A 288358-nucleotide genomic window follows, 5' to 3' on the forward strand; every position below is an offset into this window, starting at 1 on the left:
CCCACTGTAGTCGCCTTTGTTTAAGCATAGTACGCTCGTTTGAGACACTACTTCCTCACCCTTAATCTGTATTACAAATTCAACCATACTGTGATCACTCATTCCGAGAAGGAGGCCATTTCGGCCCATCGTGTCCGTGCCGGATGACAAAGAGCCACACGGCCCTCGGTCAGCAGCCCTGAAGGTTACATATCAACCTATGAACAATGAACAATGGTGGAGAGGTAAAGAGCACCCAGCCCAACCAGTCCGCCTCACACAACTGTGATACCCCATGTATCGCAACATTTTACACTTCACCCCATCTGGAGCCATTCGATCTCGTGGGAGAGACAAAAGAGCAGATAAAAACCCAGACCAATTGGCAAAAATAAATCTGGGAAAATTCCTCTCCGACCCATCCAGGCGATCAAAATCAAGTCTAGGAGACTACTGTGGCCGTATTCGATTCCCTGCAGTACTTACCATCGTATCTGCGCCAGCCAACAAGAGGTTATCCAGTCTTACCAGCTCTAGGTCCATAACCCTGCAGGTTACGGCACTTCAAGTGCCCATCCAAGCACCTTTTAAATGTGGTGAGGGTTTCTGCATCCACCACCCTTCCAGGCAGCGAGTTCCAGACCCCCACAACCCTCTGCGTGAAAAAGCTTCCCCTCAAATCCCCTCTAAACCTTCCACCAACGACCTTAAACCCTCATAATTGACCCCTCCACCAAGAGAAATAGGCCCTTGCTATCCACTATATCCAAACCCCTCAAAATTTTGTACACCTCTATGAGGTTTCCCTTCAGCCTCCTCTGTTCCAATGAGAACAAACCCAGCCTATCCAATCTGTCCTCGTAGCTAAGATTCTCCATTCCAGGCAGCATCCTCGTAAATCTCCTCTGCACCCTCTCCAGTGCAATCACGTCCTTCCTATAATACGGCAACCAGAACTGCACGCAGTACTCCAGCTGTGGCCTAACCAGAGTATTATACAATTTAAGCATTACCTCCCTGCTCTTGTATTCCAATAAAGGCAAGCATTCCGTATGCCTTCTTAACCACCTTATCCACCAGGCCTGCTACTTTCAGGGATCTGTGGACAAGCACTCCAAAGTCTCTTTGTTCATCTACACTTTTAAGTGGCCTACCGCTTAATGTGTATACCTTTTCCTTATTAACCCTCCCCAAGTGCATTCCCTCACACTTCTTCAAATTAAAGAGCACCCGGCCCAACCAGTCCGCCCCACACAACCGCGACACTCATAATACTGAAACATTCTACACTCCACCCCAACCGGAGCCATATGATCTCCTGGGAGAGGAAAAAAACAGATAAAAACCCAGACCAATTGGGGAAAAAACTCTGGGAAAATTTCTCTCTGACCCATCCAGGCGATCAAAACTAGTCCAGGAGATCACCCTGGCCGTATTCGGATCCCTGCAATACTTACCATTATATCTGCGCCAGCCAACAAGAGGTTATCCAGTCTAATCCCACTTACCAGCTCTAGGTCCATAACCCTGCAGGTTACGGCACCTCAAGAGCCCATCCAGGCACCTTTTAAATGTGGTGAGGGTTTCTGCATCCACCACCCTTTGCGTAAAGAAGCCCCCCCTCAAATCCCCTCTGAACCTTCCACAAACCACCTTAAAACTATGCCCCCTCGTAATAGACCCCTCCACCAATGGAAATATGCCTTTGCTATCCACTATATCCAGGCCCCTCAAAATTTTATACATCTCAATTAGGTGTCCCCTCAGCCTCCTCTGTTCCAAGGTGAACAAACCCAACCTATCCAATCTGTCCTCATAGCTAAGATTCTCCATTCCAGGCAGCATCCTCGTAAATCTCCTCTGTACCCTCTCCAGTGCAATCACGTCCTTCCTATAACACAGTGACCAGAACTGCACGCAGTACTCCAGCTGTGGCCTAACCAGAGTATTTTACAATTTAAGCATCACCTCCCTGCTCTTGTATCCTATGCCTCGGCCAAGAAAGGCAAGCATTCCGTATGCCTTCTTAACCACCTTATCCACCTGGCCTGATACTTTCAGGAATCTGTGGACAAACACTCCAAGTTCATCTACACTTTTAAGTGGCCTACCTCTTAATGTGTATACTCTTTCTTTATTAGCCCTCCCAAAGTGCATTACCTCACACATCTCCGAATTAAATTCCATTTGCCACTGCTCTGCCCATCTGACCAGTAGATTGATATCCTCCTGCAGTCCATGACTTTCATCGTAATTATCAACCACACAGCCAATTTTAGTGTCATCTGCAAATTTCTTTATCATACACCCTATATTCAAATCTAGATCATTGAAGTGTACCACAAAAAGCAAGGGACCCAGTACTGAGCCCTGCGGAACGCCACTGGAGACATCTTTCCAGTCACAAAAACATCCATCAATCATTACCCTTTGCTTCCTACCTCTAAGCCAATTTTGGATCCAACTTGACACTTTGCCCTGTATTCCATGGGCCTTTACCTTCGTGACCAGCCTACCATGTGGGACCGGAAATTGGCGCGGTCCTGGCCTGCAAGACCATCAGCAGGCCAGGGCCATTGGAGGGAGCAGTGTGCAGCGGCATACTACTGCATCGTGCTGCTGCAGGAGGGCGACGGCTATGAAGCCAGGTCGCTGATTGCAGTGCGGGCAGGCACAGCAGGAGGGGTGAAGGAGCGGCAAGAGTCCGTAAAGGGAAGTGACCAGAGACCAGGAGAGGCGAGGGCCCAGGGGCAGCACGGGCCAGCCCACACTTCGATATGTGCGCACTCGGTCTGTGCAGCAGAGCTGGTCTCCATTTAGTCTTGGGTAATCCTGGCCACTGGACCAAGACCTAGCTCTGTCGAGCCCGTGTGGTGGCTGGTGTGCAACGGCCACCACACGTTAAAAAAATCCAGGCACAGGCATCTTCCACCTTTCAGGATGTAGTTCGGGGTCTGGAATATTAGATCCTTCATTGAAACACCTGAGAACTCATCCCTTTTTGGCGTGGAAGCAAGTCATCCTCGATACGAGGGACTGCCTATGATGAGGGACCTTATCAAAAGCTTTGCTAACGTCCATATATACTACATCGTACGCACTGCCCTCATCGACCCTTCTGGTTACCTCCTCAAAAAATGTAATCAGGTTAGTCAAACACGATCTTCCCTTAACAAATCCGTGCTGACTGTCTAATTAATCTTTGCCTTTCCAAATGTAGATTTATCCTGTCTTTCAGGAATTTTTCTAATAATTTCTCCACCTGTAATTACTTAGCCTATCCCTTTCTCCCTTATTAAACATAGAATCATAGAAAATAGCTGCAGGAGTAGGCCGTTCGGCGCTTCGAGCCTGCACCACCATTCAATAAGATCATGGCTGATCATTCACCTCAGTACCCCTTTCCTGCTTTCTCTCCATACCCCTTGATCCCCTTAGCCGTAAGGGCCATATCTAACTCCCTCTTGAATATATCTAACGAACTGGCATCAACAACTCTCTGCGGTAGAGAATTCCACAGGTTAACAACTCTCTGAGTGAAGAAGTTTCTCCTCATCTCAGTTCTAAATGGCTTACCCCTTTTCCTTAGACTATGTCCCCTGGTTCTGGATTTCCCCAACATCGGGAACATTCTTCCTGCATCTAACCTGTCCAGTCCCGTCAGAATTTTATATGTTTCTATGAGATCCCCCCTCATCCTTCTAACCTCTAGTGAATACAGGTCCAGTCGATCCAGTCTCTCCTCATATGTCAGTTCTGCCATCCTGGGAATCAGTCTGGTAAACCTTTGCTGCACTCCCTCAATAGCAAGAACATCCTTCCTCAGATTAGGAGACCAAAACTGAACACAATATTCCAGGTGAGGCCTCACCAAGGCCCTGTACAACTACAGTAAGACCTCCGTGCTCCTATACTCAAATCCCTTAGCTATGAAGGCCAACATACCATTTGCCTTCTTCACCGCCTGCTGTACCTGCATGCCAACTTTCAATGACTGATGAACCATGGCACCCAGGTCTCGTTGCACCTCCCCTTTTCCTAATCTGCCGCCATTCAGATAATATTCTGCCTTCGTGTTTTTGCCCCCAAAGTGGATTATCTCACATTTATCCACATTATACTGCATCTGCCATGCATTTGCCCACTCACCTCAAGTCACCCTGCAGCCTCTTAGCGTCCTCCTCACAGCTCACACCGCCACCCAGCTTAGTGGCATCTGCAAATATTACACTCAATTCCCTCATCTAAATCATTAATGTATATTGTAAATAGCTGGGGTCCCAGCACTGAGCCCTGCGGCACCCCACTGGTCGCTGCCTGCCATTCTGAAAAGGACCAATTTATCCCGACTCTCTGCTTCCTGTCTGCAACCAGTTCTCTATCCACGTCAATACATTACCCCCAATACCATGTGCTTTAATTTTGCACACCAATCTCTTGTGTAGGACCTTGTCAAAAGCCTTTTGAAAGTCCAAATATACCACATCCACTGGTTCTCCCTTGTCCACTCTACCAGTTACATCCTCAAAAAATTCTAGAAGATTTGTCAAGCATGATTTCCCTTTCATAAATCCATGCTGACTTGGACCGATCCCGTCACTACTTTCCAAACGTGCTGCTATTTCATCTTTAATAATTGATTCCAACATTTTCCCCACTACTGATGTCAGGCTAACCGGTCTATAATTACCTGTTTTCTCTCTCTCTCCTTTCTTAAAAAGTGGTGTTACATTAGCTACCCTCCAGTTCATAGGAACCGATCCAGAGTCTGGAAAATGATCACCAATGCAGCCACTATTTCTAGGGCTACTTCCTTAAATACTCTGGGATGCAGACTATCAGGCCCCGGGGATTTATCGGCCTTCAATTCCATCAATTTCCCTAACACAATTTCCCGCCTAATAAGGATTTCCTTCGGTTCCTCCTTCTCACTAGACCCTCGGTCCCCTAATATTTCCTGAAGGTTATTTGTGTCTTCCTTAGTGAAGACAGAACCAAATTATTTGTTTAACTGATCCGCCATTTCTTTGTCCCCCATTATAAATTCACCTGAATCTGACTGCAAGGGACCTACGTTTGTTTTCACTAATCTTTTTCTCTTCTCATATCTATAGAAGCTTTTGCAGTCAGTTTTTATGTTCCCAGCAAGCTTCCTCTCATACTCTATTTTCCCTCTCCTAATTAAACCCTTTGTCCTTCTCTGCTGTATTACAAAATTCGTCCAGTCCTCAGGTTTGCTGCTTTTTCTGGCCAATTTATATGCCTCTTCCTTGGATGTAACACTCTCCTTAATTTCCCTTGTTAGCCACGGTTGAGCCACCTTCCCCGTTTTATTTTTACTCCAAACAGGGATGCACAATTGTTGAAGTTCATCCATGTGATCTTTAAATGTTTGCCATTGGCTATCCACCGTCAACCCTTTAAGTATCACTCGCCAGTCTATTCTAGCCAATTCACGTCTCATACCATCGAAGTTACTTTTCCTTAAGTTCAGGACCCTAGTCTCTGAATTAGCTGTGTCACTCTCCATCTTAATAAAGAATTCTACCATATTATGATCACTCTTCCCCAAGGGGCCTCGCACAATTAGTCCTTTCTCATTACACATCACCCAGTCTAGGATGGTTCGCCCTCTAGTTGGTTCCTCGACATATTGATCTAAAAAACCATCCCTAATACACTCCAGGAAATCCTCCTCCCCCGCATTGCTACCAGTTTGGTTAGCCCAATCAATATGCAGATTAAAGTCGCTCATGATAACTGCTGTACTTTTACACGCATCCCTAATTTCTTGTTTGATGCTGTCCCCAACCTCACTACTACTGTTTGGTGGTCTGTACACAACTCCCACTAGCGTTTTCTGCCCTTTGGTATTCCGTAGCTCCACCCATACCGATTCCACATCATCCAAGCTAAAACAAGGGTACCACATTAGCAGTCCTCCAATCCTCCGGCACCATGCCCAAATCCAAAGAGGAGTGGAAAATGATGGTCAAGGCCTCTGCTATTTCCTCTTTTACTTCACTCAACAGCCTGGGATGCATTTCATCCATGCCTGGGGACTTATCTACTTTCAAAACTGCTAAACCCCTTCATACTTCCTCTCTCACTATGTTTATTTCATCCAGAATATCACACTCCTTCTCGATAGCAGTATCTGCATCGCCCCTTTCCTTTGTGAAAACAGACATAAAGTATTCATTAAGAACCATATCAACATCTTCCGCCTCCACACAAAGATTATCCTCATGGTCTCTAATAGGCTTTACCCTTTCTTTAGTTATCCTTTTGCTCTTAATTATATTTCTAGAACATCTTTGGGTTATCCTTGATTTTAGTTGCCAAGAATTTTTCATTCCTAATTCCTCTTAGTATTCCTAATATCCTTTTTAATTTTACCTCTGAACTTTCTATATTCCTCCAAAGATTCTGCAGTATTTAGCCATTGGTATATGACATAAGCTTCCCTTTTTTTATTTATCCTCCCCTGCCAGTCCCTAGACATCCAGGAGGCTCTAGAATTGTTATTCCCTCCCTTTTTCTTTAAGGGCACATGTTTGGTCTACGGATCTCCTTGAATGCCTCCCACTGTTCCGACACTGATTTATCCACAGCCCATTATGTCCGCGCCGGCCGACAAAGAGCCGCACGGCCCTCGGTCAGCAGCCCTGAAGGTTGTATGTAAACCTATGAACAATGAACAATGACGGAAAGGCAAAGAGCACCCAGCCCAACTGTGACACCCCTTATACTGAAACATTCTACACTCCACCCCAACCGGAGACATGTGATCTCCTGGGAGAGGCAAAAACAGAAAAAAACCCAGGCCAACTTAGGGAAACAAAATCTGGGAAAATTCCTCTCCGGCCCATCCACGCGATCGAAACTAGTCCAGGAGATCACCCTGGCCGTATTCAATTCCCTGCAGTACTTACCATATTTGGCCTGAACCCTCCGGATCTCCTCCTTGAATGCCTCCCACTGCTCTGACACTGATTTACCTTCAAGTAACTGTTTCCAGTCCACTGTGGCCAAATCACCTCTCAGCTTAGCAAAGTTGTCTTTTCCCCAATTTAGTACTTTTATTCCTGGTCTAGCCTTGTCCTTTTCCATAACTACCTTAAATCTAGCTGAATTATGATCACTAGCACCTAAATGCTCTCCCACAGATACCCCTTCCACCTGCCCAGTTTCATTTCCTAAAACAAAATCTAGAACCACCCCCGTGTTGGGCTTGCTACATACTGGCTAAAAAAGTTCTCTTGACTGCATTTTAGGAATTCTGACCCCTCAATACCCTTAACACTAATTTTGTTCCAATCAATATTAGGATAGTTGAAATCCCCTACTATAGTTTTTTGCATTTCTCAGAAATTTGCGTACATAATTTCTCTTCTATCTCTACCTCACTGATTGAGGGTCTATCATACACTCCCAGCAGTGTGATCACCCCTTTTATGTTTTCCAGTTCGACCCATATGGCCTTGTTTGATGATCCCTCTAACATATCATCCTTCCTCACAGCTGTAATAGTTTCTTTAATCAATATACTGCACCTCCCTCTCCCTTTTTACCCACCCTCTCTGTCCCGTCTGAAGATCCTGTAACCAGGAATATTGATCTGCCAAACCTGCCCCTCTTTTAGCCATGTCTCTATAATGGCTATAATATCATACTCCCAAGTGTCTACCTGTGCTCTCAACTCATCTGCCTTATTTGCTATACTCCTTGCATTGAAGTATATACCATTTAGTGGTGCCAGACCTCATTGTTTCTACTTTCTAGCCCTTGTTTCCTCTGTTCTTCAAACTCACTTTCTACATTTTTGTTTTCCAATTCCAGCTTTACTCCACTCCCTACTGAATCTATTTTCAGATTCCCATCCCCCTGCCAAGCTAGTTTAAACCCTCCCCAAAGCACAAGCAAACCCCCCCGTGAGGATATTGGTCCCGGCTCTGTTGAGGTGCAACCTGTTGGGCTTGCACAGGTCCAACCTCCCCCCGAAGCGGTCCCAATGTCTCAGGAATCTGAAGCCCTCCCTCCTGCACCATCTCTCCAGCCACGTATTCACCTGCTCTATCCTCCTATTTCTGTACTCACTAGCTCGTGGCACCAGGAGTAATCCAGAGATTACTACCTTTGAGGTCCTGCTTTTTAATCTCTCTCCTAGCTCCTTAAACTCTGCCTGTAGGACCTCATCCCTCTTCCTACCTATGTCATTGGTACCGATATGGGCCACGACCTCTGGCTGGTCACCCTCTCCCCCCAGAATGTCCTGCAGCCGCTCAGTGACATCCTTGACCCTGGCACCAGGGAGGCAACATACCGTCCTGGAGTCACGTTTGCGGCCACAGAAACGCCTGTCTGCTCCCCTGACTATTGAATCCCCTACCACTATAGCTCTTCCATTTGTCTTCCTCCCCCGTGCAGCTGAGCCACCCGTGGTGCCGTGGACTTGGCTCTGGCTGCACTCCCCAGAGCCACCATCGCCCCCACCGGTACTCAGAAGAGAATACCGGTTGGAAAGCGAGATGGACTCAGGGGACTCCTGCACTACCTGCCTGGTCCTCCTCTTGCCTCTGCTGGTCACCCACTCCCTCTCTGCCTGCACACTCTTAAGCTGCGGGGTGACCGCCTCTAGAAACGTGCTATCCACGTAGCTCTCAGTCTCGCGGATGTACTGCAGTGACTCCAGCCGCTGCTCAAATTCCGAAACGCTGCATCAGTCTGAGATTGCGTGGCAGCAAGCTGAGTCTCAATGAGAGCAGTCTGAGCTTCCACTGCAGCACTCAGACATTGGGTCAGTAACCTGTGCTGCAATGGAAGCTGCGACAGATCAGCCAAGATCTTATTGAATAGTGGAGCAGTCTCGTGGGGCCGAATGGCCAACTCCTGCTCCTATTTCTTATGACAGTGCCCATCACACCCGGCATCACGGTTGGGTGCACAAGTTCGCTAATGGAGTTGCCCATCACTTCTATCCTGGAAGCACAGAGCCCCGTGCAATACTGGAGCCGGACTCCTCCATGCCACGACAGTAACACGAGGCTCTCTGGCAGGCCTGCCAATGCAGCAAGCATTTATGTGTGCATGCCCATCGCCCACCTTCTGAAGGCCACCCAACCTGTGCAACAGAACTTGTGTGTGCCCTTGAGCTCTGGGGAAACTACCCTTTGCCCCCGCCTGGCTGCAGCCCTCTCGTGCCCGGTGACTCACCATGTGCAGATCCCGCCTCGAATGTCCGCGCAGTGCCAGTATCTGAGCCGGTGTCTGGGAGTGTCAGAGTGGGTGATGGTGTCTCTTCTCCATCACTCTCCTCCTCTACTTCTTATAGCACAGGCTGGGCCGCTGGCAGTTCTTGGGTATCATAAAGCAGAAAGGCACAAGGATTGGGTTGTGGCGAGGGGTGGGAGGGAAGGCAAGATGTCCACGCATTATCTGCAGCGTGTCAGTGAGAATTGTGGGATGAGGGGGAAGTGGGACATGAGCAGGAGGATTAGGTATGAACATACCACCGTCATCAATGGTTTTGGCATCGCCCTCCACCACGGCCTCAGTGATGGCCCCTCAAATTATCTGCAGCGCAGTGAGGTTATGCGGCCATGTGTGCCCCGCGCCTGTTCATTGTGAGCCACCCTGGCCTGCAAGAGAACGGGAAGTGTGTCATTGCGTGTGGGGCAGTGTGTTTGGGTGATGTGCTTATCATGGTTGAATAGCTGACATTGTATGCACGGTGTGAGATGTGGGCGTGAGGCTTGCAGCAGTGGTAAATGTGTGAGGGTGAGGTGAAGCTATGATTGTGAGGTATGATTGCTAGAGAGTGTTTGTAGACGAATGATGAAGTGTTCAGGAGATATGGCATTTGAAGCAGTGTGTGAGACTAGTTGTGTAGTTGGGGGGGTGGGGGGTGTGGATATGGCATTTGATGATTTATTCACTCACCTTGACCACTCGTGTAATGTCATTAAATGTCTTCCGGCACTGGCTCCAGGTCCTGGGGGCAACACTGAAGGTTTGTGCAATGTCCTCTCTGCAAATGCAAAGGCCCCTGTCCCCCTGTGGGTAGAGGATCCTCCTGTAGATCTCCTGGACCAAGGCCTCCAGTGCTGCATCACAGGGGTGAGGTGCCCTGTCTCTCCCCTGCTGTGCCATTGCTGCAGCTACAGTGACAATGAGGTACGCCTGCAACAAAGCACCTCCCCTTTAAGAGGTGCAGATAGCCTTCCACTCTGCCGCCACACTTTAATTGAAGAATGCGCTGCACCCAATATTGGGCCCTCTGCTGAGCGCTGAGCCAACCAGCTGCACGTTTAGCACAGGGCTCAGTGCTGCAATCCCGATAATCAGCAGGCAGCATAAGTTTTGCCCGCTGCATGCAGTACTTTCAATGGGTGGGGGCAGATCACACATCGTGATCCCCGCGCCTGTTGTCAGCTTTAATCCTATTTCATCCCCTATTTATTTCTCACTGCAATTTTTACTTTCGTACTGGGCTTTTTACTTCTTTCTCTTTTTCCTAACCCTTTTGTTACTCGTCAAGTGTCCAACCTAGGAACTTTTTTACAACATTAGTTTGCTGTGAAAAGCCTGATATTTACCTTTGCTGCTATTAACTTTGCTCCCACCTCCACTATCTCTTTCTTAAAATCCTCAGTGCCAGTAGCTGCCATGGACTGTATCTGACCTGTCTCACTCTGTTGGACATCCTGAAGAGATGTATGATGAATGTCTTGGGGAGTTAAGGGTTAACAGCCAACTTCTTTGTATTTTGCAGCAACAGGCTTTCCGATATAAACAGGATGATTTGAAGTGTTGGCGAGAGGTAGGCGGAGCTTAGTCTGAGTGCTTGTGCAAAGAAATAAATGTCAGTATAAACATAGCTCGAGGTGGAGGATCCATTAGCTATAGTATTGAAAGATGACGGGTGATAAAGCCTATTCTTCAAAGGCTTTAAGAACTGTTGGTCAGGAAGTCTTGTTTAAGGGAAGTAGCCTTGGAGGAAACTACATAGGTTTTACATGGATAGTCTGTTGATAAAGGATTTGGGAACAGATATGTCACAAGGTCTTATCTGTGACATTTTCCATTGATGTGGGCAGAATATGGTGTATAAAGGAGCAGGTTTTCAATAGTAATTGAGAGAGTGTGAAAGATACAGAAACCGAAAAGCCACTCTCTGTATACAATAGACTGATCACCTGTGTATCAATAAAGTCTGTTCCCTTTACTCCGGTACCAAGTGTCTCATGCTTACTCGAAACATGTTGTGAACCAGAGGAGGATGAGGTTGAAAGCTGATGTTTGGTTCCATGAACTCGTCCAACGAATATGTGGGTGTCGAATTTCTGTCCAGTGCCAGGGACTTGATTCTGATTGTTTAATCATCTTGGTGGTACTGGAATGTGTGACCTGGTGAAAAAAGGGGCATGCTACTGCTGTGTGTATGATAATGATCTGAAGACATCCTGTACTTGGACTGTGCTGTAGAATTGCTTCACACAATGGTTAACGTTTACTGTGGTGCTGCTGACGATTTCTGCTGTGGGTAACGGATTTTAATTCCGAGAGGTGGATAAAAAATATCTTATTTGGCCTTCATGGCTCAAGTTTTGAACATTGGAAGTAACAGAGAAGCTGAGTGAGACACGCTGCCATTGGTTGATGGTCTCTGGGCTTGTCTTCTTCAGAAACCCCAGAAGTTGTTGTTAAGTCTTTCCACAGGCAGCTGTTTTTCTTTCTATTACCAGATTAACTCTATTTTTAATTCATGAAGCAACAACCTTTGCATTGCTCAATGTAAACATTTTGGGGATTATTACATTTTAAGTTTCTTAATTTGAGTGGATATTTCCTCACAGTGACAGAAGGGCTTTGGGAGTTGACGAATTAACCCATTAGGCTCCTAAGGAAAGCCACAATAAATGTTCAGCCTTTTCTTTTAAGCAGAGGACCATCATCATCATCATCATAGGCAGTCCCTCGAAATCGAGGAAGACTTGCTTTCACTCTAAACGTGAGTTCTCAGGTGACTGAACAGTCCAATACGGGAATTACAGTCTCTGTCACAGGTGGAACAGACAGTGGTTGAGGGAAAGGGAGGGTGGGACTGGTTTGCCGCACGCTCCTTCTGCTGCCTGCGCTGGTTTTCTGCATGCTCTCGGTGACGAGACTCGAGGTGCTCAGCGCCCTCCCGGATGCTCTTCCTCCACTTAGGGCGGTCTTTGGCCAGCGACTCCCAGGTGTCAGTGGGGATGTTGCATTTTATCAGGGAGGCTTTGAGGGTGTCCTTGATATGTTTCCTCTGCTAACCTTTGGCTTGTTTGCTGTGAAGGAGCTCCAAGTCGAGCGTTTGCTTTGGGAGTCTCGTATCGGGCATGCGGACAATGAGGCCCGCCCAATGGAGCTGATCAAGCGTGGTCAGTGCTTAGATGCTGGGGATGTTGGCCTGATCGAGAACACTGATGTTGGTGCATCTATCCTGCCAATGGATTTGCAGGATCTTGCGGAGACAGTACTGGTGGTACTTCTCCAGCGTTTTGAGCTGTCTGTTGTATATAGTCCACGTCTCTGACCCATATAGAAGAGCGGGTATAACTACTGCCCTGTAGACCATAAGCTTGGTGCCAAATTTGAGGGCCAGATCCTCAAACACTCTTTTCCTCAGGCGACCGAAGTCTGCACTGGCACATGGAGGCGTTGTTGGACCTCGTCATTGATGTCTGCCCTTGCTGACAGTAGGCTCTCGAGGTATGGAAAGTGGTCTACATTGTCCAAGGCCTTATCGTGGATTTTGATAACTAGGGGGCAGTGCTATGTGGCTTGGTCAGGTTGGCTGAGGACCTTTGTCTTACGGATGTTTAGTGTAAGGCCTATGCTTTCATACGCCTCGGTGAAGGTGTTGACGATGGCTTGGGGTTCGGCCTCCGAGTGTGCGCAGATGCAAGCGTCGTCTGTGCACTGTTACTCAACGATTGGGGATGGGACAACCTTGGATCTGGCCTGGAGGCGGCGGAGGTTGAACAGATTCCCGTTTGTCCTGTAATTTAGCTCCACTCCAGCGGGGAACTTGCTGAGGGTGAGATGGAGCATTGCAGCAAGGAAGATCGAGAAGAGCGTTGGTGCGATGACGCAGCCCTGCTTGACCCCGGTCCAAACGTGGATTGGGTCTATGGTGGATCCGTTGGTCAGAATCACGGCTTGCATGTCGTCGTGGAGCAGGCGGAGGATGGTGACAAAAGATTTTGAGGGCAGCCGAAACAGAGGAGGACGCACCATAATCCATCAAGTTTGACAGTGTCAAAGGCCTTTGTGATGTCAAAGAAGCCCATGAACAAGGATTGGTGCTGTTCCCTGCATTTCTCCTGTATCTGCCGCATGGTGAAGATCATGTCCATTGTGCCCCTTAGTGGACGGAATCTGCATTGCGATTCTGGGAGGAGCTCTTCAGCCATAGGGAGAAGATGATTGAGTAGGATTCTTGCGATGACTTTCCCAGTGGCCACAGCAGGGAGATTCCTCTATAGTTAGCACAGTCGGACTTGTCCCCTTTCTTGAAGATGGTCACGATTAAGGTGTCTCTGAGATCTCTCGGCATGCACTCCCCCTTCCAGATAAGAGAAATGAGGTCATGGATCCGTGCCAGTAGTGCTTATCAGCCATACTTTAGTGCCTCGGTGGGGATTCCAACCGGTTCTGTTGCCTTGTTATTCTTCAGCTGGCGGGTGGCCTTTTCTACCTCGTGCCGGGCTGGGATTGTGCTGAGGTGGTGGCGGGTAGCATGCTGCGGGATGGAGTCGAGGACACTCGCGTCAAAGACAACATCTTGGTTAAGGAGATCCTCAAAGTGCTCCTCTCAGCGGGCCCTGACTTCCTCGGTGTCCTTGATGAGTGTCTCCACATTCTTGGCCATAAGTGGGGTAAGGCCTTGGGTGTTTGGGCTGTAGGTGGACTTGATTGCGCTGAAGAATCCACACACTTCGAGGTTGTCGGCCAGTTGCTGGATCTCCTGTGCTTTCTCCACCCACCATCTGTTCTTTAGGTCACGTTGATGGTTCAAGATTACCAAGAGTGGTTTTTCGATATAGAAATGACTTCACATAGTTACGGAACAACTTTTGCTGGAAAAGTGCAGTGGGGGCAGTGGTATCTCCAGTAGAGTTCTGAATTTAAGTTCTTAATGTAAGAAATAGTGAAGTGGAAGAAATAACTTGAGACCAAAAAGTCTCTCCAGACTGGTGTTAGAATTGAGGATTCATTCCGCGGTACAATAGCTAAAGTGACTGGAACAGCGTGAACATCAATAGCTGATAACGGGCAGCTCCAAACATCTGAAGGCCAGGAACGGCCTGTCTGACTCCAACTCTGGGAGGATGTGAAGAGAAAGGTTTCACCCCAGAGTTGTGACAAAGAACCCGACCTATCGTAGGTTAAATGGTCCTATCCGTATCCTACACCTGACCTACCCCTAAATAGAGAACGTGAAAGACCCAGAAGGCGTTTCAGGGCAGACGGTGAAGAGAAGATCAGTTCGTGCCACCAGCCGTCTGTCCAATCGGGACTAGTACCAGCTACTTGTCATGGTCATATGTCTATCCTGATTGTGTGTTGTGTTTGACTATATTTGAACTACCGCTCCCTTAATAAATTGCCTTATAACTCCTCAGACCCTTTGGGTAACTGTGTGTGACCTGTGACCCTAATCTTACATTATCTGCAGATATCAATGGATCTTGAATGTTGTAGCATGGTAGCAAAAATTTGACTTAAGACTTTGCCTTTCTCGTGCTTGCATTTAACCTAGTCGCAGCCATTTGTTATCTTCCCAGACACATTATTCGAGGCGAAATATAGAAGACTTACATCCAAACATAAGTACTTTTGCCTCATTTGTTAAACCACCAAATCTGGGCATAATGTGCTTGTGAAATTAAAATTGAATAGATAAATTGATATGAGTTTCTGTTCAGGCACTCAAGAAGGGAAATTTATCTGAAGCTTAAAGGGAAAATGAAATTTTATTTTTGTGAAGATCAAGTCTATGTGGTTTCTGCCCAAAACGGTGCGTTAAGGAAGAAGTTTTAGGGGGAGACTGTTGTGTTAAAGGTAACTAACATCCCTCATCTTGCAGACTAAAATGCTCTCTCGAATTGGGATAATTTTGAAATGATGGAATGGACTCAGGCACAATATTTTGAGAAATAAAAGATCCAATAAAAGATTAAATGTAATGAACAACAATGTGTTAATAACTTGGATTGATTTGGAAACTTTGTTGAATGGTAATGATCATGTTTTATTAGATGGTCACATTTTTCCATGGCTCATAAATGAGCTGAAATGGTACTGTACTACAATGGGATGTGTACATTTAGATGGGAGGAAGTGATTGAGGATGTAAGATAGCAACAAGGGGAAATTGCATCACCAAATGGTAATTTTTAAAATCATCCATCCACCACCTTCAACATTCACTCCCTCCACCACCGGCGCACCGTGGCTGCAGTGTGTACCATCTACAAGATGCACTGCAGCAACTCGCCAAGGCTTCTTCGACAGCACCTCCCAAACCCACGACCTCTACCGCCTAGAAGGACAAGGGCAGCAGGCGCATGGGAACACCACTACCTCCACGTTCCCCTCCGAGTCACACACCATCCTGACTTGGAAATATATCGCTGCTCCTTCATCGTCGCTGGGTCAAAATCCTGGAACTCCCTCCCTAACAGCACTGTGGGAGCACCTTCACCACACGGACTGCAGCGGTTCAAGGCGGCGTCTCACCACCACCTTCTCAAGGGCAATTCGGGATGGGCAATAAATGCCGGCCTTGCCAGCGACGCCCACATCCCAGAACCAATAAAGCCATCTCTGCCCACTTCCTTGTATCGCCCTCCACCTACATTCACCTTCCCTCTCCCAACCCCACTTCCTCCTGTGTCCACCCCTGGACAAAACTCTCCCCCAAGCCACTTACAACGGCGCTTTCAAAATCCTAACTGTCCAGCCTTTGGCTCTCCTTTCACCGCGAGATTTCTGCAGCTACCTAACTCCTTAAACATATCCTCACCTCCTTCATTGGTGCCCTTGACCCCATTATCCCCATTAAAGGCATCACTCTCTCTCACCCTGCCATTCCCCCATCTTTGCCCCCACAAGTCCAAGGGACCCAGACTTGAATGGATGTGGCGGATAACTGGTTTAGCCGTTCACCGCCAGATCTGGCAGGACCACATAAAGCATTATCTCATCTGCCAAAACTGTTCACTATACCACGACCATCCTGGAATGCAAAGATGACCCCAGCTTCTTTCCTCTACGGCAAACTGTCTTCTTAATCCCCTCTCCCCGACCCTCACCTCCAACAACAATTGCAAGGAGCTCACGGGACTCTCGTCACTAAGAGTGAGACCATCCAATGAGCTGCCTCTGCTGCTTTCCTCCCTTCCCCCAGCCCACCGGGCCAAACTTCCCCCAGCCCACCGGGCCAAACTTCCCCCAGCCCACTGGACCAAACTTCCCCCAGCCCACTGGACCAAACTTCCCCCAGCCCACCGGACCAAACTTCCCCCAGCCCACTGGGCCAAACTTCCCCCAGCCCACTGGACCAAACTTCCCCCAGCCCACTGGGCCAAACTTCCCCCAGCCCACCGGGCCAAACTTCCCCCAGCCCACTGGACCAAACTTCCCCCAGCCCACTGGGCCAAACTTCCCCCAGCCTACTGGGCCAAACTTCCCCCAGCCCACTGGGCCAAACTTCCCCCAGCCTACTGGGCCAAACTTCCCCCAGCCCACCAGGCCAAACTTTCACTAAGGTTCTCCCCTGCCCCAGCCCTGAACTTGCATCTTTCTCCAGCTCTGTCCTATCTCTCCTCATTTCTTCTCCAAGCTCATCTTGTCCATGAGACCGACTTCCTACTCTCTTGACCCTATTCCCACCATCTGCTGACCACCCAACTTCCCTCCCTGACTCCCATGTTAGCTGACTTTGTTAACAGTTCTCTCGCCTCAGGTACTGTCGCCCTCTCCTTCAAATGTGCCGTCAACACACTTCTCCTAAAAAAAACAACCCTTGACCCCTCCGTCCTTGCAAACTACAGCCCCATCTCCAACCTCCCTTCCCTCTCCAAAGTCCTTGAATGTGTTGTCATCTCCCAAATCCGTGCCCATCTTTCCTGGAACTCCATGTTTGAATCCCTCCAATCCGGTTTCCGTCCCTGTCACAGTACTGAAATGGCCTTTATCAAAATTACAAATTACATTCTTCTTGACCGGTCTGCAGCCTTTCACAAGGTTAACCACAATGACCTCCTCCAACACCTCTCCTCCGTCGTCCAGCTGGGTGGGACTGCACTCGCCTGGTTCCATTCTGAGAATCACCTGCAACGGCTTCTCTTCCCGCCCCCGCATCGTTACCTCTGGTGTCCCCGAAGGATCTATCCTTGGCCCCTCCTATTTCTCATCTACATGTTGCCCCTTGACGACATCATCCGGAAACACAGAGTCAGTTTCCACATGTACGCTGATGCCCTCACGCGCGCCCCCCCCGCCCCACCAGCTGTCCCTCACCACCAGCTCACTCAACCCCTCTACTGGGAATATTGGGAAGAATGAAGCCATTCAGTCCCCACCACAAACTCCATTCTATAGCCATCAACTCCACCCACTTCTCCATGGCAAATGTCTGAGGCTGAACCAGACTGATCGCAACCTTGTTGTCATATTTGACCCTGAAATGAGCTTCTGACTGTAATATAGTTCCAGCTAATGGACTACAGTGGTAATGCAGCCTCAAGAATAAAAGGAATGGAGCCATCTTGGAGTCCTGTGTGTTGTGGTGCTGTAAGGAAGATACCACATTGGCGACTAAGGATAGAATTTTTGGATTCCCTAGCTAAAAATTTTGTTGGTAGGTGATTCCAGCCAAACAACAGAGAGTCGAGAGAGGTCCTTTGTTTGCAGAACAGCTAAAGATCCAAGGTAAATTACAAGCACGCTTGTCTGAACTGAAGAGTCCAGATGGCCGCGCCTATGGGAATAATAGGGTGCGTGGGGAAGATTCACCGTGACCGAGAGACTTTCACAGCGTATGTGGAGCGGCTAGAAATGTTTTTCACCGCGAATAGTATTGTCGAAGTTCCCGGTGGTTTTAGAAAGAAAATGAGCTATTTTCCTGAAGCAGGTGTATGAAACCCTGAAAAATTTGCTTGTTCCCATCAAGCCGAAGGACACATCACTGATGGAGATTCTAACCAAGTTACAACAGCACTGTAGTCCTGAGCCCTTGGAAATTGCTGAAAGTTATTATTTTGGAACACAAAATAAATTAACCATCAGGAGTATCAGTGAGTATATTGTAGCATTAAAGAAGCTTTCCATTCACTGTCATTTCTGAAACTTTCAGGACCGAGCATTGTGTGATCGCTTTGTTTGTGGGATGGAAAATGAAGCGATCAGAAAAGAGTTGTTGACACCTCCTAACTTGACTTTTGGTTTGGCTTGTCAGACAGCTATGCTGATGGGCATGGCCGACCAATACTCCCGAGAATTTCACACCATTTCCAGTCATCAGACAACCGAGGTGAATTGCCTGCAGGTTAAAAGTAAAAGGCAGTTGTACCCCAAGGCCTCAGCAACTGGCCACGGTAACAGAGCATTGAAGTCGTGATATCGGTGCCTGCGACAACACATTGCTCAAAGTTGTCCATATGTGAAAGCAGAGTATTTCTTCTGCAGGAAAACTGGGTATCTTGTGAAGGCATGCCGACTGAAGAGTAAACCCAGAGACTACATAGCATGTAAGAAAAGCAACAGGACGAGGAGGTTTAGGAGATACACGTCAATAGGAGCACGAGGGTATCTCACAGCGATTCAGAAAGTATTATCATCCAAGTAGATGTTGCAGGAACCAGGATACCCATGGAAATCGACATTGGTGCATCCGTGAATATAGTACCGGAATCGCTATACCTTGACAAATTGCATGATTTCCCATTGGAGAAATCCAAGATAGAGCTGCAGGGTTACTCGGGAGAGAACATTCCTGTGGTAGGTCATATCACTGTACCGGTGAAATATAAAGATCAATTTCAGAGCTTGCCTCTCTTACTAGTGGCAGGAGACAAGCCTGCCTTACTAGGAAGAAATTGGTTAGGACCACTGAAGCTGGATTGGAGTGAGATTTTTCGTGTTGAAATGAAATTTGTATCAAAGGATAATGTCATCAAGAAGTATCTGAAGGTGTTGTGTGAAACGGGCAGTCCGATCCAAGGCTTTAAGGTGAGTGTCAGGGTACAGAAGGACGCTAGATCGGTTTACCATATGTCATACCATATGCACTCAAGGAGAAAGTTGAGCAAGAGCTCAAAAGACTAGAAACTGAAAACATTATCTCTAAGATAGATCGATGTAATTGAGCTACACCCATTGTTGTTGTACCTAAGTCCGATGGTAAGGTAAGATTGTGTGGTGATTATAAAGTAACCGTAAACCAGGGTCGAGAGGGTAATCTCCCAAATACATTGCCAAATATAGAAGATTTGTCCACAACGCTAAATCTCAAAGTTAAATCTGACAAATGCCTACTGACAACTTGAACTAGTTGAGGAGTCCAAGTCATGCTTGACTATAAATCTGTTTTTGACCAGTGCTGTACCTGCCCTGGGAATGCTGGCTTCTGATACTGAATGCTAGAAACATTTGGGGCGAAAATCCGGTCACGCCTCAGTTGGGGCGGTGTCACGGGCCGAGCGGTAAATATTGTGCCGCAAAGGGTTTGTGTCTGCCACTGCAAAATTCATCAGCTGGGCCCGGAGTGTGGGGGCGGGGCCCCGAGTGTGAGGCGGGGCCCGGAGTGTGGGGCTGGGCCCGGTGTGTGGGGCGGGGCCCCGAGTGTGGGGGCGGGGCCCCGAGTGTGAGGCGGGGCCCGGAGTGTGGGGCTGGGCCCGGTGTGTGGGGCGGGGCCCCGAGTGTGGGGCGGGGCCCCGAGTGTGGGGGCGGGATCCCGAGTGTGGGGCGGTGCCCGGAGTGTGGGGTCGGGGCCCGGAGTGTGGGGGCGGGATCCCGAGTGTGGGGCGGTGCCCGGCGTGTGGGGGCGGGGCTCGGAGTGTGGGGGCGGGGCTCAGAGTGTGGGGGCGGGGCCCCGAGTGTTGTGCGGGGCCCGGAGTGTGCAGGTGGGCCCGGAGTGTGGGACGGGACCTGGAGTGTGGGGCGGGGCCCAAATGTGGGGGCGGGGCCCGGAGTTTGGGGCGGGGCCCGGAGTGTGGGGGCGGGGCTCGGAGTGTGTGGCGGGGCCCTGAGTGTGGGACGGGGGCGGGGCCCGGAGTGTGGGGCGGGGCCCAGAGTGTTGGGGTGTGGCTCAGAGTGTGGGGCGGGGCCCAGAGTGTGGGGGCAGGGCCCCGAGTGTGGGGCGGGGGCGGGGCCCGGAGTGTGGGGCATGGCACTAAGGGAGGCGTTGCACACCTCTCTCAGGGCACTCAACCATCTGAACAAGGGGAAATCCCCCGAGCTAAACATCCGGCCTGTGTGCGCCGTAACGGGGGTGGGGTGGGGTGGGGGAGGGGTGGGGGGGGGAAGAAACAACAAAAACATTCCCAATACGTAGCCCACGCCCACATAAATCACAAAAACAAAATTAAAAAAGCAATCCTGCTGACCCGAGGCCAACGTTACTTCCCTCACTGTGACCGCGACAGCTCGGATTGCCCGCTTTCCCAGGCGCTCCCCGTAGGGGGCACAATACGCAGCGCTACAGGTCGGGCGGGAGCCAGAAATCAAGCCAGTGTTGTAACCAGGGACATTATACACCGGCTCGCCTCTCCCGGGTGGTAACGCTCAGCGCCCCCTCGATACCGGCTCCAAATGCCCCGGCGGAGCGCTGGAAGCCCGGACGCAAGTGCTTTCCGCCGCCATTGCTGCCCCTCCAGGGTGCTAACCGGGGCGGCAGGAGAGCGGAGATCCAGACCAAGGTGTTTTATTTCTAGTGTTAAAAAAAAGTTAAGTTATCAATTGATAACCACAATTTGACGGAAAATAATTGTGGATTAAATTGAATTAACAAAACCGGTACTCGGACTAGAATGGCTGTCACTCCGCTTGCTCAGATCCAACCCCAACCTTGTCATTAAACCTGCGGACAGGGGTGGTGCTGTTGTTGTTTGGCGAACCGATCTCTACCTTGCGGAGGCTGATCGCCAACTCTCTGACACCTCCTCCTACCTCCCCCTGGACCATGATCCCACCACCGAACATCAAGCCATCATTTCCCAGACTGTCACTGACCTCATCTCCTCTGGAGATCTTCCCTCCACAGCCACCAACCTCATCGTTCCCCAACACCCCCCCCCAGCCTGATTCTACCTCCTTCCCACAATCCACAAACAGGACTGCCCCGTTAGGCCCATTTCAGCCTGTTCTTGCCCCACAGAACTTATTTCCTTCTATCTCGACTCGAATTTTTCTCCCCTTGTCCACTCTTTCCCCACCTACATCCGCGACTCCTCCGACGCCCTCCGTCACTTTAACAGTTTCCAGTTTCTTAGCCCCTGTGGGAGCGAAAGCGTGTATTTCTGGAACACCTCGCTTTCGGTGCAGTCTGGAGATGACACATGCTGTGTTAAACGTTGAAGCAGCGTTCTGATGAGCATGGAGTGCACTGAAGTTTGGACCAAAGCAGAAGATACTGGACAACGTGGAATCATTCGGCCATTCAATTGTGTCAATCTGGTCACCTGCGTGTTTACAGTAATTCATGGCATGGGTCGATTGCGGCAATAAGACCTGATTTCAGGACAATGGGTAGCTGGTCGTTTAAAAGAACATAAGAATTAGGAACAGGAGTAGGCCATCTAGCCCCTCGAGCCTGCTCCGCCATTCAATAAGATCATAGCTGATCTGGTCGTGGACTCAGCTCCACTTACCCGCCCGCTCCCCATAACCCTTAATTCCTTTATTGGTTAAAAATCTATCTATCTTTGACTTGAAAACATTCAATGAGCTAGCCTCAACTGCTTCCTTGGGCAGAGAATTCCACAGATTCACAACCCTCTGGGAGAAGAAATTCTTTCTCAACTCGGTTTTAAATTGGCTCCTCCGTATTTTGAGGCTGTGCCCCCTAGTTCTAGTCTCCCCTACCAGTGGAAACAACCTCTCTGCCTCTATCTTGTCTATCCCTTTCATGATTTTAAATGTTTCTATAAGATCACCCCTCATCCTTCTGAACTCCAACGAGTAAAGACCCAGTCTACTCAATCTATCATCATAAGGTAACCCCCTCATTTCTGGAATCAGCCTAGTGAATCGTCTCTGTACCCCTTCCAAAGCTAGTATATCCTTCCTTAAGTAAGGTGACCAAAACTGCACGCAGTACTCTAGGTGCGGCCTTACCAATAACTTATACAGTTGCAGCAAGACCTCCCTGCTTTTGTACTCCATCCCTCTCGCAATGAAGGCCAACATTCCATTCGCCTTCCTGATTACCTGCTGCACCTGTAAACTAACCTTTTGGGATTCATGCACAAGGACCCCAAGGTCCCTCTACACCACAGCATGTTGTAATTTCTCCCCATTCAAATAATATTCCCTTTTACTGTTTTTTTTCCCAAGGTGGATGACCTCACACTTTCCGACATTGTATTCCATCTGCCAAACCTTAGCCCATTCGCTTAACCTATCCAAATCTCCTTGCAGCCTCTCTATGTCCTCTACACAACCCGCTTTCCCACTAATCTTAGTGTCATCTGCAAATTTTGTTGCACTACACTCTGTCCCCTCTTCTAGGTCATCTATGTATATTGTAAACAGTTGTGGTCCCAGCACTGATCCCTGTGGCACACCACTAACCACTGATTTCCAACCGGAAAAAGACCCATTTATCCCGACTCTCTGCTTTCTGTTAGCCAGCCAATTCTCTATCCATGCTAATACATTTCCTCTGACTCCGCGTACCTTTATCTTCTGCAGTAACCTTTTGTGTGGCACCTTATCGAATGCTTTTTGGAAATCTAAATACACCACATCCATCGGTACACCTCTATCCACCATGCTCGTTATATCCTCAAAGAATTCCATTAAGTTAGTTAAACATGATATCCCCTTCATGAATCCATGTTGCGTCTGCTTGATTGCACTATTCCTATCTAGATGTCCCGCTATTTCTTCCTTAATGATAGTTTCAAGCATTTTCCCCACTACAGATGTTAAACTAACCGGCCTATAGTTACCTGCCTTTTGCCTGCCCCCTTTTTTAAACAGAGGCGTTACATTAGCTGCTTTCCAATCCGCTGGTACCTCCCCAGAGTCCAGAGAATTTTGGTCGATTATAACGAATGCATCTGCTATAACTTCCGCCATCTCTTTTAATACCCTGGGATGCATTTCATCAGGACCAGGGGACTTATCTACCTTCAGTCCCATTAGCCTGTCCAGCACTACCTCCCTAGTGATAGTGATTGTCTCAAGGTCCTCCCTTCCCACATTCCTGCAAATTTTGGCATGGTTTTTGTGTCTTCCACTGTGAAGACGGAAGCAAAATAATTGTTTAAGGTCTCAGCCATTTCCACATTTCCCATTATTAAATCCCCCTTTTCATCTTCTAAGGGACCAACATTTACTTTAGTCACTCTTTTCCGTTTTATATATCTGTAAAAGCTTTTACTATCTGTTTTTATGTTTTGCGCAAGTTTACCTTCGTAATCCATCTTCCCTTTCTTTATTGCTGTTTTAGTCATTCTTTGCTGTTTAGTTTACATTGTCGGTCTGTTTGTTAATTATTTGTATCATCATCATCATAGGCAGTCCCTCAGAATCGAGGAAGACTTGCTTTCACTCTAAAAATGAGTTCTCAGGTGACTGAACAGTCCAATACAGGAATTACAGTCTCTGTCACAGGTGGGACAGAAGGTGGTTGAGGGAAGGGGTGGGTGGGACTGGTTTGCCGCACACTCCTTCCGCTGCCTGCGCTTGATTTCTGCATGCTCTCGGCGACGAGACTCGAGGTGCTCAGCGCCTTCCCAGATGCTCTGCCTCCACTTAGGGTGGTCTTTGGCCAGGGACTCTCAGGTGTCGGTGGGGATGTTGCATTTTATCAAGGAGGCTTTGAGGGTGTCCTTGTAACGTTTCCTCTGTCCACCTGGGGCTCGCTTGCCGTGTAGGAGTTCCGAGTATCCTTGATGTACCATTGATAGTATGTATGGGATACAGAATAACCATTCAAGACCTGATGTATAAGATGTGAGAGAAGACTGAGGAGAGACACTAGATTTGGAGTGTGTTTCTCAGAGAGCATACACTGGGTTTGTGAAGTGTATGTCTCAATAACTTTCACACTGGTTTTTATGTAGTATGAAGTTTTAATAAAGCTCTGATCGTGCCATTACTACAGCTGAGTGTGTGTGTAATCTGACGGTTAAAACAACAAAGCTAAAAAGATCAAGAATGCAGTCCAACAGTCCCCACCGTCTCCCTTTCCCCATGGACGTCCAATCCCTCTACACTTCCATCCCCCCCCTCCCCAGGATGGCCTGAGGGCGCTCCGCTTCTTCATCGAGCAGAGGCCCAACCAGTCCCCATCCATCACCCTCCCCCGCCTGGCTGAACTTGTTCTCACATTGAACAACTTCTCCTTTAATTCCACTCACTTCCTCCAAATTAAAGGTGTTGCTATGGGAACCCACAAGGGTTCTAGCTATGCAAATCTTTTCGTGGGATATGTGGACCATTCTTTGTTCCAGTCCTACTCGGGTCCTCTCCCTCACCTCTTTTTCCGGTACATTGATGACTGTATCGGTGCCGTTTCCTGCTCTCGCCCTGAACTTGAAAATTTCATTCACTTTGCATCCAATTTCCACCCTTCCCTCACCTTCACACGGTCCATCTCCGACTCTTCCCTTCCCTTCCTCAACTTCTCCGTCTCCATCTCTGGGGATAGGCTTTCGACCAGTATCCACTATAAGCCCACTGACTCCTGTAGCTCCCTGGACTACACTTCCTCCCAGCCCGCATCCTGTAAGGACTCCATTCCATTCTCCCAGTTTCTCCGTCTCCGTCGCATCTGCTCTGACGATGCCACCTTTCACATTAGTGCCTCTGACATGGCTTCCTGTTTCCTCAACTGAGGATTCCCCTCCACCGTGGTTAACATGTCCCTCGACCGTGTCCGTTCTATTTCCTGCACCTCTGCTCTCACCCCTTCCCCTCCCTCTCAGAACATCAACAGGGTTCCCCTTGTCCTCACCTTTCACCCCACCAGCCTCCACGTTCAACGGATCATCCTCCGCCATTTCCACCACCTCCAGCGTGATCCCACCACCAAGCACACTTTCCCCTCCCCTCCCCTCCCAGCATTCCGCAGGGACCGCTCCCTCCACGACCCCCTGGTCCATTCCGCAGTCACCCCCAGCACCCCCTCCCCTTCCCACGGCACCTTCCTGTGCAAGCGCAGGATATGCAACACCTGCCCTTTTACCTCCTCCCTACCCACTGTCCAGGGCCCCAAATACTTCTTCCAGGTGAAACAGCGATTTACTTGTACTTCTCTCAATGTAGTATATTCGCTGTATTCGCTGCTCACGATGGGGTCTCCTCTACATTGGGGAGACCAAGTGTAGATTGGGTGACCGCTTTGCAGAACACCTCCGTTCAGTCCGTAAGTGTGACCCTGAGCTTTCGGTCGCCTGTCACTTTAATTCCCCGCTCCACTCCCACTCTGACCTCTCCGTCCTCAGCCTCCTGCACTGTTCCAATGAAGCTCAACGTAAGAATCATAGAATCACAGGACCCGAAATTGATGCACACACCACCCACTGCCGCCGACATTGCTCCTGGAGATCCGCCCTGTGCCACCCTCGACGTGGCCTGGATCAGGCGGGAGGGGAGAGCCGCCAGGAACCGCCTGCTGACGTCAGCGGACGGCCGAGTGACGCACCTGAGCTCCCGCTGGCTGCCGCCCAGATTGGCGTTGTAAGTCCCTCATTTGCCACCCGCCGACCTTCGAGGGACCTTGTTGATGAAAACCCCGCCCAAAGTATCGTCCGGTACCTCAGCGGCCATCGGCAGTTCTTTGGGCGGCACTTGGGCGGGTGGGGGCCTTCACCAAACTTGGGCCCATAGAAATTTACAGCACTGAAGGAGGCCATTTCGGCCCATCATGTCCCTGTCAGCCGCCAAAGAGCTACCCAGCCTAATCCCACTTTCCAGCTCTCGGTCCGTAGCCCTATAGGTTACAGCACTTCAATTGCACATCCAAGTACTTTTTAAATGTGCTGAGGGTTTCTGCCTCTACCACCCTTTCAGGCAGTGAGTTCCAGACCCCCACCACCCTCTGGGTAAAGAAATTTCCCTCAAACCACCCACTAATTACTTTAAATCTATGCTCCTTGGTTGTTGAACCCTCTGCTACGGGAAACAGGTCCATCCTATCCATTCCATCTAGGCCCCTTATAATTTTATACAGGGCCACTTTGCCCTGGATCCCAAGGGCTTTTACTTTCTTGACCAGTCTGCCATGTTGGACTTTATCAAAAGCCTTGCTAAAATCCATATACACTACATCAAACGTACTACCCTCATCGACCTTCTTTGTTACCTCCTCATAAAATTCAATCAAGTTAGTCAAACCCATGCTGACTGTCCTTGATTAATCCGTGTCTTTCCAAATGAAGATTTATCCTGTCCCTCAGGATTTTTTCCACTGAGGTTAGGCTGACTGGCCTGTGATTACTCAGTCTATCCCTTTCTCCCTTTTTAAACAAAGATACAACATTAGCAGTCCTCCAGTACCACACCTGTGGTCAGAGAGGATTGGAAAATGATGGTCAGAGCCTCTGCTATTTCCTCTCTTGCTTCTCTTAACAGTCTGGGTTACATTTCATTTGGGCCTGGGGATTTGTCCACTTTCAAAGCTGCTACACCCCTTAATACTTCCTCTCTCTATGTTTATTTCATCTAATATTTCACACTCGTCCTCCCTGATTGTAATGTCTGCATCGCCCCTCTCTTTTGTGAAAACAGACGCAAAGTATTCAATGAGAACATACCCATGTCTTCAGCCTCCACACACAGATTACCTTTATGGTCTCTAATAGGCCCCACTCTTTCTCTAGTTATCCTATTGCTAGTAATGTATTTAAAAAACATCTTTGGATTTTCCTTGATTTTATTTGCCAACATTTTTTTATGCTCTCTCTTTGCTTTCCTAATTTCAATTTTAATTCCCTGCACTTCCTATACTTTTCTAGATATTCTGCAGGATTGAGCCCTCGGTATCTGTCATAAACCTCCCTTTTTTTCTTTATACTATCTTGTATGCCTCTTGACATCCAGGGGGCTCTAGATTTGTAAGTCCCACCCTTTTTCTTTAAGGGAACATACTTGCTCTGAACTCTCCGGATCTCCTCCTTGAATGCCTCCCACTGCTCTGACACTGATTTACCTTCAAGTAGCTGTTTCCAGTCCATGTTGGCTAAATCATCTCTCAGCTCAGTAAAATTGGCTTTCCTCTAGTTGAGAACTTTTATTCCTGGTCTATTCTTGTCCTTTTCCATAATTATTCTAAATCTAACCGAATTATGATCACTAGCACCTAAATGCTCTCCCTTCCACTTGTCCAGCCTTATTCCCCAAAACTAAATCCAGAACCGCCCCCTCCCGTGTTGGGCTTGTTACATACTGACTAAAAAAGATCTCCTAAATGCATTTTAGGAATTCTGCACCCTCTGTACCCTTCACACTAATTTTGTCCCAGTTAATATTAGGGTAATTGAAATCCCCTACTATAACTGCCCTATTGTTTTTGCAGTTCTCAGAAATTTGCCTACATATGTATAGTACACTCCCAGCAGTGTGATTGCCCCTTTTTTGTTTTTCAATTCGAGCCATATGGCCACATTTGATGATCCTTCCAACATATGATCTCTCCTCACAGCTGTAATTGTTTCTTTAATCAATACTGCGAACTGCCCCCCCCTACCCCCGCCTCCGTTTTTCCCCCTCTCTGTCCCTTCTGAAAACAGTAATCAGGAATATTGAGCTGCCAAACCTGCCCTTCTTTCAGGCATGTCTCAGTAATGGCTATAATATCACACTCCCAAGTGTCTATCTGTGCTCTTAACTCATCTGCCTTATTCGCTATACTCCTTGCATTGAAGTATATACCATTTAGCACAATAAGACTTCCTTGTTGTCTATTTTCTAGCCCTTGTTTCCGCTGCCTTCCAAATTCACTTTCTACATTTTTGCTTTCCAATTCCAGCTTTACTCCCCTCCCTACTGAATCTATTCTCAGGTTCCCATTCCCCTGCCAAGATAGTTTAAACCCTCCCCAACAGCACTAGCAAATTCCTCCGCGAGGATATTGGTCCCGGCGCTGTTGAGGTGCAACCCGTCCGGCTTGTACAGGTCCCACCTCCCCCAGAAGTGGTCCCAATGCCTCAGGAAACTAAAGCCCTCCCTCCTGCACCATCTTTCCAGCCACGTATTCATCTGCTCTGCCCTCCTATTTCTGTACTCACTAGCTCGTGGCACTGGGAGTTGTCCAGAGATTAGTACCTTTGAGGTCCTGCTTTTTAATCTCTCTCCTAGCTCGCTAAACTCTGCCTGCAGGACCTCATCCCTCTTCCTACCTATGTCATTGGTACCGATGTGGACCACGACCTCTGGCTGTTCACCCTCTCCCCCCAGAATGCCCTGCAGCCGCTCAGTGACATCCTTGACCCTGGCACCAGGGAGGCAACATACCATCCTGGAGTCACGTCTGTGGCCGCAGAAACGCCTGTCTGCTCCCCTGACTATCGAATCCCCTACCACTATAGCTCTTCCATTCTTCTTCCTCCCCCTCTGTGCAGCTGAGCCACTCGTGGTGCCGTGGACTTGGCTCCCCAGAGCCACCATCAGAAGAGAATACCGGTTGGAGAGTGAGATAGACTCAGGGGACTCCTACACTACCTGCCTAGTCCTCCTCTTCTGTCCAGGGGTCACCCACTCCCTCTCTGCCTGCACACCCTTAAGCTGCGGGGTGACCACCTCTAGAAACGTGCTATCCACGTAGCTCTCAGTCTCACAGACGCACCGCAGTGACTCCAGCCGCCACTCAAACTCCAAAACACGGAGCTCGAGTTGGTGCAGCTGGAGATACCTCCCACACACGTGGTCGTCCCGGCTGCACGAAGCATCCACAGGATGTGCAATCCACGGGACTGAGCATCCCTGCCATACCTCTAGTTATTTGACTATGAACTAAACTTAAAACTAGAAGGCAAATTAGTTTGAGGAACAGAACGTCATCATTCCATTCGGCACTTTACAGCCTTCTGGACTCAACATCGAGTTCAACAATTTCAGACCGTAACCCCTGCCTCTATTTTTTTTCTTTTTTTCTGTTTGTTTCCATTTTTGTTCCTCCCTTTCCCAGGGCAGCTGTTGGTGATTCTGCTGTTCCCATTTACACCCTCTCTAGACCTATCTTTTGTTTCTTCACTTGTCCCATTACCATCTCCGTTCGCCTCGCACCATCATCCCTTTTGTCTCTCTAATCTCTCCTGCCTTCCACCTAATCACAGACCTTCCCTTTTGTTCTTTCCTCCCCTCCCCCTGCACTTGCTTAAAATCCTGTTACATCTCGAACTTTTTCAGTTCTGATGAAGGGTCATCGACCTGAAACATTAACTCTGTTTCCCTCTCCACGGATGCTGCCTGACCTGATGAGCAATTCCAGATTCCAGCATCTGCAGTATTTTGCTTTTGTAGAATGGCTGTCACTTCGTCCTGCATTGGATTCCCCCAGGGTGCAGGGGTCAGTGAGGGCAGGAAGTCAGAGCAGCGCGTGAGGGCAGGAAGTTAGAGCAGGAAGTGGGGGCAGGGCATGAGGGCGGGAAGTGAGGGCAGAAAGTGGGGGCAGGAAGTGAGGGGGCAGGAAGTGAGGGCATGAAGTGCAAGCAGGAAGTTAGGATAGGAAGTGAGAACAGGAAGCGAGGAAAGGAAGTGGGACAGGAAGTAAGAGCAGGACGTGAGGGAAGGAAGTGTAAGCAGGAAGTGAGAGCAGGAAGTGAGAGCGCCAACACAGAGTAGCATACTTGGAACCGCGATTTAGGAACGCTTTTTAAAATATGGACAGGGCAAGTGGGAATCTTATTTTCCGTCCGATTGTCTCTGCTTGTGTCAGTTTAATTCCCGTTGTGGGTTATTTGAGTTCCCCTGGCAACATTTTTGTATACTAATGGAACTAATTGGATTGCTCCTCAAAGAGCAGCCACAGGCACGATGGGCCGAATGGCCTTGTTCTGTGCTGTATGATTCTAAGTATGTAATTCTGGGACGGAAACTCGGGAGCTGAAGGTCGGTTGCTAACGTCAGCTGATAATGCCAGGGTTCGCCTGGTGTAAAATCTGGTTTTTCAAGGGCGTAAAGAATTGCTGCCCCGCCGACTACCGCCATGGAAATCCTGACATTGGTTCGTGTGTAACGCCTCATTGCGGCCGGCCTCGCCAAATTCACTTTTTCTGCCTCGCTGGCGAGGAACACGACACAAAACGTGGCATTGACACGGCAGGGTTAGGATTCTGGGGCGGCATTTAAACGGAGTTGCAGCCCGGGGCACAGAGGTCGTGGTCAGTGCAGCGTTTGGTCCTCGCTCAGTGCGTACGTGTTGGCGTGCTGCGTCTGTTGACCACTCAGCTTGGCCACTAGGGTTTCCCAAACATTGGTGGGCTTCAGGTCATTGACATTGGCAACTCGTATCGCGCTGGTACCTCTGCAACTCGATGGGGGCAGTGATGGCACACCACATCGCCCTACGGCGAAGATTCAAAGGTGCCGGCTACAGACGGCTTATGGCGAGTGTGGGTCCACGCCAGAGGAGAGGTCCCAGACATCGGGCCAGGAGGCCGTACACACGCAGGGGTTTACTATGTGCATTACTCTTACCGTAATATGTCCGAGGAACAATGCATAAGGTAGCTCCGCCTCGGTAAGGAGGTGGTGACGGAGCCTGAGACTGCTACGGCTGGAAGGGCTGCTCGTCAGAGACTCGTCACGAAGCGATTCCAGTGAATGACACTATACAAGCAGAATGGCCACCCTATACACCTTGGCATCTGCTGAACACATCGCTCCCCACCCTGCAAGCCTCCCTGTATATAACTCCCAACACAATAATGTCAAAAAGCAAAAGTTAATTTAGTTACCAGAAAAATCATAGTGTGCTGTAAAATAACACAACATAACACCATAACCCTCAGCAATTAATCAAACTAAGAAGGTCCCTCCAAACATTCCCAGCAACATCCAAGTGCAACGATTTACATGAGTTCATTTTCCAACAAGGTAGCCATCTCTGGCGACTATCAAACAATTGTTTGCTGGTTCATCCAAGTGAAACTATTTGCACGAGTTCAGATTTAAACAAGGCTGAACAAGGCCAGCAGCTGTGGCTACCATCCTCCAGTTGTTTAATAGGATTTGTTGAGTGCATTCCCACCCCTTCCCTTTTCCCTCCTCCCATGCCTACTGCTCCTCCTCAATGGGGTCTCAGGGCCTGCAGCAAGGTTGGTAGTCAGTTGGTCACTTTGAGCCGTTGCCACACATGATGGCCTAGCAGGATGTTCCTGACCAGCTTGGGCCCTGGAAGGGCTGGCTGCGGACTGCCTCACCTCAGCACGGGCTGCAGCACTCTGTGGGGGCTGGGTTGCAGAGAGCGGCAGGTGCAAGGGTGGAATGATGTTGTCCTGAGAGAGGACATCACGTTCCAACAGGCCCGAAACACTGCTACTCCCCCGGGGCAGAGCCTCATCATCTGGAGCATCTAGCTGAGCACAGATTGCTGCCGTGCTTCGGCAACATAGAACTGATGGGGCCCCAGACCCGATGGCAGTGGTCAGTGTGTCTGTGGCATCAAGTTGCCTCTGCATTAACACAGACTGCGACTGCAGCGCACCACAGAGCTAATTGATGTCACCACGCACTGACAACATGACAGTCTGCAGGCCTCCAATAGCGTCGGCCTGGTGCTCAATGACTACTGCAACGTCAGCCATAGCCCATGCCACAATGTCCGCGAGTGAAAGCCTGTATTTCTGAAACACTTTGCTTTGGCGCAGTCTGGAGAAATCGAAAGGGTTAAAAGTTGAAGATTGAAACAGAGGATATTTGGATCGATACAGGCTGTTAGACGATATGGAGTCATGTAGCCATTCAAATGTGTCTATCTGATCACCTGTGTGTTTACAGTACTGCATGGTGGGAGTCAATTTATGGCAGCGAGACTTGACTTCAGGATAATGAGTAGCTGGTCATTTATCTGTATGTTAAGTATTTGTATGTATCATCGATACTATCTGTGCATGGAATCAAAGAAACTCCTGTTTCTGATTACTATGCGATCTGGTTTATGTACAGCAATTCATGACATTGTCTGTGTTAATTATCTGTATGTACTATGCAAGGAAACAAGAGTACAAAGGCTTTTTTGGTATAAAGATGAGAGGGAAGGCTGTTTGAGCCACACACATTAGACACTGGAAACTCGAAGATGTGTGTGTCACAAGCTGCCACGGAAATCGGAACAAGCAGAAAGCTGCCTTTGTGAAGTGTCTCAGTAACTTTCATACTTGGTTTGTCATCATCATAGACAGTCCCTCGAGTCGAGGATGACTTGCTGCCATGCCAAAAAGTTCACAGGTGTTTCAATGAAGGACCTGAACTACATGTTGGAGGGTGGAAGATGCCTGTGCGTGGATTTTTTTAACATGTGGTGACCGTTGCACACCAGCCACCACACGGGCTTGACAGAGCTAGGTCTTGGTCCAGTGGCAAGGATTAACCAAGACAACTGGAGACCAGCTCTGCTGCACGGACCTAGTGCGCACACATATCGCAGTGTGGGCTGGCTCGTGCTGCCCCTGGGCCCTCGCCTCTTCTGGGCCCCGAGCTCTCACCTCTCCTGGGCCCCGATCACGTCCCTCTACAATCTCTCGCCGCTCCTTCGCCCCGACCTCACTGCTACTGCTGTACCTGCCCACACTCCAATCAGCGACCTGGATCTTGGTGATGTCCAATCCAGTCGCCCTTTTCGCTGCCATTGCCCTCCTGCACCAACACGTGCTGCTCCCTGGAGTGATAGGCCGCCACACTGCTCCTTCCGCTCCCCGGCCTGCTACTTGGGTTGTACAGTATGACTGTCTAAATAAAAGACCTGATGCTTCCATTACTACAACTGAGTGTGTGTGTAATTCGACATTTAAAGCAATGACGCCAAAAGAGCAAGAACGCTGTACAACATCTTGGTGACCCTGACGTGATTTTCAAAAGCTCGTTGGCTGAAGTGTTTCCCACACATCACTTCGAGGGGTGAGCATCCTCCTAGTTGTAGTGACTTAAAGGGATCTTCAGTTAGTAATGGGAGGCTCAGGGGATATTCCAGTTGAGGTCCGGTCATTTCTGAATGAGTGGATTGAGTCGAAAGGGGGACCTTATGGGATAAGGCAGGAAACAATGACAGGAGGATGGAGAGAGACACGGCAGTCTTCAGTGGAGAGTGTCCAGTTAAAAAAGATTAAAGTGTTTGGGTTAAAAAGTGATAAAAAGAGAAAAGCGTTAGTGTTGCAGTGTCTCATGCTGGGGATTCAAACGTTCGGAGAAGAGGCTGAGGCTCGAGATAGGGAAGTCTCAGAACTCAGAGAGCAGCTAACAGCAGTGAGTGAAGGAGTAGAGAATTGGTGATTTCAGGCACTCGGGGCAGCCAGGACTGTTCTGACACTGGATCAGGATCTTGCTGATGAACAGAAGCGTTATTAAGATCTAGAGAAAGGAATATCTAAGCTGCAGCAGATGGTGGTATTAGGTTGCCCAGCGGAGACAGCAATTGATAAAGCTGGGTGGTATTCGGAGGATTCCCCGGGCTGACAGTTGAAAATGGGATTAAGGGACAGGGAGAATGCCCACCGTTCCCTTCCGCAGCTCCCTTGTCTTCTCTGACTTCGGAGCCTCGAACCCGCGTGGTTCGCGTGGCAACGTTAGGTACGGAGGCGGAGCACTTAGATGCCTCTTCGGTTACTCAGACGCTTAACACCCCACAACATTTTACACGGCCTTCCGGTAATGCAGAGAGTGGGGGAAGCACGCTCGAGCGGACAAGGCGAGAGCAGGTTCATGATTCCTCTACTCCCTATGGAGCTCCTGAAGGGAACACTATCTTATGTGACTGTGAGAATTCCTGGTATGAGCGAGGAGGGGTACAGTTACACAACATGAGAGCGATCCTTAGTGAAGTGGGACCTGCACCGCTTTAGGATCTTAATAAGTTTGCCCAGTGGTGGTGTAATATTCTGGGATGGTGGCAGTCAGGGAACATATCAGAGAAACAAAGGGTTCACGCAATTCTGCAAGCTTTAGGGAATCACCGGGGAAAGGTAGTAGGTTTTGGAACAACTTCCAGGTCTCTGCTTGGTAGAATAATAGTTGCAATCTTTGGTGCTCACTCAGGGCCACAGTTAATAAAGCGGCTGGCACTATGTAAAAGTTTGGGAAGTAAGTGGATTGATATCAGTCATTACGGGGATGGTACACAAAGAGAGATCAATTTGACTCTCCTACCCCCTTCTGTAGCTCTGGAAGTAGATGCCTGGGGCGGGGATGATAGTTTTGATAAATGATTGGCAAGGGTAGAAAGCTTGTATCAGAGAGCTCAGGAATTTCAGTCATGGAAGTGAGACAGGGGTTACAGCAATGGAAGGCAGAAGGGCCTGAGTGGATGAATCCCGCGAGGAGTCTCATAAAAGGAGCAGGACCAGGCGGTGCCCGTCAGTTGATAGAGGACAGGGATAGACTGGCTAAAGAATTGGAAAAGTTAAAAGAAAAGCTGAAGGATCAGGAAAGAGAAGCTAGAGTCACAGACAGGAATGATACCTCGGTTCAGTTGCTGAGGTCGGGGGTAGATTCCGCAGGTGAGGGAGGATCCCTATAGGGATGCCGCGCCTCAACCACACATGTCGTTCCTTTCAGACCCTTACTTCAGGATAGTGGTAGCCATACACTTATCGAGGCTTGTGTGGAACGGCAGCGGGTAATTGACACAGAGTCTGCCGGGCAAATGAGTGTTGAGGTGGTCCTAGAGGAAGGGGATTGCCCTCTTCAGAGACAGTACCCCAACTCCCCAGTCCGATACGAGAGCCACAGTCTCTGTCACAGGTGGGACAGATAGTCATTGAGGGAAGGGGTGGGTGGGCCTGGTTTGCCGCACGCTCCTTCCGCTGCCTGCGCTTGATTTCTGCATGCTCTCGGCGATGAGACTCGAGGTGCTCAGAGCCCTCCCGGATGCACTTCCTCCACTTAGGGTGGTCTTTGGCCAGGGACTCCCAGGTGTCAGTGGGGATGTTGCACTTTATCAGGGAGGCTTTGAGGGTGTCCTTGTAACGTTTCCTCTGCCCACCTTTGGCTCGTTTGCTGTGAAGGAGTTCCGAGTAGAGCGCTTGCTTTGGGAGTCTCGTGTCTGGCATGTGAACAATGTGGCCCGTCCAGCGGAGCTGATCGAGTGTGGTCAGTGCTTCAGTGCTGGGGATGTTGGCCTGGACGGCAGTGTCCGAGAGGCGGTGGGCGCGCTGGTATAGAGCGCACTATTGGACTGTGGTGGGCGGCACAGTGCGGCCTGTATAGAGCGCACTATTGGACTGTGGCAGGCGGCACAGTGCGGCCTGTATAGAGCGCACTATTTGACTGTGGCAGGCGGCACAGCGCAGCCTGTATAGAGCGCACTATTGGACTGTGGCGTGCGGCACAGTGCTGCAGATTATCCCCCCCATTGCCTGCCATGTGTGGATTTGTAACTTCCAGCAAGGGTTTTGCGGGATGGTCAGCAGGTCCTGGTCAAAGGCTGCGGGGTCACGTTCAACCTGGTGATGTGTGAGGCTTGTGTTGATTGAGTTTGTGACTGTTAATCCTGGGGCTTTGTGTGTTGCTGAGTTCCCAGTGACAGCTCTCCGCCCACAGCACACGGGGCAGGCTGTTTGGCTCGCAGAGCCGTCATTCCACCCCGCACACACTGCTGCGGAAGTCTTGGGGCAGTGGGCACAGCCTCCGTCTCTCACTGTTAGTGTGCGGCCGCAGGCCAGCGCTAATTCCGGGCCGTGCCGTGCCCGCTCACCATGGGCTGGGCGAGTTTGCTGAGGACCTTGCCGCGGGCTATGGGCCCTGGGTCCTGGAGCCGCAGCGGGCGGGCTGTGGGGGGCCACTGGTGCACAGGCAGCGGCCGGATCAGGAGCACCCTCCGCCCGGGCAGGTGAGCAGCCGGGAGCCCGCAGCATTACTTCAATATGGTGTGGAGACAGGGCGCTCCCCCGCTCTCTGTCTGTGTGTGGTGTGTGTGTACCTCTCTGTGACTTTCTCTCTCTCTCTGACTCTGACTCGCTCCCTGAAACACTCTCTGTGACTCTCTCTGACACTCTGACTCTCTATCTGTGACTTTCTCTGACACTCGCTCTCTCTCTCTGACACTCTCTATCTCGATCTCTGTGACTCTGTCACTCTCTGACTCTTTGTGACTCTCTGACACTCTCTCTCTGTGACTCTGACACTCTCTCTGTGACTCTGACACTCTCTGACTCTCTCTCTGTGACTCTTGACACTTTCTGGCTCTCTCTCTCTCTGACTCTGACACTCTGACTTTCTCTCTCTCTGTGACTCTCTCTGACTCTGACACTCTGACTCGCTCCCTGACACACTCTCTGTGACTCTCTCTGACACTCTCTCTCTCTCTCTCTGACACTCTCTCTCTCTCTCTGTGACGCTGTCACTCTCTGACTCTCTTTGTGACTCTCTGACACACTCTCTCTGTGACTCTGACACTCTCTCTCTCTGTGACTCTGACACTCTCTGACTCTCTCTCTGTGACTGTCTCTGACTCTCTCTCTCTCTCTCTGACACTCTCTATCTCTGTGACTCTGTCACTCTGACTCTCTGTGACTCTCTGACACTCTCTCTCTGTGACTCTGACACTCTCTGACTCTCTCTCTCTCTCTCTCTGTGACTCTCTCTCTCTCTCTGACACTCTGACTCGCTCCCTGACACACTCTCTGTGACTCTCTCTGACACTCTCTCTCTCTGACACTCTCTCTCTCTCTCTCTGTGACGCTGTCACTCTCTGACTCTCTTTGTGACTCTCTGACACACTCTCTCTCTCTGTGACTCTCTGTGACTCTGACACTCTCTCTGTGATTCTCTCTGACACACTCTCTCTCTCTCTGTGACTCTGACTCTCTCTCTCTCTCTCTCTGTTGTTTATCTCCGGTTAACTGTTAATTTATATTTATACTTTTTTTGAATAACTACATGTAAATGCCAATTCTGGACATGTTTTACAGCAGACTTGGGTACAGGGCTACACCGATGATGCAGAGTGGTTTAGCGTCGCCCCCCACACCAAACTCCGTCTAACCCGAGGGTGTGTGTAAACCTCGCACAGATCATCTGTGATGGACAGAGTACCAGTGCAGCCTGCAGTATAACACTTATCTTGGCAGTTTAACTTTGGGATGCGTTTATTTGTAATAACTGAATTGCAGCCGTTTCTCTGGCTCTCCATTATCGCATAGCCTATTGACCCACTTGGAGGATAAGCCGCACCCTGAAGTGACTCTGCAATGTGTAACTGGAACCGCCAGCCCAACTTTGCCCATTGGAACCTGATCCATTTGGACTTCAGAGAGCACACATCCCTCCCCCAGCCGAAGTGCCTTACTCCAGCGCAAGTGCGGGACCATAGCCCCCACTCATGGGGCACTGTGTGCGGATTGCTACAGCTTTATTGTGTACAAAGTGTAAATGTACTGGAGTGCATCATCAACCCTGGCAACCACATTCTAATATCAACCAGTTGACTGTCCAGTTTAATTTGTTTAATTGTGTCAGTTTTAGTGCCCCATTCCTAACCAGGGCCACCTGATTTACAGGTGCAGCTGAAAATAGTGTTGTGTCTTCTGGACCATGTTGGGTGTGGGTGTAAAGGGGGTTGGAAGAACGTGATTTGTCTTCCAAGTTCCCTCTTCTCCCCCCCAATCCCCCCCAACAGGCTCTTTGCCCCTCTCTTCCTCCCCCCCGCCAATGGGTGCGGTGGGTGGGGGCTCCGCAGGCAACGTGGTGTTCGGGGCCAGTTTCGCCCACGCGCAGAAAAGGGTCGGTGTAAATAGCGCGGGGGTGGGGGGGGGGAGACTATTTGTCCCAAGTCGAACGCGAGTTCGGGCAAATACTCAACGCGGTAACTTTGCACTGCAGAGTGATTGTCAAGTGCACTCGTGGTCTGGTCGTATTCAAAGCGAAGTCACAGTGTGTGGAGATTCCCGGAGGACAGAAGTTGTTTCTGTGACCATTGTTGGCGAGTCTCTAATGCTGCAGACGGAGAGAGTTGACCCACCAGATTTCTATTCGGGAAGTTAGGGTGTGAAGTGGTTTCGAGCCGGGATGGCAAATTGGGATTAGAGATTTTTGAGCTGGTGTGGAAACAAAGTGGCAGAGAGGATAGGACGGGTGGAAGAATTTACTCCAGATCTGTGTTGCTATTGGATCAGCGGAGCCTCAACCTGTTGTATACATGTAAATAACTGACACACTGAGCCACGAGAAATGTAACTTAACTCAACTGTGCTTTTATACAACCCAAAATGGTGTCCCCAAACCAGCATGAGTACAGCAACTGTGAATAGCTCCCGCATGGTCCTAATGCCCGTCCAGTGAGCTTTAACAAATAGAGTATGAACATAACATATTTCCCCCCCCCCTTTTTAAAACCACAATCTATGTACAGACAAAGTCCTGAGATAGCCAGGTCGTGTTCTGATACACTGAGACCGGTGTGGAGCTTGCAGTGTTTGCTCGAAGTTACCGGTTGGGAAACAGAACGGTGCCTCTGTTCCATTCTGCTGGTCTCTGTGCTAGGTTTGACTGGGGGGGGGGGGGGGCGGGCGGTGTTTGAGAATGTCCAGTAGCCAGTGAAGATTATGAGCTCGCGGGTATCTTCCCCGTTAGCGAGTGCTTTGTCGAACGGTATGTGTGGAGAATGGATTGAACCGCTTCGCCAAATGTTTGGCCTGCTGCGAGGTTGGCTTTCAAATCCTCTTTGATGACGCGGTTAAATCGCTCAACACCTCTGTTGCTTTGAGGATTGTACCGAGCAGTAAGACGATGCTCGATAGCATGACGAGTGAGGAAATCCGCGAACTGGTCGGACACAAACTGTGGTCCATTGTCAGTGATTATGACCTCTGGGAGGCCCCACTTTGAGAACATACGCTGCAGAATAGTGACAATCGTTGATGAGGTCACTGAACTTGTTGTGATAATTAGCCATTTGGAATGCAGGTCATGTACTACAACAATGAACCGCTGGTGCTGTGGAGCTGCTTCAACTGGACCGAAGATATCCAACCGAAGTTGTTGCCCTGATCTTTGTGGCCATGGAATAGGGTTCATTGGCGCTGGTCGAATGTTTGTAGCCTTTTTGCTCAGACTGCATGCTTCGCAGTGTGAGACAAACTCCTCGATGCCAGTGTCAATCCCAGGCCACCATACTGAATCGCGACATTTCTGCTTCATGCGGACAATGTCAGGGTGTCCATCGTGTGCCAATGAGAGAACACGCTGTTGAAGTGACTTGGGAGTTACTGCTCTATCACCACCACCATCATCATCATTATAGGCAGTCCCTTGGCATCGAGGAGGACTTGCTTCCACTCCCAAAGTAAGTTCTTGATGGCTGAACAGTCCGATACGAGAGCCACAGACCCTGTTACAGGTGGGACAGACATTCGTTGAGGGTAGGGGTGGGTGGGGCTGGTTTGCCACGCGCTCCTTCCGCTGCCTGCCCCTGGCCTCTTCATGCTCCTTGCATCGAGACTCAAAAGAGCTCAACGCCTTCCTGGATGGACTTTCTCCACCTTGAGCGGTCTGCGGCCAGGGTCTCCCAGGTGTCAGTGGTGATGTCGCACTTTACCAGGGAGACTTTGAGGGTGCCCTTATAATGTTTCCGCTGTCCTCGTTTGGCTCGTTTACCATGAAGGACCTCCACATAAAGCATTTGCTTAGGGAGTCTCGTAACTGACGTGCGTACTATGTGGTCTGCCCAGCGAAGCTGATCGAGTGTAGTCAGTGCTTCAATGCCGGGGATGTTAGCCTGGTCGAGGATACTGATGTTGGTGCGCTTATCTTCCCAGAAGATTTGTAGGATCTTGCAGAGACATCGTTGGTGATATATCTCCAGCGACTTGAGGTGCCTTCTGTACATTGTCCATGCCTCAGACCCATACAGGAGGGCGGGTATTACTACAGCCCTGTAGACCATGAGTTTGGTGGTAGATTTGAGGGCCTGGCCTTCGAACACTCTTTTCCGCAGGCGGGCGAAGGCTGTACTGGTGCACTGGAGGTGATGCTGAATCTCCGCATCAATGTCTGCCTTTGTTGATAAGAGGCTCCCGAGATATGGGAAATGGTCCACGTTGTCCAGGGCCGCACCGTGGATCTTGATGATTGGAGGGCAGTGCTGTGCGGCGGTGACAAGCTGGTGAAGGACCTTTGTCTTTCAGATGTTAAGCGTAAGGCCCATGCTTTCATATGCCTCAGTGAATACATTGACTATATCTTGGAGTTCAGCCTCTGAATGTGCACAGACGCAGGCGTCTTCCGCATACTGCAGCTCAATGAGATTGGGGTGATCTTGGACCTAGCCTGGAGGCGGTGTAGGTTAAGCAGCTTCCCACTGGTTCTGTAGTTTAGTTCCACTCCAGCCTGTTGATTGTGAGGTGGAGCATGGTGGCGAGGAAGATTGAGAAGAGGGTTGGAGCGATGACGCAGCCCTGTTTGACCCCGGTCTGGACGTGGATTGGGTCTGTAATGGATCCATTGGTAAGGATCACGGCCTGCATGTCGTCGTGGATCACGGCCTGCATGTCGTCGTGGAGCAGGCGAAGGATGTTGACAAACTTTTGGGAACATCCGAAACGGAGGAGGACGCTCCATAGACCCTCACGGTTGACAGTGTCAAAGGCCTTTGTAAGATCATAAAAGGCCATGTATAAGGGCTGGTGCTGTTCCCTGCATTTTTTCTGCAACTGGCGCGCTGTAAAGATCATGTTCGTTGTGCCCCGTAGGGAACAAAATCCGCACTGTGATTCCAGGAGGAGCTCCTTGGCCACAGGGAGAAGACGATTGAGGAGAACTCGAGCGACAACTTTCCCAGTGGCTGAAAGTAGGGAGATTCCCCTGTCGTTGCCGCAGTCGGACTTGTCCCCCCTTTTTAAAGATGGTCACGATCACTGCATCTCTGAGATCTCCCAGCATGCTCCCCTTCCTCCAGATGAGAGAGATGAGGTCGTGTATCCGTGCCAACAGTGCCTCTCCGCCATACATCAGTGCCTCAGCAGGGATTCCATCCGCTCCCGTAGCCTTGTTATTCTTCAGCTGTTTTATGGCTTTGCCTACCTCGTGCAACGTTGGAGTTTCACTGAGTTGGTGGCGGGTCGCATGTTGCGGGATGGAGTCGAGAACACTCGAGTCAAAGGCAGAGTCTCAATTGAGGAGATCTTCAAAGTGCTCCTTCCATTGGGCCCTGACTACCTCTCGGTGTCCTTGATGAGTGTTTCCCCGTTCTTGTCCAGGAGTGGGGTAGGGCCTTGGGAGTTTGGACCGTAGGTGGCCTTGACTGCAGTGAAGAATCCTCGCATATCGTGGCTGTCGGCCAGTTGTTGTGTCTCCTGTGCTTTCTCCATCCACCATCTGTTCTTTAGGTCCTGGGTTTTTTGTTGGACCTGAGCCTTGAGCCGTCTGTAATGTTGTTTTGCAGCTCCCGAGTTGGGTTGTTGTTTGAGGCTCAGAAATGCTTTGCGCTTGAGATCTATTAATTCTTTGATCTCCTGATCATTTTCATCAAACCAGTCCTGATATTTTCTGGTTGAGTGACCAAGTGTCTCTTCACAGGCACTGGTTATAGAGGCCTGGAGGGCAGACCAAGCGCTGTGGCCATTCAGCATCTCAGGGTCATCAAGGCATGCCAGATTGGCTGTGAGACGCTGGCTGTATAGGGCTCTCTAAATGCCCGGCATTAACTTTTTTGCTTCTGCTGTCCTCTCTGCTTTGGGGCAATGTTAATGTTGATGATGGACCAGATTAGGCGGTGGTCTGTCCAGTAGTTGTCCGCTCCTGTCATGGCGCGGGTGATGCGTCCATCCTTTTGATCCCTGGCTCGGACGATGACATAGTCAAGCAGGTGCCAGTGTTTGGAGCGAGGGTGTTGCCACGATGCCTTGTATTTGTCCCTCTGGTGGAACAGGGTGTTGGTGATTAGTTCGTGTTCTAGACATTTTGTCAGGAGTAGGGTACTGCTGGAGTTGGCTTTCCCTAACTGCTCTCTGCCAATCACGTCTCCCCAAAGGGCTGTATCTTTGCCAACCCTGGCATTAAAATCACCCAGGAGGATCAATTTGTCGCCCATGGGGACGCAGGACAAGGATGTCTCGAGGTTGGAATAAAAACCCTCTTTAGCCTCATCCGTTGCATCGAGTGTAGGGGCATACGCACTGATGAATGTGGCACATTGGTTCCGAGATAGGGTAATACGGAGAGTCATGAGGCGTTTGTTAACCCCACAGGGAGAGTCATTGAGGCGGTCGACCAGCTCATTCTTGACGGCAAAGCCGACTCCATGAAGGCAGCGTTCTGCCTCGGTTTCCCTTTCCAGAAGAAGGTGTAACCTCCACCATGTTCCTTGAGCTGGCCTTCCCCTGCCCACCGGGCCTCGCTTAGGGCGGCGATGTCAATGTCAAAACATCTGCGTTCCCGGGCAACTCTGGCGGTACAGCGTTCCGGCCTGTTGCTGTTGGGATTGTCCATGAGGGTCCCGAACTTCATCCTGACGGAGTGGAAGATGCCTGTGCGTGAGTTCGTTTAAGGTGGGGTGGTCGCAGCACACCGGCAAACACACGGGCTTAGCTGAGCAAGGTCTTGGTCCAGTGGCAAGGGGGTCCAAGACGACTAGAGACCAGACACCGTTCGATAAGCCTAACTGTCTACGATCGTAAGCTCGGCGCCGGGTAGTGCCATTGATGGTAGATGGCCCGAGGATAGGTTGGGGGGCAGGCATTAGGAAGGTGACTTCCAAAATTATTTTAAAAGATTAAAAGTTGATAAAGGTTCCCAATTTATTTCAAAAGTTTCTAAGAGTTCTTAAAAATCTAAGATGTAAATCAATAATAGATTATAAAAGTTTCCCCAATTAAAAAAATTTCTAGAAGTTGTTAAAAGTCACAGCTGTAAGATAATAATAAATGTTTAAAAGTATTTCGGTTGAATGTCTAAAATGTAAGTTTTAAAAGTTCTCCCAAATTGTTTAATAAGTTTAAAAGTTGGCTAAAGGTTTAAAAAATTTATTAAAAGTTGGTTGGGAGTTTGAGACGACGCCACATCTTGGTCCCTTCAGCCGGTTTGGCTCTGGCCTCGGAGTCCCCTCGGCGGATTGAACGGTGGCCTCGGAGTCCCCTCGGCGGATTGAACGGTGGCCTCGGAGTCCCCTCGGCGGATTGAACGGTGGCCTCGGAGTCCCCTCGGCGGATTGAACGGTGGCCTCGGAGTCCCCTCGGCGGATTGAACGGTGGCCTCGGAGTCCCCTAGGCGGATTGAACGGTGGCCTCGGAGTCCCCTCGGCGGATTGAACGGTGGCCTCGGAGTCCCCTCGGCGGATTGAACGCCGGTCTCGGAGTCCCCTCGGCGGATTGAACGGTGGCCTCGGAGTCCCCTCGGCGGATTGAACGGTGGCCTCGGAGTCCCCTCGGCGGATTGAACGCCGGTCTCGGAGTCCCCTCGGCGGATTGAACGCCGGTCTCGGAGTCCCCTCGGCGGATTGAACGCCGGTCTCGGAGTCCCCTCGGCGGATTGAACGCCGGTCTCGGAGTCCCCTCGGCGGATTGAACGCCGGTCTCGGAGTCCCCTCGGCGGATTGAACGCCGGTCTCGGAGTCCCCTCGGCGGATTGAACGCCGGTCTCGGAGTCCCCTCGGCGGATTGAACGCCGGTCTCGGAGTCCCCTCGGCGGATTGAACGCCGGTCTCGGAGTCCCCTCGGCGGATTGAACGGTGGCCTCGGAGTCCCCTCGGCGGATTGAACGCCGGTCTCGGAGTCCCCTCGGCGGATTGAACGGTGGCCTCGGAGGCCCCTCGGCGGATTGAACGCCGGTCTCGGAGTCCCCTCGGCGGATTGAACGCCGGTCTCGGAGTCCCCTCGGCGGATTGAACGCCGGTCTCGGAGTCCCCTCGGCGGATTGAACGCCGGTCTCGGAGTCCCCTCGGCGGATTGAACACCGGTCTCGGAGTCCCCTCGGCGGATTGAACGCCGGTCTCGGAGTCCCCTCAGCGGATTGAACGCCGGTCTCGGAGCCCCTCAGCGGATTGAACGCCGGTCTCGGAGTCCCCTCGGCGGATTGAACGCCGGTCTCGGAGTCCCCTCGGCCGGCCAGACGTCCTCCGGATCCAGTGCAGAGAGACCCTTTGGTCCGGGCCGGTGCAGAGTCCCCTCGATTGGGGACCACGAACTAGGCAGCTTTCGTTCCAAACAGAAAATTAATCACGAAGTCTGTGGAATGTTTTCAGCTCTACCGGAATTTGCTTAGGCCACTCAGTCTGGAGCAAGTGGCACATGTGCTGGAGCGTAGCAATACGCTGTGACTCGGTTTTGAGTTAGTCGCAAGAGACAAGGTTTCTGATGGACTGAGTGATGATCGATGTGACACGTGTCGTCATCTGTGAACAAGTCAACACCAGAGTCCAAAACAAGTGTCGAGCGGCTGAGCATGTCAGCTACGTGGTTGCGACTGCCAGCGATGTACTGCACATCAGTTATACTGATGAAGGCGATCTGAACATCGGCTGATTGGTAGTGGTCTGTGCCCAGATCCAGTTGTAGGGTAGTTAGCGCTTGGTGATCCGTACGGAGGGTAAATTTCCTGCCATAGAGGTAGATGTGCCACCGTTCACATGCGTAGATGCAAGTGAGTGCTTTGCGTTCCCTTGTAGAGTATTTACATTCTGCAGACGAGAGCGTGCGAGAGGAGTAGGCAACTGGGCGTTCCAGGCCGTCAATCCATTGCGAGAGCACAGCACCCATGGCGGTGTCTGATGCATATGTGGTGACGTACATAGTGGCATTTGGATCAAAATGCACGAGTATAGGAGGGGATGTGATTTTCTCCTTAAGCGCGGTGAATGCCTGAGCCTGGGAATCTGTCCATTCCCAAGGGACGTCCTTGCGCAGCAACTTGTGAAGTGGTTCGGCAATGTGTGCGTGGTGCGTGACGAACTTCAGATAGACGTTGCAAGTGCCGAGGAATGATGAAAGTTCTTTGACATTGGTAGCCTCCTGTGTTCGCTGGATCGCATCAATGTTGTCAAGCGTTGACTTGACACCTTGTGCTGTGACTCTGTAGCCCAGAAAGTTTATTTCTCCAGCAGCGAATGTACTTATCGGCATTAAGTGTAACATTGTGTGTTACAAGTCTAGCCATAACTGCGTGAAGTCGCTGGTCATGTTCTTCCATTGTCCATCAAGCAGATTGGGGGCTCTCTCTATGCCTGCTAGCACAGTAGTGACAATCTTCTGAAATGCACTTGGTGCAGAAGATAGTCCGTAGGGCATGCGTCAATACTGAAACAGACCATCATGCATCGTGAATGCCGTGAGCAGTTTGCTGCCTTCCATGAGGGGTATTTGCAGGTAACTGCAGCGCATGTCGAGTTTCATAAAGACTATTGAGCCGTGGAATTCTGAAGACAGTTTGTCGATGGTAGGAAGAGGGTACTTGTCGGGAATGATGGCCTTGTTGACCTTTTTTAGGTCACTGTTTTGGTGGATCTCCCCATTTTTACATCAAGCAATGACTAAGGTCAAGATCCAGGGTGAAGAGTCGATGCTCTCAATGATTCCCTGAGATTCGAGTCACGTTAATTCTGGAACCGTGAATGGGAGACGGTGAAGTCGCTGCGTAACCGGTTTGACAGAAGGGTCAACGTGGGGATGATGGCAGAATTTTGTTGTCACACCAAACCCTGTGAAGATTGAGATACTGCTTGTCAAAGTCCACCGTGTACACAGGTGGTGCCGGTTGGGTCGTAAACTTTGAATCCAAGCTTGTCAAAAAGGTCAACATCCATGAGGCTTCATCCCTTCGTGACATAAAAGGAAAAGTTCTCCAATGTTATGTCCTTAAAGTAGATTGGGACAGATATGACCCCAAGTACCTCAATTTTGGAGTCGGAGTACGCATGTAGAGTGGAAGTTGCGGGCTGCAGTTGACAGTGGGTTTTGTACACAGCCTCGCTCAACATGGAGACTTTCACTCCAAGGTCAATGAGGAGGCAGCAGGGCGTGCCGTCAATGTTTACCTCACAGCCCTTGAATTTGCCCAGACCGATGTACGAAATGTCACTAACAGTGTAAACCATACTGGGTTCATCACTATCGGGCTTGTCCACATGTCGAATATGTTGCGATGAGCGACAGACACAAGCAAAATGGTTCATTTTACCACATGCAGAGCATTTCTTCCCACGTGCAGGGCAGTTAGGACTCTTTGCTGAATGTGATTTGTCCTCCACAGTTAAAGCAGTGGAAGTTAGGCCCGCGATCCGTAGTGGGTGGCTTATTACTAGCTCTGGGTCTCTACTGTGATTTCCACTTTGGACGAATGCCTTGCACATGGGCTGTAGCTGCAGTCTGCTACACAGGGGGAGCAGGGGATCTGATCACTTTTGAATCGGAAAGCGTTGTTTCGATTTGGATGCCCATATTTGGTTGCTTTGTCTAATGTCAATTTATCATCTTCCATTAGCAAGCATTCCCGAATGCAGGGATCGTTGTTTTCTCAATAATTTGATCCCTGATCATTTCCTCTGAGTGCTCCAAAGTTACACGTAGCGGCCGGTTCAGTTAATGAAATGACATATTGTTTGATTGGTTCACCATTCCCTTGCCCCCTTTGACAAAATTGGTATCTCTCCATCATGATACTTTTCTTTGGCCCAAAATATTTCCCTCGGGCGCTTACCGCTTTGTCGTAGGACTCTGTGTCTTCGATTTGGCCGAAGATGCATTGGCCCTCGGTGCCGTGGGGATAAGTATTGCACAGCAGTGAGCTGGTGTTACATTGTCATGTCTAACACACTCGCCGTGATGGACGTAGAATTTTTTTAAATTCAACTTGGCCACGGGATTGGAGGGTCCCCGGGTGTGGAAAGGAAAGGGTTGGGGGGGGCGGGGTGGTGGTGGCAGGGGGTAGGGAGGTTAATTTGAGTCATCCTTGTCGCCAAATTATGTTGTGTACGTGTAAATAACTGACAAACTGAGCCAGGAAAAATGTAACTTAACTTAACTTAACTGTGCTTTTATACAACCCAAAATGGTGTCCCCAAACCAGCATGAGTACAGCAACTGTGAATAGCTCCCGCAGGGTCCTAATGCCCGTCCAGTGAGCTGTAACACATAGAGGATGAACACAACACAAACCATGGAGTATAAACCTTCAAGTTGTTGACTGTGTTACAAAATGTCACAGTGAGCTCAGTACGTGCAGAGCAATTTGAGCTTCAGAACACTGGGGTAGGGAACTGCTGGCTGCTAGAATGGTGCCCAGAGTCACACACTCAGGAGCTGTGCTGCGGTCTGGAGTACAGTGGGGACAAAACATTTCTGTCACTGGAAGAATGTCAGCTAATGATGAAAAGAGGGTCTCTAAATTGCACACTCTTGACCGATGTGATGCACTGAAGTAAAGGAACATCTGTCAGCTGTGGCTCAGTGGGTAGCACTCTCGTCTCTGAGTCAGAAGGTCGTGGGTTCAAGTCCCACTCCAGAGACTGAGCACATAAATATAGGCTGACACTCCAGCGCAGTGCCGAGGGAGTGCTGCAATGTCAGAGGTGCCGTCTTTTGGATGGGGCATTAAACCGAGGCTCCGCCTGCTCTCAGGTGGATGTAAAAGATCCCATGACACTATTTTAAAGAAGAGCAGGGGAGTTATGCCTAGTGTCCTGGCCAATAATTGTCCCTCTAACATCTAAAACACATTATTCTGGCTATTTATCATGCTGCTGTTTGTGGGAGCTTGCTGTGCGCAAATTGGCTGCCGCGTTTCCCACATTACAACAGTGACTAGGCTCCAAAAAGTACTTAATGAGGCTGTAAAGCTGTTTGGGACACCAGTGGTCGTGAAAGGTGCTATATAAATGCAAGTCTTTCATTTTATCTAACTGCTAACCCTATTTCACATCATTCTGCCAAAGAAACCTGTGCACAATTAAATGATTGCTTTACTGGTATCCATTGGAGTCCATACCTAGTGATCCTGCAATATTGTAGTCTTCATACACACACAGAATTTACAGCACGGAATCAGGCCATTTAGCTCAAGCAGCAGGTGTCTGCCCCCCACATGAGTAAATAGTCCCAATCATATTTACCCGCCTTGTTCCCATATATCTTCAACCCCTTTTCCACCTCTCCAATCTAATCTTCAATAGTGACGCAGTTTTTGCCTCAACCATTAACCCTGGCAGTGAATCCCACCTCCTCGTGTCTCCTGCACTCTGTTCTAAATCTGACATTTCATCTTGTATTTCTGGCCCCTCGTTCTAGACCCCTCAACTACTGGAAATAGTTTGCTTCTGTCTCCCCCGTAACATCCTTTCTTCACTTGAAACTCTTCTACCATATCACACTGTAATCTGCGTTCTACCGAAAAACGCTTCAGTCTCTTGCATGACTGCATTCAGAAATTTTAGCCAGTTAATCTGCAAGTCTTTCTGGACTTTTGATCTCACCATGATTAAACCTTCTTGCTCTAAGATTCCCTTGGCACCTGAGCAAACCCATTCCATCTCTGCTGTGGTCCCTGTTATTGGGTGAAGTCCAGTGGATTGGTTGACTGGTTTGAGCTATTTAACCCTCAATGCAGTGTTCTGATTGATTCTGGACCAGCACATGACCTCATCTGACACTCTTTGTTACACTTCATAGAATCATGGAAATTTACAGCACGGAAGGAGGCCATTTCGGCCCATCGTGTTTGTGCCGGCCGACAAAGAGCTACCCAGCCTAATCCCACTTTCCAGCTCTTGGTCCATAGCCCTGTCGGTTCTGGTGGTTTAAGTGCAGATGTGAGGGTTTCTGACTCTGCCACCCTTTCAGACAGTGAGTTCCAGACAACCCTCTGTGTGAAGAAATTGCTCCTTAAAACCCCTCTAAAACTCCCTCCAATTACTTGAAATTAAACCCCCTGGTTGTTGACCCCTCTGCTAAGGGAAATAGGTCCTTCCTATCCACTCTATCTAGGCCCCTTATCATTTTAGACACCTCAATAAGGTCTCCCCTCTGCCTCCTCTGTTCCAAAGAAAACAAACCCAGCCTATCCAATCTTTCCTCGTAGCTAAAATTCTCCATTCCAGGCAACATCCTTGTAAATCTCCTTTGCACCCTCTCCAGTGCAATCACATCTTTCCTGTAATGTGGTGACCAGAACTGCACACAGTACTCTAGCTGTGGCCTAACCAGTGTTGTATACAGTTTAAGCATAACCCCCTCTGCTCTTGTATTCTGTGCCTCGGCTAATAAAGACAAGCATTCCGTATGCCATCTTAACCACCTTATCTACCTGGCCTGCTACCTTCAGGGATCTGTGGACCTGCACTCCAAGGTCCCTTTGTTCCTCTGCACTTCTCAGTGTCGTACCATTTAATGTGTATTCCCTTGCCTTGTTAGCCCTCCCGAAATGCATTATCTCACACTTCTCCGGATTAAATTCCATTTGCCACTGCTCTGCCCACCTGACCAGTTGATACCTTCCTGCAGTCTGCAGCTTTTAGTATCATCTCGTTTCTTTATTTACATCGCCTGCCTTTTTTTTATGGAGTATTTTCAGCTTTTGCGGGTTTGACATCCATGAACTTGCGCTGGTTTGAATTTCCCGAAGCCCGAGGGTGAAGCTAGTTTACAGGTGTAGTTTATATTAGCAAACTGCTCCATCAATTTCTTGCAGGTTAGGAGCTTGAACGGCTCTTTTCTTGAATCTAGTTTGCTTTAGGACTTTAGAGTCCAAGTAAATTTGCATTTTGCCATTCTCTTTGCCAGCAATTATTAATGAATGAACCCATTCTGTTCATGCCGCCTTCCACTGAGCTATTTTTAATGTTCCTCAAACATGAAGTGGTGTTTTATTGGATGGGTACATTACCCGGGTAACTTCCATAGTCCTGCTCCAGCACCAACTGGCAGTCCTTGAAACAGATCTGTGTATTCCTGTGTGCTCCAACCTTCCTATCCACTCCTTTTCCAGCAGATTGAGTTACCCCCATGTCTAAAATTGGCTGCACTTCTTTCAACACCATTGCTAATATTGTGTGACCAGTGTATCTGTGTGTGATACTGGGGAACTCACTGCTTTCATTGGGTATCCCATCACTTATTATAGCCTGCTGCCGTTTCTGGGCATTCTGCAATCTCGCTCCGATATGATGTGTATTTGTGGCCTTACGCTCACTGTAACCTCTGACACAGTGGACTGTTTCATGTGTGTTTACCCAAAGGCTGGGTAACGTTTTGAGTCTATACCTTTCTCCTGTGTGCACTGATGTCTCTCTTTCTGTCTCTACCTCAGCTATGACGGGCTGTTTCAAATCCCCAACTTGTTTCTTTAAGAGATTGGGCAGACTAGGCCTATATTCTCCAGAGTTTAGAAGAATGAGAGGTGATCTCATTGAAACATACAACATTCTTACAGGGTAGATGCAAGGAGGATGTTTTCCCTGGCTGGGGAGTCTAGAACCGGGGGGGCACAGTCTCAGGATAAGGGGTCGGCCATTTAGGACTGAGATGAGGAGAAACCTCTTCACTCAGAGGGCGGTGAATCTTTGGAATTCTCTACCCCAGAGGGCTGTGGATGCTCAGTCATTGAGTATATTCAACACCGTGATCGATAGATTTTTTGATATTAAGGGAATCAAGGATATGGGGACAGTGCAGGAAAGTGGAGTTGAGGTAGAAGATCAGCCATGATCTCATTGAATGGCGGAGCAGGCTCGAGGGGCCGAATGGCCGATTCCTGCTCCTATTTCTTGTTCTGTTGTTGATCCCTCTCTGCCTGCCGTACAGCCTGAATAGTTCCATTCTCCTCACCGTTCTTTGCTCCATCATGGATTGTGTCTAAAGTCCAAGCTTTTTCTTGAAGCTGCTCCTTTTTCTAAGACCACTATCTGGTTTTCCATAAATTAATGATATTTTACTAGATTCATGGTTTATTGTGACTCCTTCCAAACCGATCAAAGGGGATCCACTTTGGGGCAGGTGGTTGTGAGCCTAGTGGTAATGTGTAGTGTGATTGTTAAACCTTTGCTAATAAATCAACTCGTTCTTAACAGCAACGTGTTGTTACGAATTCTTAAGCAAAGAACCATGAAACCAAATACATTACAATTCCCACATGCAGGCTGTCAAATTGAGAAGGATACTATTCAGAGGATCTTGCTGTGTGCACATTGGCTGCAGTGAATAGATTTCTACAAGTATTTCACTGGCTGTAAAACACTTTGGGACGTCCTGCGGTCATGAAAGGCGCTATCGAAATGAAAATCTTTCCTTTCCTGTGGCTGTACTACCCTGACTTGGGGCCCTGTGGCTGGGGGAGAAGCTTTGAGGGACCAGGTTGTGAGCCGGATACTCCACTTCTGCGTAGTGGTTGGAACCACAGTGTTGATGAGGTTAAGCTCCTGGTCCGCAACCACCTTCCTGTACATCGGGCAGGACTGCAGTTACTGGAGTCTTTGACTTTCAGCCCCGTTGGCCTTGCCTTTGATGGATAGCTCTCAGCGTGTTTGAAGTTTCAGGCCCCATGGCTTTGAGTTGAACAACCTACCACCAACCCATCTCCAATCTAGGAGGCCATTTTGGACCGTCGCCGAAGCCCTTCAGCGATCTCCCCTCAGCCTTGATGACCGTTGGCAAAATGCTTGAAAGAACTGCGATATATGGAATGGATTCCTGATGGAGGAGCCCACAGTACAACCTGAAGGATCAAACCTTCCTCGCAAACAGTGGACAACCACCAACCGCCTCAGAACCGGTCATGGTCGCTGCTGCCACCTTCTCCATAGGTGGGAGATTAAAGCCTCCCCATCGTGTGACTGTGGAGCTCCTAATCAGACTCTGGAGCACATCATTGAGCCCTGCCCTCAGAGGGAATTCACAGGCAGCCTACAAGATAGCCACGCTGTTACACCGGGAGCTTTGGCCTGGATATCCGACTGGGATATTGACATTTGGTTTGCTTTGTTGCTACCGTACGAAATAATTTTTGAGTTGAACAGCTGCACAATATACAAGGATTCTCCCCGTTAGTTATCCAGCAAATGTCTGTGCAAATGACACTACTGTTTTCAACAATGTACATCAAAGACGAGTTTGGTGGCGAGGTACAGAAACATTGCTTGTAGACATTCTGCTCACTTCAAGCGGCAGGTTCAGCAGAAACTAGATAGCGCAGAAGGAAGGAAAGCAGGGATTACTGTACAAAAGAAGAAATTGCATTTAGATAGCATCTTTCACAACCTCGATGCCCCAAAGCACCTTACAGCCAGTGAAGTATTTTTGAAGTGTAGTCACTAATAACACAGGGAAACGCGGCAACCTATTGTGCACAGCAAGCTCCCACAAACAGCAATGAGGTAGTGACCAGATAATCTGCATTACTGATGTTGGTTGAGGGACAAATATTGGTCAGGACACCGAGGGGAACTCCCCTGCTCTTTTTTGAAGGTACTCTTTTGCGTCCACCTGAGAGGCAGATGGGACCTCTGTTTAACGTCTCGTCCGAAAGAGGGCATTGTAACCTGATTGGGTGCCATGTATTAATACCTCCATTTCCATTTTTTATTAGCACACACTATTATTCAGATGTTGTCCCAATGAAGCCAACCCTCACCACCAGCTACATCCACGGTGCTATGGACATGCCACTGCTCCCCAAAACCATCGGTCAGTGTCTCGACGAGACGGTCAGTAATCACCCCGATAAAGAAGCACTGGTGTTTCTGCGGGACGGAATCAGGAAGACCTTTGGGCAGTTGAAACAAGAGGTGAGAGCATGCTTCTTGATGATTTTTCTAAATTTTTCTCCCCCTCCTTGGACTTTAAATCCATTTGGGTCCTTTTAATGTTTGAACCTCCTCTTGCTGTTGCAGTACTGGACAGAGAGTAGGGGTTAAGGTTGGTCTCTGACTGGCGGAAGGTCTACAGGGATTGGTGCTGCTCGTCACCATTTATACAAACCATTTGGACTCGGGAATCAGAAGTACGATTCCAAAATCTGCGGATGACACCAAATTGGGGCCTGTAGTTAATACAGAGGAGGACTGCGTCACAATACAAGAAGACATTGATAAACTTACAGAATGGGCGTGCAATTGGCAAATGAACTTCAATATGAAGAAGTGTGAGGTGGTGCATTTGGTAGGAAAAATAAGGAAGCCTCCGACTGCTTGGAAATAAGAGCCTATATGGGGTAGAGGAGCAGGGGGATCTGGGATACAGATGCACATCACTAAAAGTGCAGTTTAATAAAGGGTTCATTTCTAGAGGGATAGAAGTTACGTTAATCTGGGTTAGACCACACTGCGCAGTTCTGCTCTCCGTATTCTAATAAGGAAATAGATGCACTGGAGAAGGTGCAAACAAGACTTGCAAGGATGATACCTGAACAGGGGTTAGAACTACCAGGGGAGAGGGAATGGGCTGGGACTGTTGTCTCTGGGAAAGACCAGGCTGAGGCGTGAGCTAATCGAGGTTTTCAAGATTATAAAAGGGTTTGATAGGTTTGACGTAGAGATGTTTCCACGTGTGGGGGAGACCAGAACCAGGGGCCATAAATATAAAATAGTCACTAATAAATCCCATCGGGAATTCAGGAGAAACTTCTTTACCCAGAGAATGGTGAGAATGTGGAACTTGTTTCCACATGGATATGTTGAGTTGAACAGCATAGATACATTTAAAGGTAAATAAGCACAAGGGAGAAGGGAACAGAAGGTAATTGTGATGGGGCGAGGGGGCTGGTGTGGAGCATAAACACCGGCACGGACCCGCTGGGCCGCATGGCCTGTTTCTGTGGAAAACTTTTTTGACTATCTGTTTTGTGTGTGGTGCCATATCCCTTTCCATTAGGTTCTAATCAATCTTTGGCCTGCGTGTGTGAAATATGGTACGTACATTGTCAAATGTCTATTTAGGAGGGTGTCAATCTGTGCTTGTGGACGGAAAGTCTGAAGACAGTAATCCCCCACCCACAGTAGTCATACTATTCTAACTTGCCGCAGCAACAGGACTTGAGTCAGAGCCATGGGCAGCACCACTGGGGAGAGAGGGACCAGGAGTGGTACTGGAGGCAGGGGAGAGACGCTCAGGGGGGAGGAACCCATAGTGATATTTCTGTTTATCTACTGCCATTTGTCTCTCTTTTAACAAACCAGTCTTTGATCCACCGAGGGATAGTTGTGATGATTTTGAAGCTTGGGAGCGAGTTGGGGGAGTGACATAGCTCGATATTGTTGGAGGAGTGGAAGGGTATTGGGAAGTGGGGGGTGGCCTTGGATCTTGCAGCAGTGAGAGGTAGTTGTGGGGTCTGTCAGTAATATGCTGGGGAGTAGTATATGGGAGCTTAGACTCTTTGACATTGACTTCGCCGCCCTAAGCGAGACCCAGCGAGCAGAGGAAGGCCAGCTTAAAGAACAAGGTGGAGGTTATACCTTTTTCTGGAAAGGAAAACCAGAGGAAGAATGCCGCCTTCATGCAGTCGGCTTTGCCGTCAAAAATGAACTGGTCGGCCGCCTGCGGGATTAACGAACGCCTGATGACCCTTCGTCTTACCCTATCCCGAAACCAGTGCCACAGTCATCAGTGCGTATGCCCCAACACTCGATGCAACGGACAAGGCTAAAAAGGGTTTCTGTTCCAACCTTGAGACATCCCTGTACGGCGTCCCCAAGGACGACAAATTGGTCCTCCGAGGAGACTTTAATGCTAGGGTCGGCAAAGACACAGCCCTCCGGGGAGGCGTGATGGCAGAGAGGGAGTAGGGAAAGCCAACTCCAGTGGTACCCTACTCCTGACAAAATGTCTACAACACAAATTCATCACCAACACCCTGTTCTGTCAGAGGGACAAATACAAGGCATCGTGGCAACACCCTCGCTCCAAACACTGGCACCTGCTTGACGATGTCATCGTCTACGCCAAGGATGTGCGCATCACCCGTGCCATGACGGGAGCTGATGACTGCTGGATGGACCATCGCCGAATCCGATCCATCATTAATATTAACATAGTCCCAAAGCAGAGGGGACAGCAGAAGCAGTGCGGCAAAAAAATTAATGCCGGGGCACTTAAAGACCCAGCTAAGAGAGCCCTATACAGCCAACGCCTCACAGCCAATCTGGCGTGCCTTGATGACCCTGGGATGCTCAATGCCCACAGCGCTTGGTCTGCCCTTCAGGCCTCTATAACCAGTGACAGTGAAGAGACACTTGGTCACTCAACTAGTAAACACCAGGACTGGTTTGATGAAAACGATCAGGAGATCCAAGAACTAATAGACCGTAAGCGCAGAGCATTTTTGAGCCTCCAACAACAACCAAACTCGGGTGCTACAAAACAACGTTATAAACGGCTCAAGGCTGAGGTCCAACAAAAAACCCTGGACCTAAAGAACAGTTGATGGATGGAGAAAGCACAGGAGACACAACAACTGGCCGACAGCCGCAGTCAAGGCCACCTACGGTCCAAACTCCCAAGGCTCCACCCCACTCCTGGCCAAGAACGGGGAAACACTCATCAAGGACACTGAGGCTGTTGGGGCCCGCTGGAATGAGTACTTGGAAGATCTCCTCAATCGAGACTCTGCCTTTGACTCGAGTGTTCTCAACTCCATCCCGCAGCATGCAACCCGCCACAACCTCAGTGAAACCCCAACGCTGCATGAGGTAGGCAAAGCCATAAAACAGCTCAAGAACAACAAGGCTACGGGCGCGGATAGAATTCCTGCTGAGGCGCTAAAATATGGTGGGGGGGCGCTGTTGGCACGGATACATGACCTCATCTCTCTCATCTGGAGGGAGGAGAGCATGCCGGGAGATCTCCGAGATACAGTGTTTGTGACCATTTTTAAAAAGGGGACAAGTCCGACTGTGGCAATTACAGGGGAATCTCCCTGTTATCAACCACTGGGAAGGTTGTCGCTAGAGTTCTCCTCAACCGTCTTCTCCCTGTGGCTGAGGAGCTCCTCCCGGAGTCGCAGTGTGGATTTTGTCCCCTACGGGGAACAACAGACATGATCTTTGCAGCACGACAACTGCAGGAAAAATGTAGGGAGCAGCGCCAGCCCTTATACATGGCCTTTTTTGACCTTACAAAGGCCTTGGACACTTGACTGTGAGGGCTTATGGCACATCCTCTTCCGTTTTGGGTGCCCCCAAAAGTTTGTCGACGTCTTTTACCTGCTCCACGACGACATGCAGGCCGTGATCCTTAACAGCGGATCCGTTACAGACCCATTCCACGTCCGAACCGGAGTCAAACAGGGCTGCATCATCGCTCCAACCCTCTTCTCAATCTTCCTCGCTGCCATGTTCCACCTCACTGTCAACAAACTCCCCGCCGGAGTGGAACTAAATTACAGAACCAGTGGGAAGCTGTTTAACCTACGCCATCTCCAGGCTAGGTTCAAGATCAACCAAACCTCTGTCGTTGAACTGCAGTACGCAGACGACGCCTGCGTCTGCGCACATTCGGAGGCTGAACTCCAGGATTTAGTCGATGTATTCACCGAGGCATATGAAAGCATGGGCCTTACGCTTAACATCCATAAGACAAAGGTCCTCCACCAGCCTGTCCTCTCAGCACAGCACTGCCCCCCAGTCATCAAGATCCACAGCGAGGCCCTGGACAACGTGGACCACTTCCCATACCTCGGGAGCCTCTTATCAACAAAGGCAGACATTGAAGCGGAGATTCAACACCGCCTCCAGTGCGCCAGTGCAGCCTTCGGCCACCTGAGGAAAAGTGAAGACCAGGCCCTCAAACCTACCAAAAAGCTCATGGTCTACAGGGCTGTAGTAATACCCGCCCTCCTGTATAGATCAGAGGCATGGACGATGTACAGAAGACACATCAAGTCGTTGGAGATATATCACCAACAATGTCTCCGCAAGATCCTGCAAATCTCCTGGGAGGACAGGCGCACCAACATCAGTGTCCTCGCCCAGGCTAACGGTCCCAGCTTTGAAGCACTGACCACACTCGATCAGCTCCACTGGGCAGGCCACTTGGTTCGCATGCCAGACACGAGACTCCCAATGCAGAGCTCCTTCATGGCAAACGAGCCAAAGGTGGGCAGCGGAAATGTTACAAGGACACCCTCAAAGCCTCCCTGGTGAAGTGCAACATCACCACTGACACATGGGAGACCCTGGCCGAAGACCGCCCGAGGTGGAGAAAGTGCATCTGGGAGGGCACTGAGCTCTTCGAATCTCAACACTGTGAGCGTGAAGAGGTCAGGCACAGGCAGCGGAAGGAGCGTGTGGTAAATCAGTCCCATCCCCCCCCTTCCCCCGACGAATGTCTGTCCCGTCTTTGACAGGGTCTGTGGCTCTCGTGTTGGACTGTTCACCTACCAAAGAACTCACTTTAGGAGTGGAAGCAAGTCTTCCTCGATTCCGAGGGACTGTCTGATGATGGGGGTGTAGTGGGGGATGGTCTTAACGTGTGAGCATTGGGGAAGGGGATTGGTGGAGGTGGGAATCAAGGGGATTCGCAGTGTTGCCAGTGTGGAAAACACTCTCACATTGGTGGAACCCGCTATCTGTCGTTTAAAGCACTCACTGTCCCTTTACTATCCAAGTGCAGGAAGCACTTAAAGCTACTAAGGCCCAAAGTGCAGCTCATGGGATTTCCTTGGCATCAATGGAAAGATGTAGGTGGGCAGGGGATGAACGGGTGCCTTTGAATGTAATATCACCCGTCTCCGCCCCTGCCTCAGCTCATCCGCTGCTGAAACCCTCATCCATGCCTTTGTTACCTCCAATATGTCGAGGAACCAACTAGGGGGGAGGCCATCTTAGACTGGGTGTTGTGTAATGAGAGAGGATTAATTAGCAATCTCATTGTGCGAGGCCCCTTGGGGAAGAGTGACCATAATATGGTGGAATTCTGCATTAGGATGGAGAATGAAACCGTTAATTCAGAGACCACGGTCCAGAACTTAAAGAAGGGTAACTTTGAAGGTATGAGGCGTGAATTGGCTAGGATAGATTGGCGAATGATACTTAAGGGGTTGACTGTGGATGGGCAATGGCAGACATTTAGAGACCGCATGGATGAACTACAACAATTGTACATTCCTGTCTGGCGTAAAAATAAAAAAGGGAAGGTGGCTCAACCGTGGCTATCAAGGGAAATCCGGGATAGTATTAAAGCCAAGGAAATGGCATACAAATTGGCCAAAAATAGCAGTGAACCCGGGGACTGGGAGAAATTTAGAACTCAGCAGAGGAGGACAAAGGGTTTGATTAGGGCAGGGAAAATGGAGTACGAGAAGAAGCTTGCAGGGAACATTAAGGCGGATTGCAAAAGTTTCTATAGGTATGTAAAGAGAAAAAGGTTAGTAAAGACAAACGTAGGTCCCCTGCAGTCAGAATCAGGGGAAGTCATAACGGGGATCAAAGAAATGGCAGACCAATTGAACAAGTACTTTGGTTCGGTATTCACTAAGGAGGACATCAACAACCTTCCGGATATAAAAGGGGTCAGAGGGTCTAGTAAGAAGGAGGAACTGAGGGAAATCTTTATTAGTCGGGAAATTGTGTTGGGGAAATTGATGGGATTGAAGGCCGATAAATCCCCAGGGTCTGATGGACTGCATCCCAGAGTACTTAAGGAGGTGGCCTTGGAAATAGTTGATGCATTGACAGTCATTTTCCAACATTCCATTGACTCTGGATCAGTTCCTATCGAGTGGAGGGTAGCCAATGTAACCCCACTTTTTAAAAAAGGAGGGAGAGAGAAAACAGGGAATTATAGACTGGTCAGCCTGACCTCAGTAGTGGGTAAAATGATGGAATCAATTATTAAGGATGTCATAGCAGTGCATTTGGAAAATGGTGACATGATAGGTCCAAGTCAGCATGGATTTGTGAAAGGGAAATCATGCTTGACAAATCTTCTGGAATTTTTTGAGGATGTTTCCAGTAAAGTGGACAAGGGAGAACCAGTTGATGTGGTATATTTGGACTTTCTGAAGGCTTTCGACAAGGTCCCACACAAGAGATTAATGTGCAAAGTTAAAGCACATGGGATTGGGGGTAGTGTGCTGACATGGATTGAGAACTGGTTGTCAGACAGGAAGCAAAGAGTAGGAGTAAATGGGTACTTTTCAGAATGGCAGGCAGTGACTAGTGGGGTACCGCAAGGTTCTGTGCTGGGGCCCCAGCTGTTTACATTGTACATTAATGATTTAGACAAGGGGATTAAATGTAGTATCTCCAAATTTGTGGATGACACTAAGTTGGGTGGCAGTGTGAGCTGCGAGGAGGATGCTATGAGGCTGCAGAGTGACTTGGATAGGTTAGGTGAGTGGGCAAATGCATGGCAGATGAAGTATAATGTGGATAAATGTGAGGTTATCCACTTTGGTGTTAAAAACAAAGAGACAGACTATTATCTGAATGGTGACAGATTAGGAAAAGGGGAGGTGCAACGAGACCTGGGTGTCATGGTACATCAGTCATTGAAGGTTGGCATGCAGGTACAGCAGGCGGTTAAGAAAGCAAATGGCATGTTGGCCTTCATAGCGAGGGGATTTGAGTACAGGGGCAGGGAGGTGTTGCTACAGCTATACAGGGCCTTGGTGAGGCCACACCTGGAGTATTGTGTACAGTTTTGGTCTCCTAACTTGAGGAAGGACATTCTTGCTATTGAGGGAGTGCAGCGAAGATTCACCAGACTGATTCCCGGGATGGTGGGACTGACCTATCAAGAAAGACTGGATCAACTGGGCTTGTATTCACTGGAGTTCAGAAGAATGAGAGGGGACCTCATAGAAACGTTTAAAATTCTGACGGGTTTAGACAGGTTGAATGCAGGAAGAATGTTCCCAATGTTGGGGAAGTCCAGAACCAGGGGTCACAGTCTAAGGATAAGGGGTAAGCCATTTAAGACCGAGATGAGGAGAAACTTCTTCACCCAGAGAGTGGTGAACCTGTGGAATTCTCTACCACAGAAAGTAGTTGAGGCCAATTCACTAAATATATTCAAAAGGGAGTTAGATGAAGTCCTTACTACTCGGGGGATCAAGGGGTATGGCAAGAAAGCAGGAAGGGGGTACTGAAGTTGCATGTTCAGCCATGAACTCATTGGATGGCGGTGCAGGTTAGAGGGGCTGAATGGCCTACTCCTGCACCTATTTTCTATGTATGTTTCTATGTTTCAGACTTGACTATTCCAACACACTCCTGGCTGGCCTCCCACATTCTACCCTACGTAAACTTGAAGTCATCCAAAACTCCGCTGCCCATGTCCTAACTCTCTCCTTGTCCCGTTCTTCCATCACCCTGTGCTTGCTGACCTACATTAGCTCCTAGTTAAACAACGCCTCGAATTTAAAATTCTCATCCTTCTTTTCAACCACATCCGTGGTCTCGCCCCTCCCTACCTCTGTAATCTCCCTTGCAGCGCGAGCCGGTTCAGGAGGGTGACGGCTGTGAAGAGGGCGACCTGATTGGATGTCACCATAACCCAGGTCGGTGATTGGAGCATGGACAGGTACAGCAGGAGCGGCAAGAGATTGCAGAGCGATGGGATTGGGGCCCAGGAGTAGCGTAAGTTACGGGGCCCAGGGGCAGCACGGGCCAGCCCACACTGATATGTGTGCACACTAGGTCTGTGCAGCAGAGCAGGTCTCCAGTCGAGTTGGGTAACCCTTGCCACTGGACCAAGACCTCGCTCTGTCAAGCCCGTGTGGTGGCTGGTGTGCAACGGCCACCACACGTTAAAGAAATCCACGCACGGGCATCTTGCACCCTTCAACATGTAGTTCGGGATCCGGAATATTAGGTCCTTCATCGAAACACCTGTGAACTCATCCCTTTTTAGTGTGGAAGCAAGTCATCCTCGATACGAGGGACTGCCTATGATGATGATGAATCTTCTCCAGCCTTACAACTCCCCTGAGATGTCTGCACTCCTCCAATTCTGCCCTCTTGCACATCCCCGATTTTAATTGCTCCAACATTGGCGGCCGTGGCTTCAGTTGCCAAGGCTCTAAGCTCTGTAACTCATAAGAACATAAAAAATAGGAACAGGAGTAGGCCATACGGCCCCTCGAGCCTGCTCCGCCATTCAATAAGGTCATGGCTGATCAGATCATGTACTCCGCTCGACTTCCCCGCCCGCTCCCCATAACCCTTTACTCCCTTATCGTTTAAGAAACTGTCTATTTCTGTCTTAAATGTATTCAATGTCCCAGCTTCCACAGCTCTCTGGGGCAGCGAATTCCACAGATTTACAACCCTCTTGGAGAAGAAATTTCTCCTCATCTCAGTTTGAAATGGGCGGCCCCTTATTCTAAGATCATGCCCTCTAGTTCTAGTCTCCCCCATCAGTGGAAACATCCTCTCTGCATCCACCTTGTCAAGCCCCCTCACAATCTTTTACGTTTCGATAAGATCACCTCTCATTCTTCTGAATTCCAATGAGTAACCTACGCAATCTTTCCTCATAAGTCAACCCCCTCATCTCCGGAATCAACCAAGTGAACCTTCTCTGAACTGCCTCCAAAGCAAGTATATCCTTTCGTAAATATGGAAACCAAAACTGCACACAGTATTCCAGGTGTGGCCTCACCAATACCCTGTATAACTGTATCAAGACTTCCCTGCTTTTATACTCCATCCCCTTTGCAATAAAGGCCAAGATTCCATTGGCCTTCCTGATCACATGCTGTACCTGCGTACTAACCTTTTGTGTTTCATACACAAGTTACCCCCAGTTCCCGCTGTACTGCAGCACTTTGCAATCTTTCCCATTTAAATAATAACTTACTCTTTGATTTTTTTCTGCCAAAGTGCATGACCTCACACTTTCCAACATTATACTCCATCTGCCAAATTTTTGCCAACTCACTTAGCCTGTCTATGTCCTTTTGCAGATTTATGTGTCCTCCTCACACTCCCTCCTTAAACACCTCCACCTCTCCTTAAAACCTACCTATTTGACCAGGTTTCGGTCATCTGCTCTAATATCTCTATGTGGCTCGGTGTCAAATTTTGTTAATACTCCTGTGAAGGAGCTTGGAATGTTTTACTACATTAAAGGTGCTATATAAATGCAAGTTGTTATGCCTATTATTTTAGTATTTTGAAGTTTTTGTGTTTTGTTAATTGAAAATAGAAATATTTGCTTTAGTTTCTAGACTTCTGATCTGCTTAAATTCAGTAAGCAAATTATTACAAGTCGGATCGTATTTTCTTGGGTATGCACAACTTCTGGATCTGGACTTATGCGAACTGACCTTCGACCTTTTGTGAGAGAAGACCATTCTATAGCAACCCCAAAATATATCCCCCTCAGAGGCAATAGTAATGCTCCCTTAAAGTGAACAGAAATTGTTTTGAGAAGGTGATGGTGAGCCGCCGCCTTGAACCGCTGCAGTCCGTGTGGTGAAGGTGCTCCCACAGTGCTGTTAGGGAGGGAGTTCCAGGATTGTGATCCAGCAACGCTGAAAGAACGGCTGATATATTTCCAAGTTGGGATGGTATGTGACTTCGAGGGAAACCTGAGGTTCCTGTGCACCTACAGTCCTTGTTCTTTTAGTTGCTGGTGGTTGCGGGTTTGGGAGGTGCTGGCGAAGAATCCTTGGCGAGTGTCTACAGTGCAGGGTGTGGCCAGTGTATACTGCAGACACGGTGCGCCAGTGGTGGAGGGAGGGAATGTTTGAGATGGTGGGCGGGCTGCTGATCAAGTGAACTGCTTTGTCCTGGATGATGTTGAACTTCGAGTGTTTTGCAGTTGCATCCTTCCAGGCAAGTGGAGAGTATTCCATCACATTCCTGACTTGTGCCTTGTAGATGGTGGAAAGGCTTTGGGGAGTCAGGAGGTGAGACACTCACCTCAGAATACCCAGCCTCTGACCTCTTGTTGCCACAGTATTTATGTGTTCCAGTTAAGTTTCTGGTCAATGGTGACCCCCAGGATGTTGATGGTGGGTGATCCGACGATGGTAATGCTATTGAATATCAAGGGGCAGTGGTTAGACTCTCGCTTGTTGAAGATAGTCATTGCCTGGCACTTGTGTGGTGCGAATGTTACTTGCCACTTATCAGCCCAAGGCTGAATGTTGTCCAGGTCTTGCTGCATGCGGGCATGGACCGTTTCATTATCTGAGGAGTTGCGAATGGAACTGAACACTGTGCAATCATCAGCGAACATCCCCACTTCTGACCTTATGATGGAGGGAAGGTCATAGATGAAGCGGCTGAAGATGGTTGGGCCTAGGACACTGCCCTGAGGAACTCCTGCAGCGATGTCCTGGGGCTGTGATGATTGACCTCCAACCACCACAACCATCTTCCTTTGTGCTAGGTATGACTCCAGCCAGTGGAGAGTTTTCCCCCTGAATCCCATTGACTTCAATTTTATTAGGGCTCCTTGATGCCACAATCGGTCAAATGCTGCCTTGATGCCAAGGGCAGTCACTCTCACCTCACTTCTGGAATTCAGCTCTTTTGTCCATGTTTGGACCAAGGCTGTAATGAGGTCTGGAGCCGAGTGGTCCTGGCAGAACCCAAACTGAGCATCGGTGAGCAGGTTATTGGTGAGTAAGTGTAGCTCGATAGCACTGTCACCTTCCATCACTTTGCCGATGATTGAGAGTGAACTGAGGGGCGGCGATTAGCCAGATTGGATTTTACATAGAAATGACAGCACAATAATCAGCAATTCGGCCCAACTGATCTACGCTGGTGTTTATATTCCATTTGAGCCTCCACACAAGATTTGCCTTGCTTTTTGTGGACGGGTCATACCTGGGCAATTTTCTGACTTGTCAGGTAGATGCCAGTGTTGTAGCTGCACTGGAACAGCTTGGCTAGAGGCGTGACTGGTTCTGAAGCACGTCTTCAGCGGGATGTTGTTGGGACCTGTAGCTTTGCTGTGCCCAGCGCACTCAATCGCTTCTTGATATTATGGAGCGAATCGAATTGTCTGAAGATTAGCATCTGTGATGGGGACATCAGGAGGTCAAACTGGATTATCCACTTAGCATTCCTGGCTGAAGATGATTGCGAGTGCTTTAGCCTTGTCTCTTGCATTCACGTGCTGGGCTCCGCCATAGTCGAGGATGTTCATGGACCTTTCTCTTCCCGTTAGTGGCTTCAGTCCTTGGTGACTGCAGAGCTTTGATCTCATCTGTTGGTTGTGGGATCGCTGAGCTCTGTCTGTAGCATGTTGCTTCCGCTCTTTAGCATGCATGTTTTCCCATGTTGTAGCTTCAGCAGGTTGAATTGCACAAAGTACTCCCAAAGCAACGATCTCGGAACAGGAGGCGACCCTGAACGGCCCTGGCTCTACTTTTAAGGTTATGCCCCCTTGTTCTGATCTTCCCCACTAGAGCAAATCGTTTCTCTCTATCTAACCTTATCAACTCCTTTTAATCATCTTAAACACCTCAATTAGATCATCTCTTAATCTTCTAAACTTGAGGAAATACAAGCCCAGTCTGTGCAACCTGTTCTTGTAATTTAACCCTTTCAGCCCCGGTATCAGTCTGGTGAATCTGCGCTGCTCCCCTCTCTGAGGCCGATCTATCCTCCCTGAGGGGCGGGGTCCAGAATATAATAACAATCCATTATTAAAGGGAGTGCAACAGACCAGCAAGGATAATGCACTTCACTGCAGGTTAGATCTGAATCGGCGGGGATGGACTGACTGACCCACTGCTCCAGTTATTTCTCCAAGGCTCTGAGTTCCGATTACGCAACTTTCTGTTTTCACAGGTCGATCAAATGGCTGCAGGACTGCTGGCCGTCGGACTGGAGAAGGGAGATCTGCTGGGCATGTGGGGACCAAACATGTACGAATGGGTGTTGATACAGTTTGCCACAGCACAAGCTGGCATCATATTGGTAAGTGTAATAGTGCTCCCCCTGGTGAACTACCGTTGGAGTGCAACTACTGATGTAAATAATAAAGGATCATGTGGCAAAGTCACATAGTTTCTGTATTGGAGCTATCTTGTAGAGTGTGTTGGTTAGTGATGTCGTAAGAATATATCACAGTACGTACCGAAGGGTTCAACAATGTTGGCATGAGCCAGGCAGCGTTGAGAATGTAAATGCAGTGTGGGGTTTTTACAAACTGTGCCCCCATTTCTTGCAGTGCTGAGCTACTTCATGGGGTTGCCAAGCCAAAAATAGAAGGAATTTCTGAGCACACCCAACACCTGTGGTTTCAGATGCTCAAGGCTTCCGTAAATGGCCATCAAAATTCTCTGGGGAATTGAGACCGGTTGTGTATTTTTTCCACAGATGTCAAAATAATTGTAACAGCTGCCTGGTTTTTATAGTGAGTTGAGCACAGCACTATCAGTCCCCATAGTCCATACAGTTCCTTATTCATTCCTCCTTGTCGGGTGCCCTTTTGCAATGGGACACATGGATCCATGTTGGTCTTTTATCTTGATTGCAGTATTAGTTGTCAGCAAGACCTGGTATGGTCCTTCAAATCTTGGTTGTAGGCTGCTTTTTCTTTTAAAAATATTGATGTAAACGAAATGTCCAGGCTCTAGATTATGACACTTCCCCTCTGCTGGTTCGACTTGGGCTTCTTTTACCTGTGAATGAAAGCTGGAAATACATTTGGTTAGTGCAATACAATAATTCAACATATTTCTTTCCATTTTATGGATGTCCATTTGTTTTGCAGTAAACGGTGCAGTAAAAGGCATTCGTTGGGGACGTCCCATAACTATCTCATGCGGTGACAGGCCTGTTGTTCTGTTAGTTGCAGATCACATTACCATCAAGGCTAAGGGCAGCAGTTCTACCCATTTTAGTCCAGTGTCATTGCATAATTTCTGCAGCTTATTTTTAAGCATTCCATTATATCTTTCAACAAGTCTGGCTGATTGTGGATGATAACTGCATTGAAAACGTTGGTTGATCTGTAATGCTTTACACATTTCTTTTATAACAGTTCCCGTAAAATGTGACCCATTGTCACTAGAAAGCTTTGCGGGAATTCCGAAGCGCGGTACGATTTCTTTTAACAAACATTTAGCAACAGTAGTGGCATCGGCCTATTTACATGGAAAGACTTCAATTCATCTAGAGAACACATCTACAATAACTAATACATACTTAAATCCCATACAGATAGGTAATTCAATAAAATCCATTTGTAAATGTACAAAAGGCCTCATTGGATTTGGGTGGGAGGCAGACTCTACTTTTTCCGTTTTACCTAGATTCATTGTCTGACAGGGAACACAATTTTCACAGATTGTTTTGCAATTACCGAAATACCTGGTGTATAGCAAGTTGCCAAACTATAATCTGCCACCCCCCTTTTGTAATATTTATATCTATTGCTGGATTACAAAATGTCAAATATGGTAATACTGTTTTTTTTTAAAAATCGGACTTCTCATTTATGCTTATAGTGATTCACAGATCACAGAATACAAAGTACTTGTTTTATAATTGTGTGCCCAACTTCTGTTTTAGAAGCTGAACATCAAAAACTCCAATCTTTTGCTCTGTAACTTCAATTTTATGATAGTGTCTCATAAATGACAACTTTTAAGCTATAGCTTCTGACACAGCAATTGTGTAATTTTATTAAAAGGCTTCCAAACTCAAGATTTTTTTTCAATACACCCAACATGTTTATCAAGGAGAATCACCTGAAATATCTCAAAATCCCAATTCAAATATTGTACTGCCAATCTTTTATTTAAAAATCTTCTTACTGAGCTAGAAGCTTTCGCATCAAGGTTTTACACAAGGAAAATGAGAGCGTACTCCCCCAGCCTGCAGCCTCGAGAGACCCACACAGACTTTAAAAAAAAAGCATTACAACTTCCCATTCCCATTCTTTATCTCATTCCTAGACTAAATTTATATCTTTCAACTCAATGTAATCAATTATTGCGTGTCTTTTTTCGACAAGTAAGTGAGCGTGTCAAATAGATTCTCTCTTTTTTAAACCATGTATTTTATCTTTTGCTCAACAAACCTATCCTTTGTGCATTTCCTAGCTCTGTAACTTATCATCTGAATAAATCCACACCTGCATTTCTAACTTAAAATGTAATTTCAATAAGGTTCACACTTTCTTTAAAAAAAACTTCCCACACACAGGGCAACACTACGAAGGGTTAAAAACTTTCACTCTGTCTGAAAAAGTGGGTGGAGCTAAAACAAACAGACAGCTCCACCACTTTTCCAAACAGGCTTTCAGGCACATGAAAAATTCATTCCGCAGTCAAAAAAATAAATCCACAAGCACTCTCATTCAAAGACAGATATTCACAAAAGTCTCTCTCTTCATTCAACAAAGTTTATTATTTGGCCGGCTCTATTTTTTTTTGATCCATACATCACTATCAGATTTTCTTTTTTTTCCCTTTTCTTACATATTGATTTACTTTCTCTGTTAAATTTACATGGGCTCGAAGAATCGGAACCCAGGCCTTTTTTAATTACTTTTTTTTTCTGGGTCTCTGTTCATAAGGCACTCCTCTAGACATCTTATTCTTTCCAAGTTAAATGAACCATCGGGTGGAAATGGCCTGTTTTCACCCTTAGTCCACTCTACCCAATTTTTTTTTAAGTGATCAATTGAAGACTGACCACAATTCTGGAGCATAACATAGGCTGATGTGCCCTTTGGTGGTGTTTTACTTGCTCTGGCACCCATTCTAGATGATTAAGATTTTTCTTTTCACAGTTTCTGATCTCACAATCCTTTCAGTCAATGAGTTCTCTACGCCCACTTCTCCTGGCTGTCACGTGGCCTGAAAAGGCTCCTAATTCAGGCTCAATCTGGGTATGTGAGAGATGTTGGCACGAACCGTAGTTGATCCAATCAGTCACTGTTTCTTTTCACAATCAATTTTTGTTTTTCCGAATCACAATTTTCCCTAGTGACTCTTCCCGTTTTGTTAACTGCAATTTCGCACAAAAGTACTGAACACAACAGTATAATAAGGACAATTAAGACAAACAACATCCACGCGGGTATACAGATCATAGCCTTAAACTCTATCTAAACATATAGTCAATTCTCAGTCTGCATTTTACGCCACTACGGACTGAGTCCTTAACTTATCTAAAATGGTCCTATCCCACAAGGAACCCTGTCCCTTTCTCGCGCAGGGAGCAGTCAGTCGAGGAGGCGGGAGCTCGGAGCAGCGCGAGTCCGGGGTTGGCGAGAGGCCTATAAAAGGCCAGCGGGAGTCGAGCAGTCAGTCGAGGAGGCGGGAGCTCGGAGCAGCGCGAGTCTGGGGTCGGCGAGAGGCCTATACAAGGCCAGCGGGAGTCGAGCAGTTCGAGCAGTCAGTCGAGGAGGCGGGAGCTCGGAGCAACACGAGTCCGGGGTCGGCGAGAGGCTTGTGCAGCTACAGGGAGAAGGCAAAAAAAAAGTAGAAAGAAACAGAAAGGTGACGTCACAGCCAAGGGGGTAAGTGATTGGCTGGATTGGTGAGTAGTTTTTCTTTTTTCTCTTCTATATCAGTGAGTAAACTTTAACGTTGTTGCCAATTTAAGTGTATCTAAGGGTTAAGTCATGGCAGGAGAGCTCGGTCACGTGATGTGCTCCTCCTGTACCATGTGGGAACTCAGGGACACTTCCGGTGTCCCTGACGACTACGTGTGCGGGACGTGTATCCGCCTCCAGCTCCTGACGGACCGCGTAGCGGAATTGGAGCTGAGGGCGGATTCACTCTGGAGCATCCACGATGCTGAGAATGACGTGAGTAACACGTGTAGCGAGTTGGTTTTACCGCAGGAGAAGGGTCCACAGCCAGCTAGGGAATGGAAGGCCAACAGGAAGAGTAGTGCAAGGAAGGTAGTGCAGGGGTCCCCTGTGGTCATCCCCCTGCAAAACAGATACACTGCTTTGAGTACTGTTGAGGGGGATGACTCATCAGGGGAGGGCAGCAGCAGCCAAGTTTATGGCACCGTGGCTGGCTCTGTTGCACAGGAGGGCAGGAAAAAGAGTGGGAGAGCGATATGATAGGGGATTCAATTGTGAGGGGAATAGATAGGCGTTTCTGCGGCCGCAACCAAGACTCCAGGATAGTATGTTGCCTCCCTGGTGCAAGGGTCAAGGATGTCTCGGAGTGGTTGCAGGACATTCTGAAAAGGGAGGGAGAACAGCCAGTTGTCGTGGTGCACATTGGTACCAACGTCATAGGTAAAAAAAAGGATGAGGTTCTACGAAACGAATTTAAGGAGCTAGGAGCTAAATTAAAAAGTAGGACCTCAAAAGTAGTAATCTCGGGATTGCTACCAGTGCCACGTGCTAGTCAGAGTATGAATCGCAGGATAGCGCAGATGAATACGTGGTTTGAGCAGTGGTGTAGCAGGGAGGGATTCAAATTCCTGGGGCATTGGAACCGGTTCTGGGGAAGGTGGGACCAGTACAAACCGGACGGTCTGCACCTGGGCAGAACCGGAACCAATGTCCGAGGGGGAGTGTTTGCTAGTGCTGTTGGGGAGGAGTTAAACTAATATGGCAGGGGGATGGGAACCAATGCAGGGAGACAGAGGGAAACAAAAAGGAGACAAAAGCAAAAGACAGAAAGGAGATGAGGAAAAGTGGAGGGCAGAGAAACCCAAGGCAAAGAACAAAAAGGGCCACTGTACAGCAAAATTCTAAAAGGACAAAGGGTGTTAAAAAAACAAGCCTGGAGGCTTTGTGTCTAAATGCAATGAGTATCCATAATAAGGTGGATGAATTAACTGTGCAAATAAGTTTTAACAAATATGATGTGATTGGGATTACGGAGACGTGGCTCCAGGATGATCAGGGCTGGGAACTCAACATCCAGGGGTATTCAACATTCAGGAAGGATAGAATAAAAGGAAAAGGAGGTGGGGTAGCATTGCTGGTTAAAGAGGAGATTAATGCAATAGTTAGGAAGGACATTAGCTTGGATGATGTGGAATCTATATGGGTAGAGCTGCAGAACACCAAAGGGCAAAAAACATTAGTGGGAGTTGTGTACAGACCTCCAAACAGTAGTAGTGATGTTGGGGAAGGCATCAAACAGGAAATTAGGGGTGCATGCAATAAAGGTGCAGCAGTTATAATGGGTGACTTTAATATGCACATAGATTGGGCTAGCCAAACTGGAAGCAATACGGTGGAGGAGGATTTCCTGGAGTGCATAAGGGATGGTTTTCTAGACCAATATGTCGAGGAACCAACTAGGGGGGAGGCCATCTTAGACTGGGTGTTGTGTAATGAGAGAGGATTAATTAGCAATCTCGTTGTGCGAGGCCCCTTGGGGAAGAGTGACCATAATATGGTGGAATTCTGCATTAGGATGGAGAATGAAACAGTTAATTCAGAGACCATGGTCCAGAACTTAAAGAAGGGTAACTTTGAAGGTATGAGGCGTGAATTGGCTAGGATAGATTGGCGAATGATACTTAAGGGGTTGACTGTGGATGGGCAATGGCAGACATTTAGAGACCGCATGGATGAACTACAACAATTGTACATTCCTGTCTGGCGTAAAAAATAAAAAAGGGAAGGTGGCTCAACCGTGGCTATCAGGGAAATCAGGGATAGTATCAAAGCCAAGGAAATGGTATACAAATTGGTCAGAAATAGCAGTGAACCTGGGGAGTGGGAGAAATTTAGAACTCAGCGGAGGAGGACAAAGGGTTTGATTAGGGCAGGGAAAATGGAGTACGAGAAGAAGCTTGCAGGGAACATTAAGACGGATTGCAAAAGTTTCTATCGATATGTAAAGAGAAAAAGGTTAGTAAGGACAAGTGTAGGTCCCCTGCAGTCATAATCAGGGGAAGTCATAACGGGGAACAAAGAAATGGCAGACCAGTTGAACAAGTACTTTGGTTCGGTATTCACTAAGGAGGACACCAACAACCTTCCGGATATAAAAGGGGTCAGAGGGTCTAGTAAGGAGGAGGAACTAAGGGAAATCTTTATTAGTCGGGAAATTGTGTTGGGGAAATTGATGGGATTGAAGGCCGATAAATCCCCAGGGCCTGATGGACTGCATCCCAGAGTACTTAAGGAGGTGGCCTTGGAAATAGTGGATGCATTGACAGTCATTTTCCCACATTCCATTGACTCTGGATCAGTTCCTATGGAGTGGAGGGTAGCCAATGTAACCCCACTTTTTAAAAAAGGAGGGAGAGAGAAAACAGGGAATTATAGACCGGTCAGCCTGACATCGGTAGTGGGTAAAATGATGGAATCAATGTTAAGGATGTCATAGCAGCGCATTTGGAAAGAGGTGACATGATAGGTTCAAGTCAGCATGGATTTGTGAAAGGGAAATCATGCTTGACAAATCTTCTGGAATTTTTTGAGGATGTTTCCAGTAGAGTGGACAAGGGAGAACCAGTTGATGTGGTATATTTGGACTTTCAGAAGGCTTTTGACAAGGTCCCACACAAGAGATTAATGTGCAAAGTTAAAGCACATGGGATTGGGGGTAGTGTGCTGACATGGATTGAGAACTGGTTGTCAGACAGGAAGCAAAGAGTAGGAGTAAATGGGTACTTTTCAGAATGGCAGGCAGTGACTAGTGGGGTACCGCAAGGTTCTGTGCTGGGGCCCCAGCTGTTTACATTGTACATTAATGATTTAGACGGGGGATTAAATGTAGTATCTCCAAATTTGCGGATGGCACTAAGTTGGGTGGCAGTGTGAGCTGCGAGGAGGATGCTATGAGGCTGCAGAGTGACTTGGATAGGTTAGGTGAGTGGGCAAATGCATGGCAGATGAAGTATAATGTGGATAAATGTGAGGTTATCCACTTTGGTGGTAAAAACAGAGAGACAGACTATTATCTGCATGGTGACAGATTAGGAAAAGGGGAGGTGCAACGAGACCTGGGTGTCATGGTACATCAGTCATTGAAGGTTGGCATGCAGGTACAGCAGGCGGTTAAGAAAGCAAATGGCATGTTGGCCTTCATAGCGAGGGGATTTGAGTACAGGGGCAGGGAGGTTTTGCTACAGTTGTACAGGGCCTTGGTGAGGCTACACCTGGAGTATTGTGTACAGTTTTGGTCTCCTAACTTGAGGAAGGACATTCTTGCTATTGAGGAAGTGCAGCGAAGGTTCACCAGACTGATTCTCGGGATGGCGGGACTGACCTATCAAGAAAGACTGGATCAACTGGGCTTGTATTCACTGGAGTTCAGAAGAATGAGAGGGGACCTCATAGAAATGTTTAAAATTCTGATGGGTTTAGACAGGTTAGATGCAGGAAGAATGTTCCCAATGTTGGGGAAGTCCAGAACCAGGGGTCACAGTCTAAGGATAATGGGTAAGCCATTTAAGACCGAGATGAGGAGAAACTTCTTCACCCAGAGAGTGGTGAAGCTGTGGAATTCTCTACCACAGAAAGTTGTTGAGGCCAATTCACTAAATACATTCAAAAGGACGTTAGATGAAGTCCTTACTACTAGGGGGATCAAGGGGTATGGCAAGAAAGCAGGAATGGGATGCTGAAGTTGTATGTTCAGCCATGAACTCATTGAATGGCAGTGCAGGCTAGAAGGGCCGAATGGCTTACTCCTGCACCTATTTTCTATGTTTCCCTTCCTTGCGCTGGGACCCTGTCCCTTTTTCGATCGATAGCGCTCTTTTACCTTAAACTAATGATGATCTCCCCGGGTTGTTTCAGATCGGATATTTTCAGGATCAGATCCCTTCTGCTTACAGGCCGAGAAGGAAATGATTATAAAAATAACGTTGGCTCTTAAATATCGAGTCTCGTAGATCGCAGTACCTGCACTGTGGACAACAGATTACATATGCCTTTCAACAGTAAAGAGACCCTTTGCGAGCAAAAGGCTCACCTTATTCTGGCCAGTTAAGCCCTTCATTGAAGAGGCGCTATGTTCACATCCGTTTTACTCACAGAATAGAGGGTAAGCGATCTCGGTGGAACCCCCAGGAAACTGTTAAAATCTCGACTCTCAATTTAACTAAAATATGAAACTCTTACAAAAACAGCTCGGAAGATGTTCCTTTAATTCGTTTTACTTGCTACAAGGAAAAGCCTTGCTAAGTCAAAGGCTCAGCAAAGACTTCTACAGTTGCACAAAATTGCATTATCTTTATACAGAAGAATAATCAAAGAAATTATGGTTCCATTACGTGCATCAGTTCTACCCTTGCGGTCAGCAAATACAGATAAGGAGTTCTTCAATCACTTAATTTACATTACATCCTTGTTTTAATTCCCTACTTATCTATACAGCCTTTATCTAATACTTCTAAGGTTTAGCACAGCAACAGTTACTAATGGGGAGTATAATTCTAACAGGACATTCTTTCTATTAGGGAGGGTAAATTCAAGGTTCCCTCGCTCTCACAGATGGCTTCTGCCTTTCTTTAATTAGCTATCAGTGAAGGTTACTATGTCCATGCAGAAACAGGCTGTCGACTGCAGGGGCTTCTGGGAGAACTGAGACTCCATTTTGTTTTATTGCAAAAGGGTACATTTAACAGAAAATGTAACTTTAAAAGTAAATTTCCACACGTCCTATTGACTTGCAGAATCCTAACGGCTTAATCTAAACTGTGTTGGCCTCTTATCGCACAGAATAATTAACATCGTTGCCTGTTTCCTCTCCTAAACCCTGGCAATGGGTTCAAGAGCTAAATGCTGTAAGGTATTTATTCCATGCAAAAACAAAATATAGAGACTCGCTCTTGTTCTGATGTCAAGAGTTTAGCTTTCCACAGAATTAACTAGAATCTGCAGCCAAGAAACAACCGTTCGGCCCACCTTTTCTACATAAGCCTGCTCCAACCCCTATTGCCTGCCCAACCTGCCCCTATCCCTCCATTCCCCACTTGTCCTTGTGTGCATCAATCCTTCACTACATCATCGGTCTCTGCCGCGAATGCTGCAGCCAGTTCCACAGTCTCACCCCTCTCTCTGGTGTTTGACGGGAGTTGGAGGTGATTTTAACAGAACAGGGAGGCCAGACAGTCTCTCCCCATCTAAAGATACAGGGGGGAAAAAAACAGCTCTGTGTTCAGCTCTGTCCAGAGTTTAACAGAACTTGGACAATCTCATTTCATCTTAAACCCGATTTTTTAAAAAAAGGAGCATTTTTCAATCCTTACAACAAGAAAGGTACATCCCGAATCTAAGTGTTGTATATGGAAAAAGAGTCAGACTGAACACTGAGCTCAAAGTAAAGTGTGACCTTAGTCTTTTATTGCAGGTCTCCAGAGTGCCCCGCCAACCTGTGAAGCCTCCTTAAATACCTGTGCTCCCAAGGGATTATGGGATCCCTTGGGACTCCAGGGGAAGAACCCTCTGGTGGCTGTATAGAGTAAATACAAGTTTACATATATAACAACCCCCTCCACAAAGTCAATAGTGTAACTATTTACAATGTGAGTTGATCTGGGGCCCTTCTTGCCCTGGTTGATCGTCTCGGTGTGAAAGCTGGTGTTGTTGAATCATTTGTTGGGCCCTCGCTGGGCTGCTGTGCAGCTGGCTTTGTTGAATTGCCTGGTGTGTTGGGCCCTGCTGGGCTGCTGTGGATGATGGGTTCTGCTTCATGGTCAACCATGCTGTCGGTTGCCACTGGTGTGTATGTTGGGGGATCAAAAAAGGTAGGGTCCAAGGTGGGTTGCTCAGGATAGTCCGTGAATCTGAGTTTGATTTGGTCCAAGTGTTTCCGATGAATGAGTCCATTTGAAAGTTTGACCCGAAACACCCTGCTCCCCTCTTTGTCCACGACAGTGCTGGGAAGCCACTTGGGACCTTATCCATAATTTAATACAAATAAAGGATCATTGATTTCAATCTCGTGTGACACATTTGCACTATCATGGTATGAGGAGAACACGAGCAACAACTTTCCCAGTGGCTGAAAGCAGGGAGATTCCCCTGTAGATGCCGCAGACGGACTTGTCCCCCTTTTTAAAAATGGTCACGATCACTGTATCTCTGAGATCTCCTGGCATGCTCTCCTCCCTCCAGATGAGAGAGATGAGGTCATGTATCCGCACCAATATCGCCTCTCTGCCATATTTTAGCGACTCCATCCGCACCTGTAGCCTTGTTATTCTTAAGCTGTTTTCTGACTTTGCCAACCTCGTGCAACGTTGGAGTTTCACTGAGTTGGTGGCGGGTGGCATGCTGTGGGATAGAGTCGAGAACACTCGAGTCAAAGGCAGAGTCTTGATTGAGGAGATCTTCAAAGTGCTCCTTCCATTGGGCCCTGACAGCCTCGGTGTCCTTGATAAGTATTTCCCCGTTCTTTGCCAGAAGTGGGGTGGGGCTTTGGGAGTTTCTTCATGAGGCCATACGTTGGTGCCCCACAGACGGTGAGGAGAATCGCCCTTCGTTTGGCAGCACACTCTTCCCCATCTAGCTCGTTGGCCACGAAGTATTGGTTGAGTCGCCCTTTATCTCCCAATCATCTCCCTCCGAGAATTTTCCCAGTCATCTCCCTCCGAGAATTTCTCCAGGATATTTGGGTTTGCTATCTGTATCTCATCGCCAGTTGTTGTGTATGTAGAAAGAGTCAGACTGAACACTGTGAGCTCAAAGTAAAGTGTGACCTTAGTCTTTTATTGCAGGTCTCCAGAGTGCCTCTCCAACCTGTGAAGCCTCCTTAAATACCTGTGCTCCCAAGGGATTATGGGATCCCTTGGTACGCCAGGGGATGAGCCCTTCTGATGGCTGTACAGAGTAAATACAAGTTTACATATATAACAATAAGCAGTGCGGGTCTGCTTCACATATTCAAACCATTCCATTCAAGTGTTAAATGGGAACAAGCCGAGGGTCCAGGGGCAGCTCGGGCCAGCCCACACTGCGATATGTGTGCGCACTAGTTCCGTGCAGCAGAGCTGGTCTCCAGTCGTCCTGGTTAACCCTAGCTCTGTCAAGCCCGTGTGGTGGCTGGTGTGCAACGGCCACCACACGTTAAAAAAAATCCACGCACAGGCATTTTCCACCCTTCAGGATGTAGTTCGGGACCCGGAATGTCAGGTCCTTCATTGAAACACCTGTGAACTCATCCTCTTTTGGTGTGGAAGCAAGTCATCCTTGCTTCGAGGGACCGCCTAAGATGATGATGATAGATTAATAATACACAGATATTGGGACTGAATTCTGGATTAAGCTCTGAGCCTCCGGCCAAATCATGCACAATATAGCCTGTGGTTTCTACACTTCCGTCTTTACTGTCATCATCATAGGCAGTTCCTCGGAATCGAGGAAGACTTGCTTCCACTCTGAACATGAGTCCTTAGGTGGCTGTACAGTCCAATACAAGAGCCACAGTCCCTGTCACAGGTGGGACAGACGGTGGCTGAGGGAAGGGGTGGGTGGGACTGGTTTGCCGCACGCTCCTTCCGCTGCCTGCGTTTGATTTCTGCATGCTCTCGGCGATGAGACTCGAGGTGCTCAGCGCCCTCCCGGATGCACTTCCTTCACTTAGGGCGGTTTTTGGCCAGGGACTCCCAGGTGTCGGTGGGGATGTTGCACTTTATCAGGGAGGCTTTGAGGGTGTCCTTGAAACATTTCCTCTGCCCACCTTTGGCTCATTTGCCGTGAAGAAGTTCCGAGTAGAGCGCTTGCTTTGGGAGTCTCGTGTCTGGCATGCGGACAATGTGGCCTGCCCAGCGGAGCTGATCAAGTGTGGTCAGTGCTTCAATGCTGGGGATGTTGGCCTGGTCGAGGACGCTGATGTTGGTGCGCCTGTCCTCCCAGGGGATTTGTAAGATCTTGCGGAGACATCGTTGGTGGTATCTCTCCAGCGACTTGAGGTGTCTGCTGTAGCCAGTCTTTATTGTAGCCCTCTGCTAACTATTGTGTGAAGCCCTTTATGTCATGCTGTTAGCCTATTCTTAGATTATACACTATCCTAGAGAGAGGAGGAGAAGGAAGAGGAATGCGATGATCTAATTGAATGGAGGAACAGGCTCGAGGGACTGAATGGCTTGCTCTTGTTCCCTATGCTTCTATTAAGTTGGAAACTAGAGGTGAGTATGAATTTCTGATTGGACAATGATGGGATGTCCTGGTGAATGGCAGGGTGTGTTTACTCCCAAGAATTTCCAAGTTCACTGACAGTTGTACCATCAATAGAAAACTGAGCAGTGGGGCATTGGACAAAGGCAAGGCCCAGATGGGCATCTGATCCCGAGACTGGGAAGGTTCTTGGTGTGGGGACACCTGGAGGAGGAAAAGGGTGAAATTAGAAAAAGCTCACACCCTACCTCTCGGTCACTGCACGGAGTGTGAAACACTCTCTTAGCAATCCGGGTTTAAAATAGCTGCTGGAGAAAGATTGATTCTGGACATTCTAGTACATACATCTCTAAAGGTACATGAGGCCATAGCTGGAGCAAGTAAGTGGTGGGTTGCATTCAGAGTACAAGACAAGGCATACTGTTGTGTCCTTGTACAGGATCTTAGTCAGGCCACACTTGGAAAACTGTGAGGTCTCCTCACACGGTGGGTGATATTGAGGCTTTGGAAAGGGTGCAGAGGAGGGCCACGAGACTAATTCCCAGTACAGGTTGGATCTCTCTGCTCCGGAAACATCCGTGGTTCGGCATTCCTCCCGGTTTCTCGCGCTTCCTGGCTTTCCGTGTTCTGTAAAAACCTTTCACTTAACAGGTGACAGTAATTCAATATAACCACTTTTTCAAATGAAAACGATCCAATTGCAAAACCTCCAGCCAAGGGCAGTTTATATTGCTTCCGAGTGGAATGTTATCCACTATAACATAAAACCTGTAAAGGTCAAACTATATCCTTAATCTTTGGAAGATTGCATATCTGCTCACTCACACGCACAAATGTGTACATTTCTCGATTATTCAAATAACGCTGTAATTTGTAACTCTGCATTATTTGTGTACTTTTATTTGCATTTTATGATCAGCCGTGGATTTTTTAAATAATGGAAACGTACATAAGCTGCAAACGTTTCTAAAATGTAATTTCAATGCGAGAGACTGAGAGGTTTCTGTGGGCGTGGTTTAGTTTTGACGGATTTTGTGAGCATGTCTTCCCTTGCACATTGGCTGCACGGCTGCACTCCCGAGCTCAGTGACGTAATATGCTACACTCAGCCCTACATCCCGAGCAGCAAGTCTACGTGTGGGACCTCACACAATGTAAGTCCGTATTCTTTGTCAGTCGGCAGTCGACTGAGGCACCGAAGCTGGGCCTGAGGGAGAGGAGGGTTTATGGGCTAGACTTTCCCGAGAACCCCTCGACGCCCGATTGCCTGCTCAGAAAACCGCTAATGTTTGGTAAGTAACGCTGGCGAGAATTTACACTTTTATATTAAAACTAATTGCCCGACGAGACAATGGGCCTTGCACCTTTATTCTCGGCGGTTAAGGGGAAGCTAAGTAAAACGGGCGTTTTAAAAAAAAAAAATTTAGCTGAGGCTGCGGTTGGGCCTAAGGAGGGGGAAAACTTAAATAAATATTTTCACTTAAAAAAAAAATGTAAAAAGATTCCCACGACACTTTTACACCTAATCGGCGTTTTAAAAATTAAAAATAAATAAAGAACCTTTAACTTACCTTTTGTTTGCAGAGTGCTCACCTACCGCCCTGTTTAAGCAGCTTTCACAGCGCGGTTCCCTCGGCGATGTGGATGGGCTTCTGTTGAGGCCAAATTTACGCCGTGGCAATTCTCTTGGTGGTGCATGTCGGCGGTTTGGTCCCGGTGGGCGTTTTCAGATTTGGGTAATTCCACTAAAAAAAATAAAGAGGAAACTTTCGCCGGACGGTAAAAGAGCTGTACTGCCGAGAACCCGCCGAAAATGATCGGAAAGTTTAGCCCTATATAAAAATAGAGCACCAAGTCAGCGCGTTAATTAATAAATAGGCTAGGCCTGACCTCCCGTGGTTCAGGAAATTCTCTGTTTCGGAACCGGCCCAGACCCGAGTGTGCCGGACCAGAGGGGTCCAACCTGTATAAAGTTAACAAGATGGGTTAAAGTTGGGGCTGTACACTTTCGGGAGCGTAGGGTTGGGCGTGATTGGATCGAGGAGTCTAAGATGATGCAGAGAATAGATTGTGTTCCAGTTTGTTCCAGGTAAACACCTTGGGCAGGCCCTGGGGTCACCGTTTGAAGTTGTCAGGCCAGACTGGAATGTGCTCACACACTGTACAGCAGAATGGAGCGAGATGTAGAGGTGAATGCTGCAAGGTGAACATGCTGCTTCCCGACCAGGCCAAAGTGCAAAGGATCAACTGTTTGTGCTGAGATAAATTTCGGGGAAATCTTTCGAACACAACATCACCGATTTTAATCAGGCCTTTGACCCTGTACTGCGAGAAGGGATATGGGTGGCCTTGAGGGTGTGTGCTATTCCTGGGAAGTTTATTGGACTGATTGAAAACAAGAAGTTAGCGTGGGCAGGAAACTGATGGAATGATTTAAATCAACAATTCACCTGATTTATTTAATCTAGTACTGGAAGCAGGAATGAATTTTGCAATAAAGGATGATATCCTGATGTGGTTTACACAATCTCTGCTTTGCTGATATCGACATAGCAACATCGAGAGCAGATTTGCAGAGACTAACTGCGGTGTATGTGGAGAGTAGAACATTTGGATTGAGAGATCCCTAGCCATTCCTTCGGTATTTCCCACTTGCTCGGCCCTGTTGACTAGTTTAGATTACGGATTATTTTTTCCATGTGTCCAATCGTCACTATAAATCTCAAGGTATTGATCAATTTTGGAACTCTCAAAGACAGACTTGCATTGCTCTAGTGCCTTTCACGACCTCTGGACGTCCCAAAGTGCTTTACAGCTATTGAAGAACTTTTTTGAAGTGTAGTCACTGTTGTAATGTAGGAAAAGCCAATTTGCGCACAGCAAGCTCCCACAAACAACAATGTGATAATGACCAGGTAATCTGTTCTAGTGATGTTGGTTGAGGGATAAATATTGGCCCCAGGACACCGGGGAGAACTCCCCTGCTCTTCTTCGAAATAATGGGATTGTTTACGTCCACCTGAGAGTAGACGGGGCCTCGGTTTATTATCATCATAGGCAGACCCTCAGAATCAAGCAAGACTTGCTTCCACTCCCTAAGTAAGTTATTTGATGGCTGAACAGTCCGATACGAGAGCCACAGACCCCGTTACAGGTGGGACAGACATTCGTCGAGGGAGGGGGTGGGTGGGGCTGGTTTGCCGCGCGCTCCTTCCACTGCCTGAGCTTGACCTTTTCACGCTCTTTGCGTTGAGACTCGAAGAGCTCAACGCCTTCCCAGATGCACTTTCTCCACCTCGGGTGGTCTTCGGCCAGGGCCTCCCAGCTGTCAGTGGTGATGTCGCACTTTACCAGGGAGGCTTTGAGGGTGTCCTTATAACGTTTCCACTGTATTCCTTTGGCTCAATTACCATGCAGGATCTCCACATAAAGCATTTGCTTAGGGAGTCTCGTATCTGGCATGCGAACTATGTGGCCTGTCCAGCGAAGCTGATCGAGTGTGGTCAGTGCTTCAATACTGGGGATGTTGACCTGGATGAGGACACTGATGTTGGTGCGCCTGTCCTCCCAGGAGATTTGCAGGATCTTGCCGGGACATTGTTGGTGATATATCTCCAGCGACTTGAGGTGCCTTCTGTACATCGTCCATGCCTCAGACCTATACAGGAGGGCGGGTATTACTACAGCCCTGTAGACCATGAGCTTGGTGGTAGATTTGAGGGCCTGGTCTTCAAACACACTCTCCCTCAGACTTGGGGCACTGGAGGCGATGCTGAATCTCCACATCAATGTCTGCCTTTAAGAGGCTCCCAAGATATGGGAAATGGTCCACATTGTCCAGGGCCGCACCGTGGATATTGATGATTGGAGGGCAGTGCTGTGCAGTGATGACAGGCTGGTGAAGGACCTTTTGTCTTACGGATGTTAAGCATAAGGCCCATGCTTTCATATGTCTCAGTGAATACATTGACTATATCCTGGAGTTCAGCCTCTGAATGTGCACAGACGCAGGCATCATCCGCATACTGCAGCTCAATGACAGAGATTGGGGTGATCTTGGACCTGGCCTGGAGGCGGTGTAGGTTAAACAGCTTCCCACTGGTTCTGTAGTTTAGTTCCACTCCGGCGGGGAGCCTGTTGACTGTGAGGTAGAGCATGGCGGCGAGGAAGATTGAGAAGAGGGTTGGAGCGATGACACAGCCCTGTTTGACCCCGGTCTGGACGTGGATTGGGTCTGTGATGGACCCATTGGTAAGGATCACGGCCTGCATGTTGTCGTGGAGCAGGCGAAGGATGTTGACAAACTTTTGGGAACATCCGAAACGGTGGAGGACACTCCATAGACCCTCACGGTTGACAGTGTCAAAGGCCTTTGTAAGGTCGAAAAAGGCCATGTATAAGGGCTGGCGCTGCTCCCTGCATTTTTCCTGCAATTGTCGCGCTGCAAAGATCATGTCTGTTGTGCCCCATAGGGGATGAAATTCGCACTGTGATTCCGGGAGGAACTCCTCGGCCACAGGGAGAAGACGATTGAGGAGAACTCGAGCGACAACTTTCCCAGTGGCTGATAGCAGGGAGATTCCTCTGTAGTTGCCGCAGTCGGACTTGTCCCCTTTTTTAAAAAAATGGTCATAATCACTGCATCTCTGAGATCGCCCAGCATGCTCTCCTCCCTCCAGATGAGAGAGATGAGGTCGTGTATCCGCGCCAACAGTGCCTCTCCGCCATACATCAGCGCCTCAGCGGGGATTCCATCCGCTCCCGTAGCCTTGTTATTCTTGAGCTGTTTTATGGCTTCGCCAACCTCGTGCAACGTTGGAGTTTCACTGAGTTGGTGGTGGGTCGCATGTTGCGGGATGGAGTCGAGAACACTCGAGTCAAAGGCAGAGTCTCGATTGAGGAGATCTTCAAAGTGATCCTTCCATCAGGCCCTGACTACCTCTCGGTGTCCTTGATGAGTGTTTCCTTGTTCTTGGCCAGGAGTGGGTTGGGGCCTTGGGAGTTTAGACCGTAGGTGGCCTTGACTGCAGTGAAGAATCCTCGCATATCGTGGCTGTTGGCCAGCTGCTGTGTCTCCTGTGCTTTCTCCATCCACCACTTGTTCTTTAGGTCCCGGGTTTTTTGTTGGACCTGAGCCTTGAGCCGTCTGTAATATTGTTTTGCAGCTCCCGAGTTGGATTGTTGCTTGAGGCTCAGAAATGCTTTGCGCTTGCGATCTATTAGCTCTTCGATCTCCTGATCATTTTCATCAAACCAGTCCTGGTATTTTCTGGTTGAGTGACCAAGTGTCTCTTCACAGGCACTGGTTATAGAGGCCTGGAGGGCAGACCAAGCGCTGTGGGCATTCAGCATCTCAGGGTCATCAAGGCACGTCAGATTGGCTGTGAGGCGCTGGCTGTATAGGGCTCTGTTAGCTGGGTCTCTTAAGTGCCCGACATTAACTTTTTTGCGGAACTGCTTCTGCTGTCCTCTCTGCTTTGGGGCAATGTTAATGTCGATGATGGACCGGATTAGGCGGTGGTCTGTCCAGCAGTCGTCCGCTCCTGTCATGGCGCGGGTGATGCGCACATTCTTGCGATCCCTGGCTCGGACGATGACATAGTCAAGCAGGTGCCAGTGTTTGGAGCGAGGCTGTTGCCACGATGCTTTGTATTTGTCCCTCTGGTGGAACAGGGTGTTGGTAATGAGGAGTTTGTGTTCTAGACATTTTGTCAGGAGTAGGGTACCGCTGGAGTTGGCTTTCCCTAACCCCTCTCTGCCAATCACGCCTCCCCAGAGGGCTGTGTCTTTGCCGACCCTGGCATTAAAATCACCCAGGAGGATCAATTTATCGCCCGTGGGTCGCGGGACAAGGATGTCTCGAGGTCAGAATAAAAACCCTCTTTAGCCTCATCCATCGCATCGAGTGTAGGGGCGTACGCGTTGATGACTGTGGCGCATTGGTTCTGGGATAGAGTGATACGGAGAGTCATGAGGCGTTCGTTAACCCCACAGGGAGAGTCTTTGAGGTGGTTGACCAGTTAATTTTTGATGGTGAAGCCGACTCCATGAAGGCAGCATTCTGCCTCTGGTTTTCCTTTCCAGAAAAAGGTGTAACCTCCACCATGTTCCTTGAGCTGGCCTTCCCCTGCCCGCCGGGTCTCGCTTAGGGCGGCGATGTCGATGTCAAAGCGTCTGAGTTCCCGGGCAACTCTGGCGGTACAGCGTTCCGGCCTGTTGCTGTTGGGATTGTCCATGAGGGTCCTGACATTCCTGGTCCCGAACTTCATACTGACCAAGTGGAAGATGCCTGTGCGTGAGTTTGTTTAAGGTGGGGTGGTCGCAGCACACCGGCAAACACACGGGCTTAGCTGAGCAAGGTCTTGGTCCATCGTCAAGGGGGTCCAAGACAACTGGAGACCAGACACCGCTCTATAAGCCGAATTGCTTACGGCGAAGTGTTGGCCGCAAGCTCGGCACCGAGTAGCGCCATTGATGGTGGACGGCCCGAGGCTCGGTTGGGGGCAGGCTTCCAAAGTTACCTTAAAAGTTAAAAGTTGATAACGATTCCTAATTTGTTTAAAAAGTTTATAAGAGCTGTTAAAAAGTCTAAGATGCAAATCAATAATAGATTATAAAAGTTTCCCTAATTTAAAAAGTTTCTAAAGGTTGTTAAAAAGTCAAAGATGTAGATTAATTATAGATGTTTAAAAGTATTTCGATTAAAAGTCTAAAATGTAAGTTTTATTTGTTTTAAAGTTTAATTTGTTTTAATTGCCGGGTTTTAGTGTCCCCCTCCCCTTTTATAGGGGGCACTTGGAAATTATATGATTTTAATGCCCCAAAAAAAATCACAAAAGGAAAAAAAAACACAAACAAAAAAAAAAGAAAAAAAAAGTGCTCCCAAATTGTTTAAAAAGTTTAAAAGTTGATTAAAAGTTTAAAAATTAATTAATTAATTAAAAGTTGGTTGGGTGTTTGAGACGTCGGGTTGAATGCCGTTGGAGTCCCTTTGGCCAGATAGACGTCCCTTGAATCTGTCAGCACAATGAATAGCTGGTGTGCGACCACAGGGATAGGTGTGCGCCGATGCAGAGTCCTTTTGGCCGAAGGGATTCCGTGCCGGGCCGCTTCTGTCCCGGGCCGAACGGACTCCACACCGGTCCCGGGCCATCCCTCAGTTTAACGTCTCATCCGAAAGACGGCACCTCTGACAGTGCAGCACTCCCTCAACACTGCACTGGAGTGTCAGCCTGGATGTTTTGTGCTGCATTCTCTCAGTAGAAACCTGGCAGGTAGGTACTTGAAATCATGGCAGTGACTTACTCCCCTCTGCCTACCTGGATGTAATTTTAACCCGTTGTTGGTGCCCAGGAAACTTGCCTGGAGCCAGCGGGGTCTCCTTAAAATATGCAAATTGGGCTCTGATGCTGTCGTCGGGGCCTGACTGCCATTCTAACCCCCCTGGCCTGCATGGGGCAGCCGATTAGCTTCCCCACCAGGCCAACCTGGGAGCAAGCGGATCCGGGGAGAGAACAGGCTTGGAAAGCTAAGTTTATTTAAAATGTTCTGTTCATTGCCTTGTGGGCCAGGAGGGCGCAGGAACCCGTGGGCCTCCCCGAGTGCAATGTGCAATACTCAGCGACACCCCCACCCCCCCCCCCCACTTATCTGCATGGCGGCCTCCTGCCACCCCAAATCCCGCTCCTGCCCGCCAGCCAGTAATGGCTTCCCACGGGTTGAGGTCAGAGACTCACTGCAAGTACGCGGATGAGGTCCGGTATAATTTATTTGCTTCATGGGTTCTTTGCTTAAGAATCCATAGCAAAACATTGCAATTAAGAACTAGTCGGTTTATTAGCAAAGGTTTAACAATCACACACACATTACCAGTTCATCCACCAGGCTCACAACCACCTGCCTCATCGTGGATCCCCCGAACCCAACTGGCTGGGGTTTTATTGAGTCATGTGAACATCACGTGATTGGCTAAGCCACTCCCAACTCAACAGCCCTACAACTCTACAACTCTTTTGAGGAGTACAAATAAACATTAGATCGAGTGCCCCCCGATCTGGGGGACACTCCAGACACTTATAACTGCCCTCTCTTTTTTTCTCTTTTTTTTTGTTTGTGTTTTTTTTTTCCTTTTGTGATTTTTTTTTGGGGCATTAAAATCATATAATTTCCAAGTGCCCCCTATAAAAGGGGAGGGGGACACTAAAACCCGGCAATTAAAACAAATTAAACTTTAAAACAAATAAAATCAAATTAAAATCTGGTTGCCGGGGGTGATGATGCACTCCAGTCCCTCCGGCGCCCACCTCTCGCGGAAGGCCGCGAGCGTACCGGTGGACACCGCGTGCTCCATCTCCAAGGACACCCTGGCCTGGATGTAAGTGCGGAAGAGAGGCAGGCAGTCGGGCTGAACGACCCCCTCGACCGGCTGCTGCCTGGACCGGCTGATGGCACCCTTGGCCATGCCCAGGAGCAGTCCTACGAGGAGGCCCTCGGACCTGCCCGCTCCCCTCCGCACAGGATGCCCAAAGATCAGGAGTGTGGGACTGAAGTGTAACCAGAAACTGAGGAGCAGCCCCTTTAAATAATGAAACAGGGGCTGCAACCTCGCACACTCCATAAAAACATAGAACACGGACTCTTCCAGGCCTCAGAAATTGCAAGCGGCCTGGGAGCCCGTGAAGCGGCTTAAAAATTTATTGCACGGCACTGCTCCGTACACCACCCTCCAGGCCAAGTCCCCGATAAATAGTGGGAGGACTCCCGCGTAGAGTGCCCTCCATTGGGGACCCCCGCCTCCTCCGGACGGCAAGATGGTATGCCATGGCGTGTCCGGATGGCAGACGTAGATGGCAAAGTTGCGAGTGTGCAGGAGCAGCCCGTACAGGAAACCCCTCCGCGCAGAAGTGAAAGGCACGGAGGGGATTTCCCCGAGGCGGCTCAAGTTGTGAGGCGCCGGCTCCCGAGGGAGGTTCCGGGGTTTGGCGCCGATGAGGAATTCCGTCCGGACGGGGGTCAGTTCGGACGGGATCTCCCCACGTGTATGAGCCTCCTCAATGCACCTAACGGAGTCAGGGCCCAGAGCTGTTTTTAGCGACTCGATGGCATTGGCCGCGCGGCGGACGTTGACCGAGTTTAGGCGCCGCGCCAACACGTCTGGTGCCATCCAGCCCGCTCCTCCGCCATCGAGCAGGTCCATGACCACTGTCACCTCACCAGCCACAGCCCTCTCGTCCGACTGCCACCTAAAACCTCGGTCGTGGAGGTACGGATTCCCGAGCAGCGGCTCCTGCAGGACGGCCGCCACTCCAGCCGGTGGAGAGCTGCGCTTGGTGGAGACTTTGTTCCAGACCCTAGTGAGTTCCTTGTAAAAGACAGGCAGCTCCCGGAGGGCGGTCCTGACGCCCCCCCAAGCTCACAAACAGGAGCTGCGTGTCGTAGTTGAGGCCGTGCTGCTGGCGGAAGAAATACGTCACCAGCGCACGCCACCTAGGAGGGGGCTCGACGTAAAGGTATCTCTGCAGGGTCTGAAGATGAAAAGTCGCTAGCTGGGCGCTGACGCACACCAACGACTGACCGCCCTTCCTAAGCGGGAGATTCAAGACCGCGGCAGAGACCCAGTGCTTCCTGTTGTTCCAGAAGAAGTCCACCAGCTTCTTCTGTGTCTTGGCGACAAACGCAGGGGGAGGGGTCAAAGTGACCAGCCGGTACCACAGCATAGCGGCCACCAGCTGGTTTATGACTAGCGCTCGACCCCTGTAGGACAGCACTCGGAGCAGTCCTGTCCAGCGCCCTAGGCGAGCGGCGACCTTGGCCTCCAGCTCCTGCCAGTTCGCCGGCCAGGCTCCCTCGTCGGGGCTAAGGTAGACTCCCAGATAGAGGAGATGGGTCGTGCTCCAGACAAAAGGCCTGAGCTCCTCCGGCAGGGAGTCCACCCGCCACTGACCCACCAGGAGTCCGGAACATTTCTCCCAGTTGATCCTGGCGGAGGACGCGGCCGAGTAAACCTCCTGGCACTCACGCATCCTCCGCAGGTCAGCAGGATCCTCTACCGTGAGGAGCATGTCATCGGCGTAAGCCGAGAGGACGACCTCCACGCCCGGCCCTTGCAGAGCCAGTTCTGTCAACCTCGTCTGCAGGAGGCGCAGGAAAGGCTCCACGCAGATGGCATATAACTGGCCGGACATGGGGCATCCCTGGCGCACCCCTCTCCTAAAGCGAAGGGGCGCCGTCAAGGACCCGTTAACCTTAATCAGACACTCCGCCGTGGCGTACAAAAGTCGGATCCGGGCGACGAACTGCATCCCGAACCCGAAAGCACGCAGAGTTCCGAACAGATAGTCGTGATCCACCCTGTCGAACGCCTTCTCTTGGTCGAGAGATAGGAAGACGACCAACAGACCAGCCTCCTGGGAATGATGGATGAGGTCCCGGGACCAGATGGATGTTATCGTGGATTGTTCGGCCCGGGGCCGGTGCAGAGTCCTTTTGGCCGAAGGGACCCTGTGCCGGCCGCTTCTGTCCCGGGCCGAAAGGACTCCACACTGGTCCCGGGCCATCCCTCAGTTTAACGTCTCATCCGAAAGACGGCACCTCTGACAGTGCAGCACTCCCTCAACACTGCACTGGAGTGTCAGCCTGGATGTTTTGTGCTGCATTCTCTCAGTAGAAACCTGGCAGGTAGGTACTTGAAATCATGGCAGTGACTTACTCCCCTCTGCCTACCTGGATGTAATTTTAACCCGTTGTTGGTGCCCAGGAAACTTGCCTGGAGCCAGCGGGGTCTCCTTAAAATATGCAAATTGGGCTCTGATGCTGTCGTCGGGGCCTGACTGCCATTCTAACCCCCCTGGCCTGCATGGGGCAGCCGATTAGCTTCCCCACCAGGCCAACCTGGGAGCAAGCGGATCCGGGGAGAGAACAGGCTTGGAAAGCTAAGTTTATTTAAAATGTTCTGTTCATTGCCTTGTGGGCCAGGAGGGCGCAGGAACCCGTGGGCCTCCCCGAGTGCAATGTGCAATACTCAGCGACACCCCCCCCCCCCACTTATCTGCATGGCGGCCTCCTGCCACCCCAAATCCCGCTCCCGCCCGCCAGCCAGTAATGGCTTCCCACGGGTTGAGGTCAGAGACTCACTGCAAGTACGCGGATGAGATCCGGTATAATTTATTTGCTTCATGGGTTCTTTGCTTAAGAATCCATAGCAACACATTGCAATTAAGAACTAGTCGGTTTATTAGCAAAGGTTTAACAATCACACACACATTACCAGTTCATCCACCAGGCTCACAACCACCTGCCTCATCGTGGATCCCCCGAACCCAACTAGCTGGGGTTTTATTGAGTCATGTGAACATCACGTGATTGGCTAAGCCACTCCCAACTCAACAGCCCTACAACTCTACAACTCTTTTGAGGAGTACAAATAAACATTAGATCGAGTGCCCCCCGATCTGGGGGACACTCCAGACACTTATAACTGCCCTCTTTTTTTTTTTCCCTTTTTTTGGGTTTTTTTTTTTTCCTTTTGTGATTTTGTTTTTTGGGGCATTAAAATCACATAATTTCCAAGTGCCCCCTATAAAAGGGGAGGGGGACACTAAAACCCGGCAATTAAAACAAATTAAACTTTAAAACAAATAAAATCAAATTAAAATTTGGTTGCCGGGGGTGATGATGCATTCCAGTCCCTCCGGCGCCCACCTCTCGCGGAAGGCCGTGAGCGTACCGGTGGACACCGTGTGCTCCATCTCTAGGGACATCCTGGCCCGGATGTAACCGCGGAAGAGAGGCAGGCAGTCGGGCTGAACGACCCCCTCGACCGCCCGCTGCCTGGACCGGCTGATGGCCCCCTTGGCCGTGCCCAGGAGCAGTCCTACGAGGAGGCCCTCGGTCCTACCCGCTCCCCTCCACACAGGGTGCCCAAAGGTCAGGAGTGTGGGACTGAATGCAACCAGAATTTCAGGAGCGGCCCCTTTAAATAATGGAACAGGGGCTGCAACCTCACACAATCAGTAAAAACGTGGAACACAGACACCTCCAGACCGCAGAAATTGCAGGCGGCCTGGGAGCCTGTGAACCGGCTTAAAAATTTGTTGCACGGGACTGCTCCGTACACCACCCTCCAGGCCAAGTCCCCGATAAATAGTGGGAGGACTCCCGCGTAGAGTGCACTCCATCAGGGAACCCCGCCTCCTCCGGAGGGCAAGATGGTACGTCATGGCGTGTCCGGACGGCAGACGAGGATGGCAAGGTTAAGAGTGTGCAGGAGCAGCCCGTACAGGAAACCCCTCCGCGCAGAACTGAAAGGCACGGAGGGGATTTCCCCGAGGCGGCTCAAGTTGTGAGGCGCCGGCTCCCGAGGGAGGTTCCGGGGTTTGGCGCCGATGAGGAATTCCGTCCGGACGGGGGTCAGTTCGGACGGGATCGCCCCACGTGCTTGAGCCTCCTCGATACACCTAACGGAGTCAGGGCCCAGTGCTGTTTTTAGCGACTCGATGGCATTTCTCCCAGTTGATCCTGGCGGAGGATGCGGCCGAGTAAATTCTACAATTCTACAAACCTATGAGCATACTTACAGGTGCATACATTATAAGAGGGAGTTAAAATCTCGCAGGCCCCATACTGCGGGAGGCCGGGGGTGGGGGGGGGCGTGGTTGCTGGGCAGTTCTGCCGCCTGTTTCAGCGCCTGCCCCCACGATCTGCGTCCGAGTTAAAATTGGGGCGTCTGTGTCTACCACATGATTGCAAGATTAGTGCCCAAGATTTTTGTCGTCACTAAGTAAACATGAGTAGCAATTCTCCTTTAAAAGACTATTGGGGCATGAAAATTCCCACCTAATTCCCAGAGCTTGCGGCAAAGAATTGATTTTTAAACTCTCATTGCACCAACTGATGAACGACCCAGTTGACAAATGGCTGTTGCTACCCAACGATGTCCTGCAAATGCACCCAGGGTGTTGCTTAGCACGGCACGATATAATACAGTGTACAGAATGCATTGAATCCAGCCTCTTCCTCACTCCAATCTCCTCCTTTTGTTGCAGGTTAACGTTAATCCGGCCTACCAGACCCGTGAGCTGGAACATGTTCTGAAGAAGGTAAGGTGGGCTTCCGAGTTTGATGAACGTAGGAATCCTTCACTGGGAGGTGATCTGTTTTCACATCTTTCCTGGTGTCTCGATGGGTGACTACGCCCCATTATGTGGCACAGAGTCACAGCCCACAAGATCTCTGATTTATACTGCATTTGCTGGTGCTACAACTGGTCTCAGCCATAACGAGATAATACGGGTCAGCCAGGGAGTGAGCCCCCCCCCTTATTCTGCCAGGTGTGGTTGGTGGGTGGGGACAGAATGGATTCGGCTGTGATTCGGTTCGGTTGAATAGCCGGCCAGTGCTCACCATCTAGCGTTCCCCTCGTTACAACACACTGGGCCAGCATGAGCTCCCCTCCCCAGTGAGATGTTTAAAGATAAACGAATGCCCCTTTCCTCCCTTTCCGTGTTCACTGTCCGGTGAGCCCCTTTATTGTATTTGCTACTTTTGAAGATACCACCTTTGGAAGTTTGAAGTAAAGTACCCAATTTTGCTTCAGTCTATATCATCAGGGCTTTCAAGCTGGGTGATTTACAATTACAAGTCGTACATACTCTGGGCTCAATTTGCCCAGTCATTTGTGCCGTTTTTTTGGCCTAAATTAAAATATCCAAGTTTCCTCAAAGATTTTGCGCCAGCATAACTCAGTTATGATTTTTTAGGGTTTTTTTTGAGTCGTAATGGCCGTAACCTGATGTCTGTACCAGTTTTTCACATTTATGTAAGTTTGGACAAATTACATTTCTCCGAGGACGGTGTATGTGATCACTCCCAAAAAACCTTCTGGGCACTTAAGAAAAACAAACGCACATCAAAAAATCAGCACTGAAAGACACCATTGTTTTTAGGCACAGTTTTGGAGGGAGTCAAGAACACATAAATATGTATCATCCAGCTTAAATTTTTCGAAGTTTCATGCAATTCATAAGTTTGGATTTTAAAAAAAAAGTGCCACGCCTTCAAACCGGGCTCGAGGGTCAGAGCGTCGGCTGTCAGAATCAGTCCCTCGCCTGGACACGGGCTCGGTTTGAAATGAAGTGGGGGTGGGGTGGTGTGGAAGCCAACTGAAGGGATAAGCACCCTTACACTATGCATCAAATGAAGCCGGGGGTGGTGGGTGATTCCCGATCTAAGCAAGCCTATTGTGCCTGCTCAGACCTTGGTATGGTCTATACTAGGGCGTCGACCTTAAGAACATAAGAACATAAGAAAGAGGAGCAGGAGTAGGCCATTCGGCCCCTCGAACCTGCTTCGCCATTTAATAAGATCATGGCTGATCCGATCATGGACTCAGCTCCACTTCCCCGCCCGCTCCCCATAACTCCTTATCCCCTTATCGTTTAAGAAACTGTCTATTTCTGTCTTAAATTCTCTGGTTGGCAATGTCCCAGCTTCCACAGCTCTCTGAGGCAACGAATTCCACAGATTTACAACCCTCAGAAGAAATTTCTCCTCATCTCTGTTTTAAATGGGCGGCCCCTTATTCTAATATCATGCCCTCTGGTTCTAGTCTCTCCCATCAGTGGAAACATCCTCTCTGCATCCACCTTGTCAAGCCCCCTCATAATCTTATACGTTTCGATAAGATCACCTCTCAGTCTTCTGAATTCCAATGAGTAGAGGCCCAACCTACTCAACCTTTCCTCATAAGTCAAACCCCTCATCTCCGGAATCAACCGAGTGAACCTTCTCTGAACTGCCTCCAAAGCAAGTATTCCTTTTGTAAATATGGAAACCAAAACTGCACGCAGTATTCCAGGTGTGGCCTCACCGATACCCTGTATAGCTGTAGCAAGACTTCCCTGCTTTTATACTCTATCCCCCTTGCAATAAAGGCCAAGATTCCATTGGCTATCCTGATCACTTGCTGTACCTGCATACTAACTTTGTGTTTCATGCACAAGGACCCCCAGGTCCCTCTGTACTGCAGCATTTTGCAATCTTTCTCCATTTAAATAATGGCCCTGAAATTCCGGTCGAGCTCTTCCCGCGGGCAAACAACAGAAAAAGAGAAAAAAGATGTGCACTTACCTGTTGCTGCTGCGGCCATTGGAACTTCCGAGCCCGAGGCCTCTGGTGACTGCGTGTCGCAGTGCGTGCACGTGGGGATGTACGCAAGCCGGGAGCTGGAGACAGCAGCCAATCAGGTGAAGTATAGGTTCTCATTCATAGGAATTGAAGTTCCGTAAGTCCGGAACTCCTATTACTATGAACGAGAAACCCCCACAAACACCCAAAACACAATTTTAAAAAAAAGAAAATAAACGACACATTTAACATTCATTTAAATTAAAGTTATTATAAAAACAATATTTTCCCGACTTTTTAAAAAGTTTTTTTTAATTAAGCCTTAAAATAAACTTCCCGTTGAGGGGAGGCGTTTTTAACTATAAAATGTGTTTTTAAAACACCTGCGCCTGTAAAAGTAGTCTTTCCGCTTGCTTTTTCAGACGCAAGATTACAAAGGATATTTGCAGGGCAAAATATGCGTAAATATCGGAAATCTTGCCCTGCAAGTGTCCTCACTCCCGAGACACGGAGGATCTGTCAAGCCAGAAACTTGACAGTTCGGAAAAGCCGGTTTTCAGCGCATGCGCATTGTGTGCTGAAACCCGGTTTTTCCGATGCCCTCCCGCGTCCGTAGATACTTTGTACGGACCCGGGACATCGGAATTTCAGGGCCATTGTTTCAGATCGATGACCTTTCGTCAGAACATCTTTTATTCCAGTATAATTCAGTGTAGTCCGGTGCAGAAACATCGTCTAGCGTTGTCCACCGAGTCCAGGAAATCGGAAACCTATTTGACAAAAGAATTCAGAGGAAAGACTTGCAGCAACTGAAAGTGTTCCCCGTGCACTCTCCACAGCCTCCCCTGCTGTGGGATATGCAAATGTGTTCACTCGCTGTAAACCTCAGTCCAGGTGCTATAGTTTAATAGCGGGTGGGCGGAGCCCGGAGAGCAGGGCTGATCCGTGCTACGATTGATTGATTTGTCTTTTTCCGCTGTCGGAGGCAGTACAGATGGACCCGGTGCCTGGGCTGTCTGTCCCCCCCGGGTATTGTGGGAATCGGAAATGCTTTTGGGGGACATCATGTGTCTCTTTCTCTCCACAGGTTGGCTGTAAGGCATTGGTCTGCCCCACAGAGTTTAAGACCCAAGTATACTACGACATCCTTAAGCAAAGCTGTCCCGAGCTGGAAAAAGCCACTCCAGGGGATCTGAGGAGCAAAAGGTACACACTGCTCATCGGAGGCAAGACGACCGATTTTACCGTGGGGCGGGAATGAGACGGGAGGGGTCGAGGCGATCGCGATGACACCACTCCCCCCCCCCCCCCCCCGGCCTTCTCTGCAGGCTCCCCCGGTCAGTTTGGCAGCGGGCTAGTGGGGGTGGGAAAGGTAAGGCGGGGGGGGCATTTTGAGACCACTGGCTGGGACCGAAGGAATGGGTGGGTTCTGTGCATCGTAGGGATGGGGTTTCGAGAGGGCCTCCCGTTGAGGAATGGGAGCAGCTCGGGGCAGGGCAGACCTTGTGTTCCTCGTGTTCCTGTCCCTCCCGGCCCCACAGGTTGAAGAAAGACTCGCCTGTTGGGGCCTCTCCTGATCCCGGCTCCTCTTCCCGCAGTATTCACCTGGCGGGAAAGTCACAGCGGCTCCCCTACTCGGACTGATGATGTCATTGAAGGACCCCCCCCCCCCCAGTTTCCAGCCAGCGGAGTTACGTCGGGGGTGGTGGGGGGAGGGGAGCCTCTGGCCGATTGTAAGTGCTAACCTGCCGGATGTGCACCAGGTTGGCAGGGTTAAACTCACCCGCACACGCTGCCCACCGACGCCCCATTTACTGACGCCCCATTTACTGACGGCGAGAGTGGCAGAGGCAACACTGTACAGTACGCAACGTGTTCAGTTCTGGGCACCACACCTCCGGGAGGAGCTCCTGGCCTTGGAATGGGTGCAGCACACAATCACCAGGATGATAGCGGGGCTTCAAGGGTGAAATTCTGAGGGCAGGTTGCATCGACTCGGCTGGTAGTTGCTTGAATGGAATAGATTAAGTAATGAACTAATCGAGGGAGACTGAGAAACACTCTCCCCTGGAGGGAGAGCCAAGAACAAAGGGACACAAGCTTAACCTTAGAGCCAAGCCAAATGGAACTGAAAGCAGGAAGCTCTTCTTCACACACAGGGCACTGGAAACCTGCAGCTCTCCCCAAAAGGCTGTGGCTGTTGGGCGTCAACTCAAATTTTCAAGACTGAAATGGATGGAGTTTTGTTGGGCAAGGGTTTTGTAATGACCCAAGAGTCTGGTTACTGTAAACTCACTCAGGTGCAACCTGATCCATCTTTATTCCAGCCCAAGAGTGCCAGCGTGACAAAGACACCCAGCTTATATACAGGTGACCAAGCACACATGCCACATGCGTACAGCCTGATGACCTCCGACCGCGGCGCCCTCTGGTGTCTGGTGACCCCCAAGCATTAATACATCATAACATCCCCCTTTTAAAATCTGAACAACAGTCTTTTTACAAATTAAGATGGTCTGGGGCTTTCCTCTCACGAGTTGATCGTCTCAGTTCAACTTTGGCTCTGGGCGGGTGTTCTGAGTCCGTTGAGACTGAGGGCTGAGTAGTCGATCTGATGGGAGTGGTCATGATCACATCAGAGACTGAAGGTTCAGAGTCAGTCATGTCAGCAGAGTCCTCTGATGAGTGAACAATGATTGGTTGGTCACTGACTGCATCTTCCTCACTCGGTTCCAGTACATCCGTGTGCCACAGTTTAACCTGGTCAAGGTGTTTCCTGCATGTTTGCCCATTCTTGAACACAACAATAAATACTCTGCTACCCTCCTTGGCTGTAACAGTGCCGGCGATCCACTTTGGACATTGACCATAGTTCAGTACATAAACTGGATCGTTGACCGAGATGTCACATGACACAGCAACACGATCATGACACCATTGCTGACTTTGACGTCTGTTTTCAACACGATCATTCAAATCAGGATGAACAAGATAAAGCCTGGTCTTGAGACTTCTCTTCATCAGTAGTTCAGCAGGGGAGACCCCGGTAAGCATATGAGGTCTTGACCTGCAACTGAGCAATATACATGACAACCGTCTCTGCAGTGAGCCCTGTGTTATACGTTTCATACTTTGCTTGATCGTTTGAATGGCACGTTCTGCTTGACCATTAGAAGCAGGCTTGAATGAAGCTGATCTCACATGTCTGATGCCATTGAGTTTCATGAACTTGTGAAGCAAGATCCGTTGTCGCTCACAGCAATGTCAGGCAAACCATGAGTAGCAAACATGATACAAAGGCTCTCAATGGTAGCTGTAGACATGCTGGATGACATAATAACACACTCTATCCACTTAGAATATGCATCTACTACGACAAAAAACATCTTTCCTAGGAACGGGCCCGCAAAATCGATGTGGATCCTCGACCATGGTTTGGATGGCCACGACCAAAGACTCAGCGGAGATTCTGCTGGTATTTTACTTAGCTGCATGCAAGTGTTGCACTGATGCACGCATAATTCCAGAGCAGAGTCAATTCCAGGCCACCGTACATGAGACCTAGCAATGGCTTTCATCATGACAATACCATGACGAGTGCTATGAAGTTCACGTACAAATTTTTCTCCACCTTTCTTAGATATGATTACACGATTACCCCACAGTAAACAGTCTGACTGAATGGACAACTCATCCTTGCGACGGTTGTAAGGTTTGGTCTCCTCGCACATCTCCATAGGTACGGCAGACCAATCACCACTGAGTACACACCGTTTCACAACCGATAAAATAGGGTCATGGCTGGTCCAGATCCTGACTTGTTGAGCAGTGACAGGGGTTCCTTCACTCTCAAAAGCATCCATTACTAACAGTAGATCTGCAGGTTGAGGCGTCTCCATTCTCAGTTGTGGGTAAGGGCAGATGACTCAGTGCATCGGCACAATTCTCAGTACCAGGTCTATGACAGATGACGTAATCATAGGCAGACAATGTCAGCGCCCACCTATGAATACAGGACGATACATTGGTATTAATACCTTTGTTTTCCGCAAACAATGAAATGAATAGATTGTGATCCGTTTCTAGTTCAAAACGAAGACCAAACAGGTACCGGTGCATTTTTTTTACCCCATACACACAGGCCAAAGCTTCTTTCTCTACCATACTGTAAGCTCTTTCCACTTTAAACAGACTTTAAGCATACGAAACAGGTTGTAGCTTGCCAGATTCATTTGCTTGTTGGAGTACACAGCCAACCTCATAATGATGAAGCATCACAGGCCAATACAAGACGCTTACACGGATCATAATGAACAAGCAACTTGTTTGAACATAGCAGATTCTTGGCTTTCTCAAAGGCTCTATCTTGAGACGCACCCCAGACCCAGTTGTCGCCTTTTTTTTAGTAACACATGCAGTGGCTGTAGTAAAGTGCTCAATCTGGGTAAGAAATTACCAAAGTAGTTGAGTAGCCCAAGGAACGAACGCAGCTCCGTCACATTCTGAGGCCTGGGTGCATTTTTGATGGCCCCTATTTTCGAATCAGTGGGCCTGATGCCATCAGCAGCAATCTTCCTCCCAAGGAATTCAACTTCAGGTACCATGAAGACACACTTCGAGCGTTTCAGCCTGAGTCCCACTTTGTCCAGACGCTGTAGGACTTCTTCAAGATTGTTCAGATGTTCAGCAGTGTCGGGACCTGTGACCAGAATGTCATCTTGAAACATGACAGTTCGAGGAACGGACTTCAGTAGACTCTCCATATTCCTCTGAAATATGGCTGCAGCCGAACGAATCCCAAAAGGACACCTGTTGTAGATGAACAGTCCTTTATATGGGTGTTGATGCAGGTGAGTTTCTTCGAAGTGTCGACAAGCTCCTGTGTCATATAGGCCGACGTCCGATCCAGTTTCGTGAACGACTTTCCACCAGCTAGCATGACGAACAGGTCATCAGCCTTCGGTAACGGATACTGTTCCTGTTTCGAAAATCGGTTAATCGTAACTTTATAGTCTCCACAAATCCTGACAGTGCCATCACTCTTCAACATAGGAACAATGGGACTAGCCCACTCGTTAAACTCGACTGGTGATATGATCCCTTCACGCTGGAGTCTGTCAACATAGAAACATAGAAAATAGGTGCAGGATTAGGCCTTTCGGCCCTTCAAGCCTGCACCACCATTCAATAAGATCATGGCTGATCATTCCCTCAGTACCCCTTTCCTGCTTTCTCTCCATACCCCTTGATCCTATTAGCCGTAAGGACCATAATCTAACTCCCTCTTGAATATATCCAATGAACTGGCATCAACAACTCTCTGCGGTAGGGAATTCCACAGGTTAACAACTCTGAGTGAAGATGTTTCTCCTCATCTCAGTCCTAAATGGCTTACTCCTTGTCCTAAGACTGTGTCTCCTGGTTCTGGACTTCCTCAACATCGGGAAGATTCTACCCGCATCTAACCTGTCCCGTCCCGTCAGAATCTTATATGTTTCTATGAGATCCCCTCTCATCCTTCTAAACTCCAATATATAAAGGCCCAGTTGATCCAGTTTCTCCTCATGTCAGTCCTGCCGTCCTGGGAATTAGTCTGGTGAACCTTCGCTGCACTCCCTCAATAGCAAAAACGTCCTTCCTCAGATTAGGAGACCAAAACTGAACACAATATTCCAGGTGAGGCCTCACCAAGGCCCTGTACAACTGCAGTAAGACCTCCCTGCTCCTATACTCAAATCCCCTAGCTATGAAGGCCAACATACCATTTACCTTCTTCACTGTTTCCTGTACCTGTATGCCAACTTTCAATGACTGATAAACCATGACACCCAGGTCTCGTTGCACCTTCCCTTTTCCTAATCTGCCGCCATTCAGATAATATTCTGCCTTCGTGTTTTTGCGCCCAAAGTAGATAGCCTCACATTTATCCACATTATACTGCATCTGCCATGCATTTGCCCACTCACCTAACCTGTCCAAGTCACCCTGCAGCCTCCTAGCATCCCCCTCACAGCTCACACCGCCATCCAGTTTAGTGTCATCTGCAAACTTGGAGATATTACACTCAATTCCTTCATCCAAATCATTGATGTATATTGTAAAGAGCTGGGATCACAGCACTGAGCCCTGCGGCACTCAACTAGTCACTGCCTGCCATTCTGAAAATGACCCGTTTATCCCGACTCTTTGCTTCCTGTCTGCCAACCAGTTCTTTATCCACGTCAGTATATTACCCCCAATACCATGTGCTTTGATTTTGCACACCAATCCCTTGTGTGGGACCTTGTCAAAAGCCTTTTGAAAGTCCAAATACACCACATCCACTGGTTCTCCCTTGTCCACTCCACTAGTTACATCCTCTCAAAATTCTAGAAAATTTGTCAAGCATGATTTCCCCTTCATAAATCCATGCTGACTTGGACCGATCCTGTCACTGCTTTCCAAATGCGCTGCTATTTCATCCTTAATAATTGATTACAACATTTTCCCCACTACTGATGTCAGGCTAACCGGTCTATAATTACCCGCTTTCTCTCTCCCTCCCTTTTTAAAAAGTGGTGTTACATTAGTTACCCTCCAGTCCATAGGACCTGCTCCAGAGTCGATAGACTGTTGGAAAATGATCAACAATGCATCCACTATTTCTAGGACCACTTCCTTAAGTACTCTGGGATGCAGACTATCAGGCCTCGGGGATTTATCGGCCTTCAATCCCATCAATTTCCCTAACACAGTTTCCCGCCTTATAAGGATATCCTTCAGTTCCTCCTTTTCACTAGACTCTCGATCCCTTAGTACTTCCGGAAGGTTATTTGTGTCTTCTTTCGTGAAAACAGAACCAAAGTATTCGTTCAACTGGTCTGCCATTTCTTTGTTCCCCATTATAAATTCACCTGAATCCGACTGCAAGGGAACTACGTTTGTCTTCACTAATCTTTTTCTTTTCACATATCTATAGAAGCTTTTGCAGTCAGTTTTTATGTTCCCGGCAAGCTTCTTCTCGTACTCTATTTTCCCCTCTTAATTAAACCCTTTGTCCTCCTCTGCTGAATTCTAAATTTCTCGCAGTCCTCAGGTTTGTTGCTTTTTCTGGCCAATTTATATGCCTCTTCCTTGGATTTAACACTATCCTTAATTTCCCTTGTTAGCCACGGTTGAGCCACCTTCCCCGTTTTATGTTTACTCCAGACAGGGATGTACAATTGCTGAAGTTCATCCATGTGATCTTTAAATGTTTGCCATTGTCTATCCACCGTCAACCCTTGAAGTATCATTGCCAGTCTATTCTAGCCAATTCACGCCTCAAACCATTGAAGTTACCTTTCCTTAAGTTCAGGACCCTAGTTTCTGAATTAACTGTGTCACTTTCCATTTTAATAAAGAATTCTACCATATTATGGTCACTCTTCCCCAAGGGGCCTCGCACAACAAGATTGCTAATTAGTCCTTTCTCATTACACATCACCCAGTCTAGGATGGCCAGCTCCCTCGTTGGTTCCTTGACATATTGGTCTAGAAAACCATCACTAATACACTCCAGGAAATCCTCCACCGCATTGCTATCAGTTGGTTAGCCCAATCAATGTGTAGATTAAAGTCACCCATGATAACTGCTGTACCTTTATTGCATGCATCCCTAATTTCTTGTTTGATGCTGTCCCCATCCTTACTACCACTGTTTGGTGGTCTGTACACAACCCCCACTAGCGTTTTCTGCCCCTTGGTATTCCGTAGCTCCACCCATACCGATTCCACATCATTCAAGCTAATGTCCTTCCTTATTATTGCATTAATTTCCTCTCTAACCAGCAATGCCACCCCGCCTCCTTTTCCTTTTCTGTCTCTCCTTCCTAAATGTTGAATACCCCTGGATGTTGAATTCCCAGCCTTGGTCACCCTGGAGCCATGTCTCCGTGATGCCAATTACATCATACACGTTAACTGCTATCTGTGCAGTTAATTCATCCATCTTATTACAAATACTCCTCGCATTGAGGCACAGAGCCTTCAGCCTTGTCTTTCTAACACACTGTGCCCCTTTAGAATTTTGCTGTAATGTGGCCTTTTTTGCTTTTTGCCTTAGGTTTCTCTGACTTCCACTTTTACTTTTCTTATTTCTATCTTTTGCTTCTGCCCCCATTCTATTTCCCTCTGTCTCTCTGCATAGGTTCCCATCCCCTGCCATATTAGTTTAACTCCTCCCCAACAGCACTAGCAAACACTCCCCCTAGGACATTGGTTCCGGTCCTGCCCAGGTGCAGACCGTCCGGTTTGTACTGGTCCCACCTCCCCCAGAACCGGTTCCAATGTCCCAGGAATTTGAATCCCTCCCTCCTGCACCACTTTTCAAGCCACGTATTCATCTGAGCTATCCTGCGATTCCTACTCTGATTAGCACGTGGCACTGGCAGCAATCCTTCACATTAACGACTATCGGCTGGCTCTTGCTCAGGAACAAATACAGTCCATTCACTTCCTCTTCGGGTTGCACATCTGGGCCATCACTGAACTGATCCTCATCCACCAGGTAGTGAGCCGCACCACGCTTGCTCCGTTGTGGACACATCCTGTGAAGATGCCCCACTTTCAAACATCCATTGCATGAGTATTGTCTAAACCGACACTGATGAGGCCGATGATTGCCCCCACAACGCCAACAGGGTGAAATCTGGTTCGAACCAATTAGCGGGCTCTGAGCAGCGGCAGGTTTCGCGTAAGCAGCTCTGCCCGAAGACGACGCCATCTTGTTTACAGTACTTGCCGTGGAACTCCGACTCGTCGATGATATCTGCGTCAAACTATCATCCATCGTCATGCATGCCTGGGCAGTCGCGATGGCCTTTATCAAATCCAACGGCTCTGCAGCCAACAGATTCCTGAGGATCGCATCATAGTTGATGTCTATGACGAAGACATCATGCAGCATGTCTTCCAGCATGTTCCCAAACTTACACGGCTCAGCAAAACATCGCAGGTCGGCGACAAATCCCGACACATCCTGGCCCTCAGCACGAACATGCGTGTAGAAAAGGTAGTGTGATATGATGCCCCTGTTTTAGCTTCAGATGGTTACCCACCAACGTACACAATTCCTAGTACCCTTTTTCCGTCAGACGTATAGGCGAGCGAAGATTCTTCATGAGGCCGTAAATTTTCGGACCACAAATGGTGAGGAGAACTGCCCTGCGCTTAAATGTGTAGGCCTCTGCCTCCATGCCATTAGCCACAAAATACTGATGCAGGCAGTCGACAAAATCTGCCCAATCCTTGCCCTCCACAAATCTCTCCAGGATTCCAACAGTGCCCATTGTGCATGAGAAGGTTCTTAAATTACCTTGTCGCCAGTTGTAATGACTCAAGAGTCTGGTTACTGTAAACACACCCAGGTGCAACCTGATCCATCTTTATTCCAGCCCAAAAGTGCACGAGATAGATATAGAGTAAAGCTCCCTCTACACTGTCCTATCAAACACTCCCAGGGCAGGTACAGCATGGGTTAGATACAGAGTAAAGCTCCCTCTACACTGTCCTATCAAACACTCCCAGGGCAGGTACTGCACGGGGTTAGATACAGAGTAAAGCTCCCTCTACACTGTCCCATCAAACGCTCCCAGGGCAGGTACAGCACGGGTTAGATACAGAGTAAAGCCCAGTGTATTCTGCCTCATCAATGTGTCTCAGCCCAACCTCCGAAACATGCTCTTTATTCCCATTTACCACACCAGCTAATGTGATGTAGAATTAGAGGCAAATTAGTGCTGTGGGCCCATGCTCACTGCGATTGGATCAAACGTCTGGATTCGCCTGACGGAGGTTCCTTACAGTCAGCGGGAACTTTCAGCCCGTGGATTTAGTGAGATTTGAAGGGGCCGTGCCTCCCCCCTGGACCCCACCGTGTCCTGCTATGGGAAGCTCACAATCCGTGTTGGAGATTTGCCCACAGCCCATGTTATCGTGGCCCCGCTAATTGTTCCTGCTGTGTTTGTTTAGCCTCCCAGATCTGCGGACGATCATCGTGATCGGCAGTAAGCCGCCGGGAACCTACAGTTTCGAGGAGGTGTTTGAGGCGGCTTCGAACAGCCATCGGCAGCAACTGCTGAGCCTGCAGAAGAAAATCTCGTTTGACGACCCAATAAATATCCAGTTTACTTCGGTAGGACAATTTTACTTCCACACCTTTAAATTCGGCAAAACAGGTTTTTAAAAAGCTAACCCAATGCACAGTTATGGTGCGTAGCCAGAACAATGTGAAGTTTAGAATGGGAAGGCATTGCACTGTACGTGGGATCATTTTGAATGGAGAGGAACAGAGGGACCTTGGTGTACACAGGTCATCGCCGATGGCAAAGCAAGGAGATAAGGCCATCAAAAGGCAAATGCAATCCTTGCTTTTGTGTCTCGAAGCATAGAATACAAAAGCAAGAAGATCATTTTGACTTGTATAAAACGCAATCTCCTTAACTTGTTCTTGGGCTGTGGGCATCGCTGGCAAGGCCGGCATTTATTGCCCATCCTTGGTTGCCGTGAGAAGGTGCGTGAGAAGCCTGCAGTACTTTTTGCTTTGTAGGTAATTTTGCGGGGGTTTGCTGGGCTACTCCAGAGAGCAGTTAGGGGTCAGGCATGTTGGTGAGGGCCTGGAGTCACCTATAGGCCACACCTGGTAATTTCCCCCTCAGCGCTCGAGCACATTTTATTCCTCTTAAACCTTCAGGTCCCTTTCTCCACCGCAACCCCCCACTCCCGCTCAAAACAGCCCGTTGCTGATTTGGGGGGCCAACGATGGGACTGTGATGTGTGGGCCTTTAGTTAAAATGTGTTCCACAAGAATTTGGAGCAGGACCGCAGGCGTGATAGGGTCTTCTAAACTGACGCATTTTGTGGGGGGGGGAGTGAGGGGGAGGTCTGGAACTAGGGGGCATAGTTTGAGGGTGGGAGGAGTCGCCCATTTGGAGTTGAGATGGGGAAGAATTTCTCTGAGGGTTGTGGATCTGTGGAGCTCACTGCCCCAGAGAGCTGTGGAGGCTGGGTCGTTGAGTGGGTTTGGGGTGGAGATGGACGGATTTTTGAACGACAAGGGAGTGAAGGGTTGTGGGGAGCGGGCGGGAAAGTGGAGCTGAGCCCAAGATCGGATCGGCCATAATCTTGTTGGGTGGCGGGGCAGGCTCAAGGGACCGAATGGCCTCCTGCTCCTATTTCTTATGTTCTTATGGGTGGGCCGTTTGCTGATCTACCTCGGTTCCACTTTCCCTCCCGATTCCCACGTTCCTTGGTTCTCTGGATATCCAGGAATTGACCGTCTCGGCCTTGAATGTGCTCGGCGGCTGAGCCTCCGCGGCCCTCTGGGGCAGAGAATTCTGGGGATTCACTGCCCTCTAGGTGGGGAGGTTCCTCCTCATCTTGGTTCTAAATGGCCAACCCCTTATCCTGGGACTGTGACCCCTGGTTCTAGACTCCCCAGCCCGGGGGAAACATCCTCCCTGCACCTACCCTGTCGAGCCCTGTAAGAATGTTGTATGTTTCAATGAGATCATCTCTCATTCTTCTCAACTCTAGAGATATAAAGGCTTAGTCTACTCAATCTCTCCTCGTGGGACAATTCCCCCATCCCAGGAATCGGTCTGGAGAATCGAGCTTGCAACAGTGCGCCACCCCCATAGTGCGGGTCACAGGCGAGGTCAGGGAGAGGAACAGAGGTACAAGGGCCGGATGGTGGCCTACTATGCTGTATCAGTCAGGGTGAATCATGAAGTAGTGGATTAGCGGACAAAGTACCGGGGGCCATGGCAACATAGGAATACAGCCCCTGGGGCCTGTTCTGCCATTCAATATGATCACAGCTGATCTGTGTCTTAACTCCATCGATCGCCTTGGTTCTGTAACCCGTAATACCCTTTCCCAACAAAAACCTCCGTCTCAGTTTTGACATTTTCAATTGCCTCTGCAGCTTTTGGGGGAGAGTTCCAGATTCCCAGCACGCTTTGTGTGAAGAAGTGCTTCCCGACATCTCCCCTGAACGGTCTGGCTGTAATTTTAAGGTGACGCTCCCTTATTCCAGACTCCCCCACCAAAGGAAATAGTTTTTCTCTCTATCTACCCATCCAACATCTTTGCATCAACGAAAACACCTCGATCAGATCCCTCCTTAATCTTCTATACTGGGGAGAATTCAATCACAGTCGGTGCAACCTGTTCTCATAACTTAACCCTTTAGCCCCAGTATCAGTCTGCTGAATCTGCGCTGCCCCCGCCCCCTCCAGGGCAATCTATCCTCCCCGAGGGGCGGGGCCCAGGACTGGACGCAGTGTCCCGAGGGGCGGGGCCCAGGACTGGACGCAGTGTCCCAAGGGGCGAGGCCCAGGACTGGACGCAGTGTCCCGAGGGGCGGGGCCCAGGACTGGACGCAGAGTCCCCGAGGGGCGGGGCCCAGGACTGGACACAGTGTCCCGAGGGGCGGGGCCCAGGACTGGACGCAGTGTCCCGAAGGGCGGGGCCCAGGACTGGACGCAGTGTCCCGAGGGGCGGGGCCCAGGACTGGACGCAGTGTCCCGAGGGGCGGGGCCCAGGACTGGACGCAGTGTCCCGAGGGGCGGGGCCCAGGACTGGACGCAGAGTCCCCGAGGGGCGGGGCCCAGGACTGGATGCAGTGTCCCGAGGGGCGGGGCCCAGGACTGGACGTTTTGTCCCCGAGGGGTGGAGCCCAGGACTGGACGTTTTGTCCCCGAGGAGCGGGGCCCAGGACTGGACACAGTGTCCCAAGGGGCGGAGCCCAGTACTGGACACAGTGTCCCAAGGGGCGGGGCCTAGGACTGGACAAAGTGTCCCGAGGGGCGGGGCCCAGGACTGGACACAGTGTCCCCGAGGGGCGGGGCACAGGACTGGATGCTGTGTCCCGAGGGGCGGAGCCCAGGACTGGATGCAGTGTCTCGAGGGGCGGGGCCCAGGACTGGACACAGTGTCCCCGAGGGGCGGGGCCCAGGACTGGACACAGTGTCCCGAGGGGCGGGGCCCAGGACTGGATGCAGTGTCCCCGAGGGGCGGGGCTCAGGACTGGATGCTGTGTCCCGAGGGGCGGGGCCCAGGACTGGGCGCTGTGTCCCGAGGGGCGGGGTCCAGGACTGGACGCAGTGTCCCGAGGGGCGGGGCCCAGGACTGGACGCAGTGTCCCGAGGGTCGGGGCCCATACTGGACACAGTGTCCCGAGGGGCGAGTCCCAGGACTGGACACAGTGTCCCGAGGGGAGAGGCCCAGGACTGGATGCAGAGTCCCCGAGGGGCGGGGCCCAGGACTGGACGCAGAGTCCCCGAGGGGCGAGGCCCAGGACTGGACACAGTGTCCCGAGGGGCGGGGCCCAGGACTGGATGCAGAGTCCCCGAGGGGCGGGGCCCAGGACTGGATGCAGAGTCCCCGAGGGGCGGGGCCCAGGACTGGACGCAGTGTCCCGAGGGGCGGGGCCCAGGACTGGACGCAGTGTCCCGAGGGGCGGGGCCCAGGACTGGACGCAGTGTCCCCGAGGGGCGGGGCCCAGGACTGGATGCAGTGTCCCCGAGGGGCGGGGCCCAGGACTGGACACAGTGTCCCGAGGGGCGGGGCCCAGGACTGGACGTTGTGTCCCGATGGGGTCTGAGCAGGGCTCTGTCCGACTGAAGCATCGATTCCTCCCCTTTCTATTCCAGCCCCCGAGATAAAGGCCAACATTCCATTATTACGTTAGTTTAATATATGGAGTTTTTTTTGCAGACATGTCTACATGCAAGTAACACATACAATATAAAGCAACCTGGAGCAGTATGTTTTTATTCGTTCACGGGATGTGGCATTGCTGGCAAGGCCGGCATTTATTGCCCATCCCTAATTGCCCCCTGAGAAGGTGGTGGTGAGCTGCCTTCTTGAGCCTCTGCAGTCCGTGTGGTGAAGGTTCTCCCACAGTGCTGTTAGGGAGGGAGTTCCAGGATTGTGACCCTGCGATGATGAAGGAACGGCTGATATAATTCCAAGTTAGGATGGTGTGTGACTTGAAGGGGAACGTGGAGGTGGTGGTGTTCCCATGCACCTGCTGCCCTTGTCCTTCTAGGTGGTAGAGGTCGCAGGTTTGGGAGGTGCTGCCGAAGAAGCCTTGGCGAGTTGCTGCAGTGCATCTTGTAGATGGTACACACTGCAGCCACGGTGTGCCGGTGGTGGAGGGAGTGAATGTTGAAGGTGGTGGATGGGATGCTCATCAAGTGGGCTGCTTTGTCCTGGATGGTGTCAAGCTTCTTGAGTGTTGTTGGAGCTGCACTCATCCAGGCAACTGGAGAGTATTCCATCACACTCCTGACTTGTGCCTTGTAGATGGTGGGAAGGCTGAATTGACGTCAGCGGCTATTGTTGTGGGTTGAAAGGTGTTCACCACCGCAGGTTGGGAGGATAAAAGAGCATTACCACTGCAGCTTCCAGTGCGAGCCACACCAAGTGTGCGACGACTTCGAGGTGGGCGACTGGGTGATGTCATCAAAATCCAGGTTGCTGTTTGGAGCGTGGGCAGGAACATTGGCGGGGCCCAGGTACAGCGGAGGAGCGGGTCGGTCGGGGCAGATGAGCGGCGAAAGATCAAGGCAGAAATGCGGTGGATGATCGGGACGGAGGAGCGGTGAGAGATCGTGGCTAAGATTTGGCGCGAGATCGTGGCAGAGGAGCAGCAAATGGGGATAGGGGCCCAGAAGAGGAGAGGGCCCAGGGGCAGCACGGGCCAGCCCACACTACGATATGTGCGCACTAGGTCCGTGCAGCAGAGCTGGTCTCCAGTCGTCCTGGTTAACCCTTGCTACTGGACCAAGACCTGGCTCTGTCAAGCCTGTGTGGTGGCTGGTGTGCAACGGTCACCCCACGTTAAAAAAATCCACGTCCAGGCATCTTCCACCCCTGGAGTTCAGGACTGGAACATCGGGTCCGCCATTGAAACATCTGCAAACTCATCCCTTTTGGTGTGGAAGCAAGTCATCCTCGTTCGAGGGACCGCCAATGATGATGATGACGACACTGGGTAAGTGCGGTTTCCGTCCCTCGAAGACATGAGTGAACCAGTTGGGTTTTGACAACAATCTGACGGCTTCATGGTCACTTTTACTAAAAAATGAAAATCTAAATTCAAATTCTTGAACTACCATGGTGGGATTTGAACTCTTGTTTTCTGGGTTATCATTCCAGGCCTCTTAAATTACCGGCCCAATGACACGAGTCTACCGTACTCCCTGTATTCCATGTGGATTTGGGCATCCAGCTGTAGGAACGATATAAAAGCCATGGAAATGGTGCAGGGGTGGATTCACTGGGTAGTTACTGGGGATGACCGAATAAGGTGGTGGGGAGAGACTGGCGATGTTGGGGTCGTCGTCACTGGAGCAGAGAAGGTTGAGGGGTGACCTGAGGGTGATCTTCAAGGTTAAGTGTTTCCGATAACAACAACAGCTTATATTTATATAGCACCTTTTAACCTAGTGAAATGTCCCAAGGTGCTTCACAGGAGTATTATGAGATAAAAATGTGATGCCGAGCCACATAAGTAGAAATTAGCGCAGGAAGCTTGGTCAAAGAGGCAGGTTTTAAGGAGCATCTTGAAGGAGGAAAGAGAGGTTTAGGGAGGGAATTCCAGAGCTTGGGGCCGAGGCAACAGAAGGCACAGCCACCGATGGTTAAGCGATTATAATCAGGGATGCTCAGGAGGGCAGAATTAGAGGAGCGCATACATCTCCGGGGGGGGGGGGGGGGGGGGGGAACGCTGATGGAGATTAGAGATAGGGAGGGGCGAGGCCATGGAGGGATTTGAAAATAAGAATGAGAATTTTAAAATCGAGGCATTGCTTAACCGGGAGCCATTGTAGGTCAGCGAGCACAGCGGGTGATGGGTGTGTGGGACTTGATGCGAGTTGGGACACGGGCAGCCGAGTTTTGGATCACCTCTAGTTTATGTAGGGTAGAATGTGGGAGGCCAGCCAGCAGTGTGTTGGAATAGTCAAATCTAGAGGCCTGGATGAGGGTTTCAGCAGCAGATGAGCTGAGGCAAGGGTGGAGACGGGTGATGTAATGGAAGTGGAAATAGGCGGTTTTAGTTAAGCTTGATAAATAATGGTTCACCATGTTTGAATCTTGCTGTTCTTTGAGATACTAAGAAGGTGGCACAAATATAAGAATGAAATGGGAATTTGAAAGAAACGCAAAGTGCTTGGAACAAGGAATGGTCTGTTGCAAGCTGCTGTTGAGGGAGTTGGGCAATTAACTATGAAACATGAGGATGAAGGTTTGGTGAATAAGCGGTTTTGTTGTAAGAGGTTTTGATCCTAGCCCCATTACTAGACGGACAGTTCGAATCACCCTCGCCTTACGAAAGTTCTAGACCCGGGAATTATTATCCAGAGTGTAACTGAAATGAGTCACGGACAGTGATGCTTCGGTGAAAAATTGTATTTATTTTATTTGGTCTAACATATGCTGGCTAAAACATGCATTACTAAACGCAATCGCTGTCTCTGTGGAGAATAAAATCCAGGTTACAAACAACATACATACGTGGATTACCCAGTCGAATCATCCGCTCCAGAATAGCCCTGAAAAGCTTCACTTCTGAGAAAACCCTGAGCCCTTAGTCTCACCCAGCTTTGGGACACTTGCGACCATGCTCGCCACCGCACGCAGCCGGTCTCGGTCGCTCTTCTGCGGAACTGCGGCTTCCTCCTCTGTACATCGATCCTGGTAGAGCGAGAGGGAGAGAGAGCACTCTCTAGATACAAGCTCCAAGCTTCACTCCAAGCTCCAAGCTAACAAATAAAGTGGAAAGACCCTGTCTTTATGGGAGCCTTGCTACCCCCTATCTTTCCCGCCAATCTTTAAATCCCTTTTGTTTCTAAGCACAGGTACTTAGTCAGTGATGGGCCATCCAACCCATGTGTATTGGGCTGATGGCCCTTAATCTGGGCATCTCTCTCAGTCTTTGTGTTGGGAAAAATCCGGCTCCTCTTTGGCTGGCCAGGCTGGTGGGTTCATTGTTCTGTTTACTTTCTGAGATGGAGGTGAGAGATGCCTTTGCATATTACAGTGGCTTTGTCAGTGGCCCCCCTTCCTGGCTGACAGCTCTTTTGTCAATAGATGACTGACAGTTCTTTTGTCACAGCTAACTGCCATGCGGTCTCTGGAGTTTTAACAAAACCAGCTTTTCCACTTATCTGTACAGGGTGATTCCATCACAGGGAAAATACCCTCTGAAAAACCCATAAAGTCCATGAAATATTCTCGACTGAGTCCATTCTTTAAACAGAAACTTTGCGATCTCTTCAGTGTAGACTCTTCTGCTTCCGGACTCCAGCTAACTGCGAGGAATCACCCAAAGGATGCAGAGAGGATGTTTCCCCTCGTGGGGGAATCTAGAACTAGGGGGCATAGTCTCAGAATAAGGGGCTGCCCATTTAAAACAGAAATGAGGAGGAATTTATTCTGAGGATCATGAATCTGTGGAATTCTCTGCCCCAGAGAGCTGTGGAGGTTGGGACATTGAATATATTTAAGGCGGAGATAAACAGATTTTTGAGCTTTAAAGGAGTAAAGGGATATTATGGGGAGCGGGCGGGGAAGTGGAGCTGAGTGCATGATCAGATCAGCCATAATCTTATTGAATGGCGGAGCAGGATCAAGGGGCCGAATGGCCTACTCCTGTTCCTATTTCTTAGCCCAGCTTAACCTGCCCCTGGCTTGCAGAGCAGAATTGGAATGTGCGTCCTCTCACCATTGACCTGAGATGACTGTCCTTGCTGATTTCATACAGTCCATCGGTGGATTCTCCGGATCGGTCTGACTGCTCACTGATTGTACGAACCATATCCGGGTCCTGATGTGGTCTGGTGTATAACGACACTGCCAGCTTAGCACCAGGGTCACGCAGATCAGAACTTCGAAAGATCAATTCTCAATTCTACTCGGGATGCAGGTGCTGAGGGACAGGGTTCCGGTGGAAAGGAAGAGCCATGATGGATCTGATACAGAATGAAGCTCGGCACGGCGATGTACACGATGGTTAGCTGTGTCATGGGTCAAAGGACTATTGCATTCCGTTAAAGGGGCGTTGCTACACTAAGGGAAGTGTCCTGGTATTTAACTGCATTACCACATGTGGCATTTCTCCTGATTGAGATCTGGACTGTACAATCTCTAGTGTAAATACACCACCAACCATGCTGGATTTGGCTGCCACGCAATTGGACTCTGACCAAAAATCTTAATAGAGACTTGGAATGGAATCAAACCTTTTCCAGCATCAGATACCAAAATCAAGCATTCCAAATCACACGCAATTAGTTGGGAGCGAAATAAAGCTCTCGCTACCCTGACCCAACAATGCTGCTCAGAATAAGGTTTTCTCCAGCACCAGCAGAGTGACCTTTTCCATTTCCCGCATTGGCCTTCAGTGGGGTTTCTGACTTAGATTGCTATTTGGTGACGCTTTGTCCTGTAGGCCACTGGGACTGCCTGATGTCGTGATGTCCGACCTTGACACCGAGCTAACTGGGTATCTTCAGCGGGTGGTCTTTGCTCTGCGGGACCCTGTGCAAAGGTTCGTATTGGGGCTCCTACACTTTACTTTTTTATTCATTCCTGGGATGTGGCGTCGCTGGCAAGCATTTATTGCCCATCCCTAATTGCCCCTTGAGAAGGTGGTCGTGAGCTGCCGCCTTGAACCGCTGCAGTCCGTGTGGTGAAGGTGCTCCCACAGTGCTGTTAGGGAGGGAGTTCTAGGATTGTGACCCAGCGACGATGAAGGAACGGCGATATATTTCCAAGTCAGGATGGTGTGTGACTTGGAGGGTAACGTGGAGGTGATGGTGTTCCCATGCGCCTGCTGCCCTTGTCCTTCTAGGTGGTAGAGGTCGTGGGTTTGGGAGGTGCTGCCGAAGAAGCCTTGGCGAGTTGCTGCAGTGCATCTTGTAGATAGTGCACACTGCAGCCACGGTGCGCCGGTGGTGGAGGGAGTGAATGTTGAAGTTGGTGGATGGGATGCCAATCAAGTGGATGGTATTGAGCTTCTTGAGTGTTGTTGGAGCTGCACTCATCCAAGTAAATGGAGAGTATTCCATCACACTCCTGACTTGTGCCTTGTAGATGGTGGAAAGGCTTTGGGAAGTCAGGAGGTGAGACACTCGTCACAGAATACCCAGCCTCTGACCTGCTCTTGTAGCCACTGTATTTATATAGCTGGTCCAGTTAAGCTTCTGGTCAATGTTGAACCCCAGGATGTTTATGGTGGGGGATTTGATGATGATAATGCTAAGGGGGAATGTTAAGGGGGCAGGGGTTAAACTCTTGTTTGTTGGAGATAGTCATTGCCTGGCACTTGTGTGGCATGAATGTTACTTGCCACTTATCAGCCCAAACCTGAATATCGGCCAGGTCTTGCTGCATGTGGGCACGGACTGCTTCATTATTTGAGCAGTTGCGAGCGGAACTGAACACTGTGCAGTCATCAGTGAACATCCCCACTTCTGACCTTATGATGGAGGGAAGGTCATTGATGAAGCAGCTGAAGATGGTTGGGCCCGGGACACTGCCCTGAGGAACTCCTGCAGCGATGTCCTGGGGCTGAGATGATTGTCCGCCAACAACCACAACCATCTTCCTTTGTGCTGGGTGTGACTCCAGCCAGTGGAGAGTTTTCCCCTGATTCCCATTGACTTCAATTTTATTAGGGCTCCTTGATGCCACACTCGGTCAAATGCTGCCTTGATGCCAAGGGCAGTCACTCTCGCCTCACCTCTAGAATTCAGCTCTTTTGTCCATGTTGGGACCAAGGCTGTAATGTGGTCTGGAGCCGAGTGGTCCTGGCAGAACCCAAACTGGGCATCGGTGAGCAGGTTATTGGTGAGTAAGTGCTGCCTGATAGCACTGTCAACGACACCTTCCATCACTTTGCTGATGATTGAGAGTAGACCAACTTTCATTGGATCCGGTTGAGGCCCTCCTGGATATTAAGGAATATGGGGATAGTGTGGGGATGGTGGCCGTGAACAGCTCGGGTTCAGTGGTCCAAACACACCCCTAGACCGTCATTTCACCAATTTGGGTTGGGTTTTACCGCAAGTCCCAGAGGTGTCTAAGCCAGTGCACCAACTATTCCGAGTGTGGGTTTGTATGTTGTTTGTGCAGTTATGTTGTAGGATCCAATTGTGACTGGCAATCGGTTACTTTGAGAGCCCAATATTAAACTGATGTTCCAACATCTCTCTCTACCTGCATTACCAACATTGCTCGCCTCCAGATACATCCTGAGCAACAATGAGGTAATATTGTGGCAGTCGTATGATGGACTCTGTCAGGAAGCAAATGGCTAACCTATAGTTCGAGGGTTGAGATGGGAGTGTGTGCTCCGTCAGTTCAAAGGTCAAGTATACCTTGTGCCTCATTGTCTTTTTCTAAGCCCTACCATCGTTCAGTTCCATTCATTGCTCGCACAATGCAGAAGGAGGCCCTTCGGCAGCTTTTCTAGTGTGAACAACAACAATAATCTGCATTTATATAGCACCTTTAATGCAGTAGAACATCCCAAGGCGCTTCACAGCAGTGTTATAAAACAAAATTTGACACCGAGCCACATAAGGAGATATTACAGCAGGTGAATGAAAGCCTGGTCAATAAGGTAGGTTTTAAGGAGCGTCTTAAAGGAGGAGAGAGAGGTGGAGAGGTTTAGGGAGGGAATTCCAGAGCCTAGGGCCCAGGCAGCTGAAGGCACGGCCTCCAGTGGTTGAGTGATTATAATCAGGGATGCTCAAGAGGCCATGTTTTGAAGAACGCAGAGATCTTGGGCTTAATAGGGCTGTGGGACTGGAGGAAATTACAGAGATAGGGAGGGACGAGGCCATGGAGGGATTTGAAAACAAGGATGAGAATTTTATAATCGAGGCATTGCTTAACCGGGAGCCAATGTAGGTCAGCGAGTACAGGGGTGATGGGTGAGCGGGACTTGGTGCGAGTTAGGACACCGGCAGCCGAGTTTTGGATGACCTCAGGTTTACGGAGGGTAGAATGTGGGAGCTCGCCACATAACTGAAGTCTCTCACCCCTGGTACCATACTGGTCAATCCCCTCTGCACCCTCTCCACGACCTTCACATCCTTCCGAAAGTGCAGTGCCCAGAATTGAACATAATACTCCAGCCGAGGCCCAACCAGTGTTGTATAAAGGTTTAGCGTAACTTCCTTGCCTCTATACTCTCTGCCTCTGTTTATAAAGCCCAGGATTCCATCTGCCTTTTTTTTAAAAAAAACGCCTTTATAAACTTTCCCAGCCACTTGAGATTTGTGTCTGTGAGGCCCCAGGTCTCTCTCTTCCTGCAGCCCCTTTAAAACCGCAATGTAAAACTGTTCCTCGTATCGTAGTTTAAAGTTGCAATCAATATGCAAAAAGCACTGGCAAAGTCCAACTCCTACTGTAAAAATATATGTTGCACTATTACTGCACCACCATTCATTCGCCTGTTAATTTTCTGACTGAAGCCTGAGTCAGTCCAGTGCAACACTTGCTATTCTACCATATTCCAAAGACAGACAGAACCAAGTGATGAAACCAATAGCTGAAATAAAGTGAAAAGCTTTATTTGCGACGCACACTCTGCATGTGCCTAGCTCTCTGGGCCAGTGTAACCACTCTGGGACATGGGGAGCTGCAGCTCACCCACAAGAGTATTTACAAAAGGATACACTTGCTTTGGAGGCAGTTCAGAGAAGGTTCACAAGGTTGATCCCGGGGATGAGGGGGTTGACTTATGAGGAAAGGTTGAGTAGGTTGGGCCTCTACTCATTGGAATTCAGAAGAATGAGAGGTGATCTTATCGAAACCTATAAGATTATGAGGGGGCTTGACAAGGTGGATGCAGAGAGGATGTTTCCACTGATGAGGGAGACTAGAACTAGAGGGCATGATCTTAGAATAAGGGGCCGCCCATTTAAAACTGAGATGAGGAGGAATTTCTTCTCTGAGGGTTGTAAATCTGTGGAATTTTCTGCCTCATTTAGCTGTGGAAGCTGGGACATTGAATAAATTTGAGACAGAAATAGACAGTTTCTTAAATGATAAGGAAATAAGGGGTAATGGGGAGTGGGCGGGGAAATGGATCTGAGTCCATGATCAGATCAGCCAAGATCGTACTGAATGGTGGAGCAGGCTCGAGGGGCCGCATGGCCTAGAAACATAGACAGCTCTACAACTCTTTTGGGTATGAATGCGTACAGTCTAACGCAGGAAGCGGTCCAGTTAGCTTAGGGACAAATAATTTGTAAAGGTTCTGCCGAGCACGGTGGCCAAGACTTGTATAATTATTATTTTTTATGGCATGAGGAGCAGTAGCAGAGATGTATTTTGCTGGATGAGCAGAAATTTTCTCCAATTGAATATTGGGAAGACCGAAGCCATTGTTTTCGGTCCCCAGCCACAAACTGCGTTCCCCAGCCACTGACTCCATCCCTCTCCCCAACTTCTGTCTGAGGCTGAACCAGATTGTTCGCAATCTTGGTCTCATATTGGACCCTGAAATGAGCTTTCGACCACGTATTGCAGCATAACTAAGACCGCCTATTTCCACCTCCGTAACATCGCCGTCTCCGCCCTTGCCTCAGCTCATCTGCTGTTGAAGCCCTCATCCATGCCTATGTTACCTCTAGACTTGACTATTCCAATGCGCTCCTGGCTGGCCTCCCACATTCTACCCTACGTAAACTAGAGGTGATCCAAAACTCGGTAGCCTGTGTCCTAACTCACACCAAGTCCCACTCACCCATCATCCGACATTGGCTCCCGGTTAAGCAACGCCATGATTTCAAAATTCTCATCCTTATTTTCAGATTCCTCAATGGCTCCTCCCTATCTCTGTAATCTCCTCCAGCCCCACAATGCCCCTGCCCCCCCCCCCCCCCGCCCCAAGATGTCTGGACTCCTCTAATTCTGCCCTCCTGACCATCCCTGATTATAATCGCTCAACCATCGGTGGCCGTGCCTTCTGTTGCCTGGGCCCCAAGCTCTGGAACTCCCTCCCTAAATCTGTCCACCTCTCTACCTCTCTTTCCTCTTTCAAGACGCTCCTTAAAACCTACCTCTTTGACCAAGCTTTTGGACACCTGCGCTAATTTTTATTTGTGCCGCTCCTGTGAAGCGCCTCGGGACGTTTCTTTACATTAAAGGCGCTATATAAATACAAGTTGTTCTTGTAAAACTGTGTTCTGTTCATTGATGTATTAAACGAGTTTGTTGGTTTACAGTCTGCCTTTCTTCACCAGCGTGCTTCTCAGTCCTCCTGAAGGGATGGGGAATGTACATGGTGAGGGCAGCGAGCTGTGCCACACAGGATGAGATCTAGCTTATGCTCACCGGGTAATAATACTATTTAACTCGATATTGAGCAATAAAGGTGTGCTCCTGAACATAGAGGACAGGAGGCCCACTTATGGGAGCGACTACTACCCTCTCTATGTAAAGCAGTATCTCCGATGTACATTTTACAGTGTGTGTGTGTGTGTGTGTTTTTCCTAGGGCACCACAGGAAACCCCAAAGGCGCCACCCTTACCCACCATAACATGGTCAACAATGCCCGTTTTATAGGCTACAGGATGGGCTTCAGTTGGCGGGTGAGTTCATGCACTTTGGCCGGCATTAACTTTCCTTCAGTGATGGTCTCATTTACAAAACCTTTTACTCCCCTCTGTAGTGGCACACTTGTGAACTGATTTTAAACCTAACCACCTTCCCCCTCCTCCAAATTTTATTTTTAAATGCATCAGACCTTCAAACAGGAACTTAACAAGTCCCTGAAGTGAGGGGAGGTGCTGTGTGGCGGTTTGCTTCAGAGATGTTGAAACATGAGCACCCCCAGTATACTGAGGCTCTGCTCGATTGCCTTAGGGAGCTGTGGGACTTTTTAAAAAATTCATCCTCTGGATATAGTATCCCTGGAAAGCCCCAACCTTATTGCCCATCCCTACTTGCCCTTAACTGAGTGCCTCGCTGGGCCATTTCAGAGAGCAGTTAAGAGTCAACCACATTGCTGTGGGTCTGGAGTCACATATTGGCCAGACCGGGTAAGGACGGCAGATTTCCTTCCCTAAAGGACATTAGTGAATCAGATGGGTTTTTACAGCAATCCAACAATTTCCTGGTCACTTTTACTGATCCCAGATCTATTTCCAGATTTTTTTAAAAAATGGAATTGAAAATCTGAAACAGCCATGATGGGAGTTGAACTCGGGTCCTCCAGATTATTAATCTCTGGATTACTAATCTCGTAACATAACACTCCCATTTCGCAGGTTTTCTTGAATTGGCTGCATGTTTTTCTGAATTTTGCCGCTCTTTGAGAGTAGGAGCTGGGTGATGAATGATGTGCGAGGTTGTACCAATGACTGGATTGGTTGGGCTCAACTGACCTGACGATCAGAAAAGTTGTGTGCAAACCGGTTCTATGGGGCGCTGCCATTGGTGGGATCTATGGGGCGCTGCCATTGGCGGGTTCTGTGGGTTGCTGCCGTTGGCGGGTTCTGTGAGTTGCTGCCATTGGTGGGTTCTATGGGACGCTGCCATTCGATGTCTCAATGGGCGTGGGTTGGAGGACAGTCAATCACTTTCAGTGCCACCTGCTTGAAAGTTCAGCAGTGTGATGTGATGTGCTCTGTAGTTGGGCAGCATACACACACACTACTGTGTACACTTACACATGAGGAATGGTCTTTCGGTGATGTACCACTGGCCCTCAGGCAATGTGGAACCGAAACCCCAGCAAAAGTCACTGCGACGAGGAGAGGAACATTGGCAGGAAATACTATGTTAACAAATTCTCTTGTTTTGTCCTGTCTCTCTAACTTCTAGGACCCACGAATCTGTATACCAGTCCCCCTCTATCACTGCTTTGGCTGCGTGGGAGCCTCTCTGATGATGGCCATCTATGGCTGCTTTGTCGTTTATTGTTCACCGAGTTTTGAGGGACGGGCAGCCCTCGAAGCGATCCAGAATGAAAGGTAGTGTTGATACACCTCTGGTTACCTCTGGAGAGAAATGCAAGAGTAGGGGGAGGTCTGGTGTAACTGGGCACTAGAGCATTGCTGGACATGACAACATACAGCCAAACAACACCGCAACAAAGACCAGTAGCCAAGGTATTTGAGCCTGGTGGTTACCATAGTGATGATGATGTACTGGGGCATCAATAAGCTGATCCTAGATTTCCCACAAAACTGCAACGTCTCTCAGACAGGCAGAAGGTGGTAGATGTGTGGAAATGGAAAAAGTGCCACACTGGTGCTGGTTGAAGTTGAAGTACACTGATGGTGCAGTGTAGAGGGAGCTTTACTCTGTATCTAACCCGTGCTGTACCTGCCCTGGGAGTGTTTGATGGGTCAGTGTAGAGGGAGCTTTACTCTGTATCTACCCCCGTGCTGTACGTGCCCTGGGAGTGTTTGATGGGACAGTGTAGAGGGAGCTTTACTCTGTATCTAACCCGTGCTGTACCTGCCCTGGGAGTGTTTGATGGGTCAGTGTAGAGGGAGCTTTACTCTGTATTTAACCCGTGCTGTACCTGCCCTGGGAGTGTTTGATGGGTCAGTGTAGAGGGAGCTTTACTCTGTATCTAACCCGTGCTGTACCTGCCCTGGGACTGTTTGATGGGACAGTGTAGAGGGAGCTTTACTCTGTATCTAATCCTGTGCTGTACCTGCCCTGAGAGCGTTTGATGGGACAGTGTAGAGGGAGCTTTACTCTGTATCTAACCCCGTGCTGTATCTGCCCTGGGAGTGTTTGATGGGACAGTGTAGAGGGAGCTTTACTCTGTATCTAACCCCGTGCTGTATCTGCCCTAGGAGTGTCTGATGATACTAGGTTGTTGAAGTGGAAACTATTCCATTCCCAGCTCTAACATTCTACACTTTGATGAGCACCGAGCCAGCCAACAAAATAGAATATTTTAATAAAATCTTCAGTCATATTTGTGCCATTCGAGGGTTGTGGGAAAGGTGGAATCAGGAGAATCAAAAGTGAAGTTACGGGCAAAATGGGCACGGATTTGAGAGGCGACAATGTGTTCAAGGACCTGGGAGAGGAAAGCGAAGTTGGAGATGGGATGGAGGGGCCAAGTGTGTTTTTTTCTTAAGGCAAGTGATGGCAGAATTGAAGGGGAGGGGGACGGTACCTGAGGAGAGGAAACAGTTGACAATACCTAGTAACATACAGGCCAGGGAGGGACGTTGGGTGGTCAGCAGTTTGGTGGGGGTAGGGTCGAGGGAGCAGGAGCTGGGTCCGTGAACAATATGAGCTCGGAGAAGGACATGAGGAAGGGGGCGATAGGAAACTGGGCAAAGAGGCAGGGTCAGAGCTAGGGCAGGGGGGTTCTCGGTGGGCAGGGGAAAGTGGGGGAGCGGCAGATGCAGCTGAATGGATGGTCTCCATCTCAGTGTCACCTGGAATATTGTGTTCAGTTTTGGTCTCCTAATCTGAGGAAGGACATTCTTGCTATTGAGGGAGTGCAGCGAAGGTTCACCAGACTGATTCCCGGGATGGCGGGACTGACCTATCAAGAAAGACTGGATGGACTAGGCTTTATACTCACTGGAATTTAGAAGAATGAGAGGGGATCTCATAGAAACATATAAAATTCTGACTGGACTGGACAGGTTAGATGCAGGAAGAATGTTCCCAATGTTGGGGAAGTCCAGAACCAGGGGACATAGTCTAAGGATAAGGGGTAAGCCATTTAGGACCGAGATGAGGAGAAGCTTCTTCACTGAGAGTTGTTAACCTGTGGAATTCCCTGCCGCAGAGAGTTATTGATGCCAGTTTGTTAGATATATTCAAAAGGGAGTTAGATATGGCCCTTACGGCTAAAGGGATCAAGGGGTATGGAGAGAAAGCAGGAAAGGGGTACTGAGGTGAATGATCAGCCATGATCATATTGAATGGTGGTGCAGGCTCGAAGGGCCGAATGGCCTACTCCTGCACCTATTTTCTATGTTTCTATGACCTGTCCATGAGCTCCTTACACTTGTTGGAGTTAGGGGTGGAGGCGGACGGGAGGGAGGCGGTGGCTCAGGAGATGTTTGGGGACAGGCAGCGAGGGGAGGGAGGCGGGAGGTGGAGGAGAGGGGAGAGGAGGGAGGCGGGGGGTGGATTGGAGGGAGGTAGGGGAGAGGAGGGAGGCAGGGGGAGGAGGGAGGAGGGAGAAGGGAGGAGAGAGGCGGGAGGTGGAAGCAAGGGGAGAGGAGGGAGGCGGGGGGTGGAGGCGAGGGGCGAGGAGGGAGACGGGGGGGAGGGGGTGGTCCAGGAGATGTTTGCTGGTGGAGAAAAGAAGCCAAGGAATATCTTTGTTGTCCAGGATGATCCTGGGGTAGTGAGTATCTGAAGCAGAGACAAGCGAGGCCGCGCAGTGCTGGATGTGCTCGGACCAGACCCGGCGCAGGATGGCTTAGCTAGTTGTGTGCCAGTAATTCTTGTGTCTGCATACCTTGGACTTGAGAAAATAAAGATGGGGGTTCATACCAGGGGAATGACCAGGATGGGAGCGGGTAATGGTTTTACTGGGGACAAAGTGTAGGTGGGGGTGTGATTGAGCAGTTCAGTAGCTGCAGATGTATGGTGGTGAATGGCTGGCCAAAGATTAGACCTTTAGCAGTTTGAAATTGCCGTTGTAAGTGACTTGGGGGAACATTTATTCCAGGGGCAGACACAGGAGGAAGTGGGGCTGAAAATGCAAGGGGTATGTGGGTGGTGAGGGACTCGAGGCTTTGGCCGGAGCAGTGTCTGTGAGCAAGACCTTGGGAGTAGAGAGATCAGGAGATGACAAGGTCAAGAGGGTAGCCGTGCGAGTTTTTTTGGAGGGGAAGGCTTAGGACAGCGAACTCGGAGAAAGGGGGATAATGAGTTAAGATGGAGGTTGAAAGCATTAAGGATGGGAGGTCACTCGGTGCAGGGGCTGAAGGAGGAAAGGAGTGAGACTATCTCGATGAGAAACATGGCATGGTACTTGTGTGGATAGTCGAGAATAAGGATTTTTAAATCCTTGGCTAAAGAGGTGGCACAAGATAAGGATCTCATAAGAACATAAGAATTAGGAGCATGGCTGATCTTCGACCTCAACTCCACTTTCTCCATATCCCCTCGATTCCTTTAGTGTCCAAAAATCTATCGATCTCTGCCTTGAATATACTCCACAACTGAGCCTCCACAGCCCTCTAGAGCAGAGAATTCCAAAGATTCACCACACTCTGAGGAGAAATTTCTCCTCATCTCAGTCCTGAAAGGCCGACCCCTTATGGTGAAGGTGTGTGAGGAGTCGGGAGACAGACCAAGCTGTGATTTGGTGAAGACGGCCACAGTGGCAATCTGGGTGGGGCAGGTGGTGGACGGTATCGCCAGGCGGGGAGGCCTCAGTAAAGGGGAAGGTATCAGCAAACCCTGAGCAAAGCTTCAATCATCCACACTCAGCTCATGGGCTGCAGAGACCTTGCTCACGAGTGAATGGGCTTTTTGGAAGATTTGCGGAGAGAGGCAGTGATTGGCCGGCTTGTCCAAGGGGGCAGTGGTTGGTGGTGTGAGCAGAATGGGAAGGAGGTTGGCAAGATTAACCCCCCAGTCGGTTGGGAAGGTCAAACCACCCAGCCGGTTGGGAAGGTCGGCGAGAGAGCGGTCTGGGGCAGATGGGGTTGTTGCTTGTCAGGAGGCAGCAATGGGGGCCTACAAGGCTCTTCGGGGAATGTACAGAGGGTGGGTGTGGGTGTGGGAGAGATGTGTCCTGGTTGTAAACCGAGCACAGGAAGGAGATAATGTGCGAGGCCAAAGTGACAGTCTGAGGTCCAGTGGGGGGAGGTCGAAGTTAACTGGTCAGCAAGGTGGGGTCACCTGGGAGAATTGGCGAACCAATGAGCAGGTTGGGAGTTGGAGTTAATCCAGGAGCTGGGTATCAGTGAGCAAGCTGCTGGAGGTTGCCCAGTGGGGATTAGAGGGCCAGGGAGAACTGGAGAGCCCACCAGGAGCCAGCAGAGGATGATCCAGGGGTCCAGCGGAGGGGAGAGGTGCACACCAGTGGATCCAGTCCACCAGCAGGCGAGCGAGGGGAAGTAGGAGGGAAATGCAAGGGCCGGCGAGCAGTGGAGGGTAAATCCAGGGGGTCCGTGCAGATCAGGGAGCAATCTGGGGGGGGCAATGGCCGGTAATGGCCTTCTGGAAAGTACGTTCAAGATGTGTGGTTACCTCGTCCTCGACATCAGCATTTCTCTGCTGGGTTAACTCCCCAAACTCCTTCCCTGTCCCAACTGTTCTTGTAAAAATGGTCTTCCTTGCCCCCTGACAAGACCCCAGGAGTGAGAGGAGGAGGTTGCACAGGGTAAGAATGAGGAGGAGTCTCAATTTCATCACAGTGAGGACTGCAGGTAGGAGGAAGGGGGATTTGAAGTTCAGAAGGAACCAGAGAAGAAGTTTCGGAGGGAGACTGAGTCGCATGAACAAAGTAGAGAAACGAGAATGGGAGAGAGTGAGATTGACTTTCTGCGGGCTTCAGATAGGGAATAATTACACGGAGTGAATTGTGAAGCTGTAGCTCGCTGGGTGACCTCTGTGCTCTGCCTGATTTTTCAGGTGCACCATTCTTTACGGGACACCAACCATGTACCTTGACATGCTGAGCCAGAAAGACTTCTCTACTTTTGACATCTCAACACTGGAAGGGGGTAAGGAGAGAGCCGCTGTGTTTTAACGCAAAGATATTTTGCCTCTTTTTGCAAGAACGCAGCTGCAGGTGTATCGGAGATGGCCATTGGGCGCCTGCTTCCACACCTCTGACTCTAGTGTCCGAGGGGGTCAGCCTACCTCTGGGATGTCCCAGTCCAGCTCAGACGATGAGGTGCAAGTCTCCTGCACGCTGACTCTCAGGATTACAGGTGAAATGAGTTGGGCAGTCCCAACCAGTGCAAAAACTGGCACCAGGAGAAAACTGGCACCATTTATCCAGTGCCTTCCATGACCAAGGCACTTTACAGCATGTTGTACTTGTTGAAGTGTAGCCACTGTTGTAATGTAGGGAGGATGTGTTTATTCACAACACCAAAGTTCTGATTGGTGCCCTTGGATGACGAGAGCTGATTGGTCCCCCTAGAGGATAAGACACACCCAGCAGTTACTCTGTAATTAGGTCCTCCCTGCCGACTTAATCAGTGACTTGCACAGTGTAATTGGAGCCATTCTGACTGCTGACTCCAGACGGAACAGAGCTCACCTAGAACAGAGCTCAACCTGTGGTTAAGACCTCTTTCCATGCCCCAAACAAGTTCCTGTCTCTATCGCTCAAATTTCTGAGCTCCCCCTCCAAGTTTCTGGCATTCTCCCACTGCCCAAGTGCCAGATCTCCCCCGCCCGCCCAATTCTCTGGCCTTCTCACCCACCAAAGTTCCCCTCCCCCCTCCCGCCGACCCCTCCCTCCACCATCGAGTTCCAGGTCGTCACCCTGCCCAAGTTCCTGACCTTCGCACCCACCCAATTTTCTGACCTCAACCTGCCCCACGTTCTTGACCGCACTCTTTCTCCCCCACCCCCATGGGTTCCTGACCTTCCACCTGCCCCCCATAGATGGGGCATTGTGTGTGGCTCACGGGTTGTTGATCGGTTTATTGGGTATGAAGAATAGTGACAGCTTTCCGAGGTATCAACCAGGAGGAGAGGGAGGAGGGTGGTGCTGGTGTAAGGGGGGTGGGGTTAGAGTAAGGTGATCCCTCTTACCATCTGGCTCACATTCTCACTCAAACCACCCCCTCCCTTCCCCCCCCCTTAGACGTGATCACGTTCTTTCCCCACCCTTACTATTCCACCTCTTCCCCCCCCCCCCGCCAGCTTCGCCCCCCCTTTCCTCTCTGTCCCACCCCTCTCTCTCTGTCCCCCTGCCACCTCCTTCTCTCTCTCTCTCGCGCTCTCTCTCTCCTCCACTCTCCAATTTCCCCCCCCAACTATCCGATTTCCCTCCCCCTTCGATGCCCTCCCTCCCCCCCTTCGATGCCCTCCCTCCCCCCCCCTTCGATGCCCTCCCTCCCCCCCTTCGATGCCCTCCCTCCCCCCCCCTCGATGCCCTCCCCTTTCGATACCCCCCCCCTTCGATACCCCCCCCTTCGATACCCCCCCTTTCGATACCCTCCCCCCCTCCCCTTTCGATACCCTCCCCTCCTCCCCTTTCGATACCCTCCCCCCCTCCCCTTTCGATACCCTCCCCCCTCCCTTGTCGATACCCTCCCCCCTCCCCTTTCGATACCCTCCCCCCTCCCCTTTCGATACCCTCCCCCCCTCTCCTTTCGATACCCTCCCCCCCTCCCCTTTCGATACCCTCCCCCCTCCCTTGTCGATACCCTCCCCCCTCCCCTTTCGATACCCTCCCCCCCTCCCCTTTCGATACCCTCCCCCCTCCCCTTTCGATACCCTCCCCCCCTCCCCTTTCGATACCCTCCCCCCCTCCCCTTTCGATACCCTCCCCCCTCCCCTTTCGATACCCTCCCCCCTCCCCTTTCGATACCCTCCCCCCTCCCCTTTCGATACACTCCCCCCTCCCCTGTCGATACCCTCCCACCTCTCCCCCTCCCCTTTCGATACCCTCCCCCCTCTCCTTTCGATACCCTCCCCCCTCCCTTGTCGATACCCTCCCCCCTCCCCTTTCGATACCCCCCCACTCCCCCCCTCCCCCCCTCCCCCCCCCCCTTCCGATACCCTCCCCCCCACACCCCACTCTCCGATACCCTCCCCGATTCCCCCCTCTCTTTCTCTCGCTCTTTCTCCCTCCCCTCCCTCCGATCCTCCCTCTCTATCTCTCCCCCGTCGATCCCTCCCCGCCATCTCTCTCTTTCTATCTCGCTCTGGCTCTCTCTCTCTATCTCTCCCTCTCTCACACTCCCCCTCCGACCCTCCCTCTTTCCCCCTTCGATTCCCTCTCTCTCTCTCTCTCTAAATATCTTTCTCTCTCAAAATATCTCTCTCTCTCTCAATCACGCACTCTCTCTCTCTCTCTCTCCGCTCAAGGCTGTGAAAATGTTTGTATAGTTAATCACAACGATATTCTAGGCCAAACTCCTGGAGGCTCCTGTGGTATTGTCATTGATTTGCGAAGGATAATCCAGGAGCACGAGTAGCGGGCTCAGGCCCGAGCTCCTGGTTCAGGGGTGCGTCTCGGCTCCATGTCGGCTACCTCTAATCGTGCTGCCCACGTGTGACCGGATTGCGAGCTCCTGCACGGTACCAAACAGGCGAGCAAGTGCAGAGGGAGTCAAAACACACTGCAAATAATCACTTCGATGTGAGCAACGCAGCAGCCAATTTGCACACAGCAAGCTCCCACAAACAGCATTGTGATGATGACCAGATAATCTGTTTCAATGATGTTGGTTGAGGGATAAATATTGGCCCCACGACACTGGGGTAACTCCCCTGCTCTCCTTCAAAATAGTGGCCGTGGGATCTTTTATGTCCACCTGAGAGTACAGATGGGGCCTCGGTTTATTGTCTCATTTGAAAGACTCCCTCAGCATGGCACTGGTGTGTCGGCCTGGATTTATGTGCTCACGTCCCTGGAGTGGGACTTGAACCCATGACCTTCTGACCCAGAGGCAAGGGTGCTGCCCACTGCTGAAATGGCAAATAATATCCCACAAAGGTCAATGTTGTGGGATATAGAAATGGACCCAGACCGGAGAGAGGGAAAGACTGCGAGTTTGGCAAATGCCTTTATTTCACAGAGTGGGGGAGCCTCATTGATCGACCTAGCAGTGTGCAGTCCTCAATGGAATGTTCCCAGCTGTAAGACCCCTCGCCATCAGCACACACAATGGGGGAGGGCCGGGGGTGGTGAACAAAACAATCTTTTTCAACGATGCCCTGAAGGGGTACTCTTGTGTAAGTAGTCTGGGGAAACTGAGCGGGGAGAGAATATCATCATCACCCAGTCTCTGCCTCCACTCCCAGTCCAATGCTATACTCCATCCAGATAGATAGTGCCACACCTGCACTGCCCATCTCCCTATCGGGCACTGTCCGTATCACAGTGACAGTGTGAGGGAGCAGGGTTATCAGTACAGATACAGTCAGTAACACAGGGTGCTGGGGGAGAGGGGTTACTGAGTGACAGTGTGAGGGAGCGGGATTAACATCAGTACAGATACAGTCAGTAACACAGGACGCTGGGGGAGAGGGGTTACTGAGTGACAGTGTGAGGGAGCTGGATTAACATCAGTACAGATACAGTCAAATACACAGGGTGCTGGGGGAGAGGGGTTACTGAGTGACAGTGTAAGGGAGCTGGATTAACATCAGTAGGGATACAGTCAGTAACACAGGGTCCTGAGGGGAGAGGGATTACTGAGTGACAGTGTGAGGGAGCGGGATTAACATCAGTACAGATACAGTCAGTAACACAGGGCGCTGGGGGAGAGGGGTTACTGAGTGACATGTGAGGGAGCGGGATTAACATCAGTACAGATACTGTCAGTAACACAGGGTCCTGAGGGGAGAGGGATTATTGAGTGACATGTGAGGGAGCGGGATTAACATCAGTACAGATACAGTCAAAGACATAGGGCGCAGGGGGAGAGGGGTTTTGAGTGACGTGTGAGGGAGCTGGATTAACATCAGTACAGATACAGTCAGTAACACAGGACGCTGGGGGAGAGGGGTTAATGAGTGACAGTGTGAGGGAGCTGGATTAACATCAGTACAGATACAGTCAAATACACAGGCTGCTGGGGGAGAGGGGTTACTGAGTGACAGTGTAAGGGAGCTGGATTAACATCAGTAGGGATACAGTCAGTAACACAGGGTCCTGAGGGGAGAGGGATTACTGAGTGACATGTGAGGGAGCTGGATTAACATCAGTACAGATACAGTCAGTAACACAGGGTGCTGGGGGAGAGGGGTTACTGAGTGACAGTGTGAGGGAGCGGGATTAACATCAGTAGAGATACAGTCAGTAACACTGGGTCCTGAGGGGAGAGGGATTACTGAGTGACATGTGAGGGAGCGGGATTAACATCAGTACAGATACTGTCAGTAACACAGGGCGCTGGGGGAGAGGGGTTACTGAGTGACAGTGTGAGGGAGCGGGATTAACATCAGTAGAGATAGTAACACAGGGTGCTGGGGGAGAGGGATTACTGAGTGATAGTGTGAGGGAGCGGGATTAACATCAGTACAGATACAGTCAGTAACACAGGGTCCTGAGGGGAGAGGGGTTACTGAGTGACATGTGAGGGAGCGGGATTAACATCAGTACAGATACAGTCAGTAACACAGTGCGCTGGGGGAGAGGGGTTACTGAGTGACATGTGAGGGAGCGGGATTAATATCAGTAGAGATAGTAACACAGGGTGCTGGGGGAGAGGGGTTACTGAGTGACATGTGAGGGAGCGGGATTAACATCAGTACAGATACAGTCAGTAACACAGGGCGCTGGGGGAGAGGGATTACTGAGTGACAGTGTGAGGGAGCTGGATTAACATCAGTACAGATACAGTCAAATACACAGGGTGCTGGGGGAGAGGTGTTACTGAGTGACATGTGAGGGAGCGGGATTAACATCAGTACAGATACTGTCAGTAACACAGGGCGCTGGGGGAGAGGGGTTACTGAGTGACAGTGTGAGGGAACTGGATTAACATCAGTACAGATACAGTCAAATACACAGGGCGCTGGGGGAGAGGGGTTACTGAGTGACATGTGAGGGAGCGGGATTAACATCAGTAGAGATGGTAACTCAGGGTGCTGGGGGAGAGGGGTTACTGAGTGACATGTGAGGGAGCGGGATTAACATCAGTACAGATACTGTCAGTAACACAGGGTGCTGGGGGAGAGGGGTTACTGAGTGACAGTGTGAGGGAGCGGGATTAACATCAGTACAGATACTGTCAGTAACACAGGGTCCTGAGGGGAGAGGGGTTACTGAGTGACAGTGTGAGGGAGCGGGATTAACATCAGTACAGATACAGTCAGTAACACCGGACGCTGGGGGAGAGGGGTTACTGAGTGACAGTGTGAGGGAGCGGGATTAACATCAGTACAGATACAGTCAGTAACACAGGGTCCTGAGGGGAGAGGGATTACTGAGTGACATGTGAGGGAGCGGGATTAACATCAGTACAGATACAGTCAGTAACACAGGGTCCTGAGGGGAGAGGGATTACTGAGTGACATGTGAGGGAGCGGGATTAACATCAGTACAGATACTGTCAGTAACACAGGGCGCTGGGGGAGAGGGATTACTGAGTGACATGTGAGGGAGCGGGATTAACATCAGTACAGATACTGTCAGTAACACAGGGTGCTGGGGGAGAGGGGTTACTGATGACAGGGAGCTGGGTCTCCACATTTGGGACTTGTGTAAGATGGTGATTTTTATGATTGAGCTAATTCTACGAGACTGGTTGTGAAATCTGGCCCCTTCGCACCGACTGATCGGGCCAGTCTCGGAGCATAAATGGCAGCTGTCTCACGCCCACATCAGGCGGGACCTGCTGCAGCCGGCAATTTGGGCAGGAGAGCAGTGCAGCTGATGCCTGTGCTCACTGGAGGACTGATAGAGGCAGATTGTGACGTCAATGAGTGCACGACACGGATCTGATGCAAGACCTGCCATTTTGGACGTCAACGGCTCCATTCGAAGCCCTCTCCAAATCATACACAGCAGAACACGGGCCCAGCAGCAGGCAGGACCCCCGCCCCCCCAGCACCCGTATTTTAGGAGCTCAGCAACAACTTGCAGCTGACTTGCTTTTTGATTTGGGCTGGCTCTGTGTATGTTTGTGGAACTGTTTGGAGCTTTCTACAGTTAATTTAAAGTTGGTGCTGTGTGGGGAAAGCCTTGGTTCTGCTCAGAGCATTTGCTCCCAGTCATGGGGGGCCTGCAGCCCCTCTCGCGCTCGGGTGGAACTGAGAGATGGAGCAGGGGCAGCAAAGCAGAGGGAGCAGGAGGGTTCTCCGCAGGAGGCCTTACCCACCTCGGGTCTTCCGAGAGCACTTCTTCCTGCAATCGAGACACGAGCAGTGCAATCGGAGGCTCCGCTTCACAGAGGAGGTGGTCACACAACTCTGCCCCCTCCTGGATCCAGGCCTGCAGCCTCAGAGAAGGGCGATGACAGCACTGTCAGTGGCCCTCAAGGTCACTGTGGCCGTCAATTCTTCTGCCACTGGCTGATGACTACCCTCCCCAACCCCAGCACTCGTGGCCAGCACTCGCTGCCACTCGGAACCTCATCGAGCAGACCTTCAGGGTTCTGAAGCCTTGACCGCTCGGGAGGAGCCCTACAGTACAGGCCGGAGTGGGTGGTCTGCTGCATCCTCCACAACTTGGCCATCAAAGGCAGCTGACTTTCCCTGGGGGACACTGCAGACGGCCGTGTAGGATGATCTTGAGTGGCCGTTGCACCCCAGCCACCGCACGGGCTTGACGGAGCAAGGTCTTGGTCCAGTGGCAAGGGGGTCCCAGACGATTGGAGACCAGGCACTGCTGTATGTGCCAATACACATACACACACAGACACAAACATACTCCTACTGTCCTCCTTCCAACAGGACCCCTCTCTACAGGGAATTCATAGTATGCAATGTGAGCCTCGCTATTGGCCCGTGCTGCACCTTCCCTTGTGCTTGTCCACACTGCTCCACCTCTGGGCTCCGACCCCTCCCCTTCTCCATGCCTCATCCGTCCTCTCCTCACCAGTCCCTCCCACCTCCGCCCCTCGCCGCTCCCCCACCTCCGCCCCTCGCCGCTCCCCCACCTCCGCCCCGCGTGCTCCTCCCCCACCTCCACCCCTCGCTGCTCCCCCACCTCCGCCCCACGTGCCCCTCCCCCACCTCTGCCCCTCGCGACCCTCCCCCACCTCCGCCCCTCCCTCCCTCCCTCCAGATCTCGCCGCTTCTGTTGATTCTGCTGCAGCGGTGTCGGGCTTTTTGTGATTTGCCCACAGCTCTAGACTTGTGCTCCAAACTGCTCCTCTGACTGTCCCATTTTTATACCGTATATAATCCCATCATTATAATATGCAGGAAGCACCAAGTTTTGAGCTTTACCCAATTTCACTGACTTTATCACGGAGCAGTTCTTGTCCGCTGTTGCATTACTGGCCACAAGATGGCCAACTTGCACCTCAGCTTGCTCTCTTTTTCTTTATCTTTATCTCTCTCTCCCTCTCTTGCCGCTCTCTTTTTCCACCCCCACACCCGTGCTGTACTTGCCCTGGGAGTGTTTGATGGGACAGTGTAGAGGGAGCTGTACTCTGTATCTAACCCCCTGTACCTGCCCTGGGAGTGTTTGATGGGACAGTGTAGAGGGAGCTTTACTCTGTATTTAACCCATGCTGTACTTGCCCTGGGAGTGTTTGATGGGACAGTGTAGAGGGAGCTTTACTCTGTATCTGACCCGTGCTGTACTTGCCCTGGGAGTGTTTGATGGGACAGTGTAGAGGGAGCTTTACTCTGTATCTAACCCGTGCTGTACCTGCCCTGGGAGTGTTTGATGGGACAGTGTAGAGGGAGCTTTACTCTGTCTCTAAACCCGTGCTGTACCTGCCCTGGGAGTGATTGATGGGACAGTGTAGAGGGAGCTTTACTCTGTATCTAACCCCCTGTACCTGCCCTGGGAGTGTTTGATGGGACAGTGTAGAGGGAGCTTTACTCTGTATTTAACCCATGCTGTACTTGCCCTGGGAGTGTTTGATGGGACAGTGTAGAGGGAGCTTTACTCTGTCTCTAAACCCGTGCTGTACCTGCCCTGGGAGTGATTGATGGGACAATCAATTTGAAAGTGTGACATTGCCTGACACTTGAGCCTAAAACTCGCCATAACCATTTTTCACGCTAGAATTTCAGTTCCTGAGCCTGCTTCCTGACTGCAGAATGAATCTTGTATTTTCTGTGCATTTTTCCTTGTTTGCTCCATGCTGAGGTGGGATTTATATTGTGAGGTGCAGGGATTTTTCCAGTACTAATCTGGTCAAGTAACCTTGGTCACCAGCTCTCTCTCTCTCCCCACCCCCACCCCGCCCCCGCACCCCAGGCAGTGAAGGCAGCATCTGGCAGGGTGCTGAGACCTGGAGTTCCATTCCTGGACCATTGCCAGTTAACTGACCCCAGCCAGGCCGTGGCTCAGTGGGAAGCACTCTCGCCTCTCTGTCAGAAGGTTATGGGTTCAAGTCCCACTCCAGGAACTTAAACACAAACATCTGGGCTGTCACTCCAGGGCCGTAGTGAGGGAGGGCTGCACTGTCGGAGGTGCCGTCTTTCGGATGAGATGTTGAACTGTGGCCCTGTCTGCTCTCTCAGGTGCACATAAAAGATCCCGTGGCTCTATTTTGAAGAAGAGCAGGGGAGTTCTCCCCGGTGTCCTGGATAAAATTAACCCTCAATCAACAAAAAACAGATTATCCGGTCATTATCACAGTGTTGTTTGTGGGAGCTTGCTGTGCACAAATTGGTTACTGCATTTCCCACATTACAACAGTGACTACACTCCACAAGTACTTCATTAGCTGTAAGGAGCTTTGGGACGTCCCGAGGTTGTGAAAGGCGCTATATAAATGCAGTCTTCCTTTTGATACTATGGAACACTGCCATTCGTGGGAATGGGGAAATGCTGCCTGCTGGGAGTGTGCATAGGTGGGCAGGGCGAGACTCGGGCAGGATTCCTTCCCCAGTTGAGCTGTCCGCTGACCCTCTCTCGGTTCAGGCACGAATGGGGAGGCGAGTGAGGTGCAGGAGCCATGGACTGTATCCCAAGATGAATATGTTCCTTCAGGAAAGAACTGTCATAAACATAAAACCAAAAGAAACAACCCCTTTCGGCCTATTGCAGTGAAATGTTTCTGTCTGGTGGGATCTTGTCAACACTGATTTGGATTAGTAGGACAAGGAGTTATGTTTTCGTGATGTATGTTTCTGAAATCCCCATCCCAGTTCAGGAAGTTGTCTGATGGCCATCTGGGTCTCTTCAAACCAAACAGACAGAGCCTTGCTCTCGGGAGCGCTGTGATTGGATGGGGGAGGGGGACCGTGAATAAACAATGATTTCCAAGGTTGCTCAGGGTCTCTGGTCGTAGTGTCACTTTGCCAATCTAACCTCTGTCGTCTGTTCTTTCCCTGTTGCCCCCTGGCAGTGGTCGTGGCGGGCGCACCGTGCCCCATTGAAGTGGCCAAGCAAATCCAGAGTGAAATGAAGGTCACTGAGCTGATCGTGAGTACCTCTGAATATTAAGGGAATCGAGGGATACGGGGATCGGGCGGGAAAGTGGAGTTGAGGTCGAAGATCAGCCACGAATGGCAGAACAGGCTCAAGGGGCCGAATGGCCGACTCCTGCTCCTATTTCTGATCACGTGTTCTCTCAGATTCCGCTGCCGTTGAGTTTCTTTAATGCTTGAGCTGGCTGTGGGTTTGTTTGATTTGGTGTGAGTTTCATGGGTTAACTGATACCCGCTTGTCACCAAGTTCCAGAACTGGGGAGCTTGACTGGCCTGAGCTGCATCCAGGACACCCCACCATGAAAGGGTGGTGGCTGTGGTTGTTTCCTGCTGACACCGACCACCATACCTCTCGCTAACCCCGCCGAGAGCTGTCATGTCTTTGAACAGGATTGGGAGCATAGGGATTGCTACATGTAAAAAGACCCAGGTCCCTCTAATTCACCTTCTACCATCCCGGTAGTCACATGATACAATGACAATGGAGTTGTTGACCAATCAGAGCAATTGATGTCCATCAATGAGTCTCCAACAGACGAGGTGAGGAAACCTCCGGGATGGAGAGCTGTGGGAACCACAGGTCCAAAGTCCCCTCTTCCTCCCAAGCACGCTACACTCACCACAAGCCATGTCCCAAATCACTCACATATTGCATCCCAAAATATTGTTTTCTGAAATAAACCTATCTCATTCCTGTTTGAATAAATCAATATTCTCACCGTCTCCCAGGGACCCTGTTCCACAGATTGCTCTTTGAATGCAAGCTGTTAATGTCAGTCGGGCAGCTTACTGGCGAGGATTTCGGGGCTGCGTTGAGTTTGCTGTTCTGACCATCCTGTGTTTGAAGAGATTGACAGGCTTTCGGCTTGGGCTTGTCTCAGTTGCTGGCAGGATGTGGGTCTCTGGGTCAAGACCTGTTCCTCAGTTGGAATCCTTTCCTCCCACTGTGGGAAAGGGAAGCTGATTTGTAGCGCAACCAACAGCCGAGATGTGAGAGTTGGTGTTTGAGGATGTGACCCATGCTTATATTGAAGGACAATGATAACGTCAAGCATATGATACAATTGTTTTAAGGTTGCATTCATTTTCTGGCACCTCTGGTAAGATTTTGTGCTGATTCTTTCTTTAGCATTATCTGCTCCAAGTGACGCAGCTTTTAAAGGAATTGCTTCTCTCCAAGGTCACCACTCTTGTCTCAGTGAGATGCCTTTCAATATCATTTTTTCTCTCTACACAAAACCAATGCCTGTCGGAGGCCAGTCTCCCGGAGGCCGGGGGGCAGCCTCGAGGAATCCCAGAGGCCGACGTCCCGGGGGTCAGAGGCCGGTGTCCCGGGGGTCGGAGGCCGGCCTCAAGCCCATGGTGCTGAAGTATGTGGAGCCTGTGTGCAGGCCTCGAGGGGCTGATGGGACTCCACCCGCCCCTCACTGACGAGATTCCAGCCCAGCAAGCTCCTGGGGCACCACTGACTTGGCCGGGGGAGGTAGGGGGGTAATGTGGAGGGGGTTATTAGCGGGGCCGGGGAGTTGGTGCGGGGCTGAGGGAGGGGTTTATTAGCGGGGCCGGGGAAGTTGGTGTTGGGTTGGGAGGGGGGAGGGGTTTATTTGAGGGGTTGGGGTGGGGGGGGGCAGTTATTAGTGGGGCCGGGGAGTTGGTGCAGGGCTGAGGGAGGGGTTTATTAGCGGGGCCGGGGAAGTTGGTGTGGGGTTGGGAGGGAGGAGGGATTTATTTGCGGGGTTGGGGGGGGGCGCGCGGTTATTAGCGGGGCCGGGGAGTTGGTGCAGGGCTGAGGGAGGGGTTTATTAGTGGGGCCGGGGAGTTGGTGTGGGGTTGGGGAGGGGAGGGGGTTATTAGCGGGGCCGGGGGAGTTGGTGCGGGGTTGGGGGGGGGGGAGGAGCGGGTTATTAGTGGGGCCGTTGGAGTTGGTGTGGGGCCTGGGGAGCTAGCGGCAGCCAGTGGCTAAGCCATGGAGCAGTGAACGGGCAGATTGGCGGGGATAGTGGGAGGGAGGGGGCGCGGAGCTGGGATTGCCACCTGGTGGGCAGTGGGGATAGTGGGGGAATGGCCGATCTGAGTTAATTTAAAACCGTAAATATAAAAATGAATAATAGTGGTGCTAATCCTGCCCGTTACTGGGAGATTCTACAGGAGAGAGGCTGTGGTTCTGGCTGCAGTGTCTGGCATATATTTAAGGAAGGATATACTTGCATTGGAGGCTGTTCAGAGAAGGTTCACTCGGTTGATTCCGGGGATGAGGAAAGGTTGCGAAGGTTGGGCCTCTACCCATTGGAATTCAGAAGAATGAGGTGATCTTATCAAAACGTATAAGATTATGAGGGGGCTTGACAAGGTGGATGCAGAGAGGATGTTTCCACTGATGGGGGAGACTAGAACTAGAGGGCATGATCTTAGAATAAGGGGCCGCCCATTTAAAACTGGAATGAGAAGAAATTTCTTCTCCAAGAGAGTCGTAAATCTGTGGAATTCTCTGCCCCAGAGAGCTGTGGAGGCTGGGTCATTGAATATATTTAAGGTGGAGATCGACAGATTTTTGAGAGATAAGGGAGTAAAGGGTTATGGGGAGTGGGCAGGGAAGTGGAGCTGAGTCCATGATCAGATCAGCCATGATATTAAATGGCGGAGCAGGCTCGAGGGGCCGTATGGCCTACTCCTGTTCCTATTTCTTATGTTCTTATGTTATGTTCTGGCGGCTGCAGGCTGGGGGAACTGTACCCCAGGGGTCGGTGAGTGTACCCCCAGGGGTCGGTGAGTGTACCCCAGGGGTCGGTGAGTGTACCCCCAGGGGTCGGTGCTGAGAGAGGTTTAGGGGTCGGTGCTGCGGGGAGGTGTGCCCCAGGGGTCAGTACGTGTACCCCAGGGGTCAGTGCTGGGAGCGTTGTACCCCTGGGTCGGTGCTGGGTCCACTTCAGTTGCCTGTGTGCGAGATGATTTGGTGTTTGGCACAAAATCTCAGCATTTCTTGATGGCACAAAATGATGTGGTTTGCCAAACAGCGAGGGTGATGGTGGAAGACCCCAGCGAATGATGGACGGGTTGGGGAATGGGCAGGCAGGTATTGGACACAATTTAATATTAAAAGTGTGAAGCAATGCCTTCAGGGTGGAAAAACAAAGAATTGGAATATCGACTCAATGTAGAGACACTGCAGGATGGGGATGAACAGAGACACTCTGGGGGTCAAATACATTATTCCCTGAAACGGAGTGCAGGTAGGCTAAAGCCAGAAAACCAGCAACAGCATCTTGGGTTTTATAAATGGGGCATAAGAATCCAAGAGTGAAGAGCAAACGATAAATGTGTTTAATATATTGGTTAGTCCACAGTTAGAGTAGTGTGCACAGTTTTGGGCACCCCATTATAGAGAGGACATTAAAGCCAGGGAGAACGTTCAGTGTAGATTGAGGGGATGCTCGAGATGGGAAACTATAGTTAGGAGGAGAGACAGGACATACTGGGACTGTTTCCACTGGAGCAGAGACAGGCGAGAGGAGATTTCATCGAGGTTCTTAAAATTCCGAAGGGTTTTGACTGAATAGGGAAGGGGATGTTGCTAGATAACCAGGGCAAGGCTCCTGAGGCCAAGAGTTGGCAGGAAAGGCCTGGTGTTGTTGGGATTTGGAGAGGAGCCAGGGGTTGGCCAACGGCGGAGGCCCAGAGTAGTGATGCTAGTGGTGGGGGAAGAAGCTCAGCCAATGGATGGCCAGAGGCTAGGGGTGGTAAGAAATAGCTGAAGAAAACTCTTTAGGGTGGGAGGGCTTTAGGAATGAGTGAGGAGACCAGGCAGCTGAAGAAATCCAGAGGTTGGGGAAAATGCAGGAGTGGAAAAGTGTGGGGCGGCCTGGACCAGGGACCTATGTGGAGAATGAAGGGATTAAACCAGAAACAGAAATTTACAGCGCAGAAGGAGGCCATCTCGGCCCATCGTGTTCGTGCCGGCCAACAAAGAGCTGCACGGCCCTCGGTCAGCAGCCCTGAAGGTTACATATAAACCAATGAACAATGAACAATGGCAGAATGGTAAAGAGCACCCAGCCCAACCAGTCCGCCCCACACAACTGCGACACCCCTTACACTGAAACATTCGACGTTCCACCCCAAGTGATCTCCTGGTAGAGACAAAAACCAGATTAAAAACCCAGGCCAATTGGAAAAAAAATTAATCTGGGAAAATTCCTCTCCGACCCATCCAGGCGATCGGAATTAGTCCAGGAGATCACCCTGGTCGTAGTCTATTCCCTGCAGTACTTACCATTATATCTGCACCGGCCAACAAGAGGTTATCCATTCTAATCCCACTTACCAGCTCCAGGTCCATAACCCTGCAGGTTACGGCACTTTAAGTGCCCATCCAACCACCTTTTAAATGAGGTGAGGGTTTCTGCATCCACCACCCTTCCAGGCAGTGAGTTCTAGACCCCCACAACCCTCTGCGTGAAGAAGTCTCCCCTCAAATCCCCTCTAAACTTCCCACCAACCACCTTAAACCTATGCCCCCTCGTAATTGAGCCCTCCACCAATGGAAATAGACCCTTGCTATCCACTATGTCCAGGCCCCTCAAAATTTTGTACATCTCAATGAGGTCTCCTCTCAAACTCCTCTGTTCCAATGAGAACAAACCCAGCCTATCCAATCTGTCTTCATAACTAAGATTCTCCATTCCAAGCAGCATCCTAGTAAATCTCCTCTGCACCCTCTCCAGTGCAATCACGTCCTTCCTATAATGTGGCGACCAGAACTGCATGCAGTACTCCAGCTGTGGCCTAACTAGAGTATTATACAATTTAAGCATAACCTCCCTGCTCTTGTATTCCATCCTCGGCCAATAAAGGCAAGCATTCCATATGCCTTCTTAACCACGTTATCCACCTGGCCTGCTACTTTCAGGGATCTGCCGAAATACGCTCCAAGGTCCCTTTGTTCATCTACACTTCTAAGTGGCCTACCGCTTAATGTGTATACTCTTTCCTTGTTAGGCCTCCTAAAGTGCATCACCTCACACTTCTCCGAATTAAATTCCATTTGCCACTACTCTGCCCACCTGACCAGTAGATTGATATCCTCCTGCAGCCCATGACTTTCCTCTTCATTATCAACCACACAGCCAATTTTAGTGTCATCTGCAAACTTCTTAATCATACTCCCTATATTCAAATATAGATCATTGATATATACCACAAAAAGCAAGGGTCCCAGTACTGAGCCCTGCAGAACCCCACTGGAAACATCCTTCCAGTCACAAAAATATCCATCAACCATTACCCTTTGCCCCCTACCTCTGAGTCAATTTTGGATCCAAGTTGCATCTTTGCCCTGGATCCCATGGACTTTAAACTTCATGACCTGTCTACCATGTGGGACCTTATCAAAAGCTTTGCTAAAGTCCATATACTACATCGTACGCGCTACCCTCATCGACCCTCTTGGTTACCTCCTCAAAAAATTCAATCAGGTTAGTCAAACACGATCTTCCCTTAACAAATCCGTGCTGACTGTTCCTAATTAATCCCTGCCTTTCCAAATGTAGATTTATCCTGTCTGGACAAATAGTTACCAGCTGAGGGTGGGAAGGTGCAAGGAGACCAGAAAATATAACCACAGGCCTCGGGAAACGATAAAGAAAAGCACAACAGGAAGTGAAGGAAAGAACAACAGCTGAGGGCACCGAAGGTCACATGGGAGGAAGCAGCCAATCCAAGGCAAGTTAGCCTATTGAGAGACTATTCCATTTAACAGATTGGGGGGGGGGGGTGGGGCGTGGAGGGACCAGGGGACAGGAGTTTAAATTATGCAAGAGTAGGAACACTGGATGTTGGGCAGGTCTCCGTTGCCCAGAGAGCAGGGAGTCCCCGGCATGTGTTGCCGATGGGTGGGGTGGGTGCTGACTCTGTGAACCCCCTTCAGAGGGAGCGGGACCAGTTCCTGACTGGGGCAGAGATCGTTTCATGTCAAAGGCAAGTGTCTCTATAGGCAAGGCTTGGTCTGTGTGATCTCCCGGACTGGTTTCCATCGCATGAGGGGTTCGGAGAGGAATTTCCCAGAGTATCTTTCCCTTATTGGCCTGGGGTTTTCTGAGAGATGATGTGGCTGTGGGGGGGTGGGGGAAAGTGTTTAACCGCGATCCTCCCACCGTCTTGATGGACCAGCTGGTCTTTTCCTGCCCACTATTTTCGTCTGTTCGTCTGTAAATTGAAACCTTGATTTTAAAATGTCACAAAGTGTGATTCCTGTGTGAGAAAACGTGGCAAAACTGAAAGAACTAGAAGTCAGTCTGACAACAAAGATACAAGACTTTTAATTTATTAGAAGTTTTTTCTGTATTGATGTAGGCTGAAAGGGCGACAATGCCTTGGAGATCCATTGCTGTCAGATAACTCGGCCTAAGTGGTGAGGCTTGACCTGCACCAGTATCACACACTGACACACCCCTCCAGTGGGCTGAGCTGGGAGCTGGTGGATCTTCATTCCCCCTCTGGCATTGGGCAAAATGGTCAAAACTAAACCCTCATTGGGTCAATCTAAACTGAGCCTACTTTGGAACACTCTGCCCCAGAGAACTGTGGATGTTGAGTCTCTGAAAATATTCAAAGGCTGAGATCGATAGATTCTTGGAGTCTCGGGGAAATCGAGGGATATGGGGATCGGGTGGGGAAGTGGAATTGAGGCCGAAAATCTGCCATGATATTAAATGGTGCAGCAGGCTAGAGGGGCCGTAGGGCCTACTCCTGCTCCTATCTCTTACGTTCTAATGTTCTTGAACCTGTTGCATCAAGCTATCTGAGAGCCATATCAAGGGCTTATTTGGTAATGGCATGGCATAAATGAGCCATACCGACCAGAAGGCCCCGGGCGTGTGCCGTGTTGATGGTTCTCAGCCCGGGCAGCAGTTCGATGGCCACAATGGGCTCCGTGCACCTTGGCGCGGCAAGTTCAGCCAGTGACCACGGCCGGAGGTAGTGGGCAGCCGGTGAGACTCTGATTGGACTGTGACGCTCTTCTCTCTCCCCTCCGCTTCTCCCTCCCCGAGCTGCTCAACTAGGCTTCTCAAGATTTGCATCTCATCTGGGCTCACCCGTGAAGAATGGTCACTTGGTTGCTGGTCTTCTGGACCGGTGCCCCAGCAGGACTGAGCTCCCTCCAGGCCGGCCGGGGAAGGGGAGCGAAGCTATTAAATAACGAGACGGTTCCCTTTGAATGATATGAAAAATATGTTTTTATTGATAGACTTGCAGCAAGTAAAGTGCAGAGGAGTTGCTCAGCAATTCACACTTACTGGAGATGAGAATGTCAGCTTGGCAGCAGAAATTATTCCCGAGACATCTTTTTAAGGCCCGTAATCTCTCTTGGGCCACATTAAGAGTGACCTGCACTACGGTTCCACTAACCTTTTATATACAGTGGCTTCAGCATGAAGATAAAATATTACAGCAATCCCTCGCAACATCCAACACGCCGTAAGACGATAATCTCTCCGCCTCTCCACGGTACTTCCCTCACCGACCATCTCTTTTGTAATTTAAAGATACATTTTCAACCTTATGAATTGTATAGTTACTGCGGAGGAGAGGATGCTTTGTGCCTGGGATGGAGACAGCTAAAGGCTCTTGTGTACTCGTGAATATCTGGCTTGCATGTTGCTAGGTGCCCTCCCTCCAGGCTGGCGCTGAGCTAGGTAATACTGGGGATCACCGGGGCAGGTTTAGAACATTTTTATGTTGCAATGTGGATTTTGAACCATCTCAATTGAAGAATTTGTTTGAAATAAAATTGGAGGTAGTGTATTGGTGTTCACTGTCGTCATCTCTATTACTGCTCTGGCTGCTCACTCAGCTGCCCTGTTGTCATATTTTATTTTCATTCTTGGGATGTAGGCTTCGCTGGCAAGGCCGGCATTTATTGCCCATCCCTAATTGCCCCTTGAGAAGGTGGTGGTGAGCCGCCTACTTGAACCGCTGCAGTCCGTGGGGTGAAGGTGCTCCCACAGTGCTGTTAGGGAGGGAGTTCCAGGATTCTGACCCAGCGACGATGAAGGAATGTGATAAATTTCCAAGTCAGGATGGTGTGTAACTTGGAGGGGAACTTGCAGGGATGGTGCTCCCATGCGCCTGCTGTCCTTGTCCTTCTAGGCCATGGGTTTAAGAGGTGCTGCTGGATGTTTAAGATGGCATATCTTTCCTTTTTACTTTGAAGACATGGGGGTCTTCCATGCCAGCCCCTGCTGGCTGGGTATTCCAGTCCCAGAACGTGCCAATACACCAACACAGATTCCAGTGGGTGCGAGCAGTTCCATCGGCTTTCTGACAGACCTCTCCTACCTGCTTCAGGCAGATTATTAAAACCCATTCAAAGGCCCTTGCGATTCAGAGCGGAATTTTCCATTTGCAGGAAGGCATCAGAGGAGTGAGATTTGAAATTTGTCCTTGTAAACCTCCCTCTACACTGTCCCATTATACACTCCCAGGGCAGGTACAGCACGGGTTAGATACAGAGTAAAGCTCCCTCTACACTGTCCCATCAAACACTCCCAGGGCGGGTACAGCATGGGTTAGATACAGAATAAAGCTCCCTCTACACTGTCCCATCAAACACTCCCAGAGCAGGTACAGCATGGGTTAGATACAGAGTAAAGCTCCCTCTACACTGTCCCATCAAACACTCCCAGGGCAGGTACAGGGGGTTAGATACAGAGTAAAGCTCCCTCTACACTGTCCCATCAAACACTCCCAGGGCAGGTACAGGGGGTTAGATACAGAGTAAAGCTCCCTCTACACTGTCCCATCAAACACTCCCAGGGCAGGTACAGCACGGGGTTAGATACAGAGTAAAGCTCGCTCTACACTGTCCCATCAAACACTCCCAGGGCAGGTACAGCACGGGTTAGATAGCTCTATGCTGCCCTGACATTAAATGTTCTATTTCCCACATCAACTCTCCCGAGAATTGGGAACTTTGTGCCAGTTGGAACCTGTGTAGGAATTGGGTTGAAAGACCCAAACCTAATTGATGCAAGACCTTTCTAGCCAAGTGGCAGTACTTGCACTGCTGTCGATCTGGCCCGGATTCAGTCTCTTCACTCAGCCCCTGGGATTTAAAAAAATTAAATACACTTTTGAATTAAATTGTAGAGTCTGTGTGCAGTGCAGTTCGCAAGGTCTTGAGAAATTTGCATAGCCTCCTTCTCTTTTTCTGTAGTCCTGCAATGATTTATTTTAGTTCAAAGTTGATGTAAATGTACAACTAGTTGGTGTTCCGGGAGTTGTTGCTCTGGAGGTGCAGGTGTGTTTTTGGGCAAGTGTCTGGGTCAGGTGACCATCGGGTTGAGGTCCAACGAGCAATGGGAAAAATGCCAAATCGGGAGTTTGGAGAGTGCGCCACCAATAGGACAGCTGAGGTAGTGCAGCCCCTAATGGGCTGGACATCAAGGCTGGCCAAGCTGGTCTTTGTGGGCAGTGTGGGTCTGTACCATTGACCCTGCCGAGACGGGTCTTTAAATCTCTGTTCCCATTGATCGGCAGTTATCAGAAGTTGCTGATGCTAACTGATGGCAATGGCTCTGATTTAGGATTTCTCCACCATTGAGGCAACAGACCTTCCCAAACCGCCCAGCCCACAAACAGGACAAATCACCGAATAAGACACGTTGCCTGAGCACCCGAGACTGGATGGCTGGGGTCGGGGGCTGTAGGTCAGACACCAATACTGTACGACGCCCATGAACGCTGTGAGCCCCTAACCCGCAATGCTCACAGTCATTCCCTTTCTTCTTTGCAGTAACTTCAGAGAGTGAGCCAGAATGTGTCCGCCTGGGTGCCTGTGATACCCGCGAGCTTGTTAACTGAACCGATGAAATGAATTCATTCAGTTATAAACCTGCAGGCACACTGGGATTGCCCAGTCAGGGTACTGGGATGTTACATTGTTTAATGGTGCTGAGTGTGTGGCTCTCTTGCACACCCCATCCCCCCAATGTCTGGTCTCTCCCTCACGGGGTCAGACTCACTGACCTCCTCACCCTCACGGGGTCAGACTCACTGACCTCCCTGAAGGAAGTGGAGCGATGGACAGCTCTGGTCATCGTGGAACCACAGAACCTCTCGGCACAGTGTGTGAACCCCGGTGAGTGTTTCCTCCCCAGTCACCGGGGGCACGGCCGGCCAAGAAGCAACCTGTGCACACTGGACCGAGGACATTGGCGGGCTCCACAAAGGGTGGCCTGGAGCAAGGCGCATTGGAGCACGAGTGAAACTCGCCGAGAGGTGTTTGGTTAGATTGATTGGCGAGCACTGCAGATCCCAGATCCCACTAATCTCCAATACCCGCCCAGCTCCGCAATAGATACGTCACTCCGTGAAATAACTGAGAAGAAAGGAAAGAAATACAATGGCAGACTTTTCTTGCGATGATCAGGACCAGGGGACTTCCATGCGGAGGAATGGAGTCCAGTGTTAGCAGCGAGGTATGTCCTAGCACCGGGTTCAGTGCAGAGTAAAACTTATCCATTTCTAACTCTGGCCAGTTATCCCGTGTCCTGTCGGAATGACATTGCCAACTAGGGGCAGTTGTGTGCTGTAGGTCTGTGTCCTGTACACTGTCTAACTCAACTCATTTCATAAAGGGCCTTTCCAGAGAGCAGACAGAGGATTAGAACCCAGATGCACAGACACTGCTCCACCCAGAGTCCTTCCCTCCCTCCCTCCGTCTCCTATCCACTGTCTAACTTCTCACTTGGGGGTAAATACAATATTGAAACGTTGATGGTCCATTAGTGCAAGGCAACTTAAAACCCTTCCCATTCTTGCCCACTGTTTCTTGTACCTTTACAGTTAGCAAGGACATAGTATCAGTTGAATACCAGCTCACTAGAAGAGAGCAGGAAGTAAACTACAAACACCATCACACGCAAGTTTCAAAACTCCAGGCTTGGGAATGGGAAGGGAAATCTGTCAAATCTTACTCGCCAAAAACACTGATCGAGTTGCAGAATAGGTGGGTAGAGAAGGACATTGGAAGCAGACAGTTTGAAGTCGGTTCGAGAGCCAATTGTGTGTGTGTGTGTGTGCGTGTGGGGACGGGTTTGAGGAGGTGGATAGGTGGGGCTACATTTGGAATTGGGAAGGGCAATTGGGCCCAACACATTTTTTCCAAAGAGGTACGTTTATGGAGGAGTAGAGTGTAGCATAACTGGCACGGCAGAGGGAGGGAGGAAAAGTCTTCAACATGGTATCGAGATCACAGGAAATGTCCTATACGTGTACATAAATATATATATGTGTGTAAATATAATAATCTTGTCAAAAGCCTGTATGTCTACTTTGAAGAGATGCTTCTAATTAGAAATGTGTTTGCCCCATCTTTTGTTTGTGTAACTACTCGATTTCCATTGCTGTTTCTAAGCACGGATGTTTGGCTGACACACACTTGGACAGTGAAAAGGTATGGCTGCAGTCCATTACGTGCTCTTCAAAGGCGTGAGGAATTTGTTGCCGATTCACGGTAACCGTGGAGGGTGACTGAGAAATTCCTTCTGTGTGCGGCAAGTGGCTGTAAGGAGTCATCAGTTGGCGTGGTCAAACTAGGAGCCAGTCTCCAGGACGGACATTCCCATCACCTACTGGGGGAAAAAGGAAGTGTGTCAGTGAGCCGAGGCCTGGAAGGGGCGCTCTGGGGGGAGGCAGCAATTACCCCACATTTTGCCACTTTTGCCCTTGCAAAGGAACAGGATTAAGCCATTCAGCCCCTTGAGTCTGTTCCGCCATTCAATGAGATCGTGGGTGATCAGTATCTTAACTCCATTTACCTGCCATTGCTCCATATCCTTTGATACCTTTGCCTTGAAAAATCTAACCATTTTTGATAATTGCCCCCCAGCATCTACAGCTATTTTGGGGGACAGAGTTCCAGATTTCCATTACTGTTTGTGTGACGATGTGCTTTCTAATTTTAAGATTAAGCCCCCTTGTTCTGGACTCCCCTGCCAGAGGAAAGTTTCTCTGCATCTACTCTATCGAATCCCTTCATCGTTTTACACCCCTCGATCAGATCATCCAGCAATCTTCTAAACTCCTGGGAATGCAAGCCACGTTTCTGCAATCATTCCTGTGCTGAAGGTTGCTGAGGGTACAGATTCCACAGGCCATGGCAACCCATCAGCACCTCACCCAACGGGTAATTCTTCCTGCGTCAGCCCAGCGAGGGAGGTTCAGCGATCTCGTCCTCTCACAGGAAGCAGATTTGCCTCTTCGGTGTCTGGGGGGGTCAGAGGCTCGGTGGAACAGATATGCACGATCCCAAATACAGGAACAAATGGCTCACTATTTAGGCCACAGCTGGAGTACTGCGTGCAGTTCTGGTTATATTACAGGAAAGGTGTGATTGCACTAGAAAGGGTACAGAGGATGTTGCTTGGACTGGAGAATTTTAGCTATGAGGAAAGATTGGATAGGCTGGGTTTGTTTTCATTGGAACAGAGGAGGCTGAGGGGAGACCTTTATTGAGGTGTATAAAATTATGAGGGGCCTTGATGGAGTGGATAGAAAGGGCCTATTTCCCTTGGCAGAGGGGTCAACAACCAGGGGTCATAGATTTAAAGTAACTGGTAGAAGGTTTAAGGGGATTTGAGGGGCAATGTCTTCACCCAGAGGGTGGTGGGGGTCTGGAACTCTCTGCCTGAAAGGGTGGTAGAGGCAGAAACCCTCACCACATTTAAAAAGTACTTGGATGTGCACTTGAAGTGCCGTAACCTGCAGGGCTACGGACCGAGAGCTAGAAAGTGGGATTAGGCTGGATAGCTCTATGTTGGTTGGCATGGACACGATGGGCCGAATGGCCTCCTTCCGTGCTGTAAATGTCTCTGATTCTATAATCCTTCCCGTTAAAATGAATGAGAGTGGCTTGGAATAGGCACTGTCGCCTGGCCAGACTCTGAGCCGGGCACTGAAGAGGACATTCTGCCCTCTGACCCTCACCCGGACCCTGGCCCGCTTTCCCCACTCCAGTTGCAGTGTCCCTTCCATCAGCCTGCTCGGTATCAAGGCGGAGCGGATGCTGGAGTCTTCCTACCCCCCACGTACCTGCTCAGAGTATGTTCTTCCTGTTACGCTTCGCGCGTCCTTGGCAAGTCTGGAAGGCGGAGGTTTCCCGGATCTGCTGACCTCGGTATTGGCTTGGAGAAGCACACACTCCGTCTGGACGGTTCCTGCTAGTGTCCATCCATCTGTACACAGGGGATAGAGAACGGCAATTCATTAACCATGACTGGCTCGCTTTCAAACGCCAGTGGACTGAACAAAGATGATTAAAGCATGGATGTTGTATCCAATGGCCAGGCGTACAGTTTTGGTCTCCGTATTTAAGGAAGGATATACTTGCTTTGGAGGCTGTTCAGAGAAGGTTCACTCGGTTGATTCCGGAGATGAGGGGGTTGACTTATGAGGATAGGTTGAGTAGGTTGGACCTCTACTCATTGGAGCTCAGAAGAATGAGAGGTGATCTTATTGAAACATATAAGATAATGGGGGGGATCGACAAGGTGGATGCAGAGAGGATGTTTCCACTCACAGGGGGAACTAAAACTAGAGGGCATAGTCTTAGAATAAGGGGCCACCCATTTAAAACTGAGATGAGGAGGAATTTCCTCTCTGAGAGTTGTAAATCTATGGAATTCTCTGCCCCAGGGAGCTGTGGAAGCTGGGCTATTGAATATATTTAAGGTGAAGATCGACAGATTTTTGAGTGATAAGGGAGTAAAAGGTTCTGGGGTGTGGATGGGGAAGTGGAGCTGAGTCCATGATCCGATCAGCCATGATCTGATTGAATGGCAGAGCAGGCTCGCGGGGCCTACTCCTGTTCCTATTATGTTCTTGTATCGAATGTATGAACAAGGGGCTATAATTGAAGAGTAATGTAGCAGCATCAGTGTACTAATCTATAGTCATTGGCACATGTAATGAGAGAGGTGCCTGTGTGAAGTAACGGAACATAGAATTATAGAAATTACAGGTCAAAAGAGGGCCTTTCAGCCCACCATGCCTGTACCAGTACTAGCTCTTCGACTACAATGCTCTTCTCTCACCTTCTTTCCCTGCCATTTCAAATAGTTACCCAATATCTTTTCAGTGGTGATGTACTTTCTGTCTCGTGGTCCCTGTTGTAATAACCCTCTCTGTGAAAACATTTCGAGCTTCCCTCTTCATTCTTCTCCTGATAATCCTCTGTATATCCCCTTGTTACTGATTCACCAACCACTAGCGATAATCCTTCACTTTCAGAATTTTGAAAACCTGTATTTCATCCCTCCCTAACCTCCTCAGTAACACAGAAAAAGCTCCAGTTCTTTGAATCTTCGCAGCTATCAACCTTGGCATCATTCTCACATGCTTTGCTGCACTCTTCACAGTGGCATGTCTAGAATTGCATGCTCGACTCCAACTGTGGCCTAACCAATGTTTTGTACCAATTCAAACATAACTCCCTTCCTTTTACATTCAATGCCCCATGCACAAAGCTCCAAATCCCTCCCCCCTTGTTTACAGCCGTTTCTATCTGCTCTCCTGCTTTTTAAAGACCCAGATGTCTGTACCCATCTGTTTGTCCACTTCGCAAGCATCTTATTATATTCCTTCCTTCCAAAATGTACTTTACAGTAACCTTGTTCAAACTGCAGCTGCTCCCTATCTGCCCTTTCCACTGACCTCTCTCTGTCCTCCTGCAGTCCCGTGTCCTGCTCACAGTTTGCTATGCTCTTTAATTTGGTTTTATTGGTAAACATCAATATCAGGCCCCTCGTGCCGATGTTCAGGTTTTTTATTTAAATGTAAAAAGAATCAAAAAAAGGCCCCAGCATTGACACGCCACTACCCACATCCCATCATTTGCAAAAACTCTGACTCTGTGCTTTCAGTGCCCAGGTCATATTTATATCCGGGTGCCTATATTTTCTTTAATATCATGTGCCTTCATTTTTAGAACAAGTCCCTTATGAGGCAGCTTATCAGATGCCTTCTGAAAATCCAAAGATGCAACATCCACTTTATTTTTCTCATCTATACCGTCTTTCGTCTCCTTAAACAGTTCTATTAACTCAATCCCTTACAGCTCAATACTGACCGTTCCTGATTACCCAGGTCTCGCGGTGCTCACTAAATTCATCCCATATTATGGACACTCGAAATTTACCCATGGCTGACATCATTATGGGCTTATCCCATCTATACTTTTTATCAGTTTCTCTCTCCGCCACCCCCCCCCCCCCCCACCCAGCCCCCGCATGTTTATCATATACCAAATGTAGACTTTAATCAGTTGGTAGCACATGTGCTGCTCAGTTAGGAGTCCTTGGGTTCAGCCCCACTCCAGGATTTGAGCACATAATCTAGGCTGACACTCCAGTGCAGTGCTGAGGGAGCGCTGCACTGTCTGAGGCGCAGTCTTCCGCATGAGTCGTTAAACCAAGCGCTCTCAGGTGGACGTAAAAGATCCCACGGCACTATTTCAAAGAGCAGGGGACTTATCCCTGGTGTCCTGGCCAACAATTATCCTTTAACCATCATAACCAGAACAAACACACTGATCATTATTGTGTGCTGTTTGTGGGATCTTGCTGTGCACATTGACTGCTATGTTTGCCTATGTAACCGTTATTGCAAAAATACTTCATTGCTGTGAAGCACTTTGGGATATTCTGATCACAAATAAAATCTGACCTTTCTTTTACTCCTGTTTTGTTTTGGGGCCTTTTTTTTTTAAAGATACTCTGAAAATACTCTTCCTAGAGAGCCCAACCTCCCCAGGCCCCAGATAGTGAGGCGAAGTGTAGTGTGTCCAGTAATCGAGGGGAGAACCCTCTGCTTTTAATCTCTGCCTCAATGGGCCTCTCTTGTCCCCAGTAAGGACCAGAGTAAAACTACACCAGATTTTGGGCTTTAACCCTAATCATATTTATTAAACAATAAAACATCAAGCAAATAGTTGAGGTTGGCTCGCTGCTGTGTAGTTAAAAATGATAACTGGCTTACAACGATATTTAGTGAACATGTTGCATAATATTCCTCTCCCTCTGGTCCCTATCTGATCTGCCATGGTTTTCCCACCCATTGACTGGGGTCACTTCCCTTCATCCCACAAAGTTGCTCTTTTCCCACTTTCTCTTTCACACCTTTTTGTCTTTATTGTCGGTGTGAGAATAATGAGGTTCTGGGACCAGTTGCCAAATTTTCCGTTATTTGTCCTGCGATGCTGACCTGCACCAGACCCAATGACACAGCTTTCCTCTTTGATATGCAACGTGCCTGGCGTGTATTTCAAGAACCTCTCTCCTTTTTAAGCACAAATGTCTCGCCTTGGGGCAATCAAAGTATCCCATGCCTGTGTTACAGGAAGATGATTATTACGGGCAGGGCAGGGTAAAGTTCTGTACCATGAGGTGATTGATTGGCAGAACGCATACAGAACCAAAGCTAAAATGGTAGCACTGTGCAGGGGAGTAACTGAATGGCAGAGTGGCAAGAGCCCGAGAGCTGTGGGCGTTGGCAGCGGGGGGGGGGGGGAGGAGAATGTGAATGGTGAGGTCTTGTGGCATCGATTGTCTCAACATTGAACGTAGGCCCATTTCATTGAAAATTGGGACGTTGGCCATTTAGAAGTTGGAAACTGGTCTCGTTTGATTTTACCAATTAACATCTAAATACGCGAAGACTTGGGAGGAACCATGGATCAGAAGAGTCCAGGACAATGGAGAGTCTGAAGACTGAAATGAGCTTCCGACCACATATCCTCAGCATAACTAAGCCCGCCTATTTTCACCTCCGTAACATCGCCTGTCTCCACCCTTGCCTCAGCTCATCCGCTGCTGAAACCCTCATCCATGCCTTTGTTACCTCTAGACTTGACTATTCCAACACACTCCTGGCTGGCCTCTCACATTCTACCCTACGTAAACTAGAGGTAATCCAAAACTCAGCTGCCTGTGTCCTAATTCGCACAAAGTCCCGCTCACACACCACTCCTGTGTTCGCTGACCTACACTGGCTTCCGGTTGAGCAACGCCTCGATTTCAAAATTCTCATCCTTATTTTCAAATCCCTCCATGGCCTCGCCCCTCCCTATCTCTGTAATCTCCTCCAGCCCCATAACCCCCCGAGATGTCTGCACTCCTCTAATTCTGCTTTCCAGAGCATCGCTGATTATAATCGCTCATTGGTGGTCGTGCCTTCTGTTGCCTGGGCCCTAAGCTCTGGAACTCCCGCCCTAAACCTCTCCACCTCTCTACCTCTCTTTCCTCCTTCAAGACACTCCTTAAAACCTACCACTTTGATCAAGCTTTTGGTCACCTGCGCTAATTTCTACTTTTGCGGCTCGGTGTCATATTGTTTTAACTCGTGATATTCCTGTGAAGCTCCTTGGGACGTTTCACTACGTTAAAGGTGCTATATAAATACAAGTTGTTGTTGTTGGATGATAGGACAGCAGTAGGTCGGGAGCCCGCTGATCAGATTAAATACAGGCAGGTTAATAACCTGCTCTTTGAGAAAGCGTTAATCACCCCCAGGTCCCCCTCAATCCAACATAGGACTAGGTGTGCACAGCACAAATGTGTAAAATATGGTACCGACTTAAAGGGCCGTCCTATATTCAATAAAGGGAGGAGGAGCTTGGGTGTGGACTCGGTGAATACTGTACCTTCGCACTGCAGCAATGGAGCAGGTGCACTGCCAGGGGTTGTTGGAGAGAGTCATGTTCCTCATTTTGGTCAGGACGAGGCTGTGAGGTAGACTCTCCAATTTGTTGTCGTTGAGGTGGAGAGCAGAGAGGGCGGTGACACCACTGAATGCTTCATCTGAAAACTAAACACAGCCTGCAGTTAGACCTGCTTCAATTCTAGCATTTCTTTGTATAATATATACTGTATAAAATACTTTCAAAATCAACACCCCAACAGAATAGTTTTAACTCTTCTTCAGCAGTCCCTCGTATCGAGGATGACTTGCTTCTACGCCAAAAGGGGAAGAATTCGACGAGTTCACAGGTGTTTCAATGAAGTACTTAATATTCCAGGCCCTGAACTACATCCCGAAGGGTGGAAGATGCCTGTGCGTGGATTTTTTAACTTGTGGTGGCCACCACATGTTCTTGACAGAGCTTGGTTTTTATCCAGTGGCAAGGGTTACTCAAGATGACTGGAGACCAGCTCTGCTGCATGGACCTAGTGCGCACACATATGATTTCCAGAAGGCATTTGACAAGGTGCCACATAAAAGGTTATTGCACAAGATAAAAGCTCACGGGATTGGGGGTAATATATTAGCATGGATAGAGGATTGGCTAATGAACAGAAAACAGAGTCGGGATAAATGGTTCATTCTTGGGTTGGCAATCAGTAACTAGTGGAGTGCCGCAGGGATCAGTGCTGGGACCTCAACTATTTACAATCTATATTAACGACTTGGAAGAAAGGGACTGAGTGTAACGTAACCAAGTTTGCTGATGATACAAGGATGGGAGGAAAAGCAATGTGTGAGGAGGACACAAAAAATCTGCAAAAGGACATAGACAGGCTAAGTGAGTGGGCAAAAATTTGGCAGATGGAGTATAATGTTGCAAAGTGTGAGGGCGTGCACTTTGGCAGAAAAAATCAAAGGGCAAATTATTATTTAAATGCCGAAAGATTGCAAAGTGCTGCAGTACAGTGGGACCTGGGGTACTCGTGCATGAAACACAAAAGGTTAGTATGCAGGTACAGCAAATGATCAGGAAGGCCAATGGAATCTTGGCCTTTATTGCAAAGGGGATGGAGTATAAAAGCAGGGAAGTCTTGCTACAGTTATGCAGGGTATTGGCGAGGCCACATCTGGAATACTGCGTGCAGTTTTGATTTCCATATTTACGAAAGGATACACTTGCTTTGGAGGCAGTTCAGAGAAGGTTCACTAGGTTGATTCCGGAGATGAGGGGGTTGACTTATGAGGAAAGGTTGAGTAGGTTGAGCCTCTACTCATTAAAATTCAGAAGAATAAGAGGTGATTTTATTGAAACGCATAAGATTATGAGGGGGCTTGACAAGGTGGATGCAGAGAGGATGTTTCCACTGAGGGGGGAGTCTAGAACTAGAGGGCATGATCTTAGAATAAGGGGCCGCCCATTTAAAAGTGAGATGAGGAGAAATCTCTTCTCTGAGGGTTGTAAATCTGTGGGATTCTCTGTCTCAGAGAGCTGTGGAAGCTGGGACATTGAATAAATTTAAGACAGAGATAGACAGTTTCTTAAACGATAAGGGAATAAGGGGTTATGGGGAGCGGGCAGGGAAGTGGAACTGCATCCATGATCGGATCAGCCATGATCTTATTAAATGGCGGAGCAGGCTCGAGGGGCTGTATGGCCTCCTCCTGCTCTTATTTCTTATGTTCTTATATCACATACTCTTAGACCGCTGGTATCGCCAGAGAAATGGCAGTCTATCTTCTCCAATCGATTTTGCAAGCTTTCATCTTGAACACGAATATTACAGTTATAAATCACTGAAACATTAGAGAGCCTTATTACCCTGTTTCTGTTCTTTACAGATAACGCCAGATATGCTGCACATTTCCAGCAGCTTTTGTTCATTTTCAGCAAGATGGGTTTTGATTGGTGATAAACTGTCTCCAAAGAGCATTTTTTAAAGTCAATCAAACACCCAAGCCACAATTGATGCAATAAAATGAGGTCTGTTTCTGACCTTGAGTTTAATGCATTGAGGCAGAAATGGTACGACTGGACATAGTGTCAGCTGTGGCACAGTGCTCGCTTCTGGGTCAGCAGGTTGTGGGCCAGGGACTTGAACACACAAATCTCGGCTCACACTCCAGTGCAGTGCTGACTCTTTCATTTTATGCTACTGCTGATTTAAAAAGTCAAGCATATGCCCCATTTTTAAAGGGACACAATAAATAAGGACTGTAAATTAACCAAGTTAAAAGGAACCTTAATAAATCAAATTAAAATTTATTTCCTATTGTGATGATGCACTCCAGTCCCTCCGGCACCCACCTCTCGCGGAAGGCTGCGAGCGTACCGGTGGACACCCTGGCGCAAATGTAACCGCGGAAGAAAGGCAGGCAGTCAGGCTGAACAACTCCCTCGACCGGCCGCTGCCTGGACCGGTTAATGGGCACCTTGGCCATGCCCAGGAGCAGTCCCCCGGGGAGGTCCTCCGACCTGCCCGCTCCCCTTCCCCACACCCCCACGGACCAGGTGCCCATTTTTGGAAAGGAATCCTCTCTCTGTATTGGCCCGGCTGACCTGCAGCGTCTATTCACAGGTGCGACCTGATTACCGAGCAGCACGGGGGTTTTGAGCTGCTCTGTTTCTGGCCGGGGCTGGTTCGCCCTCCGACCTGGCGTTCCGAGGCTATCCGAGGACCACCACGTGGACACGGTCTTAGTGCGGGCACTCGATCGGCACAGACTGCAACCCAGAACCTCCGGACCTCAAGCAATCCTTCAGCTTCATCCTCCCCACAACGGAATCATAGGCACGCACCACTGCACCCAGCTCCAGCGCAGTACTGCAGGAGTGTCACTGCATCCCAGCTCCAGTGCACCCAGCTCCAGCGCAGTACTGCGGGAGTGGCACTGCACCCAGCTCCAGCGCAGTACTGCAGGAGTGTCACTGCACCCAGCTCCACTGCAGCCAGCTCCAGCGCAGTACTGCGGGAGTGTCACTGCAGCCAGCTCCAGTGCAGTGCTGAGGGAGTGCTGCACTGTCAGAGGTGTGTTTTCCATATTATAACAGCGACTACACTCCAAAAGTACTTCATTGGCTATAAAGTGCTGTGAGACGTCCGTTGGTCATGAAAGGCACTATATAAATGCAATTCTTTCTTTCTATGGTGCACTAAGAATTACAGTCACCAACGCCCCCCACATTGTCCTGGAGTCTACCGGAATTAAAGATTAATTTCCCGGAAACTCCTGCAAGTAACCCTGGAGAAAAGTCATAGGGACATTTTCTGCTCCTATACCACTCTCAGCCCATGATGCAATCCAGCCAGGAATGTGTGCTCTGATAAAATCACGCAATAGATAGAGTGGGTTTTGGAGCAAAGAGGATTATGGGTATTGTAGTCGCCATTGTTGACTGATTTATCGGGCAACCAATGTTGGGTGTGGCACGGTTGGAGGCAGGATGTCATGTGATGAAACCCCCCCCCACCCCCGGAATACGTTCTGACTAGAGCTGGCAGCCGTAATAAGGATTAAGTTCACAATAATTGCCTTGGCTTTGATTGCCAAAGTTATATTATTACCCTTTTTCACTTGGTCTGTTCCAATGTATGATATCATAAATTGAAAAAATAAGGTTGGAGTAAAGCTGAGGTGGAACCTTTGACCTTATTAATGAAATAGACCACTGAGATTAGGGAACGGCACGAGTTGTGGGATAAAATCATAGCTTTATGTTGACAGAATGATTAATGATGAAGTGGTGATGAACTGACCAGACAGTATTGCAGTGTGTGATGGTGAGAAGATAGGGATGGGAGTGGCACATGTGTTGTGTGGTATACGATTCAGCACGGATGAGTAAAGATTGTGTGAAGACCAACGCTGAGGTGGTGGCACTGGGCAGAGGAACATGTACCCACTACTACATACCCTAAACTATATGGGGGCTGTTTGTAAAAATTTACGGCAGGGTGACTAACAGTATGCCAAGGGTCCAATCAATGTCTTGCCCGAGGACCAGTCTCAGATTTCTACAGCACACAGACACACAGTGATAGTTCATAGGTCTGTGCATGACTTCCCGCAAACAGTGAGCACCCGATTTCAGTCTTCTCACAGCGGGCTGATGCCAAGGGATCTCCAGGCTTTCACAAGAAAGTAAATGAAGGGCCAATAATCCCATTAAGATGTTCTATTTGAATTGGGCCACTTCCCTTCCTCCAGGGAGTCTGGGAAAACCCTCCGGAGAGGGAACAAACATCGAGTCCCAACCTAATCCGCAGGCCACGAGTGGACACACACTTGGAGCAGCAGGTCTGCTGAGAGCCACAGGTGGGCAGGACACGAGGCTACAAATGGCCTGATGCTTTATTCTGAGCACCACGGTCCTCTCTGAAAGAAAAAGAAAGACTTGCATTTCTATAGCGCCTTTCATGACAACCAGACGTCTCAAAGCCCTTCACAGTCAATGAAGTACTTACAGCCCACATCTCCCGTAGGCAACTAGGCCCATACAGTGGAGTCTGGTCTCTAGTCGTCTTGGACCCCCTTGCCGCTGGACCAAGACCTTGTTCTGCTAAGCCCGTGTGGCACCCCACGTTAAAAGAACTCACGCACAGGCATCTTCCACCCTTCAATATGAAGTTCGGGACCTGGAACGTTAGGACCCTCATGGACAACTATGATGACTTTTGGGGTATAATCACTGTTGTAATATGAGAAAAGCGGCAGCCAATTGGCGCACAGCAAGCTCCCATAAACAACAATGTGATAATGACCAGATAAACTGTTCTAGTGATGTTGATTGAGGGATAAATATTGGCCCCAGGACACCAGGGAGAACTCCCCTGCTGTTCTTCGAAATAGTGCCTTGGAATCTTTTACATCCACCTGAGAAAGCAGACAGGGCCTCGGTTTAACATCTCATCCGAAAGACAGCACCTCCGACAATGCAGCACTCCCTCAGCACTGCACTGGAGTGTCAGCCTGGATTCTGTGCTCAAGTCCCTGGAGTGGGACTTGAACCCACAACCTTCTGACTCAGAGGCGAGAGTGCTGCCCACTGAGCCACAGCTGATACTCTGCCTTCAAGCTGGTCAGTTATGACATTAAGAGGATCTCGAGTGGATTGCAGAATTGTAATTCCCTCACAGCCGTCGTCGTGTGTTGCCCAGTGAGTGCAGGAATTCCTGATATGAAGTAAATCATTCACGCTGCAGGCTCTGTAGAGTCATTCATCCCTGCTACACCGCTGGACAGCAATCGGACGGAGCAGAGTGATGGCCGCTGACTCTCATCAGCTCCACAACTGACTGAAGTTTCTCAAATGTATATGGTTATTATTAAAAACAGACTTCGATGTTCAGTTGACAGTTGGAAGTTTTGATTTAGAATCCCATTAGGGGGGGTTTGTGACCTTGTTCTTTGCCAGATCACCAGGCGGGGTACTTAGTAGCCATGGAGATTGGAGGGGGTCATGGGAATGGGAAGATCCCAGCCTCCATCAGCTATTCAAAGTGCAGTGGGACTGCAACTCTGACCCTCCCAGAATCCCTTTAGGAGGAAGAGGCACGGTATCCAATGGTAACAGTTGGGGCTTTTTAAATTACATTTATTGTCCATTCTTTGTTACTCTGAGAGTGTTGAGAGAGGGAGAGTCACACGTAGATCAGACCAGGTAGGGAGAGGGTGGTAGGTTTTCTCCTCAGAAGGACATTGGTGAACCAGTTGGGTTTGAACGACAATCCGTCAATATTCCCCGCTCCAAATGGCCTGATTTGTAGAATTCCCCTTCACAACTTGCCATGGTGGGATTTGAGCTGGGTTATGTGTGCAGGGCCGTAGCTGCGAGCCTATCACCCATTACAGAGCTGCGAGTGGCAAAACTGACTCGCTGTGTTAATTTAAAAAAGCTACACTTAGTAAAAAATCAAGAATATTGCTAGCTTAGTAAGGATATGGGTGAGGTTCTGGAGCCCACTGTAGTTGAAGAGCCTACCCCTGTCTAGACTCACAAGGGAAGAATGGCCGCGTTTAGGGGTACATGAGAATACCAGCACCCCTAGCATCTGCAAGTGAGCTAGTGTGAGATAGTGAGAGTGGATCTGGCTTGTTTGTAGGTGGAATGAAGTTCAGCACACAGAGGGTTAATCTGAAGGCTCAGTGACTCTTCTGTCTCCGAGCTTCAGTTTGGCAAAACTTGAGCCTGGAACTCTGAAAACAATTTTGCCGTCTGTTTCAGTTTTGGCTGCGATCGCCGCCTGCGATCACTGCCTATATTATAGCACCCGAGCTATAAAACTTGCCCTTCAGTGTGAAGCCGTGGACACTGTAGCAGCAGTCGCTTGCTATGTGTCTGTACAGGATGCTCATGTGGAAACTGGCCTGGGGTTTTTCCACAGCTCGGCAAGATGGAAATTTCCACTGAGATTCCATCTTGGTCTTTATTACAAAATCAAATTAAATCCCTTCAGCAAATAGCACATCTTTGACAGTTCTGAGAGCGGCTTGCGCCTAGGATGGGCAGTGAGGGGAAGGTGCAGGGTCAAATCCTAACTCTGCCGAGTTCCCTATCTCGGTCACTGTATAGAGGGAGTCCATTGGCTGGCTGATGCTGGGTGCCAAACGGTCCATCCCCCCTGGCCTCCAGCAATCTGTTCAAAGGTGGGAGCTGGTTCCCTTGCTAACCTCGTGGGACAGGAGGTACCTCAACCGGCAAGGCCAGAGCCAGGGAAGCAAAGGGTGGGACAAAGGGAAGAAAATAAGGAAGCATGATTCTGACCTTAGCTGATTCCTGCCAGATCAGCAGCATTGACTGCAGTTGACCTCCTTCTGCTTGGCTTAAAGCATGGGGAGATTGCCCAGGATCCGTGCTTCTAATCACTGAGAAACGGTGCTTTACAGAATCATGTTACTCGTGAATATCAGATGGTTGTGGTGCTGGCTGTGGCTCAGTTGGTAGCACTCTTGCCTCTGAGTTAGCGGGTCACAGGTTCAAATCCCACTCCAGAGACTTGAGTCCAGACCCCAGTGCCGCACTGATGGAGTCATCATCATCATCATAGGCAGTCCCTCGAAATTGAGGAGGACTTGCTTCCACTCTAAAACCGAGTTCTCAGGTGACTGAACAGTCCAATACGGGAATTACGGTTGAAGGAAAGGATGGGTGGGGAGTCTGGTTTGCTGCACGTTCCTTCCGCTGCCTGCGCTTGGTTTCTGCATGCTCTCGGCGATGAGACTCGAGGTGCTCAGCGCCCTCCCGGATGCTCTGCCTCCACTTAGGGTGGTCTTTGGCCAGGGACTCCCAGGTGTTGGTGAGGATGTTGCATTTTATCAGGGAGGCTTTGAGGGTGTCCTTGAAACGTTTCCTCTGCCCACCTGGGGCTCGCTTGCCCTGTAGGAGTTCCGAGTAGAGCGCTTGCTTTGGGAGCCTTGTGTCAGGCATGTGAACAATGTGGCCTGCCCAGCGGACCTGGTCGAGTGTGGTCAGTGCTTCGATGCTGAGGATGTTGGCCTGATCGAGGACGCTAACGTTGGTGCATCTGTCCTCCCAGGGGATTTGCAGGATCTTGCAGAGACATCGTTGGTGGTATTTCTCCAATGACTCGAGGTGTCTTCTGTATATGGTCCACTTCTCTGCCGCACTGTTGGAGGTGCTGCCCAACGTCCTGGAGTGGCTTGATGGTCCACATCAGGGGGCATTAAGAATCAACCACGCAGTGTGGAATTGGAGACACAAGGAGGCCAGAATAGGTTGGGGTGCTGGGTTCCCTTCCCTGAAGGACCTCAGTGAGCAGGTTGGGCCTATTCTCATTGGAGTTTAGAAGATTGAGAGGTGATCTTATTGGGCTTGACAGGGTGGATGCAGAGAGGATGTTTTCCCTCCACCACTGGGGCACATTTAAAACGGAGATAAGGAGGAATTTCTTCTCTCAGAGGGTTGTGAATCTGTGGAATGCTCTGCCCCAGAGAGCTGTGGAGGCTGGGTCATTGAATGTATTTAAGGTGACAGATTTTTGAGCGATAAGGGAGTAAAGGGTTATGGAGAGCGGGCAGGGAAGTGGAGCTGAGTCCATGATCAGATCATCCATGATCTTATTGAATGGTGGAGCAGGCTCGAGGGGCCAAATGGCCGACTCCTGCTCTTATTTCTTATGTTCTTATGAACCACTTGGGTTTTTATACCAATCCAACAGCTCCACAGTCACTTTACTGATACCAGCCCACAACATTTACAGAAGGCAGGGCAGGGTTCAAAGGCTGACCTAGGGATTGCCAGTCCGGTACCAGAACCACAGGGCTGCCGAGCAGGTAGACTCACAACATTTCAGGGTCATCTCCCAGTCTGCACTGAGTTACCTGATCTCTGGCAAAATGGTGGTGGTAGTGGTGGTGTTAGAAATGTGGCCTCAGTGCATTGGGCTAGGGAAGGACAGAATCAGTGTGTGTGTATGTGTGTGTGTGTACACATCAGGTGATTGAGCTTGCCTATGGTGCCCTCACTGTCTTGGCTTATGCTTGAAGAATGGCCACTTGGGCAAGTTAGTGAAGGGAAGCTGGAGGCCAGGACTGGTACCCTGGCCAAAAGAGTCAATGGTTTTGGACCTGTGGTTCCCAAAGCTCTCCCCCACTGGGGGTTTTCCTCGCCTCATGTCTGGCTCTGTTGTAGACTCACTGATGGAGATCGATCACTGTGCTTGGTCAACAACTCCGTTATCTTTGTACCGTGCCACTACCAGGATTTAAAAATTAATTCTCGGGTTGTGGACGTCACTATCAAGGCCGGCGTTTATTGTCCATCCCCAGCTGTCCTCAAGAAGATGGTGGTGGTGGGAGTTCCCAGATTTTGACCAGCAACAATGAAGAAACGGCGATGTTTGTCCAAGTCAGGATGGTGTGGATGGTAGATGGGGAACTGGATAAACTATGGCCTTTTCTCATCGAGCCATTCCTACGTTCTTATGTGCTGGAGGGAGGGGCGAAACTGAGCACAAAGGAGGAGGGAGAACAAAGAAATGGAGGAGAGAGTAAATTTTGATGGGTTCGCTGAATGTAGTGAAGTCAACAGCCCCTAAGTAGCTGGTTGCTTTCCCCTTCTCTTCAGTATTATCTTGAGATGATGGCGAATTGTCCTCTTTAGTCAAGCCTCTGAAGCAAAAGACTCTTGTAGACTGCATTTGGTGCGAACTTGAACCAATTGTGACACAACTTCTTGGAGGGGTTCTCACAGCTCATAACTTTAATGCGTTCGGTAACTTGAGTCGCACTGCCACATTTGCATCAATACACATATGAAACCATCTCTCATTGATTCAAAAGTGGCAGTATAACTGTATTCCCAGACATGCGAGGCAGAGTTTGCTGCTTTTGCACTTGCCACTGCGCCCATTCACTAAAATGGGTGGAAAATGACCATCCGGCATAAGCAGAAACAGGCCTTGGCCTCTCCACCGAGATCAACTCAGTCTGAATGTGGTCTGGAACTTTGTTCATTCCAATCACAGAGCAAGTCGTGCTTGCGTGCTATCGTAAACCCAGAATACTTGAAATAAACTCCACGAGTGTGCCTGGCAGCACACATCCACCTCCGCACAGAGCAACACGTCTCAATGTCGTCTTTCTTTCAGGAGAAGGCACCAGTCAATGGCCCACTTGTTGTAGACCCCAGTGGACATTAGCGAAGCTGCATAGAGCTGGGCTTGTGCCGTGTGTTTAAAGGGATACTATAATCTGTGCAGTCTGCTGAAAGACCCTTCTCTGGGTTTGGAGAGATGTTTGTCTGTTTGGTTCATTTTGAAACATTAGGAGAGAAATATTGGCAAAAATCGCAGTGGAGCAGTTTTGCTATCCTGAGTGGCCAAACCTGGTGATGTCAGTGGGCTTGTCAGAGCAGACTATTTCTCCCGTCCCGTCTGCCCGCTCAAGTGGACGTAGAGGATCCCATGGCACTATTCGATGAAGAGCAGAGGAGTTCTCCCCGGTGTCCTGGCCAATATTTATCCCTCAACACACATCACTAAAAACAGATGATCTGGTCATTATCACATTGCTGTTTGTGGGAGCTTGCCGTGTCGCAAGTTTCCTGCCATGTTTCCTGCATTACAACGGTGACTGCAATTCAAAAAAAAAAGCACTTCATTGGCTGTAATTGAAGTCCTGAGGTCATGAAGGTGCTATATAAATGCAAATCTTTTGTCTACTCGGGAATCTTCAAAGTGTTATTCCTGTCGCCTTTTAAGGGTCAGTTTTCTTCCCTGCTCTAAAGGGACTGATGCTTGCTGGGGTCCGCTCTACGAGATGGACAGAAACCCACCAAGCAACCATTTCATGCACAAGTCCAGATGAGTTATTTGACTGTGGTCTGCGTCACAGCTAAACATCATCCTGTTCACATGTGAATGTATGTGGAAGAATCATGAAAGGGTTAATAAAATGGTTCTAGGAATCAATAAGAAAATAAGAAAAGACAGACTTGGTTTCCCGTGAGAAAGTAGTGGACAAAGTAGCTTGTGTGACCATCACTGATAAACAAGGGTTTATGGCCATGACTTGATAAGGTGCACATTTGCTTCGCGTGATTAAGCTGGGCTATTCCGCTCGTAAAAGCATAAAGTGTTCTAAAGATAAACAGGCTGTCAATTCATGAAGCCCTAGTAACACACTGTGATTGATGAAGCGGGCCATACCTCCTCTAGTTTGTAAGAATAAAAGGGATGCTTCTGTGAGGATAGGCAGACCTTTTGTCTGCCTGCCCCGGAATCTGTAGACTCTGTGCTGGCAGTTTGGTAACAGGTCCGAAGCTGCTTCAATAAAGACGTAAAGATTGAAGGTATCTGACTCGATTATTGTCGAATGCAGCTGACCACCCGAACTAGGACTTAACACACACATAAACACATCACATCCACTTGATGGTGAGGAGGAGTAGGAGGCCCAGCTGGTGATTCCCCCCTTTCCCTATCCCAGGCACTGAGGCCAATGACAGCACCCCAACTATGGTGCTATCTGAAAACCACTAACTGCACACACACCAGGCAGCAAACTTGGGGCAGTCTAGTCTGTAATGCTTAGGATCACTGCACACGTTTACCACAAAACATTGGCCAACCCCTTTGGTGATTCCTGACTGAGCTGTGTGTATACCAGGAGGTTTTGGTGAATTCTTTAGACTGGCATCGACCCACTCTCGGACATTCATCATCCTTGGCCAATGGGTTTGTGGAAGAACACAATTGGTGATGCGGGTGTTATAGTGTCACTGTTTGTTGTTGCTGCTACAAACATGTAGGGCTAGAAATTGCATAGCGCCCTGTCTGGGGCGATAACTTTTGCGGGAGCGCCAAAGTATCGCCAGGCGATAAAGATTTGCAGCTGACGGGGACTTCCGCTGTAGCGCTCCAAGAGGGAAGTGGAGCGAAATCAAGCGCTACCACTTCCCTTAGAGCGCTAAAGGGAGTGAGAGGGGACATAGTCTCAGAATAAGGGGCTGCCCATTTAAGATGGAGATGAGGAGGAATTTCTTCTCTCAGAGGGTTGTAAATCTGTGGAATTCTCTGCTCCAGAGAGCTGTGGAGGCTGGGTCATTGAATAAATTTAAGATGGAGCTAGACAGATTTTTGAGCGATAAGAGAGTCGAGGGTTATGGGGAGCGGGCAGGGAAGTGGAGCTGAGTCCATGATCAGATCAGCCATGATCTTATTAAATGGCGGAGCATGCTCGAGGGGCCAGGTGGCCGACTCCTGCTCCTATTTCTTATGTTCTTATGTAATGTTCTGTGCAGCACTGCCGTCTTATGAGGCTCCGTCCCTGACATAAAGGGAAGGGCCAATTTTGGTTTGAATCAATCTTCTTCATATCACTGTAGGGCCACGAGATCTGTAGGGGGCACTACTGCCCCCAGCCGAGTATGGGGCTGATAAATCTTGGGGTCCCAAAAAACCAAAAGACACCAGACTGGGGAAATGAATAAATTTTGCCCGACGTGACCACCACTGCCTGTAAATAGCATTCCCCAAGTGACCAGCCGAGATGACAATACCTCCTATAGCTGCCATTGTTGACGATCGGAGATGCTGCATGGGGTGGGAGCGAATATTGCATTCGGGGCGCTACGATCACGATCTATGGGGCGCTACAGAGCGAGGCGGTTAGTGTTAGCGCTAGCACAAAACCGCCAACCAAGTTTGTGGGCATCGAAGCATTGCAGCATCCGGTCGGCAACCCCTTAGCACTCCGTTACCCCACCACCTCCCCCCCCCCCCCCCCGCGGCACTAATGGGAGGCGCAAACCAGGCCAATTTCTCCTCCCACTTATTCAGGCCTCCACAGCCCGTGTACACTCTCCCTATCACAGACTACCCACCCATTCAATCCTCTCCCACAGCCCGTGTACACTCTACCCACCCATTCAATCCCCTCCCACAGCCCGTGTACACTCTACCCACCCATTCAATCCCCTCCCACAGCCCATGTACACTCTCCCATCACAGACTCTACCCACCCATTCAATCCCCTCCCACAACCCGTGTACACTCTACCCACCCATTCAATCCCCTCCCACAGCCCGTGTACACTCTCCCTATCACAGACTACCCACCCATTCAATCCCCTCCCACAGCCCGTGTAGACTCTACCCACCCATTCAATCCCCTCCCACAGCCCATGTACACTCTCCCATCACAGACTCTACCCACCCATTCAATCCCCTCCCACAGCCCGTGTACACTCTACCCACCCATTCAATCCCCTCCCACAGCCCGTGTACACTCTCCCTATCACAGACTACCCACCCATTCAATCCCCTCCCAGAGCCCGTGTACACTCTACCCACCCATTCAATCCCCTACCACAGCCCGTGTACACTCTACCCACCCATTCAATCCCCTCCCACAACCCATGTACACTCTCTCATCACAGACTCTACCCACCCATTCAATCCCCTCCCAGAGCCCGTGTACACTCTACCCACCCATTCAATCCCCTCCCACAGCCTGTGTACACTCTACCCACCCATTCAATCCCCTCCCACAGCCTGTGTACACTCTACCCACCCATTCAATCCCCTCCCACAGCCCGTGTACACTCTCCCATCACAGACTCTACCCACCCATTCAATCTCCCCCACAGCCTGTGTACACTCTCCCTATCACAGACTCTACCCACCCATTCAATCCCCTCCCACAGCCCGTGTACACTCTACCCACCCATTCAATCTCCCCCACAGCCCGTGTACACTCACCCTATCACGGACCCTATCCACCCATTCAATCTCCTGAGGGAAAATATTCCCTGATTCCCAAAGGGAATTGAAAGGGAACTCCAGAATCGTGAATCATTCCTTATCTCCATTATTGTATCCCACCCTGCAGTCCAGAAACCACCTTCCTCTTCCCTCCCGGACCCATCGAGCACTGGAGCAGTTAGCAGGTCGCTTGGGGCGTTGGATTTTTTTCTGTCTACAGTCTCCAATACTGATCCTAACCAGCTATTGATGATACTCCTTTTTGAAGGGGTTAATCGCCACCTCATAGCCACCTCATATCACCCATCTATCGCTCTCATGGATGATTGGTTGGGATGTCCCACCTATCTCCCATCTATTGCTCTCTCAGGTGATTGGTTGGGATGTCCCACCTATCGCTCTCTCGGGTGATTGGTTGGGAGATGTCCCACCTATCGCTCTCTCGGATGATTGGTTGGGATTTCTCACCTATCTCCCACCTATTGCTCTCTCAGGTGATTGGTTGGGATGTCCCACCTATCGCTCTCTCGGGTGATTGGTTGGGAGATGTCCCACCTATCGCTCTCTCGGAGGATTGGTTGGGATGTCTCACCTATCTCCCACCTATTGCTCTCTCAGGTGATTGGTTGGGATGTCCCACCTATCTCCCACCTATCTCCCTCGGGTGTCCCGAGTTATGCAGCACAGCCTAAATCCAATCGCTGACTAATCTCAATGAGTTGACTGAGTTGAATTGACAAACTGATCTCCTCAATCCCTAGAATGCCAGCTTCACTGCTTTGTTTAAAGCAGCAATGAGAAGACACGAAACCCTGAGCTGGGATTCCCCAGCCACCCAGTGTTTGGGTGGTGAGTCCCAGCAGCACTCGCCGTGCTCAGCCCAATGATCCCGGCCAACAAAAGGTCGCATCTTACCCTCTCCAGCCCCATGTTATTGAGCCAGATGCGCTCGACGTATCTGCCAAAGGAGCGGAAGGCATTGTCGGGGATGGTCCTGATGGAGTTGAAGGACAGCTTGAGTTCCTCCACCACCCTGAGCTTGCTGAGCGCCGTGGCAGGGTAGGTGGTCAGCCGGTTCTTGTCCAGGTACAGGTTGGCCAGGTTCTCCACGTCGTCCAGCGCCCCGGGCAGGATGGAAGTCAGGCCATTGTTGGTCAGATGCAGCCAGCGGAGCTCCTTGGCCCCAGAGAAGGTCCCTGGCCGGACCTGCTGCATCCTGTTGTTAGAGAGCTGCAGGAGGAACAGGCTCCGGAGGGGGGCCAGGAGGCCCTTGGCCAGCTCCCCGATCCGGTTGTCGTTCAGGTAGAGGTAGGTGAGCTGGGCCAGGTCCTGGAAGGCGCCAGGCCGGATGGTGGTGATGTGGTTGCTGGACAGGTAGAGGTACACCAGCTTCTTGAGGCCGCGGAAGGCGTTGGGCGACACCTCGCGAATGTGGCAGTCCTGCAGGTGCAGCGAGACCATGCTCCGCATGGAGCTGAAGGCACTGGAGGGGAGCACCGGGAAATGGTTCTGCTGCAGGCTCAGCAGCCGCACTTTGCCCGGCACCCTGGGGATCTTCCGCAGCCCCCTGTTCTCGCACACCACATGCAGTAGGTCCCCCAGGCAGTGACAGCTGCTGGGGCAGCGAGGGGCCGCCGTGACCATGGCCAGGACAGGGGCCATCAACAGCCAGCAGACCCTCTGCATTGTCCGGGCCGGAGAGAGAGGTGAGTGACAGAGAGAGAGAGTGAGAGAGGGCAGCTCCAAACTAACGCCGCAACCTCCTGCACTGCCCTTTATAAGCTGCAAGCCTCGCCTTCTGGGGCAGCACCTCCCTGGGCGGGACACACAGGTCCTGTCTGTTTAACACTGCACAAGCCTGTGCCTACAAATATCACAAGGCGTCGCAGATTCATATACAGCACAAACACAGGGGCGTTAATCCGCCCAACAAGGTCTGGGTTAAATACATGGCGAAGGAGCCTGGTCCCGGATGAGATTGCAGTGTGTGACTATCTCAGCCTGCCTCCAAAATGATCTCTATTTCATTACCTGGGAGCAATAACAGAGAGAGAGAGAGACACACACACACACACACACACACAGGGGTAACGCTCCTGTCTATTCACCATCAAGGATTGAGCACAGAGCTGACATCTTCTCAGAAAGCTTGAATGATAAGATCACTACCTATAATTATGCTGTGTTTTCTGCAAGTGGCTTTTTAATTTTTGTTTCAATCACTCAAGAAAATCTAGTAATGAAGTTAACTGGCTTCAGTCGCCCCTGTTTAAGGTTTGAGGAGGAAGTCTGTGAGCCAGGGAGCTGGCACAGACCCCGGACCCACCCTCTGCTCTTGGACCCGTGCCTTCCTTTCATATTTATGTAATCTGTAAAATGTGTTATTAATCCCCCACATCTTAAATGTGCTTCAGGAATGATTGCTCCACATTCCAAAATAGTTGTCAAAGGCAAAGAAAGAGCACATTTTGCAGGCAGCCAAAAACACATTTTTGGGCAGTTAGCTCACACCTTATATAACCAGTGTGGATTTCAAGCTTTCCTTGAGATATGCCTTCCCCAGTTTATTTTCATGTTACCTTGTAAAAGATTTATATAAAAATGTCTCTTCATTTCCCCCCTCACACCTCGCTATTCCTTCAGTGTGGCGGGATGTTGTCCATCACCCATTCATCATCATCACAGGCAGTCCCTCGGAATCGAGGAAGACTTGCTTCCACTCGAAAAGTGAGTTCTCAGGTGGCTGTACAGTCCAAATGGGAATTACAGTCTCTGTCACAGGTGGGACAGACAGTGGTTGAGGGAAGGGGTGGGTGGGGAGTCTGGTTTGCCACACGCTCCTTCCGCTGCCTGCGCTTGGTTTCTGCATGCTCTCGGTGATGAGACTCGAGGTGCTCAGCGCCTTCCCGGATGCTCTTCCTCCACTTAGGGCGGTCTTTGGCCAGGGACTCTCAGGTGTCAGTGGGGATGTTGCACTTTATCAGGGAGGCTTTGAGGGTGTCTTTGTAACGTTTCCGCTGCCCACCTGGGGCTCGCTTGCCGTGTAGGAGTTCCGAATAGAGCGCTTGTTTTGGGAGTCTCGTGTCGGGCATGCGAACAATGTGGCCCGCCCAGCAGAGCTGGTAGAGTGTGGTCAGTGCTTCAATACTGGGGATGTTGGCCTGATCGAGGACACTGATGTTGGTGTGTCTGTCCTCCCAGGGGATTTGCAGGATTTTGCAGAGACAGCGCTGGTGGTATTTCTCCAGCGATTTGAGGTGTATATGGTATAGTGAATCGGTCACTAAGGAAAGAGTGTCTGAGCACTGGGAGAACTGGTCAGAGAGAGTCAGCATGGATTTGTGACGGGCAAGTCATGTCGAACAAACCTAGTGTATTTTTTTGAGAAGGTAATTAATGTGATAGCTTAGGGAATGTCGATGGATGTTAATTATATAAACTTCCAGAAAGCATTCGACAAGGTTCCACATAAGAGACTGTTATAAGAGAAGAGAGCATAGTCTCAGAATAAGGGGTCGCCCATTTAAAACTGAGATGAGAAGGAATTTCTTCTCTCAGAGGGTTATAAATCTGTGGAATTCTCTGCCCCAGAGAGCTGTGGAGGCTGGGTGGTTGAATATATTTAAGGTGGAGATAAACAGATTTTTGAGCGATAAAGGAGTAAAGGGTTATGGGGTGTGGGCGGGGAAGTGGAGCTGAGTCCATGATCAGATCAGCCATGATCTTATTGAATGGCGGAGCAGACTCGAGGGGCCAAATGGCCGACTCCTGCTCCTATTTCTTTTGTTCTTCTGTTTCTAAAGGAGAGCAAGAACGTGATCCAGATGGGAAGATAAATGACGTCCTCCCACCCTTTCTTAGGCCTGGATCACGTTCTCCCACTCCTCTCCCCGCTCCTTCCCCCCCCCCCGCCACCCCCCGCTGGCCGCAGCGGTTCAAGGAGGCAGCTCACTATCTCCCTCTCAAGGGTAACTAGGGATGGGCAATAAATTAATGCATTCTTTTAAAAAGAGAGCGTGTTCTGTGTTGGTCCTACAACATGCATAACATTACATTTATGTGTTACTTGCCAAACTTGACTATTCCATCATCATCATAGGCAGTCCCTTGAAATCGAGGAAGACTTGCTTCCACTCTGAAAGTGAGTTCTCAGGTGACTGTACAGTCCAATATGGGAATTACAGTCTCTGTCACAGGTGGGACAGACAGTGGTTGAGGGAAGGGGTGGGTGGGACTGGTTTGCCGCACGCTCCTTCCGCTGCCTGCGCTTGGTTTCTGCATACTCTCGGCGATGAGACTCGAGGTGCTCAGCGCCCTCCCGGATGCTCTTCCTCCACTTAGGGCTGTCTTGGCCAGGGACTCCCAGGTGTCGGTGGGGATGTTGCACTTTATCAGGGAGGCTTTGTGGGAATGTTCTCCTGGCCGGCCTCCCATCTACCACCCTCAATGAACTTGAGCACATCCAAAATTCTGCTGCACACATCCTAACACGCAGCAAGTCCCGTTCACCCACCCACCCTGGGCTCACTAAACTACATGGCCGAGCAGCAGTCTGGAGGTCCCGCACAGCCCTTTGAAAGGACCGTGCACCCCCCAAAAATTAGGGGGAATATTATCCATCAACAACTCGATTTTAAAATTCTCATCCTCATGCTAAAATCACTCATGGCCTCATCCCTTCCGATCTGAACTCGACAGGGTGAGTGCACCAGACCCGGGAGGGGGAGCCCTGTCTGTTCTCTGGAAGCAGTGAGCTCCACACCCTGGCTGTCACAATGAAAGGAACAACTTACACTTTGCAAAGATCTTGATTACTCAGACAGGCAAGATCTAATTACACATTCCAGACAAACGACTGGGCGGGTCTCGTTCTCCATGGGGACCAATCAGAAACATAGAAACATAGAAAACAGATGCAGGAGTAGGCCATTCGGCCCTTCGAGCCTGCACCACCATTCAATAAGATCATGGATGATCATCACCTCAGTAACCCTTTCCTGCTTTCTCTCCATACCCCCTGCTCCCTTTAGCCATAAGGGCCATATCTAACTCCCTCTTGAATATATCTAACGAACTGGCCTCAACAACTTTCTGCGGTAGAGAATTCCACAGGTTAACAACTCTCTGAGTGAAGAAGTTTCTCCTCATCTCGGTCCTAAATGGCTTACCCCTTATCCTTAGACTGTGATCCCTGGTTTTGGACTTCCCCAGTATCGGGAACATTCTTCCTGCATCTAACCTGTCCAATACCATCAGAATTTTATATGTTTCTATGAGATCCCCTCTCATTCTTCTAAATTCCAGTGAATACAGGCCCAGTCAATTCAGTCTCTCCTCATATGTCAGTCCAGCCATCCCTGAAATTAGTCTGGTGAACCTTCGCTGCACTCCCTCAATAGCAAGAATGTCCTTCCTCAGATTAGGAGACCAAAACTGAACACAATATTCCAGGTGAGGCCTCACCAAGGCCCTGTGCAACTGCAGTAAGACCTCCCTGCTCCTATACTCAAATCCCCTAGCTATGAAGGCCAACATGCCATTTGCCTTCTTCACTACCTGCTGTACCTGCAAGCCAACTTTCAATGACTGATGTACCATGGCACCCAGGTCTCGTTGCACCTTTCCTTTTCCTAATCTGTCGCCATAATATTCTGCCTTCCTGTTTTTGCCAAAAAAGTGGATAACCTCATATTTATCCACATTATGTTGCATCTGCCACGTATTTGCCCATTCACCTAACCTGTCCAAGTCACCCTGCAGCCTCTTAACATCCTCCTCACAGCTCACACCGCCACCCAGCTTAGTGTCATCTGAAAACTTGGAGATATTACACTCAATTCCTTCATCTAAATCATTGATGTATATTCAGTCCCAGCACTGAACCCTGCAGCACCCCACTAGTCACTGCCTGTCATTCTGAAAAGGACATGTTTATCCTGACTCTCTGCTTCCTGTCTGCCAACCAGTTCTCTATCCACGTCAATACATTACCCCCAATATCATGTGCTTTAATTTTGCACACTAATCTCTTGTGTGGGACCTTGTCAAAAGCCTTCTGAAAGTCCAAATACATCACTTCCATTGGTTCTCCCTTGTCCACTCTACTAGTTATATCCTCAAAAAATTATAGAAGATTTGTCAAGCATGATTTCCCTTTCATAAATCCATGCTGACTTGGACCGATCCTGTCACTGCTTTCCAAATGCGTTGCTATTTCATCTTTAACAATTGATTCCAACATTTTCCCCGCGACCATGTCAGGCTAACCAGTCTATAATTCCCCATTTTCTCTCTCCCTCCTTTTTTAAAAAGTGGTGTTACATTAGCTACCCTCCAGTCCATAGGAACTGATCCAGATTCGATAGACTGTTGGAAAATGATCACCAATGCATCCACTATCTCTATGTCCACTTCCTTAAGTACTCTGGGATGCAGACTATCAGGCCCTGGGAATTTATCAGCCTTCAATCCCATCAATTTCCCTAACACAATTTCCTGACTAATAAGGATTTCCTTTAGTTCCTCCTTCTCGCTAGACCCTCAGTCCCCCAGTACTTCCAGAAGGTTATTTGTGTCTTCTTTCGTGAAGACAGAACCAAAGTATTATTTCAATTGGTCTGCCATTTCTTTGTTCCCCATTATAAATTCACCTGATTCTGACTGCAAGGGACCTACGTTTGTCTTCACTAATCTTTTTCTCTTCACATATCTATAGAAGCTTTTGCAGTCAGTTTTTATGTTCCCAGCAAGCTTCCTCTCATATTCTATTTTCCCTCTCGTAATTAAACCCTTTGTCCTCCTCTGCTAAATTCTAAATTTCTCTCAGTCCTCAGGTTTGCTGCTTTTTCTGGCCAATTTATATGCCTCTTCCTTGGATTTAACACTATCCCCAATTTCCCTTGTTAGCTATGGTTGAGCCACCTTCCCCGTTTTATTTTTACACCAGACAGGGATGTTGAAGTTCATCCATGTGATTTTTAAATGTCTGCCATTGCCTATCCACCGTCAACCTTTTAAGTATCATTCTCCAGTCTATCCTAGCCAATTCACGCCTCATACCATCGAAGTTACCTTTCCTTAAGTTCAGGACCCTAGTCTCTGAATTAACTGTATCACTCTCCATCTTAATAAAGAATTCTACCATATTATGGTCACTCCTCCCCAAGGCGCCTCGCGCAACAAGATTACTAATTAGTCCTTTCTCATTACACACCACCCAATCTAGGATGGCCAGCCCTCTTGTTAGTTCCTCTTGTCCTCCAAGGGGACGTTGGTGTTTCAAATAATTACAGCCATTTATAAATGACTTAGATAAAGGAATAGAGAACCCGTATGTCCAAGTTTGCCAATGACACTAAGTTAGATGACGCTGTAAGTAGTGCACATGGGAGCAGAAAGTGGAAAAGGGATATTGATTGATTAAGTGAGTGGTCAAAACGGTGGCAGGTGGAGTTGGTATTGGTATATAATCAATATATGGAATGCCCCTGTTTGTATTGGATTTTTGGAATATTGACCTGAAGGAAGAAAGCCAATATTATAACTGGTCCTTGTCAACCCACCCTCTACATGAAATTGTAGTTACAGGCATGTTATTGGGCAGCCAAGCACTGCAGCATAAGAAGATCCCACAAAGAGCAATGTGACCAAGGACGGTTAAACTTGTTTAGATGGTGTTGGTTGAGGAAATACCAAGAAAGCCTCTTGCCCCTCTTTGACTAGTGCCATATAATCTGTAACATCCACCTGAACAGGCAGATTTAAGTCTGAAAAATGGCACCGTTATTTTATGCTGGATACACTCCTTGGCTTAGACATCAGTGACAACTCCTATAAGTGCATCTTGCATCTCCTGTGAACTGGAATATGCCTTTACCTGCCCAATATCCAGGGAAATGTAGCAAGACCCAGGAATCAAGCAGATAAATCTGACCACTATACACCGACCTACTGGAATACATCATGGAGTGTCATGTGACCTTATCTTCAGCACGCAGATTAAACACACACTCCCAACAGATCGAGGATCCATCTATGAACCAACATATGGATTTATTTAATACTAAACAGGTAACTGTGCAGTATATTTACAGTCATTTACAAACTTCACTATTCCCAAATGGTCAGATCAACAATAAGCCTCTCCTGCTCTACCTCACTACTGGCTTTTGAAACATGATCACTCACTTCTTCTGTGATGAATCATTCTCACAGCGCCTCCATCAGACTGCCTGCCGAGCTGAGCTAAAGCAGCCACCTATAAACTGATGGCCGGGAGTTCCTGCCCATGGAATTGTCCAACAAAGGGACTACAAAGAAATATTGGCCATGTTACACTCACAGGCCCTACACACACCTTCACCCCAGACATAGCTGTCATTCAAAACCGCTGCTCCATGGTGTCAGTTATCGGGATGTTTGGAACTGAACGGGACGGCTTGATTCATTGATTTGCACCAAATACTTTGAGTAGACTATCGGATGTTCCCCATCCAGGGTATAGTGTGAACATCCAACCATGGATACAGAGGGGGTCCCAGAAATACACAGCCTCTGCCTTCCCCTGAGGTGTGAATATTAGCCAGACCGTAATATATGACCCATGCAACTGACAAAAACAGTTAACCTTACAGGTGTATAGTGCTCAACAACAAATAATCCAACAGAATAATCTAACAAATACAAAATCCCTCCAATAACAGGGCAGCCCCTCAGAGCCTGACTGATCTGCAGAGACATGAAGGCCCTAGTTACTTTAAGTGCTTTGACCTAAATGTTGGAAATTTAAAAGAAAAAAGAAAGACTTGCATTTCTATAGCGCCTTCCACGACCACCGGATGTCCCAAAGCACTTTACAGCTAATGAAGTACTTTCGGAGTGTAGTCACTGTTGTAATGTAGGAAACGCGGCAGCCAATTTGTGCACAGTAAGCTCCCACAAACAGCAATGTGATAATGACCAGATAATCTGTTTTTGTTATGTTGATGGAGGGATAAATATTGGCCCCAGGACACCGGGAAGAACTCCCCTGCTCTTCCTCAAAATAGTGCCGTGGAATCTTTTATGTCCACCTGAGAACAGACGGGGCCTCGGTTTAACGTCTCATCCGAAAGACGGCACCTCCGACAGTGCGGCACTCCCTCAGCACTGCACTGGAGTGTCAGCCTGGATTCTTTGTGCTCAAGTCCCTGGAGTGGGACTTGAACCCACAACCTTCTGACTCAGAGGCGAGAGTGCTACCCACTCTGGCACTCAATTTAGATGAATTGCTGTAAACACCAGAACTGCACATGACAATGTATGCAGCCCCAGTGCAGCAGAGCAATGTGGATGCTGAACTTTATGCTCATGCATTGGAGACATTGTCAATATTAATGAGCTAATTTTTTTTTTTGCTTTACCAACAAATCAAGGTTGTCAGTGTCGGCACCATGAAGGAAGAGAGAGTGGGGGAGAAGTGAGGTCGATGGGTTAGGTTTAAAATGCCTGTAGATTGTTGGAGGAAGGAAGGAATGAGGGAGGGGAGGAGTTTTGAGGTCCTGATGAAGTAGGAAACAGTGAAATAAAAACAGAAAATGCTGGAAATACTCAGCAGGTCAGGCAACATTAGTGGGGAGAGAGACAGGGTAAAGGTCTCGGGTCGCTGACCTTTCATCAGACCAACGGCCATCGACCCGAAGCGTTAACTCTGTCTCCAGCACACGTAGCATCTTGTGTAGGAAACCGTGAAATAAGTTACACAGTGAGGGTGCAGGGAGGCTCGGATTTGCGTGCACTATATGGAGAGGTTCTTTCTCGTTTACCCAGCTGATCAGACCCTGTACTGTCTGGGTTGTGCAGCAGATGGATTTGCCTTCGTGTGCTTCGGGCTGTACCCGGACCTTACTCCTTGCCCTGACCGTCACGATCCATCAGACAATGGAGCGGGGGGGGTATTCCACAAGCCGCACCAGGTCAGAGATAGGGCCACAGACTCTTAGCCACGATCCTTTGACCTGTGCTCACTGGGACCGGGGGATTGTGGAATTACCCAATGGGACGTGGTGTCATCATAATTGCCGTCTGTACACAATGATCTGGTTACATAAGAGCCATATTTTGCTGAAGATATAACCGCGTGTGAGTGGTGCTCGGTTATCAATACGCAAATCGGCCGGCCATGTGTGGTGAGGAAGAGACATCCCGTGAATTGGGATTCGACTCATGTTGTGCCATTCCACCGTTAGCTTTTGCAGAAATGATATCTTGTGCTTAACCTGCCCTGTGGGTTTGCACGTAACTTGCCCGTTAAACTCACCGCAGAAAGTACGTTTACTATTTCACAGCGTCAGTGCACTATGAACAATGTGACCATTGCTAGTGACTGCCAATCAACCACTCTGGCCCAGAAAGTGGGCAAATAAAAGCTTGGAGTCTCATTCCTTCAGGTTATGAATTATTTTAGTTATAAAAAATGTTAAATATTTCCATAATTTTCCTTTCTATCTCTTTTCTCTCTCTCCTAATCCACTGTTTCGTTCCCTCTCTTCATTTCTCTTTCTGTACCTGATTTGACATTTAATTCACCCTCCTCAGTCCTCTGTTTATTTCGCAGTCCTTGAACCTGATTGGTTAAGAAGTGTTTGTCCCGCCGTTCACCAACTCCCAGAAGCCCTGTTGCCTTAGCTACGTGGTTATCAGCTCGCACTTTCAGCAACTTTTTGGGCAAAAAGTGTAAAAACCTAAATGTGCAATTATAAGTGTGACTAGTGGGGCACGCAGTGAGTTCTCCCACCCCAGCAACATCCGGCCTCAAGTGTTGGAGGCAACGAAGGAGTTGAGCTTTTCCCGTGATCTATTGTCGTGGTTGGAAGGCCGGTTTGGATACCTCCGTCGTGTCACTGTTCTAACGATGTCTCCGCAAGATCCTGCAAATCCCCTGGGAGGACAGACGCACCAACGTTAGCGTCCTCAACCAGGCCAACATCCCCAGCATTGAAGCACTGACCACACTCGATCAACTCCGCTGGACAGGCCACATCATTCGCATGCCTGACACAAGACTCCCAAAGCAAGCGCTCCACTCGGAACTCCTACACAACAAGCGAGCCCCAGGTGGGCAGAGGAAACGTTTCAAGGACACTCTCAAAGCCTCCCTGATAAAGTGCAACATCCCCACCGACACCTGGGAGTCCCCGGCCCAAGACCACCCTAAGTGGAGGAAGAGCAGCCGGGAGGGCGCTGAGCACCTCAAGTCTCATCGCTGAGAGCATGCAGAAACCAAACGCAATCAGCGGAAGGAGCGTGCGGCAAACCAGACTCCCCACCCACCCTTTCCCTCAACCACTGTCTGTCCCACCTGTGACAGAGACTGTAATTCCCATATTGGACTGTTCAGTCACCTGAGAACTCAGTTTTAGAGTGGAAGCAAGTCTTCCTCGATTCTGAGGGACTGCCTATGATGATGTTCTTGATCAACCTGGCCAGCGGCTGCAATCTGCTGTCGGCTCACGACATTTCACATCTGACTGTAAATGAGCAGTGGCCTTTCAGTCAGAGTGTTGCCCCGGTGCACTGTACAGCGTGAGCTGCTAGTTATGCAACGTGCCTGTGGTTTGGGTCCACAGCTCATCTTTAAATTCAACACCGTGGGCAAACATCACAGGTTATTTACTCGTGCTGAGATTTATGTTGGAGAGCTGGCCGTCTGGGGAAGTGAAAAACAAGGCTGACTCATCAGTAGGTTGCAATCACCCCTTGCGTTAGAGCCCTTGCGCACACGAAGGGGGCCACATCACCGGTGGTGGCACATGTCGCAAACCTAGGCAGCCTGGACCGCAATTGTTGGAAAATGTTCTTGAACTCCCGACAGGTGAGGCTTTCTCTGCAGTTCCAAAGTCAGAAATTCATCCATCAGGTCATTGTTAACGGACTGTAATTTAGCTGAGCTTCCAACACCATATCACCTCTATCTCCAGCACTGACTACTCCCACCTCCGTAACATCGCCCGTCTCGCCCCGCCTCAGACCATCTCCTGCTGAAACCCTCACCCATGCCTTTGTTACCTCCAGACTTGACTATTCCAACGCTCTCCTGACTGACCTCCCAACTTGCACCTCTGTAAACGGGATGTGGGTGTCGTTGGCGAGGCCGGCATTTATTGCCCATCCCTAATTGCCCCTCGAGAAGATGGTGGTGAGCCGCCTTCTTGAAGCGCTGCAGTTCGTGTGGTGAAGGTGCTTCCCTTCTTATTGGTAGGCAGTCCCTCGTATCGAGGATGACTTGCTTCCACACCAAAAAGCGATGAGTTCACAGGTGTTTCAATGATGGACCTAATATTCCGGATCCCGAGCTACATCCTGAAGGGTGGAAGATGCCTGTGCGTGGATTTTTTTTAATGTGTGGTGACCGTTGCACACCAGCCACCACACGGGCTTGACAGAGCGAGGTCTTGGTCCAGTGGCAAGGGTTAACCAAGACGACTGGAGACCAGCTCTGCTGCACAGACCTAGTGCGCACACATATCGCAGTGTGGGCTGGCCCGTGCTGCCCCTGGGCCCTCTCCTCTCCTGGGCCCCGAACTCTCGCCTCTCCTGGGCCCCGGTCAGGTCGCTCTGCAATCTCTCGTCGCTCCTGCTGTACCTGCCCACGCTCCAGTCACTGACCTGGATTATGGTGACGTCCAATCCAGCCACCCTCTTCACAGCTGTCGCCCTCCCAGACTGGCTCGCACTGTACCTTGCCGTTGTTACGGTCCTTTTATAGCCCCGGCCTGCCACTGACGGTTCCTCGTAGGTCGGGGCCTCGCTGTGGTCCACGTCGCCCAACCTCCGCTCCCACAGTGCTGTTAGGGAGGGCAACATAACCACGATGAAGGAACGGCGGGCGATATATGTCCAAGTCAGGACGGTGTGTCAGTGGGGTTCGGGAGCTGCACATCACACACCGCCTATAAGCACGGTCCCAGTGCAAGAGGTCAGCTCTGAGTTTGACACTGCACTCAGACACCGCAGATTATTTATCCGTGCCCCTGTTTACGTTGGAGAGCAGCCTGTCTGAGAAAGTGAAAAACAAAGTCAAGACTCCCAGAACGAAGGCACGGAAAAGATCTTTACAGACACCCTGGGGATTTCATTTCAAGAAAAAAATCCACTGGTGAGCCCAGACCAACATTCAGGCAGTGGGTGGTATTCTGGCCCTGGGACACGTGGGCAGGTGCCAGGGTTACATTCCACCCCCATTGCTCCAAACTTTGCTGGCAACTGCCGTTACTTTTTGTTTTCAGTATTTTACTCTCTACGTCGCTTTATATTTGTAAGTTCTTTTTATGTGTTCTCCCCTGCCCCACTTACTGGTCCATGGGCCCATGTGTTCACCCCTCCCCACATCTCCTAAAGGTGCTGGGCTAAAGGTCCATGGGCCCGTGTGTTCACCTCTCCCCTGCCTGCCTTAAAGGTGCTGGGCTAAAAGTCCATGGTTCCTTGTGTTCTCTCCCCTGCCTGCCCTATAAATGCCGGGGTAAGGTCCATGGGCCCTTATTTACACAAGTAGCTGCTCTTCTAGACAGTGAGAATTAGCAGGCTATTTAACTGTGAGGGCCCCAAAGCCCGATCCTACCCCCACACAACACTCTCCTGTAAGAGTCACGGTAGAGCGATGAGGAGCACTGATATTTCCAGTCTCTGACCCTGGGGGTTGAGGGAAGTTGTAGACTGCTGGGATCAGGCGCTGGGACCTAGGACCCTCTGGTCATGTGAATGAGGCCCGAGGCCCAATATCGGGTGTGCCTCAGGCCTACCTGGCCCTGCACCTATTCATGCCGACCTGCCAACAGAACTCAATTCAATGCTCAAGTCTCGCCTCCTATCTCAGACCCACAACACTAGGGACAAGCCTCATGATGTCCTCTCTGCAGCGCCTCCAACATTTGAGCGTCCAATGTTTGGGGTACGCAGTCCCTCTGACTTGTACCCTACAGTTGGCTATGGAGCTCAACCTCCTATTGGCTGTATTGATTGCTATTCTGCATTGATTGGGTAAATGGCATTACTGACATTCGATTGCAATAATCAATACAGCTGCCATTTTGATCCTAGTGGTTTCTGCAGCCTTCGACACTGTTAACCTCCTCCAACACCTCTCCACCATCGTCTAGCTGGGTGGGACTGCACTCGCCTGGTTCCATTCTTATTTATCTAATCGTAGCCCGAGAATCACCTGCAACGGCTTCTCTTCCCGCCCCCACATCGTTACCTCTGGTGTCCCCGAAGGATCTATCCTTGGCCCCCTCCGATTTCTCATCTACATGTTGCCCCTCGACGACATCATCAGGAAACACAGCGTCAGTTTCCACATGTACGCTGACCACACCAAGCTCTACCTCACCACCACTTCTCTCAACCCCTCCATGATCTCTGATTTGTCACGCTCCTTGTCTGACATCCGGTCCTGGATGAGCAGAAATTTCCTCTAGCTGGATATTGGGCAGACCGAAGCCATTGTTTTTGGTCCCCGCCACAAACTCCGTTCCCTAGCCACTGACTCCATCCCTCTCCTTTGCACTGTCTGAGGCTGAACCAGACTGTTCGCAACTTGGGTGCCATATTTGTCACCGAGATGAGCTTTCGACCACATAACCGCTTCATCACCAAGACCGCCTACTTCCACCCCGGTAACATTGTCCGTCTCACCGTGCCTCACCTCGCTGAAACCCTCATCCATGCCTTTGTTACCTCTACACTTGACTATTCCAACGCACTCCTGGCTGGCCTCCCACATTCTACCCTACGTAAACTTGAGGTGATCCAAAACTCGGCTGCCCGTATCCTAACTTGCACCCGCTCACCCATCACCCCCTGTGCTCACTGACAACACCTCAATTTTAAAATTCTCATCCTTGTTTTCAAATCCCTCCATGGCCTCGCCCCTCCCTATCTCTGTAATCTCCTCCAGCCCCACGACCCCCCGAGATGTCTGCGCTCCTCTAATTCTGCCCTCTTGAGCATCCCTGATTATAATCGCTCAACCATTGATGGCCGTGCCTTCTGTTGCCTGGGCCCCAAGCTCTGGAACTCCCTCCCTAAACCTCTCCGCCTCTCTACCTCTCTTTCCTCCTTTAAGTCTCTCCTTAAAACCTACCACTTTGACCAAGCTTTTGATCACCTGCTCTAATATCTCCTTATGTGGCTCAGTGTCGAATCTTGTTCGACGACGCTCTCATGAAGCATCTTGGGACATTTTGCTATGTTAAAGGCGCTATATAAATGCAAGTTATTGTTGCTAGATTTGAAGCTGTAAACTTGATATAGTATTGGTCTCACGCTCTGTGACAAAGACCGCCTATAGTAACAAGTCCTCCCACCCTACAAACCAAAGTCTGTCTTTAGCATGCAAAATATGTGGCAAAGTAGCAAACCCAGGGCTTGAACAGGAACCTTTGCCACTGTCTTTAATTCACCGGATATGTTGAGGCCTGATAGAGGACATCACAACGATGAAGCGATTCTATCGGGTGGATGTGGATTAAAGAGATTGTTTTAGAACGTTGCCAGATTGCGTGGTTCAAGGCAGGTTCTGCATTCGGCGATTTGCTAATTAGTTTGAGCGGCGGCTCAGGGAAATACAAGCACTTTTCAAAATGGCCGCAATTTGGATGGGAATTGGCGATTGCACCCAGAGCAGAAACTCCGGCCCAAGATAACCACTAACACAGTAAATAAAGAATTGAGGAGGAATTCCTTTACGCGGAGAGCGGTGAGACAGTGGAGCTCGCTGCCAGGTGGAGAAGACAGGCTGTGAAGAGGCAAGCAGATGTGAAGAATTAAGTGGAGGAAGTGCATCCGGGAAGGCGCTGAGCACCTCGAGTCTCGTCGCCGAGAGCATGCAGAAACCAAGCGCAGGCAGCGGAAAGAGCGTGCGGCAAACCTGTCCCACCCATTCCTTCCCTCAACCACGATCTGTCCCACCTGTGATAGAGACTGTAATTCTCGTATTGGACTGTTCAGTCACCTGAGAACTCACTTTCAGAGGGGAAGCAAGTCTTGTTGGATTTCGAGGGACTGCCGATGATGGTGAGAGTGGGAGGAGGCTGGTGTGGACCATTTCGGCCCAATGGCCTGTTGCTGTGTCGTAGATTCCATATAACTCTCTACTGTAAGCCTTGTTATGATCTAGAAAGCAGTTTAATGACCACTGTTCTGAACCCAGAATGAGGCTATGAACCCTAGTAGATTGGCTGGAATCACTTTTGGTTTCCATATTTACGAAAGGATATACTTGCTTTGGAGGCAGTTCAGAGAAGGTTCACTAGGTTGATTCCGGGGATGAGGGGGTTGACTTATGAGGAAAGGTTGAGTAGGTTGGGCCTCTATTCATTGGAATTCAGAAGAATGTGAGGTGATCTTATCAAAACGTATAAGATTATGAGGGGGCTCGACAGGGTGGATGCAGAGAGGATGTTCCCACTGATGGGGGAGACTAGAACTAGAGGGCATAATCTTAGAATAAGGAGCCGGCCATTTAAAACTGAGATGAGGAGAAATTTCTTCTCTCAGAGGGTTGTAAATCTGTGGAATTCGCTGCCTCAGAGAGCTGTGGAAGCTGGGATATTGAATAAATTTAAGACAGAAATAGACTGTTTCTTAAACGATAAGGGAATAAGGGGTTATGGGGAGCGGGCGGGGAAGTGGAACTGAGTCTATGATCAGATCAGCCTTGATCTTATTGAATGGTGGAGCAGGCTCGAGGGGCCGTATGGCCTACTCCTGCTCCTATTTCTTATGTTCTTAAGATGAATGGGCAAAACGGCCACCCTGTGAATGTCACGCTAACCTGCCCAGCACGGCGGCAGATTCTGCCTTGTATCTTTAAATACACCTTTTTATTGCATGCACAGAGTGCAGACTCTTAACATTCACCTTAAGCCTCAATCTCAACCCTCACATCAACACCTCTCCATTCACTGACTACTGTATCACCGTCAAGTCCGGATAAACATGTCACTAATCCAAAGATAATTCCAACCCAAATATAGAATTCCAAGATCCCAAACCACATCCCAGGCTAAGGATTCCCGATCCAAACACAACATTTAAATGAAAAAAAAAGCTCGTTCCAGGAATGAAATGTTCCCAGTCCCTAATCCTCAGCTCACTAAATATAGTCTCTGAATTGGGGACAGCAGCACATTTGAGAAGCCTTGGGTGCCTTTGTGTTTGATGTGTGTTCGCAGAAACCCGCTCCGGGAGAAAGAACTAGTGGAAAGTTTTAAATCTTTGCTGTATGAGGCTCTATTATTGTAAATATTGACCGTGGGATTTTATAAGTCCTTCTCTGTGTGTGTGTATAACCCCTTCTCATCAACACGCAAGGAACTCGTAGAGAATCAGGCGTTGAATGAAAGGAGAAGTTCTGTCCTGGTTTGGGTGAGGGTAGGGGAGAACTGCGGTTATAGCTCAGAGGCAGGCACTCGGCCCGTAGGGAGAGGACACAGACTAGTTCACCAGAGGGGTACACGGGAGCCCGGACCAACAGCAGAAAGACCCTACAACTCACCCCCATCAGCACCCGACTGATTGCGGGGATTTTGCCCCCAGGAGTTCATCCCACATTGCTTGAGGAAGGGCGTTCTGATTGGCGCCTTACATCTGTGTTTTGTGAGTGTCTCCTTGTCCCACTGCCAGTTTAATTGGAAGTACTGCTCCCAGATACGATTTCCGCACTGTTTATTAACAGACCCTTCGGAAGGAAATCCGGTTGTCTACCTGGACTTTCAGCAAACCAATGACAAGGTGTCTCACGCTAGGTTATGAGGAGAGCTTGTGTAGAATGAGCCGATACTCTCTGGAGTTTAGAAGAATGAGAGGTGATCTCATCCAAACATACAAGATTCTGAGGGGGATTGAGTGTCTAGAGCCAGGGGTCACAGTCTTAGGATAAGGGGTCGGCCATTTAAGACAGAGATGGGGAGGAATTTCTTCACTCAGGGTTGTGCATTTTTGGAATTCTCTGCCCCAGAGGGCTGTGGATGCTGAGTCTCTGAATATATTCAAGGCTGAGGTCGATAGATTTTCGGACTCTCGGGGAATTGAGGGATATGGAGATCGGGCGGGAAAGTGGAGTTGAGGTCGATGATCAGCCATGATCTTACCGAATGGCGGAACAGGCTCGAGGGGCCGAATGGCTGACTCCTGCTCCTATTTCTTATGTTCTTATGTTATTTTAATTCACAAGATGGAATACTGCGGTATCAGTCGGAATTTGGTGCTCTGGATTAAGAATTGGCTCCAATCCCGCAGCCAACAAGTTGTAGTTTACAGGAGTGGAGCTGCCTGGAGACATGTTCCGAGCAGTATCCCCAGGGAGCAGCCCTGGGTCCGGTGATCTTCACCGTCTTTATCAATGAGCTGGATGGTGGTGTTGGGAATTTCGTCAGTAAGTTTGTAGATGACACCAAAATCTGTGCAGTGGTTAAGGCAGTAGAGGAATGCAATCTAATGCAGCGGGATTTAGATGCGCTCAGGGATTGGGCCACACAGTGGCAAATGCAATTTAATTTTGATAAATGTAGTGTCATTTATGTTGGTAGGACCTACACAGAATACAACTATCATTTACAGGGAAAAGAATGAAAGAGTTCAAGAGAGAAGATGATCTTGTTGTTATCGTGCACAGATCACTGAAGGGTCGTGGCCAATATTGAGAAACTGTAGCTAAAGCTAATAGGGTGTTGGGTTGTATTAATAGAACCATTCAGTATAAATTAAAGGACACGGTTCTGTCATTACACAGGCCACTGGTTAGACCACTCCTGGAGAACAGTGACCAGTCTTGGTCCCCTCACATGGTGGGTGATATAGTGGCCTTGGAAAAGGTCCAGAGGAATGTTACAAGAATGATTCCGAGCTTAAAGAATCTTAATTACTCATGTAATGAGCTGGGTCTATTTGCTGTAGAGCAATGCAGACTGAGAGGAGACCTGATAGAGGGCTATAAAATACTTCAACTCCAGCGCGAGCTGCTCCAAGTATGCGCCGATTTTGAGATGGGCGACTTCGTGACGTCATCAAGATCCTGGTTGCTGTTTTGGAGCGTGGTCAGGAACATCGGCAGGGCCCAGGTACAGAGGAGTGGGAAGGTCGGGGCAGAGGAGCGGCGAGTGTTTGTGGCGAGATGCGGTAAATGTTTATGGCGGAGGAGCGGCGAGAGATCGTGGCGGAGGTGCGACAGATGAGGGTACTTTTGTTGTGTTCCTAACACAGATGAGACTGCACACAGGGAGGTTAAAGTAACAGTGACCTCAGTCTTTAATAAGACACTCCAGAGTGAGTAACAGGCCTCAGGGGCCGGCTTATATACAGTGCTCCCAAGGGATGCTGGGATCCCTTGGGACTTCAGGGGATGCACACCCTGGTGGCGGAACGTGGGGGTGCATACTTTACAGATACACAACATCACTCCCCCACCAAAGTCAAAGTGAAAACTATTTACAAGGTGAGGCGGTCGGGAGCCTTTCTTTCCCTGGTGGACCGCCTCGGTACAAATGTCTGTTCTGGTGTGTTGGCTGTGCCCTCGCTGGGCTGGTGTGTTGTTGGCCCTGCAGGGCTGCTGGGTGAGCCTGGCCTTGCTGGGCTGTTGGGCATGATGGGTTCAATTTCCTGGTCCGGCGTGGTGTCGTTGATCCTTTTGGTGTGTGTTGTGGGCTCGAAAAAGGTGATGTCTGCTGTGGGTTATTCAGGGCAGTCTGTGAACCGCAGCCTCGTTTGGTCCAGATGCTTTCTGCAAATTTGTCCATTGTCTAGTTTGACTACAAACACCCTACTCCCTTCTTTAGCTATCACCGTGCCCGCGATCCACTTGGGACCATGTCCATAGTTTAGCACATACACAGGGTCATTCAGATCAATTTCCCGTGACCCAGTGGCGCGACCATCGTTTACATTTTGTTGCTGCCGCCTGCTCGCTACCTGATCACGCAGTTTGGGGTGAACCAGCAAGAGTCTGATTTTAAGTGTCCTTTTCATGAGTAGCTCAGCCGGGGGCACCCCTGTGAGCGAGTGGGGTCTCGTGTGGTAGCTGAGCAATACTCGGGACAGGTGGGTTTGGAGTGAGCTTTCTGTGACTCATTTGAGGCTCTGTTTGATTGATTGTACTGCCCGCTCTACCTGCCGATTGGAGGCTGGTTTAAATGGGGCCGAGGTGACATGTTTGATCCCACTGCGGGTCATGAATTCAATAAATTCGGCACTGGTGAAACATGGCCCATTGTCACTGACCAGTATGTCAGGCAGGCCGTGGGTGGCAAACATGGCCCTCAGGCTTTCAATGGTGGCGGTGGCGGTGCTTCCCGACATTATTTCACATTCAATCCATAAGAACATAAGAACATAAGAATTAGGAACAGGAGTAGGCCATCTAGCCCCTCGAGCCTGCTCCGCCATTCAACAAGATCATGGTTGATCTGGCCGTGGACTCAGCTCCATTTACCCGCTCGCTCTCCGTAACCCTTAATTCCCTTATTGGTTAAAAATCTATCTGTGACTTGAATACATTCAATGAGCTAGCCTCAACTGCTTCCTTGGGCAGAGAATTCCACAGATTCACAACCCTCTGGGAGAAGAAATTCCTTCTCAACTCGGTTTTAAATTGGCTCCCCCGTATTTTGAGGCTGTGCCCCCTAGTTCTAGTCTCCCCGACCAGTGGAAACAACCTCTCTGCCTCTATCTTGTCTATCCCTTTCATTATTTTAAATGTTTCGATAAGATCACCCCTCATCCTTCTGAACTCCAACGAGTAAAGACCCAGTCTACTCAATCTATCATCATAAGGTAACCCCCTCATCTCCGGAATCAGCCTCGTGAATCGTCTCTGTATCCCCTCCAAAGCTAGTATATCCTTCCTTACGTAAGGTGACCAAAACTGCACGCAGTACTCCAGGTGCGGCCTCACCAATACCCTATACAGTTGCAGCAGGACCTCCCTGCTTTTGTACTCCATCCCTCTCGCAATGAAGGCCAACATTCCATTCGCCTTCCTGATTACCTGTGGCACCTGCAAACTAACTAGGACCAATTGTGGAGCAGTGGAGGCGTGGCCTAAACAGTTGGAGCTGTGAGCAGTGAGAGAAGGAGCTGCTGCTTTTGCTCCTGGCTGGGCCTGTGAATCAGCCCAGGAAGAGAAGGAAGGAAGGGGCTTCACTACCAACTTTCACCCAGAGGGAGAGGAGGAAAAGGCAGAAAACTTTTAACAACTTCACCATTTCTACAAAGAGTTGGAGAGAGGGGGAAAGACCAACAACAACATCCAGTGTGGAAGGAGGGAGACTCTACCATTCTACAGGTGGGTGTATTGGTGCAGTCCCTAAAAGACTTTGCTGTATCGGTGGGGGGAGGAAAGAAGACCAGTCGGGGGCCGGAACATCGCGGGGGGTGTGTGTGTGTGGAAGTGTGTGTGGGGGTCTTGCTTACAACTAGGTCCCACACACCTTTGAAGCACCCCTCCCCCATTGCCTAGCCTGGGATAGCTGGAGCTACCAGGCTGAAGAAACAATTAATCCACCCTAATTAACATCATTGGGAGTGTGTGCCTGTGTGGCTCCAGCTGCACCAGGTGAAGACATCTTCTCCCCTCACCCGAAGACCACCCCAAAGACTATTTTTGTTTGCCATCTGGGGATTGCACCCACCCACACTGCGAGGGGAGACCTGCCCTCGCAGTTTCCCCCCTTCCCACCCCCCCCTCTCTCTTTCTCTGTTACTCTCTGTCTCTCCCCTCTCTCTCTGAGAGCCCTTTCCTCCCAAATTGATTGGAAAAATATAAAACAATTAAGACAACTGAGCAGAGGGAGCAAGGCCCCGCCCCAATTGTCAACTAGGGGAGAGGTGCCTCGTTAAGAGCTCCTCTGCTCAGTCTATTAAACGAGGCCATTTAAAGACCATTAAGGCCTGTGACTTTGGGGTGGGTGTAGCCCTTAAAGGGACCCCATGATGGCGACCCCATCTACGCCGGTGGCAGGGCCAGCAAGGACTTATGCGCAGGCGGCATCCACATCCACGGCACCTCCTGCGCCACCTGCTGCCCTGCCACCGTTCAGACTTATAACTAAGAAACACGGGGTCAAGAGCTACACTCACCCCACAATGAGCATTGAGGAGTGCGTGCGGGCGATGGCTGGGGTAGTCGGCCCCTCGGCCATTGTCGCAGCCTCCAAGATGTCTGGGAAGGCCGTGTTCTTCCTGGGGTCGGAGCGGGCGGTGTCCCTGGCCATTGAAAAGGGGCTCACGGTGAGCGGGGCGTTCCTGCCGGTGGACCCTCTCGAGGCCACGGCGCAGAGGGTCATCGTGTCAAACGTCCCGCCCTTTGTTCCCGCTGAGCTCCTCCTCCCTCACCTACAACAACTGGGGGAGGTAAGGTCGGGGATCAACCCCATACCGCTTGGCCTCAGGGAGAACAGCCTGCGCCACGTGTTCTCCTTCCGCCGCCAGCTCTTTGTCCGGCTGGCGCGGGAGGAGACGACAGAGGGCAATTTTAATGTGGTGCACGAGGGGACTGCCTACCGTGTCTTCTGGACGTCGGACGGCGTGCGGTGCCATGCCTGCAGAGAGGTGGGGCACGTTCGCAAGAACTGCCCCGCCTCCAAAGCCACCAAACCACCGAGGGCGGCCAAGGCTGGCGCCGCCGCCACCCCTCCCCCTAGTAGCGTCCGCGTGCCGGGAGCTGTGGGTGCGCGGGCATCGTCGGGGGCCTTTGTTTTCACGGCCTCCGGCGGGGGGGAGGAAGAGCGTCCGGCCGGAGGGAAGGCGCGGAAGGCGGCGAAACACCTAGAGGCGGGTCCTCTTAGTGCGCCAGACAAGCTGTTCACCGCGCTCGGCCCAACCCCGTCACCGGCGGGCGCGGGGTGCCCTGAGCCCGTGCCCGAGCCCTTGACCAATACCGCAGAGGGGTTCGAGCGCGGGCAAAATAAGAAAAAGGGGGGAGTGGAGCGGGAGGCCTCGGCAGACACGGGTGTCTCCCTGTCTCCGTGCCCCCCCAGGAAAAAAAGGAGGCGCCGCTCCAATGAGGCGGGGGGGAACAACATCCCTCCGCGGAGGAGTCGGTGCCCGCCGCGTGTCCCGCGTCCCCCACCAGCGCCCCCAAACTGCGCCGTAGGCACGAGGAATCTGTCCCCGGGGAGGGTGAGGCAGTCGAGGCTGCCCAGCCGCTGCCTCCTGGGGAGGGCGTGAAAGATCTGCCTGTCGTGGGGGGCGTGGGGCCAGCGGAAGAATGCGTAGCCGCCGGGTCGAGCGTCCCGGGGACTGAGGCGGGCGGGGCTGAAAAGGCCGAACCTGAGCCCACCCAGCCAATATCCAACTTCCCCCGGGATTTGCCCAACTCGGCAGAAATACAAAGTATTAGCACTTTTAATGAATCTGTAAATGCTGGGCCGGAGGAACACCCACCCTCGCCCCCTACTTTGGAGCTGGAGCGCTTGGAGGGCCTGGGGATTTTCTATGGCCGGGTCTCTCCTTGTTCCCCGGTTCCTGGGGCGGAGGAGGAACCCCTTCCACTGTCGCTTCCCGACCCAGCACCAATTCTAAAAGTGCCCAGTGGGGACTCCTCTGCCGACGATCCTGGGGGTGGGATCGGGGCAGAGCCAGGGCCAGATGGAGCGGCCGGGCCGTTTGCCGTATCTCGTGTGGTCGACGGACCGGCTGCTAGCGGCGACCTCCCGGAGGGGCACGGGGACTCGGTGGAGGACGCGGGTGAAGATCTCGAGTCCATCGCCAGTAAGGCGGTGGATCTCCTCGTGCCCGCCGCTGTGTCCCCCCTCATTCCTGTAGAGGATCTCCAGGACTTTTTGGTCCAGAGCCAGGGTCGCCGCAACCGAGCCCATCTGGCCCGGGAAAGATGGTCCGAGCCGGGGCTGCTCATCACGTCCGTCCGCGCCGCCGCTAAAACCATGGCCGCGGGCGGGCCCTTATCAAGGGCGCAAGGCCTTGAGCTGCGCCGGCTCAAAAAGTTCCTCGCTGGGCTGCTGAAGGAGTGGAGGTCAACAAAAGACTCCGCTCCCTCCCCCGCAATAGGTTAAGGTAGAGGTTGCACTATGCTTTTGCCATGAAGATAACCATAGCCAGCCTCAACATCAACGGCGGCAGAGGGGCACGTCGTAGATTTGACAATTTTTCGCTCCTGCGGGAGGGGAAATATGCGGTGTGCTTCCTGCAAGAAACCCACACCGTTCCGGGAGACGAAGCCACGTGGCTCCTGGAATGGCAAGGAGAGGTCCGCATGAGCCACCTCACCGCCACTTCTAGTGGGGTGGCCATTTTGCTGGGCCCGCATTTTCAGCCGGAGATCTTGGGGGTCGAGGAGCCCGTGCCAGGCCGCTTGCTGCACGTAACGGTTCGCCTGGGGGACGTGCCGCTCCATCTCGTGAACGTGTACGCCCCTCAGCCCGGCCCGCAGCAGGCACGCTTCTTCGAAGAAGTGTCCGCTCTTCTTGGCTCCATCGACGTCGGCGACTGCATTGTCCTCGGGGGGGATTTTAACTGCACCCTCGAGGCGAGGGACCGCTCCGGTGCCCCGCAGAGCATGACGGCGGTGGAGAAGTTGAGGGACCTGGTCGGGTCCTTCGACTTGGTGGACGTCTGGCGAAATCTCCACCCCGACTCCAGCGCCTTTACTTGGGTGAGGCCTGGACTAGGATGGTCCAGAGTCGACCGCCTTTACGTGTCTCGGGCGTACGTTTCCTGCGTCCCGGCGGCCTCCATGCGGCCGGTGCCGTGTTCGGACCACCACTTGGTGTGGGCGGAGCTCGCTTCGCTCCGCGCGAGGACGGGGTCCGGGTACTGGCATTTTAACAACCGGCTGCTGGAGGACGTGCGGTTCCAGGACTCGTTCCGTCGATTCTGGGCCGACTGGAGAAGGAAGCAGGGGGGCTTCCCCTCCTTGAGGCTATGGTGGGACGTGGGCAAGGCTCACGTCCACGTCTTCTGTCAAGAGTACGCGAGGGGGTCGACCAAGAGGCGGGCGGCCGTAGTCGGGCACCTAGAAAAAGAGGTACTCGACCTGGAATCCCGTCTCGGTCAAGTCGTCGAGGACCCGGCCCTGCGGGCGGTGTACAAAGCTAAGAAGGCCGCGCTAAAGGACCTGCAGCTCGTCGGGTCCCGAGGCGCGTTCGTGAGGTCGCGGATCCGGTTCCTGCGGGATCTGGACCACGGCTCCCCCTTCTTCTACTCGCTGGAAAAAAGGCAGAGCTCTTGACGCTGCTGGCCGACGACGGCTCTCTCGTCTCGGATCCGGAGGGCGTCAACAACAGGGTCCGTGAATATTACGGGGCTCTGTTCTCTCCGGATCCGTCCAGCGAGGAAGCGCGTAGAGTTTTGTGGGAGGACCTGCCGAAAGTCAGCCCGGAGGGCGGTGAAAATTTGGAAGCTCCGCTCAGCCTGGCGGAGCTGACCGGTGCCCTCGCCCGGCTCTCGAGGGGAAAATCCCCGGGGCTGGACGGGCTGACCGTGGAATTCCACAGGGCGTTCTGGGACGTCCTGGGGAGCGACTACACGTGGGTCCTGGGGGAAAGTCTGGCGACCGGGGAGATGCCCCTCTCTTGGCGCAGGGCAGTCATCGTCCTGCTGCCTAAGAAGGGCGATCTCCGCCTCCTTAAGAACTGGCGCCCGGTCTCCCTCCTCAGCAAGGACTACAAAATCTTCGCCAGGGCGATGTCTGCTCGCCTTGGCATCGTGCTGGACCACATGATCCACCCCGACCTGTCCTTCACGGTCTCGGGCCGGACAATCCACGACAGCATCCATCTGGTCCGGGACCTCATCCATCATTCCCAGGAGGCTGGTTTGTCGGTCGCCTTCCTATCTCTCAACCAAGAGAAGGCGTTCGACAGGGTGGATCACGACTATCTGCTCGGAACTCTGCGCGCTTTCGGGTTCGGGACGCATTTCGTCGCCCGGATCCGACTTTTGTACGCCGCCGCGGAGTGTCTGATTAAGGTTAACGGGTCATTGACGGCGCCCCTTCGCTTTAGGAGAGGGGTGCGCCAGGGATGCCCCATGTCTGGCCAGTTATATGCCGTCTGCGTGGAGCCTTTCCTGCGCCTCCTGCGGACGAGGTTGACGGGACTGGCTCTGCAAGGGCCGGGCGTGGAGGTTGTCCTCTCGGCTTACGCCGATGACGTGCTCCTTGCGGTAGAGGATCCCGCTGACCTGCGGAGGATGCATGAGTGCCAGGAGATTTACTCGGCCGCATCCTCCGCCAGAATCAACTGGGAAAAATGTTCCGGACTCCTGGTGGGTCAGTGGCGGGTGGACTCCCTGCCGGAGGAGCTCAGGCCTTTTGCCTGGAGCACGACCCATCTCCTCTATCTGGGAGTCTACCTTAGCCCCGACGAGGAAGCCTGGCCGGCGAACTGGCAGGAGCTGGAGGCCAAGGTCGCCGCTCGCCTAGGGCGCTGGACAGGACTGCTCCGAGTGCTGTCCTACAGGGGTCGAGCGCTAGTCATAAACCAGCTGGTGGCCGCCATGTTGTGGTACCGGCTGGTCACTTTGACCCCTCCCCCTGCGTTTGTCGCCAAGATACAGAAGAAGCTGGTGGACTTCTTCTGGAACAACAGGAAGCACTGGGTCTCTGCCGCGGTCTTGAGTCTCCCGCTTGAGGAGGGCGGTCAGTCGTTGGTGTGCGTCAGCGCCCAGCTCGCGACTTTCCGTCATCGGACCCTGCAGAGATACCTTTACGTCGAGCCCCCTCCTAGGTGGTGTGCTCTGGCGACGTATTTCTTCCGCCAGCAGCGCGACCTCAATTACGACACGCAGCTCCTGTTTGTGAACTTGGGGGGTGCCAGGACCGCCCTCCGTGAGCTGCCTGTCTTTTACAAGGAACTCATCAGGGTCTGGAACAAAGTCTCCACCAAGCGCAGCTCTCCGTCGGCTGGAGTGGCGGCTATCCTGCAGGAGCCGCTGCTCGGGAATCCGTACCTCCACGACCGAGGTTTTAGGTGGCGGTCGGAAGAGAGGGCTGTGGCTGGTGAGGTGACCAGGGTCAGGGACCTGCTCGATGGCGGAGGAGCGGGCTGGATGGCGCCAGGCACGCTGGCGCGGCGCCTAAATTCAGCCAACGTCCGCCGCGCGGCCGAAGCCATCGAGTCGCTAAAAACTGCTTTGGGCCCTGACTCTGTTAGGTGCATCGAGGAGGCTCAAGCACGTGGGGAGATCCCGTCCGAACTGACCCCCGTCCGGACGGAATTCCTCATCGGCGCCAAACCCCGGAACCTCCCTCGGGGGCCGGCGCCTCACAACTTGAGCCGCCTCGGGGAAATCCCCTCCGTGCCTTTCAGTTCCGCGCGGAGGGGTTTCCTGTACGGGCTGCTCCTGCACACTCTCAACTTTGCCATCCTCGCCGGCCGTCCGGACACGCCATGGCGTACCATCTTGCCGTCCGGAGGAGGCGGGGGTCCCCGATGGAGGGCACTCTATGCGGGTGTCCTCCCACTATTCATCGGGGACTTGGCCTGGAGGGTGGTGCACGGAGCAGTGCCATGCAACAAATTTTTAAGCCGGTTCACGGACTCCCAGGCCGCCTGCAATTTCTGCGGTCTGGAAGAGTCCGTGTTCCATGTTTTTATGGAATGCACAAGGTTGCAGCCCCTGTTTTATTATTTAAAGGGGCTGCTCCTGAAATTCTGGCTGCACTTCAGTCCCACTCTCCTGATCTTTGGGCACCCTGTGCGGAGGGGAGCGGGTAGGTCCGAGGGCCTCCTCGTAGGACTGCTCCTGGGCACGGCCAAGGGTGCCATCAGCCGGTCCAGGCAGCGGGCGGTCGAGGGGGTCGTTCAACCTGACTGCCTGCCTCTCTTCCGCGCGTACATCCGCGCCAGGGTGTCCTTGGAGATGGAGCACGCGGTGTCCACCGGTACGCTCGCGGCCTTCCGCGAGAGGTGGGCACCGGAGGGACTGGAGTGCATCGTCACGCCCGGCAACCAAATTTTAATTTGATTTTATGTTTTAAAGTTTAATTTGTTTTAATTGCCGGTGCTTTTAGTGCCCCCCTCCCTTTTTATAGGGGGCACTGGAAAAATGTGATTTTAGTGCCCAAAAAAAAAAAAAAAAAGGGCCTTGTAAATGTCTGGTGTGTCATCCAGGTCGGGTGGCACGGTTTAATGTTTTATGTTTTTCAGATAAACTCCAAAAAAAGAGTTTCATGCACAAGGACCCCCAGGTCCCTCTGCACCGCAGCATGTTGTAATTTCTCCCCATTCAAATAATATTCCCTTTTACTGTTTTTTTTTCCAAGGTGGATGACCTCACATTTTCCGACATTGTATTCCATCTGCCAAACCTTAGCCCATTCGCTTAACCTATCTAAATCTCTTTGCAGCTCTCTGTGTCCTCAACACAACCCGCTTTCCCACTAATCTTTGTGTCATTGGAAATTTTGTTACACTACACTCTGTCCCCTCTTCCAGGTCATCTATGTATATTGTAAACAGTTGTGGTCCCAGCACCGATCCCTGTGGCACACCAATAACCACCGATTTCCAACCCGAAAAGGACCCATTTATCCCGACTCTCTGCTTTCTGTTAGCCAGCCAATTCTTGATCCATGCTCATACATTTCCTCTGACTCCGCGTACCTTTATCTTCTGCAGTAACCTTTTGTGTGGCACCTTATCGAATGCCTTTTGGAAATCTAAATACCACCACATCCATCGGTACACCTCTATCCACCATGCTTGTTATATCCTCAAAGAATTCCAGTAAATTAGTTAAACATGATTTCCCCTTCATGAATCCATGTTGCGTCTGGTGATTGCACTATTCCTATCTAGATGTCCCGCTATTTCTTCCTTAATGATAGTTTCAAGCATTTTCCCCACTACAGATGTTAAACTAACCGGCCTAAAGTTACCTGCCTTTTGTCTGCCCCCTTTTTTAAACAGAGGCGTTACATTAGCTGCTTTCCAATTCGCTGGTACCTCCCCAGAGTCCAGAGAATTTTGGTAGATTAAAACGAATGCATCTGCTATAACTTCCGCCATCTCTTTTAATACCCTGGGCTGCATTTCATCAGGACCAGGGAACTTGTCTACCTTGAGTCCCATTAGCCTGTCCAGCACTACCCCCCTCGTGATAGTGATTGTCTCAAGGTCCTCAGCAATTTTTGGCATGGTTTTTGTGTCTTCCACTGTGAAGACCGAAGCAAAATAATTGTTTAAGGTCTCAGCCATTTCCACATTTCCCATTATTAAATCCCCCTTCTCATCTTCTAAGGGACCAACATTTACTTTAGTCACTCTTTTCTGTTTTATATATCTGTAAAAGCTTTTTTGAAAAAGTCATTTTGAAAAAGCATCCACCACCACCAGGAACATTTTACCGAGAAATGGGCCCGCATAGTCGACATGGATCCTTGACCATGGTCTGGAGGGCCAGGACCACAAACTTAGTGGTGCCTCTCTGGGCGCGTTGCTCAACTGAGCACACATGCTCCATTGCCGTACACAGGACTCTAATTCAGAGTCAATACTGAGGGTCCTAAGTTTTCGTAGGATGATCGCGTGGCCAAAAAAGTCTCTGAGCATTTGCTCCAGGTAGCCATCAAACTCACATTGTCTTGCAAGTCGCCTTAGCTCGGCGACGTAGCTCGCCACTTCCTAACCTTCAGATCGCTGGCACGTATAGAACCGATACCTCGCCATCAGCACGCTTTCCCTCGGGTTAAGATGCTCCCGAACCAACGTACACAACTCCTCATACAACTTATCTGTGGGTTTCACCAGAGCCAGAAGATTCTTCATGAGGCTGTAGGTCGGTGCCCCGCAGACCGTGAGGAGGACCGCTCTCCTTTTTGCAGCGCTTCCTTCTCCGTCCAGCTCATTGGCTACAAAGTACTGGTCTAACCGGTCGACATAGGCTTCCCAGTCCTCACCCTCCGAGAATTTCTCCAGGATGCCCACAGTTTGCTGCATCTTTGCGTTGGATTCGTGTACTCGCCGCTAGTTGTTGTGTTCCTAACACAGATGAGATTGCACACAGGGAGGTTAAAGTAACAGTGACCTCAGTCTTTATTAAGACACTCCAGAGTGAGTAACAGGCCTTAGGGGCCGGCTTATATACAGTTCTCCCAAGGGATGCTGGGATCCCTTGGGACTTCAGGGGATGCGCTCCCAGGTGGCGGAACATGGGAGTGCATGCTTTACAGATACACAACAGGTACGGGGCCCAGAAGAGCCGAGGGCCCAGGGGCAGCACGGGCCAGCCCACACTGCGATATGTGTGCGCACTAGGTCCGTGCAGCAGAGCAGGTCTCCAGTCGTCCTGGCTAACCCTTGCCACTGGACCAAGACCTCGCTCTCTCAAGCCCGTGTGGTGGCTGGTGTGCAACGGTCACCCCACGTTAAAAAAATCCACGCAGAGACATCTTCCACAACTGGATTTCAGGACTGGAACATCAGGTCCTTCATCGAAACATCTGTGAACTCGTGGGAGCAAGTTATCCTCATTCGAGGGACCGCCTATGATGATGATGAGATGATGATAAATACAAAATGGGCTAATTACTAAATTATTCCAGTAATTGTGCCTTTTATCACTGTTGCTACTCCCTCTCATTTCCCAATTTCCCTGTCCTTTCTAACGAGCCTATAGCCTGGAATATTCTGCTCCCAGTCATGCCCAGTTTGTTGCACAGCCTCTGTAATGATAACTATTTCATATCCTTGAAGATGAATTTGTGCTTTTAACTCACTTGTTATTTCTTATTATGAGTTAATTAGTCTCATCTAGCAAAGCTGCTTCTCGTTGCTATTCAATAGTGTGTGTGCGTATGCATGTGTGTACACGCATGTGTGTGTGTGTGTGTGTGTGCAACTATGTGCACATGTGTGCGCGTGTCTGTGTGTGTGCAGCTGTGTGAGCGCATCTGTGTGTGTGCGAGTGTCTGTGCGCTTGTGTGCGTGTGTGCATGTCTGTGTGTGTGTGTGTGTGTGAGTGCATGTGTGTGTGTGTGTGTGTGATCGCATGAGTGTGTGTGTGAGTGCATGTCTGTGTGAGAGTGTGTGTGTGAGTGCATGTGTGTGTGTGTGTGTGTGTGTGATCGCATGAGTGTGTGTGTGAGTGCATGTCTGTGTGAGAGTGTGCGTGAGTGTGTGTGTGTGAGAGTCAATATGTGAGTGTGTGTGTGTTGGTGTTGTGGTAAAGATGGGACTTGGCTGTGATTCACTACCTGACTAAATATCCTGACTGCACTCAGTCTCTATGATCAGGTCACTAGGGTGAAGACCAGGGAGCACCCATGGAACTGTACCAAGCCTGGAGTCCGAGTGTCAGGAGGGGAGAGGAAGGAGAGAAACTTGGCAAAAACAAGTTCATTTGAAAAAGAATGAATCACCAAGAAGACTAAATATATCAAGTTGATAGCTGGCGGAATAAATAAGTTAAATCTTACAGGTGGGATTGGAAAAGGCCACGATGTAGAATGAAGATGGCTGTGGTTGACTGCTATGAAAGGCCACTTTGTGGGAAGTTGGGAGGTTCCCAATAATTCCCCACTGCGAGCATCGCCTGGTGACTGGCATTCTGTGTAGAATAAGCGATAGTGTAATCCTGAGTCTGGGATGGGGGTGGAAAGTTCTCTCCATTGCACGCTGGCATTCACTTCCCTTTCCATTTCTGCTTTTTGAGCAAAATGGAAAATTCCACAAAAACATTTTGACAGAGACTGAATCGAGCTTCATTTAAAAGGGCATCGTCACCGTAGAAATAGCCCTTTCATCAAACATTTTAGAGGTAGGCCACTTAGAAGTGTAGATGAACAAAGGGACCTTGGAGTGCTTGTCCACAGATCCCTGAAAGTAGCAGGCCAGGTGTAAAAGGTGGTTAAGAAGGCATACGGAATGCTTGCCTTTATTGGCCGAGGCATAGAATACAAGAGCAGGGAGTTATGCTTAAATTGTATAATACTTTGGTTAGGCCACAGCTGGAGTACTGCGTGCAGTTCTGGTCGCAGTATTATAGGAAGGATGTGATTGCACTAGAGAGGGTGCAGAGGAGATTTACGAGGATGCTGCCTGGAATGGAGAATCTTAGTTATGAGGACAGATTGGATAGGCTGGGTTTGTTCTCATTGGAACAGAGGAGGTTGAGAGGGGACCTCATTGAGGTGTACAAAATATTGAGGGGACTGGACATAGTGGATAGTAAGGATCTATTTCCATTGGTGGAGGGGTCTATTGCAAGGAGGCGTAGTTTTAAGGTGGTTGGTGGAAGGTCTAGAGGGGATTTGAGGGGGGAGCTTCTTTATGCAGAGGGTTGTGGGAATCTGGAACTCGCTGCCTGGAAGAGTGGTGGATGCAGAAACCCTCACCACTTTTAAGAGATGGTTGGATGGGCACCTAAAGTGCAGTAAACTGCAGGGTTATAGACCTAGACCTGGTAAGTGGGATTAAACTGGATGACCTTTTTTTGGACGGCGCAGATACAATGGTAAGTACTGCAGGGAATAGAATACGGCCAGGGTGATCTCCTGGACTAGTTTCGATCACCTGGGTGGTTCAGAGAGAAATTTTCCCAGATTTTTTTCTCCCTAAATTGGCCTGGGTTTTTATCTGGTTTTTGCCTGTTCCAGGAGATCCCATGGGTCTGGTTGGGGTGGAGTGTAGAATGTTTCAGTGTAAGGGGTGTCGCAGTTGTGTGGGGCGGACTGGTTGGGCTGGGTGCTCTTTACCCATCTGCCTTTGTTCATTATTCATAGGTTTATATGTAAGCTTCAGGGCTGCTGACCGAGGGCCGTGCAGCTCTTTGTCGGCCGGCACGGACACAATGGGCCGAAATGGCCTCCTGCGCTGTAAATTTCTATGTTTCTATGTTTCTATTTCATTCCTCCGCCCGTCCCACCTCCACACACCACAAAAGGGGCATGTGATTTGTGGGGCAGGGTGAGGAGCATTGTAGGAGTGGTACTCGATCTAACCCGGGCATTACCTGCCCTGGGAGTGTTTAATGGGACAGTGTAAAGGGAGCTTTACTCTGTATCTAACCCCGTGCTGTACCTGCCCTGGGAGTGTTTGATGGGACAGTGTAGAGGGAGCTTTACTCTGTATCTAACCCGTGCTATACCTGCCCTGGGAGTGTTTGATGGGACAGTGTAGAGGGAGCTTTACTCTGTATCTAACCCCGTGCTGTACCTGCCCTGGGAGTGTTTGATGGGACAGTGTAGAGGGAGCTTTACTCTTTATCTAACCCCGTGCTGTACCTGCCCTGGGAGTGTTTAATGGGACAGTGTAGAGGGAGCTTTACTGTGCCCTTGGAGTAGAAACATAGAAATTTACAGCACAGAAGGAGGCCATTTCGGCCCATCGTGTCCGTGCCGGCCGACAAAGAGCCGCGCGGCCCTCGGTCAGCAGCCCTGAAGGTTACATATAAACCTATGAACAATGAACAATGGCGGAAAGGTAAAGAGCACCCAGCCCAACCAGTCCGCCCCACACAACTGTGACACCCCTTACACTGAAACATTCTACACTCCTGGGAGAGACAAAAAACATAAAAACCCAGGCCATTTGGGGAAAAAATCTTGGAAAATTTCTCTCCAACCCATCCAGACGATCGAAACCAGTCCAGGAGATCATTCTGACATCTTAGATTCACTGCAGTACTTACCAATATATCTGCGCCGGCCAACAAGAGACTATCCAGCCTAATCCCACTTACCAGCTCCAGGTCCGTAACCCTGCAAGTTACAGCACTTCAAGTGCACATCCAAGCTCCTTTTAAATGTGGTGAGGGTTTCTGCACCAACACCCTTCCAGGCAGTGAGTTCCAGACCCCCACAACCCTCTGCGTGAAGAAGCTTCCCCTTAAATCTCCTCTGAACCTTCCATCAACCACCTTAAAACTATGCTCCCTCGTAATTGACCCCTCCAGCAATGGAAATAGGCCCTTGCTATGCACTATATTAAGGCCCCTCAAAATGTTATACACCTCAATGAGGTCTCCCCTCAGCCTCCTCTGTTCCAATGAGAACAAATCCAACCTATCCAATCTGTCCTCATAGCTAAGATTCTCCATTCCAGGCAGAATCCTCGTAAATCTCCTCTGCACCCTCTCTAGTGCAATCACGTCCTTCCTATAATACGGCGACCAGAACTGCACACAATATTCCAGCTGTGGCCTAACTAGTGTCGTATACAATTTAAGCATAACCTCCCTGCTCTTGTATTCTATGCCTCGGCCAATAAAGGCAAGCATTCCGTATGCCTTCTTAACCACTTTATCCACCTAGCCTGCTACGTTTAGGGATCTGTGGACAACCACTCCAAGGTCCCTTTGTTCATCTACACTTCTAAGTGGCCTATTGCTTAATGTGTATACCCTTTCCTTATTAGCCCTCCCAAAGTGCATCACCTCACAATTCTCTGAGTTAAATTCCATTTGCCACTGCTCTGTCCACCTGACCAGTAGATTGATATCCTCCTGCAGCCCATGACTTTCCTCCTCATTATGAACCACACAGCCAATTTTAGTGTCATCTGCAAATGTCTTAATCATACCCCCTATATTCAAATCTGGATCGTTGATGTATCCCACAAAAAGCAAGGAACCCAGTACTGAGCCCTGTGGAACCCTACTGGAAACTTTCTTCCAGTCACAAAAACACCCATCAACCATTACCCTTTGCTTCTTACCTCAAAGCCTAATTTGAATCCAACTTTCTACTTTGCCCTGTATCCCATGGGCTTTTACCTTCGTGACCAGTCTACCATGTGCGACTTTATCAAAAGCTTTGCTAAAATCTATATATACTACATCGTACGCACTACCCTCATCAACCCTCCTGGTTACCTCCTCAAAAAATTCAATCAAGTTAGTCAAACACGATCTTCCCGTAACAAATCCATATTGACTGTCCCTGATTAATCATTGCCTTTTTAAATGTAGATTTATCCTGTCCTTCAGGATTTTTTCCAATAATTTTCCCACCACTGAGGTTAGGCTGACAGGCCTGTAATTAGTCGGCCTGTCCCTTTCTCCCTTCTTAAGCAAGGGTACCACATTAGCAGTCCTCCAGTCCTCCAGCATCATGCCCAGATCCAAAGAGGACTGGGAAATGATGGTCAAGGCCTCTGCTATTTCCTCTTTTACTTCACTCATGCATTTCATCTGGGCCTGGGATCTTATCTACTTTCAAAGCTGCTAAATCCCTTAATACCTCCTCTCTCACTATTTTTGTTTCAGCCAGAATATCACACTCCTCTTCGATAGCAGTATCTGCATTGCCCCTTTTCTTTGTGAAAACAGATGCAAAGTATTTGTTAAGAACCCGACCAACATCTTCCGCCTCCACACAAAGATTACTCTCATAGTCGCTAATAGGCCCTACCCTTTCTTTAGTTATCCTCTTGCTCTTAATATATTTATAGTCCTCTTGCTCTTAATATATTTATAGAACATCTCTGAGTTTTCCTTGATTTTACTTGCCAATAATTTTTCATGCTCTCTCTTAGCATTCCAAATATCCTTTTTATTTTCACCTCTGAACTTTCTATATTCCTCCTGAGATTCTACAGTGTTTAGCCGACAGTATATGACATAAGCCTAGACATCCAGGGGACTCTAGAATTGTTATTCCCACCCTTTTTCTTTAAGGGCACATGTTTGGCCTGAGCCCTCGGGATCTCCTCTTTGAATGCCTCCCACTGTTCCGACACTGATTTACCTACAAGTAGCTGTTTCCAGTCCACTGTGGCCAAATCACTTCTAACTTAGCAAAGTTAGCTTTTCCCCAATTTGGGACTTTTATTTTGTTTGATGTTTGATCGGACAGTGCAGAGAGGTTTACTCTCTATTTAACCCGTGCTGCACATGCCCTGGGTGTGTTTGAGGGGACAGTATAGAGGGAGCTTTACTCTGTATCTAACCCGTGCTGTACCTGCCCTGGGAGTGTTTGATGGGACAGTGTAGAGGGAGCTTTACTCTGTATCTAACCCGTGCTGTACCTGCCCTGGGAGTGTTTGATGGGACATAGAAAGTAGGTGCAGGAGTAGGCCATTCGGCCCTTCCAGCCTGCACCACCATTCAGTAAGATCATGGCTGATCATGCAACTTCAGTACCCCATTCCTGCTTTCTCTCCATACCCCTTGATCCCTTTAGCCGTAAGGGTCACATCTAATTCCCTTTTGAATATATCTAACGAAATGGCCTCAACAACTTTCTGTGGTAGAGAATTCCACAGGTTCACAATTCTCTGAGTGAAGAAGTTTCTCCTCATCTCGGTCCTAAATGGCTTACCCCTTATCCTTAGACTGTGACCCCTGGTTCTGGACTTCTCCAACATCGGGAATATTCTTCCTGCATCTAACCTGTCTAATCCTGTCAGAATTTTATATGTTTCTATGAGATCCCCTCTCATTCTTCTAAATTCCAGTGAATACAAGCCTAGTCGATCCAGTCTTTCTTCATATGTCAGTCCTGCCATCCCGGGAATCAGTCCGGTGAACCTTCGCTGCACTCACTCAATAGCAAGAATGTCCTTCCTCAGATTAGGAGACCAAAACTGTACACAGTATTCAAGGTGTGGCCTCACCAAGGCCCTGTACAACTATAGTAAGACCTCCCTGCTCTTGACAAGGTCCCACACAAGAGATTAGTGTGCAAAATTAAAGCACATGGTATTGAGGGGTAATGTATTGACATGGATAGAGAACTGGTTGGCAGACAGGAAGCAAAGAGTAGGAATAAACAGGTCCTTTTCAGAATGGTAGGCAGTGACTAGTGGGGTACCGCAAGGTTCAGTGCTGGGACCCCAGCTATTTACAATATACATTAATAATTTAGACGAAGGAATGTAATGTAATATTTCCAAGTTTGCAGATGACATTAAGCTGGGTGGCGGTGTGAGCTGTGAGGAGGATGCTAAGAGGCTGCAGGGTGACTTGGACAGGTTAGGTGAGTTGGTAAACGCATGGCAGATGCAGTATAATGTAAATAAATGTGAGGTTATCCACTTTGGTGGCAAAAACAGGAAGGCAGAATATTATCTGAACAGTGACAGATTAGGAAAAGGGGCGGTGCAACGAGACCTGGGTGTCATGGTACATCAGTCATTGAAAGTTGGCATGCAGGTACAGCAGGCGGTGAAGAAGGCAAATGGCATGTTGGCCTTCATAGCGAGCGGATTTGAATATTCAAATACACCACATGCACTGGTTCTCCCTTGTCCACTCTACTAGTTACATCCTCAAAAAATTCTAGAAGATTTGTCAAGCATGATTTCCCTTTCATAAATCCATGCTGACTTGGACCGATCCTGTCACTGCATTCCAAATGCGCTGCTATTACATCTTTAATAATTGATTCCAACATTTTCCCACTACCGATATCAGGCTAACCGGTCTATAATTCTCTCTTTTCTTTCTCCCTCCTTTTTTAAAAAGTGGGGTTACATTAGCTACCCTCCAGTCCATAGGAACCGATCCCGAGTCGATAGACTGTTGGAAAATGACGACCAATACATCCACTATTTCTAGGGCCACTTCCTTAAGTACTCTGGGATGCAGACTTTCAGGCCCTGGGGATTTATCGGCCTTCAATCCCATCAATTTCCCTAACACAATTTCCTGACTAATAAGGATTTCCTTCAGTTACTCCTTCTTGCTAGACCCTCGGTCCCCTGTTATTTTCGGGAGGTAATTTGTGTCTTCCTTAGTGAAGACAGAACCAAAGTATTTGTTCAATTGGTCTCCCATTTCCTTGTTCCCCATTATAAATTCACCTGAATCCGACTGCAAGGGACCTACATTAGTCTTCACTAATCTTTTTCTCTTCACATATCTATGGAAGCTTTTGCAGTCAGTTTTTATTTTCCCTGCAAGCTTACTCTCGTACTCTATTTTCCCCCTCCTAATTAAACCCTTAGTCCTCCTCTGCTGGATTCTAAATTTCTCCCAGTCCACAGATTTGCTGCTTTTTCCGGCCAATTTATATGCCTCTTCCTTGGATTTAACACTATCCTTAATTTCCCTTGTTAACAATGGTTGAGCCACCTTCCCCTTTTTATTTTTATGCCAGACAGGGATGTACAATTGTTGTAGTTCATCCATGTGATCTTTAAATGTCTGCCATTGCCTATCCACCGTCAACCCTTTAAGTATCATTCGCCAGTCTATCCTGGCCAATTCACATCTCATACCATCGAAGTTACCTTTCTTTAAGTTCAGGACCCTAGTCTCTGAATTAACTGTGTCACTCTCCATCTTAATGAAGAATTCTACCATATTATGGTCACTTTTCCCCAAGGCTCCTCGACCGACCAGATTGCTAATTAATCCTCTCATTACACAAGACCCAGTCTAGGATGGCCTGCCCTCTAATTGGTTCCTCAACATATTGGTCTAGAAAACTATCCCTAATACACTCCAGGAAATCCTCCTCCACAGTACTGCTACCAATTTGGTTAGCCTAATCTATATGTAGATTAAAGTCACCCATGATAACTGCTGTACCTTTATTGCACACATCCCTAATTTCCTGCTTGATGCCGTCCCCAACCTCACTACTACTGTTTGGTGGTCTGTACACAACTCCCACTAACGTTTTCTGCCCTTTGGTGTTTCGCAGCTCTACCCATAAATTCCACATCATCCAAGCTAATGTCCTTCCTTACTATTGCGTTAATCTCCTCTTTAACCAGTAAATTTACCCTACCTCCTTTTCCTTCCTATCTATCCTTCCTGAATATTGAATACCCCTGGATGTTGAGTTCCCAGCCTTGGTTACCCTGGAGCCATGTCTCCGTAATCCCAATGACATCATATCCGTTAACAGCTATCTGCGCAGTCAATTCATCCACCTTATTACGAATGCTCCTCGCATTGAGACTCAGAGCCTTCAGGCTTGTTTTTTTAACACCCTTTATCTTTTTAGAATTATGTTGTAATGTGGTCCTTTTTGATTTTTGCCCTTGATTTCTCTGCCCTCCACTCTTGTTTTTCTCCTTCCTACCTTTTGCTTCTGCCCCCTTTTTACTTCCCTCTGTCTCCCTGCATTGATTCCCATCCCCCTGCCATTTTAGTTTAAACCCTCCCCAACAGCACTAGCAAACACTCCCCCTAGGACATTGGTTCCGATCCTGCCTAGGTGCAGACCGTCCGGTTTGTACTGGTCCCACCTCCCCCAGAACTGGTTCCAAAGCCCCAGGAATTTGAATCCCTCCCTCTTGCACCACTCCTCAAGCCATGTATTCATCTGAGCTATCCTGCAGTGTAGAGGGAGCTTTACTCTGTATCTAACCCTGTGCTGTACCTGCCCTGGGAGTGTTTGATGGGACAGTGTAGAGGGAGCTTTACTCTGTATCTAACCTGTGCTGTACCTGCCCTGGGAGTGTTTGATGGAACAGTGTAGAGCGAGCTTTACTCTGTATCTAACCCGTGCTGTACCTGCCCTGGGAATGTTTGATGGGACAGTGTAGAGGGAGCTTTACTCTGTATCTAACCCCGTGCTGTACCTGCCCTGGGAGTGTTTGATGGGACGGTGTAGGGGGAGCTTTACTCTGTATCTAACCCATGCTGTACCTGCCCTGGGAGTGTTTGATGGGACAGTGTGGAGGGAGCTTTACTCTGTATCTAACCCCGTGCTGTACTTGCCCTGGGAATGTTTGATGGGACAGTGTGGACGGAGCTTTACTCTGTATCTAACCCCGTGCTGTACCTACCCTGGGAGTGTTTGATGGAACAGTGTAGAGGGAGCTTTACTCTGTATCTAACCCCGTGCTGTACCTGCCCCGGGAGTGTTTGATGGGACGGTGTAGGGGGAGCTTTACTCTGTATCTAACCCTGTGCTGAGATGATTGGCCTCCGACAACCACGGCCACATTCCTTTGCGCCTGTTATAGCTCCAGCCACTGGGCGGTTTTCACCTTTGACCTATGTTGACTTTATGGTTAGGGAACCTTGGTCTCCTCCTCGGTCCAATTCTGGTTTGATGTTGCGTGCAGATATTTGAGGATTTGGAATGCAAAAGCCATGAGCTACAAACCTCTGTCAGTGATGTTCAAGAATGAATAATAGTTGCATTTGTTCGCAGTGCAGATCAGGATGTAATTCTCAGCACTAAAGCTTTATTTCTGCTGTCATTGAAGCTGAGTTCTTGACCTCTTGTGAACCAACTCACCCATAGCCTAATCATCCAGTCATTCACCCGGTTCCTGATCTTCACCTCACCTGCAACCGTAACGTTAAGCCTGTATCAATCTTCTCACCACTGGGTTCTTATGGGAACTGTCTTCATATTTACCTCCTGTAGAATGTCTTGCAACAAATTGTACTGTGATGTCTCGCGTCAAGCAAAGAGGCAAGTGATTTACAACCAATTGGGGTCTTCGAGAATCTTTGCAACTTTTCCCGGGCCCAGCTGCCTTTTGCATTCTGCTGGTTCTTTGGTCTGTTTGAGAGACGGATGGTCAGGTTTCAAACCTCACGCTTCCCCTTCTGCCAGATTTCGTAGTATAGCTTGCTTCTGTCATTCGTGCTGTCTAACACATCCAAAACTGGCTGGACATCACGTCTGATATCTTGATCAGCCTGAAGTATCTGGAGCCAACTTATCTCTGCTCAGAACTTCTGTAAAACTTCATTGAAAAAAAATGCCTCCTGACTCTAATAAAAAGCTGCTCCTTCTGTTGCCTGTCGAGAAATGTTTCTCATAATAATAGTGAACTCCGTTCTTCCTGATCAAGTTGCTGGATCTCCTATAAGGGAAGCTGAGCTTTTACGTTCATTATTTCTCTTCTAACTGTAAACTTGATGACCTTGGTAAAGATCCTCCCTCCATTCTGTTCGACCGGCATCGGGTTTTGTCCCCAGCTGTTGGATCCTTTGCACCCCTGGCATCTAACTTCTGAGGGTACATTTCTCATTGTCCTCAGGATGTGTACCCCCAAACTTACCCCAGCGCAGCAGTCTCTTCAATCTCTCTCACTCCTAATCCTTCTTGGAAATGAGCTCGTGAGCAGCTCATCCCGAAGAAAGGTGATCCCTCTCACCTTTAAGGTGGAGATAGACAGATTTTTGAGCGATAAGGAAGTCAAGGGTTATGGGGAGTGGGCAGGGAAGTGGAGTTGAGGCCAAGATCAAATCAGCCATGATCTTATTGAATGGCGGAGCAGGCTCGAGGGGCCAGATGGCCGACTCCTGCTCCTATTTCTTATGTTCTTGTGTTATGTTCTTTCTCAATACTGCCCTTAGAGCGGAGAAGGCTAAGAGGAGATTTGACAGAGGGGTTTAGAAACACGAAGGGTTTGGATAGAGTAAATAAAGAGAAACAGTGGCTGAATGGCCGATAACCAGAGGGCACAAATTTAAGGTGATTGTCAAAGGGACGGCCTCTGTCAGTGCTGTACTGTTCCATGGTTCTGTGATTGCCCTTACATTGGTGCTCTCTGAAGTTATGAAAGCCGTCATTGACATTATCTCAAATTATCCATCCACAATAGAGGCAAAAAAGCCGATATTAGGAGGGGTGACAAAAGCTGGGTCAGAGAGGTGTGTTTTAAAGGAGGAGTGAGAGGTGGAGAGTTCACGGAGTTTAGGGGGTGAATTCCAGAGCCTGGGGCCTAGGAAGCTGAAGGCAATGCTGAGAAGGGGGTGAGGATACACAAGAGATCATGTCATGTCTTCCGCAAGTTTAACCAGCAGAAACCACCTCTTTAGTGCGTTAGCCTCAGTCCTTCATCCTTTCCCATTCTCCTGTGATTTCAAACAGAACTCCCACATGCTCTCCATCTGTGGCCATGAAGTTCCAGTTACTCTCTCGCGCTAAATACCTCACTTCCCTCAACAAGTGTTGACCACCCAAGCACCGAGGCGTGCTGTCGTGTTCAAGAAGTCTTTTCTGGAACCTCTCTGAAGAAAAAGCTTGAGAAGATGTTTGGGAGGAACAGGTTTGGACCGATGGTTCCCAGAACCCTCCACACCTCATGTCTGGGTCTGTTGGAGATTCATTGATGGACATCGCTTGTTGTGATTGGTTAACAACTCCATTATCGTTGTGCCATCGCACGACACAACAATAATGGAGTTGTTAACCAATCACAGCAAGCGATGTCCTTCAATGAACCTACAATTGCTACGTTCCTGTCTAATAGCTGATCTCTTGCTCCCATCGTTTGACTCCATCCTCACTTTGATGCAACTTTTCCTATGTTCTCCTTCTCAAACATTCTCAAAAGCCCTATGATCTTTGCTGCTTTGGGCTCTCCACTCTTGTGCCTTCTAAGCTCCAAAAATGTAATTCTAGCTGCTCGTCCTCTTTACAACATCCTCACGATGTTAAAACCACGCTGACTTGTGAAGGTTGTGGGTTCGAGTCCCACTCCATGCGCTTCAGCACATAACCCAGGCTGACACTCCAGTGCAGTACTGAGGGAGCGCCGCACTGTCCAAGGGACAGTACTGAGGGAGTGCCACACTGTCAGAGGGACAGTACTGAGGGAGTGCCACACTGTCGGAAGTGCCGTCTTCTAGATGAGACGTTAAACCGATACCCCGTCTGCTCTCTCAAATGGATGTAAAAGATCACACAGCACTATTCGAAGAAGAGCAGGGAAGTTATCCCCGGTGTCCTGGGGCCAATTTGTCCCTCAACCAACGTCATTAAAACAGATTGTCTGGTCATTACCTCATTGCTGTTTGTGGGAGCTTGCTGTGTGCAAATTGGCTGCCGCATTTCCCACATTACAACATTAAACTTCAAAAGTACTTCATTGGCTGTGAAGCACTTTGGGACGTCCTGAGGTCGTGAAAGGCGCTATAGAAGTGCAAGTCTTTCTTATCTTTTTCTTTGATAAATCAAGAAATAATGATCAGGTAGAATAAAGTCTATGTTGTAATGGTGTGATTCAAAGCCCCTGCACCTGATCAAAATGGGCTGTTAAAATCAGCACAGTGCCTAATCCACTGGATGTATGTACACTTTGCTCCAAGCACCATTTTCACAGGCCCCAGGCATGGGAGGAGGTCTCACTGAGATGCAACAGTTGGGCTGTGATGATGTCATTCAGATGCAGATATTATTTTAACCCCAGGCCGTGTGCACACAGTGTCAATCTTGCCCAGGGATGATGGCCTGAAGAGGCTGCAAGGGCACAAGGTATGTAAAAATGTTTAATTCTTTTAAAGGTTTCCTCCTGGGCGAGAAGAGGTAGGAGTGCCCTGCCAGCCCCAGAAGGAATCCTTGGGCCTTCCCTGCCCTGGGCTTCCTGGCCCCTTGCCCCCACCATGGGCCTTGGACCTCACCACCTTCTGCCGGGCATGGTTCCCTTGGATCACTGACAGTGGTCGTGTGAGTTCCTGCTCCGCCCGGGTTGTGGTTGCATGGGACCTGGACGTGGCAATGAGCTGGCATTTACCATGGCCCGGGTGTGAGTCACATTGGCAGGTCAGAGCGAGTCTGTCGCACGCCCTCAACGCTGATTCCCCAGCCAGGTTACAATCGGGGCTCAACAGCCTGAAGGTTGGAGAAAGCAGGAAAGTGAGATTCGAGATCCTGGGAAAGAATGTGAGAGAGTAGGAGACAAAGTGATGAGCCGTTCATTCAACACAGCGACAATGCTGAGGAAGAGTCTGGGAGACGGTGGACCTACTTTCCAATTGCATGGATACATCTGTGCCTTGTTGCTACTCTCCAGTTTCACGGTTTAGTGTGGGACTCTGTATCTGGGTCAGATTTCCAATAGAGGAAGAGAAGGATAGAGACAAAATGCCAGATATAGCTGACCCAGAGTTATAGGATGACCAAGTGCTGGTCATTCAATGAGACTGGGGCCAGCACCGCTCCAGAATGGAAATGCAGTGAGTGGGTTTATTGGAACGTTGGGCTTTGATCCGTATTTCTCTGCAATGTGCGTGAGCAGGATTGACAGATTGGAATGTTATCTTTGGAAGGGATCGCTACACAATCCGAGTGAATGGGTGTGATTTACTGCAATGTTTTGCTTGGCTGGGACCGTGATTTCTGCAGACTCTGGGCCGACATCGCTGGTGTTGGGTATCAGCGGGCTGTAGCTGCCATTTGTTAAAATTCACTTTACATCCCAGCATGTGGGAGAAATGATGGAGTGGGGGGACTCGTGGCTGCTGCCCGTGTGATCGAGGCCTCCGACGTTTATCACATGACGTCTGCGATTGAACGGCTCCCCGTGTCCTAACTCACACCGAGTCCCGCTCACCCATCACCCCCTGTGCTCACTGCCCCCGTGTCCTAACTCGCACCGAGTCCCGCTCACCCATCACCCCCTGTGCTCATTGCCCCCGTGTCCTAACTCGCACCGAGTCCCGCTCACCCATCACCCCCTGTGCTCACTGCCCCCGTGTCCTAACTCGCACCGAGTCCCGCTCACCCATCACCCCCTGTGCTCACTGCCCCCGTGTCCTAACTCACACCGAGTCCCGCTCACCCATCACCCCCTGTGCTCGCTGCCCCGTGTCCTAACTCGCACCGAGTCCCACTCACCCATCACCCCCTGTACTCGCTGCCCCAAGTCCTAACTCGCACCCAGTCCCGCTCACCCATCACCCCCTGTGCTCGCTGCCCCAAGTCCTAACTCGCACCCAGTCCCGCTCACCCATCACCCCCTGTGCTCGCTGCCCCGTGTCCTAACTCGCACCGAGTCCCACTCACCCATCACCCCCTGTGCTCACTGCCCCATGTCCTAACTCACACCAAGTCCCGCTCACCCATCAACCCCTGTGCTCACTGCCCCATGTCCTAACTCACACCAAGTCCCGCTCACCCATCAACCCCTGTGCTCCCTGTCTCGTGTCCTAACTTGCACCAAGTCCCGCTCACCCATCACCCCCTGTGCTCGCTGCCCCGTGTCCTAACTCGCACCGAGTCCCACTCACCCATCACCCCCTGTGCTCACTGCCCCATGTCCTAACTCACACCAAGTCCCGCTCACCCATCAACCCCTGTGCTCACTGCCCCATGTCCTAACTCACACCAAGTCCCGCTCACCCATCAACCCCTGTGCTCCCTGTCTCGTGTCCTAACTTGCACCAAGTCCCGCTCACCCATCACCCACTGTGCTCGCTGACCGTGTCCTAACTCACACCAAGTCCCGCTCACCCATCAACCCGTGCTCCCTGTCTCGTGTCCTAACTCGCACCGAGTCCCACTCACCCATCACCCCCTGTGCTCGCTGCCCCGTGTCCTAACTCGCACCCAGTTCCGCTCACCATCACCCCCTGTGCTCGCTGCCCCATGTCCTAACTCGCACCGAGTCCCACTCACCCATCACCCCCTGTGCTCGCTGCCCCAAGTCCTAACTCGCACCGAGTCCCACTCACCCATCATCCCCTGTGCTCGCTGCCCCGTGTCCTAACTCGCACCGAGTCCCACTCACCCATCACCCCCTGTGCTCGCTGCCCCATGTCCTAACTCGCACCCAGTCCCACTCACCCATCACCCCCTGTGCTCGCTGCCCCAAGTCCTAACTCGCACCGAGTCCCGCTCACCCATCAATCCCTGTGCTCACTGCCCCGTGTCCTAACTTGCACCAAGTCCTGCTCACCCATCACCCCCCCTGTGCTCACTGCCCCGTGTCCTAACTCACACCGAGTCCCGCTCACCCATCAACCTCTGTGCTCCCTGTCCCGTGTCCTAACTCGCACCGAGTCCCGTTCTCCCATCACCCACTGTGCTCGCTGCTCCGTGTCCTAACTCACACCAAGTCCTGCTCACCTATCAACCCCTGTGCTCCCTGCCCCGTGTCTTAACTCGCACCAAATCCCGCTCACCCATCACCCCCTGTGCTCGCTGATCTACATTGGCTCCCAGTCCAGCAACATCTTGATTTTAAAAGTCTCATCCTTGTTTACAAATCCCTCCATGGCTTCTCCACTCCCTATCTCTAATCTGCTCCAGCCCCACAACTCCCCGAGATCTCTGCGCTCCTCTAATTCTGCCCTCTTGCACATCCCCTGATTTTGAATCACACCATTATTGGCTGCCGTGCCTTCAGCTGCCGAGGCCCGAAGTTCTGGAATTCCCTCCCTCTGCCTCTCAACAACAACAACAACAACTTGCATTTATATAGCACCTTTAACACAGTAAAACGTCCCAAGACGCTTCACAGGAGTGTTATCAGACAAAATTTGACACCGAGCCACATAAGGAGATATTGGGACAGATGATGTGGTAGGTTTCAAGAAGCATCTTAAAGGAGGAGAGAGAGTCGGAGAGAACACGTTATCGCCTCCCAAATTGGTGCCTATCTTTCCCACAACACCATGTTTGAATCCCTCCAATCAGGTTTCTGCCCCTGCCACAGCACTGAAACAGCCCTTGTCAAAGTCACAAATGACATCCTATGTGACTGTGAGAAAGGCAAACTATCCCTCCTCGTCCTTATCGACTTGCCTGCAGCCTTTGACGCAGTTGACCACTCTATCCTCTAGTTATCGGCCCTTGTGCCAACGTGAACAGCTTTGCCCTATATACTCTTATCAAAGCACTTCATGATTTTGAACACCTCTATAAAATCTCCCCTTCACCTACTCTGCTCTAAGAAGAACACTTTCTCGAGTCACTCCAAATAACTGAAGTCCCTGGTCCCCAGGAACCACTCCAGTAAATCTCTGCAACCTCGCTCAGGCCTTCACATCCTACCTAAAGTGCGGTGCCCAGAATTGGACACAAAACTCCAGCTGGGGCCTAACTAATGTTTTATAAAAGTTCAGCATAACTTCCTTGCTTTATACTCTATGCCTCTATTAATGAGCCACGGGTCTCTCATGCTTTTGTAACAGCTTTATCAACGGCCTATCACCTTCAAAGACCTGTGTACGTACCCTCCCAGGTCTCTCTGTCCCTGCACCCCCTTTAATATTGTGATGCTGCAGTTTGTTGGCTCACTGACACTTGGACGGATTTAGTGGGGAAATTGGTCTTTGCCCATGACCCCCATGTCCCCGCCGTGACGAGGAGTTCCCAATCTTCACTCTGCAAACTGTTGTTAGCTCAGGGAAAACCAATCCAGGCAAGAGGGGCATTTTCCAAATGCTTCCTGTAATGTATTTGCTTCATAGATTTTTTGCTTAAGAATTCGTAGCAACACATTGCTATGAAGAACTATTTGGTTTATTTACAAAGGTTTAACAATCATGCTACACATTACCAGTTCATCCACCAGGCTCACAACTGCATACCTCATAGAAACATAGAAATTTACAGCACAGAAGGAGGCCATTTCGGCCCATTGTGTCCGCGCAGGCCGACAAAGAGCCGCACGGCCCTCGGTCAGCAGCCCTGAAGGTTACATATAAACCTATGAACAATGACGGAAAGGTAAAGAGCACTCGGTCCAAACAGTCCACCTCACACAACTGCGACACCCCTTATACTGAAACATTCTACACTCCACCCCAACCAGAGCCATGTGATCTCCTGGAAGAGGCAAAAACCAGATAAAAACCCAGACCAATTTAGGGAAAAAAAATCTGGGAAAATTCCTCTCCGACCCATCCAGGCGATCGATACTAGTCCAAGAGCTCACCCTGGCCGTATTCGATTCCCTGCAGTACTTACCATTATATCCAACAAGAGGTTATCCAGTCTAATCCCACTTACCAGCTCTAGGTCCGTAACCCTGCAGGGTGGACGACCTAGACCCAACTGGCTGGGATTTTATTGAGTCTTGTGAACATCACGTGACTGGCTAAGCCACTCACACTGCAACAGCTCTACAAACCTGAGCATCCTCACAGGGGCATACATTACATTTCCCATAAGAAAGAAAGGAAGGATTTATATAAGAGGGGAAACTGAAACTAGCATTGAGGTGCCTCACAGCTCAGTTAGGCCGATAGGAACAGGAGGCGGCCATTCAGCCCCTCGAGTCTGTTCCGTCATTCAGTTAGATCATTAATAAATACCAAACATTAACACAAAGGTTAGTGAATTGCACATTTTTTTTCTCCATAATGAGTACCTGTAGCTGTATTTGTTGAGGGGTAACAGACTCAGATTGATGGACATGTTCAGCTTTTGACTTCAGTACTGCTCCAACAGCAGCTGCACACAATATGCAAACCAATCTGGCCATCGGAAGGATCATGAGGATCTGATTGGTGACATCCTGAGTTACACGGAGGGAGGTGTGTGGTTGACCAGAGTCCTTGTGTCGCGAGCATCTTGGACTGAATGGAATGAACTATGACACATTCCCATTTAGGATTGCTCCAAGCGCTAATTTTTATAACACTTTTGACAGGTTTGGGTAAAAATCTTCTTTTGGTTACTCGAACAGTGCTGGTAGACCTTTGCTGTCCGTAGCGGAGTTTCGCCCTCTCTGGTAACTGACCTTTTATTTAAAGCTATTTTTAAAGCAGTTCCAACTGCCAGGCCAATCACAGTGTTGTTGAGATGGTTCAAAGCTTATTCCTTGCGTGTGTTGGTTAGTCGTTGGACTAGCCCTTCCCCCGGGGCCCTGTGGGACTGGGCCCTTCCCCCGGGGCATGCTCTGTGGGACTGGGCCCTTCCCCCGGTGCCCTGTGGGACTGGGCCCTTCCCCCGGGGCCCTGTGGGACTGGGCCCTTCCCCCGGGGTCCTGTGGGACTGGGCCCTTCCCCCGGGGCCCTGTGGGACTGGGCCCTTCCCCCTGGGCCCTGTGGGACTGGGCCCTTCCCCCGGGGCCCTGTGGGACTGGGCCCTTCCCCCGGGGCCCTGTGGGACTGGGCCCTTCCCCCAGTGCCCTGTGGGACTGGGCCCTTCCCCCGGGCCCTGTGGGACTGGGCCCTTCCCCCAGGGCCCTGTGGGACTGGGCCCTTCCCCCGGGGCATGCGCTGTGGGAGTGGGCCCTTCCCCCGGGGCATGCCCTGTGGGACTGGGCCCTTCCCCCGGGGCCCTGTGGGACTGGGCCCTTCCCCCGGGGTCCTGTGGGACTGGGCCCTTCCCCCGGGGCCCTGTGGGACTGGGCCCTTCCCCCGGGACCCTGTGGGACTGGGCCCTTCCCCCTGTGCTCTGTGGGACTGGGCCCTTCCCCCGGGGCCCTGTGGGACTGGGCCCTTCCCCCGGGGTCCTGTGGGACTGGGCCCTTCCCCCGGGGCCCTGTGGGACTGGGCCCTTCCCCCAGTGCCCTGTGGGACTGGGCCCTTCCCCCAGGGCCCTGTGGGACTGGGCCCTTCCCCCGGGGCATGCCCTGTGGGAGTGGGCCCTTCCCCCGGGGCATGCCCTGTGGGACTGGGCCCTTCCCCCAGGGCCCTGTGGGACTGGGCCCTTCCCCCGGGGTCCTGTGGGACGGGGCCCTGTGGTACTGGGCCCTTCCCCCGGGGCCCTGTGGGACTGGGCCCTTCCCCCGGGGCCCTGTGGGACTGGGCCCTTCCCCCGGGGCCCTGTGGGACTGGGCCCTTTCCCCGGTGCCCTGTGGGACTGGGCCCTTCCCCCGGGGCCCTGTGGGAGTGGGCCCTTCCCCCGGGGCATGCCCTGTGGGACTGGGCCCTTCCCCCGGGGCATGCCCTGTGGGACTGGGCCCTTCCCCTGGGGTCCTGTGGGACTGGGCCCTTCTCCCGGGGCCCTGTGGGACTGTGCCCTTCCCCCAGGGCCTGCCCTGTGGGACTGGGCCCTTCCCCCGGGGCCCTGTGGGACTGGGCCCTTCCCCCGGGGCCTGCCCTGTGGGACTGGGCCCTTCCCCCGGGGCCCTGTGGGACTGGGCACTTCCCCCGGGGCCCTGTGGGACTGGGCCCTTCCCCCGGGGCCCTGTGGGTCTGGGCCCTTCCCCCGGGGCCCTGTGGGTCTGGGCCCTTCCCCCGATGCCCTCTGGGACTGGGCCCCTCTGTAGTGCCGCAGATATATTTTGTTTCTTATTCAAACGGCCTTATTACCCAAAGGTTTTTTTATTTTCATGGAAGTAATTTAATTAAGGCTAAGTGAGACAACCTTTAAATTGATCCCTACAGATCTGAAACAGCGGGGTTGAACATGCCGAATGCTATCCAGCCCTCTGATTAGAATTCAGAGTAATTGAAAAGGGTAAGGTGATGTAAGGTCAACTGCTCGATTTGCTGAAGTGCAATCAGATTCACAAAGCGGGAGTATCTTTAACGTGAACTCGTCTCAACAGCAGTGAACTAAAATACAGAAACACCCAGAGCGAGTGTATTGGCGCTGGCACACATCGCTGAACTGAAACGGCGCAGATTAACCCTTTAGTGTACTGAATGTCGGTTGGGACTTGCACATTCTGTTCACTGCCAAAAATGATTTGTTTTAGTGATGTTGATGAGGGATAAATATTGGCCTAGGACACTGGGGAGAATTTTTCAAAATAGTGCCATAAGATCTTTTACATACACCTGAGAGAGCAGACAGAGCCTCGGTTTATGTCTCATCTGAAAGACGGCACCTCCGACACTGCGCTGGAGCGTCAGCCTAGAATATGCGCTCAAGGGACTAAGATGCATTGAAGCCCAGGTGTACTACAGGGACACCCCATTTCCCCTGCTCCCCATTCCCAGTTGCCGAATGTCTCCATTCTCAGCCAGTTACTTCATTCATCACGATCAGCTCCTCGGGCTGTCCCTGGCAAGGCCCTGGGGAAAGTGGTGATTGGCCTTCTTCATGAACCGCTGGTTGGATACAACTAAGTTGTTTGCTAGACCACTTCAAAAGGCAGTTAAGAGTCAAACTCATTGGTGTGGGACTGGAGTCACATATAGGCCCAGACCGGGTAAGGACAGCAGGTTTCCTTCCCGAAAGGCCATCAGTGAACCCGTTGGGCTTTTACAACAATCCGACAGCTTATGGTCACTTTCACTGATCCCAGCTTTTAATTGGATTTTAAAAACTGAATTCCAATTCTCAAACCGTCATGGTGGGATTTGAACACACGTTCTCTGGATTACAAAGTTGGTGGATGAGGGAGAGTAGATTCCTAGGTGTCTACTTAGATTTCCAAAAAGATCGAAGCCTCTGATATGAGTGGAAATTGAGCTGGATTGGGAACTGGCTGGCAGGGCGCTGGTAAAGAGCAGTTAGAGCTGGATTAGGATCTGTTTGGAGACCGGTCACCGGTGGTGTCCCGCAGGGATCAGTGTCAGGACCGTTGCTTTTTACTGTTTTTATTAATGATCTGGATTCAGGGCTTGGGGGCTGATCTTCAAATTTGCAGATGATACCAAGATCTGTGTGAGTGCTAGAACTAACTGTAGATGCTTGACTGATTCAGGCAGATCTTAATGTCATCATCATAGGCAATCCCTCGGAATCGAGGAAAACTTGCTTCCACTCTAAAAGTGAGTTCTCAGGTGACTGAACAGTCCAATACAGGAATTACCATCTCTGTCACAGGTGGGACAGACAGTGGTTGAGGGAAGGGGTGGGTGGGACTGGTTTGCCGCACGCTCCTTCCACTGCCTGCGCTTGGTTTCTGCATACTCTCGGCGACGAGACTCGAGGTGCTCAGTGCCTTCCCGGATGCACTTCCTCCACTTAGGGTGGACTTTGGCCAGGGATTCCTAGGTGTCAGTGAGGATGTTGCACTTTATCAGGGAGACTTTTGACACTGTCAACCGCAAGAGACTATGGAGCATCCTCCTCCATTTTGGATGCCCCCAAAAGTTTGTCATCATCCTCCGCCTGCTCCACGACGACATGCAGGCCGTGATCCTGACCAACGGATCTACCACAGACCCAATCCACGTCCGGACCGGGGTCAAGCCGGGCTGCGTCATCGCACCAATGCTCTTCTCGATCTTCCTCGCTGCAATGCTTCATCTCACTCTCAACAAGCTCCCCACTTGAGCACAAAATCCAGGCTGACACTCCAGTCTTTCAGATGAAACGTTAAACTGCTCTCTCAGGTGGGTGTAAAAAATTCCACGGCACTATTTTGCATAAGAGCAGGGGAGTTATCCCCGGCGTCCTGGCCAATATTTATTCCTCAATCAAAACAGATTATCTGGTCATTATCACATTGCTGTTTGTGGGAGCTTGCTGTGCGCAAATTGGCTGCCGCATTTCCCACATTACAACAGTAACTACACTTCAAAAGTACTTCATTGGCTGTAAAGCGCTTTGGAATGACCTTCTTTCACTACACTACCCGCTGGGAATACAGAAAACCCGGACTGTCTGGATTGGGCAAATGTTGACGTCACGATCATTTTCCAACTCCTCACTCCTCACCGAGAGCTCATGGCAGAAATTCAACGGGCTGCTCATAACTTTCCAACTCTTAGTGTTCCCTGCTAACAGTCTGTTATCCGTATCTCCCACTGAGCTGGTGATAGGATGATCCACCCTGGGCGGTGTGAAGGATAGCCCAGTCTCCAAAGGTCCTGGGCTAGACATTTCCGTGGGGGGTTTCTCCCAATTACACCCCCCTCCCTCCCCCCGTAACTTCAGTGTAAGACCAGGCCAAGGCTGGCTTCACCTCCGAGTCCGTTCATTCAATCCGTGTAGTGATGGGCCAGCAAACAGCAGGCCATCGCAGCACATCAGTCTGCCTAAACCCACACCTTCATCGGTAGAAAAAGGCTGTGTTACTGTGAATGACGGGGTACCCTCTGTTTTAACAGGGAGTGTATGTGTTACAGTGAATGACGGGGTGCCCTCTGTTTTAACAGGGAGCCTATGGGACAACAGAGAACAGTCCAGTCACATTTCAGGGATTCCCAATGGATGAAATAACACGAAAACTTGAGACAGTCGGCTATATCGCACCCCACACCGAGGTAAGACTGAGGCTGTTGAATTAGTTGGTTATGGACTGTATATGTTCGTTTGGCATGGCTTCTCTGTTTCCTTCTCTCGCTCACTCCACTTCTCCTCTTTTATCTTCTACCCTTTTATCTCTCTCCCCTGCTCTAATTTCACCTTTATCTTCTCGTTCCTTCCCTTCCCCTTCCCCTTCCCCTTCCCGTTCTTCCCGTTCTCGCTCTCGCTTGCTCTTCCTATTATCACTGTTTCATTCTCTCTCTCCATCTCTCTCTCCTCTATCTTCTCCCTCCCACTTCTCTTTCTCTCCCCTTCTCTTTCTCCTTCTCTCTCTTTTCCACTTATTACTCTCGCTCTCTCTCTCTCTATGTCCTAATTGCTACTTTACTCTCTATGGGGGGAAATCCGGTCGGGCCCCAGTTGGGGTGGTGTCCCGAGGAGGGGGGGGGGCGGTAAATTTTACGCCGGCAAATGGTTTGCGCCTGCTGTGGCAAAATTCATCAGCTGGTCCCCGAGTGTGGGGGCGGGGCGTTAAGGAAGGCGTTACACACCTCTCTCAGGGCGCTAGGCCAGCTGAGCAAAGGGGAAATCCCCCGAGCTAAACAGCCGGCCTCGGAGCGCCGTAACAGAGGCCTCGGGGGGGGCGGGGAGGGGGGGGTACTGAAAACCCCCCCCTTCAAAAACATTCCCAATACATAGCTCGCACCACCACAACATCATTTGCAAAAACGAATTTTAAAAACCAATCACACTGACCCGAGATCGACATTACTTATCTCACTTCAGCCGCTATAACTCGGATTGCCGTGTAGGAGTTCCGAGTAGAGCGCTTTGGGAGTTTCGTGTCACACACTGTGGCCCGCCCAACAGAGCTGGTCAAGTGTGGTCAGTGCTTCGATGCCGGGGATGTTGGCCTGAGTGAGAACACTGACATTGGTGCGTCTGTCCCCCCAGTGGATTTGCAGGATCTTGCGGAGGCAGCGCTGGTGGTACTTCTCCAACGCTTTGAGATGTCTGCTGTATATGGTCCACATCTCTGAGCCATATAGGAGGGCGGGTATTACTACAGTCCTGTAGCTTGGTGCCAGATTTGAGGCCCTGGTCTTCAAACACTCTCTTCCTCAGACGACCGAAGACTGTGCAGGCACACTGGAGGCGGGGTTGGACCTCATCGTCCATGTCGGCCCTTGCTGACAGCGGCGAGCAGCTGTCTCACTCGAAGAAACACATTTGACGCCCGACTGGTTCATTAATGGGAGACTGCAGCGTACTGTTTCTCTGGGCCACGAACCCCTATATCATGGCATTCTAATCTGTGTTACAGGCCAAAATTGTGCATCCGGTCACTGAGGAAATCGTTCCGCTGAACACAGCCGGGGAGCTGTGGATCCGTGGATACTGTGTTATGCTGGGATACTGGAACGACCTGGAAAAGACAAAGGAATGTATCACACCAGAGGGCTGGTACAAAACGGGGTGAGTGAACTCTGCCTAGCTTTCAGTCGGTCTTGGAGGGCCCCTGGATGGCTGAGTGAACAAAGGGACAGCCTGCTGCGATACTGAGCCATTCGGACCAGGAAAGTCCCAGGCTGCGGGCCTGGGCTCGGCCTTGGCCAAACATTGCAAGTGGGCTCAGTTTGTCCAGGCCGGAGAGAAGAGATATCAGCCCGGGTTCCTGCTCCTGTTTGATATCCAGGAACCCGGGCTGGACAGCGCACGTGTGTGTGTGTGGGTCAGGTCAGGGTTAGGCTCAAGGTGCCAACCACAGGCCCAAATTCACTATCCAGGCTTACACATGCGAAGTTGGAACCTGGGCGAGGAAATCTGTCGCCAGCAATAACCAACAGCTGGTGCTGCATTTGACTTGCTGGGGGATCGTGGTTTATCACTTCACACAGAACTGACAATCTCTCAGGGTTCGGGTGACAGTTTTTAAGCCCAAGAGCGGAGTGATGCGTGGTTGAGGTGAACATGGAGAAGCAGCCAGAGCTAGATTAGATAGTCACTCCAAGAAGAGAGTCTTCTAGGTGTAAGATTCAGGGTCACAGGTCACTCACAGATACCCAAAGGAGTTATAAGGCAATTTATTAAGGGAGTGATAGTTCAAATATAGTCAAACACAACACATCAGGATAGACAGCGTAGACATATGACCATGACAAGTAGCTAGTACTAGTCCCGATCGGACAGACGGTTGGTGGCACGAACTGTTCTTCTCTTCACCGTCTGCCCTGAAACACCTTCTGGGTCTTTTATTCTCTATTTAGGGGTGGGCCGGGTGTAGGATACGGACAGGACTATTTAACCGATGATATGTCGGGTTCTTTGTCTCAACTCTGGGGTGAAACCCTTCTCTTCACATCCTCCCAAGGTTGGAGTCAGACAGGCCGTTCCTGGCCTTCAGATGTTTGGAGCTACCTGTTATCAGTTATTTATATTCACGCTGTTCACGTTGCTTTAGCCATTGCACCAGCAAATGAATCTTCAATTCCAACACCAGTCCGAAGAGACTTTTTGGTCTCAAGTTATTTCTTCCAATCCACGATTTCTTACAGTGAGTACAGGCCGCACAAGCATGTGGACACAGCTTCAGTGAATGTGAGCCAGGGAGCAGCAAGTGAATCTGTGTGCAATCCCCGTCTTGTAAATAAAGTGTACATTTGGAATACAGCCTCGAGTCACCATCATAGCAAGCGCCAGAGATAGAAGCACCATCATTTATGATGGTATCCAAACCCCTCAGTTAGACTCCAGCCTGTAACTCAGTCCTGGATAGTTTTCTGTCTCTAGGTATCCATTAATCCTGCTATTGTCATCCAACCCTTTCTTTAGTGACGGCATTGATCTTTGCTGGGTTCCCCCTGCCACACTGCACCCACTGGGCTATACCAGCTGGGCTTCTCCTGCCACACTGCATCCACTGGGCTATACCAGCTGGGTCTCCCTGCCACACTGCACCCACTGGGATATACCAGCTAGGTCCCCCTGCCACACTGCACCCACTGGGCTATACCAGCTGGGCTTCTCCTGCCACACTGCACCCACTGGGCTATACCAGCTGGGTCCCCCTGCCACACTGCACCCACTGGGCTATACCAGCTGGGCTTCTCCTGCCACACTGCACCCACTGGGCTATACCAGCTGGGTCCCCCCTGCCACACTGCACCCACTGGGCTATACCAGCTGGGCTTCTCCTGCCACACTGCACCCACTGGGCTATACCAGCTGGGATCCCCCTGCCATACTGCACCCACTGGGCTATATCAGCTGGGCTTCTCCTGCCACACTGCACCCACTGGGCTATACCAGCTGGGATCCCCCTGCCACACTGCACCCACTGGGCTATACCAGCTGGGCTTCTCCTGCCACACTGCACCCACTGGGCTATACCAGCTTGGATCTCCCTGCCACACTGCACCCACTGGGCTATACCAGCTGGGCTTCTCCTGCCACACTGCACCCACTGGGCTATACCAGCTGGGGTTCTCCTGCCACACTGCACCCACTGGGCTATACCAGCTGGGGTTCTCCTGCCACACTGCACCCACTGGGCTATACCAGCTGGGGTTCTCCTGCCACACTGCACCCACTGGGCTATACCAGCTGGGCTTCTCCTGCCACACTGCACCCACTGGGATATACCAGCTGGGCTTCTCCTGCCATGATACTCCTGTGGGTGCTGGTTTACAGGTGCTGAGGCCAGTTATAGCACCCACACACTCGACATGGCTGAGAGCAGCTAACTTAGCCCTGACCTGGGCCCTCATGCTCCCCTTGGCTCGGTGACATACTGACTTTACCGCGGACGGGGAAGCAGCCGCCATCTGCTGTCGTTCATCGGCCCACAGACAGCCAGTGGTTAAGCAGCAGCTCCCAGTGCTGATGGGCGTGGGAGGAACGCGATGTTAATTCAGTGGTTCTGCACTTGCAGCGACATCGCCATGCTGGACCCGTACGGCTACTGTCAGATCGTTGGCCGCAGCAAAGACATGATCATCCGCGGAGGGGAGAACATCTACCCCATGGAGGTGGAAGCATTTCTCCACACACATCCCAAAATACACGAAGTGCAGGTAAGTGCCGGGAACCTCGGGCTGTGTCGGGGGAGGTGCTGGCAGCAGCTCACGGGATGGGGTCTGACTGTCGCACAGGAGATGTAATATAGTTACGTGGAAAATCTGGGTTAATAAATGACAGCCGGTTAAAGGGAAATCATGTTTGACTAACTTGATTGAGCTCTTCGATGAACTAATAGAGGGTTGATGGGGGCAGTGCGGTTAGTGTTGTATATGTACTTTCAAAAGGCGTTGGATAAAGTACCGCATAATGACTTGCTGGCAGAATTGCCAGCCCAAGAATTTAAAGGGACAGTGGCTACATTGATGCAAGGTTGGCGAAGGGACAGGGAGCAGACAGTGGTGAACGGTTGTTTGTCAGACCGGAGGGCAGTACACAGTTCTGTTCCCCAGGGGTGGGTACTGGGACCACTGCTCTTTGTAACATGTATTGGTAACCTGGACTTGGGTGTAGGGCCAGAATTTCAACAGTTGGAGCTGACGCAAAGCTTGGAAATGCAGTAAGCAGTGAGAATAGTACCAGACTTCAGGAGGACACAGACAGAGACACAGGGCGATTAACTCGCACACACAAGTGTGAAGTGATGCATTTTGAAAGGAAGAATGAGGGGAGGCAATATAAATAAATGGTTCCATTTTTAAAGGGGGTGCAGGAATTGTTACGTTTAGAATAACTGCACAAGATTGTATATCTTAAGCTCAAACTGTTGTGACATTGGTCTCTTTAATGTAACTTCAGAGTGAGGAAGCAGCATGGTAGTCTGCCTTTTATACCTGCTGGCCCGGGGTGTGCAGGTGACCCTTGGGTCTCCCACAGGTGCGCCACCTGGTGGCAAGTCTTACACATTGGTAGAGTTTACATACACAACAGGAAAAGAGAGACCTGGGGGTTCGCGTACACACATCTAGGCTTTATAAACAGAGGCAGAGAGTACAAAAACAAGGAAGTTATGCTAAACCTTTATACAACACTGGTTCGGCCCCAGCTGGAGTATTGTGGCCAATTCTGGGCACCACACTTTAAGAAGGATGTCAAGGCCTGAGAGAGGGTGCAGAGATTTACAAGAATGGTTCCAGGGATGAGGGACTTCAGTTGTGTGGAGAGACCGGAGAAGCTGGGGTTGTTCTCCTGAGAGCAGAGAAGGTTAAGAGAAGATTTAACAGAACTGTTCAAAATAATTAGGGGTTTTGATAGAGTAAATAAGGAAAATCTGTTTCCACTGACAGGAGAGTCAGTAATCATAGAACACAGATTTAAGATAATTGGCGAAAGAACCCGCGGGGAGGTGCGAAGCAGTGTTTTTACACAGAGAACTGTTGTGATGTGGAATGTGGTGAAATCAGACTCAACAGTAACTTACAAAAGCGAATTGGATAAATACTTGAAGGGTAAAAATTTGCAGGGCTTTGGGGAAAGATTGGGGGAGTGGGACTATCTCTTTCATCGAGCCGGCACAGGCATGATGGGCTAAATAGCCTCCTGTGAAGTAGAATTCTATGTTCAACTTGCAGCATAATACCATTCCTAAACTAGCTCAAACACTCTCCCCGCACGCTCTAACAGCCCAGCCTACGTCTAACGCCACACTCAGTCCTTGTCTCTCTGACCCAAACTGGCTTCAAACCCAAACCCAGTGAATGAGAAATCGTCCTCCTCATTTACATATCCCATCAGCTCTGCTGTGTCGCCTGATCACAGCCCTCTGCCTGCTCCGTAAGTACCTTCAAGTGCCCTGCTCTCAGGATCTCACTCATTAACCCCTCACACCCTTGCTACCTCCTCACCTCCAACATCCTCCTTGGACCCTACCTCCTCAAACCTTCCTTCACTCACTCGCCCATTCATCCACTAATGCTTGCCCTTTGAAATATCCAGCTCAGTGCTGGGACCCCAGCTATTTACATATTAATGAGTTGGACGAAGGAATTGAATGTAATATCTCCAAGTTTGCAGATGACACTAAGCTGGGTGGCAGTGTGAGCTGTGAGGAGGATGATAAGAGGCTGCAGGGTGACTTGGACAGGTTAGGTGAGTGGGCAAATGCATGGAAAATGCAGTATAATGTAGATAAATGTGAGGTTATCCACTTTCGTGGCAGAATATTATCTGAATGGCGGCAGATTAGGAAAAGGGGAGGTGCAATGAGACCTGGGTGTCATGGTACATCAAACATTGAAAGTTGGCATACAGGTACAGCAGGCGGTGAAGAAGGCAAATGGTATGTTGGCCTTCATAGCTAGAGGATTTGAGTTTAGGAGCAAGGAGGTCTTACTGCAGTTGTACAGGGCCTTGGTGTGGCCTCACCTGGAATATTGTGTTCAGTTTTGGTCTCCTGATCTGAGGAAGGACATTCTTGCTATTGAGGGAGTGCAGCGAAGGTTCACCAGACTGATTCCCGGGATGGCAGGACTGACATATGAAGAAAGACTGGATCGACTAGGCTAATGTTCACTGGAGTTTAGCAGAATGAGAGGGGATCTCATAGAAACATATAAAATTCTGACGGGATTGGACAGGTTAAATGTAGGAAGAATGTTTCCAATGTTGGGGAAGTCCAGAGCCAGGGGTCACAGTCTAAGGATAAGGGGTAAGCCATTTAGGACTGAGCTGAGGAGAAACTTCTTCACTCAGAGAATTGTGAATCTGTGGAATTCTCTACCGTAGAGAGTTGTTGATGCCAGTTCATTGGATATATTCAAGAGGGAGTTAGATATGGCCCTTTCGGCTAAAGGGATCAAGGGGTATGGAGAGAAAGCAGGAAAGAGGTACTGAGGTGAATGATCAGCCATGATCTTATTGAATGGTGGTGCAGGCTTGAAGGGCCGAATGGCCTACTCCTGCACCTATTTTCTATGTTTCTATGTAACTATCTCGAGATATTTACTTTGTAAAAAGTGCCATATAGTAGCAACTTGTTTTAAATTGGCAATTCCCAGACAGGTAAATATATTGGTGCAATAGTGAGCAATGTTCTGACATTAGAAATAAGGCATATTTTTGGCACAGTGTAGAGGGAGCTTTACTCTGTATCTAACCCGTGCTGTACCTGCCATAGAAACATAGAAACATAGAAAATAGGTGCAGGAGTAGGCCATTCGGCCCTTCTAGCCTGCACCGCCATTCAATGAGTTCATGGCTGAACATGCAACTTCAGTACCCCATTCCTGCTTTCTCACCATACCCCTTGATTCCCCTAGTAGTAAGGACTTCATCTAACTCCTTTTTGAATATATTTAGTGAATTGGCCTCAACAACTTTCTGTGGTAGAGAATTCCACAGGTTCACCACTCTCTGGGTGAAGAAATTCCTCCTCATCTCGGTCCTAAATGGCTTCCCCCTTATCCTTAGACTGTGCCCCCTGGTTCTGGACTTCCCCAACATTGGGAACATTCTTCCTGCATCTAACCTGTCTAACCCCGTCAGAATTTTAAACGTTTCTATGAGGTCCCCTCTCATTCTTCTGAACTCCAGTGAATACAAGCCCAGTTGATCCAGTCTTTCTTGATAGGTCAGTCCCGCCATCCCGGGAATCAGTCTGGTGAACCTTCGCTGCACTCCATCAATAGCAAGAATGTCCTTCCTCAGGTTAGGAGACCAAAACTGTACACAATACTCCAGGTGTGGCCTCACCAAGGCCCTGTACAATTGTAGCAACACCTTCCTGCCCTTGTACTCAAATCCCCTTGCTATGAAGGCCAACATGCCATTTGCTTTCTTAACCGCCTGCTGTACCTGCATGCCAACCTTCAATGATTGGGAGTGTTTGATGGGACAGTGTAGAGGGAGCTTTACTCTGTATCTAACCTGTGCTGTACCTGCCCTGGGAGTGTTTGATGGGACAGTGTAGAGGGAGCTTTACTCTGTATCTAACCTGTGCTGTACCTGCCCTAGGATTGTTTGATGGGACAGTGTAGAGGGAACTATACTGGGAGTAAACCATTCAGCTCGTCTGCCATTGAATTGAATTGAAAATCAACTGCGAGAGTGCTGGTTAGTGTAATAGGCGATGCCAGTGTTGTTGTAGCTCAGTAAATTGGTGGGGACAGGGGGGGGCGCAGGTTGTGACTGTTTTATGGACCTAACTCCAGATTCTGTTTGCAGGTTGTTGGAGTTCATGACGACAAGATGGGCGAGGAGCTGTGTGCCTGTGTGCGAGTGTGGGATGGAATGGAGTGCACAGCGGAGGAGATTAAGGCCTACTGTAAAGGACAGGTGTGTATCATCGCAGTGTGGTGCCCAATGCTGACATACTCACGTAGCAGGTTAACGTGTCGTAGAGAAAGGTCTGTGCGACATCTTTTAGGACTGTGTCTTTACAGTCGACGTAGTGAGCCATTGGGGTGCATTTTGTGAGACAGTTGCCACTGGCAATCTGGTCAGCAGGAGCACTGCTCAGAGAGTTGAGCATGGAAGTCAAGGCATTGAAGATAGATCGTTCCAGATTTTCTGTCCATTAAAATTGATAAGTAGATGATGAAGAGGGCCCTAAATTCCAGATTCTGCGAATGATGTCCCACCCAGTCAGATGCCGCTGGGTCTGAAATCTCACAAATTTACCTCATTGCCTTTCTCAAATTTGAGAAACGGTCCGTTCCCAGTAATGGCAGATGCTGCCTCCTCAGACAGGTTCAGAGTGGTTCAGCATTACCTTCTACCCTTGGGGGTGTGCATCCAAATCAACAAGTGGTCAGCTCTTTGTATCGCTGGTTCTTATCCAACCACCAACAGGCACAGCAGTGACTCCATCTAACAAAGGTAAATGTTTGTGGCACAGGTCAACTAGATCTATCGTGCTGAGCACAGGGACAGGAGGGAACGGGAAGGGGTTTGGTATCATAGAAACATGCAAACATAGAAAAATAGGTGCAGGAGTAGGCCATTCGGCCCTTCGAGCCTGTACCACCATTCAATAAGATCATGGCTGATCATTTCTTCAGTACCCCTTTCCTGCTTTCTCTCCATACCCCTTGATCCCCTTAACCGTAAGAGCCATATCTAATTTCCTCTTGAATATATCCAGTGAACTGGCATCAACAACTCTCTGCGGCAGGGAATTCCACAGGTTAACAACTCTCTGAATGAAGAAGTTTCTCCTTATCTAAGTCCTAAATAGCCTACCCCTTATCCTAAGATTATGTCCCCTGGTTCTGGACTTCCCCAACATCGGGAACATTCTTCCCGCACCTAACCTATCCAGTCCCGTCAGAATCTTACATGTTTTTATGAGCTCCCCTCTCATCCTTCTAAACTCCAGTGAATAAAGACCCAGTTGATCCAGTCTCTCCTCATATGACAGCCCAGCCATCCCTAGAATCAGTCTGGTGAACCTTCGCTGCACTCCCTCAATAGCAAGACGCCTTCCTCAGACTAGGAGACCAAAACTGAACACAATATTCCAGGTGAGGCCTCACTAAGGCCCTGTACAACTGCAGTAAGACCTCCCTGCTTCTATATTCAAATCCCCTAGCTATGAAGGCCAACATACCATTTGCCTTCTTTACCGCCTGCTGTACCTGCATGCCCACTTTCAGTGACTGATGAACCATGACATCCAGGTCTCGTTGCACCTCCCCTTTTCCTAGTCTGCCGCCATTCAGATAATATTCTGCCTTTGTGTTTTTGCCCCCAAAATGGATAACCTCACATTTATCCACATTATACTGCATCTGCCATGCATTTGCCCACTCACCTAACCTGTCCAAGTCACCCTGCATCCTCTTAGCGTCCTTCTCACAGCTCACTCCGCCATCCAGTTTAGTGTCATCTGCAAACTTGGAGATATTACACTCTATTCCTTCATCCAAATCGTTAATGTATATTGTAAATAACTGGGGTCCCAGCACTGAGCCCTGCGGCACTCCACTGGTCACTGCCTGCTATTCTGAAAAGGACCCGTTTATCCCGACTCTCTGCTTCCTGTCTGCCCACCAGTTCCCTATCCACATCAGTATATTACCCCCAATACTATGTGCTTTGATTTTGCACAACAATCTCTTGTGCGGGACCTTGTCAAAAGCCTTCTGAAAGTCCAAATACACCACATCCACTGGTTCTCCCTTGTCCACTCTGCTCGTTACATCCTCAAAAAATTCCAGAAGATTCGTCAAGCATGATTTCCCTTTCATAAACCCATGCTGACTTGGTCCGATCCTGTCACCGCTTTCTAAATGCGCTGCTATTTTGTCCTTCATGATCGATTCCAACATTTTCCCCACTACTGATGTCAAGCTAACCGGTCTATAATTACCCTTTTTTAAAAAGTGGTGTTACATTAGCTACCCTCCAGTCCATAGGAACTGATCCAGAGTCGATAGACTGTTGGAAAATGATCACCAATGCATCCACTATTTCTAGGGCCACTTTCTTGAGCACTCTGGGATGCAGACTTTCAGGCCCCGGGGATTTATCGGCCTTCAATCCCATCAATTTCCCTAACACAATTTCCCGCCTAATAAGGATATCCTTCAGTTCCTCCTTCTTACTAGACTCACTGTCCCCTAGTACCTTCGTAAGGTTATTTGTATCTTCCTTCGTGAAGACAGAACCAAAGTATTGGTTCAATTGGTCTGCCATTTCTTTGTTCCCCATTCTAAATTCACCTGGGACAGTATGGAATGGGAAGGGGTTTGGTATCCCGGGATGGCAGTGAATGGGAAGGGGTTTGCTATCCTGGGATGGCAGTGAATGGGAAGGGGTTTGGTGATGTTTTGTGTGGGAAGGGAATGAGTGAAAAGCCTGAGATTCAGAGTGAGGAGATTTCATCAACGCTCCCCAATCCGACTAGCTCCCCATCACTTGGACTTTAAGGTGTTGGGAAAGAAATCTTTAAGCAGCACATTTGAACTGTGTAATCTCTTTGTCCCAAACAGATCTCCCACTTCAAGATCCCGCGGTATATTGTGTTTGTAAAGGACTTCCCTCTGACTTACACTGGGAAGGTACGTACAATAGCAGTAATCCTCAAAAGACTTCATTAGTTTCTGATAAATGTTAAGGAAAAATACGTATTGATATATAGTTTTATCATTGACGGGATGTGGGCGTCGATGGCAAGGCCAGCATTTATTGCCCATCCCTAATTGCCCTCGAAGGTGGTGGTGAGCCGCCTTCTTGAATACTGAGTGTCTCACTGGGCCACTTCAGGGGGCAGTTAGACAACCACATTGCTGTGGGTCTGGAGTCACATATAGGGCAGACCGTGTAGGATAGAGAATATTCCCACGTGTTCTGGCTCCTACAATCGATGTGGGGGTTCCAAGGCTGATGCTGTGATTTGATTCCATGATGTATTAATGGCAGGACCTAAAAAAATCTTGTATTTTATTTTGCAATGTATTTGCTTCATGGGTTCTTTGCTTAAGAATTCATAGCAACACATTGCTATTAAGAACTAGTTGGTTTATTAGCAAAAGGTTTAATAATCACACATTACCAGTTCATCCACCGGGCTCACAACCACCTGCCTCATCGTGGATCCCCCGAACCCAACTGGCTGGGGTTTTATTGAGTCTTGTGAACATTACGTGACTGGCTCAGCCACTCCCAACTCCACCGCTGGACAAACCTGTTTGAGCCCCAGTCCAGTCAGTCCCGGTGAGTGGAGACGGAAAGCTGGTCTCTCAATACTGGGCTGACCACATCCCCCAAGGGTACTTGTGTACAGTGGTGTGAGTGGCCCTTACACGCTCCATTGTAAACGATAGGTGAGCTTCTTTAGACATGGGACACCGAAGAGAAGGTACTCCGAAGATAAAAACCGTGAGGAAGGCAACAGGAAACTACCTTTTCGAGGGCTCAATTTTCCCAGGTCATTTGCGCCGTTTTTTTGGTGTAGGTATTTAAATCAAAGTTTCCCGCAGGAATCTGCACTGGCGTAACTGAGTTAGTTCCGAATTTTTCTAGGTTAGGTTTTTTTGACGTCATAGTCCCTCATGTCAGTGCTAGTTTTGATCATTTTTCACAGTTTGCCCCCAAAAAATGTTCTGTTGGGTCGGCGTATCTGGCCACTCCCAAAAAGCCTTCTGGTGAGTTAACAGAAAGCAGCGCACATTGAGAAATTGCCGCTGAGAGACGCCATTGTTTTTCATCGAAGTTTTTGGAGGGAGTCAAGAACACTTCAAATATCCATAATAGAGGTGATTTCTCGTGTCATTGCTGTTACTTCTCCCGACAGTCCCGATACCTCATCACCCACCCCACTAATAGTGTCCAGGAGTGATCGGGTAAGGTCAATGCTCTCCGCACTCATTGCCATCATCTGAACCACATCTGTTAGATCCTGCACCTCAGGAGAGCGCTGTCGAGCTCTCCTTCCCCTCCTCACCCTGGGTGTGCCTCGCTGTACCCCACTGGGATCTGCAGCCTGGGACGCTGGGGCCTTGGGTGTTCCTCGCTGCAGCCCACCACTGGGATCCGCAGCCTGGGACGCTGGGGCCTTGGGTGTTCCTCGCTGCAGCCCACCACTGGGATCCGCAGCCTGGGACGCTGGGGCCTTGGGTGTTCCTCGCTGCAGCCCACCACTGGGATCCGCAGCCTGGGACGCTGGGGCCTTGGGTGTTCCTCGCTGCAGCCCACCACTGGGATCCGCAGCCTGGGACGCTGGGGCCTTGGGTGTTCCTCGCTGCAGCCCACCACTGGGATCCGCAGCCTGGGACGCTGGGGCCTTGGGTGTTCCTCGCTGCAGCCCACCACTGGGATCCGCAGCCTGGGACGCTGGGGCCCTGGGTGTTCCTCGCTGCACCCCACTGGGACCCGCAGCTTCGGACGGTAGTAAGCTATGGAATGTCCCACCAACACTCAATCCACTAGTCACGGAAGGGGCTGGCACCTCAATGGGCGGCACCTGCACCTCCTCCAAAGTGAGTACAACAGTGGGGACTTCATCCATCCCCTCCTGCTCCCCCTCACCCCCATGCTCTTGGTCTAGAAGGTGGGATTGGAAGATGTTCTCCTCTTCAGGCTCGTTCTCGTCTGAATCTTCTTCTGCATCGTCAGGGTTGGCCTCACGTTCTGCAAAATATAAGAGAACAGACAAATGGTTAGCAGCAGAGGAGGGGGCAGGGTGGGAGGCAGGAGTAGGCTCACACAGCGCAGGCAGCAGGCTGATTTCAAGGACCACGATGAATGATAGCACATTGCATCAACCGAAGCATAGCTGATGGAGACATCCCCAGGAACTGAAACATGGCTAGCCCGCGCAGTACTTAACATTTATCAAAGCCAGACTGTGGAATTTGCAGGACTTACCCTCTCCCTCGAGTGTGGGCCCAGCTTGTGCAGTGGTGGTTGCTTTTCTCCAGGCAGGACCCATCAAAGCAGCGACCCTCTCTTCCAAGGGTATCAGTGGCTGCAGATTTGCCGGGCCTCCTCCTGTTCGAGTTCTTTCCCTTTTGTTGTGTGCCACCTTCCTCTGCAAAGATGAAAATGCAACTTTTTAGAGAGGGTGACTTTCTGCTGGGTGGGGCATATACAGATGGTCACATTTACAATTGCAATTCCATTGAATAAATGAAAATATTACTTACACTAACTATTTGACCCAAGGTCCTGCCATTTCTTTTTACACTGGCCTCCAGACCTCAGGGTGGTCACCATTGCACAGTAATCTTCTGCAAGTTGGTTCCAGTGTTTCTTCATTTCTTTGGGTGGAACTTTTAGGACCTCTGCTGGTGTCCAGCTGCTGCCATCTGGCCTCAATCACAGTAACTAGTGCCTCCACTTCATCCTGTAAGAAATTCTTGGTCCTTGCACCTTGTTGCATCTTCTGTTGCAGTTGTGATTTTTCCAATGTTCTCACACACACAACTGGCTCTTTAAAAATGGCCGATTGCCAACCCGGAGCTGTACTGCGCATGCACGCCCATTGGGATTACCTCAAAAACGGCCTTTTTTTTTGCGCATGCGCAGAAGGTGCGACATCATTTTTTTGGCGCTGACAGCAGGCTCCACCCCCCATGGCGACTGGACAGGCTGTGCGGCGCCAAATTTGCAAAATGCAGCAGGGAAACTTTGGACAAATATTTTTGGCACATTTCTGGCCTAGAAATACGAGCATAACTCTGGCAAAAACCGGGCTTGGGCAAAATTGAGCCCCTAGTGTGTGGCTCAAGAATCTTGTGTGTCAGACTTGTATTAGGACCTTCACGAGGGACAGAACAGGACAGGGTGGATATTTCTGATAGCTCAGGCAATGAGTCGCTGAACTGTACCTGTAGGTTTGACCAATTGCTGATCTTCTCCCAGGTGCTGGGAGAGATGCTACAACTGGCCTCAGTGCCTCTGGGTGTAATGTTACTGTTTCTCATTGTCCCGTCATTTGCTACACACCATCCCGCCCCTAGCAACCAACTCCCAAACACTCTGTGGGCCCAGTGCTCGAACCATAGCACACTGCCCCACTCTCCTTCAGTGATTTGGTGAGAAGGTGAGTAGGTGGGATTGTGGGATATGGAGAGAGGGTGGGTAGGTGGGGTTGGGGGATATGGGGAGATGGTGGGTAGGTGGGGTTGAGGGATATGGAGAGACGGTGAGTAGGTGGGATTGTGGGATATGGGGAGAAGGTGAGTAGGTGGAATTGTGGGATATGGTGGGTAGGTGGGATTGTGGGATATGGGGAGAAGGTGAGTAGGTAGAATTGTGGGATATGGGGAGAAGGTGGGTAGGTGGAATTGTGGGATATGGTGGGTAGGTGGGATTGTGGGATATGGGGAGAAGGTGAGTAGGTAGAATTGTGGGATATGGGGAGAGGGTGGGTTGGTGCAGTTGGGGATATGGGGAGAAGGTGGGTAGGTGGAATTATGGAATATGGGGAGAAGGTGGGTAGGTGGAATTGTGGAATATGGGGAGAGGGTGGGTTGGTGCGGTTGGGGATATGGGGAGAAGGTGTGTGGGTGGGGTTAATCTATGGAAAAGTGATAGACTTGTTAGGTTTGATGGAATTTTCCTGTTCCTGAAAATATCTCTTGTTCAAATTATTTTGTTTTGTTGCTTTATTATAACAAGGATAAATATTTTTAAATGAAACTTCTTGCAGATTCAAAAATATCAACTGAAGGAGAAAATGGAAGAAGAACTGGGCCTCAGGGCTAAATGAAGAAAGATCGCACCACGTGTCACCCAGGACCCATTCATTCCGAAACTCCTTTCACCGACCCTGGCCCCACAAACACAGGAGCATTGCCCTGATATGAAAACCAGACTTCACCCCGCCCTTAGCCTGCAGGAGGGAGATGGGAGCCATGCCTCGCTTCTGCCTACCCTGAGCCCAGCAGGAAGGAACACTCTCCTTGTTCTGTCCACCCTGTGAACTCTTACTCTGACATCCCTCAGCTATTCGGAACATAGGAATGGGGGAGGCCATTCAGCCCCGCCAGCCTGTTATAAGAACATAAGAAATAGGAGCAGGAGTCGGCCATTTGGCCCCTCGAGCCAGCTCCACCATTCAATAAGATCATGGCTGATCTGATCATGGACTCAGCTCCACTTCCCCGCCCACTCCCCATAACCCTTCACTCCCACCATTGTTCCGCCATTCAATTAGATTTGATCAGTATCTTAACTCCATCTACCTGCCTTGGCACCGTGACCCTTTATACCCTGACCCAAACAAAGTACATCAATCTCAGTTTTGAAATTTTTAATTTGACCTCCAGCCTCAACAGCATTTTGGGGGTGAGCATTCCCGATTCCCACTGCCCTCTGTGTGAGGAAGTGCTTCCTGACATCACCCCTGAACGACCTGGCTGTAATTTGAAGGTCACACCCCCTTGTTCTGGACTCCCCACCAGAGGATATAGCTTCCATCCACCCTATCAAATAACTTATTCATCTTAAACACCTCAATTAGATCACCCCTTCATCTTCGATACACAGGGGAATACCCAGTCTATGCAACCCGTCCTTGTAATTTACCCCTTTGAGCCCCAGTAATTAACTCAACATAAATTCCCCAAGGGGGCGTGACCTTCAAATTACAGCCAGGCCGTTCAGGGGTTGATGTCAGGAAGCACCTCTTCACAGAGGGCAGTGGGAATCGAGAACTCTCTCACCCAAAATGCTGGTGGGATTTGAACTCGCCCAGGCCGCTGGTTTACCAGTGCACGAACATAAACATTATACTAATGTACCCTTTCTACCCCACCCTACCCTATCATAGACCCCGCCCTATCATAGACCCCACTCTATCATAGACCCTACCCTATCATAGACCCTACCCTATCATAGACCCTACCCTATCATAGACCCCACCCTATCATAGACCCTACCCTATCATAGACCCCACCCTATCATCGACCGTACCCTATCATATGCCCCACCCTATCATATGCCCCACCCTATCATAGACCCCACCCTATCATAGACCCTACCCTATCATAGACCCTACCCTATCATAGACCCCACCCTAACATAGACCCTACCCTATCATAGACCCCACCCTATCATAGACCCCACCCTATCATAGACCCTACCCTATCATAGACCCCACCCTATCATAGACCCCACCCTATCATAGACCCCACCCTATCATAGACCCTACCCTAACATAGACCCTACCCTATCATAGACCCCGCCCTATCATAGACCCCACTCTATCATAGACCCCACTCTATCATAGACCCTACCCTATCATAGACCCTACCCTATCATAGACCCTACCCTATCATAGAACCCACCCTATCATAGACCCCACCCTATCATAGACCCTACCATATCATAGACCCCACCCTATCATCGACCGTACCCTATCATATGCCCCACCCTATCATAGACCCCACCCTATCATAGACCCTACCCTATCATAGACCCCACCCTAACATAGACCCTACCCTATCATAGACCCCACCCTATCATAGACCCTACCCTATCATAGACTCCACCCTATCATAGACCCCACCCTATCATAGACCCCACCCTATCATAGACCCCACCCTATCATCGACCCCACCCTATCATCGACCCCACCCTATCATCGACCCCACCCTATCATAGACCCCACCCTATCATAGACCCCACTCTATCATAGACCCTACATTATCATAGACCCCACTCTATCGTAGACCCCACTCTATCGTAGACCCTACCCTATCATGGACCCTACCCTATAATGGACCCTACCCTATCATAGACCCCACCCGATCATAGACCCCACCCGATCATAGACCCCACCCAATCATAGACCCTACCCTATCATAGACCCTACCCTATCATGGACCCTACCCTATCATAGACCCCACACTATCATAGACCCCACCTTATCATAGACCCCACCCTATCATAGACCCCACCCTATCATGGACCCTACCCTATCATAGACCCCACCCTATCATGGACCCTACCCTATCATAGACCCCACCCTATCATAGACCCCACCCTATCATAGACCCCACCCTATCATAGACCCCACACTATCATAGACCCCACCCTATCATAGACCCCACCCTATCATAGACCCCACCCTATCATAGACCCTACCCTATCATAGACCCCACACTATCATAGACCCCACCCTATCATAGACCCTACCCTATCATAGACCCTACCCTATCATAGACCCTACCCTATCATGGACCCTACCCTATCATAGACCCCACACTATCATAGACCCCACCCTATCATAGACCCCACCCTATCATAGACCCCACCCTATCATAGACCCCACCCTATCATAGACCCTACCCTATCATAGACCCTACTCTATCATAGTCCCCACCCTATCATAGACCCCACCCTATCATAGACCCCACCCTATCATAGACCCCACCCTATCATAGACCCCACCCTATCATAGACCCCACCCTATCATAGAGCCTGAATTTGATGAAGACCCCGGCCTGCCCAAGTGCCGCCGAGGTTCGCGACGGTACTTTGGGCAAGGTTTTCATCAACAAGGTCCCTCGAAGGTCGGGGGCAGCAAAAGAGGGATTTACGCCGACAATCTGGGCGGCAGCCGGCAGGAGCTCCCAATCTCGGCAGCAAATACGCTTGCAGTGGGCGGTGAGTGCATCAATTTCGGGCCCATAGACTCTACCCTAACATGAATAGGCCGTGTAATGTATGCCCCTGTGAAGATGCTCACAGGTTTGTGGGGCTGTTGCATTGTGAGTGGCTCAGCCAGTCACGTGATGTTCACAAGACTCAATAAAACCCCAGCCAGTTGGGTTCGGGGGATCCACACTGGGGCAAGGTGGTTGTGAACCTGATGGATGAACTGGTAATGTGTAGTGTAGTGTGATTGTTAAACCTTTGTTCATAAACCAGTGGCGATCTTGTATCGCACAGTATTCAATCACCTCTATCAGGTACAGTTCCTTGGGGTTGTCAGTGGCCCATTGTTCTGACTGACTTAAGCTATAAAACTGTTCCTCCACACTGCTTCTCAAACAATGGCTGACACTTTGCCAGAGCAGACCAGCACATTCCAACTCTGGATATGGAAAAGTGGACAACAATCCTCAACGAGATATCAGGAGACAGAAATGGCTGCTGACAAACGGACTCTGCAGCAGTTTCCCCTTTAAACATCAACCCCAAAAAAAGAAGAAAGAAAGAGACTTGCATTTATATAGCACCTTTCACGACCACCGGACGTCCCAAAGCACTTTACAACCAATGAAGTACTTTTGAAGTATAGACACTGTTGTAATTCAGGAAATGCGGCAGCTAACTCACACACAGCAAGCTCCCACAAACAGTAGTGAGATAATGACCAGTTAATTTGTTTGTGATGTTGATAGAGGGATAAATATTTTCCCAGGACACCAGGGAGAACTCTCCTGCTCTTCTTTCAATACTGCCATTGGATCTTTTATATCTACCTGAGAGAGCAGACGGGGCCTTAACTTAACATCTCATCTGAAAGACGGCATGTCCGACACTGCAGCACTCCCTCAGTACTGCTCCTCTGACCCTGCAGCATTCCCTCAGCACTGCCCCTCCATCAGTGCAGCGCTCCCTCAGCACTGCCCCTCCATCAGTGCAGCGCTTCCTCAGCACTGCCCCTCCGTCAGGATCTGTGTATCAATCGTTACCCAGCTACCCTAACACAGAGCCAGCCCCAGTACTGGGCTGCACCACCAGTCTCCCTCACTCAGCCAAGCCCTGGTCTGGGCCTTGAACCCACAACCTTCTGATCTACCAACTGAGCCACCAGCAGATCAGAAAGATGTGCGTCGCCCAATACGGATCCCCTACCTGTCTCACCAGCTATTTTGTACGAATTCTGAACCTATCAGGCAAGTGTAGAAAACACTTACACGGCAGCAACTCTTTTGTAAAAGTGATCTTTTTTGATTATTATTCGAATACAGAAGCTAGGTCTTAATTCATAGAATCAGAGAATAGTACAGCACAGAAGGAGGCCATTCGGCCCATCGCGTTTTTGCCGGCTCTTTCGAAGAGCACTCCGGTTAGTCCCACTCAATTAGTGCCTTTTATTAACGCCACTCTCTTTGCATGTTCCACGGGTCATGTTGGCCCTGGAGGGACACACATGCTAACCTTAAAGCACAACCTTTGCACAAACCGCAACACCTATAAATCATATATAATATATATATATAAAAATATATATTCAATAAAAACCAGGGTGCATTTTATCATGTGCAATCTGTATCACCAATACATGCTTGATATGGCCTTAACATCCAAATAATTTACTGAAAATTTTAATCATTTGTTCTGATGTGTTCCATGTTTGGGATTAAATTATATAATTTCACATTCTCCAATCATGTTATGATCTGAGTTTATACAAAATAAAATGATTGCTAGCTAGCTCCCATCAGTCCTGGTGTATGTTCTAATCTCTGCATCTTGTGATGTTTCTATTAACCCAGTGTCTGAGCCAATCAGCTGAAACGGCCCAGTTTCAAGCCCTGCTCACATAGCTGACCTCAGCTAACTGCACCTGGGCTACGGAAGGTGGGGTGGGGGTTGTATGGGGGGGTGCGGGGGGGCGGGGGGAACAAAATCAGTCCACGTCCCCAATACGTGTTGCTATCCAATGAATCTTGCCAGCAAATGCACAAGCATTGACATTGGTTCAGTGCAGAATGAGGCACAGCAGTGATGCCATTCATGGTTGAATAGTCCGCCGGTACTCACCGGCCTAGCTCTACACATGACGAGGGTCCCCTGACTCCCATGGAACTGTAACCCAGCAAGAGTCGACGGGAAATAAAACTGGGCGGAGATCCCGCCTGCAAAATGGGCCACACCCCCAGGGCGGAATGCCGAGATTGCGCCCGTTCGAGGTGTTCATCACACCGCGCTCAGATTCTCGGGTGCATAGACACCCGTGGTGACGTGACCCAGCATACATCTCCTGGTACCTGCCGTGAACAAGTCTGAACCTGACCCAGGGCTGTTTCTCCTGCTGCTGCTGGAATTACTTTAACTTCAGTTTAAATGAGTCTAAATTCAACCAATTGCAGCAGAGCAGGACTCACCTGTGTGGCTTCAGCAGGCTGCTGCTGTCAAGTTTCGTGAACCAAGGGCAGAGCAAAGCAGCCAATCGAAGCCCATTGTAACGTCAGACCTGTGATATCTTCTTTATGACATCACAAACACACACATTCAAGGTGGCTCCAATTTGGAACTTGCTTTATTGTAAACATCAGCAATTGCATTGTTGCAGGACTCCACTCAGTGGAGCTATATATATATTACACTTCTCCTTAATGAAGAAGTAATTATAACAAAATAATCATACACAACTTACATAACAAAAGATATGGAGTTATTTTGTCATTTACAAATCAAACTTAACCACTGGTTTTCTGTTTCGAAGAGGATACCTCTCAAACAGAACCTTCCAAACCTGTTGTAGGACTTCGACTCAATCTAGGCTGAGCCTGAGGAGAGTTTTTCTCCAAGGGCAACCCCTGATTTACATTTGGACTTGCTACCACTTCAGACTGTTTGTCTGGCTGACTCAGACTCAGACTTAAATTCTGACTTTCTCTTGGATTTGTTTCTAGTACATCTGATGTAAGATTTGCTACTGGTACTCTACTTGTAACAAGACTTTCTGACTCCTCAGAAATTATCAAATCATTCCTACTTTCAACTCCTTCCACATCTGTAGGTAAAATATGATCAATGTGAACAAACCTAACCGTTCCATGATCAAACATCTGGACCAAATATGTGCGATGACCACATATCTTCACCACTCTTCCTGGTAACCACTTTACCCATTTATGGTGATGATTCTTCACTCTCACCTTCTGATTTGATTTCACACTTCTCTCTCTTACTCTACCTCTATCGTGATTCTCTTTCTGTCTTAATTGTTTCTCTTCTACGGACTATGCGAAGTTTAACAACGAGAATCTGGTTTGTGGCTGTCATTTGAGAAACAACTCTGCTGGTGTTCTACCACTAGTTGTGCGAGGAGTATTATGATAAGTAATCAGAAAATTTGTGAATTTGTGTCCAATGTTAGCGTTAGTGTTTTCTTAGAAGAATCACTCAACACTCAGGGTCGGTTCCAATGCTGAAGCAGCTTTTATTACGCTCAGCGGGAAGGAAAAACTCAGGACCGTATCCAGGTTTCTCTTCACAGAACAAAGAGTTACATGTACCTTTATATGTTTTCCAACAGTTACAAAACGGTTTCCTACAGTTACACAGCCCATCACGGCTGGACACAAGCCAATCATAACGATTATAGATTACATATAGGTTCTTTTAATCCAATAGAATTCTCCTAGTAACCAGGGAACCATTGTCAATTTGGGCTGATTGATGACTTTATATGTTCTCTCCCTAGTTCTTTCATCTGGGAGAAATAATTGGTTTGTAGCCTTGTTTACAGCAAATGGTTTCCCTCTTATCTTTCTTCCTGGGGAATTAATTGGTTTATGGCCTTGTTCACAGGAGATGGTTTCCTTCTTATCTCTGTCTTCCCAGGCATTCCTACAGTGGGCCTCACAGGGTTATTGCTCGGTCAGTGAACGTTCAACAGTTCACAGCTTGACTACCTGGTTTCCCATCATGCCTGGGCAGCCATTTTATGTGTGTGTCCATTTAAGCTTATGTGAGTTTTAAATATCCAGCAGGTGCCTAATGCCTAAGTCTATATATCTACTCTCTACAACAATTCCCCCCTTTCGGTAAAGGGACTAGTCCTAGTCCCCTTTTAACCGACCGTACTGCCTTTATCTGATATTTGTGCACGGCCCGGTATTCCTTGCCTCAACGTGCTGGCCAGTCACGCGGTTTCAGGAGTCCCGGTTGCTTAGATCAAATTAACAAAGGCTAGCTCCTCCCGTTCCCTTATCAAACAGGCTTGTTTAATATCCAGGGAACGGTGATTGGTCCGTTTCCGCCGTTTGTGGCGCCTGCATACTTGGCAGGCCATCACGCCCCATGTTATTGCTAAGATTAATTGTATTCCGACCAGTGTGTGTGAAATAATTCGGATCCATGGGTGGATGTTCACATTTATTCCCCAGTCCCAGACTTTTCTCCACCAACTCTGACTTTGTAAGTCTACCTCGGTATCTTCTTCCAGTTCTTTAATTTTAGTTTGTATCTGGTGATAGAGTTTTACGGATTGCCCCACTCTGAGCCTTAACTCCCGTAATACCTCGGTTAGATGTGGGATAGGGACTTGCTCTGGCTCGTCATAATCCTGCAAATGATCATGGAGCTGATCAGTTACTTCAATAACTTCGGACTTCCGGCGCCTAACCTGGGTGATATGCGCTTGCCCGATCGCGGCAGGTCGTAGTGGTGTAAAGCAAATGTTTGGCTGCGGTATAGGGCACTGTAGGTCATTATACTGGTATGAACGCTCTGTGGTAGAGACGCAGTATCTTCCCCTCCCTCCGTAGCCTGCCCTCGCGAAGTGCATGTGTGCGGGCACTATTTCTAGTACACACCCATTGGTTCGGTTAAACCCGCACTCGTCTAGTTCGCCTCGGCCCACCGGGTGAGGGCATACTGTGATTTCCCCCCTTTGCTTGCAATCTGCTAGGGAAATCCCGGTAAGTATGTTGTTTCGACGAACGGCAGAGGTGGTGGTTAGGTAGTAGCGTATGGAGACATTTTCCCGTATTACTCCGATATTCTCTAGTTGGTATAAGGGGAACGGCCCTGAGTCCGGCGTTGCTATAGGGATCAACAGGACTATCCCTATCCCGGTAGTCCTACCCATCTGGCAATCTAGAATTGCGGGGTATACTCGGGTCAGTCCCTTCAGAGTACAATTATCCAGTGTCCCCCTTTGGTTCGCCAACTGAGCTAAATGTGAACTGTCTATCCAATCGGGTACTTCCCCGCGTTGGATCTGGTCGAGGTTGTGGCGGATCTGTCCCACCATCCACAGACCATAAGCATGACAGAGTTGCCCCTGTCTTTGCTTTATTGTATCTTCTTGTTCTCTATCAATGAGGTGATTGATGGTTTTAGCGTGAGCTTCCAGGACTGAGATGCCATCCAGCTGGATTTTGACACCCTCCTTTCCTAGGTTGGCCTGGTCTTCCTGGTTTTGCTCCACCCTCTCCAATAACCCCTTCATCACCCCTTTAAGCTGTTCTACCCTCTCATTTAGCCCTTGTATGTCTATCGAGTTCACTACGGAGGTTCCTGTATTGAAAACGGTAGCAACATCATTTACTATTTCCCTCTTCATCCTGGGGGCTAACCCCTGTCCCCGGAACTTACTGGCACCCATTGCATCGGCAGCCTGCTGCATTACGACTTTACTTAATACATTGTACATCTTCCTTGACTGTTCGGTACAATATTCCGGCATCTGGATGCCTGAAATATTGATCAGAACAGGCACAATTTCATGTTTAACATTATCATACAACAGTTCCCCCTCGCTGTACATTACAATCCCATTCTCTGGTCCCTTCGTAGTTATGGGGCAAGGCAGTTCCTCGGGCAATGTAGTGATTCTTATGGGGCGCGGTGTCGGAGGGGGTGAGAAACATACATACAATGATATTGCAGCCGCCCCCGCCTCCTCGTAATACCCACACAGCCCCATTCCCTTCTTGCGGATGACTGATTGCTGGGATTGTCCCGGAGGAGCACAAATTATGCCGAAAGTACATTCATCAGGCCCTTTGACATCCCTCCGTTTAATGCATCTGCTCCTTATACCCGTGGAGCACTGTACACATACCCTTATTCTTATTAGGATTCACTTGTAACCATGCATTAAAATAAGTCCTGTCCTTGCTCCAGTCCTTGGCTGCTGGAATGCACATTCCGTCCGTTAAATTAAACAAGACTCCATAGTTCATATAGTTGTTTATTTCCAGCGTGCTCTGCTGTCCGTCGGTGTTGCCCAGGGTACGTGCATGTCGCAGGGCTATCCATATTACGAGTAGCGCCGTTCGTATTCCCATTCCGGTAAGTATTATCTGTAATTTTAAACAGACGGCCTGGTCGTCACCAGGGGTTAAGTTTTTTTGCTCTACGAGTGTCCCTGTCACCCTGCAAAATCAGAAGCACAAGGTTATAATCGAACCATTTCGAGCTGAATCTGTAGGGCGTGCGCCCGTGTCTTTACCCACTTAAATATTACCCAAACTCCTATGACCAAGGCCAAAGCTATTCCTCCAAACATCGCTGTCTGCTTTACCGTTAGGTTGGGTTTGTGGACTACACCTACCCACTGTGGGGTACATTGGCTCTATTGCCAGAGGTGATGGTGCTATGGCTGCGCACTGCACTATCCGTCTAGTCCCGTTATCTCTTCCAGCCTGTTTATCTTAGCTTTTAACTCTTCAATTTGTTTTATTGAATATCTATTTCTTTATTATATCAGGCAAGTATTATTACATAAGCTAGTTCTGTTTTTATTTTTGTTTCCTGTTAGGTGAGTTTTTTTTTTCCTATTAAGAAATCCAAATTAATAATGTTCAGTATAAAACGGCTGTCAATGGAAAGGGTTAACTCCTTTCCAGGTTTGTAAGAAGACCTGATGTCATTACGTGACTTCACGTAATCATCTGAAAAAAAAGTCTTTGTGCCTTCAAAACTGGCTTCGAAATTAGGAATCCGTTAAAAACAGCATAAATCATTAGAGTAAACTCCAATGTTTTCTTAACTTCTAATTCAAGTACTTGCCAAATAATTTTTTTTTTTAATTGTTTTTAAACAAGACCACACATACAATAGCGATTTTGTTTACTGAAATTCAATTCTGTTTTTTTTTATTTCTCTCTTTCTCCTCGTTATCTTCAAAACCCTCCTGCTTGTTTAGACTGTTCGGGACATTTTTGATAAACACTGTCCATTTTAGAAATCTTTTCAAACTGCATTGAAACTTTTGAAAATTCGAATCCATGTAGAGTGTTTTTTACTTATTCCAATTATTTTTTTTTCTCTTCTAATTAAACCAATATCTTTTTCACAGCAAACATCAACTAGTATTTAGTAAGTTATGTCTTTTTCCATTTAGTCCGTTACATCTTTTTTTTTTTTCTTTCTTCAAATTAGGTTTTGTATTTTACACGGAGGGTTCGTAACTCCATAAAGTTGTTAATTTGTTTACTTTCAAAGTGGCGTCTTTATCTTTTTCTTTTTCTCCATAACTGGAATGGAGACCAGCTTTGAGAGTTTGAGTGCTGCCTTTCGTTATCTCAAAATGCTCCAGTTTCAAAGCCGTTACTAAAGCTTGCTGTTTTTTAACATTTTCCAAAAGTTCCTTTTACACCTTCGCAGATAGCTCGCCACTTGCCCAGGAGTTTGACCTGATCAGATTTAATTTAATCTTTTTTTTTTAAATCCACCTCAGTATTTCCTGTGCCTTCTCTGAATATCTCAAAATCCCAATTCAAACTTTGTAATTTCAATCTTTATTTAAAACTTTTTTTTTTAGAAGCTCTTTTTTTTTAAAGCATTCTTTATCTCATTCCGAGACTAAATTTATGTCTTTCAACCCAATCAATCATTGCATGTTTTCTTTCGGCAAGTAAGTGAGCATGTCAAATAAATATTTTGCTCAACAAACCTATTCTTTATTTGTTTATTCTCCTAGCTCCGTAACTTATCATCCGAATAAATCCACACCTGCGTTTCTAACTTAAATGTCTTAAAACTTCCCACATACAGGACAACATTACAAAGGGTTTAAAAAAAAGACTTTCACTCTGTTTCTAAAATAAACAGACACTTGCATTCCTCTTCCAACCAGGCTTTCGGAACATGAAAACATAAAACAAAAATTCATTCTGCAGTCAAAAATCACACAGACACTTCTCACTCAACGATCAGACATTTACAACAGTCTCTCTTCTTGTTTTGGCCGGCTCTATTTTTGGATCCATGACCTTTCAGGGAATTCGTAGTTTTATCTAAATAATTCCTCACATAACTAATTCCTGAGGATTCCACCCTGCTTTAATCATTTTTTCAATTAGCTTCTTTTGTTTTTCCGCCAGGTGGCGGGTAAGCGACCCTTCTGGTCCCCACTCGAGTTTACTTGTTTTCATGGCCATTCCTGGGTAGGACTAGTACCGTTAGGAATCTACTCTCAGCGGTCCGCTTTCTTTCTAGCGCGACTTGTAGTAAACTGTCTCTTGGCTACTGTCAGGTCACAAGTTCTGCTGTTACACAAACTTATACAATTCTTAAAAACGCGTTTAAGCAATTCCCGCAGTGCTCTACGTATCCTTAACGACTACCTACCACCGCTCAGCCCGTTGGTCCGACCCTGTTCACAGGTTTGGATTCCGTTAGCCGCTGTACACCGCTTGGTTCTATCCCGGGGTATTTCAAATTACACTACTGGGTCCGGAAGATGTCTCTCGGTATCACGATCCCACGGTCTAAGTGTGTTCCCTACGCCTACTTGGTTCCTGGCCGTCACGTGGGACAAAAGTCCTCTTAATTCAGGCTCAGGCTAGGCGTTTGAGATATTAGACCGTCTCCTCATGTCGATCAACCAGCTTCCACCTTCCGCACCCTTTATACTTGTTTTTTATACTCACCCGGGTTTTTTTCCAAGGGCGTCCAGCGACTCCGGGAAATCCCGTCGACTACGCCATTGTTAGCGTTAGTGTTTTCTTAGAAGAATCACTCAACACTCAGGGTCGGTTCCAATGCTGAAGCAGCTTTTATTACGCTCAGCGGGAAGGAAAAACTCAGGACCGTATCCAGGTTTCTCTTCACAGAACAAAGAGTTACATGTACCTTTATATGTTTTCCAACAGTTACAAAACGGTTTCCTACAGTTACACAGCCCATCACGGCTGGACACAAGCCAATCATAACGATTATAGATTACATATAGGTTCTTTTAATCCAATAGAATTCTCCTAGTAACCAGGGAACCATTGTCAATTTGGGCTGATTGATGACTTTATATGTTCTCTCCCTAGTTCTTTCATCTGGGAGAAATAATTGGTTTGTAGCCTTGTTTACAGCAAATGGTTTCCCTCTTATCTTTCTTCCTGGGGAATTAATTGGTTTATGGCCTTGTTCACAGGAGATGGTTTCCTTCTTATCTCTGTCTTCCCAGGCATTCCTACAGTGGGCCTCACAGGGTTATTGCTCGGTCAGTGAACGTTCAACAGTTCACAGCTTGACTACCTGGTTTCCCATCATGCCTGGGCAGCCATTTTATGTGTGTGTCCATTTAAGCTTATGTGAGTTTTAAATATCCAGCAGGTGCCTAATGCCTAAGTCTATATATATCTACTCTCAACAACACCAACGACAATTGTCGTTTCTTTGGATTTGGATCCAACATTTGTTTGATGAGGACAAATTTTACAATTTGTACTGAGTGCTCTACTGCACCATTTGAAGCAGGGTGGTATGGTGGAATCTTGGTATGTTTCACACCATTTCTGCTCATGAACTGTGCAAATTCTTCTGAACAAAATTGCGGCCCATTATCAGACACAATTTCTTCTGGGAGGCCATATGAAGAAAACAATTTTCGCAAATGGTCTAGTGTATTACTTATTATTTTAAACACCTCTACCCACTTCGAATGGCTATCAATCACAATGAACAATTGCTGTCCTTCTAGCTCAGCAAAATCTACATGTAACCTTTGCCACACCCTGGGAGGCCATTTCCATGGCGGTAATGGTACTGATGGTGGTTGCTTGCTTACTGATTGACATGTTGTACACTGACTAACGATGTACTCTGTATCTTTATCTAATTAGCCACCATAAGAAACTGCGTGCAAAATTATTGGTCAAGCACATTCCCAGGTGCTGGTCATGAAGATCTCCTAATAATTTGGACCTGAACTTATTTGGAATAAATACTCTTGCACCCCACATGATACAATCTTCAGCCTAATAATTCATTCCTACGAACAAAGTATGGATGGCTATCTTTCTCTGATACCTGGTTTGGCCAGCCATTTGCGATGTAATCATACAACTTTGGCATAACTGGATCACGATTGGTTGCACTACCAATCTCTTCAGCTGTGAATGGCAGCTCATCAATGTATGAAAAATAGAACACTTCTACTGTAGAGATAATGTTCTCAGTTTCTAGTCTTTTGAGTTCTTGCTCAACTTTCTCCTTGAGTGCGTATGGTACGGGACATGGCTTGCAGTAAACTGGTCTAGTGTCCTTCTGCACTCTGACACTCGCCTTGAAATCTTGGATTGGACTGCCTGTTTCACAGAATACCTTAAGATACTGCTTGATGACATCATCCTTCCATGCAAATCTCATTTCAACACGAAAAATCTCATTCCAATCCAGCTTCAGTGATCCCAGCCAATTTCTACCTAGTAAGGCAGGCTTGCCTCCTGCCACTACTAAGAGAGGCAAGCTCTGAAACTGATCCTTGTATTTCACCAGCACGGTGATACATCCTACTACAGGGATTTGCTCTCCTGAGTAGCCCCGCAGCTCTATCTTTGACTTCTCCAGTGGAAAATCACTCAACTTGTCGAGGTATAGCGATTCCAGTACTATGCTCACAGATTTCTATGGGTACCCTGGTTCCTGCAACACTTGGATGCCGATACTTCGCAAATCGTTGTTAGATACCCTCGTGCTCCCGATGACGTGTATCTCCAGAATGTCCTCGTCCTGATGCTTCTCTTCAATGATATGTAGTCTCTGGCGATTTCTACTTCTCGCATTGAACATCGCAAGATGTCCAGTTTTCCTGTAGAATAAACACTCTGCCTTCACATATGGACAGCTTTGAGCAATGTGTTGTCCCAGGCACCGATAGCACGACTTGAAATTACTGTTACCTTGGCCAGTTGCTGAGGCCTTGGGGCCCACCTGCCTTTTACTTTTAACCTCCAGGTGATTCACCTCGGTTGTCTGATGACTGGAAATCGTACGAAATTCTCGGGAGTATTGGTCGGCCATTTCCATCGACATAGCTGTCTGACAAGCTAAATCAAAAGTCAAGTTAAGAGTTGTCAACAACTTACTTCTGATTGCTTCATTTTCCATCCCACAAACAAAGCGCTCACACAATGTTTGGTCCTAAAAGTTTCTGAAATGACAGTGAATGGACAGCTTTTTTAATGCTACAATATACTCTCTGATACTCTCATCAATTAATTGATTTTCTGTTCCAAAACGATAATATTCAGCAATTTCCAGAGGCTCAGGACTGTAGTGCTGTTCTAACTTGGTTAGAATCTCATTCAGTGGCGAGTCTTTGGCTTATAATAACAATAATAACTTTTATTTATATAGCGCCTTTAACGTAGTAAAACAGCCCAAGGCGCTTCATAGCTGTGTTAAGACAAACAGATAAATTTAACACCGAGCCATAGAAGAAATTAAGGCAGGTGACCAAAAGCTTGGTCAAAGAGGTAGATTTTAAGGAGCATCTTAAAGGAGGAAAGAGAGGTAGAGGGGTTTAGGGAGGGAGTTCCAGAGCTTGGGGCCCAGGCAGCTGAAGACACGGCTACCGATGGTGGAGCAGTTATAATGAGGGATGTTCAAGAGGCCAGAATTTGAGGAGCGCAGACATCTTATGGGGTTGTGAGGCTGAAAAAGATTACAGAGATAGGGAGGGGTGAGTCCATGGAGTGATTTGTAAACAAGGATGAGAATTTTGAAATCGAGGCGTTTAACTGGGAACCAATGTAGGTCAGCGAGCACAGGGGTGATGGGTGAGTGGGACTTGGTGCAGGCTGCTGAATTTTGGATTACTTCAAGTTTACGTAGTGTGGAATGTGGAAGGCCGGCTTGGCGGGAACAAGGACATTTTTCAGGGTTTCATACACCTCGGGGCCTGCTTCAGTCAAGAAAATAGCCCGTTTTCTTTCTAACACCACCCGGCTACGGTTTTTATCATCAGGGACTTCGATGATACTATTTGCGGTGAAAAACATTTCTAGCCACTCCACAAAGAGAGACTCTCGGTTGCAATGGAATGCACCCAAGCACCCAATTATTCCTATAAGCGCAGCCATCTGCACTCTGATAGTTCAATCAAGTGTGCTTGTAATTTACCTTGGATTTTTAGCTGTTCTGCAAAACAAAGAACCTCGCAAAGTCTCTCTGTCGGTTAATCACCATCCACCAACACAAATTTCAGCTGGGGAATCCGATTATCCTATCTTCATCACCAATGTAATATCTTCTTTACAACATCACAAACACACACACTCAAGATGGCTTCAATCTGGAACTTCCTTTATTGTAAACAGTTGCACTACCGCAGTAGTCCACTCAGTGGAGCAGTAGTCCACACGGTGGAGCAGTAGTCCACGCGGTGGAGCTGTAGTCCACACAGTGGAGCAGTAGTCCACTCGGTGGAGCAGTAGTCCACGCGGTGGAGCTGTATATTACAAGACCAGGAGGATGAAATCAGTCAGTTGAAATTGGCTCATTTCCTGCCAATCCCGCTCCTCTGTGATGCTGGAGGAGGCTCAAGGCCATTGCGTTGCTTGATTGCGTGGATTGACGGGAGATTTTACTTTCGGTCTTAGGAGTTTGCTCGAAAACTTGAGCGTGACTTCACCTCGCAAAAACGGACGGGGTGAATGGCGCATTCTGCCGATCGCACCCCAAACCAAAACTCCACCCCTCGGCTTCAGAACATCCAAAACTCACACCTGTTGCTGTGAAATTGCAACTAGACCAGCACATTGGAGATATATTTTTTTAATTGAGCTGTCTGCTCTTTCTAAGAGAATGCTGTCTGAGTGGCAGTGAAGGCCTGACTCTAGGCAATGCCCTGCTGCTGTATGGAATGGACACTGACGTTCAAAGAGTAATGCCCCGCTGTTGTTTACACTACCAGCCCGTGGATAGATGGCCTCAGTGCACGATTGTTAAATGAGTGTGAGCTTGGCACCATACAGAGGTGACTGTGACCCACCTGTATCACAGGTAGGGTTGCCAACTCTGTTCCCATGAATTCCTGGAGGATTAACACATGGCCCCGCCCTCTCGCTCCCGCCATTGGTCAGCCAACACAGCCAATTAGGCAGCAAAAATACTTCATTACCCAACTAGATGATGCTGTAAGTCAAACAGCTTGTTTCCCATCACCAATATTATTATAACCAATATTATTATCACCAATAAACAGAAAAATTCAAAGAAAATGAAAGAAACATTTAATGTCCCTATTAATTTTCTCCCGGAGTTTTGCTTACAGCAATTCCCTGCAGATTAATCTTCACTTCCTGGAGACTTCCTGGAGGCCAATCCTGGAGGGTTGGCAACCCGAGTGCAGGTAGATGGTTAGCTCAAGACAAACACGTGACATGAATGGCCTGCCCTGGTTGGTTGGCGAGTTACGCAATTACTAATACACACCGACCTACACAACGTCGAGAAGCTCAGCTCTCAGCCTGACTGAAGGCCTGCATTTCAAGCTGACTGACTAAGTTAGACTTCTTTTCAAGACAGTGGATTTCAGGGTTTGTTATCGGTGTTTTGTGATCACGTTCCGTGGCTCAGTTTGTTTTGCCGCAAAAACTGAAACCCAACAACAAGGTGCATTTCTATAGCGCCTTTAAAGCAGTAAAACGTCCCAAGGTGCTTCACAGGAGCGTCATCAAACATAATCTGACACCGAGCCACATAAGGAGATCTTAGAACAGGTGACTAAAAGCTTGGCCAAGGAGAAAGAAAGACTTGCATTTATATAGCGCCTTTTCATGACCACCGGACGTCTCAAAGCGCTTTACAGCCGATGAAGTACTTTTGGAGTGTAGTCACTGTTGCAATGTGGGAAACATGGCAGCCAATATGCGCACAGCAAGCTCCCACAAACAGCAATGTGATAATGACCAGATAATCTGTTCTGTTATGCTGGTTGAGGGATAAATATTGGCCCCAGGACACCGGGGATAATTCACCTGCTCTTCTTCAAAACTGTGCCATGGGAACTTTTACGTCCACCTGAGAGAGTAGACGGAGCCTCGGTTTAACGTCTCATCTAAAAGACGACACCTCCAACAGTGCGGCACTCCCTCGGCGCTGCACTGGAGTGTCAGCCTCAATGTTTTTTTGTGCTGGGACTTGAACCCACAACCTCCTGATTCAGACAGGACAGTGCTGCCCACTGAGCCACAGCTGACACAGCACTGAGGTCGGTTTTAAGGAGCGTCTTGAAGGAAGAGAGAGAGGTAGCGAGGTGGAGACAGCTATTTGAAGGTAAATCAGTGTCGGAGCAGTGGGAGGCATTCAAGGAGGAGATCCGGAGGGCTCAGGCCAAACATGTGCCCTTAAAGAAAAAGGGCGGGAATAACAATTCTAGAGCCCCCTGGATGTCTAGGGAATTACAGGGGAGGATGAAGAAAAAAAGGGAAGCTTATGCCAGATACCGATGGCTAAATGCTGTAGAATCTTTGGAGCAAAATACACATTCCACACCAAATCTTTTATGGCCCCGACCTGCGAGGGAACATCAGCGGCGGGTCGGGGCTGTGGGAGGAGCGGCGAGCGGCGGCCATGGACAGCGTGGAGACCACTACACGGTACAGCGCGAGCTGGTGCTGGAGGGCGACGGCTGTGAAGAGTGACGTCATCAAGATCCAGGTCAGTGATTGGAGCGTGGGCAGATACAGCAGGAGCAGCGAGAGACTGTAGAGGGACGTGATCGGGGCCCAGGGAGGCGCCAGGGGCCCAGGGGCAGCACGGGCCAGCCCACACTGCGATATGTGTGCGCACTAGGTCCGTGCAGCAGAGCTGGTCTCCAGTCACCCTGGTTAACCCTTGCCACTGGACCGAGACCTCGCTCTGTCGAGCCCGTGTGGTGGCTGGTGTGCAACGGTCACCCCATGTTAAAAAAATCCACGCACAGGCATCTTCCACCCTTCAATATGTAGTTCGGGTCCTTCATTGAAACACCTTGAACTCATCCTTTTTTTTGGTGTGGAAGCAAGTCATCCTCATCTCGAGGGATCGCCTATGATGATGATGGAAAGTTAAGAGGTCAAATTAAAAAGGCTATTAGGAATGCTAAGAAAGTGCATGAAAAATTCTTGGCTGGTAAAATTAAGGAAAACCCAAAGATGTTTTATAAATATATTAAGAGCAAGAGGATAACTAAAGAAAGGGTAGGACCTATTAAAGACCATGTGGAGGCGCAAGATGTTGGTATGGTTGTTACATAAGAACATAAGAAATAGGAGCAGGAGTAGGCCATACGGCCCCTCGAGCCTGCTCCGCCATTTAATACAATCGTGGCTGATCCGATCATTGACTCAGGTCCACTTCCCTGCCCACTACCCATAACCCCTTATTCCCTTATCGTTTAAGAAGCTGTCTATTTCTGTCTTAAATTTATTCAATGTCCCGGCTTCCACAGCTCTCTGAGGCAGCGAATTCCACAAATTTACAACCCTCTGAGAGAAGAAATTTCTCCTCATCTCAGTTTTAAATGGGCATCCCCTTATTCTAAGATCATGCCCTCCAGTTCTAGTCTCCCCCATCAGTGGAAACATCCTCTCTGCATCCACCTTGTCAAGCCCCCTCACAATTTTATACATTTCGATAAGATCACCTCTCATTCTTCTGAATTCCAATGAGTAGCGGCCCAACCTACTCAACCTTTCCTCATATGTCAACCCCCTCATCTCCGGAATCAACCGAGTGAACCTTCTCTGAACTGCCTCCAAAGCAAGTATATCCTTTCGTAAATATGGAAACCAAAACTGTACGCAGTATTCCAGGTGTGGCCTCACCAATACCCTGTATAGCTGTAACAAGACTTCCCTGCTTTTATACTCCATCCCCTTTGCAATAAAGGCCAAGATTCCATTGGCCTTCCTGATCACTTGCTGTACCTGCATTCTATCCTTTTGTGTTTCATGCACAAGTACCCCCAGGTCCCGCTGTACTGCAGCACTTTGCAATCTTTCTCCATTTAAATAATAACTTGCTTTTTGATTTTTTTTCTGCCAAAGTGCAAGACCTCACACTTTCCAACATTATACTCCATCTGCCAAATTTTTGCCCACTCACTTAGCCTGTCTATGTCCTTTTGCAGATTTTTTGTGTCCTCACACATTGCTTTTCCTCCCTTCTTTGTATCATCAGCAAACTTGGCTACGTTACACTCGGTCCCTTCTTCCAAGTCGTTAATATAGATTGTAAATAGTTGGGATCCCAGTACTGATCCCTGTGGCACCCCACTAGTTACTGGTTGCCAACCAGAGAATGAACCATTTATCCCGACTCTCTGTTTTTTGTTCGTTAGCCAATTCTCTAACCATGCTAATATATTACCCTCAACCCCGTGAACTTTTTTCTTGTGCAGTAACCTTTTATGTGGCATCTTGTCAAATACCTTCTGGAAGTCCAAATGCACCACATCCACTGGTTCCCCTTTATCCACCCTGTTCGTTACATCCTCAAAGAATTCCAGCAAATTTGTCAAACATGACTTCTCTTCATAAATCCATGCTGACTCTGCCTGACCAAATTTTGCTTTTCCAAATGTCCTGCTATTGCTTCTTTAATAATGGACTCCAACATTTTCCCAACCTTTGCGTCTGTTTTCACAAAGCAAAGGCACAATGCAGATACTGCTATCGAGGAGGAGTGTAAAACTCTGGATGAAATAAACATAGTGAAAGAGGAGGTAGTAAGGGGTTTAGCAGCTTTGAAAGTGGACAAGTCCCCAGGCCCCGATGAAATGCATCTCAGGCTGTTGAGCGAAGCAAAAGAGGAAATAGCAGAGGCCTTGGCCATCATTTTCCAGTCCTCTTTGTATATGGGCATGGTGCCGGAGGACTGGAGAACTGCTAATGTGGTACCCTTGCTTAAGAAGGGAGAAAGGGATAGGCCGAGTAATTATAGGCCTGTCAGCCTAACCTCAGTGGTGGGAGAATGATTGGAAAAAATCCTGAAGGACAGGATAAATCTACATTTAGAAAGGTAAGGATTAATCAGGGACAGTCAGCACGGATTTGTTAAGGGAAGATTGTGTTTGACTGACATCATTGAATTTTTCAAGAAGGTTACCAAGTGGGTCGATGAGGGTAGTGCATATGATGTAGTGTATATGGATTTTAGCAAAGCTTTTGATAAGGTAGCATATGGCAGACTGGTCACGAAGGTTAAAGCCCAGGGGATCCAGGGCAAAATGGCAAATGTTGGATCCAAAATTGGCTTAGAGGTAGGAAGCAAAGGGTAAAGATTGATGGATGTTTTTGTGGCTGGAAGGATGTTTCCAGTGGGGTTCCGCAGGGCTCAGTACTGGGTCCCTTGCTTTTTGTGGTATACATCAATGATCCAGATTTGAATATAAGGAGTATGATTAAGAAGTTTGCAGACACTAAAATTGGCTGTGTGGTTGATAATGAAGATGAAAGTCATGGGCTGCAGGAGAATATCAATCTACTGGTCAGGTGGGCAGAGCAGTGGCAAATGGAATTTAATTCGGAGAAGTGTGAGGTGATGCACTTTAGGAGGGCTAATAAGGAAAGGGTATACACATTAAACAGTAGGCCACTTAGAAGTGTAGATGAACAAAGGGACCTTAGAGTGCACGTCCACAGATCCCTGAAAGTAGCAGACCAGGTGGACAAGGCATACGGAATGCTTGCCTTTATTAGCCGAGGCATAGAATACAAGAGCAAGGAGGTTATGCTTAAATTGTATAATACTCTGGTTAGGCCCCAGCTGGAATACTGCCTGCAGTTCTGGTCGCCATATTATAGGAAGGACGTGATTGTACTGGAGAGGGTGCAGAGGAGATTTACGAGGATGGTGCCTGGAATGGAGAATTTTAGCTATGAGGACAGATTGGATAGGTTGGGTTTGTTCTCATTAGAACAGAGGAGGCTGAGAGGAGACCTCATTGAGGTGTACAAAATTTTGAGGGACCTGGACATAGTGGATAGTAAGGGTTAGGGGTGGAGGGGTAGGGGACTTAGTTTTAAGGTGGCTGGTGGAAAGTTCAGAGGGGATTTGAGGGGAGGCTTCTTCATGCAGAGGGTTGTGGGGGTCTGGAACTCACTGCCTGGAAAGTTGGTGGATGCAGAAATCCTCACCACAAGGATGGTTGGATGGGCACTTGAGGTGCCATAACCTGCAGGGTTACAGACTTAGAGCTGATAATTGGGATTAGACTGGATGACCTCTTGTTGGCCGGTGCAGATACGATGGTAAGTGCTGCAGGGAATCAAATACGGCCAGGGTGATCTCCTGGACTAGTTTCGATCATCTGGATGGGTCGGAGAGGAATTTTCCCAGATTTTTTTCCCCCAATTGGCCTGGGTTTTTATCTGGTTTTTGCCTCTCCCAGGAGATCACATGGCTCCGGTTGGGGTGGAGTGTAGAATCTTGCGGTGCAGGGGGTGTCGCAGTTGTGTGGGGTGGACTGGTTGGGCCGGGTGCTCTTTACCCGTCTGCCTTTATTCATTGTTCGTAGGTTTATATGTAACCTTCAGGGCTGCTGACCGAGGGCTGTGCGGCTCTTTGTCGGCCGGCGTGGACCCGATGGGCCGAAATGGCCTCCTTCTGCGCTGTAAATCTCTATGTTTCTATTGTATGCACGTTGCACAGGTGTGCACGGTTTGCGAACCAGAGCCAGGAGCCATGTCGTCAGCAGATAACTTTTGTTGTCCAGTCGCCACCCTTTGTTTTACCCTGGTAGCGGGAATACAGCTGACCCAGCAGACTGCTGCAGGATGAAGGTATCATGGCCTGCACGATGCGCTGCCAATGGTCACACACTGGCTGGATGTTGTGGGAGTGGAATCCCTTTCGTTTGCGGTATTACGGCAGAGTGGACACGAGGTGCCCACAAGGCAATGTGCTGCTGTCAGCGGCACCACGGGGACTCCTGCGATCCGAGCAAAGCCTCTTGCTCACTCCGCCTGCTTGTCTCTGGCAAGAGGGAATGTGATAAGCTGTCTCTCTGTATATAGAGATCCTCAGTGCACAGCAAACTGAAAGATGTTGCTAATATCTCCAGCACCAGCCTGAAAGGAGGCAGACGCATAAAAATTCATCGCCATGGTCACCTTCATAGCCACTGGCAATGGAATCCTTGTCCTGCCCCGAGGTTGGAGTTGTGTCTGTAGCAGTTGGCAGATTTCAGTGACGATCTGCTTAGTGAAGCACAGACGTCTCAAACATTGGTCGTCGCTGAGGTTCAGGTAGGAGAATTGCTCGCTGAACACCCTGGGTAGATATGGCCTTCTGCTGAGCGCCCTTTTCCCCCTCCTCCTCCTCCCTCTTCCAGCAACTTGTCCTGCTCTGCGCAGCCTCTGTTCACTCTCCCAGTCAGGCTCGATTCCAAGAGGAAGGCCTACTAGTGCACCCGTGTCTGGGAGCAACGGGTTTGTGCAGAAACCTTGAAGTCAGCAAAAAGTCCTTCAGCTCCTGCCACACCAGTCCCTGCAGATTTTCGAAACTTGGAACAACTGTAGAAAGCACCAGAAATGTGGCGAATTGCAACAACAGCCGGAAGGAATCAACCAGCAACTAATCTGTAAGTGGTTGATGATCCCGTTAAATAGCGCTGGTGGGGGAGGGGTCCTACCTCCTGCTTAATGTCACGTCCAACCGTGCGAGCTCAAGAAAGGACGTCAGCTGCAATGTGCTGGCGTCCAATCAGTGCTGCCCACTCTGCATACTTCCAGCGTATGGTAAACGCACGCTATCCCCTTTACCAATATGTCATCCGGCGCACTTCGCATCAGAAGTTTGCACGCATACCGCGGATGCCATTTTGGAATGACACAAAGATTAGTGGGAAAGCGGGTTGTGCAGAGGACACAGAGAGGCTGCAAAGAGACTTAGATAGGTTAAGCGAATGGGCTAAGGTTTGGCAGATGGAATACAATGTCGGAAAATGTGAGGTCATCCACCTTGGAAAAAAAACAGTAAAAGGGAATACTATTTGAATGGGGAGAAATTACAACATGCTGAGGTGCAGAGGGACCTGGGGGTCCTTGTGCATGAATCCCAAAAAGTTAGTTTGCAGGTGCAGCAGGTAATCAGGAAGGCGAATGGAATGTTGGCCTTCATTGCGAGAGGGATGGAGTACAAAAGCAGGGAGGTCCTGCTGCAACTGTACAGGGTATTGGTGAGGCCGCACCTGGAGTACTGCATGCAGTTTAAGGAAGGATATACTAGCTTTGGAGGGGGTACAGAGACGATTCACTGGGCTGATTCCGGAGATGAGGGGTTTACCTTATGATGATAGATTGAGTAGACTGGGTCTTTACTCGTTGAAGTTCAGAAGGATGAGGGGTGATCTTATAGAAACATTCAAAATAATGAAAGGGATAGACAAGATAGAGGCAGAGAGGTTGTTTCCACTGGTCGGGGAGACTAGAACTAGGGGGCACAGCCTCAAAATACGGGGGAGCCAATTTAAAACCAAGTTGAGAAGGAATTTCTTTTCCCAGAGGGTTGTGAATCTGTGGAATTCTCTGCCCAAGGAAACAGTTGAGGTTAGCTCATTGAATGTATTCAAGTCACAGATAGATAGATTTTAAACCAATAAGGGAATTAAGGGTTACGGGGAGCGGGCGGGTAAGTGGAGCTGAGTCCACGGCCAGATCAGCCATGATCTTGTTGAATGGCGGAGTAGGCTCGAGGGGCTAGATGGCCTACTCCTGTTCCTAATTCTTATGTTCTTATGTTCTAAGGGGCCTCGTAGCACCCAAACAGCGGGCGATGCCTGAGCCCAATTTCGGCCCCAACCTACTTGGTCTGAGTTGAGGAACAAAGGTGTGAGGCGGGGCGCACATTTTACGTGCGTGGCGCTTGCGTCATGGTCACGTGATTCGCGCCTGACTTGCCTTGTCTCCCGTGTGTGCGCAGGTTGGGCTGCAGACTCGTGGAGCTCCTGCAACTCTTGGAAGTTTGAATGTTTATATATTTAATAAAAAGTTGTTACTCTAACTGTAATATAGTTGGCCAAATCATCAATGGATTGTCCCGAATGTGCCCCACCCTCATGCCTACTCTTTAAAGAGGTATCTTCTTCTTAGGCCATCCCTCGGAGTTGAGGATGACTTGCTTCCACACTAACATGAGTTCTCAGGCATTGATGAGTCCAATGCAGGACCTACAGTCTCTGTCACAGGTGGAGCAGACGGTGGTTGGAGGGATGGGTGGGTGGGATGCTTGGGTTGTCGTGCCCTCCTTCCGCTGTTTGTACTTGGCTTCTGTGTGCTCCTGGCGAAGAGATTCGAGGTGTTCAGTGCCTTCCCAGATGCTTTTCCTCCATTTTGTGCGGACTTGGGGCATAGACTCCCAGGTGTCGGTGGGGATGTTGCACTTTTTCAAGGAGATTTTGAGGGTGTCCTTGAAATGTTTCCTCTGCCCACCTGGGGCATGTAGGAGTAGGAGTTCCGAGTAGACTGCTTGCTTTGAGAGTCTCGTGTCGGGCAAGTGGACAATGTGGCCCACCCAACGGAGCTGGTCGAGTGTGGTCAGTGCTTCGATGCTGGGGATGTTGGCCTGATCGAGAACACTGATGTTGGTGGATCTGTCCTGCCAATGGATTTGCAGAGTCTTGCAGATGCAGCGTTGGTGGTATTTCTCCAGTGGTTTGAGATGCCTGCTGTACATGTTCCATGTCTCTGAGCCATATAGGAGGGCAGGTAGACCATGAGCTTGGTGCCAGGTTTGAGGTCCTGGTCTTCAAATACTCTCTTCCTCAGACGACCGAAGGCTGCACTGGCACACTGGAGGCGGTGTTGGACCTTGTCACCAATGACAGAGGATGGGACGACCTGGGACCTGGGCTGGAGGCTTAGGAGGTTGAACAGTTTCCCATTTGTTCTGTAGATTACCTCCACTCCAGCGGGGAGCTTACTGAGGGTGAGATGGAGCATTGCAGGAATGATGATCAGGAAGAGCGTTGGTGCGATGACACAGCCTTACTTCACCCCGGTCCGAACGTGGATTGGGTTTGTGATGGATCCGTCAGGATCACAGCTTGCATGTCGTCGTGGAGCAGGCGGAGGATCGTGACGAACTTTTGAGGGCAGCCGAATTTGAGGAGGACGCTCCATAACCCCTTGCGGTTGACAGTGTCGAAGGTCTTTGTGAGGTCAAAGAAGGCCATGTACAGAGGTTGGTGCTGCTCCCTGCATTTCTCTTGAATTGGACGTGCAGTGACGATCATGTCCATTGTGCCCCTTAGTGGGCGGAATCTGCATTGCGACTCTGGGAGGAGCTCTTCAGCCACAGGGTGAAGGCGATTGAGGAGGATTCTTGCGATGACGTTCCCTGTGGCAGACAGCAGGGAAACTCCTTTATAGTTACCGCAATCGGACTTGTCATCTTTCTTGAAGGTGATCACGATTACGGTGTTCTGAGATCCTCCAGCATGCTCTCCCCCTTCCAAAAAAGAGAAATGAGTTCATGGATCTGCACCGATAGTGCTTCTCCGCCATGCTTTAGTGCTTCAGCGGGGATTCCATCTGCTCCTGATGCCTTGTTGTTCTTCAGTTGTCGGGTGGCCTTTTCTACCTCATGCCGGGCTGGGGTTGTGCTGAGGTGGTGGCGGGTAGCATGCTGCGGGATGGAGTCGAGGACACTCGCGTCGAAGACAGAGTCTCGGTTAAGGAGATCTTCAAAGTGCTCCTTCCACCGGGCCCTGACTGCCTCTCTGTCCTTGATGAGTGTCTCCCTGTTCGTGGCCAGCAGTGGGGTAGGGCCTTGGGTGCTTGGGCCGTAGATTGTCTTGACTACGTTAAAGAATCCTCGCATGTCATGGTTGTCGGCTAACTGCTGGATCTCCTGTGCTTTCTCCACCCACCATCTGTTCTTTAGGTCACGAGTTTTATGTTGGACCTCGGCCTTCAGACGTCTGTAGAGCTGCTTTGCTGCTCCCGAGTTGTGTTGCTGTTTCCAGTCCAAGAATGCCTTGCGCTTATGGCTTAGTAGCTCCTGGATCTCCTGGTCATTCTTGTCGAACCAATCTTGGTGTTTCCTGGTCGAGTGACCAAGTATCTCTTCGCAGGTGCTAATTATGGAGGCCTTGAGGGCAGACCAGGCACTGTAAGCACCCTGCATCTCTGGGTCGCTGGGAGTGGTCAGGTTGACAGTGAGGCGCTGGCTGAATAACACTTTCTTAGCCGGGTCATGGAGTGCTCCAGCGTTGATTTTCCTGTGACATCGTTTCTGTTGCCATCGCTGTTTTGGGGCTACGTTGATGATAATGACGGAGCAGATTAGACGGTGATCCGTCCAGCAGTCGTCGGCTCCTGTCATAGCGCGGGTGATGCGCACGTCCTGGCGATCCCTCGCTCGGGCGATGACGTAGTCGAGCAGGTGCCAGTGCTTGGAGCGAGGTTGTTACCATGAGGCCTTGTACTTGTCTCTCTGACCGAACAAGATGTTGGTTAGGACAAGACCGTGATTTGGTTGGACACATGGTGGCAGCGGTGGTAGTGATTGTTTAAAGCAACTTTTACCTTTTGTGGAGATATCCGGGGCCTGCATGACCATAAACATTACTCGAGAAGTGAGGCGTGCTCACGATGGCGCCAGGCTAATCTCGTGCCCCTCCCCAGCTCCCATTATCCATGGGCTAATCTCGTGCCCCTCCCCAGCTCCCATTATCCACGGGCTAATCTCGTGCCCCTCCCCAGTTCCCATTATCCACGGGCTAATCTCATGCCCCTCCCCAACTCCTATTATCCACGGGCTAATCTCATGCCCCTCCCCAGTTCCCATTATCCACGGGCTAATCTCGTGCCCCTCCCCAGCTCCCATTATCCACGGTGCATGCTGCAGAAAGTGGAAGCGATTCGATCAAGCCTGGGAAAACAGCTCCCGTGCGACGGAGTTCGACCAGGAGACGGAATGAGTGTGGGTAGCGACACCGCTCACAGGGATCGGGGAAGAAGTGCGTGAAGCCTACTCCTCATGTTCAGCCTAGGCCGCGGTTGGAGACAGAGACAAGATGGCGCCGGTGCTGAAGAAGTTCTCTCGGTAAGGCCAACCACGCAGAAAGTTCCTTTTGAGAGATAGAAGTTGAACAGGAGAGCACAGGAAAGTGGGGAGCATACGACCAGCATCGTTCAGCACTGCGAAAACTCACCGAGGGCGGAGAGGTTCACTCCACAACACCAGGAGAGGTGCCTGGAAACCCACTCGTGGCTGGGATTGTGGATATGAAGGGGCCAGGGAGACTGCTTTGAGAGGTTAATCAAAGCATGGTGTCAGAAAGCATGGTGGTGCAACTCTAAATGATCGGGTATTCGAGTGTGAGTGCCATACAGAGAGCCAAGGTGTGGCAGAGGCAAGCTCTGGGACAATGGCAGAGGGGTCACCAAAGACCCATGAGTGCGGGAACGGACACGAGTCCCGCCTTTGGGGAAAATGTGCAGCAAGTGCGGAAAAACCAAACATTTCACAGTGAAATGCCACGGACAAGAATCGCCTGCATACAGACAGACAGATGGCGCACCAGATGATGAGCTACACGTAGCAGAAATGTATCATCAATGAGGTCAGTGCTAGTGGATTGGATGACTCAGTGTGTCACACTTAAACTGGAGCCAGGCGACGACCTCAGATTTCAAATCGACACGGGAGCACACTGTAACGTGGCCCCGCCTCTCCCACACCAACAGGCTGCACCAGATTTGAAGCCCACAAAGGTTGAACCACTTGAGACCAGGATTGCAGCTTACAACGGGTCCAGGCTCCTCATTAAAGGACAAGTGTAAATCTGCATCCGATGTGGTGACTGGAGGGGGAAGCTGGGCTGTAAGCTCATCGATAGCACGATGGACGGAACGGGCTGCCTGGGTAAGAACATCATGAAATATACAGATAGGTAAGTGAACAGCATGTCCTCGGCCTCCTGCACTGTTCCAACGAAGCTCAACACAAGCTCGAGGAACAGCACCTCGTCTTTCGATTAGGCACTTTACAGCCTCCTGGACTCAACATCGAGTTCAAAAATTTCAGAGCGTAACCGCTGCCAATCTTTGGCTCCCTTCCCCACCCGCAGAGCCTGTTTCTTTCTTTTATTCTCCGTGTCTCTAATGGCAGTTGGTCATTATCCCACCATTCACACCCTATTCAGAATAATGTTTTTCTAACACCTGCCATTACCATTTGAATTCGGGCCAGCATCCTTTTTGTCTCTCTAATCTCTCCTGCCTTCCACCCTATCACAGACCTTCCCTATTGCTCTTCCTTCCCCTCCCCCTTTCAGTGCTGGTTAACAATCTGTTCTTTCCGAACACTCTCCAGTTCTGACGAAGGGCCACAGACCCAAAACGTTAACTCTGCCTCCTCTCCACAGATGCTGCCTGACCCGCTGAGATTTCCAGCATTTTCTGTTTTTATTCCAGATTCCAGCATCCGCAGTATTCTGCTTTTGTAGAACGGTGGGGGAACCAAACCCAGGGCCCCGTGGACAACGAGGGATTTGAAGAATATACTATGAAGCAAGTCAGGCGAATTCCTCGCGTGAGAACCAGGCCAAATACAATACGTTGTGAGGGGAAGTGAAGAGGAAAATAAGACTGGCAGAGAGAGAATGTGAGAATAGAATGGCATAAAAGGGAACCAAAAATCTTCCACTGGCATGTAAATAGTAAGCAGCGAGCTGGGGTCTATTGGGGACAAAGAAGGTGGTACAGGATGAACCGCCCTTATCCGGAACCTGGCCTGTGCCGGATGAGGGATAAATCCGGATAAGGAACTTAACATAATCACAATCACTAAGGAGGTGGTACTCAGTAAGATAATGGGACTAAAGGCAGATAAATCCCCTGGACCTGATGGCTTGCAACCTAGGGTCTTAAGAGAAGTAGCGGCAGGGATTGTGAATGAATTGGTTGTAATTTACCAAAATTCCCTGGATTCTGGGGAGGTCCCAGCATATTGGAAAACTGCAAATGTAACGTCCCTATTCAAAAAAGGAGGCAGACAAAAAGCAGGAAATTAAAGACCAGTTAGCTTAACATCTGTGGTTGGGAAAATGTTGGAGTCCATTATTAAAGAAGCAGTAGCAGGACATTTGGAAAAGCATAATTCAGTCAGGCAGAGTCAGCATGGATTTATGAAGGAGAAGTCATGTTTGACAAATTTGTTGGAGTTTTTCAAGGATGTAATGAACAGGGTGGCTAAAAGGGAACCAGTGGATGTGGTGTATTTGGGCTTCTAGAAGACATTTGACAAGGTGCCACATAAAAGATTACTGCACAAGATAAAAGTTCACAGGGTTGGGGGTAATATATTAGCAATGGATAGAGGATTGGCTAACTAACAGAAAACAGAGAGTCGGGAAAAATGGTTCATTCTCGGGTTGGCAATCAGTAACTAGTGGGGTGCCACAGGGATCAGTGCTGGGACCCCAACTATTTACAATCTATATTAACAATTTGGAAGAAGGGACTGAGTGTAACGTAGCCAAGTTTGCTGATGATACAAAAATGGCAGGAAAAGCAATGTGTGAGGAGGACACAAAAAATCTGCAAAAGGACATAGACAGGCTAAGTCAGTGGGCAAAAATTTGGCAGATGGAGTATAATGGTGGAAAGTGTGAGGTCATGCACTTTGGCAGAAAAAAATCAAAGAGCAAGTTATTATTTAAATGGAGAAAAATTGCAAAGTGCTGCAGTACAGCGGGACCTGGGGGTACTTGTGCATAAAACACAAAAGATTAGTATGCAGGTACAGCAAGTGATCAGGAAGGTCAATGGAATCTTGGCCTTTATTGCAAAGGAGATGGAGTATAAAAGCAGGAAAGTCTTGCTACAGTTATACAGGGTATTGGTGAGGCCACACCTGGAATACTGTGTACAGTTTTGGTTTCCATATTTACAAAAGAATATACTTGCTTTGGAGGCAGTTCAGAGAAGGTTCACTAGGTTGATTCCAGAGATGAGGGGGTTGACTTATGAGGAAAGGTTGAGTAGGTTGGGCCTCTACTCATTGGAATTCAGAAGAATGAGAGGTAATCTTATCGAAATGTATAAGATTATGGGGGGTCTTGACAAGGTGGATGCAGAGAGGATGTTTCCACTGATGGGGGAGACTAGAACTAGAGGGCATGATCTTAAACTGAGATGAGGAGAAATTTCTTCTCTCAGAGGGTTGTAAATCTGTGGAATTCGCTGCCCCAGAGAGCTGGGGCATTGAATAAATTTAAGACAGAAATAGACAGTTTCTTAACCGATAAGGGAATACGGGGTTATGGGGAGCAAGCAGGGAAGTGGAGCTGAGTCAATGATCAGATCAGCCATGATCGTATTAAATGGTGGAGCAGGCTCGAGGGGCCATATGGCCGACTCCTGCTCCTATTTCTTATGTTCTTATTAGGGGAGGTCATGTATTTTCAACGGTTTACACTCCCAGTGGGCGGGGAGGGTTGGTCGGTGAGGTAGGGAATCCGGCTCTGATTCAACGCTGCAGCAGTTGGCTGGGGGGAAGTGGGGGGAGGGGGTAGGCAGGCCGAACTGCCCTGAGGTGTCGGCGGGCCCTGAAGTGTCAGATCCGAAGTTGGGTTAATTTATTTTTCATTAATTAACCCAGTTGTGCGCATGCGCCACCTGGTGGCCGGGAATGGTTCCGATCGAAGGAGGTACAGATAAGAGAGGTTCAACCTGTATACGCTTAGAGATGCAGGGCAAGGCTAGAGTAGTTAATGAATACTTTGTATCGGTGTTTACTAAGGAAGAGGATGCTGACAAAATATTGGTAGAAGCGGAGAATGATCCTGGGGAATGATCCTGGGAATGATCCTGGGCTCAGGAAACATTGGGAATGATGCTAGTGACCAGTTAGATTTAAGGTAATTATGGAAAAGGACAAGGATAGACCGGGAATAAAAGTTCGAAATTGGGGCAATGCCCAACTTTGCTAACCTGAGAGGTGATTTGGCCACAGTGGACTGGAAACAGCTATTTGAAGGTAAATCAATGTCAGAGCAGTGGGAGGCATTCAAGGAGGCGATCTGGAGGGTTCAGGCTAAATATGTACCCTTAAAGAAAAAGGGCGGGACTAACAATTCCATAGACCCCTGATGTCTAGGGACACACAGGATAGGATAAAGAAAAAAAGGGAGGCTTATGACAGATACCGCGGGCCCAATACTGCAGAATTTCTCGAGGAAGTGCAGGGGTGAAATTAGGAAAGGAAAGAGAGAGCATGAAAAATTATTGGCAAGTAAAATCAAGGAAAACCCAAAGATGTTTTATAAATATATTAAAAGCAAGAGGATAACTAAAGAAAGGGTAGGGCCCATTAGAGACCATGAGGGTAATCTGTGTATGGAGGCGGAAGATGTGGGTATGGTTCTTAATGAACAGTTTGAGTCAGTTTTCATAAAAGAGAGGGGGATGCAGACATTGCTATCGAGGAGGAGAAGCGTGAAATATTAGATGAAATAAACATAGTGAGAGAGGAGGTAAAAAGGAGTTTAGCAGCTTTGAAAGTGGATAGGTCTCCCGGCCTTGATGAATTGTGTCCCAGGCTGTTAAGTGAAGCAAAAGAGGAAATAGCAGAGGCTCTGACCATCATTTTCCAGTCCTCTCTGGCTTCAGGTGTGGTGCCAGAGGACTGGAGGACTGCTAATGTTGTACCTTTGTTTAAGAAGGGAGAAAGGGATAGGCCGAGTAATTACAGGCCAGTCAGTCTAACCTCAGTGGTGGGAAAATTATTGGAAAAAATCCTGAAGGATAGGATAAATCTTCACTTAGAAAGACACTGATTAATCAAGGACAGTCAGCACGGATTTGTTAAGGGAAGGTCGTGTGTGACTAACTTGATTGAATTTTTCGAGGAGGTAACCAGGAGGGCCGATGAGGTTAGTATATATGATGTAGTATATATGGATTTTAGCAAAGCTTTTGATAAGATCCCACATGGCAGACTGGTCACAAAAGTAAAAGCCCATGAGATCCAGGGCAAAGTGGCAAGTTGGATCCAAAATTGGCTCAGAGGCAGGAAGAAAAGGGTAATGGTTGATGGGTGTTTTTGTGACTGGAAGGATGTTTTCAGTGGGGTTCTGCAGGGCTCAGTGCAATGTCTCTTGCTTTTTGCGATATTCATCAATGATCTAGACTTGAATATAGAGGGTATGATTAAGAAGTTTGCAGATGATACTGTTATATATGTAAACTTGTATTTACTCTGTACAGCCACCAGAGGGCTCATCCCTGGAGTACCAAGTGATCCCATAATCCCTTGTGATCACAGGTATTTAAGGAGGCTTCACAGGTTGGAGAGGCACTCTGGAGACCTGCAATAAAAGACGACAGTCACACTTTACTTTGAGCTCACAGTGTTCAGTCTGACTCTTTCTCCATACATAACAGATACTAAAATCGGCTGCATAGTTGATAATGAAGAAGAAAGCTGCGGACTGAAGGAAGATATCAATCAACTGGTCAGGAGGGCAGAACAGTAGCAAATGGAATTCAATCCGGAGAAGTGTGGGGTAATTAATTTGGGGAGGGCTAACAAAGAAATGGTAGGACATTGAGAAGTGTAGAGGAACAAAGGGACCTTGGAGTGCATGTTCACAGATCCCTGAAGGTAACAGGCAAAGTGGATAAGATGGTTAAGAAGGCATATGGCATACTTGCCTTTATTAGCCAAGGGGTAGAATACAAGAGATGGGGGGTTATGCTTGAACTGTATAAAACACTGGTTAGACCACAGCTGGAGTACTGCATGCAGTTCTGGGCACCGCATTACAAGAAATATGTGATTGCATTGGAGTGGGTAGCGAGGAGATTTACGAGGATATTGCCGGGAGTGGAGAACCTTAGCTATGAGGACAGATTGGATAGGCTGGGTTTATTTTAATTGGAACAGTGGAGGCTGAGGGGAGACCTCATTGAGGTGTATAAAATTATGAGGGGCCTTGATATAGTGGATAGAAAGGGCCTATTTCCCTCAGCAGAGGAGTCAACAACCAGGGGCATAAATTTAAAGTAATTGGTAGAAGGTTTAGAGGGGATTTGAGGGGAAATTTCTTCAACCAGAGGATGGTGGGGGTCTGGAACTTACTACCTGAAAGGGTGATAGAGGCAGAAACCCTCACCATATTAAAAAGTACCTAGATGTGCACTTGAAATGCTGTAACCTGCTGGAAAGTGATATTAGGTTGGATAGCCTCTAGTTGGCCGGCATGGACACGATGGGCCGAAATGGCCTCCTTTCGTGCTGTAAACGTCAATGATTGTATGAATGGTTCTTGGCTCTGGAAACACAGGGGAATGAATCTAGGTTATGGATACACTGGGGTTTATTCAGAGCTTTGGAAAAACTGGGGAATGATTCGGGCTCTGGAACCACGGGGGGGGGGGGGGTGATTCAGGGCTCTGGAAACACTGGGAATAATACTGGAAACACTGGGAAATGATTTTGCACTCTGGAAACACTGGATTCTAGCCTTTGGATACACTGAGAATGACACTGGACCCTGGAATAACTGGGAAATGGATCTGGGCTCTGGAAACACTGGGGATTGGCTCTGGGCTCTGGAAACACTGGGATTGCTTCTGGGGTTTAGCTCTGGCTCTGGAAACTTTGGGGACTGTGAGCTAGCTAGCAGATGATAGAAACCATGCAGAAGGCAACAGGAAACCAACCCAGCGAATCTTCCCCAGTCAGTAGCTCAGGGATCTCATGTCTGAAGCTAAAGTTTGGATCAGCCCTGGACAGAACACAGATGAACATCACTTAATAAATGACCACGTGTTGAGAGCCTCCCTCTGTGATGTATGTAGCACTCAAATCACTGACTCCACACAGTCTGGTGTTGTAGTAACTGCTGTGACCTTGGTCCTTTATTGTGTAACTCCAGAGTGCCTCTCAGGTGTGGTGGGCAGCCTTTTATACTCTGTCTCGCAGGTACTTTCAAGTCTCCCACCACAGCGCCCTCTGTGGCGCACCATTGTAACCATACATTTAATGTACATGGACAATACATAACATCTCACTCTCTCCCCTCCGCCCCCCCCCCCCCCCCCCAGTTCCAAAAGCCATTGCCAGTAAACTCGGCCTTGTTCGTCCTGGTTGGTTTGTGAGTGTGAGTCAATGGCCATCCACTTCCCCCTTCTCCCCCATGTAGAGATTATGCTTATGATCCGGTGCAAGCATGTGGTATTAGCTGTCCTTACATGGGTGATGAAGTACATGAGCATAACCTCCAACAGAAAGCAGGTATATATAGACAGTGCATTTGTTTGATACATATAGATGCATTGAAGAATTATATCAAAAGGTTGCAGGTACACTGAACAGTTATTTAATCCCAGCTCCACTGGGTGAGGTACGGTGGCGGTATACTGCCCCTTTTTGCCCGAGGTAATGGGCTGCGCTGAGACAGGGTATCGCAACTAGTGCGTTGCCTCTGTTCTCAGAAAGTAGTCGCCGCTGAACCATTGCATGAATCACATAAAATCAGAAATCGCATTAGTCCATTAGTCATGTTAGTCACAGATCCATTAACTCTTTTACTTGTACCTCGTGGTATTAACTCTTTTCGTAAATCACCCATAATTTTAAACACAGTAATCATTTCAGCATCAAAATATTAACTCCTGTCTTAAATCACGTCATCATACAAATCACATTACTCATTTAGACTCACTCTTGCCTTACAAAAGTCTCTTTGTGGGGACCGCCAATGGTGTAAGGCCCTTTTAAGACTCCCGGGTACATTTCCCTTTTAAGATGCCATCTTGTTGTTCCCAAGAGGCTGCCACTGGTCGCCACCATTTTAGTTGCTCTGCTTGCCTTTCTCTGCAGACTTCTGCTGCCACGAAGCTCGCCACCACCTTGAGCTCGCTGTGCCCCTTTATCTAGAAACAACTCTGCCAACAGTTGCAGCCGATTACAGAAAAGGAGGTTCCAAGCCAAAGAGACGTAGCGTGCCTGAAGAAATGGTACAGAAGAGGCGTAGGTTAAATGCTCATTTTGTTGAGGAGGAGCTTCCTGCAATTACTGAACCAATTGAGGATGTGAGTAGCTTGACTGCACTGCTGAGCGAGCTTGAGAAGAAAAATATGAATCCCGTTTCTGCTCTACATCTGTTTTGCAAGCGCAGGGGATGCCGTCTGCATTTCCAAGAGGCTTCTGGCATGACATGTTACTCTCTTCGTGCAGTTGTGGATGGAGTTGAGTTTAAAGAAGGATTAGGTGTCAGCAAAAAAAAACGACCAAGAACATTAGTGCTGAAGCCGAAACCGCGGGACACTTGGTTGTCCTTGATCACTCGCACCTCGGAGATCTGCCCGTACCTGGAGAGCACGTCTTCCAGGGCCTGCTCGTCTGTGTCGAGATTTAGACCGCCGATGAACAGCTTTCCTTCTCCGGACCCTTTTGCGAGGTTGGTTTCCCTGCTGAACTCTAGCCTGCTGCTGTCTACCAGTTCGCTCTCAACTCTCTCTTAGGACCCACCACACTTCGACCGCACCGGGGAGCCACAACACACCGGCCCCCATACCGCCACATCCTCTGGAGCCAGCCTCTGCCTGTGGGCCGATGGTGCCTGCTGCAGCAGCCCGTCGAAGCCCTTCTTTCTCCTCCAGCTCGGTGGGCACTGCTCTTTGAGAACACGGGGGACAGCGGTCTGTGGAGGAATGAAGTCTTCCCAGCTCCCACGGACCTTCCCCATCCATCTTCTGACGAGTAGCGTCGGCCCATCGCCTGCAATGATCCACAAAGGTAAACCGTGCGTCTCGCCCCCGTGAGATACCTGCACATCCGCTCTGCCAAGAACAGGTATCAGTTCCTTGGTGTAGGTACGCAGCTTCGCCATGACCGGGACCAGCTTGGGTCGTGAAGCTGGGTTGATCCACAGTTTATCAAAAGTTTCATGACTCATCAGCGACTGACCCGAGCCCGTGTCCACTTCCATATTCACTGGGACTCCGTTAATCTTGACTTCCTAAACCACTGGGGCCGAATCGTCAGTAGACGTATACAGTCCAAATGCATCATCTTCTTCTGCCTGCTCCTCGCTGGATGGTGGATCCTCTACCATCTCCTCAGCTACACAGTGAGTCAGGTTTCTTTTGCAGATACGCTGAAGGTGGCCTTTCGTGTGGCAGGTATTGCATGTATACTCCGCAAACCTGCACCAGTGAGCCCCATGGCTTCCTCCGCAGCGCCAGCATGGTGCTACTCGATTAGCCCCCCTCGGCGGACTCTGAGTTCCAGGACCCCGAGGTCCGTGCTCTCTGCCCTGGGCAGAGCTATGTTCTGCAGTTTTGTCCGTGACTAGCGCTATCCTGTGGACAGTGTCTGCCGGGTTCGAGACTGTGTGGGGGATCATCTGCTTGGTGCTGCAAGTCGAGGTCATATATGCCCGGCTGATGTTGATGGCTTGCTGCAGGCTGACTGTAGGTTCAGTGGATAGCAGCTTGTGAAGGAGACCCTCATGGCCAATCCCCATAACAAAAATGTCTCGCAACGCCTCGTCAAGATGTGCGCCAAAATCACACGGCGCCGCGAGTCTCCTGAGGTCCGCAGCATATTTGGTGACATCCTGGCCCTTGGGTCTGCAGTGATGGTAGAATTTGTGTCTGGCCGTGAGGATGCTTGCCTTCGGTTTCAGTTAGTCACGAATGAGTGCGACCAGCTCCTCATATGACTTGTCCTTGGTGCTCGCGGGTGTCAGCAAATCCCTGACGAGACGGTAAACCTCATCGCCACAACTGGACAGCAATATCGCCTCACGCTTCTCTCTCAGTTTGTTCGTGTCTTCCGTCAGGTCGTTTGCTATAAAGTAGTACTCGAGCCTTTCCGTAAAGGCCTCCCAATCATTACCCACTGTAAAATCCTTTAGGGAGCCCAGAGTAGCCATGGTTGCATGAAGCTCGTCCGTGTCCTCATCGCCAATGTGGTGTATGTAGCACTCAAATCACTGAATCCACACAGTCTGCTGTTGTAGTAACTGCAGTGACCTTAGTCCTTTATTGTGTAACTCCAGAGTGCCTCTCAGGTGTGGTGAGCAGCCTTTTATACTCTGTCTTGCAGGTACTTCCAGGTCTCCCACCACAGCGCCCTCTGTGGCGCACCACTGTACTTATACATTTAATGTACCTGGACAATACATAACACCCTCAACAACATGGGGGAAGCAGCCCAAAATATCCCTGCTGAGCGCAGTTTGCACGGACCAATCAGATTGCTCACACACACTCAGGCAAGGCTCCTTATTTACAGCAGCTGCTGGAATATAAATTTGAAACAAAAACATCGAACAACAAATAGGGAAATACAAATTTTAATTGTTACATGAAACAGACCTTTACAGGGAAGTATTTCTAAGTCCGCAATCTATACATGGTATGAAATGTAACAACAAAAGACGTCTGCGATCCCACATTGATGGGGTTGTTTGTGGAGTGGGAAATACAGTGAGTGTCCTCACGTTCTGACATCTGTAATAAGAGCGTGTGTACAATGGGGGGGTGGGCAGGGCCGGGTCGGGGGGGGCGGGAGGAGGAAGGGCCCCTGGGGTCAATGTCTCTTTGTACTGAGTGCCCCACAGGGGCTGCCTGGCTCACATAGCCCCCTTCCCTCCCCTCCCCTTCCCCTACCACCCCCCACCCTGTCCCCTCCCCTCCCCCTCCCTGTCCCCTCCCCTCCCCTCCCCCTCCCTGTCCCCTCCCCTCCCCCTCCCTGTCCCCTCCCCTCCATACTGGCCTCATTCTGAAAGTGACCGCAGCTCTGTATCCAATCAGCAGCAATCTAATCTGCAAAATGTTCCCATTCAGCTCATCTTAATTCTTACTTTTTTGATTTCCCTTTTTTGTCTTTTTATATCAACTGATTCCACTCCTTATCACCATCATGTCTTACAGACATTTGCCTTTCCTGGGTCCTCCCTTTCCTCTCCACATTGCTCTCGAATGGCCTGCTGCGTTTCCTACACTGCAACAGTGACTACACTTCAATACACCTTCAGTTGCTGTAAATCGCTTTGCGATGTCCTGAGGTCATGAAAGAAATGCAAGATCGTTCTTTCTTCTCACTGATCTATTTCTCTCATGTCTCATTTTCATTATTTTTTCTCATCATTCTCATTTTTCTTTAAAGTTTCCTTGACGGACTCATTGAACTATATTTCTTTCATATCCTCAAATTCTTTCCTTCCCAACTCATTCATTTCTCTCTTTCTCATTTTGATCTTTCTATTGATTCTCAGTTTTTCCTATCCTTATAGCTCACTTGTACACATTCCCGTTTCACGCCCCTCACCTCTCTGAGTATCTCCTCAGTGCATTCTGGTGTCCGACCTCCTTGGCTCAGATCCTTCAACTCTCCCTCTCATAGATTTATATTTTGTCTTCTCACTTTAATTATACTTATTCTTTCTATTTCATTTTCCTGCCTTTTATTTTCTGCTATCCTGTTCTGCACACCCTGTCTCTCACTTTCTCACCTGGCTTCTTTCCATCATATGTCACATGCCACATAGTCCGCTTGCCAGACACGAGATTCCCAAAGCAAGCGCTCTACTCAGAACTCCTTCACGGCAAACAAGCCAAAGGCGGGCAGCGGAAACATTACAAGGACACCCTCAAAGCCTCCCTGATAAAGTGCAACATCCCCACCGACACCTGGGAGTCCCTGGCCAAAGACCGCCCTAAGTGGAGGAAGAGCATCCGGGAGGGCGCTGAGCACCTCGAGTCTCGTCGTCGAGAGCATGCAGAAATCAAGCGCAGGCAGCGGAAGGAACGTGCGGCAAACCAGACTCCCCACACACCCCTTTCCTCCAACCACTGTCTGTCCCACCTGTGACAGAGACTGTGGTTCTTGTATTGGACTGTACAACCATCTAAGAACTCATGCTAAGAGTGGAAGCAAGTCTTCCTCGATTCCGAGGGATTGCCAATGATGATGATTCACAACCATCTCCAGCCAGAAGTGACAACTGGATGATTGGATCATCATTGACCGGAAACTTAACTGGACCCGCCATATATAAGCCGTGCCTACAAGTTAGTCAGAAGCTGGGTATTCTCCCCTCCTGACTCCCCACAGCCTTTCGACCATCTACAAGGCCCAAGTCAGGAGTGCAATGGAATACTCTCCACTTTCCTGGATGGTTGCAAAGCCAACAACACTCGAGAAGCTTGACACCATCCAGGACAAAGTGCTCCTCTCTAGCAGCACCATGTCCGCCATCTTAAAAACGCACTCCCTCCATCACCAGTGTACCGTTTCTAAACGGGCACAGAATGATCGCTGGTTGGGTGACTGTAAGTTCCATAGAAACAAAGAGACATAGAAAATAGGTGCAGGAGTAGGCCATTCGGCCCTTAGAGCCTGCACCACCATTCAATATGATCATGGCTGATCATTCACCTCAGTACCCCTTTCCTGCTTTCTCTCTATACCGCTTGATCCCTTTAGCCGTAAGGGCCATATCTAACTCCCTTTTGAATATATCTAACAAACTGGCATCAATAACTCTCTGCGGAAGAGAATTCCACACATTAGCAACTCTCTGAGTAAAGAAGTTTCTCCTCATCTCGGTCCTAAATGGCTTACCCCTTATCCTTAGACTGTGACCCCTGGTTCTGGACTTCCCCAACATCGGGAACATTATTCCTGTATCTAACCTGTCCAGTCCCATCAGAATTTTATATGTTTCTATGCGATCCTCTCTCATTCTTCTAAACTCCAGTGAATACAGGCCCAGTCGATCCAGTCTCTCCTCATATGTCAGTCCTCCCATCCCGGGAATCAGTCTGGTGAACCTTCGCTGCACTCCCTCAATGACAAGAATGTCCTTCTTCAGATTAGGAGACCAAAGCTGAACACAATATTCCAGGTAAGGCCTCACCAAGGCCCTGTACAGCTGCAGCAAGACCTCCCTGCTCCTATACTCAAATCCCATAGCTATGAAGGCCAACATGCCATTTGCCTTCTTCACCGCTTGCTGTACCTACATGCCAACCTTCAATGACTGATGTACCATGAACCCAGGTCTCATTGCACCTCCCCTTTTCCTAATCTGCCCCCATTCAGATAATATTCTGCCTTCATGTTTTTACCACCAACGTGGATAACCTCACATTTATTCACATTATACTGCATCTGCCATGCATTTGCCCACTCACCTAACCTGTCCAAGTCACCCTGTAGCCTCCTAACGTCCTCCTCACAGCTTACACTATCACCCAGCTTAGTGTCACCTGCAAACTTGGAGATATTACACTCAATTCCTCCATCTAAGTCATTGATGTATATTGTAAATTGCTGGGGTCCCAGCACTGAGCCCTGCGGCACCCCACTAGTCACTGCCTGCCATTCTGAAAAAGACCCGTTTATCCCAACTCTCTGCTTCCTGTCTGCCAACCAGTTCTCTATCCACGTCAATACATTACCCCCAATACCATGTGCTTTAATTTTGCACACCAATCTCTTGTGTGGGACCTTGTCAAAAGCCTTTTGAAAGTCCAAATACACCACATCCACTGGTTCTCCCTTGTCCACTCTACTAGTTATATCCTCAAAAAATTCTAGATTTGTCAAGCATGATTTCCCTTTCATAAATCCATGCTGACTTGGACCGATCCTGTCACTGCTTTCCAAATGCACTGCTATTTCATCTTTAATAATTGATTTCAAAATGTTCCCCACTACTGATGTCAGGCTAACCAGTCTATAATTCCCTGTTTTCTCTCTCCTTCCTTTCTTAAAAAGTGGTGTTATATTAGCTACCCTCCAGTCCATAGGAACTGTTCCAGAGTCGATAGACTGTTGGAAAATGATCACCAATGCATCCACTATTTCTAGGGCCACTTCCTTAAGTACTCTGGGATGCAGACTATCAGGCCCTGGGGATTTATCGGCCTTCAATCCCATCAATTTCCCTAAAACAAGAGTCACCAAGAGTGGCGCATGTTACCACCACATTGTCTGAATGCTGAAGGCCCTAGCTGCCAAACTGGGTTTATAGCAGGTGGTTAGAGAAACAACACGAGGGAAAATCCGACTTGATTTCATCCTCACCAATCTACCATTCGCAAACGCATAACAGCATTGCTAGGAGTGACTCCCGCACACAGTCTATGTGGAGACCTTCCATCGTGTTGTGTGGCACTACCACCGTGCTGAATGGTATATTCAAAAATAGTTTAACAGCTCAAAATTGGGCACCAAGAGGTTTGTGGGCCATCAGCAGCAGAGGAATTGTATTTAACCACAATCTGTAACCTCATGTTCCTCATTCTACCATTATCAGCAAACCAAGAAACCAACCCTGGCTGAACTATTTTAGTATAACGTAAAAGCAAGCGCCCCCTTTTTGCAGGGACACCAGAGCCAACAAATTTCAAGTCAAACTTTTACAGTAACTTACATCAAATTAAAATTTGGTTGCCGGGGGTGATGATGCACTCCAGTCCCTCTGATGCTCACCTCTCGCGGAAGGCCGCAAGCGTACCGGTGGACACCGCGTGCTCGATCTCCACGGACACCCCGGCTCGGATGTAACCGCGGAAGAGAGGCAGGCAGTCGGGCTGAACGACCCCCTCGACCACCCACTGCCTGGGCCAGTTAATGGCCAATCCTGCCTCAATAAGGAGTGCAGAAGAGCATGCCGGGCGTACCTGAAAATGAAATACCTATACGGTGAAGTTGTAGCACAGGACTATATGCATGCTAAACAGCGGGAGCAGCAAATTGACAGATCTCACAAACAATGGATGAGGTCAAAGGTCTGCAGTCTTGCCACATCCAGCTGTGAATCCTGGTGAACAATTAAACAACTAATGGGTGGAGAAGGCACCATGAACACCCCGAGCCCCCTCCCCAACACTGGCAGAGCCCAGTATATGAGAGCAAAGGACTGAATGATCCATCTCGGCTTTCTCCTGAGGCCCCCGCCATCACAAGGACAGTCTCCAGCCAATTCGGTTCACTCCACATGATATCAAGAAGCGGCTGAGCACACTGGATACAGCAAAGGCTAGGGGCTCTGTAAAATCCTGGTTATAAAGCATAAGAGCTGTGTTCCAGGATTAGCCGTGTCTCGAGCCAAGCTGATTCAGAACTACAACACTGACACCTACCTGTTAAAGTGGAACATTTTCTGATTCTGTCCTTCCCCATTTCTTGTGCGGAGTAACTGCGGTTATCTCCCTCCATGGGGCAACTCCAGCATTGCTCCATCTGCCCCAGCACAGCACCAGGTGTGGGCACAATGATGGGGATGTCTGTCTTGCCGCCACTCTCTCGTCTCTTGTCCTGGAACATGACACGTACTTGACTCTGGAAATGGGCTGTCAGGAAATGACTTCCCCTGAAGGATAGTCCTTGTCTTCAAAGATGAGCTGAGATAAAAGAATTGAAGAGATCAAAGTTGGGAAATTACTCAGCCTTGATGTCATACACAGAAAATTCCAACTGTAACCCCAACAAAAGGATGAAGTAGAATGGGAGTGGACATGGGTCATTTCCAGAGGTTGCTAATGTAGTGACAGAGTTAGTGCTGCACCTCCCAGGGTCAGCTCATGTCAATGGGATGTTTTAGCACTTTGCTGATCTCTGTCGGTGTACGGAAAGTATCTGATTCCAGGCCAGAGCTGGGTACATAAATGAAATGGTCAATGAAGATATCAGTCAGCCTCAGTTCCATAAACAGTAAAGCTCCCTCTACACTGTCCCATCAAACACTCCCAGGGCAGGTACAGCACGGGTTAGATACAGAGTAAAGCTCCCTCTACACTGTCCCATCAAACACTGCCAGGGCAGGTACAGCACGGGTTAGATACAGAATAAATCTCCCTCTACACTGTCCCATCAAACACTCCCAGGGAAGGTACAGCACAGGTTAGATACAGAGTAAAGCTCCCTCTACACTGTCCCATCAAACACTCCCAGGTCAGGTACAGCACAGGTTAGATACAGAGTAAAGCTCCCTCTACACTGTCCCATCAAACACTCCCAGGTCAGGTACAGCACAGGTTAGATACAGAGTAAAGCTCCCTCTACACTGCCCCATCAAACACTCCCAGGGTAAGTACAGCACGGGTTAGATACAGAGTAAAGCTCCCCTCTACACTGTCCCATCAAACACTCACAGGTCAGGTACAGCACGGGTTAGATACAGAGTAAATTGATTTATCTGAAAAGCCAACTCCGATGCAGCATGAGTTAAATGAAACGTACAGCTCCTCTGACACCAGCCAATGAAGCTGAGGTACAGCGTGGGGTGAATGCAGAATAAAATCCCTCTACAGGGAATATTCATGCACTCTCAGGTGAGGTACTTGTTAACTTTACACACGGGTTAAACTGCATTGAACTTGTCGCATCACAGGCCGAGCCTTATGGGATCTGACGCAGAAGCTCGCAGTCGCTGGTTAGACTCTCACCTCAGGAAATGCTGGACTGACGGGAATCTCAGTAATGTTCCTCACCTTTACAGTGCTCGAAACATAGAAATTTACAGCACAGAAGGAGGACATTTCGGCCCATCGTGTTCACGCCGGCCGACAAAGAGCCGCACAGCCCTCGGTCAGCAGCCCCGAAGGTTACATATAAACCAATGAACAATGAACAATGGCGGAAAGGTAACGAGCACCCAGCCCAACCAGTCCGCCCCACACAACTGCGACACCCCTTACACCGAAACATTCTACACTCCACCCCAACCGGAGCCCTGTGATCTCCTGAGAGAGGCAAAAACCAGATAAAAACCCAGGCCAATTCGGGAAAAAATCTGGGAAAATTCCTCTCTGACCCATCCAGGCCATCAAAACTAGTCCAGGAGATCACCCTGGCCATAATCGATTCCCTGCAGTACTTACCATTATATCTGCACCGTCCAACAAGAGGTTATCCAGTCTAATCCCAATTACCAGCTCTAGGTCCCTAACCCTGCAGGTTACAGCACTTTAAGTGCCCATCCAACCATCTCTTAAATGAGGTGAGGGTTTCTGCATCCACCACTCTTCCAGGCAGTGAGTTCCAGATCCCCACAACCCTCTGCGTGAAGAAGCTTCCCCTCAAATTCCCTCTAAACCTTCGACCAAACACCTTAAAACTATGCCCCCTCGTAATTGACCTCTCCATCAAGGGTAATAGACCCTTTCTATCCACTATATCTAGGCCCCTCAATATTTTGTACACCTCAATGAGGTCTCCTCTCAACCTCCCCTGTTCCAATGAGAACAAACCCAGCCTATCCAATCTGTATTCATAACTAAGATTTTCCATTCCAGGTAACATCCTCGTAAATCTCCTCTGCACCCTCTCTAGTGCAATCACGTCCTTCCTATAATACGGCGAACAGAACTGCACGCAGTACTCCAGCTGTGGCCTAACCAGAGTATTATACAATTTAAGCATAATCTCCCTGCTCTTGTATTCTATGCCTCGGCCAATGAAGGTAAGCATTCCGTATGCCTTCTTAACCACGTTATCCACCTGGCCTGCTACTTTCAGGGATCTGTAGACAAGCACTCCAAGGTCTCTTTGTTCATCTACACTACTAAGTTGCCTATCATTTAATGTGTATACCCTTTCTTTATTAGCCCTCCCAAAGTGCATTACCTCACACTTCGAATTAAATTCCATTTGCCACTGCTCTGCCCACCTGACCAGTAGATTGATATCCTCCTGCAGCCCATGACTTTCCTCTTCATTGTCAACCACACAGCCAATTTTAGTGAAATCTGCAAACTTCTTAATCATACTCCCTATATTCAAATCTGGATCATTAATATATATACCACAAAAAGCAAGGGACCCAGTACTGAGCCCTGTGGAATCCCACTGGAAACATCCTTCCAGTCACAAAAACACCCATCAATCATTACCCTTTGCTTCCTACCTCCAAGCCAATTTTGGATCCAACTTGCCACTTTGCCCTTTATCCCATGGGCTTTAACCTTCATGACCAGGCTACCATGTGGGACTTTATCAAAAGCTTTGCTAAAGTCATATATACTACATCGTACGCACTACCCTCATCGACCCTCTTGGTTACCTCCTCAAAAAATTCAATCAGGTTAGTCAAACACGATCTTCCCTTAACAAATCCGTGCTGAATGTTCCTGATTCATCCTTGCCTTTCTAAATGTAGATTTATCCTGTCCTTCAGGAATTTTTCCAATAATTTTCCCACCACTGAGGTTAGGCCGACTCGGCTTATCTCTTTCTCCCTTCTAAAACAAGGGTACTACATTAGCAGTCTTCCAGTCCTCCGGCATGATTCCTGAATCCAAAGAGGACTGGAAAATGATGGTCAAGGCTTCTGCTATTTCCTCTTTTGCTTCGCTCAACAGCCTGGGATGCATTTCATCTGGGCCTGGGGACTTATCCACTTTGAAAGCTGCTAAACCCCTTAATACTTCCTCTCTCACCATATTTATTTCATCCAGAATTTCACACTCCTCCTCGATAGCAGTATCTGCATTGCCCCTTTCCTTTGTGAAAACAGGCGCAAAGTATTCATTAAGAACCCTACCAACATCTTCTGCCTCCTCACACAGCTTATCCTCATGGTCTCTAAAAGGCCCTAACCTTTCTTTAGTTATTCTCTTGCTCTTAATATATTTATAGAACATCTTTGAGTTTCCCTTGATTTTACTTGCCAAGAATTTTTCATGCTCTCTCTTAGTATTCCTAATATCCTTTTTAATTTCATCTCTGAACTTTCTATATTCCTCCTGAGATTCTACAGCATTTAGCTGCCGGTATATGACATAAGCTTCCCTTTTTTTCTTTATCCTCCCCTGTAAGTCCCTAGACATTCAGGGGGCTCTAGAATTGTTATTCCCACCCTTTTTCTTTAAGGGCACATGTTTGGCCTGAGCCCTCCGGATCTCCTCCTTGAATGCCTTCCACTGTTCCTGTTATGTATGTAACCCTTGGCAACCTGTATCACACCACCAACAGAGGGCCTACCTGTTGGCGTCCCAAGTGATCCCAGCATTCCTTGGGAGCACAGTATATAAGCAGGCCACCCATGAGGTACCTGCACTCTGGAGTATAATTAAAAGGAGCTAAAGTCACACTTACTCATTGCTCACAGTACTTAGTTTCATCCTTTATTATGAGCGTAACAATTGGCGATGAGATAACGAACAACAGCGCGAAAATGCAAAGAACTGTTGGTATCCTGGAGAAGTTCTCAGAAGGGGACGATTGGGAAGCCTTCGTGGAGCGACTCGACCAATACTTCGTGGCCAATGAGCTGGAAGGGCACGAGAACGCTGCCAAACGAAGGGCGATCCTCCTCACCGTCTGTGGGGCAACAACCTGTGGCCTGATGAAGAATCTTCTTGCTCCGGTAAAACCAACAACCAAATCCTATGAAGAACTGTGTACGCTGGTCTGGGAGCACCTAAATCCTAAGGAATTAATAGCGAGATATCAGTTCTACACGTGTCAACGGTCGGAGGGCCAGGAAGTGGTGAGCTACGATGCTGAACTAAGGCGCTTTGAAGTACATTGCGAATTTGATGGATTCCTTGAACAAATGCTGAGAGACTTTTTTGTGCTTGGCATTGACCATGAGGTAATCCTTCGCAAACTATTGACTGTTGAAACACCGAATCTGAGCAAAGCCATAACGATAGCCCAGGCATTTATGTCCACCAGCGACAGCACCAAACAAATTTGCAGCATAAAGAAGATTCGGCCAGAACCGTGCACAAAGTAACGTCGTTTTCGAGCAGGAATGCATATGGCAGAACGTACACGCCTGCAGCTGCATGACCTCAGATGACCCAGAGTCCGCCATCAAGCGTTAATGCGAGGCAGTTAACACCTTGTTGGCGCTGCGGAGGTGATCATCGAGCCCATCAATGCCACTTCAAGCACTATGTTTGCAGAGGCTGCAGAACAATGGGACACCTCCAGCGAATGTGCAGGCGAGCTGCAAATCCTGCAAACCACCACGTTGCAGAGGAGGATCGATCCACGGTGGATCAGGCTGAACTAGAGACTCGAACCGAGGAGGCAGAAGTGTACGGGGTACACACCTTCTCCACAAAATGTCCACCGATTATGTTAAAAGTTGAACTGAATGGAATCCGAGTCAGTCCATAATGAGCAAAAAGGCCTTTGACAGGCTGTGGTGTAACAAGACACACAGGCCCAAGCTCAGCCCCATTCACACCAAGCTAAGAACTTACTTCAAAGAGCTGATCCCTGTAATTGGCAGTGCAGAAGTAAAAGTTTCCTATGATGGAGCAGTGCACAAACTCCCACTATGGATTGTGCCAGAGGATGGCCCCACACTGTTCGGCAGAAGCTGGCTGGGAAAAATCCGCTGGAACTGGGACGACATCCGAGCGCTTTCGTCCGTCGACGACGCCTCATGTGCCCAGGTTCTGAGCAGATTCCCATCGTTGTTCGAGCCAGGCATTGTAAGTTTCTCGGGGGCGAAGGTGCAGATCCATTTGGTTCCCGATACCCGACCCATCCACCACAAGGTACGGGCGGTACCGTATATGATGCAAGAGAAAATGGAAATTGAGCTGGACAGGCTGCAATGAGAAGGCATCATCGCGTCGGTGGAGTTCAACAAGTGGGCCAGTCCAATTGTCCTGGTTCTCAAAGGTGACGGCACGTTCAGAAATTGTGGGGACTATAAAGTAACGATTAACCGTTTTTCGCTGCAGGACCAGTACCCGCTACCCAAGGCAGACGACCTATTTGCGACCCTGGCTGGAGGAAAGACGTTCACCAAGTTGGACCTGACCTCGGCCTAAATGACCCAGGAGCTGGAGGAATCTTCGAAAGGCCTCACCTGCATCAAAGCGCACAAAGGTCTGTTAATCTATAACAGATGCCCGTTCAGGATTCGATCGGACACGGCAATTTTCCAATGGAACATGGAGAGCCTGCTAAAGTCAGTTCCTCGCACTGTTGTTTTCCAGGACGACATACTGTTCACAGTTCGGGGCACCATCGAACACTTGAAGAATCTAGAAGAGGTTCTAAGTCAGCTAGATCGTGTGGGACTCAGGTTGAAATGCTCGAAGTGTGTTTTCCTGGCACCAGGGTCGAGTTCTTGGGAAGAAGAATTGCAGCAGACGGCATCAGACCCACCGACGCCAAGACGGAGGCCATCAAGAACGCGCCGAGACCACAGAACGTGACGGAGTTGCGGTTGTTCCTGGGACTCCTCAACTATTTCGGTAATTTCCTACCTGGGTTAAGCACCTTGCTAGAACCCCTATATGTGCTACTGTGCAAGGGAGACGACTGGGTATAAGGGAGAAAGCCAGAAACCTGTTATGTTCAAACAAACTGCTTGTCTGTATAACCCTTGTAAACGATTAGTGCTAGCTTGCGATGCGTCATCATACGGGGTCGGGTGTGTGTTACAACAAGCTAACGAATCGGGGATTTTGCAATCGGTCGCCTATTTGTCCAGGAGTCTGTCCAATGCCGAAAGGGTCTACAGCATGATTGAAAAAGAAGCTCTGGCATGTGTTTACGGGGTGAAAAAAATGCATCAATATCTGTTTGGTCTCAAGTTTGAGCTTGAAACTGACCATAAGCCGCTCATCGCTATTCGCAGAGAGCAAAGGGATTAACACCAATGCCTCTGCCCGCATCCAAAGATGCGTGCTCACGCACATACAACTATGTAATCCGCCACAGACCGAGCACAGAGAACTGCACTGACGCTCTCAGTCGGCTATCATTGCCCACCACCGGGGTGGAAATGGCACAGCCTGCAGACTTGCTCGTGGTAATGGACGTATTCGAAAATGAAAAGTCCCCCATTACAGCCCGCCAAATCAGGACCTGGACCAGAGGGATCCTTTGCTGTCCTTGGTAAAAACTGTATCCTCCATGGCAGCTGGTCTAGCGTCCCAGCGGAGATGCAGGAAACGATTATGTCGTTCCACAGGTGTAAAGACGAAATGTCCTTGCAGGCAGACTGACTTTTGTGGGGTAATCGCGTGGTCTTGCCCAAGAAAGGCAGGGAAACGTTCATCCATGACCTACACAGCACCCACCCAGGCATAGTAATGATGAAAGTCATCGCCAGATCCCATGTGTGGTGGCTGTAAGGTTCTGCAAAACCAACTACGGAGACATGTGGCAGGGAGAATGGGAAGATGCCATGTTTAAAATGACCAACTGCAGCCAACAGCCTGTAAACCGCAGAGGATGATGGGACTCTGGCCACCCTGTACAGGCAAAATCTCCCCAGTAATACACAAGGCAACACAAAGGGTATCAGTTTGAATAATTAAACAAAGGCCCACAGCTCTGATGCAATCAGTTTGGCCAGCCCAGACAGAGTGTCACCTCTGTCGAGATAGTGAACAATCATCTTCATTCCAGATAGATGGATACACATCGAACTGCCATTCACACCCCATGAATGGACTATAAGAAAAGCTGTAAAAACACACAAGGAAGTTGGAGAGGTTGGAGGTTTTGGAAGGTGGGGGAGGTTTTGGAGAGGCAGCAGGGTGTGGAAGCAGTTAGAGAACTTGGAGCTTGGAGCTGGCAGCTTGTATCCAGAGAGAGCTCTCTCTCCCTCTCGCTCTCGCTCCACCAGAGGAAGAAACAGCAGTTCCACAGACGAAGCCAGCGAGACTGAAAACCAGCAGGCAGTGGCAGTGACTCCCCACAGCTGAGCTGAGCAAGGAAACCAACCAGAGGTTGGAGGTTGGAGTCAGCTTTTGGGAGTTGAGTCAGTTTTTCACAGGGCCCTCGCTCTGGGGAAGGTGTGCTTAACTCCAGCAGCTTTTTGCCTAGGAGCCAACCGAAAGGCAAAGAGAAGAAACCGACGCAACATCGAGGAGGAAAACCAAACCGACCAACAACGTAGAACCCACCCCAGAGGGACCCCGAGCTGAAATAAGTGCCCCCAAAACCCCGGAGTTGATAGGATTGTGTGTATAGCCCAAAGCCCCTCACAGACTCAATTTAGGATAGGAATTGGTAAGAAGGGTGGGAGTGGGAGGTGTGGTTGTGTGTGAGTGGAATGTTTTAACCTCTTATTTCCCCCGTCCCTGTTGTGAGATTTTTCGTGTTGTTGAGTGAAAGATTGTGCCATTGCTGCTATTTATGACCTCTTCCTGTGCCCTCTATCTTGGTGTTTACTATTATAAATAAACGACATTAGCCATTTTGTACTCTTACCCACTGTGTCTGGTGCCTCATTACTCACCCATCCTCATAAATCGCACGTACAGAACTCCAGGGGAGTGTGGGATCGAACCCACACCCCAAGCTCCCCTTACAATGGTGACCACGAAGGGACGTGCGTTGAGTGAGGGTGAAGAGACAGTCAGTCTTGGTGGAGAGGAGTATAAAATGGAGGGTAGGATTGCTAGGTATGTAACAGCAAGGATAAACTGCTCAAGGAAATGGGTGCAGGCGCTGCTGAGGGCTGAACGGCCTGAGGACGCAACAGCCAGGTGGACCCAGAGTAAAGATCATAAACAATCAGTGGAAAAGGCAGTGTGGCTGATTTGCTTTCAGAAGCAAATACAGGTCTTGGACAGGCAGGTAGACGTCCTGCAGACAGAGTTAGCTGAGCAGAGAGAGGAGCTAGTAAAGACCAGCAAAGAAAGGGAAAAGCTGGATCAGGATTTAAAGTGGGAGAAGCAGGAACGAGGGAGGGATGGAGAAAGCTATCGCAACCACAGGGAGTACCTTCAGTCCCAGATAACTGAGGGAAAAGGCTACGTCAGGGGACTGCAGGAGGAACTTGCCCAGGCTCAGAACCAGGGAAGGTTGGGAGAGGGTAAGAGTCTCCAGTTACAGGCTGCGCTTCAGGCGTGCCACAGCAGGGCAGAGGCGGATCATCGTTCCTTTCAGGAACAAATTGATCGGCTCACCCTGGCTCTGGCTGAAGCCAAAGCAGTCCTTGTTCTAGCCAGAACAAAAGCTCTGGAAGTGCCCGAGACTCGAATCCCCACCCGGCCCGACACCAAAGCTTTGGTCCTAGCTGAGGCAAAAGCACTTGGCTGGGCTGAAAGCAAGGCACCCAGTAAAGGAGTGGTGTGCCTTATCAGCCCAGCCGAGGTGCGGAAGGGGGAGCATAGTGAAACAGGCTGTGGGGAGGAGGATAGGGAGGAAGAATCCTACAGGCCCTCTCCCACAGCCCCATTGGGGATCCCGGAGGAGAGGCAGGGTGAAATGTTGGAATCTAAACCTCTGGGACCAGCCCCAATGTGCCCCATCAGGCAGAGTAGATTCGGACCACCCGCAGTGGGTCAGGCTGAGGGTCCCCTACAGAACCAATACATGCTTCCCCACAGTGCGACCCAGCTGCGGCAGATGGTGGCCCATGTGAATAAACTTACCCGAAAAGGAGACCCCTCTGTCCATTTTATGGAAGTAGAGCAGGTAGGAAACATAAATGATTGCGATGAGGCCGAACGGAGCAAACTGCTCCTGTCCTCACTGGACCCAGCCCTGTGTCAGGCTCTCTCTGCTGAAAGCAAGAGGGGTCAGCGAACAGTGGCCGCTCTCCAGGAGGATATCCTGGAGGCCATGGGGTTGAACGACGGCTGTCCGTTCGACCGGGTACAGGCCACTGTCCAGAGACCCGGGGAGACCCCCCAGGCGTTTGCTGATCGACTGTGGCCAGTGTATGAGGAAGCCAGTGGGGAGAATTTGGACCGAACCCAGCTGGATGCACACCGATGTGGTCACTGGCTGCGAGCACTGGTGGCAAACAGCCTACCTGAGTTGCGCACCCAGGCCAACCTGTGGTTCGATTTCAGAGACCCCCAAGCCACAGAGGAGACGGTGCTGAGGCAGCTGACCCTCTCTTTTCGCAATGGCAGAATCGGGGGGGAGAAACCCACCAAGGGGAAGGTGTGTGAGATCCGCCCTGGCTCTGATAAGAGAGAGTGGAGGCAAGAAGGGAATTGGCAGGCAGGCAGAGAGGTGGTTTGCTACGGGTGCGGGAAGACAGGGCACATGAGGAGGGAATGCCGGGATCCGAGGCAGGAAAGGAGAGGTCCACAGGTCCCAACCTTAGCCCCAGTCCCCACGGCCGCAAGCCCTCCCAAGCCAGCTGTGCCCAGCCCTGCCGCCCCACTCGAGGGTCTCCTCGCGGCTCTGCAGGCACTCCTTACCCAGACTGGGAAGGTCGCAGCCCTGACCGGGGGCGAAGTCCCTCAGGCCCAGACCAACACCCCCCAATGACTAGACCCTGAGGATCCCATGTACCTCTGCCCGGTCACCTATGATGCGTGGAGCAGACCACATGTCATGATGGGGGTTGAGGGGGTCCGGGGGGAGTATCTGCTGGACACAGGGGCCTCGTGCACCCTGGTTCATGTAGTCGACCCGACCACCTCACCCCTATCCAGTGGGATCCCCTACTGCCTAACCAGCTTCACTGGAGAAGAACGCGAGGGCTTCTTCTCCAAACCACTGCAGATACACATAGGCCCCCTCCACACCATGTGGAAGTGTGTCCTTCTGTCGTGGGAGGGAGTGGGTAAAGGCATCCCCGGGGCAGATTTCCTCAGCGGCTAGAAAATTCTGGTCGACCTGAGGAACCACTGTCTGTGGGGCACAGCTGACACCGGGGAGGGGGAAGGTACAGCAGTCATCCAGGGGAAGCAGAGGAAGGGTTCCCTCTGCACTGTAAAGCCGAAGGAGGGATATGACCTCGGCGCTCTGGTAGACGGCACCCCGATGATCTATAATGGGGTCGAGGTCAGAGTAGATGGGACCCAATGTCTAAACCCCAGAAGCAGTATAATTTTCCCAGGGAGGCTGAGGCAGACCTAGGGATCGCATTGGGATCTCGAGTCAGACAGGGTGTGTTGAGACCAATAGCCACACATGTGAACACTCCACTTTGGCCGGTTAGGAAACCGGACAATTCTTGGAGGGCCACGGTGGACTACCGAGTCCTCAATAAAAATATCCCTGCCTGTGCGCCCACAGTGGCAGCCGTAGCCAACCTAGTCGCAGCCATCCCCGCGTCCGCAGCTGTCTTTACGGTGCTGGACATCTCGAATGGGTTCTGGTCCATCCCGCTGCGGTGGGAGGACCAGTACAAATTGGCCTTTACATTCAAAGGACAGCAGTATACCTGGAACTGTCTTCCCCAGGGCTTCCACAACAGTCCGAGCATTTTTCATCAGTGTATGACCAACGGCCTGAAAGAGTTGAGCAGACCCAGACAGCTAGTCCAGTATGTAGGCGACCTGCTGCCATTCTCCGATTCGGAGGAAGAGCACAGTCCCCTGCTGGCAGAGCTGTTGGGACTGCTGCACAAGGAAGGTTTTAAAGTAAACCCTAAGAAAGCACAGGGAAGGGTGGCAAGCAGGTTAAAAAGGAGAGCAGTAGGTGTGTACAGATATATATAAAGATTTCTCTAGTGTAGTGGGGCTCAGGTGGCCTCTGCAATATAGGGAGTATAACAGTGAGGCTTTTGAGCCAATAGGATAGGGAGCCTGGACATGTTTTTTTCTCTCACTTCCTCTTTTGTGTAAGGTTTGTTTGTTGTTTCAAGTCTTTATTAGTTGAAACCCCTTGACTTCCACAGTAAAATAGGCACACACAGTTTAAACCCGTGCAGGGGTACTGTGAGGTGTAGACAGAGTGGAAAATGGGGGAGGGATGAGCCAGGGGGCTCAGGGTTTTTGAACCAAATGAGGTTTTGTCTTTCAGAAGAGGAACCAGAGATGAGGAAAATCCTGCTCCTGTGCACCTACATCAGAATGTGCATCGGCTACCAGGGAGAGACTGAAGATGCCATTATTTTTGGATGCTCAGGGGGGCAGGCACCGACTGTCACCCACAGGGGAACAAACATCAGGGGTAGAGGGGACCGCAATATATACCCACAGGGGAAGGTGACCAGGGTGGGTGGGGTCCAATTCCACTAGATACTCCAGCCACCCCGGGGTCACGTATGGGGAAGCATCAGTCTCCTGCCCCAGCATTGAGGTGACCGCATCCCGGGTTAGGGTAGTGGTTGGGAAGAGGGTTCGCCGACCTGTAAGGGGCACATCCCAGTGGGAAGGTGGTGGTTGCTCAGGAAGCTGAGCAAGGACATGGGAAACCCAACAGCAGATTGGGAGAGACTGGACAACAGCACCTACCGGACCATCACAGGCACCCAGGGGGGAGTGAGTGTGTGTTGGGATAAATGGTGGGAGGCGGAGTTAGGAGTGTGTGTGTACATGTGGGGATCAGAGAAGATATGCCCGGCAGGCATCTCCGTAGCGTTCTCCCGACAGTGACGGGATGAAGGGGAGGGGATGGGATGGGACTGGAGCATGGTCGCATGCATAGTAAGCCACCCCAGCCCCATCCACACCACTGAGTTAGGCGCACACCCCAGACAGCCCCTGCCCACAGCCCCGACCGAACCAACTGACACGGACAGATGCCCTACCACCGCCCAGGGACCAGAGAACGGTTTGGTTTTGGTTCCCACGGACAAGCTGCTATACCAGGGGGTCCACTACGCTGTGGCCTCCGTCATCCTAAACCTTACCGAGGTGCACCTACCTGAGTGGTGCCCAAAAGAGACAGAACGCCTCGACCAGGCTCTCCTTCGAGAAATGTTCAGGACATTCTACGAGCTCAATTTTGGCTCTTTGAATAAGACTTTGCTGTACCGTCTACAACCCAAAGACAACGTCAAACCGAAAAGACACAGAAGAGGGATCTGGAATGATGTTTTACCGGTTTCAACACCGGGGAATCAATGATTAATAACATGGACAATTATGTAGCACATTTCGGATACCACATTCCATTTTTACCAGAGCACCTGACAGATCAGTTCAAAGCAGCACAAAAATCCCAGAAACATTATTTCACCCTACAACAAAAAAATAGTTAAATTGGGAGCCCAGATAGCTGACTTAAATTCAACGCCCTGGTGGGATTGGGGATTGGACGTAGAGGTCCCGGCCTGGGACCGCATCCTCTCTCACGCCCTGGTAGTGGCACAGCTGATCATTGTAGCCTATTTTCTGGCGATCCGCTGCCAGCTTAGGAGAAAGGGCCGTCATTTAAAAATTGAGAAAGCTATGCGGGAGGCCAAGTCAAAGGCCAAACGAAAAGGGAGGGAGAGCAAAGTCTATGCAGTATGACGGGACTGATTGTACGAGCCGAATGTATTGCACTGTAAAGAAAAGTCTGTACCTTGTAAAAGGTCCGTACCTCCCTATCTGTAATACTATGATGTGTGATACTATGTACTATTATGATTTTGGTGAAGGGTATTGGTTGAGAAGCATTTTTACATTTTCAGTATTGTATTGATTCCAAATGAATACCATTGGTGTATTTTAATGTTTTATCGTGGGTTTAGGTAAGATTTGGGGAAGATTAGCTCTGAGAGAGGGAAAAGGTTTTGCTTCACATTTTTAAAACACCCTGAGACAAAGTGTTTTAACGGGGGACTGTAAGGTTCTGAAAAACCAACCACGGAGACATGTGGCAAGGAGAATGGGAAGATGCCATGTTTAAAATGACCAACTGCAGCCAACAGTCTATAAACCGCGGAGGATGATGGGACTCTGGCCACCCTGTACAGGCAAAATCTCCCCAGTAATACACAAGGCAATACAAAGGGTATCAGTTTGAATAATTAAACAAAGGCCCACAGCTCTGATGCAATCAGTTTGGCCAGCCCAGACAGAGTGTCACCTCTGTCGAGATAGTGAACAATCATCTTCATTCCAGACAGATGGATACACATCGAACTGCCATTCACACCCCATGAATGGACTATAAGAAAAGCTGCAAAAACACACAAGGAAGTTGGAGAGGTTGGAGGTTTTGGAAGGTGGGGGAGGTTTTGGAGAGGCAGCAGGGTGTGGAAGCAGTTGGAGAACTTGGAGCTTGGAGCTGGCAGCTTGTATCCAGAGAGAGCTCTCTCTCCCTCTCGCTCTCGCTCCACCAGAGGAAGAAGCAGCAGTTCCACAGACAAGCCACCGAGACTGAAAACCAGCAGGCAGTGGCAGTGACTCCCCACAGCTGAGCTGAGCAAGGAAACCAACCAGAGGTTGGAGGTTGGAGTCAGCTTTTGGGAGTTGAGTCAGTTTTTCACAGGGCCCTCGCTCTGGGGAAGGTGTGCTTAACTCCAGCAGCTTTTTGCCCAGGAGCCAACCGAAAGGCAAAGAGAAGAAACCAACGCAACATCGAGGAGGAAAACCGAACTGACCAACAACGTAGAACCCACCCCAGAGGGACCCCGAGCTGAAATAAGTGCCCCCAGAACCCCGGAGTTGATAGGATTGTGTGTATAGCCCAAAGCCCCTCACAGACTCAATTTAGGATAGGAATTGGTAAGAAGGGTGGGAGTGGGAGGTGTGGTTGTGTGTGAGTGGAATGTTTTAACCTCTTATTTCCCCCGTCCCTGTTACGAGATTTTTCGTGTTGTTGAGTGAGATTGTGCCATTATGCTATTTATGACCTCTTCCTATGCCCTCTATCTTGGCGGTTACTATTCTAAATAAACAACATTAGCCATTTTGTACTCTTACCCACTGTGTCTGGTGCCTCATTACTCACCCATCCTCATAAATCGCATGTACAGAACCCCAGGGGAGTGTGGATTCGAACCCACACCCCAAGCTCCCCTTACATGGCCCAGCATCGACTCAGATTTAGAGTCATGCGTGCAACAGTGCAACACTTGCTCTCAACTGAGCAATGCACCCAGAGAGGCACCGCTAAGTTTGTGGTCGTGGCCCTCCAAACCGTGGTCTAGGATCCACGTTGACGATGCGGGCCCATTTCTAGGCAAAATGTTCTTGGTTGTCGTGGATGCTTATTCAAAATGGTTTGTATGTGTAATAATGTCTGTAAGCACGTCCACCGCCACCATCGAAAGCCTACGAGCCATGTTTGTCACACATGGCCTGCCTGATGTCCTAGTCAGCGACAATGGGCTGAATTCAAGGAATTCATGACCCGCAACGGGATCAAACATGTCACATCTGCCCCGTTCAAGCCCACATCTAACGGCCAGGCAGAACGGGCAGTTCAGACCATCAAGCAAAGCTTGAAATGTGTGTCGGAAGGCTCCCTGCAGACCCGACTGTCCCGAGTTCTGCTCAGTTACCGCACCTGACCCCACTCGCTCACCGGGTTTCCCCCAGCCGAGCTGCTCATGAAAAGGGCGCTCAAAACAAGGCTCTCTCTTGTCCACCCTAATCTCCATGATCACATCGAGGGCAGGCGGCATCAACAAAGTATGTATCATGATCGCGCAAATTTGTCATGCGATATTGAGGTCAATAATCCTGTGTTTGTACTCAATTATGGACATGGTCCCAAATAGTCAAAGAAGGGAGTAGGGTGTTTCAAGTCAAATTGGCCAATGGACTAACGTACAGAAAGCATTTGGACCAAATCAAATTGCGGTTCACTAACAGCTATGAGCAACCCGAAGAGGACACCACCAACTTTGATCCTCCAACACACACACACAAGTGGCAACCGACATCACGGTTGACCACGAAGCTGAACTCACCATCCCCAGCTGCCCAGCAGCCCAGTGAAGGCCCAACCAACTCACTGGCACCTGCATTTGTACCGAGACGATCGACGAGGGAGCGAAAAGCCCCAGATGGTCTCACCCTGTAAATAAGTGTACTATTGACTTTGGGAGGGAGTATGTAACCCTTGGCAACCTGTATCACACTACCACAGGGAGCATAGTATATAAGCGGGCCCCCCACGCAGTACCTGCACTCTGG

The 288358-nt window shown here is 49.5% G+C and overlaps 2 protein-coding genes across 3 annotated transcripts; one reads left to right on the top strand and one right to left on the bottom strand.

Moving 5' to 3' along the window:
* The first annotated feature begins 36018 nt into the window (after positions 1 to 36018).
* Positions 36019 to 232171, top strand: acsf2 (acyl-CoA synthetase family member 2). Of its 2 annotated transcripts, XM_070857422.1 has the most exons (16): positions 36019 to 36238; positions 52912 to 53110; positions 65072 to 65200; positions 90332 to 90385; positions 93499 to 93617; positions 102402 to 102564; positions 115950 to 116045; positions 117280 to 117428; positions 122032 to 122123; positions 131565 to 131641; positions 215183 to 215290; positions 216598 to 216749; positions 219205 to 219346; positions 223452 to 223562; positions 226220 to 226288; positions 230383 to 232171. In XM_070857422.1, the coding sequence occupies exons 1-16, from the start codon at positions 36105 to 36107 to the stop codon at positions 230440 to 230442; spliced, it is 1854 nt and encodes a 617-aa protein (XP_070713523.1). In that variant the 5' UTR covers positions 36019 to 36104; the 3' UTR covers positions 230443 to 232171. The 2 variants fall into 2 exon arrangements, with proteins under 2 accessions (XP_070713523.1, XP_070713524.1); XM_070857423.1 differs by lacking the exon at positions 115950 to 116045.
* chad (chondroadherin) lies at positions 144740 to 164290 on the bottom strand. Its single transcript, XM_070857424.1, has 3 exons — positions 163520 to 164290; positions 149342 to 149505; positions 144740 to 144878 (listed from the first exon to the last, which is right to left on the bottom strand). Exons 1-3 carry the CDS (start codon positions 164288 to 164290, stop codon positions 144740 to 144742), a joined length of 1074 nt encoding a protein of 357 aa, XP_070713525.1.
* Positions 232172 to 288358: the final 56187 nt, after the last annotated feature.

Source organism: Pristiophorus japonicus, chromosome 16 (assembly GCF_044704955.1).
Source record: "Pristiophorus japonicus isolate sPriJap1 chromosome 16, sPriJap1.hap1, whole genome shotgun sequence".
NCBI classification, from domain to species: domain Eukaryota; kingdom Metazoa; phylum Chordata; class Chondrichthyes; family Pristiophoridae; genus Pristiophorus; species Pristiophorus japonicus.

Bases quoted from the DNA above. Each gene is read 5' to 3' on its own strand.
- acsf2 (XM_070857422.1), top strand. From the start codon at position 36,105: ATGGGCTGGGCGAGTTTGCTGAGGACCTTGCCGCGGGCTATGGGCCCT. The intron at 65,201-90,331 runs GTAAGTGTAATA...CTTTTGTTGCAG, and splicing joins CACAAGCTGGCATCATATTG to GTTAACGTTAATCCGGCCTA. The intron at 215,291-216,597 runs GTAAGACTGAGG...TCTGTGTTACAG, and splicing joins ATATCGCACCCCACACCGAG to GCCAAAATTGTGCATCCGGT.
- chad (XM_070857424.1), bottom strand. From the start codon at position 164,290: ATGCAGAGGGTCTGCTGGCTGTTGATGGCCCCTGTCCTGGCCATGGTC. The intron at 149,506-163,519 runs GTAAGATGCGAC...GGCTGTGTTTAG, and splicing joins ATAACATGGGGCTGGAGAGG to TTTTCAGATGAAGCATTCAG. The intron at 144,879-149,341 runs GTACAGTATTCA...CCCTGTGTACAG, and splicing joins TCCATTGCTGCAGTGCGAAG to ATGGATGGACACTAGCAGGA.